The following is a 288,358-nucleotide window of genomic DNA, read 5'->3' on the forward strand; positions in this document are numbered from 1 at the left end:
TACTTTATGAAACAAGAAAAAAACAAAAAGAAAGAAAGAAAAGTCAAAACCCAATTAAAGCAGACGGAAGAAAACATCAAAGATTAGATTCTGAATACACAAAATTGACAATAAGAAAACTAGACAAATAATCAATGAAACCAAATGCTGATTATTTTGAAAAGATCAACAAACTGACAAAATGTTAGCTACAGATACCAAGAAGAAAAGAGAGAAGGGAAATTACTACCACCAGGAATGAAAGAAAAGACATCACTAAAAACATCACAGAAATAAGGAAATATTATGAACAATTATATGCCAACAAATTAGATAATCAAGATTAAACAAATGAATTCATCAGCACATATAAAGAATTATATACCATGAGTGAGATTTATCTCAGAATATATGCATAGTTCAATATATGAATATTGATCAATATAATGTAACATAATAATATAATAAAGGGGAAAAACACATGATCATTTCAACAGACAGAAAAACTTTTGACAAAATTCAACAGTCCTCATGATGAAACACTTAAAAAAATAGAAAAAGAGGGAAAGTATTGTAACATAATAAATGGCGTCTATGAAAAACCCACAGTTAACTTCATCCTTAACCATGAAAAAACTGAACATTTGTCACTTAAGATCATGAGAAAAGGGAAAGATATTAACTCTTGCCGCTTTCATTCAGTATTGTGCTGGAGGTTAGACAAAAAAAAAAAAAAGAACTGAAAAACATCCAGATTGGAGAGAAAAAACAAAATTATCTCTATTTGCTAGAGACATGTTATATAAAAATTTTAAATAATGCACATGCATACACTCACACATAAAACAGTTAGAGTAATAAATATTTACAGCAAGGTTGTAATATACAAGTTCAACATACAAAGTCAATTGTATATACACTAGCAATGAATGATATGAAAATAAAATTTAGAAAACAATTCTGTATATAAATATCATTAAAACAAGTAAAATGCTTATGAATAATTAAAAAGAGAATTACAAAACTAATACTTTGAAAACCCCAATTCATTGTTGAAATTCATGTTGAAAAAAATGAAAAGTATCTAATAAACAGAAGGACATCACATGTTCATGGATTTGAAGACAAAATGTTGTTAAGATGGTGATACTTCTCAAATTAATCTACAGATTCAATGCAGTCCCTATCAAAATTCCATCTGTATTATTCACTGAAATGGAAAAGTTGATCCTAATCCATATGGAACTGCAAGAGTCCCAAAATAGCCAAAACATCTTGGGGAAAGATAGACATATCCTATCTTTATGACAGTATCACACTATCAACCAAAGCTATAGTAATTAAGACAGTGTGATACTGACATAAAGATAGATATATCACTTCATGGAATGGAACTCAAAGTCTGTAAATAAACCTGTACAATTTAGTTTTGACAAGGGCACTAAGGTCATTTAATCAGAAGACAATAATTTTTTCAACAAATTGTTTGGGGACAACAGAATATCCAGATGAAAAGAAATGAATTTGGGCACATAGCTCACAACGTATACAAAAATTAACTTCATATAAATCAGAGTCGTAAGACTATTAATTAAAACTGTGCAACTCTTAGGAGAAAACAATGAGGAAAATATTCATGTCATTGGATTTGGCAATGATTTCATAGGCATAACACCAACAGCACAGCCAACAAAATAAAATATAGATAAATTGGACTTCAAATCCAAAACTTTGTTCTTCAAATGACGCTATTAAGAAAGTACAAAAACCCACAAAGTAGGATAACATATTTGTAAATCATATGTCTGATAAGGGATTAATATCCAGAATATATAAAGAACTCTATATAACTCAACAATTTTAAAAAAACAAATAATCCAGTTTAAAATGGGCAAAGGATCTGAATAAACACTTCTCTAAACATGTAAAAATGATAAATAACCATATAAAAAGATAACATCATTATTCATTAGGAAAATGCAAATCAAAGCCATAATGAAATACTACTTTACACACAGTAAAATGTCTATAACAATTTTTTTAAATGGTGAAATGGTGATTAAATTAGAATCCTCATGCATTGTGAGTAGGAATGAAAAATGGTGCAACCTTTGGAGAACAGTTTGGCAGTTCCGCAAAACGTTAAATGTAGAGTTACCATATAAACCAGCAAGTTCACTTCTTAGGTATATATTCAAGAAAACTCAAAAACATATATAATATACAAACTTGTACATGAATGTTTATAGCAGCAGTATTTGTAACAGACAAAAAGTAGAATTAATTCCATTGTCTATCAATTGATGAATAGATAAATAAAAGTGACACAGTCATGAAACATCTAATGCTCCTGTCAATGACAGACCACATATATGAGAGTAGTCGCATAAGATTACAATGGAGCTGAAAAATTCCCATTGCCTAGTGATATTGTAGCTGTTGTAATATCATAGTACAATGCATTACTCATGCATTTCTGGTGATACTGGTGTAAACAAACCTATTGTGCTGCCAGTCATATAAAAGTCTAGCATATATAATTATGTACTTTATATATAACATTTAATAATGATAACAAACAACTGTGTTACTGGTTTATGTATTTACTATCTTATACTTTTATCATTATTTTAAAGTGTACTCCTTCTCCTTATTAAAAAAAACAGTCTAATATAAAATAGGCTCAGGTAGGTCCTTCAGGAGGTATCCAAAGGATAGGTATCTCCCTTGGATACCTCTCCATTGTTATCATAGGAGATGACAGCTCCATATGTGTTACTGCCCCTGAAGACCTTCCAGTGGGACAAGATGTAGAGGTGGAAGACAGTAATATTGATGATCCTGACCCTGTGTAGGCCTAGGCAAATGTGTGTGCTTGTGTCTTCATTTTCAACAAGTTTGAAAGTAAAACATAATAATAATAATTTAAAAATAGAAAAAGCTTACAGAATAAAATATAAATATTTTGTATAGATATACAATGTTTTCAAGCTAACTGTTATTACAAAGGAGTCAAAAAGTTTTAAGAAATTAGCTTATAAAGTTAAAAAGTTATAATAAGCTAAGGTTAATTCACTACTGAGGAAAGAAAAAAATTTAAATAAATTTAGTGGAGCCTAAGTGTACAGTGTTTCTAAAGTCTACAGTGATGTTTAGTAATGTCATAGACCTTCACACTCACCACTCGCTCACTCACTCACCTAGAGCAACTTCCAGTCCTGCAAGCTCCATTTATGGTAAGTGCCTTATACAGATATCATTTTTTATCTTTTATACTGTAGTTTCACTATACCTTTTTTATGTTTAGATACACAAATACTTAGCAATGTGTTACATTTGCCTACAGTATTAACTTCAGTAACATGCTGTATGAATTTGTAGCTTAGAAGCAATGGGCTATACCACATAACCTAGGTATATAGTAAGCTATACCATCTAGGTTTGTATAACTACACTCTACAATGTTGCAGGACAACAAAATCACATAATGATGCATTTTCAATGCATCCCATTAGTAAATGATGCTTGACTGTTTATCCATCCAATGGGACACTACTTGATCACAAAAAAGAAATACAGTCCTAATATATGCCACAACTTGGATGAACCTCAAAAATATTAGTTTAGGTGAAAAAATGGCCATATTTTGTATGATTCTGTTGATAAAAAATCTATAGAATAGAAAAACTATACAGACAGGAGATTATTTGCCAGCAACTCAGGAAGTAGTCACCATTCGGGTGTGACTGATAACACAAGGTTTCTTTTTGGGTTCATGAAAAATCTTCTGTAGTTAGTAATGTTTGCACAATCTTGTGACTATACTAGAAACCATTGAATTGTACAATTTTAAATGGTGAATTTCATGGTATGTGAATTATTAATACATATTAATTTTTAAAATAGAGGCTCTGAAGCATAAATAAATTCTCAGGGAGATAAGGGAAATACATAGTATTCAGAGAAATCATAAAAAATAAGTGAATATAAAAAGGAACTGTCAAAGAACAAAATATTGAAAACTTTTAGAAAATAAAATTTGATAGTAAATTAGGAAAAATGTCTCAAAACAGAGGACAGATATAAGTGAAGATATTCACAAAAAGTAGAGCAAAAGGACACAAATGGAAAATAAGAGAAAATTTAAAGACCAGATAAGAGTACACCAGCCAGAGACAATGAATAGAGAAAACTGCTTGGTAACCTCATTATCAATGAAATAATTCTAGAAATTTTTCCAAAGTCAATGAGTAAAATTTCAAATCGAAAGGCCTATGCTCACGCACATTATAATTTTTCAGGACATTGGGAGCAAAGAGAAGATTCTCTGAGATTATGTATTAAAAATGTATAATATAGTTCTCAAAATACTAGGAATCTAATTTTTTAAAAATTTTCATCAACATTACTAAAACTAGAGATGACTGAGTGAGATTTTCAAAACTCTGAAGGAAAATCATTTCTAATCTAGAAATCTAGACTCAGTTTAGCTAAAAATTACATGTGATGTTAAAATAAAGTTTTTTAAATTGTTTTTATTATACTTTAAGTTTTGGGATACATGTGCAGAACATACAGGTTTGTTAAATAAGTATACAGGTGCCATGGTGGTTTACTGCACCCATCAACCTGTCATCCACATTAGGTATTTCTCCTAATGCTCTCCCTCCCCTAGCCACCCATCCCCTGACAGGCCCCGGTGTGTGATGTTCCCCTCCCTGTGTCCATGTGTTCTCATTATTCAGCTCCCACTTATGAGTGAGAACATATGGTGTTTTCTTTTCTGTTCTTGTGTTTGTTTGCTGAGAATGATGATTTCTAGCTTTGAGTCCCTGCAAAGAACATGAATTCATCCTTTATCCTTTTTTATGGCTGCATAGTATTCCATTGTGTATATTTGCCACATTTTCTTTCCAAATTCCTGATAAAAGGTGCAGTGGAGATGCACTTTTGAGACCCAACTTGTTTAAAAAGATCTTTATCTTCTTTTTCTTTTCTTTATTTTCTTTTTCTATATAAAGATATTTTTAAACAAGTTGAGTCTCAAAAGTGCATCTCTATTGCATCTTTTCTCAGGAATTTACCAGAGAATGTTATCTACTAAAATGATAGTGTAAACCAAGAAGGAGGAATGCATGGATACAAGAAATGGAAGATCCACTTCAGAAGAAAGAGTCAAAGAAAATCCTAGGGGAGTGTTGAAGATCGTAGGTGACAGCTGGTGTACCAGAACAGATTGAGGACAACTGCAGATCAGAAAACTCTAAGATTACATTGGTAGAATAACTGATTTATCTGAATGTACTGCAAAAAGATATGGATAATTTGTGGGGTGTATGAGAATGATTTAGCAATGTAACAATACACGAAAAGTAAGTAAATTAAAAATATGGTAATTAATTACAAAAGAAAACAATCTGTACACAAAAGAGAGTACACAAAGTATACTAAGTGGTATAGCTATGAAACATTCACCACATTTACATAGTCACAAAAATATAAGTAACACTGGTCTCACTAAAATTATTTTAGCATAATGATAACAAGAGGATAGGAAATTGAGAGTGTTTGGTGAGGCCAGTGTGTATGTATTCTGGCAGGGAGGGTCTTCTGCAGTAGATTATTTACTTACTTTCCTTGTTGCCTGGCCCCTTTGATGAAGACTTGACCATATCATGTGCTTTGGCCAATGCAACATGTATAGAAGCAATGTGAGCAGTGGCTTTCTAGGTGCCTATGTGGTTTGACTTGACTGTCACATGTTTTTCCTCATAAGCAGAGCATGACCTGGGTAGTTTACTAGCTCCAGAATGACACATGCAGCAGATTTGAAAATAACTACACATCTTGAAGCAGACATTTGTTTATATAACCAGTGATATATAGGGGGTCCTTTGTCATGCAGTATTATTTCAGCAATCTGAAAAAATAGTCATCCATACTCAGCTCCTTGATTTTTAATTTTTTAAAATAATGGGAATACAATCGGTGATAAAATAATTTAAAAATCAAGAGTGTGTATATTCATTAAAGATATAGTGCCAGCCGGGAGTAGTGGCTCACACCTGTAATTTCAGCACTTTGGGAGGCTGAGGCAGGAGAATCACTTGAGCCACGAGTTCAAGACAAGCCTGGGCAACAAAACAAGACTCCATCTCCTCAAAGAGTTTAAAATTAGCTGGGCACAGTGGCATGCACCTATAGTCCCAGCTACAAAAAAGGATATAGGCTAAATGACAAAATAATTATCTAAAAAAATGAAGGTATTTATTTTTGGAAAGGGAAAAAGACAGCAAGGAGAGTGAGTTTGGCTAGCTGCTGCTTTTTTCTTAACAAAGCTAGTAAAATTATTTGATCCTTCATATTACATGAATGTATAACTGACAAATTAATGACTTAAAACAATAAAATATGTACATATAATAGTAGTAATTGCTACAGCTAAAAGATAAAGCAAGATATTGTATCAGAATTTTGCAAAATTGAGTTGAAAATTGACCTTAGTGCTCCTTTTGGAAATTTGAATGTCAAGCAGGTAGTTTTCTGGGGGTTTGTTTAGAGTTATTTCAACTAGTTTTTAAATTATTATCTCTCCTTCAAATGATCCCTATTTGTCTTCTTAAATTTTGTAGACCACCTAATTTTCTATCACTTTTCATCCTGTAAGCATATTTTAGCTGTATATAACTGCATTACATAAATAATAACTAAATAGATTACTTATTTAAAGGAAGAATTGGGAGGGTATAGTTTATATTAAAATATTTCTCATAAGTATTATCAATAACAACTATGCTTCACTGCTGATTATGACAGTGCTATCTAATTGGGAAGACTTATCAGAGTATTTGTAGTAATTTAGAAGAAATATGAAGCTGAGACTTTTGGCTAAGCATTATATTTTATTCTCCATTTATATTCGTAATCTTCTCCTACTCTTTAATCCTCAGAGATGTATGCTCAGGAAAATCAAAGAACAAGGTCGTGATTTAATACAGCTGTATAACTACTCAAAGTGCAGGTTTAACAGCAAGCTTCTTGTCATTGCTCAAAGATATTTTAAAGCCTCAACACAAATGCTCACAAATTAATTATTTGTAATGTTCTCAATCCCCTTCTTGAATCTCTAGAGCTCTCACACTTTTTTAACCTTCACTTCCTAATAAGTGCTTAAAAAAAGAATCATAGAAAAATGTCGTTAATTAGATGAATTCACAGCCTTATTTTCTTTGTATAGTTGATTTCCACAGCTTCCTGTTTGCAGCCTTTTCTTTTCCACATTTTCTCTTAACATTTCCTATTAAATTCTCTTTCCCTAAGATCTTTTAAGATGAAAAGTTCACTAGAACGGTGAGGAAGTGGAGCATTAGCCATTCCCTGACGTCTCATGGACAAACCAAAATGTACTAAAGGCTCTTCCGTTAGAACAGAATCATGCCATTGTCTGTAATCCTAATTGCTTAATTTGTCTGTGACAAAATTATTTGAAATGAGCTTTTTCGGAACCAAGATAAAAAGCTTCCTAAAGGCCAGGTGCAGTAGCTCATGCCTGTAATCCCAGCACTTTGGGAGGCCGAGGCGGGAGGATCACCTGAGGTTGGGAGTTTGAGACCACCCTCGCCAACATGGCGAAACACCATCTCTACTAAAAACACAAAAACATTTAGCTTGGCATGTTGGCAGGCACCTGTAATCCCAGATATTTGGGAGGCTGAGGCAAGAGAATTGCTTGAACCCTGGAGCTGGAGGTTGCAGTGAGCTGAGATTGCACCACTGCACTCCAGCCTGGGCAACAGAGTGGGGCTCCATCATAAAAAAAAAAAAAGCTGCCTAGAGACTAGAGAAAAAAATAGTGTAGCACTGTTTTGAAAGATATCTTTTTTAGGTTTGTGTTTCTGCCAGAGGTCCCTTCTATAGGTAATATATTTCAATTCAAGATAGAAGAGTGTTACTTAGAGCATAACGCCCTAGTCATCAATTTAGGTTTGAACATTTCATACATTTAGAGTTTAAGGTTTCAGTTTGGAGTATTCCTTATGAGAGTCACTTTTTAAGAAAGTTTGGATCTGTTGGCTTTCTGAAGATTGAATAGATTTCATGAAGCATGATGATGAGTTAGCTATAAAAGCATAAGGATTTATGGATTATATGTCCTATTAAATACACATAAGTTTAAAAGAAAGGAGAGAATTGGGCTGTATAATATGCATTTCAGATTTTGCTGAATATAGAAATTTGGAAATGGCTTAAAGTGTTAGCCAAACCAAAATTCAGTTAAATGTATGCAGTTCTGGTTTATACCATGGATTTAAGTCCTCTTCGCATTGGGTTGCTTCCCAGAGTATGCATTATTTGTTGATTGCTTTGAAATATAGATCAATTTTAGCAAAAAATGATATAAACAGAAAGGAATATTTTGTTCTCCTGCATCAAAACTGAAATGCAATCTAACATATAATTTATACTCTATATCATTGGGCTTGTTTTTGTGTAGGAAAAAAAAAAAAAAAAAAAAAGTTTTTTTTAAGTACCTAAAAAGCTATTACAAGCTATTGTTTTGTATTATAATAAAAACCCTATTGATGTGCACCTGAAAGGGTTTTAAAGTTATTCTCAGTGTCATTTGTCCTAATGCCTTTGATCTTACTTTCAAATTTCACTTATATTACAGCTAATGAAATGTTACTTTAAAACTAAAAACTATACAAACATGTTGGCTTGTTAAATATCAGGCACACAGATTAATGTGATTTATTTAATTTCACCTCTAATAACTATAACAACAGTAAAAACCCTATGTATTTTCTCCATTTCAACTATAGTATGTAGAGCATATATGAAAAGTTCATAACTACACTTTTGATGTGACTACCATTATGGTCAGTGCTCTCAAATAAATTTTTATCTTTAGGAGATAAACTGTAGTATATTGTATTCCGTTTGGTTTTAATAACTCCCATCAAAATTCAGATAAGTATCTGAACTTTGTTAACTGAACTTTACTCGAACTATCCAAACTTCCTTTAATTTGTGATTCAAGTCTGAAAATCTCATGAGAACAGATGCTCTTGTAACTTTTCTTTACTTCCTGCTTCCATTGTGGGAAACAGGTTTCCACAGAAATTCTTACACGCATTAAGTCTGAATGCATGATGCCTAAGGACTTTTATCCATTCAAATTCAAATTTGATATTGTTTTTACCCAGTTGAAATTTCAGTTCTTATCTGAACTTATCTTCTCATCTGAAGAAAGCTTAGTATCTCTATTATGTTCTAGTAGTTTTGGTTGCTGTTTTCCCCTTGAAACTCTTTCTTTGTTAATCCTCTGTGGCATTGGTTTTTCTCAACACTCCATCCAGAAGTATTTCATCTCTTAGTGCTCCAGTTGCAGTTACATCTTCTCAATTTTTGCTTTGACCTTTGCTTACTCTGAATGATCCTGCATTACTTGGTATTTTCCAGACTTTTCATCCACATAGTACATGTACATTGAGCACATTTTGTGTGCCTGGCACTGTTACATGCACCGAGTTTAAAGCAATAAACAAAGGAAAAAAAACCCAAATCCTGCTCTCATGGAACACAACTCATATTGGGAGTAAGCAGATAAGCAATACAAATAATTATAAGATTCAACATATTAGATAGCTGTAAGTGCTATGGGGAGAACTAATGCAGGGTGATGAAAGAAAGTCCTGGGAAGGGGCATGATATTAGTAAGATTGGCAGGTAATTAAGACTTAAGGAAGCGAGGGTACCAAAAAGAGTGATCTGGAGGAAGGCCACTGAGGCAAAGGGAAAGGATCTGAAAATACTTGGAGACTGGTGTATGCCTTGTATATCATTTGGCTTACTTTTCTTCTCTCTCTACATCTTGTCTGTTGCTCTGAACTAAGTTGTCAACAAATATGCTCATAATTCTTGTTAAATAAAATGCATAGGAAGCCATTGGTTTGGACTGAGTTCCTGCACTTAGTCCCAACAGACCAAACCAAAATGGAAGCACTCATGATAAAGTTCCACACCCCAAGCCAAAACTGAGTTCATATCTGATGTTCTGAGAAACCAGAAGCATGAGAGATAATAGTCAAAACCCCAAACCAGCCAGTTTTAACTGGCATGATGAGAAAGCCCTCCCTGCTTTTAAACTCTACAAGCAAAGTAACTTTGAAACAACCAATCTACTTTTTGTTTCTGATGAAAGCAGAAGCATTTACATTACCTTACGTTTCTCTCACAAAACCAATCTCCTCTACTAAACCCATTGTAACACTCATTCTATTTTATAGAATAAGGTGTTTTTATTTTTATTTTTTATTTATTTTTATTTTTATTTATTTTTTTATTTTTTTTGAGACGGAGTCTGGCTCTGTCGCCCAGGCTGGAGTGCAGTGGCCGGATCTCAGCTCACTGCAAGCTCCGCCTCCCGGGTTTACACCATTCTCCTGCCTCAGCCTCCCGAGTAGCTGGGACTACAGGCGCCCGCCACCTCGCCCGGCTAGATTTTTGTATTTTTAGTAGAGACGGGGTTTCACCGTGTTAGCCAGGATGGTCTCCATCTCCTGACCTCGTGATCCACCCGTCTCGGCCTCCCAAAGTGCTGGGATTACAGGCTTGAGCCACCGCGCCCGGCCAGAATAAGGTGTTTTTAACTCTAGAATCACAAAAGCCAATTAAGATCTTGAAACTAAATTTATTGTCATTTTATCTATTATAGTTCTGGCAACCATGAGGGTACCCCAATGACATGTCCCTTGAGGAACACAAGAGAGGCACTGCTGACCCCTTTTGAGGTTCTCTGTCTTTACAGAGTCTGGAGATTGCAAGTTTCTCTCAGGTCAAACTCCGCTCTTTTTTCATTGAGCCATTTGATCTTATGGCTTTCAAATCCAGGGTTAGCTTGTGTTGTGAGAGGGTACTTGACCTTTGAGTTTGCAGGAGCTGATGAGTTACTGGCAAGAACTGCAGTTTTAAAGGTAAGTGACGGCAACTGCAGTAAGTGGTTTTTACTTCAGGAGGCACAAGTTCCAGCTCTTGGAATTTGCAGGCTTTTGCAGGCTGATACGGTTTGGCTCTGTGTCCCCAGTCAAATCTTATCCCAAATTGTAATCTCTGTGTGTTAAGGGAGGAACCTGGTGGGAGGTGATTGGGTCATGGGGATGGTTTCCCCCATGCTGTTCTTATGATAGTGAGGGAATTCTCATTAGATAAGACGGTTTTAAAAGTGGGACTCCTCACCCCCACTGCAGCATATGCTGTCTCCTGCTGCCATGTAAGAAGGTGATTGCCTCTCCTTCACCTTATGCTATGATTGTAAGTTTCCTGAGGCTTCCCTGGCCACGTGGAACTATGAGTCAGTTAAACCTCTTTTGTAATTAAATTAGCCAGTCTCAGGTAGTATCTTTATAGCACTGCAGAAACGGACTAACACAGGTTTATCCTGTTTGCTTCTTTTTATTGCACACTTAGGTAAGGGAGTCTTCAGGTGTCTGACTGGGTCAGATGGAAACTGAAAAATTACTGGCTAAGTGGATTAAGGGAGTCTCAGAGCCAAAACCACAACTTAACTGGTAGGCATGAGTTGGGCGCTTAATAGCTATAGAGTGCTTACCAGCAAAAAATAAATCTCCCGTTTTAGGATAAACTGGACACAGAATGGGGTACTGCCTGTGAGGCTCAAGAAAATGCCCTTGAAACAAATTACATTGTGAAAGCGTTACATAACCCAACCCAGTGGGGTTTTCCTCTCAGATTTTTATCTTGGCTTTGACAGATCCAAGATTCAATGAAAAAATAGGATCATTAATTTCTAAAGAACTGAGTACTACACTTTCCAGCTATTCCTGCCTTTACATATATAAGTATTAGGCATCAGAAGGTGCAAATACTTACAAAAATGATGAAATTTTACTAAAGATAATTTAAAATTTCAATGGACATTAGGTAGAATGTTCCAGATGAAGAACACTGAACTTAAAGAAGTGCCTCTAAAAATTAGGGTTCCCAAATTAGGTCCATCTGGGGTCATGCCTATTGATGAGCAGAAGCTTCTGAAAAGATTTCCAAATATTTTATTGCCTCTTTTAAAGGATGCTTTTCAAAAGCAAATGAAAAGCTTAAGTGACTGATTGATAACAAAAATGGAATTGGCTAATCTTTTGCTTAGTTACCATCCTATCGAAGAAGAAGGCCAAAAGAATGCTAAAGTGTTTATAAAGGTTAGGCTGTCAGGTCAAGTGGGTTTGCTTCTTTATCAGAGCTATCCATGCTGAGTCTAGGAATAAAGAATGCTTTCTTTGTCCTGTTTGTTAATGGGCTCCTCCCTGGAGTCATTAATCTAGTTAAGAAATAGACTAAATTGAAAAGACCACTCATGAAACTAAGTCAGTCTCCAAAATACACCTTTTTGGCATTTGGCTGGCTGTTTTGAAGGTTTTTGTAAAAATCTGCATCTATAAAGGAAAATTCCTGGAAATTTTTATATTAAAGAGAGAGCCTGGATCTAAACAAGCCTCAATTTTGACCATTTTGCCTTAACCAGGCTTTCTACCTACACCTTCCTTCGCTTAGGATAAATGGGCTCTTCAAAGAATAGATGATAATTTTTAACAAGTCTTGTGTGAGTATGATTAAGTCTCCTGTCCCATGATAAAAGTTACTCTTCTCTGGTTCCTGTTACTCTCTGGGGAAGGGGTTGATGACAATGGAGGCCCTTTGGGAAAATCTGTCTTTAGGCAGATAAGGGAAATTCAGAAAGACCCATCTTGCATTGTACTATTTTCAAGCATGTTTAGCTCAAAATAATATATCAAAGAAATATATTTTGGGATGGCATGTCCTGTGCCCTGAGTTCCTTCAATGGCTAGTTTTGTTTAAGAAGCAATTCAAGTATAATTGTTAAGAATGAGGAAATTAGGCAGACATTACGGGATACATTAGTCCTCCTTTAGCCAAGGTTTTGCTTTCTGTGGTTTTAGTTACCCAAGGTCAACTGCAATCTGAAAATATTAAATAAAAGATTCCAAAAATAAACAAATTATACATTTTAAACAGCCTGCCATTTTGAGTAGCATGATGAAACCTCATGCTGTTCTGTTCCAGCCTACCCAGGATGTAAATCACCCCTTTGTTCAGCATAAACAGGTTGTATGCATTACCTACTGGTGAGTCACTTTGTAGTCATTTCAACGATCAAATCAACTGTTCTCATATCACAGTGCCTGTGTTCAAGTAACCATTATTTTACTTAATAGTGGCCCCAAAGTGCAAGACTAGTGATGTTGGCAATTCAGGTATGCCAATGAGAAGCATATCTCTTTGAAAGATCAGAAGGTAAAAGTTTTTTACTTAATAAAGGAAAAAAAAATGTGTGCGAGGTGGCTAAGACCTATGATAATAATAAATCTCCTATTTATGAATTTGTGAAGAAGAAAAAAGAAATGTATGTAGAGTGTATATAGGGTTCAGTACTATCTGTGGTTTCAAGCATCTACTGGGGGTCTTAAAACATATCTCTTGTGGATAAGTGGGGGCTACTGAAACAACCCTTCCAAAGATTATAGCAGTGAGAGAGAGAGGTCTAGCATAGCTGACTCTATCTTGATTTCAGCCTCACAGATTGGCTGTCCTTTCTCATTCCTGGACATAGGCCAAGCTAACCAATGGGAGGAATTTAGCTTATAGTTTAACTTTGAAACAAGGATGATCATAGTCCCTCCCTAAAACTGATCTCTTCATTGTCTGGGGACTGAAACTGCCTTTGTAAGACTAATGAAAGGCCACAAGATTAAGATTATGCAAGGAGCCTGAATTCTGATAAAATGTAGGTGTGTGTAGTCAGATGATAACCAGCCATTGTTCCATGCCCTGCTTTCCTATAATCCTTTACTGCTCAAGAGTCATGAAGCCTGAGGTCACAGATTTGTAACTTCCCCACTTGCTCCTATAGATAACATTGCATTGCTATTGTAAAACCTAAGATTGGTCTTCTGAGATGTTTTCCAGACTTTTGCATTCCAAGACCCACAACTGACTCCACCTGGACAGTTGACTCATAACTTAACAGGTCCTGTGACCCCCACCCAGAGGCTGACTCAGCACACAAGGACCATTTTCCACATTCTTATAATTTCATCCCCAATCAATTAGCAGCACCCATTCCCTAGCCCCCTGCCCACTAAATTATGCATAAAAACCCAAGCCTTTGAGTTCTCAGAGAAGCTGATTTTAATAATAATAAATTCTTGTTCTTCTACTTAACCAGCACTGAAATTATTAAACTCATTCTTGGCTGCAAAAATCTGCTGCTCTCAGTGCATCGGCTTTTCTGGGCAGTGGGCAAGATGAACCCATCAGACAATTACACTATTGTAAAAGTTTATAGATGAACTTGTAGTAATTTCAAAAATATTTTTCAGTCACTTGAAATCTTAATATTATGTCATGCGAAATAAAAAACATACATGAAATTTCTGGGTCATTTCTAAGTAAAATACCGAAACACTAATTCCTGAATATAAATTTTGGCATCTTGTTTTTATATGATATAGAAAAGCTAAGTATTTTTAATTCTGTTAATAAACATTTAAAAATAGTATTATAAGAAAACATATTTGTAAAAATTATGAAATGGTGTCCATCTAAAAAAATCCTGATATAAAATGTTCAAATTTGCTTATTCGCTAGTTTTCACTGAAATTAAGGTCACTGAGTGTTAAAAATTTTAGTTAGTATATGGTAAGTAAACCTAGGGATAATAAGGAAACAACTCTGTGAGGAAAGTAAGGCATGTTTATACAGCATGTTATAAAGTATAAGAATGTGTTCTTGTTAAGGGAGAAAGAGAGTAGTTTTTTTTCCTAAAGTAGAGTAACTAGCTGCTTCAAAATTTAAAAAGGGGAAAGAAAGGTAAAGAACAAAAATTGAATGAATCAGAATGCTGTAGGTTTTTAGAAGATTAATCCTGTAAAATGAATTTTATTTGGGATCAAGCTGGCAAAAATTACAAAGACATGTATGTAAGTTTTTCTAAAAATTGACCATTAGTATCAAATGCTAATGCAAAACTAGAATTTCATTTTCTGAGTTAAAACAATAAAGTTTTCTTGGAGTATTGATGTGTTCTTAATAGGAAACAGCAGAAGGTCTTTCTTTACCTTTTAGATAATTGGCCTAGGAAACAAAGATTCTGTGTTTTATCAAGATGATTCCTCATTCTTCATGTTGAATTTACTGAGCCTTTGCTTATTTAAGAAAACTCAGTCTTCTTTACTAAAGAGCTAAGGTTTTCTACAACCATCTAACTTTTTAAAATTGCCTTTAGAAGCTTTTAAAATTATCACTATGGTTAAATGAATGATTGCTATTTCACATTAACCTGTAATCCTGTTTTGATCAACTGTTTTAAAGCTTTTGATATTTTGACAAATCTCCCAAAATCAAATTCTAACTCACGTCTTTTAAATCTTGAATAACTTTGGAATTTTCCAATTGTACCCCTGAAAAACCTTAAAGGATGTTTCTCTCACTTTGCAAAAGAGAGATATTGGACTAATTAGGTTTGTTTGATATGAAGAGCACTGTAAAATAATACATGATGCTAAACCTTAGGTTATATTTATGGATGCATTATTGATACGACTGTCTCAAAAGTTGTATGAAATTCCTAAATATGTGATATATAAATCTAAAGTACTATATTTTCAAATAGATTCATGAAAAGGTTAGAATGGAATTATAAGTGCAGGTTTCTGATAACTTTAAGATCATACCATTGGACTGGGTAAGAATTTCTAGAACTCTAGTGAAGAAACTGGTAAGTTTGGGAAACTGCTAAGATCAAGCAGAACAAAAATTAATTACATGAGATTGAATGAGAAAATGAAGAATTATGGGGTTTTATGTTGTTAATTTGAAACATTGCTCATTCTCGCTGGAAAATAAAAAAATTTCCAGATCTAAATAAACATTTTTTTTCTCTTAAGTTATCTATCTATACCTTAGAATAATTTGGCAAATTATACTTCTGTAAACAGAATAAAACATTTACTTTTCCCTCTCCCTTTGACCCTTCCTTCCAAGATTTGGAAACAATCAGTGAGTATTTTACTTTTATGGCAATATAGTTATTTGCATAAGTTTAATAAGAATATATTCTCTTTTTAACAGGATAAAATTGGAAATATTGATTATATTAAAGCTTAGGCTGGAATGACATATTTGTGAATGTGGCTAGAATGAATTTACAGATACTACAGGTGAAGTCTGAAGTTTGGCTTCCTAATCTCTAGAGGTTAGGAAGCCAAATCCTAGTCCTAATTGGACTTCTCAATTTTGTAATCAGGCCAAGTTTAGTCAACTAGATATATTTTGTAAACAAATTTGTCTTATTCTGATTATCTTTGATAGAAATGAGGGTGACTACAGAGAAAAAAATATTTTTCTAAATAAAAATTATAGTTCACCTTTAAAAAATTCTAGCTGTTAATTGTTTGCAAGTTTTTAACATCTACCTATAGGATGAACTAGATTCTGAATTATTTTTGTTTTCTCTACTGTCTGGCTACAACTCTTCAACTAAGAACAAGAACTGCTATGCTCCTGAAGCCCTCTAAGCTGAAGCTGGACAACTCAACATAAATTTCAAGGAACTAGTCTCATGCCTGATGTATGGCATACACAGATAGTTCATCAAAATGCCTGATGCCCTAACCGGAGACATTTAAACTGCAACCCAGAATGAGAAGTTGATGACTTCATGCAGTGGACAGCTTTTCTCAAGATGTTGAACTCAGACTTCCTATCAATAATGAAACCCTTACCTCTCTTAATTTTGCCTTGATTATGCCTACCTTTCTCACTTGGCAGTATAATGCTGTGATTAAAATTTCAAAATCAGTAGTTTATGCAGGCAATTTGACAAAATGTCAGATCTGTCATGCCAAACCCAGATCTGTACATGACCTAAGCGACTTTTTATCCCACTCAGTGGGTAAACTGTAGCAATATCTCTAATGTAATTATCTTTTGACTTGTACCAATGGCCCCATTTTATAGAGTCAGACCTCTAGACCCACTTGTTCTGACTCCCTGCTTTAATGAAACCCAGTCGTGGGATACTAGATAATGGAATTGCTACCTATTGGCTGAAAAGGAAGGAATCTGCACAGTAGCTGACACTTCTTGTTGCACATGAATAAGTAGAACAGATAGGCTGCTTGACTAAAATGGGTAGATTTCTCATCTGGTTCATTCTTTCACCTATTTGATTTTTGTTGGTTTAGTTTATGGGGATCCTAGCTAAGTTACAAACTCCAAACTCCTAGTATTATTACCCAGACAGTCATAATAGTATTCTCCCTGTTGTGCTGTATTCTCTCAAATATTTTAAATGTTTGTATGCAGTCATATGTCTAATGTCAAATGATCTCTCTTTAGCCAGAACAACAAAAATTCTAAGAAATGCATGATCATAAGGATACCGTAATCTATAGGCATGTTGAGTATGGAAACTCAGAATTTTGAAAACTGAGAGTAGCAATAATGCCCTAAGCTTTGGTCACACTCTCACCTAGGTCCAACAGACCAAACCAAAATGGAGGCACTCATGCTAAAGTTCTACATCTCCATGCCAAAACTAAGTTGTTTATATGACCTGAGAAATCAAAAGAATGAGAGAAAATAGCCAAATCCCCAAACAGGCCATTTTAGCCAGTGTGATAAAGAAGCCCCCTCTGCTTTAACCTTTACAAGGAAAGTAACTTTGAAACAACCAATCCACTTTTTGTTATCTGTTTCTGCTTTCCTCAGCCTTTTTCTGTCTATAAACCAATCTCTGGTCAGCTCATTGGAACACTCATTCTATTCTATATAATGAGGTGTTTTATGATTCTGGAATTGCATAACAAAGCCAATTAAGATCTTTAAACCAAATTTGTAGTAATTGTTGTAATCATTGTTACAACAATTATTGCAATTGTTTCTTTTCACACTCCCACATTTATATCTCCATTTTGAGTGCCATATCTCAAACTCTCTGCCTAACATCTAGACGTGAATGTCTTAGGAGTGTTATGCCCAGACCGTTTATTCCCCGAAGAAGACCACCAGAGTCCAGAGTCAAAGCCAAGCGGCAAGGATCTTTAATGCAAGTTCGAACTTGGTCCCTCCGTTCTACAACATACAAGAGGGCCCCGAACAATGCGTGCGCTTGCTTTTTATAGCTCGAGGTAAACAGGACTTGTCAGGTTACAGAGGAACAAGGCATTTCTCTAGCTTACAGCATTACAATTGGTTTACATTTTAAGTTATACTTTTAGCAGCCTTCTTATTGGTTCCTGTGCTTTTACAAACGGTTGTAACCTTATCGGAGCTTCTCCAGGTGTTGCTTTTCTTCTAAAGTTGAGCTATATGGAGGAATGTGTTTGTGTCGGGCCCAGGAATTGGAGGCATATGGGGGGATGTGATGTGTCAGGCTCAAGGCTGTGATATATGGAGGAATGTGTTCTTTCAGGAGCATTTCAAACTAAATATAACCTCAAATCTCATGTGTTTCTTCCCTCTGAACTACATGATTCCTTCTGTTCCTTTTTTTTTTTTTTTTTTTTTTTGGAGACAGGGTCTCACTCTGTCACTTAGGCTGGAGTGCAATGGCATGACCACAGCTCATTGTAGACTCAGCATCCTGGGCTCAAGCAATCTCCATGCCTCAACCTCCAAAATGGAGCTGGAACCAAAGGCAGGTGCCATCACGTTCAACTAATTAAAAAAAAAATTGTCAAGATGTTGTACTAGCCCATTCTCACACTGCTATAAAGACCTAGCTGAGACTGGGTAATTCATAAAGAAAAGAGATTTAATTGGCTCATGGTTCCACAGGCTGTACAGGAAGCATGGCTGGGTAGGCCTCAGGAAACTTCCAATCACGGCAGAAGGTGAAGGAGAAGCAGGCCCAATCTTCACATGGCAGAGCAGGAGACAGAGAGAGTGAAGGGGGAAATGCTACATACTTTTAAACAACCATATCTTGTAAGAACTCACTCACTATCATGAGAACAGCAAGGGGGAAATCCACCCCCACAGTCCAGTCACCTTCCACCAGGCCCCTCCCTCCAACATTGAGGGTTATAATTCGATATGAGATTTGGGTGGTGACACAGAACCAAACTGCATGAGATGGGGTTTCACCATGTTGCCCAGGCTGGTCTTGAATTCCCAGGCTCAAGTGATCCTCCTGCCTCAGCCTCCCAAAGTGTTATGACGGAAACATCAACTTAGTGATTCAAGCCAGAAAACTGGGAATCTTTTTAAGTTTCTTATTTTACTATCTCTCTACATCTACTTTGCTTTTCCATTTAACACTAATTATTGAGAAAATACTTTGTGCCAGGCTCTGTGTTTCATGCTGTGGATGAAAGATTAATCACATGCTGAATATTGGTTCCTTTATATTTGTCTATATTCCCCCTGTTACACTCTAAGCATCTTGTTGAGATTATAATAATAGTCTTCTAACTGTGAAGTGGATTCAACCAAACTTTATTTATTCATTTGTGTTCTCCAACCACTTATATCGGCAGAAGATAATCACAATAGCCATGACTTATTAAATTCCAAACACCGTTCTAAGCACTTTACCTGTGTTATCTCATTTAATCCTTATTTATTACCTTCTGGTAGGCATTAGGATTATTACCTCTATCGTACAGGTGGGGAAATTGTGCCAAGGGATGTTAAATGACTTGTCCAATGTCACATGGTGCAGTAAGTGGGAGAGCTGCTACAGGGCGTGGCCATTTCAAAATAAAGAGCAGGTTCAAGTGATTCTCCTGCCTCAGCCTCCCAAGTAGCTGGGACTACAGGCGTGTGCCATCATGCCCAGTTAATTTTTGTATTTTTAGTAGAGATGGGATTTCACTGTGCTGGCCAGGATGGTCTCAATCTCTTGACCTTGTGATCCGCCTGCCTCGGCCTCCCAAAGTGTTGGGATTATAGGCGTGAGCCACCGCACCCAGCCCGATAGTTATTTTCTAACTATAGTATTGTATTTTTTATTCCTATATTATTATAATTTTATTTTACCGGAGAATGTTCCAGAATGTCTCAAAATATAAAGTCATAAATAAGGTTAAAGAACTAATGGGGGGGGGGAAAAACAGAATTGAAAACAATGAGGCTCCGGGCAAGTTATAAAATGCCCATATTAACTGAGAAATCATATCAGATGATTCTACTTGAGAGCTTAAAGACCAGAGAAATACACAAATAAATAGCAGCCTTAAAAGGAAAGCACCCCATCCCAATATTCCAGCAAAATTACCAAACATTTACTGAAAAGAAAGAGAATTGCTGAACGGTTAGAAAAGCCCTGGGAAAATTTAAGCCACATTTCTCCTTCTAGTATCATTAAGGAATTTATTGACGTTCTGTAGTAGCCATAGTAATATTTAGAAATCATTTGTCTAATTATCTGCACAAATAAAAGAATTACAGATTCTCCAATTTATCTCTCTATATAACCTTGCTCCTAAACTCCATCTGTACTCCAATGTCTACTATGCATGCTAAAGTTAAGGTATCAACACAGTTTTTTATTCCGCTTACCCTTTCCCCCAACTTGCTCCTCTTCTTGTTTCCTCCATCTCTCTGAATGATACCTCTGAGTACTGAATTTCTCATGCAAAAATGGTGGCATCATTCTAGATTACTCTCCTTCCCTTGCTTCCCATGTGCAGTGCCAGAGAAAATCCACTAGCTCTACCTTCATGATATATATGCTAAATACAGATTCTTTTCAGTCTCCATTGCCATCCCATAACCCAATCCACTTCCATCTTTTCCCTGGACTACTTCGACAGCTCACTATGTCAGAAGGGCACAGTCTTTGGTATTTCTGTTGCTGGTAAAGAGAATGGTTTGCACCAATCCACCTTTTCTTTTCAATACAGTCCCTTTGAAAGACGTTGAGTTGGAAGAGGAGCGATGTCCGTGGCTGTGGGAGAGAGAAAAATTTTTCATTCTGTATAGGAGGTGGCCAGTATGAGACCCAACTTTTGGCTGCACTGGCAAATGTCCTGTTTTAGCCAGCTGAACAAGCTTCTGGAAGGAAGGTTGCACTCATAGAGACCACGATAGGTAGGCTGCAGTTCAGGAGGATTTCAGATCTTTTTTTTTTTCTGTTGTTTGGGTTGTGGCAGAAAGCGTGCAGGAAGATGCAGCACTGGAGAAAGAAGAATGAGGAGGCTGGCACAATAGAAGAGCAGCATTCCCATCCTCCAAATGTAGAGAAGTAGAGAAAAAAAATTACATGTTAGCTGAGAAAGAAAAATAGAACAAAAATGAAAAAGTAGAAAGCCTAACTTCCATTTTATCAAATTTCCACACTGTTGATGTCCATTAACCTCTTCATCTCTCATCATGTGATCCAAATTCCCTTCCAGAGCTAGAAGTAACTGATTATTCTGTGGATGCTGAGCAGACAACATAAAGTTTGCCTGAAAACGTGGTGCTGTTTGCTGATCCATTGCTTGGAAGTAATTGTTTCATAAGGACAGCTTGCTTCTGGCATGCTATGCTAAAATTGAGATGCTTGACTTTTCACCCTCCAAAGCCTAAATGTAAGGCATGAATATAGAAATCTGGCATTTTTCAATGCTCATATGTCCCAAAGCTGGAGAGCTGAAAATCACTAGGAGTACCAAACTGGTGTCCACTTTGGAATACTTGGCCCAAGAAAATGTATATTCTCATGCCGTAGGAAGTTGGTTTTGCAAAACGAAGGCTGAATTGGGGCCAAAAAGAAAGCACCATTTGCCAGAGGGCAGATGAAATGTGATAGTTTGCTGCACAAAGTTTCTTTTTAATAGTTATTTGCAGCTGCCATGACACATCTTTAACGTTGTAATATGCAGAACTGTTACTTAGAAATTCCAGCAGAGAGAAACAAATCTCAATTGTTTACATTTAAACATGATGTAGTAAGATACTAAAGGATAAATGTAAACATTATAGTTTGGACAAAGAAATGCATGTGAAACATGGCTCAAATCACGGCATAGACTGAAATGGTCTAGGGTGAAAAAATTGCTATTTTCATGGAAAAGCTATATTTACAACTATCTTAGTTAACAGACCTGCTTATGATGTGCTGTGAGAAAACATATTATTTTAGAAAGTATTTAAGTATTTTTAATTAATATGATGAAGGAACTCCATTGCTTTTAATAGAAGGGTTTAATTCTTCACAGATAATAGTAACTTTAATTATACTTGTTATTCCTTCTGAAGACATAAACACAATTATAAAAACTCATTATGTGGGATTTACGGGTTTGACAAAATTCATTAAAGATTTGATTTAAAAGTCAGAAACTACGTGCAATCAATACTAGACTATTAAAATAGACTAAAATTTGGCAAGCACATAGGAAACACAGTGTTAGCAAAAATGAAGACTTCAGGGAAAGGAAGAAAGGAAAGGAAGGAAGGAGTGAGGGAAGGAGGGAAGGAGGAAAGAAGGGAGAGAAGAAGGAAGGAAGGAAGGAAGGAAGGAAGAAGGAAGGAAGGAAAGAAGGAGGAAGGAAGGAAGGAAGGAAAAGGAAGGAAGGAAGAAGGAAGGAAGGAAGAAGGAAGGAAGAAGGAAGAAGGAAGAAGGAAGGAGGAAGGAAGGAAGGAAAGAAGGAAGGAAGGAGGAAGGAAAAGGAAGGAAGGAAGGAAGGAAGGAAGGAAGGAAGGAAGGAAGGAAGGAAAGAAGGAAGGAAGGAAGGAAGGAAAAGGAAGGAAGGAAGGAAGGAAGGAAGGAAGGAAGGAAAGATGGGAGGGAAAGAGGGAGAGAAGGAAGAAGGAAGGGAGGGAAGAAAGAAGGAAGGAAGGCAGAAGAGGGAGGGGAGGGGGAGATGGAGGGAGGAAGGAAAGAAAAGAAAGAGAGGAGGAAGGAAGAAAGGAGAGGGGAGGAAAGGAGAGGGGAGGGAAGGAAAGGGGAGAAAGGGGAGTGGAAAAAAGGGAGGGGAGGGGAGCGGAGAGAAGGAGAGGAAAAAGAAGGGGAGGGAAAGGAAGGAAGAAAAAGATCACTGAATAAAGAGTGAAATACAGAGGACCAAAGGCATAGGTTTTTAACTTTATTTTCATTTTATTCTATTCAACAGTAACTTTGAGAGTGTCAAGATGCAGTTTCTGATGCTAAATTTTTATTCTCTAATGACATTGGAAATAATTTAAGGTGTAATGCATACAGTAAAGTGTGTACAAAAAGTTGTTTCTGACTTCTAGTTCTTATTTGGAGAGATGACAGTTAATGGTGGAGACAGTTGTAATGTGTTCTTCATTCCCTTTTTACCATCCACAAAACTTGTCCACTGATTTGCTGCTGTTTTTATAAGATGTTGTTAATTGCAGAAATGGCAAGTTTTTAGTGAGAATAAAGTCACTGACCTGGGCTGATTTGCTTTTTGGTGGCTCTCTATTACTCTTCACCTTAAAACACAAAAAGCAAAACACCTAGCTCAGGAGCCAGACTTCCTGAATTCAAAATTGGCTCTCCCACTTACTCCACCATGTGACATTGGATAACTCATTTAACATCTCCTGGAGCAATTTCCCCACCTGTACAATAGAGATAATAATCCTAATGCCTACCAGAAGGTAATAAATAAGGATTAAATGAGATAACACAGGTAAAGCACTTAGAACGGTGTTTGGAATTTAGTAAGTCATGGCTATTGTTATGATTACCTTCTTCCATAGAAGTGGTTGGAGAACACATATGAATAAATAAAGTTTGCTTGAATCTGCTTCCCCTGTACCCATATTAATAAAGCATAACATTGTCTTACTATCTAATTGCAGTCTGTATGCCAGAGATGTTTCATGCAATAGACCAAATGTATTCCCTATATTTCCCAGCCTCCCTTCCAGTTAGATTGAGACTATGTAGCTGTGATCCGGTCACTGCACAAAAGGAAGTGATGAATGACACTTGTAGGCTAACCTGTAAAACCTTCAGCTCTCTCTTCCTCAGCCACCGCAGCCCTGAAGGCAATGTGTAGCGAGTGATGAAGTGACCATATGAAGGAGAGCCCTCCACCCTGCATCAGAACTCTCATAAATGTGAAATAAAGTCTTCCTTGTGTTAAGCCACTGATAATGTGTAGTTTGTTATTGTAATATTGCCTAGCATCATCCTCATTACTGCAGTGACCAAAGTGATGCATAGCTCCTTGGTAATGAGAATAAAATCATGTTATTCCAATTCCTTAACACGGCAGTGAGGTCTGCTCTCTCAATTAAAAAATATTTCATTCCTCTTTTGTCTTAATTTTCCAGCCTGGCACCATGGTTGTTTCTTAGCCGTAGTACTTGTATTTTATGTCCAATTTGGCATTATTTATTCTAATCTGAAGGGTATATTCACTATATGGTCTTAACACTCTGGACTGTTTGCTGGAGCTAAACATTTAAATATAAACACAATGAGTAAATTTCTGCTGATTCTTCTCTTTAGAGGATGCAGAACACAAAAAGACCCTTTGAAATAACAACTACGATGCAGGTAGGAATGGCGACGCCACCATGTGACACCTGCACACTTCAGGGGTCTTCTCTTAGTGATGCCTCAATGTTTAAGATTTATCTCAGTATTGTTTTTCCTTTTATAATTATTATGCAATATATGATCCTATGATTTCATGTTTACTTGAGTCACTAGTGGTTTTAAGTTGAGTGGAAAGATAAATGCACTGTGATTAGGTTATATTGTTAATTTTATTTGAAAAATTCTTTAAGGATGTTTTACACTTTAGACATCTAAAAGGTAGTGATAACATCCAAATACAAAATTATCAAAAGAACCGAAGACCTTCATTGTCCTATCCAAATGCCTAAGCACATATTTAAAATCAAAACAAACCACTGGACTAGAAAATGAGAAGTCAAGGACTAAAGTCATAATGATGACATATAAGTTGATTTGTATATCTTGAGGATTTTAGGAGCAGACATTAGGAGCAGATACAATGTGTATCTGGCAAAGAAAATCAAAGATCTGCATTAGGGACTACAATGGTCCTATAATCTAAAGTACAGAAATGCCTTTGGGGGAAGAGAAATATAAAAGAATTGATGCTGAAAGTCTCAATGGATAAGGTGATTTTAGTGTTCGAGACTAAATTTTTTGAAAATAAGTATCTGCTGCCAGGTGTATTTTTATGACACTATTCAATTAAAGTTTTAAGAGCCATATTTGCAAAGTTATTTATATACTATAATAGGACTCCAGGAAGCTAAGAGTCCTGGCCCTGATATTTTAGTGAAAAGCCCAAGGTACCATTATTTATGTAAAATTTGGATTTTATAGACAGAAATAAAAAACAAAGGACAAAACATATTAATACTTTAGAGAGTAACACATTTTGAATAATAAAAACACTGCTCCGTGCTAAGTATGTATACTGCTCAACAGAAGTAGGAAAACATGCCACTAAAGAATTTTTACAGTCCTTTTCTACTTGAATAACAATGACCTACTTAAAAAAAAAAGTGTATAAAAGGAATTGTTACTTTGTTTAAAGTTAAATACGCTCTGGTATAATAACAACAAGAGATATAATAGCAAATGATGTGAAGGAGTTGTGTGATTGTGTACATAATTTTGTGTTTATAATAACTATTTTCACCTAAAATATTAAAGTAATTCAGTCTCAAATATTTTAAAAACACCTTTGCAGAATGAATTGCAGAGCTAAGTTCAGCTGTTACCTGGACAGAAGAGATCTGTGTGATAAGCTATCACAAAACTTAGGATGCGGGTGCTGGTGTAAATTATCTAGTTTGCCTGCTGACAGCTTCTTTTCATTTTATCTCTGACAATGCAAGTTACAGGAAATTATAGCTCTTTGGAGATTTTCTCACTACTGTGATTTACTTATGAGGTATACTTCTCTTATGAGTTCTCTCTGTTTAGGTATTTCTAATCCTTGAAATCCCCCAGAAGAATATTCCATACTAGAGCACTCTTTATAAAATAAGTAATTCATTTTACATTTGATTTGTCTTCTGAATGTGTATCTGGCAAAGAAAATTATCCTGAAGTTTTCTTGGGCATGGTGATGGTTAACTTTATGTGTTACTTGCCTGGGCCACACGATGCCTAGTTATTGGGTTAAACATTATTCTGGATGTTTCTGTGAGGGTATTTTTGTATAAGATTAATACTTAAATTGGGGGACTTTGAGTAAAGCAGATTGCCCTCCATAACATGAGTGGGCCTCCTCCAATCAGTTGAAGGTCTTCAGAAAACAAAGGGACTGGCCTCTCTCAAGCAAGAGAGAATTCTACAACTGACAGCATTTAGACTTGAACCTCAACATTGGCTTTCCTGGGTCTCCAGCCTGACAGTCCACTTGAACATTTTGGACTTGCCAGCCTCCATAATCATGTGAGCAATTTTTTTTCTTCAGGTCTCACAATTTGTTCTCAAGTAATGTCTTATAATAAATATTTTTATAATGAGTATGTGTGTATATATACATATATACACATTACAGATATATATGCCATTATTTTCAATGGCAAAAACCACAATTAATTTTGAACCAACCTAATATATGTGTATATATGTGTGTATATATACATATGTGTGTATATATGCCTATATGTGTATACACACATACTCATACATCATTGTAAAAATACATAGATATAATGGAATCATGACAGGCCCATGTTATCTTGAAAGATTTCACAATGGCAACCCAGGGAATATTATAAATATCTTACTGGTCCTGTTTCCCTGAGAACCCTGACTAATATAAGCACTAGATACAAACCTACAGACAGGTTGTTCTGACTTATCCCTTGAAAAGAATATATTAACAAGATAATTCAGATGAGCATGAATTATGCTCAGCAGCCTCCCCATGGCATTATTATATTTTTATAAGGAAAGCCAGGTAGTCTAAATTGTCTGTGATTCTTTTTTCTTTTTCTTTGAGACAGAGTCTCACTCTGTCACCTGGGCTAGAGTGCAGTGGCACAATCTCAGCTCACTGCAACCTCTGCCTCCCGGGTTCAAGCGATTCTCCTGCCTCAGCCTCCAGGGCAGCTGGGATTACAGGCACGTGCCACCACACCCAGCTAATTTTTTTTGTATTTTTAGTAGAGACGGGGTTGTCTGTCATTCTTAAAAAGTGACATGAGGTCTTCTTACAAGGTTATGTTCTCTTAGGTTATGTTCTTTCCTAGCCATGGAGAGCATTTTCTTAATTTGCTTATAATTCCAGAACTGAGGAGAATGGTAAGAAAATAAGATTTCATCCTAAATTTCTGATTAATCATCAAAGAATATATTGCTAGAGGATGAGTCTAACTCTATTTAGCTCTTGGAAATGAGCCCCAAAGTCTAACTCTATTTAGCTCTTGGAAATGAGCCCCATCTACAACTGACATGAGAGCAGGTCCTTAATAGATCCTCCCGAGGACACAAAGTTGAGAGTAAAAAAGCAATCAACTAACTGTTCATCTTCACAGCATGCATTTTCCCTTCTGTGGAGTTAAAGTCGGGAGAAGATAGGAGACAGAGTTAGAAGGCTGGGTTCTATAGCATTCGTTGAAGAAACATTGTAAAAATACATAGAGATCATGGAATCGTGACAGGCCCATGTTATCTTGACAAGCTTCACAATGCCAACCCAAGGAATATTTCAAAGGTGGGACTCAAGCCAACAAAAATCTTTAGGACATGAGATAAAATGAATGGGGTAGCCGAATATGCTAGAAATGGAAGAAAAATTCTAGAGTTAAAAGTTATATGTATTCTCTCAAAGTTATATGCATTCTCTCAATAGATGTTTATTAGACATGGACTATGTGTCAACTACTATGTTAAATGATAAACTATACCAGTTTTGAGCTTAGATTGGCAAGCCTGATGGTAGGCAAAATAAATATCAACAACATATATATTAGCAAATGATGTAAAGGAATTAAGTGATTGTATGGATAATTTTGTGTTTATAACAACTGTTTTCACCTAAAATATTAAAGTAAAATATCAACAAGAGATATATTTAGAGTTTATCTTCATTTGCTACCAGCATATTTTCTAGTCACTACCATTTAAACATTTAAAAGCACATACATTGTTCAGATTTGTACAAGTAACAGTGAGTGACATGTGTTTTAAAAGTATTTTTTTTTTGCATCTGATTTTTTGTTTTTAAGTGAACAGCAATTTATGCGACAGAGAATAATTAGAAAAGAATCAGAACATTGGAGGAAGGAAAAAGGAAGTGGAGAAGTGAGAAAAAGATATGGAAAAAGAGGGAAGAGAGAAAGATTATGGAAGAATATTTAGATCTTCCAATTCTCCTTAAACATATGCAGTGCATACTCAGCAATTCTCCCCAAAAAGGCCAGAAGTCACTGGGATAAGCATCCTATATTTACTATGAAACATTTGCCTAAGCAATTGTTTTTGTTTTTTGTTTTTCCGTTTTATGTGTGCATGTGTGTCTAAGTTTTGACTTTGTTTAAAGCAATCTAGCCAGACAAACTAAATTTTAGTAAGACATTTCTTTTAAAAAATGACCAGTTTCCCTATTTTAACTGTTTACAGGTAAATAAAGATGTGATAATTACTCAATTGACTGAGCTTCATTCAATTTGCTGAGGACTCAAATAGAACAAAAGGTGGGGGAATGAAAACTTAATCTTGATATTGAGCTGGGACATCCATCTTCAGACATCAGTGCTCTGGAACTTAACACCATTGCCCCATCCCCCTACCTTAGGTATCAGGCCTTCAGACTTGAAATAAATTACAATGCAGACTTTTCTCTTTCTCCAGCTTGCAACTTCTCAGCCACCATAATTCCATGAACCAATTCCATATATATAATACAAACATATATGAAGCATATACACACACTAGATAGATAGATAGATAGATAGATAGATAGATAGATAGATCCTACTGGTTCAGTTATTCTGGAGAACCATGACTAACTCAGATTTTGGTACTAAGAGTGGTTTTAGAGGAACAGAATTTTAAAGACGACTTTTCTGAATTTCTTCTAGGGTTTCTGGAATTGGTACTCTAATTTGATTCAATTTAAATATGCTAATGACTCTGAGAAACAGAAGTATAAATAACATGACAAATAATTCAAAATAACTGCCATACAAATGTTCAATGATGTCATGAAAGCAATTAATCAGAAAATGAGAAATTAACATGAGAAAACATTGAAAAAAATTTTGGGGTAGACAAATACAATAACTGAATTGAAATATTTACTAGAGAGGTTCAACACAGACTCAGTTATGCAGAAGAAAGAATCAGAAACCTTGAAGACAGGTCACTTGAAATTAGCCAGTAAGGGGAGCAAAGGGAAAAAAATAAATAAATAAATAAAGCCTAAGGGACTTACAGAATACAGTCAAGTGAACCGTTACAGGATTCTACTTAACATTTAAAGAAGAACTAACATCAGTGTTTTTTAAATTATTCAAACAATTGAAGAAGAGGGAAGACAAAACTTAGGGGCCAAGAAAATGATATTATGGACCAATATCCTTGATAAATATAGATGCAAAAATAATCAAAAAATAGTAGCAAACCAAATTTAATATCAAATGTAATGGCACATTAAGAGGATATACACCATGGCCAAGTGGAATTTATCCTTGGAATGCAAGGATAGTTTGCCATATGAAAACCAAACCATATGAAACGTCACATTATCAGAACAAGTGATAAAAATCAGATGATCCTATCAGTAGATGCAGAAAAAGCACTTGAACAAATTTAATGCCTCTTCAACCAAAAACACTGAACAAACTAGGAATAAAAAGAAATTACCTCAACATAAAAAAGCCATATTTGAAAAACTCACAGCTAATATCATAATCAATGCTTCAAAAAATACCTGGAAGCTTTTTTACTAAGATCAGGAACAAGTCAAGGATACCCACTCATACCACTTCTATTCAGTACTATTTCTAGTACTGAAAGTCATAGCCAGAGCAATTAGGCAAGACAAACAAACAAAATGCACCCAAATTGTAAAAGAAGAAACAAAATTGTCCTTATTAACAGATGACATGATCTTATATATATAAACCATGAAGAAGTCCACCAAAACAAACCTGTTGGAGCTAATGAACACATTCAGCAAAGTTGCAGAATACAAACTTAGTATACAAAAATCAGTTGCATTTCTATTCATTAATAATAAACATCCAAAAAGGACATAAGGAAAACAATCTCATTTATAAGATTGTTAAGAAGAATAAAATACTTAGGTAAAACTAAGGAATACTTAGGTAAAATAAGGAAATGAAAGATGTGTACACTGAAAAATACAATTTATTGATGAAAAAATGAAAGAAGATTCAGATAAGGGAAAAGATATCCCATGTTCATGGAATAAAAAATTTAAAGTTTTAAAACTGCAGCCGGGCGCGGTGGCTCAAGCCTGTAATCCCAGCACTTTGGGAGGCCGAGACGGGTGGATCACGAGGTCAGGAGATCGAGACCATCCTGGTCTACACGGTGAAACCCCGTCTCTACTGAAAAAAAATACAAAAAACTAGCCGGGCGAGATGGCGGGCGCCTGTAGTCCCAGCTACACGGGAGGCTGAGGCAGGAGAATGGCGTAAACCCGGGAGGCGGAGCTTGCAGTGAGCCGAGATCGTGCCACTGCACTCCAGCCTGGGCAACAGAGCTAGACTCCGTCTCAAAAAAAATAAAAATAAAAATAAAATAAAATAAAATAAAATTGCCCATTGTACCCAAAGTGATCTATAGACTCAAAGCAACTACCATAAAAATCCCAATAGTATTTTTTGCAGAAATAGAAAAAATAATTATAAAATTTATATGAAACCATAAAAAAAACCCAGATAGCTAAAAACACCTCACACTTTCTGACTTCAAAACATATTACAAAGGTAGAGTAATCATAATAGGATGGTACTGGCATAAAGACAAACCTATAGACAACAGAGGAAAATAGAGAGTAAAGAAATAAACCCTTACACACTAGGTCAAATGATCTTTGGTAAGGATACCAAGACCACAGATGGGAAAATGATAGTCTGTTTTACAAATGAGTTTAGGAAACCTGGATGCCCACATGCAAACGAATGAAACTGGACTCATCTTTCACATTACACAAAAATCAACTCAAAATATATTAAATCCTTAAGTGTAATACCTAAAACTATAAAACTCAGAGAAAAAAACATAGGAAGAAAGCTTCATAACCTTGGTCTTAGAAATGATTTCCTTGATATAACACTAAAAGCAGAGGCAACAAAAGCAAAATACACAAGCCAGATTAAATCAAACTAAAAAGCTTGCATAAAGCAAAGGAAACAACAGAATGAAAAGGGAACATATAGAATGGGAGAAAATATCTATAGACCATATATCTGATGAGGGGTTAATATCCAGTCATGTGAGGAACTCCTACAACTAAATAATGAGAAAAAAATGAAATATTTGATTTTTAAAATAAAGAACTCAAAGAGACCTTCCTCCAAAGAAGACATACAAGTAGTCAACATGTACATGAAAAGACTCTCAATATCACTAATATTCAGGAAAATGCAATTTAAAACCATAATGAGATATTACCTCATACTTCTTAAGATGACCATTATCAAATAAAGAACAAAAACGAAACAGAGAGCAACAAGAAATAACAAGTTTAGGCAAGGGTGTGAAGAAAAGGAAACCCTTGTACACTATTGGTACAGATGCAACTTGTGTAATCATTATGAAAAACAATATGGAGGTTTCTCATCATTGAAAGTAGACCTATCATATGATCCAGCAATCCCACTTCAGGTATTTATTTAAATAATTCAAAAGAGGATCTTGAAATAACATGTGCACTTTCACTTTCATGTTCATTTTGGCACTATTCACAATAGCCTAGATGTAAAAACAACTAAAATCCTTTGATAGATGAATGGATAAAGAACATTTGGCATAATCATGCAATGGGATACTTTTCAGCCTTGAAAAAGAAAAAAAATTATCCTATGCCATAATATGGGTGAACTATGAGGATATTATGTTAAGTGAAATCAGCTAGTTATAGAAGGACAAATACCACATGATTCTACTTATATGAGGTATCAGAGGTAGTAAAAACTCATAGAAATAGAAAGTTTAATGTTAGCTGCCAGTGACTCAGGGTGGGGGAAATGTAGATTTGCTATGCAATGAATCTATAGTTTCAGTCATGTAAGATGAAAGCTCTAGAGATGTGTTGTACAACAATGCACATGAAAATGTGTTAACAGAGTAGGTGTCATCCTATGTGTTTTTTTTTTACCATAATAAAGAAAAACAATAAATCATATAAAGTATGACTTTGGCCACAACAAAATTAAACTAAAATTAAATAATGTGAATTCATCCTGAAAATACTAAAATAAATGAAAATAAAGCAACATCTTTTTTTTTTTGAGATGAGTTTCACTCTTGTTGCCCAGGCTGGAATGCAATGGTGCGATCTCGGCTCACTGCAACCTCCGCCTCCCAGGTTCAAGCAATTCTCCTGCCTCAGCCTCCTGAGTACCTGGGATTACAGGCATGCACCACCACGCCTAGCTAATTTTGTACTTTTCAGTATAGACAGGGTTTCTCCCTGTTAGTCAGGCTGGTTTCGAACTCCTGACCTCAGATGATCCACCCTCCCTGGCCTCCCAAATTGCTGGGATTACAGGTGTGAGCCACCACACCTGGCCCAATATATTTCTTAATAACCTCTGGGTCAAAGAAGGACTCATAAGGGAAATTAGAAAATATTTTGAACTAAAAGTAAATAAAAACAAGTTAGTCCGGTTCCGATCAGTAGACAGAAACCACAGCAAAATGTTCAACATGAACATTTTAGGGTGAAGAACTATTAACTAGTAAAGGGTTAATAAAATAGGTAACTAGTGGAATGTAGGAGTAATAAATGCAAAAATCATCTCTTATTTCTGGTGAGTAAGAATACAGATGAAAGGAGTTTAGAAGTTGGAAGATATTCCCCTCCCCTCGCTTGTCTAAGTTACAGACTTTATTAGAGAAAGTATAGCTACTACAAGCAACTACACCCTACCTATGGCCAACAAACTTGCCAGAGGTTGCAGCCAGAGCTCATTCATAAGAGGAATCCACTGGGTATCTGGAAAATTCAGTAGAGGGTCAGGTCGGCTGGAGCTGTTCTATGGAAACTCCCTGCAGGGTGCCCATGAAGTGACAAGCTGGTCAAAGGTGGTCTGAAGAAACAATCCATTGCTGAAATAACGGAGGGCCATGGCCACTATGCAGAAAAAGGCCCTCATGGTGGGTGCCTGTAATCCCAGCTATTTGGAAGCTGAGATAGGAGAATCGCTTGAACTCGGAAGGTGGAGGTTGCAGTGAGCCAAGATCAAACCATTGCACTCCAGCCTGGGCAACAGAGTCAGACTCTGTTTCAAAACAAACAAACAAAAATTACTAACATTTCCGTATTATCCTCATGTAGTGCTGTCTTCCTGGAGCTCTTCCACCAGAAGCAGCCCTCTGAACTGCTGGAGAACCTCATTGATGACTGAGTATTGTTGAGCCACCTGCACAACACTGGTTACTGCGGGAGAAAAAGAAAAATCACACCAGAAAGAAACCTCTTCCTTTGCTTTGAATTGCAGTGATCCCCGAGCACCCACTAAAGCTAACATTGAGCAGCTGTCTAAAGGGAAATTTTTACAGGGTTCGTTTTCAGTTTCCCAAAGCAGGACAAAAATGGATGGGTGTGAGATGAGAATCAATTAATAACCAGCATAATAACATATCAAAATTCATAGACTGAAGCAAGAAAGTAGGATTTAGAGTAAAATTTATAGCATAAAATGCTTGTATCAGGAAGAAAAACAAGGTCTCAAATCTGTAATATATCATCCTTAAGTTCTCAAAAAAAACCTGTGATATATTCTTCCACCTTAGAAAAAAAAGAGGAAATTTAACCAAAATATGCAATAAAATAGAAAAAAAAATAAAAATAAGTATAGGAATAATTAAAAATGGAAACAGAAAAACAAGTGAAAAATGGATAAAACCAAAAGATGTTTCTTTGAGAGGGTCAATAAAATTGATAAACAACTAGTCAGTCTGAACATACCAAAAAAGGGCATCAGGAATGAAAGAGGGAACATTAATACTGATCCTACAGGAATTAAAAAGATAATAGGGAAATGTTAGTATATAGTCCTATGCTAGTAATGAAATTAAATTCATGGATAAAAATCTTCCCACAAGGAAAACTCTAGGTCCAAATGATTTCATTGGGGAATTTAAAGAAATATATTTAAGTATATTTAAGTAGAAAATTGATACTAGGAGTTCTCAAACTTCCGGAAAATAGATGAGAAAGACAAGCTTCCCAATTCCTTTTATGAGGCAAGCAGTACCCTGATGTCAAAAATGTCAAAGATATTACAAAAAATAATAAATTGTTGACCAGTAACCCTCGTTAACACAGACACAACAATTGTTACTTTCGAAAAATTAAATTAAGGAAAATATTTTAAAAAGATAACACATCGTTACCAACTGGCTTTATCTCAGGAATGCAAGGTTGATTTTACATTTGAAAATCAATCCATGTAACTCATTGTTTATTACAATAAAGGAGAAAAGCCATGTTAAATCAAGGTTGTCCTAAAGCTGCCTCCTTACATATTTTAAGTTCGGCCTAAAGACTTCTCTGTACATCTTGAACTGTAACAAGTGGAGGTGTAAACAGACCCTAGCCTACCCTTGTGCCAGTCACCGAGTTTTGGCCAATCAAATGTAGCCAACTGTTTGAACCATTTTCAAATAAGGCAAACTTTGAGTTGTAACCAACCCAGCTGTTTCTGTACCTCACTTTCCTTTTTCTTTCCATAAAATCTTCTTCTGCCACATGTTTGCACTAGACTCTCTGAGTCTACTCTGACGCAGGAGGCTGCCAATTTGTTAATCATTCACTGCTCAATTAAACTTTTTTAAATTTAATTTGGCTGAAGTTTTTCTTTTATCAGCCATAATAGATGCAGGGAAAGTATCTGACAAATTTTATTTACCCATTTATGCTAAAAACTCTCAGCAAACTAAAACAAGAAGGAAATTTCCTCAATTTAAACAAATTTTATATATATATTTTGTTTTTTTGGGGGGTGTGTGTGTGTGTGTGTGTTTATACAAATAACACAGTAGTTAATGGTGAAAAACTGAAAGCTTCCTCTCAAAAATCAACACTCATTCATAATATAAAAATTCTCAGCAAACCAAAAATTGAAGGCAACTTATATATTCTGAAAAAAAAATCTACAAAAAACCGACTACTGACATATTTAGGGGTGGAACACTGAGTGATCATGAACATGGCAAGAATAACTGTTCGCACCAGCTCTTTTTGACATTATCCTGACAGTTGTAGCCAAAGCAAAAGGTAAGTAAAAGAAAGGAAAGGCATACACATTGGAAAGGAAAAAATAAATGTCTTTATGAATAGATGCCATGGCTGTTTATGGTGAAAATCTTAAGTCTAACAAAAACCCACTAGAACTAATAAGCGAGCTAAAACTTGTACCTTAAAAGATACTTGTATTTTAAAATAATTAAATTAGGACATTAACAATAGCATAAAATATGAATTATGGATAAACTCGACCAAATATATGCAATTCTTCTACACTTAAAACTATAAATATATACTAAGACAAATTAAATAAGACTTAATAAATGGTGGTACATGCCATATTTGTTGATTGGAAAACATGATATTGTTGATATGTCTCTCCAAATTCTCTCCTCAAATTCATCTCCTCAAATTGATCAATGAACTTATTCATTAAAATTGGAAATCAAAAAATTCTAACAAGTTTATTTGTTGAGACTGACAAGTTGATGTTAATTTTATGTGGAAATGCAAAAGACTTAGAATAGTTAAAACAATTTTGAAAAAGGAAAACAAATTTGGAAGAGTAAGAGATTACATAAGAGATTATGATATCTTATTTCAGACTTTAAAGCTACAGCTATCAAGATATTGGTTATTGGTATGAACAAAGACATACAGATCAATGGGCCAGAATACAGAAAATAGATATAGACACACAAATATGGCCAATTAATTTCAACGAAGGTGTTAAGGCAGTTCAAAGGGGAAAATATAGTCTTTTCAATGAATGTTTCAGGACAACTGTGGATATTCATATGCAAGAAAATAAATAAACCTCCCTTACCTAATACTATATATAAAAATTAATTTCAAATGTATGCTAGATCTAAATAGAACAGCTAAAATTTTAAAACTTTTAGAATAAAGCAGAAAATTCCTCTGAGCAGGGAATAGAAAAAATTTCTCAGATGGGGATGAAAAGCACAAATCATGAAATGATAAACTGAGCTTCATCAAAATATTTATAAATTGTTATTTAGGGAGTAGTTTCAAAAATGAAAGGGTAAGTTACATGCTAAGAGGTAGTATGTTCATGACATAATATGATAAAGGAGGTATATATTAAATATATAAATAACTCTCACAACTCTGTAATAAAAAATATGCAATTTAAAAAGGGAGAAATATATGGACATATTACCAAAGAAGACATACAAATAGCAAATAAGCACACAAAAAATACTTAATGTCAGTAATGTTTAGAAAAATGAAAGTTAAAAGAACAATGACATATCTCTACATGACCACTAAAATGGCTACAGTTTTAAAAGCTGATAATCCCCAGGGTTGAAAAGGATATGAAGTGACTGGAGATTGTATATACGCATATATTGCTAGTATATTGCAGAATATTGCATCTACTTTAGAAAGCAATATGGCAGTTTTTTTAGAAAGGCATTATAAGTTCTAGCAATCCTACTTCTAGGTATTACTTTTTTTAAAAAAGGAAAGCATATAGCCACAAAAAATGTGTGCTTGGAATTTTCATAGAGCTTTATTCTTAATATAGGTCCAAATCAGAAACAAACAAAATATCCATCATATGGTGAATGGATAAACTCATTTTATTATAATCATATAATAGGCTCAAGAATTAAAAAAAAAAAGTTTAAAAGAAGTTAAACTTTTAATACATGAATCTCAAAAGCATTATGCTAAATGAAAGGAACCCAGTACCAAAGACTGCCTCGTGACATATTACATGACCTATGAACCTCCATTTATATGAAATTCTGACAGAACTAGAGTAAAAGGAGGAGATCAGTGTTTGCTGAAAAAGGATTGAGGGTGTAAAGACTGACTGCAAGGGTCATGAAGGAAAATTTGGATTGATGGAAACGTTTTATGTCATGGTTGTGATGGTGGTTACACAACTTAATTTGTCAAAATTAATCAAATGTTACCTTTTAAGATTGGTACATTCTTTGTATACATATTATACTTCAATAAAAGTTAGTTACATGAACAAATTAGGGTAAAATCACTACTCTGTCATGTCCTGTTTACTTTAAAATCCCCCAAAATCCCCCAGAATAACCATGTAAGAGGAGTATTTTAATACTCTTCTTGGAAAGGAAGTCTTATGTGTGTGCTCTGGAGTTGAGTTAAAATCTTGAGGTATTTCTGATAACTTTTGACTGCACAATCTCCCTTCAACCCTCAGAATGCAGCCTTCAAAAAATAAGAGGAGCTGCTAGGGTACAAATAGATTCCTAATATGGTTATGTATAGGGTAATTTCACAAAAAGATTCCCAATATTACAATTTTGTAGATAGAAAATGTATTGTCACACATAATGTTTAAAAATAAAATATCAATTGTTTTTTGTTGATATACTTAATTCTTGGTCTCTGGTTTCCCTGAAAAAGCATTTGGTTTTCCAGTTATTTTCAATCTTTTTCACTGGGGATACTTGAAAATTATTCAGTTGGTTAACACTAAGAAGTCTCATCTCTGTATCTATCTACTATAGCTTAGAATTTTTCATATTATAAAATGTTACATATCATAGATATTTTGCCTGCTATGCTGATTTAAGCATTATATTTTAATCTGTTTTGTGATTAGTATAAAATTTCAAATCATATGCCACACTGGTTTTAGATTTTGTGACTTAAAAATCTGTAATTAAATTCCATTTTTTGAGTTTTTAAAAGTGATCTGCAAGACACTTAAGCTGTATAAGTTTTAGTTTCTAAATTTGTGTTAAAATTTAAACAGAATTCATCAAAAACCATTTAGAGTAATTCTGATGTAATTTAAATTAAATTACATCAGAGTTTCAGTTTCTTTCATTTTATTTTTCTAATACAAGAAGGGAAGTGTTCTAAGGCTCTAGATGAAAACACATACTGAAAGAAAACCTCTATACAATTAGGCAAGTATACTTAATTAAAATTGCTACTTGGCTAATATGATTTCCATAATCCCATACACTGTAATATTGTAAATATTATTTATGCCCAAAGTGTGCATCTTTGTGAAGAAAATTAATGGGTTATGAGGAGAAATAAAACAGATTTTATTATTCTTTGGTATTTTAACCATCTACCCTTATCTTCCTCTTAAATGTCTGACAGCACTTTAGTACAGGAAGTCTGATATAAAGGGAATATCTGTAGCTAAAGCTATAGACAGATGCTCAAATTATGAAATTAAAACATGAGGACAGTTTTGTTCCCATAATTAAGGTCTGTTCCTCACTTTCCTGCTTAGAAATTGAATTGCTCAAGTTCTCTCTTTTAGGCAGAGTTGTCTACATTCATCACATTTACAGATCTCCGACTGAGAAAAGTTTTAGCATTATATTCAGCTTTGTTGCAAAAATGTCAGCATTGTCTTGTACTTGGGATGGCTGGTTGTGTGTATTGGCCAAGGTCTACTCAGGGAAGGGTACTCTTTGTTTGACTGAATCACCTGAGACCACAGAGAAAAGGTGCCCTGGGAATAATTAGAACTGGCTGATCAGAGGAGAAGCAGAAATGTGGAGCTGTCCAAAAGAGAGAGGTGGAGAACTAGTTTGAAGTCAAAACTAAGCCAAAAGAACTGATGAGGTTAAGAAACCAGCAGGAAGGCATACTTCAAGTGTAAGCAAGTGATGCTTAAGACTGAAGGTGTGTAATTGGGCTCAAGCTGCCCAAAACAACAGTGATATTTTCTTTGCTTCTCTTGGTGAAAGAGCAGTGTCAAGACTTAAACATTGTATAAGAACCATTTTGCCATTTTAAACAAATCAACATTTGCAAACCATGTTCCTCCCTGCCCTATGGTTACTCCATGTAAGCTTTTGGTTACAAAAAGCCCTCAGAACAAGAAATGCAGGCCAGTTGTAAAGCCTTCATTCACGAAGGCCCAGCCTCAGGGCTAAATGGGAGAGTTCTGCCAGCCATCAAACTTAACAGCCTTTAAACATGTGCAACATTTCTCTAAGCAAATTGGTTCCTTAATATGGTAAAATGTGCAGCACCCAAGGGGAAATACTGGTGATCTCATTGCCCAAAACTGATGGAGTCACAGCACTGTATTCCTGAAAAGCACTCATATTTTCCACTTTGATAAAACCAGAAGCAAATATGAGAGTCAGTAGGTTTTCACATCCATTGTTCATTCTCACTTAACTTTTCCTCCTATATAGCAGAGCACAGTGGTTTAATTCACAGCTTATGGGATTTTTTAAATATAAACCATTCAAATTTTTTCTATATTAATCAGTGGTTTCTAAAGATCCACAGGGATAAATAAACCCTGTAAGCTAGCAGGGGTTTCTTGTGGCACAACCACTGGTAGTTATAAACAGTAAACAAAACATAGTAACCATTTGAAGCACAAGAGATTGCTGTATCACACAGGGCATAAATCATTAGCTTAATAATTTCAGCAGCAGTGTCTCCAAAGCAAAATTAAGCCAACAGTTCCCCCTGTGGCAATAATGAAGTACTGTAACGGTAAAATAAAAAAACAAAACAAAACAAGAGAAGGCATGATTATACCTCAGAAATGATTGAAAATTCAAGTTCAATAAATAACTATAGGACTCTCATCTCTGTGCTGCTCTTTGGAGAGGTGGGAGAGGGCTTGTCTCCAACCTCCATATCCATTCTTGTAGGCAGTTTGACATGCACAAGTGCACTTTCCCTTAAGCCCCCACAATTCACATGCGCTGTAGGTAGGGCATGAAAGTGATGACATATAACAACTGAGAAGATGACAAACTTCTCTCAGCTGTATAGACAGACATTATTCAGAGATTGAGAGAGCCAAAAGAGTGCTAGGCCTAAGACAGTTCAATGTTGAGCTGGGCCATAAAGACCTGGATACATGTCTTCCTCAAAAATTTGCCAAGTGTCAAAGTTCATTTTTTAAAAGCTTGCTAACAATTTGGTGATTTGGGGTAAGTGCTATGCAACGTTATCAGATAAAAGGAGTTCAGGGAGACCATCTTGATTCCTCTGCTGTCAAGTCAATACTATAAAATCTTCATTTTTTACTCTTTATTCATCCATTTTATTAAATCAGTATAGTCTTATTATTGTCACCAATATTTTTTTTTAAAAAAAGCTTTGAGTGGACACAGTATCTCTTTGAATTTTCTCAATAATACTATGTATTTAAAGTAACATTTTACTTTTAAAAACATACTCTATGTTTTTGACTACCTATTATGAACACATCTATCTCCTCAGAATGTATTTCGTCTAAAAATTCTATGATTTAGTCAAGCAAAAAATATATTATTTGCACAAAGCTAACTACCAGTTTGACTATCTTATTAATGGATTGAGAGATGATTTGATTTGATAATACAGGGATAGAGATTAAACTAGAGTGTGTAGAGTCAGTGCCACTTTTACAAGATGGGCAGACCACAGGTACCTAAGAAATAATCAATAAATGTCAACAAATGTCAATTTCCCTTCTTTCTTTCTTTTTCTTTCTTTCTTTCTTTCTTTCTTTTCTTTCTTTCTTTCTTTTTCTTTCTTCTTCTTTTCTTTCTTTCTCTTTCTCTCTTCTTTCTCCTTCCTTCCTTCCTTCCTCCTTCCTTCCTTCCTTCCTTCCTTCCTTCCTTCCCTTTTTCTTTGTTTTTGACACAGTCTCACTCTGTTACAGGATGGGCAGACCCCACGTACCTAAGAAATAATCAACAAATGTCAACAAATGTCAATTTCCTCTCCTTCCTTCCTTCCTTCCTCCCTTCCTTCCTTCCTTGCTTCCTTCCTTCCTTCCTTCCTTCCTTTTCTTTTGTCTTCTGACAGAGTCTCACCCTTCCCTTTCCTTTCCCCTTCCTCCTTTCCCTTCCTTTCCCTTCCTTTCCCTTCCTTTCCACAGAGTCTTACTCTGTTATCCAGGCCAGAGTGCAGTGGGGTGATCTTGGCTCACTGCAACTTCTGCAGCCTTTCTTCAAGCGATTCTTCTGCCTCAGCCTCCTGTGTAGCTGGGATTATAGGTGCCTTCCACCGCGCCTGGGTAATTTTCGTAGTTTTAGTAGAGATGAGGTTTTACTCTTTTTGCCAGGCTGGTCTTGAACTCTTGACCTCGTGATCCACCTGCCTTGGCCTCCCAAAGTGCTGGGATTACAGGCATGAGCCACTGTGCCTGGCCCATTTCCCCATTTTCGTTGTGCTTTGTTTTTAACTATGACACTCAGGCAAAATCGTCTTAAAGACTCTAATGTCTATGTTTATTAGGTTAAACTGTAGATACATATTTGGATATACATACTCTATTAATCTGAAATAAGAATATTAGATGGGAAATGAAAACCATTTCCCATTCTCTGCACCTATAAGAAAATACTTTTCTCCATGAATGAAATAAATTATTACATCTTTCAGCTCTCTGTAAAAAAAGACATATCTAGCATTACATATAATCATAATACCATACATTTTAAGTGTAGCATGGAAGTAATTTTGCAAAGTCGTGAATAGTGGATCTAATTTATGGTCAAAGAAAGGTTAAAGCTGCATCCTAAGTAAACATATAAGGGAAATATGGTTTGTCTTTACTGCTACTCTTTCCTCCTTTCTCTTTGCCCTGTTCTGTCTTTTACTCCTTTCTGCTCCACCTTACCTGTCCAAAATGCTATTTATTAATGTCATCATTCACATTTAAATTTGGTGGCCTCCAAAGTTTCCTCACACTTGTGATCAGGACAAAGCCAACGATAATAGAATATATGCAGTCATGTGTTGTTTAATGATGGAGAAAATTCTGTGAAATGCATTGTTAGGCGATTTCGTCCTCTTGCAAACATCATAAAGTGTACTTACACAAACTTAGATGGTACAGTCTGCTACATACTTAGGCTGTATGGTATAGCCTATTGCTCTGAGTCTACAAACTTGTACAGCATGTTATTACACTGAATACTTCAGGCAACTGTGACACAATAGTATTTGTGTATCTAAACATAGAAAGGGTACAGTAAAAATACAGTATTATGATCTTATGGGACCACTGTCTTATATGTGGTTAGTCAATGAATGAAATGTCCTTATTTGGTGCATGACAGTATTTGGATATGGCTTATCAGACATATGAATTGAAATATGTTCTGGCATTCTACGTGTGCAACTAGTGAATTTTGATGAGGATTCAGCTTGGGAGATCCTTTTGACCTGTTAGAGTACAGCACTGACAATCTACCCTGACTAATTGACTTTAGGTAGATTTATTCTTAGCCTATTCTTCCACTTTGTGCCAATTAGATCTTGTATATATTTGTACCTCTGGGTACCTGGAGTGGGGATTTTTATAATCATGATTTAAAAAAAAATATATGATATATATACATATAAAATATACAGGCATACATATAACTTATATATATTTATATGTATAGTACATATAAAGAAATCTTACAATGCATTAATAAAAAGACAACCAATTCAAAAATGGACAAGGAGTTTGAATAGACATTTTTACAAAGATATACAAATAGCCAACATGTACATGAAAATGTGTTCCACATCATTAGTCATTAAGCATATTAAAAACCACTATCAGATGCACTTCACACCTACTAGGAAGGCTATAATCAAGAGATAAACAATACCAACGTTTGAGGAGGGTGTGGAGAAATTTCAACTTCAATACATTGCAGTCGGGATTGTAAATGTTGCACCTGCTTTTGGAAAAGTTTGGCAAATCTTCAAAAAGTTAAACATAACAGTTACCATATGACCCAACAATTCCATTCCTAGCAATATACCTAAGAGAATTGAAAACAAATATACAACAAAAACTTGTACACGGATTTTCATTCCACCATTCTTCATAATAACCAAAAAGTAAAAACAAACTTCCATCAACTGCTGAATGGATAAACAAAATATGATACATCCATATAATGGAATAAAATCCATAAAAAGAAATGTAGCACTAATACATGCCATAATATGAATGGACTTTGAAAACATTATTAATATGGTTTGGCTGTGTCCCCACTCAAATTTCATCTTGAATTCCCACATGTTGTGGGAGGAACCCTTTGGGAGGTAATTGAATCATGGGGACAGGTCTTCCCATGCTGTTCTCATGATAGCAGATAGATCTCATGAGATCTGATGGTACTATAAGGTGGAGTGTCCCTGAACAAGCTCTCTCTTTTGCCTACTGCCATACATGTAAGACGTGACTGCTCCTCCTTGCCTTCTGCCATGATTGTGAGGCCTCCCTAGTCACTTGGAATTGTAACTCCATAAAACCTCTTTCTTTTTTAAATTGTCCAGTCTCAGGTATGTCTTTATCAGCAGCATGAAAACTGACTAATGCTGTAAATTGGTACCAGTAGAGTGGGGCACTGCTGAAAAGATAACCAAAAATGTGGACGTGACTTTGGAACTGGGTAACAGGCAGAGGTTGGAACAGTTTGGAGGGCTCAGAAGAAGAAAGGAAAATGTGGGAAAGTTTAGAACACCCTGGAGACTTGTTGAATGGCTTTGACCAAAACATTGCTAATGATATGGACAATGAAATCCAAGCTGAGATGGTCTCAGATGGAGGTGAGGAACTTGTTGGGAACTGGAGCAAAGGTGACTCTTCTTATGTTTTAGCAAAGAAACTGGTAGCATTTCCCCTTGACCTAGAGATTTGTGGAACCTTGAACTTGAGAGAGATGATTTAGGGTATCTGGCGGAAAAAATTTCCAAGCAGTAAAGCATTCAAGGGGTGACTGGGGTGCTGTTAAAGGCAATCAGTTTTATAAGGGCAGGAGAGCATAAAAGTTCGGAAAATTTGTATCCCGACAATGTGATAGAAAAGAAAATCCCACTTTCTGAGGAGAAATTCAAGCTTGCTACAGAAATTTACATAAGTAACAAGGATGTTACTTATGTTACATCCCCAAGACGACTGGGAAAATGTCTCCAGCCATGACAGAGGTCTTCATGGCAGCCTCTTCCATCACAGGCCCAGTAGCCTAGGTGGAAAGAATGGTTTCATGGGCTGGGCCCGGGGTCCCCATGCTGTGTGCAGTCTAGGGACTTGGTGCTCTTTGTCTCAGCTGCTCCAGCCATGGCTGAAAAGGCCAATATAGAGCTTGGGCTGTGGCTTCAGAGCATGCATGTCTTAAGCCGTGGCAGCTTCCATGTGGTATTGAGCATTCCAATGCACAGAAGTCAAGAATTGGGGTTTAGGAACCTCATCCTAGATTTCAGAGGATGTATGGAAATGCCTGAATGTTCAGGCAGAAGTTTGCTGCAGGGGTGGGGCCCTCATGGAGAACCTCTGCTAGGGCAGTGCGGAAGGGAAATGTGGGGTTGCAGTCCCAACACAGAGTCCAGACTAGAGTACCACCTAGTGGAGCTATGAGAAAAGGGCCACCGTCCTCCAGACCCCAGAATGGTAGATTCACCAACGGCTTCCACCGTGCACCTGGAAAAGCCACAGACACTCAATGCCAGCCTGTGAAAGTAGCCAGGAAGCAGGCTGTACCCTGCAAAGCCAGAAAGGTGGAGCTGCCCAAGACCATGGGAATCCACCTTTTGCATCATCATGACCTAGATGTGAGACATGGAGTCAAAGGAGATCATTTTGGCATTTTAAGATTTGACTGCCCTGCTGGATTTGGGACTTGAATGGGGCCTGTAAGTCCCTTAGTTTTGGCCAATTTCTCTCATTTGGGATGGCTGTACTTACCCAATGCCTGTACCCCCATTGCATATAGGAAGTAACTATCTTGCTTTTGATTTTACAGACTCGTAGCCAGAAGGGACTTGCCTTGTCTCAGATGAGATTTTGGACTATGGACTTTTAAGTAAATGCTAAAATGAGTTAAGACTTTTGGGGACTGTTGGAAAGCCATGTTTTGAAATGTGAGGACACGAAATTTGGAGGGGTCAAGTATGGAATGATATGGTTAGACCATGTCCCCACCCAAATCTCATCTTGAATTCCCATATATTGTGGGAGGGATCCAGTGGGAGGTAACTGAATTATGGAGGCAGATCTTTCCTGTGCTGTTCTCGTAATAGCAAATGAGTCTCATGAGATCTGATGGTATTATAAGGGGGAGTTTCCCTAAACAAGCTCTGTCTTTTTGCTTGTTGTCATCCATGTAAGGCATGACTTGCTCCTCCTTGCTTTCCATCATGATGGCAAGGCCTACCCAGCCACTTGGAACTGCAAGTTCATTAAACCTCTTTCTTCTTTAAATTGCCCAGTCTCGGGTATGTCTTTCATCAGAAATTTGAAAACTCACTAATACAATTATACTAAATGAAAAAAGCCATACATAGAAGGCCAAATAATGTATAATTCCATTGATACGAGAAAAATACATACAGAAAGAAAGTAGATTAGTAGTTGCTAGGAGATGAGGGGAGAGGATGTTGGAGTGTGACTGCTAATGAGTATAGAATTTTTGTAGGGGGTACTGGAATTAGTAATGATCATTGCACGACTTTGTAAATATGCTTAAAACCAAAGCAATGTACACATTTTATGATATGTGAATTAAGAATTTTATTTTATTTCAATAGCTTTTAATGTATAAGTGGTTTTTGGTTACAGGGATGAATTATGTAGTGGTGAATTCTGAGATTTTAGTGCACCTGTCACCTGAGCAGTGTACATTTTACCCAATATTTAGTTTTCTTACCCCTTGCCCAAATCCCACCTTCCCCCTTCCAAGTCTCCGAAGTCCATTTTATCACTCTTATGGCTTTGCATACACATAGCTTAGCTCCCATTTATAAGTAAGAATATACAATATTTTGTTTTCCATTCCTGAGTTATTTGAGTTACTTCACTTTGAATAATTGCCTCCAGCTCCATCCAAGTTGTTGTTGCAAAAGACATATTCATTCCTTTTTATGGCTGAGTAGTATTCATATATATATATATATATATATATATATATATATATATCACATTTGCTTTATCCACTCATTGGTCAATGGCATTTAGGTTGGTTCCATATCTATGCAATTGCAAATTGGGCTGCAATAAACATGTGTGTCCATGTGTCTTTTTCATATAATGGCTTCTTATCCTTTGGGTAGACACCCAGTAGTGGAATTGCTGGATTGAATGGTAGATCTAATTTTAGTTCTTTTAGGAATTTCCCTGCTGCTTTCCATAAAAGTTGTAGTAATTTACATTCCCACTAGCAGTGTGTAAGATCACAATTTTTTAAAGCATTTGAAAAAACACTAGTTGCCATTTCCATGTCTCAACCCATCTAGGCCAAAACTAGCAATTCCTTCTTCAACCAGGTTTGATTCAATGCAAAATAAGGATTCAATTGAGTGATACATTTATCTGTTGTTGTATCTAGAAATGCCTTGTGTACCTAGTAGGTCAAAATGGTTCCCAGAAAAACTTTCTGGATACAATCTGAATAGTACATACCAATGTACACAATCACCATTTTCCAATTTAACAGTCACCTTTCTAGGTACACACCCCTTTACTCTTCCTTGAATTACTCCTCCTGATTTTTCTTCTATAAAAATGAGACATATCATGTGTCTTTTCATTTTTATTTGATTGTCTATTGCCTAGCTCTCTGTTTAGAGTTTAAGTCCCACAGGACAGGAAAGTTGGTTTTGTTCCTTGCTGTTTTCCTATCACCTAGAACAATACTTGGCGCAGGGCAAGGGAGGCACCAAAGAAAAACTCATTAAGTAAGAAAAATTTGAGCATGTGCTTTTCCTCAGTGGGAGAGGGGAAGGAATAAAAATAATAGAGTTATGCAATAATTAAAGCCAAGAGTGTCAAGTTCTCCCCTAAGCCCTCTCATTTCTGACAGGGACTTGCACATATTCCGGTGGCCTCTGAAACTGAGCTCTTATACATGCCTGGCCCTATGTGCTCTAAATGTCAGTGTTCCCACCTCCATCTTCTGCTTTCTGTATCCACTTCACTCAAAGATCTCGTCAAGTGTTTCCGAAAACCTAGAAATATAACCCTTATTCCCAATTGCAATGTATGCTGGATAGTTTGGCTTGGGAATCTAGGCTCTAACCTGGAAATAAATTCTGATTATGAGTGCTGCAGTGACTAAATCAAAGGCTAAAGGTCTTTCTCTTATCTACTGCTGTTCATTCCAAATACATATTTTGGCCAAACCAAATATTCTAGGGAGATGCAAGTCACAGCCTGTGGCCTCAGGAAAACTAGTCATAGAGATCTCTAAAAAAAAAGAAATCTGTCACCTCATTTCTGAGGGTGTACTTATTTTCCCTGTGTTTGACCGTAAGATTTATTTTTAATTATCACATTGTATAGGCCTATGTTGAACTATTTCAAATAATTCCATTCGTTTACAGCTGCTTTCCTGTATTTCTGCTGACACTATATATTGGATAAACCTATTTAATTGTCTTTCAGACGATAGGCTTAAAGTACTAGATAACATTCATATTTAAAAATGAATTATTCAACCATTTCTAATGTACCATATCTGATTCTATCACTAGAATCTAACAATTTGAAACCCTGATATGGTTATTAGGGCCCCTAAGGCACTAAGAGGAATTACTACTCCCTACCTTTACGTAAGCTCTTTGTAGATTGAATATGCAGAGCTCTTTGATGCCTTAGTTTTATGTAAGCCTCCATTTCAGGATGATTTCAACTGAATACAAATATCTGGGCTGGGGGGAGTGTGGAAAGACTATGTGCCTTAACCCTAAACACCCCTAGTGATGGCCCTGATGACAACACACATCGGGATGTTTTGAATCATCCTGATGATTGATTTGATTTTTCCACTCCTCACCTAGACTTTTGGCATTGCCTAGACAGAGCTATAGCACTTTGGGCTGTAGTCAGCCACTTGCTTCCAGCTGCATGTTTTGTTCCACACTCTGCTTCACCTTTCTTTTTGGCTACACTCACCCTTGACTCCATATGTTTTTCTCCATGTGTCATCCCAGCCTAACTGAGCACAAAGTCTCTAGCTGTTCCCTGTCCAAGACACACATCTTCCTTGAATCTCGCTCAGTAACAAGTCAGTGTGTTTAATCAATCCTTTATAGTTTTACAAGATATAGCAATGCGTAAAATTGATGTAGTTAGAAAACCCCATCCTCCTAGTTCAGAAATCAATAAGCATTTACTGTGTTTCCTTTATGTTTAGCATGCAACTAGATCTGGAGAACCTAAATTAGGAATTTCCACTCTCTAATCTTACGTCTGACCAGGGCAAACCAACTGTGGAAGAAATCACTTCCGTTTAGCAAATGCTGTATTTCTTGAAAGGCAGAGTGCTAAGATGCCTCAGGGATTACAAAGATAAATAGCATACATTCCCTATGCTCAGACCATTTTCACGACACATAGAAGTAAGATTGTAAATTATGAAACTGTGGGATTAAAGAAATGTTCATGCCAAATTTGAACTGATGAGAAATCCAATTTATGTAATTATTGCAAAATAGCATAATTTGAAAACATAGTTAATCGCAAACTGTGTTTATGTTATTGTCATCACCCACGCCACTAGGAAAATGAAACACAAACTCTCCTTTGTCAATACTGGGAGAATCATTATTGATTACTTTTTGCATCAGAATTTCTGCAAGTAAGTCTTGGTTTCAGAATCTAAGCAAGCACTGTTATTATCATTTCTAAACTTGTTTTTCATATCCTTGCACAATGTTACTCAAGCTCATTAAACGGTGCTACTAAAGTTAGTGCTGAGAAAAAAAGAGTAAAGTTAATAACTCTGGAATAGACATATGATGTGGTAAAGCACTATGATGGAACACAAACCACCACCAATACTAATGTAGGAAAGAGTCCTCAGCAAAATAATAAAGAAAATGTAAAAAGCAATTTCAAAGCAAATATATACTAAATATATACTAAAGAATCCGAAATTCGTAAGTTCCAAAAATGCATTCCCCCTTTGGGAAAATTTGTTTTGAATTATTTGAGTTTTAAGTTATGCAAAGTATCCAGGAATAACACTTCTCTCATATGAAAAGCAAGTGCCCTGCACTTAAATTTTATTTCCCACAGCTCTACCTTACAATCCCTGCAGTTTAGTTAGAAAAGTCTCTTTATTATTCCACACATCCTCTGCCAAGGAAACCAGTATTATTCCTTTCACTATTTCTTTTATTATGCTCTTCTTCCTGTTTTAAATATCTTCACTCTTCCTACCCACTAATCCAAATATATGGCCTAGTTTCAAAGGCCCACTCAAGCGCCACTTCATCTGCAAAGCTGTACCTGACTTAGTAGAGTCATAGGATTTTATACTTGGAATAGCTCTTAGAGATTATCTAGTTCAAATATTTTCCAACTGTGCAACATAGAGACACTTAGAAGGCTTTTGAAAAAGAGGTAGAAATGGGAAGGGAAGTAAAGTGGGCAACAGAGTTCTGGAGCTCTCACCTACTTTAATCCAGCACTGCTTTCATCATTTTAATTATTTACCTTTCCCAGAAAGACATTGTTTGAACAAAAGTTTCCAGAGCTTTAGATCATAAAAATCCACAGTTCAACATGATGAATGAAGAAACTAAGGCTGAGTTGAATATTTTATCCTGATTACAAACAATCTAGCAAACTAAGCTAAAACCCTAGGATCTCTGGACTGCCAGCCCAGCTACATTGATCTCCCTATTTTGTTTATCACCAAAATATTTACAATTTCCCATTTATGATTCTATAGTGTCTTTTGTTATTTACACGTATGTGTCTTGTCTAATACACTGAGTGTGGCTGTTCCATGGCTGGGTATAATTTACGCTCTTCCACTCTTCTCTGAGCAGAGAACTGGGTTCACAGTATGATTGCTGACTTTTCTTCCCAGGATAGACACTCTTGATTCATATACAAAATTAGACAAGCCAGTACTTAGACAATCAACTCCATGTATTGACTGAAATAACATAAACTGCATCCTTCACAGAAACTTTTTTTTTTTTTTTTTTGAGACGGAGTCTCGCTCTGTTGCCCGGGCTGGAGTGCAGTGGCCAGTTCTCAGCTCACTGCAAGCTCCGCCTCCCGGGTTTACTCCATTCTCCGCCTCAGCCTCCCGAGGAGCTGGGACTACAGGCGCCCGCCACCTCGCCCGGCTAGTTTTTTGTATTTTTTAGTAGAGACGAGGTTTCACCATGTTCGCCAGGATGGTCTCGATCTCCTGACCTCGTGATCTGCCCGTCTCGGCCTCCCAAAGTGCTGGGATTACAGGCTTGAGCCACCGCGCCCGGCCCACAGAAACTATTTATTAATGTTGACATTAATGGTAGTCAGTACAGCTACATTTTTCATAAAAATTAATATTTCTGCCTCATTTGTACTCTTTCCCTCATGTATACAAATCTAGGCTTAATCAATTAAACTCCTTGTTCTAAATGACACCTGGTTTTTAACCCTTTAATCTCATTTTTGGGTAGCTTTCACTATTGCAACAGACATTCTAACAAGAAAAACTAACCCTTTATTATTATTTTTTAAAAATCCCTAATTCTTGATTCTTTGTAAGTTCTTCCTGTAGCTGCTTCTTTCTTCTGATACATTTCTTGTAAGGGTACACTGCACTTGCTATCTTTGCTCCCTCCCCTCCCAGCTCCATCTTTGTGTACTACATAATCTATTTCTTAAAGGTGGTAATGTCAACCATTGCGGAAGACAGTATGGCAATTCCTCAAAGGTCTAGAACCAAAAATACCATTTGACTCAGCAATCTCATTACTGGGTATATACCCAAAGGAATATAAATCATTCTATTACAAAGATACATGCACATGTGTGTTCATTGCAGCACTGTTCACAAAAGCAAACACATGAAATCAACCCAAATGCCCATCAATGATACACTAGATAAAGAAAATGTGGTACAGCTACATCACGGAATACTATGAAGTCATAAAAAGGAATGAGATCATTTCCTTTGCAGGGACATGGATGGAGCTGGAAGCCATTATCCTCAGCAAACAAATACAGGAACAGAAAAGCCAAACACCGCATGTTCTCACTCATAAGTGGGAGCTGAACAATGAGAACACGTGGACACAGGGAGGGGAACAACACATACTGGGGCCTGCTGGGGGAAAGTGGGAGGAAGAGCATTAGGAAAAATAGCTAATGCATGCTGGGCTTAATACCTAGGTGGTAGGTTAATAGGTGCAGCAAACCACCATGGCACATGTATACCTATGTAACAAACCTGCATATCCTGCACCTGCACATGTACCCCAGAACTTAAAATTAAAACAAGTGGTGATGGTGATGATGTTTTATTTGTAATTTAAATTAACTTTTAATACTCCATCTTGTCTTTTTTTTTTTATTTTTATTTATTTATTTTTTTTGTTGAGACGGAGTTTCGCTCTGTCGCCCAGGCTGGAGTGCAGTGGCCGGATCTCAGCTCACTGCAAGCTCCGCCTCCCGGGTTTACGCCATTCTCCTGCCTCAGCCTCCCGAGTAGCTGGGACTACAGGCGCCCACCACCTCGCCCGGCTAGTTTTCTGTATTTTTTAGTAGAGACGGGGTTTCACCGTGTTAGCCAGGGTGGTCTCGATCTCCTGACCTCGTGATCCGCCCGTCTCGGCCTCCCAAGGTGCTGGGATTACAGGCTTGAGCCACTGCGCCCGGCCAATACTCCATCTTTTCTATTCCTCTACGCTTTCTTTATTTCATTCACTCCCATAAATATTTGATTGTCAAATCTACTTTTCTAGGAGTGTCTTCTCATCAACCCTTTTGGACTAGGGCAAGAGAAGTTCCCTTCTAGACTCCAAGCTTTAGACACCTGCTCTACCTCCCATCCTCCCCTTCCAGGGCTAGTTGTCTCCCAGCCCACATCCTCCCTTCTGATTCAGACGCTGGCTACCTGGGACCACCATAATTCCTATTCATATTCTCTATCTCGTTGAATCTACTTCCAGGGCCGAGTGGCTTCTTGACTTCAGGACTATACTTCTAAACCTCCAGTGTATCCCAAGATCCAAGTGGTGACTAAGGAGTGGTTGTCTGTGAGAAGCGGGGATGAAATGGAGGTATTATCATGTTCACATTCCTTCCCTGCCCCATCCCTGCCCCATTTTCTATAGAATAGAAAACAAATTTCTTCTCATAGTTTCAAGATCTTCACAATGGCTTTGCATAGCTCCTAAGCCTGGGATTTCCCATGACTGACCCTGAGGCCTGTGCATGGATAGGGCTAGTGGGAAGGGGGGTAAAGTGGGAGGAGAAGAGGTCCTTTCTGAGTTACTGCCACCATATTTTATCATGTAACTGTAATTCAAACTTGGTCTTTGAGGTTGATATAAAAGCATATTTGTCATGGTAGGAGGTTAGATATTTTATTTAACAGTTTGTGGCTTGATTTATAACTTTTAAATATTTAACATATGGTACACAGTCCTCCATTCGCAGTCTTGCCTTAGGACCTACAAATCTTAGAGAAAGAGCTGGGTCTTTTTTCTCTGAGGCCAGATTAATCTCTGAGTTCCCACTGGCCTTCTCTTTAAGGGTGCCTCATTTGCATATCTAACTTAAAATATCAAAAGCTGAGTTGATATTCTCCTCCTCATCTTAAACCTACTTGCCTATGTTTGTGTCTTCTCTTTTATTTTATTTTTCTTTTTTGAGACGGAGTCTCACTCTGTCGCCCAGGCTGGAGTGCAGTGGCGCGATCTCGGCTCACTGCAAGCTCCGCCTCCCGGGTTTACGCCATTCTCCTGCCTCAGCCGCCCCCCAGTAGCTGGGACTACAGGCGCCCGCCACCTCGCCCGGCTAGTTTTTTGTGTTTTTTAGTAGAGATGGGGTTTCACCGTGTTAGCCAGGATGGTCTCGATCTCCTGATCTCGTGTGTCTTCTCTTAGTTAATGCCATCACTATCCACTCGGTCTCTAGCTATAGGTCTTGGAGTCATTCTTAACTTTTCTCTTCCCTAAACCTCAGTATTTAATCAGAGATAAAATATATTCTATGTCTGAAATATCTTGACTCCATCTTCTCCTTTCAAGCCCCATCTGTCAGCTGATTCATTTTAATAGCCATTTTACTAGCCTCTTCCTTCCCCTCCTTAATTCACTGTCCACATTTCCACCAGAATTATTATGTTCACATTCCTCTCCTATACCTGATCCCTGCCCCATTTTCTATAGAAAACACATTCCTATTCATAGTTTCAAAGTCTTCACAATATGATCAGAGCCTACCCCGACAATCTTGCTTACTTCCCACATTCTTATCTCTTCTTTTTCACACTCATCTACACAGCCATACATGCATGCACTATAATCTAGATGATACAGACTTGTTAGATACTTGTTAATCCCAGACTGTTTGAACATTTATAAACTTGTCATAAACTTTCACACGCATATACTTTTACCTAAGCCACTGTTTCTGTCTGGACCATTCTCTCCTTATTTACACTTCTGTAAAAACGTGATTAACTATACTATTGTCATTTACTCTGTGAAAGTCTTCCATAATTACTCCATCAAAATCACTGTCTTCCATGATTACCTAACATTTGTTTATGCCAGTATTATTCTACTTAAAAATGTTGGCCCATAGCCATGTTATAAATGAATGCCTCTCTAGCCCTTAAATATAAATTTATTATATGCAGGGACGAATCTTTACTCATTTTTGTATATTACTTGTGCCTTGTGTATTTTCCCAGAGTAGGTGCTTTGTAAATGTTTGTTTAATTTCTGAGTGAAATTTTAAAAGAGATCAGCTTTAATTAAAAAAAAAAAGAAAAGAAACAAAGAAACCATACAACGTGTTTCCTTAAAGGGGGCTATCAGGATTTCTTTGTTCTATTCTAGCCCACTCTGCAACCTTCATTTACTTTATCATAGAATTCTAAGATTTCTCTCTCCAAAATGGGTTTAACATCCTGTCTAAAAGCTGTAGTGGTATGTCTGCAAAACCTGTCAAGAAGCCCTGATGAAAGGCAGTGCAGAATTACAAGCATTATTACAAAGACAGGTGTGGTGTTCAATTCAAAACCAGCCACCTGTGCATCCTCCGTTTTCAGAGATGACTCGCACATGTTCATCACAGGTTCCCCAAGTCACTTACTGCCCGTGCACTACTTAGAGGGAGACCATCTGGAATTGCAGAGTTTTATAGCGTGCTTTCTCTCCCTAAGCTCTTTTAATTTTTCAATCACATTCCCTGACATAAGACGGGTTCATTTTCTGTTTATAGTATGTCTCACGGGCAGTTTATGGATCTGTTTCTGGCATTTTCCCTCCAATCATCTTGGGAATCACAGCATGAAGTTGGTGGGCAGTGGGGTAGGTGGAATCCAGGTTAGATTATTTAATTTTCTGTTACGGGAATTCTGTATTCTTTTGGGTTTTGGAACTGGTAATGCCAAAATGCTGCTTCTTTACTCAGTATATAGGCAAAGGCAAATCATTTAAGTCTACCAAACATAATAGTGACAGTATTAACAAATTCCTTGACAATTCAGAAGTGATTTTCATGTATATCATCTAATTTAATTCTCATTACAATTCTGTGAAGTACATTTCGTGTTTCACAGATAAAAAAACAATAGTTCACATTTTTTTTTTCTTTTGCAAGATCACAGAAATAATAAGAGCTAGGAAGTAAGTTTTCTGAATCTACATCACATGATCTTTAGTAGAGTATAACATACAGGGAATAGCCAAATAATTGAGAAACAAATACCAGCTATATTTCAGATAAGCGATATATTATTTACAGAATTAAGAGTTATCTATAACATAGTAAAGTCTCATTCATATGTAATAACGTGTGCTTGTAAAAACATAAAGTTCCATTAGAAAAAGGGTCAAAATTGTAATATTGTAAGACAGTTTTAGTACTAGTAAACATCGTGTGTAGGATAAACTAAAAAGTAAATGTACAAGAACTAAAATACCAGTGAGATTATGCTGGGTCAAATCCAAAGCCAGCACAGCACTGGCTCTCTTCCCTAAGGTCCATGGTGACCACTCCTTGGCTATTGCCAAAGTTCATTCAACGCCCAAGCACTCTTTATTCAGCTGGTGGCAAATTCAGCCAGGCTTGTGTTTTTCCCTTCAGGATGATGAGCTTCCCCTAGCCCAGGGCAGGTCCTAAAATGTCATCTGGGAGCCAGGGCCTGGAATCAGGATCCTTAGGAATTTACTTGGTGCTGTATTCTACTATGGCTGAGTTGGCAATCAAGTGCAAGGTTAAGCCCTTTACTTTCTTCGTTCTCCTTTTCTCAAGCAGATGGATGATCTCCCTGTGGTCACCCACACCCCAGGCCTGAGGCAAGTACTGAGACAAGTACTGCCTGGCTACCACCAATGTTCACTCAAGGCCCAGTGGCTGCTCAGTCAGCTTACGGTAAATGCTGCCAGTCCTGTGTTTCTGTCTTCAAAGAAGTGGGCTCCCCTCCGGCCCAGGGTGGGTTCAAAAATGCCATCCAGGAGGCAAGGCCTGGAACAAAAGCAGCCCGTTGTTTTTTTGTTTGTTTGTTTATTTACTGACCTGATACCCAAACTGCAAGACAAACTCGTCTTTACTCTTCCCTCTCCTTTCCTCAAGCAGGAGTCTGTCTGCATGGCCACCACAGCTGGGAATATACTAGGTCACACCTGAAGCCAACATGGCATTGGGTATCACCCAAGGCCTGTGGTGAGTACTGCCTGGTTACCACTCATGTTTTTTCAAGGCTCAAATGCTGTGTAGTCAGCAGGTGATGTATCCTGCAAGTACAGGGTCTTTCCCTTCAATGCAGTGGGTTCCTTTCTGGCACAGGGTGTGTCTAGAAATGTCATTTGGAAGTTAGTGCCTAAAATAGAGGCCTCAGGAATTTGTCTGATGCCCTATTCTGTAGCTGAGCTGATATCCAAGTTGCAAGACAATGTCCTCTTTACTTTCTTCCCTCTTCCCTCTTCTCTCTTCAAGTGGAAAGGAGGAGCTGTGAGCTGCACTTCCTGGGGTTGTGGGAGGGTGACACAAGCACTCCCTTAGCTACCCTAGCTGGTGTCTCACTAGGTTGTGTGCATCTCAAGTTCACTGGCTCTGAGCCAAGCACAGCACCAAAACTTGCACAGGAATTGCAGTCCTTGTGGCCTAGATTGCTTTTCAAGTTTATTTAGTACCTCAGAGAGTGTTAGCCTGCAGTGGTGGTAACAGCAGGAACCCAGGTTCCAAACGTTGGCATGGATTATTTTCTTTTGGCTAGGGTTAGTCTAAATGTTCTCTCTGCGTTTGCTGGTTGAGTTCTGCATGTGTTGCTTTCCATGGTGGCAGGCAGCACTGAATTCCAAAGCAAAGTCCCACGATCACTGAGCTCTCTCTCCTGCAAGCACACATACTCTCTCTCCATTCCATGTAGCTGTTGCTGATGGATGGAGTTGGGGTGGTGTTGGCCATTCGAGATCATCTTTCCTACCCTCTTCAGTGCCTCTTTCCTTGATAAGATGTCAAAATTACATACAATGATCACTCATCTGATTTTTCGTTCTTATGAAGATGTTTTCTTGTGCAGATGGTTGTTTAATTTGGTGTTCCTGGGGGGAAGACAACTGCTGGAGGGTCCCATTTGGCTATCTTGCTCCGCCTCCTCCCCAGGGTTTTGTTTTAACAATGACTATATTACTTTTATTTCTAATACTTCCATTTTGTTCTTTAGTGTTTTTGCTCTGTCATTACATTAGGCTATTATTTCTTCTTCAAATATTTTGATAATTTTATATTTTGTTAAATAACTACGAACACACTTATTAATCTCTTCCAAATTGTTCTATTATCACTGTTTTTAGCATGTGATTTTCATGCTTTTCTCTGCCTACTCTGTCTCTCAAAATTGTGTCTCTGTAAAAAAAATGTGTGTGTGTGTCTGTATATGTATATATATGACATATTATCTTTAGTTGGTGACTGCTTTCCTCTGTTAATTCTCTGTATAGATTGTGTCTTTGTAAAAAATAAATAAGTTGTATATGCACAAAGAGAGATCACTTTCAGTGGGTGATTTACTTTTTCCTTTGTGTGTCCCATACATCCAGGGATGCAGAATTTTCTTTACAGGGTTATTGAGATTTTATTGCTTATGCCTCAGTACAGAAGATTTCCCTGGTATCAGACCAGTTTTTTAAAATGAATTTCAAAGCTTATTATTCCTGCTTTATGTATTACTACAAATTTTGACCACATACTTTTGGTGCAGCTTGGGTTCTTGACTTTTCTCTCAGGAGATGATTTATAGCTACTTCCAGAGCCTGGGAAGCCAGTAAGATTGTTTTTGCATTTAGCTAGGGCTGTCTTCAAAATCTTCAAAGACATTTTTTCTAATCCCCTATCCTGGAGAGACTCAAGGCTGCATCTGACAGTCTTATGAACTGCTAGGGTATCACGTCAAGGTTCCTTTTGGAACTGAGTTCTTTATTTGTTTCTGGCACTTAGTGATTTCCTTCCTTTCTCTTGAGAGTCACTATATTTTTTCTTAATTAATTTACATGGTATTATATGAGGCATTTTTCTATGTTTACATTTGAAGAGTGATCATACAAAAGGCTTCATGCAAAAATAAATTCTGCTTGTAATTAGTAGTGATTTAAGTTAGAACATTAAATAAGAGGACTGGCTTGAGTAATTATTTGACTGTCTGATTTTATATTTTAAGATACATTTTCTAGAGTGCCTAACTCCCTATTATACCAAAATATGCAGAGATACATACACCACTTTTTTCCCCATGGCAGACAGGCATAGTGATTCTCTTAAAATTTAAATCAGATCATGTCACTCTCAATGGCTTTCCATCTCATTAAGTACAGAACCCAGTTCTTCACATGAACCTAAAAGGGCCTGCAAATCTGACCTCCTGATAACTCTTTGTCCTCATCTCTTACTATTAATACTTTCCACTTAGCTCACTTCACTCCAGTCATATTAGGCTGCTTATTGTTCCTTGGTATAGTAAGCAAGATATTACCACAGACACTTCACTCTTGCTATTTCCTCCATTTTCAGTGCATTACATGAACCATTCACTCTCTAATTTGCCTTAGTACTCTGTTACCTTCCATGGCAACCCAACAAAACAGAAAACAAACAAACAAACAAAACAACACGTACACATTCCCTATTCCTCTAACCCTGCTGGGTTCTCCTGCTTTCACAGTACTCATTAGCATGTGACATAATATCCATATACTTGTTTATTTATTTCTCAGCCTGCCCCATTTGTCATAGACTTCCAGGAGAACAGATATTTAACATGTTCTTTGTTTTTTATCTGCTGATATATCCCAGTATGAGAAAATTACCTGGTACATAAAAAGCATTCATCTGAGAGACTAAAATAATACTATAATATAATTTATTCTTTAAAAATCTGTATAAATGTAAACAAAATTTTTATTGAAATTATTTAAGGAATATATACATAAACCATACTTTATTTTATTTTTTAATTTTAATTATTTAATTTTAATTTTTAAAATTTTGAATTTAAAGTATGCAAACTTTTAAGAAAGTTTTGAAATATGGGCTTTAAAATCCAACTGATAAAAATTTCTGTTAAGTTAAATAGTATTGAAGAAAACTGTGTTCTTTCTTCCTCACAATTTCTCCAAAGAACATTCCATCTTCACCCAATCCACAGATGATACAAAAATAGCCCTAATAAAGTTTCTTTATCTGAACCATGCCTGATACTCTATTAAAATACAGAAGACTATGACTCAGGGCAGTGATCTCAATATAATTAATCCCAGAAAAGATAAGCTAGAGGAAGAAAATGTTACTGCAGTGATTACCCTGTAAATTCTGTTCATGCTGTCTGTGACTCAGAATAAGAATAAAATGACGATAAGGCACTAAATATTCCAAAGATTTAATGTGAAGTGTTGAAGGTTAAGAAAAACGTTTTCTCTTTATATGCATGTGCTCAAGCTTTTAATACATATTTCAGTTATGAGTTAGGATTAAGCATTAGAGGAAAGTGCTGTTGAAATACCAGCTGTACTCTCAAAACACTAAAACTTAAATAATAATAAATAGCAGAAAATCCAGGGAGAAAATGAAGAAATGCAGTTATTTATAAATCTCTGGTTAGCTAAGTGTACATTTTATTTATTTAGCATTAATTAGGAAATAGTAATTTAAAATACATAGTATTTTAATAAGAAAGAAGATGGAAACAAACAGGCACTTTTTGATAATTAATTTCCCTAATTCAGGTGGAATATCAGTGGTACAGGATGGAAAGAACAAAGAACTTGGAGATGGAGGCAAACCATTTGCTAACTTAAGGACTTTAATTACTAATATTATCACATAATATATCAGATAAATATATTTGACCTCAACCACGAAACAAATCAGGTGGACAATGGGCCTTTTTTTTAAAGTTATTTTCATATAAACATATCAGCAACTTCCCACATTAATTTGGCTGCTGACATTAGCCAAAGAATGGCCAATCAGTCTACCATTTCATTTATCTGTCACAAATAGAGTGTAGGACAGAGTGAAATAAAGCATAAACATTCAGGTTCCCTTCAGAGGGCAATTTTAAGAAAAATAATTGAAGGAAGGTTATTTCAGCTTCCTCTTCTGCAATATCAACTCCTCATCCTTCCCTACTTCACTTTCTACATTTTAGGGATAGATAAAGGACACCACAGGCAAGTCTAACAATTTGCTGTAGTCTCTGAGTGAGTAATAACAGAAGCAGTCCAAATGAGGAATTCCTGTTGTTCATCCCCAAAGGGATTTCCCTTGGCCACTCCTGTCACACATCTCCCCTGATGTCTACAGATTTTTATGTTGTAAGCTAATTTCCATGACTCTTTTACTCACCTGGAAAACAACAGTATCGCTATCAGAATTGTTCAACTGGTATGTGACAGCTAAAATCAACACTTCTTCCTTAACTCTGCTTTACTCTACTCTCAAAAAGCAAACGCCTATTCACAGAGATAGTTTAATTTCATCTGTGTATCTGGCTACTACTTGTGAGACCCTAATTATTTCCATTTTTTGGCAGATTTTGATCTGCTATGGCACAAGAAATTATCACGATCAGCAAGATGATAGATGAATGCAACGGTCAGTACTTATCTAGATCACTTCCCCCAAAATGTCCTCACAGCTCTATTTCACTTAAGTTTGGATGTACCACTTAAGACATCAAAGTGTTCTGCAAATAGGGGAAAAAAAACAAACAAACAAGAAATACCTTAAAATGTCAGCTATGTGTGATTTAAAACAAAAAAATATTTAAGATGAGGTTAAAAGTTATAAACATTTATGTACATTATTAGCTCTACATCAACAAAAGAGCACAGTTTTTCCACTGCAAATTAATAGATTATAAAATCAATAGGTTTTTCATGAAAGTAATTAAGAAAAATGGGGGTAGAAACAAATTCAATCTTTTAAGAATGTTTTGCCTTTAAAATAACTTTCTCTAAAATCACCTAAAATGAAATATAAGTTAACTCTCATTCTATGAGTTCAGTGGAGTTAAATTTAACTTGAAAACATCTTTCATTTCTATAGCTACTTTATTATATTTATACAAGACGGCAAAAAGTTAATTGGGTGATTTAAGTGAGTCAACTGTCACATATATTATGAGCTCTGCATGTGTGTATTATGAAGCAATACTGACTATGAGTTCAGCCTTTTACCAACTTATTTAGCCAAGGTTGCTAGAAGTTACTTAATGAGCATGAACACACAAACTTTCAATAAACTACAAGAAGAAAAGTGGCCCATGACCTAAAAGAACCCCTCTGTTATGCCAGGGGGATGACAAAGTATGTTAAGTCACCAGCCCCTCTGTGTTATGGTGGTTCATGTTGCCAAGGCACGTGTAGCAAATTTGCAGAGTTGGGGCAGTGAATAAGAGAAGGTCAGTTTCTAAAGATTCATCTCACAGAGTGTATGAAGTAAAAAGCCTAGGAGAAGTACTTTTCCCAATTAAAACTTAAGAATATACTTCTCAGTACCTAAGCTATTCCTGATTTACACTTGGCAATCTGTATTTATTTTTCAGTTCATAGAATATTAGAGTCAGGAAGAAAGGTTTAAAATCACCCATTGGATATCTGGAAGGCTTGAGTAGTAGCAGTTCAACAATCAGGCAGAGCTGGCTTGAATTCTGGTTTCACAGTTTACAGGCTGTGTGGTATTGAACAAAGTGCTTCAAATATTGAATCCCCAGTTTTCCTATCTGTTAAATGAGGATAACAAATAACACTGAGGAGAGAACAGAAGACTAAATAAAATAAAGCAAAAAGTAATATACTATAATTCCCTCAGAAGCATTGTGTTTCACACTTGTCAGAATTCTGAGTTCTAAGCAACAGAAACTGACTTTGTTACATTAATCAGAAAAGGAATGTATTGGCAAGATATCAATAACTTAGAGAATTAATCAAGAGTTGAGAATGAGATTCTGGCAGAAAAACAAGGAAAGCAGGTTATGAGCCTGAAGTCTGCTCAGGACACAGGAATTGATACTGCTGCTACTGGATTCTTGCTGCCACACCAGTAGTCTCTCAAACCTTTCACACTGGCTGGGAAAAATCTCTAACCCTCATTATTCAAAGCTACAGGCAAGAGAATCTTACTAAGTAAACTTGACACATGTATCTATATGCTATTGTCTAGAGGATAAATAAGAACCCTTGTGCTATACATTGAAAGAGAGGGTCTGTCCCTTTCCTTATGATTCCTCCACATAGGCATAGAATGGGATATTAGGCATATCACTAGGCTTTAAAGCAAATCTCAATAAATTTCAAAGACTTAGTGTCAAACCTAATACATTCTCTGACCACAGTTGCAATTCTGTTAAATTAGAACTCAGTAAATAAAGGATACATTTTAACTCCCCTAACATTTCTATAAAGTATAAAAAGTAAATTTGAATGTAACTCAATCAAAAAGAAACTATAGGGGAAGACACAGAGCAGGTTGGCCTAATAGAACTCTCCAACAATAGTCCTCCTACAGGAACACTAAATTGAACAACTATCCACACAAGAAAGCACTTTTATGAGAACCGAAAATCAAGTGAGTGATCACAGTACCTTGTTCTAACATCATATCAAAGAAAGAGGCATTGAAGAGGTTAGGAAAGATAGTCTTGAATTGCTGATGCTGCAGAGGATCTGTGTGCTTGTAGGGGAGACAGGGCAGTGATGTGGGACTTTGCACTGGAACTCAGTGCAGCCCAGCCACAGTAGAAAACAACATATGGCAGAACACAGCCAGTGCCCATGGAGGGAGCCCTTGTATCAGTCCCAGCAAGAGAGGAATTGTCCTTCCCAGTGGTTAGAACCAGAGTTCTGGCTAGCCTATCACCATAGGCCAAAGCACTCTGGGATCCTACATAAACTTCAAAGACAGTCTAGGCCATAAGGTCGGCAATTCCTGGGCAAGTGTTGGTGCTGTGCTGGGCTAGGAGGCAGTAGACTTGGGTTGACCTAATGAGACACCAGCCAGGTAGTCAAGGGAGTGCTTGCATCACCCCTCCCCCAACCCAGGCAGTGCAGCTCAGTAACCTGGGGGAGACTCATTCCTTCTACTGGCAGTAACCAGGCAGTGGTTACCATGGGTCTTGAGCAAGACCCAGTGCTGTGCTATCTTTGGGTGTGACCCAGCACAGTCTGTGTGGTAGTCACAGTGGAGCTTGCATCACCCCTCTACAAGACGAGTACAAGCAAATGCAGACTGCAAATATTATAATAAATACCTAACTATTCAATGCCCAGACACGGACAAACATCCAGAAGCATCAGGACCATTCACGAAATCATGACCTCACCAAACAAACTGAAAAAGTCACCACTGATCAATCCAAGAGTGACAGAAAATTCAAAATATATATATTGTGGAAGCTCAATGAAATGTAAGATAACACAGAGAAGGAATTCAGATTCCTATCAGATAAATTTAGCAAAGATATGAAATAATTTTTGAAACATGCAGAAATTCTGAGTTGAAAAATTCAATTGACATACAGAATAATGCATCAGAGTCTCCCAACAGCAGAACTGATCAAGCAGAAGAAAGAATCAAGCTATTTGAAAGTACACAGTCAGAAGAAACAAAAGAATAAAAAAGCATGAAGCTTGCCTATAAGTTCTAGAAAATATCTCAAAAGGGCAAATTAACAGTCACTTGCCTTAAAGAAGAGGTACAGAGATCAAGGTATAAATTTTTTTCAAAAGGATAATAACAGATAACTTTTCAAACCTAGAGAAATATATCAAAATTCAAGTATGGGTGGGTTGTAGAACACCAAGTAGATTTCATCCAAATAAAACTACCTCAAGACATTTAATAATCAAACTTCCAAAGGTCAAGGATAAAGAAAGGATTCTAAAAGCAGCAAGAGAAAAGAAACAAATAACATACCTTACAATCTAGGAGAGAGTGGCATTATATATTTGAAGTGCTGAAGGAAAAATGACTTTTATCCTAGAAGAGTATATCCAGTGAAAATACCCATCAAACATAAAGAAGAAATAGGCTTTCCCAGACAAACAAAAGCTGAGGGATTTCATCAACACCAGAACTGCCCTACAAGAAATGCTAAAGGGAGCTGTTCAATCTAAAAGAAAGGACACTAATGAGCAATAGGAAGTCATCTGAAGGTACAAAACTCATTGGTAATGGTAAGTACACAAACAAACACACAATATTATAACACTGTAATTGTGATATGTGAACTATTGATATCTTGAATAGAAAGACTAAAAGACAAACCTATCAAAAATAATAACTACAACTTTTTAAGACATAGTACAATAAGATGTAGATGGAAGTAACAGAAAGTTAGAAAGCAGGGGGATTAAGTTAAAGTGTAAAGGTTTTATTAGTTTCCTCTTTGCTTGTTAGTTTGATTGCTTTTGTATCCAGTGCTAAGTTGTGAACAGTTTAAAATAATGGGTTCTAAGATGTTATTTCCAAGCATCATGGTCACCTCGAACCATAAAACCTACACAACAGATACACAAAAAACTAAAAATCAAGAAATTAAAACAACCCAACAAAGAAAATTAACATCCCAAAAAGGAATACAGGGAAGAAGGAAGGAAGAAAGAGAAGAGCACACATAAAACACCCAGAAAACAACAAAATGGCAGTAGTAAGTCCTTACTAATAATAACATTGAATGTAAATGGACTAAACTCTCCAATCACAAGACATAGAGAGCCTGAACAATAATAATAATAAAAAAACAAGATCCAACAATCTGGTCCTTATAAGAAACACACTTCACTTATAAAGACTAACTTAGACTGAAAATACAGGAACTGAAAAATATTGCATGAAAATGGAAACAAAAAAAGCAGAAGTAGCTATATTTACATCAGACAAAATAGATTTCAAAACAAAAACTATAAACAGAGACAAAGAAGGTCATTATATAATGATAAAGAGGTCAACTTAGCAAGAGGTTATAACAATTGTAAATATGTATACACCCAACATTGGAACACTCAAACATATTAAGTAAATATTATTAGAGTTGAAGAGTAATACAATACAATAATAGCTGGAGACTTCCACACCCCACTTTCAGCACTGGACAGAAGCTCTAAACAGAAAACCACCACCAACAACAAAATTGGACTTAATCTGCACTATAGACCAAATGGACCTAATATATATTTACACAACCTTTCATTTAAGAGCTGCAGAATACACATTCTCCTCAGGGCATGGCTCATTCTTAAGGATAGATCATCTATTAGAACAAATAACAAGTCTTAAAAAAATTCTAAAATTGAAAAAATATCAAATGTCTCATCTTTCTAGTTTTATTCTCAATGGAATAAAACTAGAAATAAATAATTAGAAAAATTTTGGAAACTATACAAACACATGCAAAATAAACAATATGCTCTAGAATGACCAATGGGTCAATGAAGAAATTAAGAATAAAACTTAAAAATTCCTTGAAACAAACAAAAATGGAAACAGTATATCATAACTTATAGAATGCAGCAAAAGCAATACTAAGAAGAAAGCTTATAGCAATAAGCACTCCACATCAAGAAAGCAGAAAATCCTCAAATTAACAACCTAATGATGCATCTTAAAGAACTAGAAAACAAAGAGCAAACAAAAGGCAATATTAGTAGGAGAAAAGAAATAATAAAAATCAAAGCAGAAATAAATGAACCTGAAACAAAACAAACTATACAAAATATCAATTAAACAAAAAGGTGGCTTATTTCAAAAAATAAATAAAACTGATAAACATTTAGCCAAAGACATAAAGATAGAAAACCCAAATAAATAAAATCTGTGATAAAAAGGAGATATTACAACTGATACTGCAGTTCAGAGAATCATTAGAGACTACTATGAGCAGCAACATGCCAGTAAATTGGAAAACCTGAAAGAAATAGATTAAATCCTAGGCACATACAACCTACCAAGACCAAATCATGATGATTTCCAAAAGCTAAATAGACCAACAACAAGGAATGAGTTCAACACCATAATAAAAAGTATCCCAGCAAAGAAAAGTCAGAGACCCAAAGCCTTCAACTGCCAAATTTCACCCAAAGTTTAAAGAACTAATATTAATATAATTCTATTCAAACAATTCCAAAAAAAATAAAGAAGCAAATACTTCCCTACTCATTCTATGAGGGCAGTATTATCCTGATACCAAAATCAGACAGAGACAACAAATAAGAAAACTACAGGCCAATATTCTAGATGAATACTGATGCAAAAATCCTCAACAAAATACTCACAAACCAAATTCAACAACGCATTTAAAAGATAATTCATCATGACCAAGAGGGATTTATGCCAGTGACACAAGAATGATTCAGCATCTGCAAATAAATCAATGTGATATATCATATCAAAAGAATGAAGGACAAAAACATGCAATCATTATTTCAATTGATGGTAAAAAGCATTAGATAAAATTCAACCTCCTTTCATAATAAAAGCCCTAAAAAATGAAGTATAGAAGTATATATCTCAAAACAATAAAAACTGTATATAACAGACACACAGCTAGCATCATACTGAATGCAGAAAAACTGAAAACTTTTTCTATAAGATCTGGAACAAACCAAAATGTCCACTTTCACCACTATTATTCAACATAGTACTGACATTCTAGTTAGAGCAATCAGACAAGAAAAAGATATAAAGAACATCCAAATTGAAAAGAAGTAAGTCATCTTTGTTTGCAGATGATATGGTCTTATATCTGAAAAATATCTAAAGACTCTACCAAAAATCTATTAGAACAAATAAACAAATTCAGCAAAGTTGAGGGATACAAAATCAACATACAAAAATCAACAGTATTTACATATTACAACAGTTAACAATCTTAAAAAGAAATCAAGAAGGTAATCCCAGTTACAATAGCTACAAATAAAATAACATACCTAGAAATGAATTTAACTAAAGAATTGAAAGATACATACAATGCATTCTATAAAACATTGATGCAAGACATTGAGGAGAACACAAAACAATGAAAAGATACTTTATGCTCATGGATTGGAAGAATCAATATTGTTAAAGTGTCTACACTATTCAAAGTAATCTACAGATTCAACGCAATCATTATTAAAATACCAATACATTCTTCACATGAATAGAAAAAATTATTGCAAAATTCATGTGAAACCACAAAAGACCCAGAATAGCCAAAGTCATTCTGAGTAAAAAGAACAAAATGAGAGGAAGCACATTCTCTGATTTTAAATTATTCTATAGAGCAATAGTAACCAAAACAGCATGGTACTGGCATAAAAACAGACATGTAGACCAAAGAAACAGGATACATTAGAAATAAATCCATACAGTTACGTTGAATTTATTTTTGACAAAGGTGCCAAGAACATACATTGGAGAAAGACAATCTCTTAAACAAATTGTGCTGGGAAAACCGGATGTCTATAGGCAGAAGAATGAAGCTAGAACCCTATTTTTCATCATCTACAAAAATGATGTCAAAATGTATTAAAGAGTTAAATCTAATACCTCAGACTATGAAACTATTAAAAGAAAACATTGGGAAAACTCCACAGGACATTGGTGTGGGCAAAGGTTTCTTGAATAACACCTCAAAAACAGAGATAACCATAGCAAAAATGGGCAAATGTGATCACATCAAGTTAAAAAGCGTCTGTACAGAAAAAAAAATTAACAAAGTGAAGAGACAACCCACAGAATGGGAGAAAAATTTTCAAACTATCCATCTGTCAAGGGATTTACAACCAGAGTATATAAGGAGCTCAAACAATTGGGAAAAAATCTAATAATCTAATTTAAAAATGGACAAAATGTCCAAATAGTCATTTCTCAAAAGAAGACATATAAATGGCAAATAGGTATGTGAAAAGATGCTCAATATCACTGATCATCAAATGAATGCAAATAAAATATCATCTCACCCCGCTTAAAATGGCTTTTATCCAAAATAAAGGCAACAATGAATGTTGGCAACAATGTGGAGAAAAGGGAATCCTCAAACACTATTGGTGGGAATGTACATGAGTTTAGCCACTATAGAGAACAGTATGGAGGTTCTTCAAAAAACTAAATATAGAACTACTAAATGATCCAGCAATTCCCCTACTGAATATTTATCCAAAGAAAATGAAACCAGTGTGTTGAAGATACTTCTGTAGTCCCATATGTACTGCTGCACTATTTGCAATATTCAAATTTAGAAGCAACATAAGTTTCTATCAACAGGCAAATGGACATAGAAAATGTGGTACATATACACAGTGAAGTATAATTCAGCTTTAAAAAAATAAGATCCTGTCATTTGCCATGATATGTATGGCACATTATGTTAAATGAAATAAGCCAGGCACCAAAAGACAAACTTCACATGTTCTCCCTTATTTTTGGTAGCTGAAACTTAAAACAATTGAACTCATTGTAATGGAGAGTAGAATAATCGTTACCAGAGGCTGGGAAGGGTGGTAGGTAAGGGGGAATGGATATGAGTACAAAAATACAGTTAGAATGAATAAGATCTACTATTTGATAGCACAACATGGTGACTATAGTCAACAATTTGTACATTTTTAAATATCATAAGAGTACAGCTGGAATGTTTGTAAAACAGCAAAGTAATAAATGCTTGAGGTGATGATACTCCATTTACTTTGATGTGATTATTACCCATTGTATGTCTTTATCAAAATGTCTCATATGCCCCATAAACATATATATATATACTATGTATTCCTAAAAAATAAAAATAGAAAACAGAAAACCATTGATAAGTTAAGATACTGCATAAAAAATAAACCATAATAGGAATTATAAAATACTTAGATAAGAATGAAAATATCAAAGCAAGAGATAAAGCAGAATTGATATTTTGAGGGAAATTTATAGCTTTAAAGTGCTTATTTTTTGAAACAGATAAATGCTGAAAATTAATGAAGTAACTGTCATGTTAAAAAGAAAAAAATAATATAATGAATGTATTAATGCCAATCAATGAACAGAAAACAAATAAAATAGGAAATATATATAAACCAGAAGTTGGTTACGTTGAAATAAGAAAGACAAACCTCTGATAACTTAATCAAAAAGATAAAGAAATCTCCTCAATGAAAAATTTTAGAAATAAGAATGTGGGTATATCACAAACATAAAAGGGATTTTTTAAATATGAAAGCAAAATAAAAGACATAAAAACAATAAATTTCAATTTAGATAAATAAAATTTTTAAAATTAAATACCATACCAAACTTACTGAAGACACAAATTGAGCCCATATTAATCTTGTGTATACTGAAGAGAATGAATTGGGGGTTGAAAATCTTCCTAAAAAGAAAATATCACACTAAGATTATTTAGTTGATTTACAAGGAGCAGCCATTCTATTGTATTGCAATTCTAGAATATGGAAAAAGAGGGGCTATACAACGAGTTGAGACTCATTATATAAGGTCAGTATTCCCCTAGTATCAAAACCACACAAACACAATAGAGAAGATAATTGTTGGTGAGTCTCACAAAGAGATTCAACTTTTGTTAAAAATACAACCAAACTAAATTTAACAAGCTAAAAAAATACAAGCACATATAACCAAGTTGGGGTTTATCACAAACTTGCAAGGCAGTTTAAATCAGAAAATCAATAAATGCCATTAACCAAATAAACATAATAAATTTTGAAATGTTTTATTCTGTATGAAGAACATAATTCATAAAATTTAACCTAACTTCATGATACCTCTTACCAAACAGTAGCAACAAAGGACTTCCTTAGTCTTATAATGTATGTCTACCAAAAACGAGACATCTTTCTGTATGGAGAAGCATTAGAAGAGTTCCCTTTAGAATTAATACAAGTATATTTCATATTACAATTTTTACTCAACATTCTCCTTTAAGTTTAGTTAGTATGTAATTCAATAAAATGCAAATAAATGCATAAGGATTAGAAAGGAAAAAATTCAAAATTATCATAATTTTCAAGTGATATCAGTTGCTTTCAAAATCTCAGATTATCCAATGATATGGTTTGGCAATGTCCCCACCCAAATTTCTTCTTGAATTCTAGCTCCCAGAATCCCCACATGGCACGGGAGAGACCTGGTAGGAGGTAATTGAATAATGGGGGCTGGTTTCTCCATGCTGTTGTTGTGATAGTGAAACAGTCTTATGAGATCTCATGGTTTTATAAAGGGCAGTTCCCCTGCACACACTCTCTTGCTTGCCATCATGTAAGATGTGGTTGTTTCTCCTTTGCCTTCTGCCATGATTGTGAGGCCTCCCAAGCCATGTGGAACCGTGAGTCTATTAAACTTCTTTTTATTTATAAATTACTCAGTCTTAGATATTTCTTCATAGCAGTATGAAAATGGACTAATACAGCAAATTGGTACTGGTAGAATGGGATACTGCTATTAAGATACTGGAAAATGTGGAAGCAACTTTGGAAGAGGCAGAGGTTGGAACAGTTTGGAGGGCTCAGAAGAAGACAGGGAGATGTGGGAAAGTTTGAAGCTTCCTAGAGACTTGTTGAATGGTTTTGACCAAAATGCTGATAGTGATACGGCCAATGAAGTCCAGGCTGAGGTGGTCTTAGTTGGACATGAGGAACTTACTGGGAACTGGAGCAAATCTGATACTTCTCATGCTTTAGCAAAGAAACTGGTGGCATTTTGTCCCTGTCTTAGAGATCTGTAGAATTTCAAACTTGAGAGGGATGATTTAGGGTATCTGGTGGAAGAAATTTCTAAGCAGCAAAGCATGCAAGAGGTGACTTTGGTGCTCTTAAAAGCAACTATTAATTGCCAAGGCACTGTGGAAAATGTCTCTAAGGCATGTCAGAAGTCTTCACAGCATCCCCTCCCATCACAGGTCTGTAGGCCTAAGAGGAAAAAATGTTTTCATGTGCCAGGCCCAGGGCCTTGCTGGTTTGTACAGTCTCAAGACTTGGTGCCCTGTGTCCCACCCATGCCTTAAGGGGACAAATGTACAGCTCAGGCTGTTACTTCAGAGGGTGCAGGCCCCAAGCCTTGGTGGCTTACAAGTGATGTTGGCCCTGTGGGTACACAAAAATCAAGAACTTAGGTTTGGGAACCTCCTCCAAGATTTCAGAGCGTGCATAGAAACGGCTGGATGTCCAGGCAAAGGTGTGTTGCACAAGAGGAGCCCTCAGGGAGAACCTCTGCTAAGACAGTGCAGAAGGGAAATGTGGGGTGGGAGCCCCCATACAGAGTCCACTTGTGCACTGCCTAGTGAAGCTGTGAGAAGACGGTCACCATTTTCCAGACGTCACAATGGTAGATTCACCAACAGCTTGCAGCATGCACCTGCAGACACTCAATGCCAGCTTGCGAAATCAGCCAGGAGTGGGTTTATAATCTGTAAAGCCACAAGGGTGGAGCTTCCCAAGGCCATGGGACCCCACCTCTTACATCAGTGTGACCTGGATGTGAGACACAGAGTCAAAGTAGATCATTTTGAAGCTTTAAGATCTGACTGCCCAGCTGGATTTTGGACTTGCATTGATCCTGTTGCCTCTTTGGTTTGGCCAATTTCTTCCATTTGGTACAGGTCTATCTACCCAACACCTGTACCCCCATTGTATCTAGGAAGTAACTAATTTGCTTCTGATTTTACAATCTTTGGACTTGGACTTTGGAGTTAACGCTGAAATGACTTTGGGGGACTGCTGGAAGGGCGTAATTGCATTTTGAATCATGAAGACTTGAGATTTGGGAGAGGCAAGGGGTATAATGATATGGTTTGGCTGTGTCTCCAACCAAATCTCATCTTGAATTGTAGCTTTCATAATCCACAGGTATCATGGGAGAGACCCAGTGGGAAGTAACTGAATCATGGGAGTGGGTTTTCTTGTGCCATTCTCAAGACAGTAAATAAGTCTCATGAGATCTATTGGTTTTATAAAAAGAAGTTCCTCTGCATATGCTCCCTTGCCTGCTGCCATGTAAGACATGCCTTTCTCCTCCTTTGCCTTCCACCTTTGCCTTCCACCATGATTGTGAGGCCTCCCTACCCATGTGGGACTCTTAAGTCCATTAAACCTCTTTTTCTTTATAAATTACCCAGTCTCGGGTGTTTCTTCATAGCAGTATGAAAATGGACTAATACTTCCAAAGACAAATAATCAGAAATCATAAGGGTGTTCAGTAAGAGAGCTAGGTATAAGATCAATAGGCAAAAATCAATATAAGTCCTCAGTAGGAAATATAATTTTAAAAAGTGACATTTTCATAGCAGCAGTGAAAACTATATAAAACCTGAGAATAAATCTAATGAAATATAGACAGTACCTATATGAAGAAAATTATAAAAATATGCTAAAGACATGTAAAAAAAAAAAAAAAGAACTTAGAGAGAGACATGAGTTTTGGGATAAGAAGACTTAAAACTGTAAAGACATTAATGCCTGCCAAATCTAGAGTGGAGTCAAGTGGAACTTGACAGGCTAATAATAAAGTTTATGTGAAAGAGCAAAGGATCAAGAATAACCAAGACATTCTGAAACAAAAGAAGAAAATAAGTAAATTACCCTGCAGATATTTAGATGCATTATTTTAAAACTACAAAGTAGGACACTGAGTGAGTTAGATAAAGAAAACTTTACCAATGAAATGAAATTAAATACAAGACAGACCCAATATTTATGAAACATTCACATATGACAAATATGTGTTGCAGGTCAGTAGAGAAAGGGACTCATCAGTAAATTGTACTATGGTTGTCATCTAGGTAGGTAAGAAATTCAATGTGAAAAAGAGCATTAAGTTGAAAATATAGGAGAATGCCTTTCTGACCTTTGGTTAAGGAAGGTTTTTTACATAAAACACAAAAATCACTAATCAAAAGAATATGATAGACTTAACTACATTAAAATTAAGAACATATGTTCAGCAAAAGATAGATCAGTGAAAGAAAAATTTAAAAAAACTAGCCATAAACCAAGAGAAAATATTTGTAACATACATTCTTAACAAAGAGTTCAAATTAAGTATTTGTAAAGAACTCCCACAAATTAATAATAAAAATAAATAAGTTAATAGATAAACTGACACAAATATATATTTCATGGATAAGGAATTGCTAGATACACAAGATGCTTCATCTCATTTGCAATCAGATAAATGAATATTAAGACCAGAATGAGAAACTTTATATCTGAGAGATAGGCAAAAATTAAAAAGTCTGACTACATCTAGTGTTGGAGTGAGTAATTTATACACATTGCTTTTGAAAGCATAAATTTGTACAACTGCATTGGTAAACTGTGTATTATTATGTTCCAAAGTTGAGTATTGTATATACCATAACTCAGAAATTCCACTACTAGGTATATATCCTAGAAAAACTATTCAAGTGACTGCAAGATATGTACAATGTTTATCGCGGTAGTCTTTATATTATCAGAAAACTGAAAGTCACCCAGAGTCTAACACGAAATTAATGAAAAATTGTGATGCCATCACATATTTGAATATTGTATGACAGTGAAAATAAAAAAAAATTCTACTGTATGCAATAACATATATAATGTTGAATAAAAGTCATATGTTGAATAAAAAGTCATCAAGACCCAGAAGGCTACATACAATATAACGCTGAAATCAACCCAATAGTCCCATAGATAGTTGTTTGGATAAACACAGAAGTTGACTCATCGTCTTAAAGCTTGAACCTTACATCTGTTTGCTCTGAGTTCCTTCCTCAGGAAATGACCTTCAGGCCTCCCAAAGTACCAAAGAACTGAAATTCACCAGAGCACCACATCCAGACAATGAGATGCCAGATCCCTCATTCATTATGATTGCTTGCTTGCCCCTCCCTAAGTTCTTGTTTCTTGCATATTGTTGCATTTATTCCCTACTATATAAACCCGTAGTTTTAGTCAGTCAGGCAGATGGATTTGAGATGGAGCTCCCATCTCCTCAGCTGCAGCATCCAATTAAGGCCTTCTTCCTTGGCAATAATTGGCATCTCAGTGAATGACTTTCTTTATGGCAAGCGGCAGGACCTAGACTGAACCTCTGCTTTTTCAGTAACAATATTATGTGTATAGAAATGTAAAACAAGCTCAACTAAATATATAGCTACTTTAAGCATACATGCATTTGTGATAACACTACTTTTTAAAGAGGATGAAGAGGCTGGGCATGGTGGCTCATGTGTATAATCCCAGAACTTTGGGAGGCTGAGGCAGGAGGACTGCTTGAGGCCAGGAGTGGAGACCAGCCTGGGCAACAGTGTGAGATCCTGTCTCTACATTTTGTTTTTTAATTAGCTGGTTGTGGTGGTGTGTGCCTGTAATCCCAGCTGTAATTTAATTAGCTGGTTGTGGTGGTGTGTGCCTGTAATCCCAGCTACTCAGGAGGCTGACGCTGGAGGATCACTTGAGTCCAGGAGTTGGGGGTTAAAGTGAGCTACGGTCATGTTTCTGCACTTTGGCTTAGGTGACAGAGCAAGACACTGTCTCTAAAGAAAATAAACAAGTCAAAAGGAAGAAGAAACAAAAAACTCACAGGGAATGTGGGGAAAGTGCAGAGACTGTGAAAGAGATCCAGATATGTGTAAGACACAATTTTAAAGCCCTCACTGGCATTTTTCTAAATTAAGCAGTATTATTCAGTAAAAAATTGTTTTTTAATCAAGCAATATTCTTTTATAATATATTCTTCTCATGCACCCCAATGTCCTCTTCTCGCTCCTCTTCTGGCTACAGTTGCATCAGGAAGCTGAGGCAAAGACAAAGTGAACATAACCATAAATTGTAAAAAAATAAAATAAAATAAAATAAAACAAATACTTCAAAGAGAGTTAGCAAATAAACCATCCCACATTTGATTGACTTTTGGAGAATTATCCTAGAACTAGGGAAAAGCAAAAGCAGAGATTACAGTCTGGCAGCTACTGCAATGTTCCAGTTAAGAGATGATGGTGGCCTGGAGTAGAATAAAATGGTAAATGTGGAGGAAAATGAACAGATTCAAGAGATATTTTGTAATTGTCATCATCTCTGTCCTTAGAGTCACAGCAGTTTCAGTAATAATAGTAGAAATATTTTAAGCATAGTGATCATCCAATCCAACTGACAGTGCCTCCGGTTGCCAACAGAGAGGTGAACAGGCACTGGAATCACTCCATCCCAGAGTAATTACATAATTTGGCCATCAGCTACTGTACTCATCTCCTCAAAGGTGTTGTGATCTCAAACCTTATTCTACATGTTTTCTTTATTTCATTTAACTGACTTTTCTTACCCTTGATCCAGTTCTTATTTCTCCACTCAGTTCTGAAACTCTTGAATCTTCTCCTTTGCAGTCAGGCAACTCTCTTAATCCCCTACTATTGTTCAGAATGTTCCCTTTATTTTAATAGGTTTATTAATGTGTAATTGTTATGCACAAAAAGCTGCACATAATTAATATATAAAATTTGATAGGTTTTAAAATAAGGTGTTTTTCCATTTATTTGGTCTTCCTCAATTTCTTTCAGCAGTTTTTTTTTTTTTTTGTAGTCTTCAATGTACAGGTCTTTCACTTCTTTGTTTAAGTTTATGCCTAAGTATTTTATTGTTCTTGATGCTATCATAAATGGAATTGTAAACCAAAAGTAAAAATTTAAGCCCCCCAAATGACTGAATGGACCCTTCCTCTTGGCCAAGAAGATTCCAAAAAAAAATTTGAAAAACTATTTCAGGCCATGATGGGAAGGGGGTTCAGTTTTGCCTCATTATACTCTCCTTCCTTTGGAATTCAGGCACAACTGACCAGCATTAACATTAAAACAGAGATCTTTACACTGACAAAACTGATTCTTTGTAGCAGTATGATACCAAATTCAATCTGATCCTAGCAGAGCATCACATGGCAAATAGCAGGCCCTAAAGGAAATTGAAGTATTTAATCTCAAAATATACTTATTTGACATACGTTGAAGTGGCCTGGCAAAGTTGGCTCTTGTGGGGGAAATTTACATTCTGTAGAGAATCGCCTTCCTTTCAGGTCTCTTTCTGAGCCTAAGGAGATTAGTTGAGAGTCTACCACCTTAAAAAGAACTGAATTAGAAAATATTTGCCATCTATTGCCTCTAAGGGTGGCTGCCTTTGAGACTTCATCTACATAATAAGAACCTTCATCTCCACAACCACTCATCTTAACCCAGACACTGCTTTCTATTGATTCCAGATCTTTAAATAATGACTCCTTCAACCAATTGCCAATCAGAAAATCTTTGAGTCCACCTATGACCTGGAAGTCCCTGCTTTGAGCTGTTCCACATTTCTCAACTAAACAAATGTATACCCTACATGTATTGATTGATGTCTTATGTCTCCATGAAACATATATAATTAAGCTGTAACTCAACCACCTTGGGCACATGTTTTCAGGACCTCTTGAGACTATGTCTTGGGCCTTGTTCACTCATATTTGGCTCAGAATAAATCTCTTTAGATATTTTACAGAGTTTGGCTTTTTCATCAACATAATCATTTTCTTAATTTCCTTTTCAGAGAGTTTAATGTCAGTATACAGAAATGCAAATAATTTTTGTATGTTGATTTTCTTTCCTGTAACCTTTGTAAGTTTTTTAACTTGAACACCATCCAAATTATTGGTGTATAATTGTTACTTGGAGTCTCTTGTGATCCCTTTTATATCTATGACATTAGTTGTAATGTCTCTTCTTTCAGTTCTGATTTTTTTATTTGAGTATTCTGTTTTATAATGAATATAACTAAAGGTTTGACAATTTTATCTTTTAAAAAAATCAACTTAATTCCATTGATGTTTTCTATTGTTTTTCTTTCATTTATTTCACTTATTTCTGTTCTAAACTATACTGCTTCCTTCCTTATGCTAACTTTGGGCTTAGTTCATTTTTCTTTTTCTAATTTATTCAGGTATATAGTTACATTTTTTATTTGAGATCCTTCTTATTTCCTAATGTAGGTATTTCTTACTATAAAGTTCCCTCTTAGTATTGTCTTTTGTGTGTCCCACTATTTTGGTATGTTGTGTTTTTGTTTTCATTTGTCTCAGGATATTTCCTCTCTGTTTTGATTTCTTGTTTTATTTATTGGTTTTTCAGAAGTGTATTATTTAATTTCCACATATTTGTGAATTTTCCAATACTTCTGCTACTATTGATTTCTAGTTTTATTTCATTGTGGTTGAAAAATGTACTTGGAGTGATTTCAATACTCTTAAATTTGTTAACACTTATTTAGTGACCTAACATCTAATCCATCCTACAGAATCTTTTATGTGTGCTTAAAAAGAATGCATATTCTGCTCTTGTTGGATGTAATATTACCTATATTTCTGAAAGGTTCACTTGAGTTATGATTTTGTTCAAGTCCACTGTTTCCTTATTGCTTTTTCTTTCAGGGTGTTCTATTAATTACTGGAAGAGGAATATTAAAGTCTCTTACCATTATCTATTGCTTTTTATTTCTTCCATCTATCAATGTTTGCTTTATATAGTTAGGTACACTAATGCTGGGTGCGTACATATTTATAATTGTTATACTTTCTTCATTATTTGATTATTTTATCAGTATATAATGTTATTCTTCATCTCCTGTGACTTTTATTAACTTAAAGTATATTTTGTCTTATATAAATATAAGGCATAGGTCCTGAAAACATGTGCCCAACATGATTGGGTTACAGCTTAATTTTATATGTTTCATGGAGACATAAGACAGCAGTTCTTTCATTTTTCTTTTCTTCTCTTGCTGTCTTCTTTTGTGTTTCATTGGTGGTTTTTTAGTGATGGCTTTTGATTCCTTTCCCTATTTTCCTTCTTTCCTTTCTCTCTCTCTTTCACTCGCTTTCTTTCTTTCTTTCTTTCTTCTTTTTTTTTTTTTTTTTTAAATTTTGAGACAGAGTCTCACTCTGTCACCCAAGCTGGAGTGCAGTGACACGATCTCTACTCACTGCAAGCTCTGTCTCCTGGGTTCAGGCCATTCTCCTGCCTCAGCCTCCCGAGTAGCTGGGACTACAGGTGTATGCCACCATGCCCGGCTAATTTTTTTTTTTTTTTTTGTACTTTTAGTAGAGACAGGGTTTCAATGTGTTAGCCAGGATGGTCTCGATCTCCTGACCTTGTGATTCATCCACCTTGGCCTCCCAAAGTGCTGGGATTACAGGCCTGAGTCACCGTGCCCAGTCTCCTCTCTCTCTCTCTCTCTCCCTCCCTCCCTCCCTCCCTTCCTTTTCCTTCCTCCTTCCTTCCTTCTTTCTTTCTTTCTTTCTTTCCTTTCTTTCTTTCTTTCTTTCTCTTCTTTCTTTCCTTTCTTTCTTTCTTTCTTCTTTCTTTCTTCCTTCTTTCTTTCTCTCTCTTTCTTTTCTTTCTTTCTTCTTTCTTTCTTTCTTTCTTTCTTTCTTTCTTTCTTTCTCTCTCTCTCTCTTCTTTCCTTTCTTTCTTTCTTTTCTTTTCTTTTTTTTTTTTTTTTAGATAGAGTCACACTCTGTTGCTCAGGCTAGAGTGCAGTGACACCATCTCAGTCTCAGCTCACTGCAACCTCCGCCTCCCAGGTTCAAGTGATTCTCCTTCCCCAGCCTCCTAAGTAGCTGGGATTACAGGCTCATGCCACCACACCCAGTTAATTATTTTGTTTATTATCTACAGATATTTTCTTTGTGGTTACCATGAAGCTTACATAAAATATCTTACAGGTATAACAGTCTAAGCTGATTAGAAACATAACTATTAGGTTTGTGCAAATGTAATTGCAGTTTTTGCATTGTTGAAATTTGCCATTTGATATTGAAATACATTTTTAAGTAAATGTGGTTACATTACATGTCATTTTAGTGTGCATTTCTTGCTTTTCTTTTTTATTAATGAGTTATTACTTGCTGTTTATTTTATATTTAATTTAGACCATGGAAATGATGTTAGACAAAAAGCAAATTTGAGCAATTTTCTTATTCGAGTTCAAAATGGTCCGTAAAGCAGCAGAGACAACACGCAACATCAACAATGCATTTGGCCCAGGAACTGCTAAGAAATGTAAAATGAAGTGGTGGTTCAAGAAGTTTGGCAAACGACATGACAGCCTTGAAGATGAGAAGCATAGTGGCTGGCCATTGGAAGTTGACAACGACCAACAGAGACCAATCATCTAATCTGATCCTCTTACAACTACATGAGAAGTTGCTGAAGAACTCAATATCAACTATTTTATGGTTGTTCAGCATTTGAAGGAAATTGGAAAGGTGAAAAAGTTCAATAAGTGGATGCCTCATGAGCTGAACGAAAATGAAAAAAATTGTCCTACTGAAGTGTCATCTTCTCTTATTCTATGCAACAACAAGGCACCATTTCTTGGTTGGATTGTGATGTGTGATGAAACGTGGATTTTCTACAACCAGCAGCAACCAGCTCAGCAGCTGAACCGAGAAGAAGCTCCAAAGCACTTCTTAAAGCCAAACTTGCACCAAAAAAAGTTATGGTCACTGTTTGCTGGTCTGCTGCTAGTCTGATGCACTACAGGTTTCTGAACCCTGGCAAAACTATAACATCTGAGAAATATCTTCAGCAAATCAATGACATGCACCAAAAACTGCAATGCTTGCAGCCAGCATTGGTCAACAGAAAGGGCCCAATTCTCCTCCATGACAATGCCTGATCACACATTGCACAGCCAACATTTCAAAAGTTGAAAGAATGGGGCTATGAAGTTTTGCCCCATCCACCATGTTCACCTGACCTCTTGTCGACCAGCTACCACTTCTTCAAGCATCTCTACAACATTTTGCAGGGAAAACATTTCCACAACCAGCAGGATGCAGAAAATGCTTTCCAAGAGTTCATCAAATCCCAAAGCACAGATTTTTATGCTACAGGAATAAACAAACTTATTTCTCATTGTCAAAAATGTGTTGATTGTAATGGTTCCTATTTTGATTAATAAAGATGTGTCTGAGCCTAGTTATAATGATTTAAAATCCACGGTCCAAAACCACAATTACTTTTGAATCAACATAATATAATGGAATACAAAAGAGCTACACTTTAGCAACCCCCTACACTTTATGTTATAAATGAAACAATTTATATCTTTTTTATGTATATCCATTAACAAATTTTGTACTTATAGTTATTTTTAATACTTCTGTCTTTTGGTTTTATACTAAAGTTAAAAGCGATACCAATAGTATACTATGATATTTCTGTATTTGTACATATATTTACCTTTACTGTAAGTTTTACATTTTCTTATGTTTCTGTGTTACTATTTAGCATCCTTTCATCTCAACTTGAATAATTCCCTTTTGTATTTCTTATAAGACAGTGATAGTAGTGAGGAACTCTCAGGTTTTATTTGCCTCAAAAAGTCTTTATATTTTCCTCATTTTGGAAGGGTAGTTTTGCTTAATATGGTATTCTGGTTGATAGAGTTTTGTTTGTTTTTTCTTTTAGTTACTTGAATATATCATCTTACTCTCTTCTGGCCTGCAAGGCTTCTGTTGGTAAATCTGCTACTAGTCTTGGGGATGTTTCCATTGTACATGGCAAGTCACTTTTCTTTTGTTCCCTTCAAAATTCTCCTTGTGTTTGAATTTTGATAATTTGATTCCTATGTGTCTCTGTGTACACTTCTTTGGGTCTGTGTACACTTCTTTGGGTTCACTATTTTTTGCATTCTTTTGGCTTCATGAATTTGGTTGTCCATTTACATTTCCAGATTTTGGAAATTTTCAAACATTATTTCTTTTTTTATTTGTTTGTTTTGTTTTGTTTTGATTTCCTAGATCTCTTACTAAAACATGTCATTTTTTTAAATAATTTTTTTTCTTCTTTCTGTTCTTCTTCTTCTGGGTCCCCCATAATGCATATTGGTGCTCTTTATAGTCTCTTATAAGTCTCTTAGGCTTTCTTTACTCTTTTGCATTTCATTTGCTATTTTTGATTCTCTGACAGATAATTTTACATGATTTGTCTTTGGGTTTGCTATTATTTTATTTCATGAAGTCTGCTTTTGAAACTATTTAATTTTTCAATTCAATTTTTACATTCTTTAGCTCTTGAATTTCTGTTTGGTTTTCTATTTATGGTTTTTTTTTTTTTTTTTTGAGACGGAGTCTCACTCTGTCGCCCGGGCTGGAGTGCAGTGGCCGGATCTCAGCTCACTGCAAGCTCCAACTCCCAGGTTTACGCCATTCTCCTGTCTCAGCCTCTGAGTAGCTGGGACTACAGGCGCCCGCCACCTCGCCCGGCTAGGCTAGTTTTTTGTATTTTTTAGTAGAGACGGGGTTTCACCGTGTTAGCCAGGATGGTCTCGATCTCCTGACCTCGTGATCCGCCCGTCTCGGCCTCCCAAAGTGCTGGGATTACAGGCTTGAGCCACCGCGCCCGGCCCTATTTATGGTTTTTATCTCCTTGTTAATAGTCTCATTTTGTTCACGTGTTGGTTTCCTGATTTTGTTTAGTTGTCTGTCTGTATTCTTTTGTAACTTAATGAGCTTATTTAAAAATGATTATTTTTAATTCTTTGTTAGGCTATTCATAGATCTCCACTTCTTCTTTTTTTTTTTATTTTTATTTTTATTTTTTATTATACTTTAAGTTCTAGGGTACATGTGCATAACGTTTATATCATGTATAACTCCCCAATGCAATCCCTCCCTCCTCCCCCCTCCCCATGATAGGCCCCAGTGTGTGATGTTCCCCTTCCCGAGTCCAAGTGATCTCATTGTTCAGTTCCCACCTATGAGTGAGAACATGCGGTGTTTGGTTTTCTCTTCTTGTGATAGTTTGCTAAGAATGATGGTTTCCAGCTGCATCCATGTCCCTACAAAGGACGCAAACTCATCCTTTTTGATGGCTGCATAGTATTCCATGGTGTATATATGCCACATTTTCTTAATCCAGTCTGTCACAGATGGACATTTGGGTTGATTCCAAGTCTTTGCTATTGTGAATAGTGCCGCAATAAACATACGTGGGCATGTGTCTTTGTAGTAGAGTAATTTATAATCCTTTGGGTATATACCCAGTAGTGGGATGGCTGGGTCATATGGTACATCTAGTTCTAGATCCTTGAGGAATCGCCATACTGTTTTCCATAATGGTTGAACTAGTTTACAATCCCACCAACAGTGTAAAAGTGTTCCTATTTCTCCACATCCTCTCCAACATCTATTGTTTCCTGACTTCTTAATGATTGCCATTCTAACTGGTGTGAGATGCTATCTCATTGTGGTTTTGATTTGCATTTCTCTGATGGTGAGTGATGACGAGCATTTTTTCATGTGTCTGTTGGCTGTATGAATGTCTTCTTTTGAGAAATGTCTGTTCATATCCTTTCCCCACTTTTTGATGGGGTTGTTTGTTTTTTTCTTGTATATCTGTTTGAGTTCTTTGTAGATTCTGGATATTAGCCCTTTGTCAGATGAGTAGGTTGCAAAAATTTTTTCCCATTCTGTAGGTTGCCTGTTCACTCTGATGGTAGTTTCTTTAGCTGTGCAAAAGCTCTTTAGTTTAATTAGAGATGCTTATTGAAGATTTATTTTGTTCCTTTAATCATGGTATATTTCCTTGATTGATCATCATCCTTGTAGCTTTGCTTTGGTGCCTGCACATTAGAGTTATCAGCCACCTTTCCCAGTGTTTATAGACTAACTTAGATGAGATAAGATTTTCATCAACCAGATTTTATTGCTAGAGATTCTGAGAGCCTCTTAAACTGTTTCCATAGATGTTCATGTACTCTGCTTCTTCCTTCCTACTGTGGAAAACTCCTCAGTTCTGCACTTTCTCTCAATCTCACAGAGCTGTACCAGTCATAGCAAGAAGCTCCCCACTTTTCTTTGTTCTTAACTTCCCAAAGGCATCTGAGCTATGGCAGATCCATAAACACTACATACGAGGTGAGACAAAAACCAGATTCTTTGACAGCACACTGAAAGAAGAGTGACATGAAGCCTCACTATTTCCCCTCAAGAGAGAAGTCATGGGCCAGATGAGCTCTCTTGACACTGAACTGTGCTGTCTTGTGGGAGGGACTGGCATGGGTAGAGTGAAACTGTTCTTCTTACCCATTTTGGTAGGTTCTCAGGTTTGGAATACTGCAACTTTTAACTATATTCTAAACCTCTTTTAAAGGAATTTTGTGTAGTATTTTGTTGTTAAATGTGGGAGAATGAGTTCTGAGACTTCTTATTCCATGATCTTGCTGAGGTAACTCCAGAATATTCCTTTATCTTTTTGCTTCAACTCAATAATACTCAATCCTGGTTACATATATGAATTGTCTGGAGAAATTTAAAATACTAATGCCTGCATTTGATTCATAGATATTATAGTTAAATTTATCAGGGGTGGAGTCCATCTAGGCAGGCACTGGGATTTGGCTAAAGCACACTAGAAATTTCCAATGAGCAACTAGAAGTGGTAGCTGTTCTCTTCACTTAAAACTAGATTTCTATTAAAACCTCTAAATTGAGGATTTTGATCCTGTCATGCCTTTGTATCTCAGGGTTGTATTCTTGACCCTCTTGCTTTCCATTGCCTCTTTGAAACCAGTACTGCTTATCAAAAACATCTTTGCTGCCATGAGACTCACCACATTCAAATATTTCTTAAACATGACATCAAAAGCATAAACCATGAAAAAAACAAAAATGATAATTTGGACTTCATCAAAACTTAAAATATCTGCTTCTCAAAGGCACTGTGAAGTACATAAAAAGACAAGACACAAATGAGGACAGAATATTTGCAAATCAAATGTCTGATAAAAGTCTTATATTCAGAGTCTATAAAGATCTCTTAAAATTGAATAACAAAAAGAAAACCCAGTTTTTTGAATGGGCAAAGGATTATAACAAACATCTCACCAAAGAAGACATATATTTGTCAAGTAAAATTATAAAAATATTCTCAACATCATTACTTGTTAGGAAAATGCAAATCAGAACCTCCATGAGATACCACTACATACCTATTAAAATGGCTGAAATTAAAGAGACTGACCAACCAAATATTGGTAAGGTCATGGAAGAACTTGTAGAAATGTAAAATGGTACAATATGATCTAGCCATTTTACTCCTACACATTTGTCCAAGAGAAAAGAAGAAATATATTCATGCAAAGACTGGTATAAGATGTTGATAGCAGCTTTACCCATAATAACACAAAACTGGAAATAATTATACGTTTATAAACAGGTGAATGAATGAACAAATTATGAATGATCCACACAATCAAATATTAATTAGTAATAAGAAGGAATGACATGTACAACAACATGGATACCTGCAACAACATGGGTAAATTATTGATACACGCAACAACATGGATAAATCTCTAACTAAGGTGAGTGAAAATAATCAGAGAGAAAAAAGAATAGATACTGAATGACTCACTTATATAAAACTATAAGAAATGCAAACTGATCTATAGTGATAGAAAGCAGAGCTATGATTGCCTGGGGAGTGTGGGACAGGAGAGAAAGGATAAAGAAATTACATAAGGGCACAAGGCAACATTTAGGGATAATGAATACATTATGTTCACTATCCTGCTTGTGGTGATGGTTTCACAGGTGTATACATATGACAAAACTTATAAAATTTCACTTTAAATCTCTTTAGTTTATTGTATTTTTACTATACTTCAATGATGCCGTTAAAAATAATTGAGAAGGAGGGCAAGATGGCTGACTAGAGACAACCAAGTGGAACAGCTCCCACTGAGGGACTGAGACAACTGTCATGCTCCTAACAGATCTTCAGAGGGAAGGACCTGAGAGTGGATAGAGGGAAGACATAGAAGCTGAGTTGAAGGGGGAGAAAGCTGGGAACACTGCATGGGCCTACCACACATGAGGATTTATTCCCAGTCCCTAATGGCTCCAGAGGAACGGGTGAGTTGAAATGACAAGAAAAAACTCCCTCTCACTATGGTCTTCTTACATCCCAGCAGGAGAAGTCCCCTTAACCACCACAGACACTCAAGTTGGCAGAGAGCTGCTTAGTGAAGTGGTGGGGCAGGAAACTAGCAGATGTACAGCCCAGAGAGTTTGGTGTGGGAGCATCTGCAGCAGAGGACAGCCAGAGGCAGCCATCCCCCTAAGCTTGACTTGTTCCTACAGGAGGCTTTAGACCTAGGGGAACTATCTGACCTGAACTCTGCAGGGTGTTCTTGCCCATCAGACAGGGCCAGTCTGATCTGAGCATTCTTTGGTGTGCTGGCCTCTCCCAGGCCCCACCCTGGCCATGCCTGCTTGCAGGGCAGTCTTAGGTGCCTGAGAGGCCCACACCATAGCTTTTGCACTTGCAGACTCTGCCTGACCAGCAGAGAGCTCTAGCAAGGCAGCCCCTATGGCCACTCACCAGCCCACCTGCTCCTTCCCCACACTGCAGCTTCCTCCCAGCTCATGGCAACTCCCCACATCACTTTGCTGGTACATATCTGCGCAGGTGGGTTTTGCTTTCCTTGCCCCACCAGTGGGCAGGAATGCAGTTCATTCCCACATCCCCCACAGATTTCCACTGGAGACTGAGCCTTGGTAGGCATAGAGCCAGCCAGCCCCACTTCCGCCTGTGTTCTGCCCTTGCACTAACACTACGCAGGGTGAACTGTGAGTGAGTTCACCCTATGCTGAGTGAACACCCCTTCCTGCAGGGTACAGAGAAGGAACCCAGACCTGTGCCTACCAGTACCCTGCCCCTGAGTCAACACCACCTCCAATCTGACTGCATACACAGTTGCCAGCAGGGGTCCCCCACCCACAAACAGCTGCATTGCCTCTACCACTGTGGTGAATGCCTACAGAGAGGAGGGCACCCTGGCACCTGCTAGCATTCTGCCTCAGCTGCCACTACTGCTGCTATTGGCACAGGCTAATGTAGACAGAGCCTGCTGTTACTGCACTATGAAACACTTTGCCTGACACCACCCATTAGAGTGTAGCAACCAACCCAACTCTGGGAACCCCTTAGTTCCCCAAGTGCAGTGGATTCTGCATCTCAAGGAGTAAGATAACAAAGTCGAGGCCCAAGACAAGTCTCCCAGAATAAGAACACTTAATCCAGGAGTTAAGAGCTGAGGGTTGGCCCCTAAAATTTTCCAGAAATAAAATCTGTCAGCTAAATCCACCATATACTACAATCAAATCCTGAGGGTCATCAGACAGGATAAAAGATTTTTTAAAAATCCAAAGGTCAGCAGCCTCAAAGATTGAAAGTAGATAAGCCCACAAATTGAGAAGGAATCAGTGCAGGGACCTTGAAAACTCAGCTAGAATGCCTTCTTTCCTTCAAACAACTACATCACCTCTCCAACAAGGATTCTGAACTGGGCTGAGATGGTGGAAATGACAGAAATAACATTCAGAATATGGATAAGAATAAAGATCACTGAGCTACAGGAGTACATTGAAATCCAATTCAAGGAAGGTAAAAATCATGATAAAACAACTCAGGAGCTCACAGACAAAATAGCTGATATAGGAAAAAAATGTAACTGACCTGATGAGCTGAAAAGCACACTACAGGAATTTCATAATGCAATCACAAGTATTAATAGAATAGACCAAGCGGAAGAAAGAATTTCAGAATTTGAAGACTGGCATTCAAAAATAAGACAATTATATAAGAATAGAGAAAAAATAAAAAAGAATGAAGAAAACCTCTGAGAAATATGGGATTACGTAAAGAGAACAAATCTACGACTCACTAGTATCTTTGAAAGAGATGAGGACAGCATAAGCAACTTGGAAAACATATTTCAATGAAGAAAACCTCTGAGAAATATGGGATTATGTAAAGAGACCAAATCTATGACTCACTGGTGTCTTTGAAAAAGATTAGGGCAGCATAAGTAACTTGGAAAACATATTTCAGGATATCATCCATGAAAACTTCCCCAAACTAGCTAGAGAGGCCAACATTCAAATTCAGGAAATGCAGAGAACTCAAGTAAGAAACTTCTCAAGAAGATTATCTCCAAGACATATAATCGTCAGAATCTCCGAGGTTCAAATGAAAGAAAAAATGCTAAAGGCAGACAGATAGAAAGACCAGGTCGCCTACAAAGGGAAGCCCATCAGACTAACAGTGGACCTTTCAGGAGAAAACCTGTAAGCCAGAAGATATTGGGGGCCAATATTCAATTATTAAACAAAATATATTCCAACTCAGAATTTCATATCCATCCAAACTAAGCTTTATTAAGTGAAGAAGAAATAAGATCCTTTTCAGACAAGAAAATTCTCAGGCAATTTGTTACCACCAGATGTGGCAGCATACAAGAACTCCTGAAGGAAGCACTTAACTATGAAAAGGAAAGACTGTTACCAGCCACTACAAAAGCACCCTGAAGCACACAGATTAGTGATACTATAAAGCAAACACATAAACAAGTCTGTAAAATAACCAGTTAAAATCATGATGACAGAATCAAATCCACACATATCAATACTAACCTTGAATGTAAATGGGCTAACTGCTCCAATTAAAAGACACAGAATGGCAAGCAAGCTGGATAAAGAACAAAAACTTGTTGGCATGCTGTCTTCAAGAGACTCATCACACATGCAATGACATGTATAGGCTCAAAACAAAGGGATGGAGAAAAATCTAACAAGCAGATGGAAAACAGAAAAAAAAGCAGGGGTTGAAACCCTAGTTTCAGACAAAACAGACTTTAAAACAACAAAGATCAAAGAAGACAAAGAAGGGCACATTACATAGGGTAAAGCGTTCAATTCAACAAGAAGATTTTACTATCCTAAATATACATGCACCCAACACAGGAGCACCCAGATTCATAAAGCAAGTTCTTAGATACCTTCAAAAAGACATAGACTCCTATACAACAATAGTGGGAGACTTTAACATCCCACTGGCAATTTTAGACAGATCATCAAGACAGAAAATTAACAAAGATATTCAGGACATGAACTCAGCACTGGATCAAATAAATTTGATAGACATCTACAGAACTCTCCACCCCCAAATAACAGAATATACATTCTTTTCATAGCCACATGACACATATTCTAAAATAGATCACATACTATAAAACTGATCACATAATCAGAAGTAAAATACTCTTCAGCAAGCACAAAAGAAGTGAAATCATAATAAATAATCTTATGGATCATAGCACAATCGAATTAGAAATCAAGACTAAGAAATTCACTCAAAATCCTCAATACCATACAATTACATGGAAATTGAATAACCTGCCACTGAATGACTTCTGGGTAAATAATAAAATTATGGCAGAAATTAAGTTCTTTGAACCTAATGAGAACAAAGATATAACATGCCAGAATCTCTGGGACACAGCTAAGGCAGTGCTAAGGATGAGATTTATAGCACTAAATGCCCACATCAATAAGTTAGAAAAATCTCAAGTTAAACCTAACACCCCAACTAAAAGAACTAGAGAACCAAGAGCAAACAAATCTCAAAGCTACCAGAAGACAAGAAATGACCAAAATCAGAGCTGAACTGAAGGAGATTGAGATATGAAAAACTATTCAAAAGATCAACAAATTCAGAAGCTGTTTTTTTTTAAAAAAATACTAAAATAGACTGCCAGCTCAACCAATAAAGAAGAAAAGAGAGATGATCCAAATACAATCCAAAATGACAAAGGGGATACTACCACTGACCCCAGAGAAATAAAAGCAAACATCAGAGAATATAATGAACATTTCTATGCACATGAACTACAAAATCTAGGAGAAACGGGTAAAATCCTGGACACACATACCCTCCCAAGACTGAGCCAGGAAGAAATTGAATCCTTAAACAGACCAATAACCAGCTCTGAAATTGACTCAGAAATGAATAGCCTACCAACCAAAAAATGCCCAAGACCAGACAAATTCACAGCTGAATTCTACCAGAGGTACAAAGAAGAGCTGGTACCATTCCTGCTGAAATTATTCCAAACAACTAAAAAGGAGAGACTCCTCCCTAACTCATTCTATGAGACCAGCATCATTCTAATACCAAAACCTGGTAGAGACACAACAAAAAAGGAAACTTTAAGCCAATATCCTTGATGAACATCAATGCAAAAATCCTCAACAAAATACTAGCAAACCAAATCCAGCAGCACATCAAAAGCTTGTCAACCACAATCAAGTAGGCTTTATCTCTGAGATGCAAGGTTGGTTTAACATAGGCAAATCAATAAATGTGATTAATCACATAAACAGAACTAAAGACAAAAACCACACGATTATCTCAATAAATGTAGAGAAGGCTTTCTATAAAATTCAAGACCCTTTCATGTTAAAAACTCTCTATGATGAACACACAGCCAACCTCATACTGAATGGGCAAAAGCTGGAAGCATTCCCTTTAAAAACTGGCACAAGACAATGATGCCCTCTCTCACCACTCCTATTTAACATAGCATTGTCAGTCCTGCCCAGGGCAACCAGGCAAAAGAAAACAATAAAGGTCATCCAAATAGGAAGAGAGGAAGTCAAACTACCCATGTTTGCAGATGACATGATTCTATATCTAGAAAACCCCATAGTCTTGGCCCAAAAGCTCCTTAAGCTGATAAACAACTTCAGCAAAGACTCAGGATACAAAATCAATGTGCAAAAATCACTAACATTCCTATACACCAACAACAGTCAAGTCAAGAGCCAAATCAGGAATGCAATCCCATTTGCAATTGCCACACACACACACTCACACACACACGTACCCATGCACAAAATACCTAAGAATACAGCTAATCAGGGAGCTGAAAAATCTCTGAAGAAGAACCACAAAACATTGCTCAAAGAAATCAGAGATGACACAAACAAACGGAAAAACATTCCATGCTCATGGATAGGAAGAATCAATGTCATGAAAATAGCCATACTGCCCAAAGCAATTTATAGATTCTATGCTATTCCTATTAAACTACCACCGACATTCTTCACAGAACTAGAAAAGCTATTTTAAAATTCATATGGACTCCAAAAGAGCCTGAATAGCCAAGGCAATCCTAAGCAAAAGAATGGAGCTGGAGACCATTATCCTTAGCAAACTAACTCAGGAATGGAAAACCAAATGCCACAAGTTCTCACTTATAAGAGGGAGCTAAGTGATGAGAATACATGGACACAAAGAAGGGAACAACACACACTGGGGCCTGTCAGAGGGTGAAGGGAAAGAGGGAAGAAGGTCAGGAAAAGTAATTAATGGGTACCAGGCTTAATACCCAGGTAACTAAATAATCCATACAACAAACCCCTATGACACAAGTTTACCTATTTAACAAACCTGAACATGTACTCCTGCATTTAAAATAGAAGTTAAATTTTAAAAAATAAAATAAATATAAATATAAACATAAATAAATGGAAGCATCTTCTAGGCCCTCAGAGCAGGAAAAAATAATTATTTTATATCATAAAGAAAAGAGAAATGGAGTGATATCACAACTCCATTTGGCCAACGAAGAAAACCTCAAACTCCAAGCTATCCAATATTCATTAAAATTCAGCTAAGAATATGACTGCCTTTTAAATGTATTATTCATTCATTCAGTCAAGAACTACTTACTTATTAAGCACTAAATATATGCAAAACACTGGAGGTATAACAGTGAACAAAATAATTTACCTGCTTTCATGGAACATGCTCTAGCGGAGTGACGTCAATAAGCAAATAAATAAATATGTATTATGTCATAAGTGCCAAAGAGAAAAATAAAGCAGAATGTTTACTCCTGACACCCCCCCCATCCAGATTTTCATCTGGATTCAGTATCCTTTTACCCCAGTTGAATTTTTTAATTTATTTCATTTTTACAGCAACGTGACTAATATGTACTGAACAATCTATAGGCAACAATTTCACAGAAGTCATACATATAAAAAAAGAGGCAAGTTTACATCTAATTCATTTTACTTTCTAAAAAGGTTATTCAATAAATACTTCTATTGCACTTAGTTTGTGCCACACACTGTGCATTATGTATCTCATAATGATATTCATACATTGCTACATATGATATTTATACATATAATGATATTATGAGATACATACTAAAATTATCCCTACTTTCAGATGGGCAAAGTGAAATACAGAAAGACTGGATACTTGTCCAGATCTCCCATAGCTAGTGCATGGCAGGTGAACAGCTGGCACTAGAGCTCATTATCTAAACCTCTACTTTATGGTACTTTCCTGGAGCAAGAATACTTTGATAGGGATGACAGCATTTCAGATAGATTTCAATAGTGTTATATAGAATAGGCATATGCCAAGACAGGTGACAAAGAGGAATAAATGAGTTTTTGAAAGTAAAATGTTACATGGAGAAATAATACTTTGAGCAAAGACTACAGAGAGGAATTAACAAAAATATTTAATTTTTAACCAGTATTTACTAAAAACCTAGAAATACCAATAAAACTGGTGGACCAGTTGAAAAAGTAGCTTGCAGACATTTTTTTTTTTCAGCAAGAAAAGTGCTGTGTGCATGATTTTAAGCAATACATGCCTTTCTGGTTGTTGCAAGCTCATCACTCTTGACAGGTTTACAAGGGGCAGGGTTGCTTCACACATTTATATCATCTGCCTAGCCTTTGAAAGTATTAGGATTCTCAGTCCCCTGACCAGGAAGATAATTAAATATTGGGAATGGAGAGAAATAAGATCCAGTCCTTGTGTTTGAATAGCTCACCTATGTTCATTCATTCTTCGATTCACCAAACATGTTTTAAGTGTCTAATATATGCAGGATTCAAGCAGGTATAGGACTATATGATGAATGGAACCAATAGTCATTGTTTACATGTAGCTTTCTAGCAGGAGAAGCAAATATTAGCTTATTAATTTTATGATTAAATATGAAGTTATACTGTTATTAATTGTCATAAAGGGTAAATTTAATTGTTGAGAAGATATAAATACATAATTAAAATTTAGAGAGATAACCAATAATAGTAATAATCATATGGCACTGACAGAGCATAGAAGAGGGACACCAAACTGAACCTTTGTAAGTTCAGGGATAGAGGAAGGGTAGGTGGAGTCAAGGAGGAAATTTCAGAGAAGCAATGCATCTTAAACAAAGCATTAATATAAGAAAGAAGGAGGAGATTATAGTTTCTATTGTTATTTCTCCATAAAGGCTTTGGAGACATTTATGGAAAATAATGATTTCCTACTTTAAATTATTTTATTTTCCTGACATATAGGTGTGTCCCAATTTTAATATTCCACTCATTTCTGTATGAATTTGAAAAAGGGTGTGCAACTAAATGTGCACTGATGGCACCACCCTTGCACCATCTGTTTCTAATTAGGTAATCCAGGCTCTTCCTGGATGAATGACTTAGCATGACTCTGCAGCCTAAATTTTTTTAAAGAAGCCTGATAATTTTATGATACAAACAATTTATAGAAAGCAAAGCTAATTCATATCCTATAGAGCAAAAAATACGTATCTTTACCAGTGAAAAGAAAGGCTAAAGGACATGCAAACAGCATCTGACAGCTGTATTTTAGATTCTGTACTTATTTTAAAACTAAGAGCATGCTCTTTGATAAGTAAAACCTGAGTTTGCATTTTCTGATTTTCTGAGGGCTCTTCCTGTAGAACATTTTCTTTCAGCAGCCTCCTTTGTTCGTTTTTATGAGTTAAATCCAAGTCGCAAATAAATGGATCTGTCATCATTTCTCAGAATGTGTTGTTTTCAACATGACCTGCTGATTTTCCCAAGTGCTATCTGTTATTGCGGAGTCATGGTAGCATGGCCCATCAACCCCTTTTGCTTGCTTTTTGGCCACTGAATCCCTTGCCTTTCCTTTGACCTCCACCCAAGTATATAGCCTTGCATCACTCTTTTCACCAGATGTCTCTACTTTTTTTGATTCAAGTCCAAGGTATTTTAACTTGAATCTCTTGACTTCTCCCAAGAATAAGAACAGCTGCTGGAAAAAAGCCCAGGCTTACACAGTGAAATCTGGGTAGCAGAACTCCCTCACGTGCACAGCAACTTCACTGTCACATTCTTGAAAAAAGCCCCTCTAATTTTTTTTTTCACTCCCATGGTTCTGTTGAAAAAAATCAAATGAGATCAAATAGGTAAAATTGTATACTAAAATAAAGTGGAAGGAAAGAAATATAGTTATTTTTAAAGATGGGAGATAACTTTATTATGGCTTTTTCTTTATTTGAATTAGTTTTATTACTCTGGTAAACAATAAATTGAACAAATGACTTGTTAGATTATGATGTAGACCTACCAATTGATTAATGACAGCTACTTCATCTACGTCAAGGCTTGTTTTATGTATCATCTCCTCTAGGAACCAACTGTGAGCCTTAATCCTCAATTGGCTGCTGCACATTAGAATCAGCAGGGGAGTTTTTTAAGATCTTGATGCCCAGGCCACACATCTCAGAACAATACATTAGAAATTCTGGAAGTGGGAGCCAGGCAATAGTATTTTTAAAGCATCTCAAGGGATTCAATGTGCGGCCAAGGACGAGAATCCTTGATCTATGTTCCTGAACATCATATGTGCACCCCAAAACTGTCCACATGTCCATCTCACCTCCTTTACTGACACAAGAATCACGGTCTTTTAATTTATTTTATTTTATTTCACTTTATGTCAAGTTTAATGCCTAGCACAATGACTACTACACAATAAGTGTTCAGTAAATGTTGAATTAAGTGGAAGAGAACTGTACACCACTCCACATTCCCCTGGATCATTTTTCTTATTATACTGATCAAAAAAAAAAAAAAAAAAAAAAGGCTAAAAAAGTAGTTGAAAAAGGATGATTGGGTAAAAGTTGAACTTTTGTTTGTTTTGAATATTTAAACTATTGGCTGTGAATTTTAGAAGATAGTTGGGAAAAAACTACTTAAATTTCATCTCTAAGAACAACTTTTTCTTATGCAGTGTTTAACTTTTAGAGTGAAAGTCACTGAACTGAAAACTGGGTGATAAATTTGTTAACAAATTTCAACAATTTTGAAATAAATTTTTTAGAATTCTTTAAAGATAATTTTATTTTAGTATTCTAAAACACTGCTCCTTGTACTTTAGTGCATAAGAATGCATAAGAATGATTTTGCAAGTTTATTAAAAACTGCAAAGTACTAGGGATTACTACTAGAATTTCAGAATCAGGAGGTCTGGAGTGAAGCAAAGGCATTTGTGTAGGTATTTTTTTTCCTATGCCTAAATAATGTTTTATTTTCTATACACTATTCTAAGTTCCAACTAATATGCTGGAAAAATATAATTAAATATTATTTAAAAAATAAGATAACACTATAAAAATACTACATTAATATCAGGCTACTTTTTACTGTAAAATATTTTCAAGATCAATATTCTAAATCACATTGGGGCTTTATTTTATATTAAATAAATATAAGACATGGTCGTTCAGATGCTCAAATCATGTTGTGGACCACACAAGATTAAATTAACACAGTCGAAACAAGTTAGATCTCTCCCACTTTCAAAATCATTTTCCTTCATGCCAAGGCTCTTGCTATTATATAATTTGATTTGTTCCCAGCTCAAACTGGCTGCTAGTATCATCCATCCTGCAGTGCAATTATCAAATATGCTAGTATTCTTAGTTGCGATAACAGAATTCACTCTACCTTCTTTAGGAAGAAAGGATTTTGTTACAAGATTTGGGTGGCTCACAGAGTCATCGTGAGGCTGAGGAAACAGACATTAGGCTAAGTTCCAGGAACGACTCCCAGAATCACACTCCCAACTGGCCCACCAAGGAAGCTGATGCCTCTGCCAAAATAAGGAAGCTTGAGATTCAGAAAGCTGTGATTACAGCTCTGCCACAGTCCACTCTGAGAAAGGAAGGTATCATATCTTTCAGTTTTGTCTGCCTGATTCAGTTTCTAAGCAAAGTCTTCCCCAGGTGTGTTGTATTTATAGAAACCAAATTAAATGTTTGTTTCAGGAGAAAGGGATTCTTCCTTGGAAAGTGGGATTTACACTGTAGGAAATTATACAAATGCAGACAATGGTGGTCCAACCATATTGGATAGCTGATGCCCACTGTACCTAGTTACTACAACATTTTGCGTCTTGATACATACTTAAATAAGCTTTCTGTTTCTTGAGTGTCCTGAAATAAAACATAAAAGTTTCTAGGTATTTCCTGAAGCATTTTGGCTACTTCAAAATCAATAATTGCAAAAATTTAAATTTCACTTGGGCTGTTTATTCACCCTTGGAGATGTGCATATTCTGGTTTTGAATGGGTAACAAAATAGATTTTGATAGAAATGTTTAAGCCAGAGGCTCTATATAAATGCAGCTTAGACACATACTTCATCTTTGAAAGTAAATAGATTTTTTTCTCATTTTGTAAATTGAGAGTACATTAAAATGTTTAATTTGGGGGAAGAAGTATGGGACAAAAAAATTATCCATGGGTCAGGCTGGAGATAGAATAGCCAATGAAGTCTTTTTTTTTTTTAGTTTTATAATGCATATCTATAGCAAAGTAGACAAAATGTGACATGCTTGCCAATATTACCCTATGTTCACTAGCACACAACTGTGATCCATAATAATGAAAACAGAACGAAAGAAAACACACCGAAAAAAGGCCATTTGCTTTGGTTTAGACAAAGCCACCTGACATTTGGGATGAATGTCAATTACAGTAATAGACGAAATGCAGCCAAATTTGACAATTTTGTAAAACAGCATGGGTTTCCTTTAAATAAGAAGGGAGGTGGCCTGAAATTAATACTGGGCTTAGCTCATTGCCTCTCTCTAGTGTGAATTATCTAGTACAAATACAATGCGTGTGAAGAGCTTCTCAGAGTCCATTATCACTTGCTATTGGAATCTCTGCTTGTGCCCTTGATGAAAACTTTCCAAATCATCTTATGAAATCCAATCTGCTTGAATTCCATTTTTGGTGAAAGGTTTCTCTTTCTTTATTGCATCACCTGGTCAAGGCTGTGAAGCAGCCAAAAATCTTTATTCTCAGTGAACTCGGTCTTCCTATCTGGGAACATAAGTAGCTCCTTTGCTCTCACCTAGCAGACCGAGACTTTTTATGTCTACTGACCCCCTTGTTCCAAATGTATTCTTTGATTTTATTCAGATGCAGAAAAAAAATGAGTCATAGCTTAAGGTTCAGTACCTTATTAGGAACTAACAGAGCCAAGCCTTGCACTTACAAAAAGACATTAATGTCAGCCTAGGGTATCACTCAATAAATAGGAGGATTGCCATGTGGATTTGGGAAAAAGGTGGGCACACATATAAAGGCTACCTCTCTCCATTTACATGTGAGGTTGGCAGTGTTTACAAAACAACACAGGTAAGTTAATTGCCTTTTCAAAGAGTCATAAGCCACATTTTGTTAGAAACAACCATTCATAAAGGAGTAAATTGATATTCCCTTGTATCTACTTCCATGCCTATGGTCATTGACTCAATTCAAACCATTACCACGTAACCTATCTTAAGGCAAAAAGTCTCCTGATGAGATTACGAGTTTCCAGGTCGGTCCTCCATATTACCACCAGAGTCATCTCCCAAAAGAAAAATTACGTTTGGTCACTTCACTTCCAAAAATTCTTCAAAGATCCTCAGTTACCTAAGGGATAAAGCCCAGACTTCTTAGCGAGACATAGAAAACTCACTGATTAAAAGTTATAACTACAACCTATTCAGCTATGGACCCCAAAGATTTTCACTCAGAAGACAACCTTACCAAGGGTTTTTTGTTTGATTGGTTTTTGTTTTTTTGTTTTTCAGATAGTCTTTATCTGTTGCCCAGCCTGGAGTGCAGTGGCAAGATCTCGGCTCACTGCAACCTCGTTTCCCAGGTTCAAATGATTCTCATGCCTCAGCCCTCAGAGTAGCTGGTACTACCAATGTACACCACCATGCCCAGCTAATTTTTGTATTTTTAGTAGAGATGGGGTTTCACCATGTTGGCCAGGCTGGTCTCAAATTCCTGGCCTCAAGTGATCTACCCGCCTCAGCTTCCCAAAGTGCCGTGATTACAAGCGTGAGCCACCGTGCCCAGCCCATACCACGGTTTGGAATGAATTCTGCCTGAGAATTCATTGAATTCAAAGAGAATTCAAACTCTTTGAGAAGATCAGGCCCTAGGGTCCAGTTTTCCTGCCCTAAGACTGGTCATTGTTATGCTGTGTGTTAACCCTTATCATGTATAAGCCCACCAAGATTCAGCCTTCTCACTGACTTTTCATTGTTTGTCTAATTCTTATATGTTTAGGCTTTAATTTCCTTGTTTACCCTCCATTTCTTACACCAGAACTCTAGCTTTGTACTGAAGGTTACCCTGCTTGAACAGGCTTGTAGTATGTTACATAACTAGAGCAAGAGTCATATCACTGGACCTTCACTGCTGCCTGGAGATCTGACCCAACTTAATTGGTCACTTACATGAGACTTGGTTATCACCATCATCTTGAGACTCCTACAGCTGTGTTGCATGCAATAGGTCAGAACTTGAGCCTATCAATGCCAATCCAGATAGCGCCAAATGAGTCATCTGAAGCCAGTGTATGCTGAAGTTAATTTCCCTAATCCTAGGATTACTGCATCTTTACCAGTTGGTACCTAACAGGAACAAACATATCTTTGGCATATTCCACATAAGTTACTGTTCTACAGTCTAGACACTGATTCGTAAATGCAACATGATGCTGTTTTATACATCGACTCTGACCCATGTTATTTGCTCCTCTTAGGCTTTCCTTACCTTCGTCCAATCATACAACTTATATTTTTCAAATGCTACTCCTATAAAGTCCTCATTAAAATCCTAAAGCTTTCTCCTATTTGGAGCGTGCCTTGAGTATACAAGTTCTCAGACTGCATTGCTATTGTTTCATCCACAAATGACTGAGACTTCCTCAAGATCTAGCTTAGCCCTTAACAGCTTCTTCCTCACTCACAGCTGAGACCATATGTGCCCTATAAAAATGTCCCTGGGGCTACTCCAACATTTCATGGAGTATATCCAGAATCCACTCCCACTCTTTTGTCCAAATCCCTTGTTTTAGTCTAATACTCACTTGCCTTAGTTCCAAATGCCTTATTCCTGGATAAACTGATAGTTTCTGCCCACTCTGCCTCGCTTCTTAAGGTTGAGCCCTTAAACTGTCTCCCTCCCTGGCTTTTAATTTCAATCGCATCCTTGGATCTACTTGAGCTCCTTGCTCTTACGTTCTCTGGCCAGAAACACACAGTTTGTGTCCAACCCAGTCTCTAGGGACTCTGAGTTAGGTCCTATTTGTCAAGGCAGGGAGTTTTGACAAAATAAATAAACATATTTGAGGTTTATAAAGTTTTTCCTAGTGAAAGAGAACAATGGCCTCTTCTTCATTAGGAGCAGTTACCACTTTATGTTTTGAAAAGTAGAGTGTAAGATATCTGCTCTGCAACACATAATTCCTAGCTAGGGAAAGGGTTCCACAGAGGAAACCCAAAGTGACATAATGTAAAAATGAAGACCACTTCAGATATTAATTTATTCAGTGAAAAAGATGACCAAAATAGGAACAGTCATGGAAATACTTTAATCATCACTTCACTCCTCCTCGCTCCCCCTTCTTTATACAGACCTTTCCAAGTTCCACACACAAGTCATGGTCTTCTCACAATGTTGCACCTCCTATAAACTCTGCCAAGAATACTCTCCCCTCTGTTTTTTCCCTCATCATATTTTTGTTTTTCAGATTTGGGTAAACATCATTAACTGTAGGAAGTCTTTTTTGACTTCCTAGTTGCACACAGTGCTCCTCTCATTAAAGATAATTTTTTGTTAATTTGTTTGCAACTCCCACAAGACTTTAAATTCAATTAGGACAGGGATTGTGAGTTTAGATAGTTGAGCAGATGGTACCACATGTAGTAGTTAGTTCACGTTGAATATATATTTGTTAAACGAATGAATGGACAAGAGTAATTGCTACTATTACTTATATATGATGTAGCTGTACACAGGAGACATGACAATACGTATGTAGACGGGGCTGATTCAGACTAGATGTGTTCTCTACAGTGGGATAATAATGGGAAGGTGGGGGAGGATAGGAAAAGGCATTGAACCAGTGAAGACGCTAAGTTCAGACTGTGATGAGTGGCAGATGTCGTGACCAGAAGAAATTTTTGGTATCAAAAACTATAGCTGAGATAACAGAAGATATCTGTTGGCAGAGGGGAGCCTGGTAACAAGAAGATTTGGATCAGAAAATGTTCATTAATACAGGCAAGCAAGTAACTTTGGAGGGATCTTAGGAGAAGTCATTACCATGACTAAGAAGGATTGATATAAAAAGTGTAAGAATTGTTTAATATTGAAAAATCCAAATGATATAATCGGTCACATTAATAGACTTAAGGGAAAAAATCACATAATTATCTCCATGGATGCTGAAAAGGCCTTTAATAACATCCAGTAACGGGCCGGGCGCGGTGGCTCAAGCCTGTAATCCCAGCACTTTGGGAGGCCGAGACGGGCGGATCACCAGGTCAGGAGATCGAGACCATCTGGCTAACACGGTGAAACCCCGTCTCTACTAAAAATACAAAAAACTAGCCGGGCGACGTGGCGGGCGCCTGTATCCCAGCTACTCGGGAGGCTGAGGCAGGAGAATGGCGTGAACCGGGAGGCGGAGCTTGCAGTGAGCTGAGATCCGGCCACTGCACTCCAGCCTGGGCGGCAGAGCGAGACTCCGTCTCAAAAAAAAAAAAAAAAAAAAAAAAAAAAAAAAAAAAAAAATCCAGTAACAACAGAAAATGAATAATAAAACTAAAACAATAAAATAATTCAGTCACATAGCAGAATATAAGATAAACATTAAAGCCTGTACATAAATAAGGAGCAGGTAGAAGATATAACAGAAGAGAAAATTCCATTAATGTTTTCATAAGAATGAGTAAAATCCTGAAGGATAAACTTACAAGAAATGTGTGAAGCTGACATGAAGGAAGTTAGAGTAGTCCTTGCTCATCCATGGAAACTACATTCCAACAACCCCAGTGGATGTCTGAAACTGCAGGTAGTACTAAACCCTACGTGTACTATGCACAGATTTCTTTTAGCTTCTATGTACAGATTTCTTTTTCCTCTTCACGATTTCATGGATAGAAGATTTAGATGTGGTATTCAATATTTTTCTTTCCTTAAGTCAAATATTTCAACTTTTCACTTAAAAACAACACTTTCTGGATTCTCCTTTTGGCATCTCTGAATTGCCAGTATCATTACTTTTGTGTTTTGAGGCTGTTATTAAATCAAATAAAGGTTACTCGAACACACAAGCATCACAATATCATAACAATTGATTTGATAACCAAGATGGCTACTATGTGACTCCTTGGCAGGTAGTGTAGACAGTGTGGATATGCTGGAAACGGGCTAATTCACATCCCAGGCAAGATGGTATGACACTGCATCACACTACTCAGAACAACACACAATTTAAAACTTACAAACTGTTTATTTCTGGAATTTTTATTTAATATTTTTAGATTACAATTGACCTTGGGTAACTGAAGCCGTGGAAAGCAAAACTGTGGGTAACGGGCAACTACCCTTCTGAAAATCCAAAACACTTCTGAAAATCCAAAAGTAGACATGAACAAATGGAAGTACACCTCAACATCATCAGTTGTATCAGCTATCCCAAAGTTATTTATAATTTATATTTATAAATTAAATATAATCCTAATAAAATACCGAGGAGCTTTTTCCTTGAGCTAGGCAAGGTGATAACAAAATTCATATAAAAAAAAATAAACAGCCAGGCACAGTGCTCATGCTTGTAATCCCCACACTTTGGGAAGCCAAAGCGGGAAGATTGCTTGAAGCCAGTTTGAGACCAGTCTGGGTGACATATGGAGACCCTGTTTCTATTTTAAAAATTTTGAAAATAGCCATGTGTGGTGGCTCATGCCTGTAATTCCAGCACTTTAGGATACTGAAGTGGGATAATCACTTGAGCCCAGGAAGTCAAGACTGCAATGAATGAGCAATGATCATGTCATTGCACTCCAGCCTTGGCAACAAACGGAGACCCTGTCTCAAAAAATAAAAATTAAACAGACCAAAAGGGAAAGCCAGAGAAATATTTTCTAAAGAGATATAAGAAAGAACTAACCATACCAGGTATTAGAACATACTAAAAAACCTCTTTAACAGCATTATCCAGTGGATCTTTTGTGATGATGGAACTTTTTATATCTGCACTGTCCAATAAAATAGCCACATGTGGCTAAATGAACACTTAAAAGGTACCTGGTGCAACTAAACAACTGAATTTTTAATTTGATTTCATTATAATAAATTTAAATTTCAGTAACCACATGTGGCTAAGACCTACTATATTAAATAAGGATAACTTTGCAATTAAGTATGGAATTGATGCATGAATAAGCAGATAAGTAGAATATTAGGTCTAAAACTAGATTGTCTCTCTCACACACACACCTATACAAAATTCATTCACACTATAAACAAAATCTTCCCATGTGTCAGATTCTGCTGACAGTAATGAGGACAGAAAAGTAAATAAGAATTAATAAATTCACAATCCATGATGAACAATGATGGAAAATAATGGAGGGTGTTATAAGTACTCACGAGAAGTCACTGATTCCTGCTTGCTGCTCTTTATACACTCTACCCAGACTCACCAATTTCAACACACACACACACACACACACATGTATGTACGTGTACATGTATATGTGTGTGTACATATATGTGTGTGTGTGCGTGTATATATATATATGTGTGTATATATATATATGCTATGTAAAAGATGTTATCAATTGGACAAAGAAGACCTCCTTAATAAATGGTGCTCGAACAACTAGGTAATCATTTAGTAAAAGTAAAACTAGATTTGTTCCTTGCACCATTACCAAGAATAAACTGCAAATGTTGTCAGCAATCTAAATGTAATAAATGAAATCATACAAGTACTAAAAGGAAACACGAGTGAATTCTTGCTTATTAACTTTGGTATAGAGCCAAACTTTATAACTATGGCCCCCAAATCTAGATGCAATAAAAGGAAAGACTGATAAATTTAACTATATAAAAAATTATTTAAAAGCTTTTGAATGGCAAAACAAATTGAACAAACAAAAAAATCACCATAAGTAAACTCAAAGATAAATGACAAACAGAAAAACATTACTGCAACAAATATGAAAGAAAAATGCTAATATTCCTAATATGTAAAAAGCCTTGAAAATTGAGAAAAAAAGACTTAAAATCTTGTTGAAAATGGGCAAAAGCATAAAGATATAATTAACCAAGTAGTCCCTAAATATAAAGTTTACTTTACTTATAGAAGGAGAAATGTACACTAAAACTCACTGAGATAAGTTTTCTTATCCATCATATTGGCAAAACCTCAAAAGCATATAAATACACTACTGGCAAGATTCTTTCATATGTTGCTGAAAGGAAGGCAAAATGGCTTAACTCTTAGGGAAGGGCAGATTTGGCAATATTTAAACAAAACTGTATGTATTTATCTTTTCATGCAGCCATTCCACTTCCTGGGATTTACCCGGAACAATTTGAAAATACATGCAAGGGGTTATTCATTACCTCATTATTTGTCATTGCAAAATACTGGAAACTACCTAAATATCCAGGCATAGGAGATTGGTTGAATATACTATGTTACATGCACACAATACAACAGTATAGTATTAGGTAGCTACAAAAGAAAATGAAGAAGAATTCACTGAAGCAGTAGGGAGTTACTTCCACAATATATCAAGGGAAAATAGCAAAGCATAAAAGTATATATTGTATCAATTGTACATTTTCTGAATTTGACCATTTGAGTGTGGTTATGTGAGAAATGTTCTTTGAAAATAATACACAGATTATTAAAGAGTAAAGGGAAATAATGTATGCAGTTTATTCACAAGTAGTTCAGGAAATGTAGGGAGAAAAAGCAAGCAAGAAAGAAAACAAATGTAACAAAATATTGAAATTGGTGAATTTGGGTAAAGTATATAAAGAACAGCAGGCAGGAATCAGTGAGTTCTCTTGAGTACTTATATAACATCCTCTGTCATTTTCCATCATTGTTCACCATGAATTGCAAGTTATTAATCTTTTTTTTTTTTTTTTTGAGATAAGGTCTTGCTCTGTTGCCCAGGGTGGAGTGCATTGGAGCACTCTCAGCTCACTGCAACCTCCACCTCTGGGTTCAAGTGATTCTTGTGCTCAGCCTCCCGAGTAGCTGTGATTACAGGTGCATACCACCACACCTGGCTAATTTTTGTATTCTTAGTAGAGACGGAGTTTTCCATGTGGGCCAGCCTGGTCTCTAACTCCTGGCCTCATGTGATACACCTGCCTTGGCCTCTCAAAGTATTGGGAAAATAGGCATGGGTCACTGTGCCTGGCTAAGTTTATTAATTCTTATTCACTTTTGTCCTCATTACTTCCAGCAGGATCTGGCACATGGGTAGATTTCAAGTATAGTGTGAATGAAATAACTAATGAATTTTTAAAAGAATAAGAAAAGAGATTGTATGAATTGGTTTCTCCAGGAAAGGTATCTTAGAGGAGGTAAAACTTAAATGCGTTTTTCAAATTTCTGAAACTGTGGCAGGGGTAGAACAGAGGGTGAATATGAGCAAAGGGAACAATTTAAACAAGGTAAAGAAACAGCCGTGAGAGCAATAGAGCTGGAGACAGTCAGGATCATTATGACAGAAACAGAGGCTTTAGAATGAAATTAGTGGGAAATAAGTTTGGATAGCTGATGAAGAGAATCAGATCGTAGAGACACTTCAAATAGAGGCAGGAAGTTTGGGGAGGCACTAGAAACTCCCATTGGGCTCTTAGGTAACAAACATCCAGATAGCCACCATACATGGTTCCCCTGATGACCTATTTGCACAGAAAAAAAACAGGCCAATGATGAGGATTTTCATCATTTCCCTTTCTTGTGTTGGTCACTGATTTTTATCAGTGAAGCAGGCTTCCCAATGCTCACTCATTTTGAATTTTGAGACAGGAATCTAGACAGATGGCACCTTAGTTTGACCTTGACATTATATAGCCACAACAAAAAGTTAGTGTTTTTTTTTTTTTTCTTTTTCTTTTTTTTCTTTTTTTTTTTTTTTTTTTTAAATCTGTTACCCTAACTGCATTGTTTCATGCTCTGGAAGTTTTACTTTGGTGAAAAAAATATGAAAAAAAAAAGATTACCTTAAATAAGTTTTAACTTTAAGGTACAGAAAATGAAGAATGTCAGCTCCCATGATTATCCTAGGTATGGGTTATGCTCTATGAGGTGCCAAAACTTAATGTGAAGAACATTAAATGCTTCAAGATGTGTAAGCAAATATATCCTCAAATGGGCAGAAGTGATTATTGTGAATATAGGCAAAACCTTAGTTGAAGGATACGCATAAAGTACTTCATTACACAGGGTTTACCAGGTCTACAGTGTGTTTATTCATTAATCTTATATTTTTTCTGAAATGATCAGTGTTAATTCCTAGTAACTGCATCTCTATAAGACATTCATAATATAAGAATATAACTATAATATATAGACAACAATCAGATTGAATTGAACACTAAACGACAGAGAGCAGAATGAAGAATTTTTTAGAACTTAGCAAAATACTACCCTTTCTTCTGGCTGGCCCAGGCAGGGAAGAAAGAAGGTGACTGGAATTTAGAAAAGAAATTGACAATTTCTTTTTTCATTAGATGCCTACTTATTAGCAAAAGAAGTGCTTATTTAAAGCATTATTCAAAAACCACATCCTCAAAACATTAATAAACATCTCTTTAAAAATTCCTATATATGCAATCGTCTTCATGCCAATGCATTTGTAAATTAATTATATAGGCACTCATTAACACATATTTATTATATATCAAGAAGCTGCCAAATACTGCTCTGTGCCCTGGGGATATAAGCAGGGAGGAAAAGGCAAAGACAAAGATCTCTGTCCTCAGGGCTTACGTTCTAGTAGGGAGAGAGAGACATTGAACATCATAACTAAGTATAAAATACAGTGTGATGATGGTCACAAAGAGTGTCAAAAAAAATTAAGCAGGGGAGGATAGGAAGTGTTGAATGGGTAGTGTAACCACCAAATGTGTTAGTCTTGCATGCTGCCCAGATACAGTCAATTTATCAAGATAGGAATTGCAATAGAGAAAGAGTTTAATACACATAGTCAGCTAAACAGGAGACTGGAGCTTTATTATGACTCAAATCAGCTGACCCAACAATCAAGATGTTAGGGTTTTTCAAGAACAATTTGGTGGGTAGGAGGATAGGGACTGGGTGCTGCTGGTTAGTTGGAGATGCAATGATAGGGGTGTGGAAAACAGTCATTGTGCACTGAGTCCCCTTGTGGGTGGGGGCTACAGAGGAGTCACCAGTCTGGGTGGGACCATCTGGTTGTCAACAAGGCAGAAGCCTGAAAAAAAAATCTTAAAAGGCCAATTTTAGGTTCTACAATAGTGATGTTATTTATAGGAGTAATTGAGGAAGTTGCAAATCTTGTGACCCCCTAGTATAACAGCTGATAATTATTTAACTACACTTACATCTTAGCAGAATTCAGGCCCCTCTCATCATCCTAACCTGGTGACCTTTCATTCGTTTTACAAAGGCAGTTTAGTTTGAGGAGGGGCTATTATTATTTAAACTAAAAACTAAATTTCTCTCAAAGTTACTCTGACCCATGCCTAGGAATGACAAAGGGCGGTTTGAAGATTAAAAGTACGATGGAGTTGGTTAGGTTAGATCACTTTCATTGTCATAATTTCTTCACTGTTATAATTTTTGCAAAACTGGTTTCAGTAGCAATTTTAATTAAGTGTCTGGGAAAGTCTAACTAAAAGGATATTTGAGGAAAGACCTGAAAGATGTAAAAGAGTGAGCCATGTGAACAGCCTGGGAAGAGTGCACAGGAATACAGCAAGGGCCAAGTAACTCCTGGTGTGTCAAAGGAGCACCTAGGAGGGTAGTGTGGCTGGAACACTTACTAGGGACTTAAAAACAGAAGGCATGTCTCAGAAGTCCACAAAACGACTTGGTGGATCCTCACGTCATTATCCCCTAGACCCAGGACTTACATACCATAGAAAATTTGTCGAAGGGCAGCATTTATGGTAAGTATATTTACGATAATATCAAAGTTGTTTTGACCTAAAGACAGCATGTGAAAGTAGAAATCTAAGGGGCATTCTCAGAATTGCAGTTCATCAGAAGTCAATATGGCGGATTAGCATCCAAGATGGAGTTACTTTAAGCTCCACAAACTCCATGTAAGATGAACTCAAAGCAACCCCACACCAGGACATATAACGATGCTTTAGAAAGACAAATGCAAAGAGAGAATTTTGAAAGCACCAAAGGAAAAGCAATTCATCACATACAAGGGAACCTCAATAACATTATCAGATTTCTCATAAGAAAATTTGGAGGCTGGGAGCTATTAGGCTGATATATTCAAAGTAGTAAAAGAAAAAAAAAATTGTCAACCAAGAATTCTATTTCTAGCAACACTGTCCTTCAAAAATAAAGGACAAGATTTAAAATATCCAGATAAACACTAGACCTGGTCTGCAAACATTTAAGGGAAATGTTCAAGGAAGTCCTACAGGGTGAAATAAAAGGACACTAGACAGGATCGGGTGCTGTGGCTCATGCCTGTAAACCCAACACTTTGGGAAGCCAAGTCAGGCAGATCACAAGGTCAAGAGATCAAGACCATCCTGGCCAACATGGTGAAACTGCGTCTCTACTAAAAATACAAAAATTAGCTGGGCATGGTGGCATGCACCTGTAGTCCCAGCTACTCAGGAGGCTGAGGCAGGAGAAGCGCTTAAACCCAGGAGGCAGAGGTTGTAGTGAGCCGAGATCAAGCCACTGCACTCCAGCCTGGTGACAGAGCAAGACTCCGCCTCAAAAAAAAAAAAAAAGACACTACAGAGTAATGCAAAGCCATATGAAGAAATAAAGATCTCAATAAAGGTAAATATACAGGCAATAATAAAAGCTGGTATCATCTTATTGTAATGATGGTTTGTAACTCCACTTTTAAGAAACATTGAAAAAGTATTGCTTAAGAAACATTTAAAAAGGTATTGCTCTATAACCCAATATAATTGTAACTTTGATGTGTAACCCCACATTTTGTTTTCTACATAATTTAAGAGACTGATGCATTTAGAAAAATTCCTATTTTATATTTTTGAGCACACAATTTATAATTATGTAATTTCATGACATCAAAAATTGAATGGGGTAAGAACTGAGCTATTAAAGAAGTAGAGTTTTGGTATGTTATTGAAGTTAACTGGTATAAATTCAAATTAGAGTGTTACATCATTAGGATGTTAAATATAATCTTCATGGCAATTACAAAGAAAATAGGTATAGAATATATACAAAAGGAAATGAGAAAGTAGTTTAAACAAAAAATCAACTAAATACAGAAGAAGACAGCAATGCATGAAATGGGTGACACAAAAGCTACAAAAGTTACATAGAAAACAAATAGCAAAATTCAAAAGTAAATTCTTTCTTATTAGTAATTACTTTAAATATAAATTGATTAGATTTTTCAATCAAAGGGAGATTGGCAAAATGGATTAAAAAGAACATGCACAATCTAACTATATGCTGTCTACATGAGACTCACTTTAGATCCAAAGACACACAAAAATTAAAATTGAAAGGATGGAAAAAGACATTTCATGCAACTAGTACCCAATATAGAGCAAGTATGGCTACACTAATACCAGACAAAATAGACTTTAAGTCAAAAAGATCACGAGACAAAAAGGTTATAATACAATGATAAAGGAGTCAAATTATCAAGAGGATATAACAGTTTATATAATAACATAAACATTTATGCACTTAATGACCATCAAAATATATTAAGGAAAATGTGAAATAATTGAAGGGAAAAATAGACAACTCTACAATAATAATCGAACACGTCAATACATTACTCTTAATAATGAATAGAACAACCAGACAAAAGTGAGAAAACAGAGAACTTAAACAACACAATACACCAAGATCTAACAGACTTATACGGATTTTTCTCAAGTGCACTTGGGATATTTTCCAGGATATACCATACATTAGTCCGCAAATTAAGTCTCAATAAATTTTAAAAGATAGATATCATACAAAGTATCTTCTGTGACAGCACAGGGATAAAGTTAGAAATGAATAACAGAAGTAAAACTGGAAAATTCACAAATTTGTGGAAATAAAACAACATGCTCTTAAACAACTATTCAAAAAATGAAGAAAATATTTGGAGATGAATGAAAATGAAAATATAACATACCAAAAATTATGGGATGCAACAAAAACAGTGCTAAGGAGGAAACATATAGCTATAACTTATTACATTAAAAAACAAGAAAGGTCTCAAATCCTCAATTTAACTACAATTGAAGGAACTAGAAAAACAACAAACTAAACACAAAGCTATCAGATGGAAGGAAAAAATAAAAATCAGAGCAGAGATAAATGAAGTAGAGAACAGAAACACAAGAGAGAAAATTATAAGCCCCCCAATATTAGTTCTTCGGAAAGATTAACAAAAATGATAAAACTTTAGTTGGCTGAACTAAGAAAAAGAGAAGCTACTGAAATGAAAATGAAAACATTACTACCAATTCTACACAAACAAGAAGGTTATAAGAGAGTATCATGGACAATTGTATGCCAACAAATTGGATCAGTAGATGAAATTGACAAATTCCTAAAAATATAAAATCTACCAAAACTAAATTATTAAGAAATTAAAAATCCAATTGGACCTATAACTAGTAAGGAAACTAAATTATTAATCAAATAACTCCCAGCAAAGCAAAGCCCTGAACCTAACGGATTCACTGGTGAACTCTAACAAACATTTAAAGAAGAATTAATAGCAATTATTCTTACACTTTTCAAAAAAAAAAAAAAAATGAGGAGAGAAAACATCTTAACTTATTCTCTGAGGCCAGCTTTACTCTGATACTAAAGCCAGATAAAGATACTACAAGGAAAGAAAATTACAAGCCAATATTTCTTGTGAAAATTGATACTAGCACACTTAATTCACTGACGTATTAGAAAAATTACATACCATAACCAAGTGAGGTTTAATCTGGGAATGCAAGAATGACTCAAATACAGAGTCAATCAATGCAATATACCACATTAACAGAATGAACAAAAAGCACATCATTATCCCAATTCATGCAGAATACCTTTTCACAATAAAAATATTCCATAAACTAGGAGTAGAAAGAAATGACCTGACCATAATAAAAGTCATATATAAAAAGCAAACATTGTATTCGATGATGAAAGACTTAAAGCTGTTCTTCTAAGATCAGAAAAAAAGACAAGGATGCCCACTCTCACTACTTCTATTCAATGTAGTACTAAAAGTTTTAACCAGAGCAATTAGTAAAGACAAGGGAATAAAAGACATCCAACTTGGAAAGAAAGAAATAAAATTATCAACTCTGTTTGCATATTATATGATCTTATATGTAGAAAATCCTGAAGATTCCATAAGAAATTTATTAGAGCTATGAATTAACTATGAATAGTAAATGAATTCAGCAAAGTAGCAGTATACAGTATCAACACAGAAAAATTGGTTGCATTTTTATACACCAATAATGTACCATCTGAAAGGAAGTAACATTTAAAATTCCATTATAATAGCACTGAAAAGTCAATTTCTAAGTACTAAACTAAAAGATGAAAGACCTGTACAATAAAAACTACACAACATTGCGGAAAGAAATTAAAGACGTGTGTAAATGAAAACACATTCCATATTCGTGGATCAAAAGACTTACTATTATTAAAATGCCAATACTACCCAAAGTGATTTATTGATTCAATGTAATCCCTGTCAACATTCCAATAATATTTTTTGCATAAATAGAAAAATCCATTTTGAAATTTATATGAAATCTCAAGAGATCCTAAATAGACAAAACAATCCTGAAAAAGAAAAACAAAGTTAAAGGATTCACACTTTTTGATTTCAACACTTACTACAAAGCTACGGTAATCAAAACAGTGTGGTACTGGCATAAGGACAGACATGGAGTTGAACAGAATAGAGAGCACAGAAATAAACCTTCACATATATGGCCAAATAATTCTTGACAAGGGTGGCAAGAACTTTTATTGGGAAAAGGACAGTCTCTTCAACAAATAGTTATGAGAAAACTGGATACGCACATGCCAAAGAAGAAAGTTGAACCCTTACCTAACACCATACACAAAAACTAACTCAAAATTCTAAATGTAAGACTTAAAACTATAAAACTTTTAGATGAAGACCTAGGGCAAAATCTTTGTAACAATGAGTTAGGCAATGACTTCTTGGAAAAGACACCAAGGTCACAGTCAACAAAGCAAAAAAAATGTACAAATTGGATTTCATGAAAATTTTTAAAATTTGTGCATCAAAAGACAGTATCAACAAAGTAAAAAGGCAACCCACAGAATGGGAGAAAATATTTACAAGTTAATATCTGATTTTAAAAATTAATGTTTGGAATGTATAGATAATTCCTAAAACTCAACAGCAAAAAAACCAACAACTTGATTGAAAAATGAGTAAAGGACTTGAATAGACATTTCTTCAAAAAAGATGTACAAATGACAAATAAGCAGAAAAAATCCTCAACATCAGTAGTCATTAAGGAAATGCAAATCAAAACCACAACAAGATACTACCTTACACCCATTAGGTTGGTATGATGGTTAACTATATGTGTCAACTTGACTGGACTATGATATGCCCAAGTAGCTGGTAAAACATTACTTCTGAATATGTCATTAAGGATGTTTTTGGAAGATATTATTAATAATATTTGACTGAGTAAAGTATATCCATTGTCATCATTGCGAGTAGGCATCATCCAATCCATTGAAGGCCCAAAGAGAACAAAAAGGTAGCCAAAGTATAAATTCACTCTCTCTCCTTGAGTTGGCACATTCTTCTTTTCCTGCCCTCACACATAGAAACTCCTGATTCTGGGAACTTCAGACTCTGAAGCTTATACTTTTGGATTCAGACTAAATTACACCACTTGCTTTCCTGGTTCTCTAGCTTGCAGATGGCATATTGTGGCACTTCTCAGACTCCATAATCACATGAGCCAATTTCTATGACAAATCTCCAAATCTCTCTCTCTCTCTCTCTCTCTCTCTCTCTCTATCTCTCTCTCTCTCTCTCTCTCTCTCTCATTGGCTGTTTCTCTGGAAAATCCTTACTAATACAAATAGCTACTATTTACAAAAACAGAGAATAACAAGTGTGGAAAATAGTAGGGCGTTTCCTAAAACAATTTAAAATAGAATTATTGTATGATCCAGCAATTCCACTTTTAGGTATATACCCAAAAAACTGAAAGCAGGGTCTTGAAGTGGTATTTATATATCCATGTTCATATAAGCATTATCCACAATAGCTAAAATGTGGAAGCAACCCAAGTGTTTATCATGAATGAATGGACAAGCAAAATGTGGTAATATAAATACAATGAAGTACTATTCAGCCTATAAAAAGAAAGGAAATTCTGACATATGCTACAACATAGATGAACCCTGAGGACATTATGCTAGGTGAAATAAGTCAGTTACAAAAGACCAGTACTGTGTGAACCATTTATATGAGATACTGAGAGTAGTCAAAATCATAGAGACAAAAAATATAATAGTCATTGCCAGAGGCTAAAGAAAGGCAGAAATGGGAAGCTTTGGCTTAAAAGGTTTAGAGTTTCAGTTTTACAAGATGAAAAGAGTTATGGAGATGGATGGTGGTAATGGTTGCAAATTATTAGGCATGTATTTAATACCACTACACTGTACACTTAAAATGGTTATGATAGTAACTATTATATGTGTATTTTACTACAATTAAAAAATTGTAAACAAAATGATCACTTCAAAGTTTTTCCTAGGAGATGTGTGAGAGCAGTACTTGTTAGTCTTCTGAATATTTGTGCTGCTTTTAAATGTCAGCACCCGGTCTTGACCACAGGCACTGAATGCCCCTAGCAGTTGGACATAAATAGGTCCACAAGAGCTCTTACAAAATTAGGGAATGAAAAAAAGGAAAGTTAAAAAAAGAAACAAAGGAAAATAAAAACAGAGAAAAGGAATATATGGAGGAGAAAGCAAAGAAGGAAGGGATTGTGGAAGAAAAAGATAAGCATGGAAAATATTTTAAGTGTCATAGAAATTGCCACAGCTGCTGTTCTGTGATGCTCTTAGTCTCAGCAGCAAAAGCTTGATCAAGGGCATGCAAGAATATGGCTGATCAAGGAAAACAGATTTCTGACTACAGTGATTTGATTAGCTTTGTAGATCTAGGGGACAGACCATATGGGTATAGTTCGGATATAATCACTGCCAATTTTTTTTGGTAATAACTGAATAAAGATAAAGTGCTTTATAGTATTACTAAATTGTCTCAGATTGCTTTAACTCCCTTTGATTGTACTGCTATTTTCAGCTAGAGATGTAGACAATGATTGAATAAAAAATCAAACCTGGATGAAATTCAACCTAAAACTTCATTAAAATTTGATTAATCTGATCAATTTAGACAGCTAAACTAGATAATTCAAGCCTCCAAGTGGATATTTTTGGATCAAGTAATCATACCAAAATGACTAACCCAGTTTGGCTGTCTGAATCGATCAAGCAAACCGAGTAATTGTAAAATTTCTCCCTTGTTTGCACTGGGTACATAGAGTTCAATTTAACTGTATGAAGATGGCATTATAAAATTCTAACAGAATTAAAGTAGCCATGGAATTTTCCATGTTTGAATTACCAGCATCTTCTCTTAACAACTTATTTGGCCAGAAATGTGGCTGGGGTCGAGGGCTGAGGAGAAAGAGTGCTGGGCTGTTTATTATAATTTTGTGACCTCTTTCAGCTTTTTTATCGTAGTTCATGTCCCTGTCATGATCCTAATGTCAGGTTGCTAGGTCATTACTTTTTTTCCTCCTTTTCCTGACATACATCTGGAAACCTACCAGCTATTTTCCTATCCAACAGCTGAGTAGGCCTATTTAGAAAGCCAGAACCAAGCAGAAATTCTGAGTAACTACCCTTCTCCCTACTCTTGACATTTATCTTCCTCCCCTCTTCCAGTATAAACCACGGACTCCCCAGCCTGGCCCTGCTTGGAATTAATACAAAGGCAAGCCAATAAGGCAATGTAGACAGCATCAGGAACAATAATGTCTCCACACATCTGGCTACATTCCATTCTCTCCTACTACTGCCTCTTTTCTATGTATATCTACTTCCTGTCTCACATCCCGTGTATACCCCAATCACATTGGTTTCCTTGTCTCCATTTTACAAATAGTTGCCTTACTACTACTAATAGCTAATGGAATCAGAGTTTACTAAGTGCCAGGTGCTGTTTTAACCAATTTGTATACATCGGCTCATTTGATGCTTATTTAAGCACTGTGCTCTGGATGATAATATTGGTCACACTATTAGCATCTGGTAGCCTGGCTACAGAGCCCGTGATCACAACTGCTGTGTCCCACTACTTCTCAGCAGGCCCCGCTATAGCGATGTGCATACCTCTGGTCTTGACAAATTATTGAGGGGTTTTCTCTGCTGGTTTTTATTTAGTCCTAGAATAGTGATTCTCTACTGCATGAAGGGAGCTTGAAGATTCCCTCTCTTCCCAGGGCCTGGGGTCACAAATGAATTATATGGAGTTGTAACAACAGAATCAGGACCAGCATGGATAATGCCATGGAGTCCCTGCCTCCCCTGCGATTACCCATTCCTTCAGTTCTCAGAGGCTATGGAAGCATCTGAAGAACAAAAAGTACAAGTGTAAATTGCTGAATTCCATTCAGGTGGCTTAAAAAAACCATCACTGGTTGATGTGTAGATATAAATTCAGGTGTCTACCTAAAAGCTGACTTATCCAAAGCTCATGCATGTATTTAATCTCAATTGCTACCACTAATATGTGTCAGATACTAGATCAGATGTTGATGTTCTCCGTATCCCTGTCTGATTCCCTAACAATCATTGATTCTTTTTCCTTTGATTCACCTTGTTTTATACACTCATTATTAATTAATTCAACATTTATTAAGTACCTACGGGGTAGCATCAGCTAATGTGCTTAGTGGGAGGATACAATGATAGTTAAAATAGAATCTCCGGTCTGCAGTTCCTCCTCTCTAACTTAGGAATCATTGGCATGGTGCCCCTCACAATATTTTATGTCCTTTCTTTATGGTAACTCATGTGTTTTTGTTCATATAGGCCTACAAAAAGAAACTTCCTGGAGTCCCGAATCTCTGGCCATCAGGAAAGCCCTTTAATACTAAACTATAGCCAATACTTCTGTGGCTTACCAGTTGGGAGTTTCCATCTCTCTAATATTTTACGGAATTCTCCACTTAAAAAAAAAAATGCACTGGGGCAGGAAAGGGGATAGAGGGTATACATAATATATATGTGTTAGTATTTGTCCCAAATAGGTTTCTAGCTGAATCAGTTTGAGAAGTTAATCTTTGAAGCCTCAATTTCCTCATCTGGCAAATGAGGTACTAATGTCTAATTTGTAAATTGTCATGAAGATTAAATGAAATAATATGTACAGTGTACATATTATATGAAATAGACATTAAAATTACAGTAGAGGAGAGAGAGAAGGAGAGCAGAAGAATTTGACATGGGATTTTTTTAGGAGTAAAAGTACTGTAACAATATAGTAACTTCCATGACTAATGCAGAACCAGGATGAGGACTTTCTTAAAGAAACAGTGTTTTTTGTTATTGTTTTTGTTGCTTTGTTTGTTGATGGTAGATATCATTGTAGTGAAGTAGGATAATATATTCTGAATTTTTAAGTTCTTTAATTATATTCCTGCGAGATTTTCCACGCTTTCTTTTTTTTTTTTTTTTTTTTTTTTTTTGAGACGGAGTCTCGCTCTGTCGCCCAGGCTGGAGTGCAGTGGCCGGATCTCAGCTCACTGCAAGCTCCGCCTCCTGGGTTTACGCCATTCTCCTGCCTCAGCCTCCCAAGTAGCTGGGACTACAGGCGCCCGCCAACTCGCCCGGCTAGTTTTTTGTATATTTTAGTAGAGACGGGGTTTCGCCGTGTTAGCCAGGATGGTCTCGATCTCCTGACCTCGCGATCCACCCGTCTCGGCCTCCCAAAGTGCTGGGATTACAGGCTTGAGCCACCGCGCCCGGCTTTCCACGCTTTCTTAGCCTACATCAGAGGCCCCATGTTACTGGGAAATTGCTCTGTGTTCATTGCCCTCCCAACTGCCTCCTAGGAAGATTGTATTTTCTTTTCGCATCTGATTGCATTTTCTTTTATTTAAAACTATCTCTGAGGTAAGAGAAAAGCCCATATCTTTTTGTCTAATTAAAAAAAAAATTTGAGAAAGCTATTGGTGACAGCTAGATTGAGAAGATGCAAGATTTTGGGGTTTCAGAAGCCCAATCTTACATTATGTAAAGAGTTTTTGAGGCCAACAAACCACAATGAAAAGGGCAGGAAACATAAATATATTTTATCCAACTTTTAGGAAAATATACGTAAGATGACCAGATAAGAGTTCAGTATGAATTCAGCTCAGAATATGATAGGAATAATTAGAGGACTGACTTTGAATGAAAGAAAAAAGCATCTTGATTTGGTTCTCTGAGAGCTTCTGGGAAACCTACGGCAGGAAGATGAAATAGATTTAAGAAAGAGCTCAAGATTCAGCAATTGAAAATATTTCAAGTTAAAACCACTAGAACAAGGAAATTATAGGCCACTACACTAAAGTGGGAAAGGGACATAAAAGTTTTATATTCAGAAATCCTTCAAAAAATATAAAGAAATCTAGTAATTTCTTGGAGGTGTCATATATAAAAATAACTAGAAGCAAGATAAGGGATTTTAGCTTTAGCAATGGGTGAAAGAAATGACTGCCAAACCACAGGAAAAGTATTTTAGCTGAAAATAATAGAGTCTTGAAATATATTCTCAGAATAAAGGAGCAAAGGGAAAAGCTGTTCTATCAAAATCAGAATTTGAAGAAGGGAAGAATAATTGACATGAGTAATAGACCCAGTGATTGTTACTTCCTAAAGAAGCAATGCCAAAAGAAAGGCAGCTGACTAGCACTGGGAACCCACTTCCTGGAATAACTGGGAAGAGGCTTGAGAGGGATGATAGAAATTAAAACATCAATGGAAAGGCAGGCAAGTGATAAGGGAAAATATATACCAGGTCTTAATAACATGTCGTTATTATTACACAATCTACAGCATACTGTTCGACTATATCAAAACCTTTTGCTATAAAGGGATCATATAAAAAGATCAATAAAACAACACTTTTAAACAGTAAAGCAAACATATTCCACATATTTTAGAAGGAATGAAGACAAAATTAGTTAAGTTGTAAGCTTATTTAGGTCTCTTCTGCCTGGCTGGTAAACATGATTTTTCTAAAGTAAGGTTGAGAATTTAAATTCAGAGGAGGGCAGGCAGTATGTATTGAAGATCTGGCAGTCTTCTGGTTAACTGTTTTAATGTGGATAGCTTCAAAGTACTTTTTAACTTTTACTATTAGAATTAACTTTCTATAACATTAACTGTGTACTATCAAGTTCCCTCTTTGTGCTATATAAATACAGCATGGAGAAATATGAGTATATAACTTAAGATTTTTCAGCAATACTTATACCAATACATTTTTTGATAAACATAGACTATGAGAATTATACATATGTAAATCTATAGATATAATAGATGAGAAAATACAAATCTTTTCATACATTAACTCATTTACATATATTAATATAAGTGGGTTCTTTACATATATTAACTCATTTATTCCTTAAAAAAAGCCTGTAAGGTAAATTAAATTATTGCCCTCATCTTACAAGTGAGAACAGAAAGACCTCAAGATCTGAGGAACTTGCCCAAGATCTCAGAGCCAGTTCCTTTTATTTGAGTCTAAGTTCTCTAGTGCCCCTGCATGGGCTTTTTACAACACTGTGTTATGCAACCATCACAAAAACAGGGAGGTAGATGTATACACTTTTGAAATTATTGTTAAAAGTATAAAAAACACATATTGAGAACAGGGCAGGGTGTACTTAACTCTGAGCAGCTGGAGGGAAGTTTAGGAACTTCTTACTTGAAAGGTAAGAATTTGCTGAGATGGTAAGGTGGAAAAGGATGTTCTTGCAGAGAGGTGGGAGACAGCATGCATTTGAGGGAGAGAGAGATGACAAATATATGCTGTTGACAACACGAAGCAGAAGCATGTACAATCACTATCTCTCATTAATTTATTTTCACTTCACTGCAGAGGAAGTAAATATTCATTTGCTAAATTCATCCTCCTTAATATGAAGCCGAAAACATATTCCCTCAAGTGAAGTAGACTTCCATATTAACTTTAAGAGATAATAACTAAGCAATTGATTGGTGTGCTGAAGGTAGACTAAATTTCATTAGGATAGTTAAAGTGACTGCCTTATCATTTAAAATTCCAAGTATTGTGATTTCTACCAAAAAGCAAAAGAGATGAAAGGTTTCATGTAATTGATTGGTCAATCTAAACTATATAGATAAAGTTCCAAAAAACTATTTTTTTCTCTTTTACATTCTATCTGTAGAGTAAGTCTTCAAGATACTCTATCTTCCTAATAACAGAGCTCTCTTTATTACCATTAACATGTCTGTTTTTGCCCTCTTTCTTTTTAAATTATTTGAGCGATTTTTTAAAAATTATTATTATACTTTTAAGTTTTAGGGTACATGTGCATAACGTGCAGGTTTGTTACATATGTATACCTGTGCCATGTTGGTGTGCTGCACCCATCAACTCATCAGCACCCATCAATTTGTCATTTATATCAAGTTTAACTCCCAATGCAATCCCTCCCCTCTCTCCCCTCCCCATGATAGGCCCCGGTGTGTGATGTTCCCCTTCCTGAGTCCAAGTAATCTCACTGTTCAGTTCCCACCTATGAGTGAGAACATGCGGTGTTTGGTTTTCTGTTCTTGTGATAGTTTGCTAAGAATGATGCTTTCCAGCTGCATCCATGTCCCTATAAAGGACGCAAACTCATCCTTTTTTATGGCTGCATAGTATTCCATGGTGTATATGTGCCACATTTTCTTAATCCAGTCTGTCACTGATAGACATGTGGGTTGATTCCAAGTCTTTGCCATTGTGAATAGTGCCACAATAAACATATGTGTGGATGTGTCTTTATAGCAGCATGATTTATAATCCTTTGGGTATATACCCAGCAGTGGGATGGCTGGGTCATATGGTACATCTAGTTGTAGATCCTTGAGGAATTGCCATACTGTTTTCCATAATGGTTGAACTAGTTTACAATCCCACCAACAGTGTAAAAGTGTTCCTATTTCTCCACATCCTCTCCAGCACCTGTTGTTTCCTGACTTTTTAATGATTGCCATTCTAACTGGTGTGAGATGGTATCTCATTGTGGTTTTGATTTGCATTTCTCTGATGGCCAGTGATGATGAGCATTTTTTCATGTGTCTCTTGGCTGTATGAATGTCTTCTTTTGAGAAATGTCTGTTCATATCCTTTGCCTACTTTTGGATGGGGTTGTTTATTTTTTTCTTGTAAATTTGTTTGAGTTATTTGTAGATTCTGGATATTAGCCCTTTATCAGATGAGTAGATTGCAAAAATGTTCTCCCATTCTGTAGGTTGCCTGTTCACTCTGATGGTAGTTTCTTTTGCTGTGCAGAAGCTCTTTAGTTTAATGAGATCCCATTTGTCAATTTTGGCTTTTGCTGCCATTGCTTTTGGTGTTTTAGACATGAAGTCCTTGCCCATGCCTATGTCCTGAATGGTACTACCTAGGTTTTCTTCTAGGGTTTTTATGGTATTAAGTCTAACATTTAAGTCTCTAATCCGTCTTGAATTAATTTTTGTATAAGGAGTAAGGAAAGGATCCAGTTTCGGCTTTCTACTTATGGCTACCCAATTTTCCCAGCACCATTTATTAAATAGGGAATCCTTTCCCCATTTCTTGTTTCTCTCAGGTTTGTCAAAGATCAGATGGCTGTAGATGTGTGGTATTAGTTCTGAGGACTCTGTTCTGTTCCATTGGTCTATATCTCTGTTTTGGTACCAGTATCATGCTGTTTTGGTTACTGTAGCCTTGTAGTATAGTTTGAAGTTAGGTAGCATGATGCCTCCAGCTTTGTTCTTTTGACTTAGGATTGTTTTGGCAATGCGGGCTCTTTTTTGGTTCCATATGAACGTTAAAGCAGTTTTTTCCAATTCTGTGAAGAAAGTCATTGGTAGCTTGAGGGGGATGGCATTGAATCTATAAATAACCTTGGGCAGTATGGCCATTTTCACGATATTGATTCTTCCTATCCATGAGCATGGTATGTTCTTCCATTTGTTTGTGTCCTCTTTTATTTCACTGAGCAGAGGTTTGTAGTTCTCCTTGAAGAGGTCCTTGACATCTCTTGTAAGTTGGATTCCTAGATATTTTATTCTCTTTGAAGCAATTGTGAATGGAAGTTCATTCATGATTTGGCTCTCTGTTTGTTACTGGTGTATAAGAATGCTTGTGATTTTTGCACATTAATTTTGTATCCTGAGACTTTGCTGAAGTTGCTTATCAGCTTAAGGAGATTTTGGGCTGAGACAATGGGGTTTTCTAAATATACAATCATGTCATCTGCAAACAGGGACACTTTGACTTCTTCTTTTCCTAACTGAATACCCTTTATTTCTTTCTCTTGCCTGATTGCCCTAGCCAGAACTTCCAACACTATGTTGAATAGGAGTGGTGAGAGAGGGCATCCCTGTCTTGTGCCAGTTTTCAAAGGGAATTTTTCCAGTTTTTGCCCATTCAGTATGATATTGGCTGTGGGTTTTTTGAAAAGATCAACAAAATTGACAGACCGCTAGCAAGACTAATAAAGAAGAAAAGAGAGAGGAATCAAATAGACGCAATAAAAAATGATAAAGGGGATATCACCACCGACCCCACAGAAACACAAAGTACCATCAGAGAATACTATAAACACCTCTACGCAAATCAACTAGAAAATCTAGAAGAAATGGATAATTTCCTGGACACTTACACTCTTCCAAGACTAAACCAGGAAGAAGTTGAATCCCTGAATAGACCAATAGCAGGCTCTGAAATTGAGGCAATAATTAATAGCCTACCCACCAAAAAAAGTCCAGGACCAGATGGATTCACAGCTGAATTCTACCAGAGGTACAAGGAGGAGCTGGTACCATTCCTTCTGAAACTATTCCAATCAATAGAAAAAGAGGGAATCCTCCCTAACTCATTTTATGAGGCCAACATCATCCTGATACCAAAGCCTGGCAGAGACACAACAAAAAAAGAGAATTTTAGACCAATATCCCTGATGAACATCAATGCAAAAATCCTCAATAAAATACTGGCAAACCGGATTCAGCAGCACATCAAAAAGCTCATCCACCATGATCAAGTGGGCTACATCCCTGGGATGCAAGGCTGGTTCAACATTCGCAAATCAATAAACGTAATCCAGCATATAAACAGAACCAAAGACAAGAATCACATGATTATCTCAATAGATGCAGAAAAGGCTTTTGACAAAATTCAACAGCCCTTCATGCTAAAAACGCTCAATAAATTCAGTATTGATGGAACGTACCTCAAAATAATAAGAGCTATTTATGAGCGATTTTTAAAATATCACAATCTGGTCTATTTTTTTTTTTTTCATGGAATCTTTATTTAATAAGAATCCGGCCAGGAGCAGTGGCTCAATCTGTAATCCTAGCACTTTGGGAGTCTCAGGCAGACAGATCACTTGAACCCAGGAGTTCAAGACCAGACTGGGCAGCATGGCAAAACTCCATCTCTACAAAAACAAAACAAAACAAACAAACCAAAAAATTAGCTGAGCATATCACCTGTAGTCCCAGCTATTCAGGAGGCTGAGGTGGAAGGATTACCTGACCCCGGGAGGCTGAAGCTGCAGTGAGCTGAGATGATGCCAGTGGGCTACAGAGTGAGACCCTGTCTCAAAAAAAAGAAGAAAGAAAGAAAGAAAGAAAGAGAGAGAGAGAGAGAGAGAGAGAGAGAGAGAAAGAGAAAGAAAGAAAGAAAGAAAGAAAGAAAGAAAGAAAGAAAGAAAGAAAGAAAGGAAGGAGGAAGGAAGGAAGGAAGGAAGGAAGGAAGGAAGGAAGGAAGGAAGGGGGAAAGAAAGAAGGAAAGAAAGAAAGAGAGAGAAAGAAAATATAGACAAATATAGAAAATGATATAATGAAATGGCCATATATTAAGATAGACTAGGCTATGAAAAATTGTTAGTTCTATCAGTTTCTCTTATACTTAAAATCATTGAAGTCTTTTTTAAAAATTTTTGAAATGCTGAATCATATTCTCAGTGAAACAGGTTTCTTGAGCTGCTTTGGAATTGCCTCTAATAAAAAGCTAATCTTTAATGTCTTGGTGCATAATTTGTGTCCCAAGTTAACTAAGTTAGACAATTGATTTTGAGGTTCACCAAATTTCATTCCTACTTCTCACTACTACCCCAATATTCTACTCCTACTTCACTCTTCTTTGAATTCCTTGCATTTTTCCTGGAATAAAACTGTACCTTAATTTGAAGCCATTCTTGCGATTATTTAGTTCCTGCTATTGTTTCCTCCACTTCCCAGCCACCTATCCCCATTAAGAACCAAAGCTCTTTCAAGATTCAGCTCCTGTACTTACACTCACTGATGAGATTTCAGGTACCAATGCCAGACGAGCCAGAATCTGAATTAGTCATGCTCTTTAGAGAGCCCTCAGTTCCTGATACACAGATAATTCCCCACAAATGCCTCTAAACACCTCCAGAAGGGCACAAATTATCTACTTTATAGTTGTCCACATACTGAGAATAATAATAATAAACACACTGTCTGATTTCTCCACAGACTGGGAGCTCCAAGGCTCCACTCCTCCACTCATCAGAGCTGCCCATAGTACTACAGTTGCTTTCTACCCTCCTAGGGGGTTAGGATTTCAACATACTAACTTTGTGATGGGGACACAAACATTCAATCCACTGCATTCCACCCTAGCCCTCCAAAATTCATATCCTTCTTACATGCAAAATACATTTATTCCATTCCAACAGCCCCAAAGATCTTAACTCATTTCAGTATCAACTCTAGTCAAAAGTTCAAATTAGCATCTAAATATCATCTAAATTAGATAGGGGTGAAACTCAAGGTACAATTCATCCTAAGGCAAAATTCCTCTCCAGCTGTGCTGTTTATTTGCTTTCCAAATACAATTGTGTGACAGGCATTGGATAAACATTCCGATTTCCAAAGAGAAAAATAAGAAAGAAGAAAAAAGAGTGACAGATCTCAAGCAAGTCCAAAACCTAGCAAGGCAAGCTCCATGAAACCTTAAACCTCAAGAACAATCATCTTTGGCTCAATGTTCTGCCTTACAGACACACTGGGGTGGCAACGTCACCCCCACAGTTTGGCTGGGTCCTGCTTGCCTGGCTCTTTGCAGTGGCCTCACCCATGCCTTAGTTCTCTGTCAGGGAAGAGTTCCATTTTAAGCAGGGACCCTAAATTACCACATCCCCAAAAAAGGCTCAGATCCAAGGAGTTGCCTCTATCAAACCCTATTGGCTGAAAGATATTGTCAGCCTAACATGTTGCATTTTCCAAGAAAGATGAGGTAAGAAGGAAAATAATCTCTCCAGGACACCTAGAAAGTATGAAAATGATAAACACCATGACAATTATATTTTTGTATGAAGGTAAGTGCCTCAGTGCATACATCTTACATAAAACTTCATGTTTCCTTCAGAAATATAGTTTGGTGAGATGCTTTCTGAGAGTTATCTTTAGGTATCTTCTGACACCTAAAGCTCAAGTTTCCTCTTCTTTTTTTATCATTCACATGAACTATGGTTCTGAGTGATACATTGATATTAGAAAACAAATAAGAAATTTTCTTCCCCACTATGCTTTATACATTCACTTTTGTATAATATTCTTTAGTGAAATTAGAAGGAGTCACTAAAGGACCCTAAAATATCATAGGGTCTGACAATAACAAAATCTAATTAACCTAATCTTCTTTAGCTTGAAGCACTGTTAATTTTAAAAAGTCAGACTATGTTTAAGGACTTTAAGTACAAGATAATTTCCATTTGTTTTTAGAGTGAGAAAAATTTGTCTTCTGTAATACTCTAAGTTACATGAATATTAACTCTATGAATGCTTTCTTTGGGGAATAATAAACTTTTCCTCACTTTAGAAGAGCCGCTTTAAAAAGAAATTCTATAATATTTATAATTAAACTATGTAGCAAGTAATATCATATCTCTGAGTTTATGATAATTTAGCATAGTTTACCTAAAGTCATCTATCTTCCTTGAAGGCATGAGCCACATTTGATTTATTTATTTTTTAAAAATCTTCCTTGCTCCAAAACACCTATGGACAGTGCTTTAAACAATACTAAATTGTGATGAATAAATTAAAAGAATGTATATGCTTGAAATGACTTAAATTCAATAAATTACATAACTTTGAGTTCACCATTTCACAACTTAGCTTATTTGTGATTGGTCCAAATTCCTTAATTTTTTTATATATTTGAATTTTGTCTAACTATAGCATCATTTGCTGTGATAAATCTGATATTTCAGATTCATAAAAAGAACTAGATTGGTAACTTCATGATTATATGCTACAATTATTTATGGATTTATCACATCATATAAAAATGCAAGTTTAAGGCATTTGAGAAAACACACTATTAAAAAAGAATAAACTGGAATAGACACACCAGAATATGTTAAACTATTTTGGTAGATTTCAGTTTTGTCAAATTCTTAAATATGTTTGGCCTAACACATTTCCCTTTAATTCCCTTAATATACTCTGTGGATTTTCACAGAAATTTGAACCATATGTTTCTGATTAATTTATACTTAACTCATCAACATGTTTGGTAAGAATGATTTGAAGCACAAAGCCTCCTGAACAGTTTTGTGGGTTCTTTTATTTTAGTTAGTAAACAATTGGAACCTGAACCCAGAAATCTCGGGGCTTCATTTAATACTCAAATTCCATAAAGAATGAGAGAGTTCTTAACTGGATCAGGCACACTTTGCCTTTGACAGTGCCTAGCTCCAAATCTTGCAGCTGGGAGGAATTATTCTGATAGTTCACTCTCTTTCTTGTCACTTTTATTTTAGAGGATATAAACCTTTGATGGTACAAAACCTGCATGAGTCAGGACTAGCTGCCACCCATCAGTCCTATTTGTTTACACAAGTCAAGGTAAGTGCTATCACTGCCATCAGCTCACTCATCAAGGATTCTGAAAGGAAGGCTTTTCTCTCCCAGTTGTAAATTCAGAAAATTAAGCAGTGTAATTCAGTAATCTCCCATGACCTACCTACTATAATTTGTTTATGTGTTTATGTAGAGAGAGAGAAAAAGAAGGAAATTTTTACCTGGCTCTCTCTGGGGTCTGAGTGAACAAGTATAAGGTTATCTGTTTAATGGATATTTCCACAAGCCAATTATTCCTTCACTTTCCAGTCTAACTCCAGCATCTTTGATGAAGCATGGGATCAATCCATTCTCTTTCTCTACCAACTCAGGGAAACATACACTAAAGATCTGTGTCTGAGTGTTTCATGAAAGATATTTGGTCCCAGCATTATGAATGCTGGCTAGTTGTGCTCCGTCATCTGTCATCCTGTGGGGCTTTATTTTTTCCATTAAAATGGCTGACATCTCTTTTTTTGTTGTTGTTTGGAAATTAGCAACCACACCTTCTGTTCCTCCTCCTTCCTCACAGGCATTCCTCCCACAGCTGTCAGATCCCAGGTTCCTTGCAGTTTGTGTTTATAAAGACCCTTAACACTCTGTAAAACATTAGAGATAATCTGCTTATATTGATATCTACTTTTCCCTCCACCCACTCCCACTACCTCCTTCATTACCAAACTCCAAGCCTTCCCTGTTACTTCTAAGGACTCCTTTGAAAACAAGATCTTAGGTCTCAAGGCACTCCTTTCCTTCTGCTACCCTTTGAAAATTCGAAATAAAAATCCTCTGGCTTTGAGATATGTGTAATTTCTGTAGAAGAAACTTAAAAACAGAAGATTAGTGTACTGAAATAAGAATAATCTGAAGGAAATTCCTAAGGAGAAAAACAGCTCTCTTTCATCAGCTCTCCCAGGAATTAAAGAGAGATGAAACAGATATGTGTGGTATTTAGAGAAAAAAATGCACTTTTCAATACACAGCATAAAATTTACCTTCTGAGTTTCATAAATAAAGGTCTTAATCTTTTCTTTTATCAAACTAGAGTGGTATAACTTAACAACAACAAAAAAACTACAGTGAAAAAAAAATGTGCAGAAATGAGTCCTGAGCCAGTCGTTTAATAAACATTCCTGGACCAAGGTGTTGTGGAAATAAGGCACTAGGGATGGAAGTATGTTACCCCTTGCTTATAACCATTAAGGACTTTTTATTTCCCTGACATAAATGACATAAATCATTTTGTCCTACTAAGATAAAAGTCTGAGTGGCCTTGCTCCAAAGCAGGGAGATGAAAAAATTTCTACATCTTCTGTATACTATTTATTTTCAATTTTGTCCTTTAAAAATGTATTTTTAAAATATATTGTATAATCTGATTAATATACTAGTTAGTAGCACATGTAAACATTTTAAACATAAGTACAAAGATGTTGGAAGGACTGGCTCAAAATGTTTATTTTGTTTTACTAGTAGGGATGCATGATCATAAATATGTTTGGAGCCCACTGACCTATTAAAAAGAATAATGAATCAGAAAACCTGGATTTGAGACACTGAGACCTGTTACCACTCACCTACTTGCCCTTACACAGGTCACTCAGTTCTCTGAATTTCCATTTCAAGTTTTATAGTTAAATTAGATACTGCCTGAGGTCCCAATCAGAAAAATGTCAATCATCATTTTAACACGATTGTTAAAATCAGTAATTTCACTTTCTTTGTTGTTGTTGTTCTTGTTGTTGTTGTTGAGACAGAGTCTTACTCTGTTTCCCAGGCTGGAATGCAGTGGTGCAATCTCAGCTCACTGCAACCTCCACTTCCCAGGTGCAAGTGATTCTCCTACCTCAGCCTCCTGAGTGTGTGGGACTACAGGTGCACACCACCACATCGGGCTCATATTTGTATTTTTAGTAGAGATGGGGTTTCACCATGTTGGCCAGGCTGGTCTCGAACTCCTGACCTCAGGTGACCCACCCGCGACAGCCTCCCAAAGTGCTGGGATTATAGGTGTGAGCTACTGAGCCCAGCCAGTAATTTCACTTTCACAGTGACTTGCAAATGAACAGGTTGCAAGGGTAAATAAGACTTTCATCAAAGAGCTGAGGATATAATGGTAGAAGAAGAAATTAAAAGGTTTATTCTATTTTAATTGTTACAAGGAGGCTGCCAGAAACAGCACCATCCTACTGTACATGACTTTTGTATGCGACACTTTCTCCTCAGGATTTTCCTGGTGGTGGGTTTAGGAACGGAATCATTTATGCACACAGGGAAGAAAAAGTTCTTCATGGTCATACTTTGGGAGCAAACACAGACTCAAATGTTAAAGATGAAGTAAGAAAATAGTTATGCTAATTGAGGGTCCGCTTTGATGGGCATTTCCAAACCTTCCCTGTTTACATTCTCACATTTCTAGTATAGAAAACTTTTTAGATCTTATAGTTTATTCTAGGTCCATTTTATTTAAATATTGTGATTCATTTTCTTAAATCAAGATTCTTGAATGTGTCCCTTGTGAGTTTAGGGAGTCCATTCTTATGTTAACCCCACTGATCAAGTTTTGCCCTCTAATCACACTGCTCAGCTACAGAAAATATGTAGTGCATTTTGTTCATTTCCTTAAAAACTTAAAAAATATGTGTGACATATCTTCCTCACTATATTTTTGGTTTCTTGAAAACAAAGACAGTGTTTAATTCATTTTGGAGCCTGCAAAGCTCCAGGCATGATATTTCTTGCTCATCGCAGGTATTCAGAACAAATATCAAATGAATGAACGAGCAAGAGGAGAGCGGTACCTTATCAAAATCTAGAAAAGCTTCCTCAAAATGTGATCTGTGGACTATTTGCATCATTCACTCATTTGAGACCCTGTTTCAAATGTACCTTATTGGGCCCCACTTCAAACATATCAAATATTTCACATATTAATAAGCTCACCAAGAGATTCTGTGCATGTCAAGTTTGGAATCACCAATTAAGAAAATTATCAGTACTTTACCCCTTTTATTTCCAGTGAATGTCAGGGACATGAATGATGGCTTCTATTCCGAGATTTCTTGAGACCTAAATTTTTCCTTTGCTTCTGAACTTTGTTCAGCATCCCATCTGTACCTCTAAGACTGCATGTTTGTGGGAATTTAACAGCAGAGATTTTATTGTAGTGGTGGGAGATTAACGGCTGTTTGGAAGTTGTGACTAATAATGGCTACAACGTATTGAGTACTTACGCTAGATTTTGTTTTATAGTTATATAAATATGTACTTTATTTAATCTCACATTAAGTCCTATTTATTAGGTAATGTTATTAGGTTCATAATAAGAATTATGATAAGAAAATTGAAGCAGGAAAAAAAGGAAAGTAACTTGCCTGTGATCACACAGTAAGTGGTAGAGCCGTTCAAACCCCGGCAATGTGGTTCTAAAATCCACATGTTTAACCACTATGCAAAAACTGCCTAACAAGAAAAGATAGTAAAGAAAAAAGCTCCAGGGAGTTCAAGGGCGAAAGAGATCATGTGCTGCCATAAGAAGACTTCCAACTAAGAAACTAATGATGTGCTTCTCTAGCTGTGAGTTACTGTAAGCAATTGTGAAGCTATGATTTCATAGTATTTCCCAAATAATGGTTGCTTAGTTGCTCTCACACCCTCTACACTCCAGTCACAACTGTACTTCTTGGAGCAGGTGGCTCTGGTAAATCTTAGTATGAGCTGTCACTCAGGAAATCAGGGTTCTCAGTGTGGGGGAAGGAAAGTGTGAGAGTAATGGGGATGTTCTCAAAACAGAAACTTTGTTCTCAGTAGTCAGGGGCACAGTTAAATTAAGAAGGGAGCTAAGACCCAAAACTACCTGTATTACTGAGATGGGACATACAATTCAAATGATCAAGCTGTATTAAATGCCTGCTATATGCCAGGTAAAACGCTAGTCGTCAGTGGGAGAATTTCCTCTGAATATGGAAGAGTATATAGCAGGGCAAGAAGTAATGGAATAAGGCAAATTCCAGTCACTAGATCTGGTGAACAAACACAGGAAAGGTCACAAAGTAGGTCATTCTTCTGAGCGATCACCTTCAAACAATGATTAAATCTCATGGTACACCTAAAACCAAGTATTCTCTTTCCCTCAACAAGGTAGGATTTTTTTTTTCAAAGTAAATCCTAAAAATAAAAGTGAAAAAAGGGAAAGTTCTTTGACAAAATATGCAACAAAAAGTACTTTTCAGCATGAATATTTCAGTACAACTCAGGATGCATTTAAAATGAAAGGTGAATTATTCGCTATCAAGAAACTTCAAAGCCCTTCAATTGAATTTGCTTGGCAGCAAAATAATATGATGGGTGGTCTGTTCAGGCACTTGTCCAAGTCCAATCACATTACATTTTCATAGTATCAACATTTAAAAGCTCCATCCTTGTTGCATCAACAGCAATGCATAAGAACCTCTCCCAAACACATGGCAACCAGCACATTATACAAATATGTTTGCTCCACAAGCCAGACTCTGCCGTTTTCCAGAAAATACAAACTCAGCAAATGAATGAAGGATTTGCATGTTAACAGCTCAGAGCTCTACCATTTGAAACATATCACATGGACCTGAGGAGTGAGGATTTGTCTCATTAATAGTCAGTTGACTTTGCAAAAGCACAGACATCATTTTCCAGCTCAAATGTCAGAGAAGAAGCCAAAATGCAAGTTTTCTGACTTTGAAATCAGTTCATCTTCCATGTCATAAGATGCTTCTCAGTTCAATTTCCATATCACTGAGCTTAGGATAGAGTTACTGTCCAGAACTGTTACTAACTCAGTGTACCTAAGCAAGTCACTTGACTTCTCTGAAGTGCAGTTTTTTTTAACCTATAACTGTATTGATTAAATCGAATGGTTTTTAAAAGGATTATATGAAAATAACCGCAAATTGTAAGCACTATGCCAATACGTTAGTATTAATAATAATAATTGCCTTTTTGAGGTTAAGGAAGATATACACATTCTTGTTTAACTAAACTTCCTTGTGTAGAGCAGTAATAATAACTGAATATTGTTGAATATTTGCTATGTATCAGGCACCGTTCTAAATGCTGTACTTCCATAAACTGTTTTAATCTTTACCACAAGCCTATGAAGTAGTTACGATTATCATTCCCAATCTACATATGAAACATCCAAGGTTCAGAGAGGCAAATAGAACAACTGAGATTCCAACCCCAGAGCCCCGCTTCATGGCCACTACTGCACAAGACATATGATATAATGAATGGCCACTGGATCAGTAATCAGCCAACCTTTAATCTGTTGCTGGCTCAGGGACCTCCTAGCCATAGCCTAGAACCAAGCAGATGCTGAGGAAACACTGGACTCATTGATGAGCCCCATGCTCTTTCACAAATCTCTGAATCCCAGTTCACCTTTCCACCTTGCTTATACATGTGACGCTCGATGAGTAAACATGTACTTCACAAGTGTTAGGTGCTATTAGCATATTTGTTAAGAAAAACAATGACACCTGAATGAGTGGCTAAACCGGTGTGCTTCTAAGCTCTACATTCATTTTACCCCTTTTTTGGTCTAGTCTAGTATGTGGTGAACTCAGTTTAGGTATCAGGGTAGAACTTGCTGACTGTATTTCCACATACAGAAATGTCAGGGGATCTTGGAAGACATATGCAAGGCCAAGGATCTTGCTGCGGGTCCATCTGGTGAATACTCTACGGAACATGCAAGGCCTGAGGGACAGCTCTATTGCCAGACCACTTCCTGTGTTATATCCTGAAGCCTCCACATTTTTGGCCACTCACCCTTGCAGGCCTTCCCCTCTACAGCTGTTCTAGCTGATTACTTTCAAAACATAGAATAATACAAGCCTAACACATGATTACTACTGCTTTTAATGGGTGGAACATTGTCCTCCCAAAATTCATGTTTACCCAGAACTTCAGAAGGTCACTTTATTTGGAAATAGGGTCTTTTCAGATGTGATTAGTTAAGGATTTCAGGTGTAAATCACCCTGGATTTAGGGTGGGCATTCAATGCCTGGTGTTCTTATGAAGAAAGGAGAGAGCGATCTGGGCACAGAGACACAGATGCAGAAGAACTGGAGATACAGAGAATGCCATGCAAAGCTAGAGGCAGAAACTGGAGTGATATTACCACAGACCAAAGAACACAAGGGATTGCCAGGAGCCACCAGAAGCTGGAAGAAGCAAGGAAGAATTCTTCCCTGGAGCCTTAGGAGGGAGGATAGCCCTGCTGACATTTTGCTCTCAGACTTCCAGCCTCCAGAACTATGAGAGAATAAATTTTTCTTTTTTTAAGCTACCCGAGTTTTGGTGATTTGATACAGTCCTAGAAAACAAATCGACTATTACTACTCCACTACTACTACTCTTTATTCTAGAAATAATTAGAAAAGGTATTTCAATGACTCTCCGAATCCCTGAAGAATCAGAGATTCAAGATATAAAACTAAAGTAAAAATTCTGAAAATCACACTCTACGTGGGGAAAATTATGGATCTTACTCCACTAGAGGAAAACACAAGCCAATACTGGCAACATTTATTCTCACTTTTGATGGTCCAATAATTAGGGCAAAATTTACGTACAGCAAGAGCCTTTTTTCCCTTGCATAGCATACTTCCACATAATTATAAAACCGCATGCTCTTAAAAGACACGCTCTCGTTCTATAAAAATAAAGTTAAAGGAAATATTTTAGAAAAAAATTAATTCCAAAAATATAATAAAATGCTGTCATTTTTCTGCTATGAAACAACCAATTCAAGAAATATTTTCATTACTCTTAGTTACTACAGATCTATCTAGCTCAATTTTAAATCTATTACACTGTAAAGTTCATTTAAAATAATCATTAATCTACTTTTTTCCACAACCTAAGTAACTAGGAAACATCAAAGATGATTTTTAAAAAAATTTGAAGTAGGCCCACTTACACACTTTCGAATATTTTGTCCCAGATTACTACCCAAATGCAACATAGAGGAGACCTCAAATTTTAACTTATTAGGGGAAAAAAAGCCTGTAAAAATTTTATGCTTTGCAATCAAAGGTAGTGCTCCCAGCATGGTGCCTGCTACCCATATGCAGCTGTGACTGAAAAAAAATCAAGGTGTGATTAAATGGTCTTTTTCATATTATCCTCCATTAAAAAAGTTTTTTAATTGGAACACGGACATCATTAACAGAGCCTGTTCACCAGAAGTCTTTTCTCCAAATGACCAAATGAGGCACCCAACTTCTGATTTCTTCACACCAGGTTGATATCTGCTACTGACAATCTCTCAGCAGTGTACTGCTCTGGCACACATCAGTTTTAATAAAAGAAAACAACATGATAATAACTCTGTTTATGAGCTTTTGACATCCTGTGGATTCATAAGAAATTAATTTTTTCATAACACAAACAAGAAGCATCGGAGCAGATCTTCTGATTCCCGGGCTCCCTCTCTCCACCCCCACCCTCTCCTTTCTAATTTCCTCACATCTCTTAATAGAAAGACAGTTTTCTGGCGTCCCAGCCTGGAAATGTTAGAAACACTTTAACTCTTCCTTATGTATCTCCCCTGCGTACGATTTGTCATGAGATCCTGTCATCTGTTAACTGGGGCTGTCTGGATTCACGTCACTGTTCCCAAGCTCAGACCTCCCATCTCCTGTATTCTGAGCCTCTTGATGACACTCTGAAGGTATAGACTCCTCTTCTCTGAAATCCCCTCCACAGTCTCCATCCAGGTAAAGGTGTCAAAAACATCACTTTCTTCATGGCATCCCACTGCTTAACATTTTGTTATGGTTTCCAATTGTCCACTAGATAAAAGCTCTCATCCTGCAATAGGTTTTCAAATCCTTCTGTAATTAGCTCAGTCTATCAGTTTAAAAAAGAAATACAGATATCTTTCTCTTTTAAATTTCAGCACACAGCTACTGTTCCAGACAGGTCACTGCTTCCTTTCCAGCTGGACCTCCCCTTTCTCTGGGCCTCATGAGCGCTCTTCCAGCCTGTCCCCATTTCTTTGACTTTGGACACAGAATATACTTGCTCTTCCCCACCCTTAAAACCCTAACAGTCTGGGGCCTTCTTACACTACCATACTCTGTATCATAATATCTTACCTCTGAAATAATTAACTTTCAATGTATTAATATGTCATTTCTTATCCTTTCATCTCTCTTATTCCTTCATTCCCACTAAATTGGCTCAGAGACCCCATTGAAGATCTACAGGCTTTTTTACCTTATCATTTTTCCTGTCTATTTGCCTTTTCTGGCTTTATTTCTCTTCCTATTTAACCAATACAGTACTACATCCTTGCCAGTCTCATTAATAGCTCCACCCCATCTTGACTTCCTGCCTTGCTATTTCCAAAAACAGAATCAATACATGTTTATTCTTCTTTTATTTCCAGAAGCTATTGGTACAAATTTAATGACAATATTGATTAGCTCCTTTAAATATTCTGTTTGTATTTATAGTGAATTAGCAATTATTCCCTATTCTTACTCAGTTCTCTTTTCCTTTAAACCTCTATGTTTTTAAGCATCTAATCTGCTTTCTATTTTATTCTTAGAAAATGGTCATTGCTGGGTGTACTCTATTCTCACATTCAGATTTACCTCTATTTCTTTACCCATTCTTCCCTTTCTAGTGTTAGAAGCAGCATGGCCTTGCTCTTCCAGGCTCCGGCTCCCTTCCCCTTTCATCTTTGAGTTCCTGCATGTGATTGTTCTGTTTATTCTTTTCCTTCAGCTTCTTTTGTCAGTTTATAACAAGTTAGCATCATCCCCATATTTTAAAATACCTTTTTTTCCAGCCCTGCCTGTTCCTTCGCTTTACAAGTAAACTATTTAAAGGAATAGACTACACTTGCTGTGTACATTTTCTCATTCCAGATTCCCAACTTGAGTCACTGCAATCTGACCCCAAGTCCCACATTTCTACTGAACCTGCTCTCAGAAACTTTTCTGGTCACCTCCCCCTTACCTGCTAAATCCAATGGATTCATTTCATCCTTCTGTAGCACCCCATAGTTTTTCACCTACATCTCAAAACAACTGTCTCCATTGTTTTCATGACATTCCACTATATTTCCTTCTACTTGTATAATTCCTCCTGAGAGGTTTTCACTAATTTGTCTTCTTTGATCTAGCTTTTAAATGTGGGTTTTAAAAAAATGATTTCTAAGTTATCTTTTCTTCTCCTACAAATTTTCTCCCAAAGTGATTTTTCAATTCCCGTAGTTTTCTCTGATTCCTATATGCTAATGACTCCCAAAATTTATTTCTATCCCCAATCTGAGCTTTAGACCAAAATTCCCAGCTGTCACCAAATTCCCATTAACACCTGAAACAACCCACCAAAAGTTAAACTAATTATCTTCATTCTACACTTGCTTCTTCATCTGTATTCTTTATACTTGTTAATATCTTCACCAGAACACTTTAAAATAGCCATTTTAGATTATTTCCTATACCTCATCTCCAAGTCAAATGGACAACCAAGTCCTAAACCATTCAACCTTTCCAATCTACCCTCTCTCTCATACTTCTCAGTCTATTGAAGGGCTGAGTGTGGTGGCTCACGCTTGTCATCCCAGAACTTTGGGAGGCTGAGGCGGGCTGATCACCTGAGGTCAGGAGTTGGAGACTAGCCTAGCCAACATGGTTAGACCCCCATCTCTAATAAAAATATAAAAATTATCTGGGTGGGCCGGGCGCGGTGACTCAAGCCTGTAATCCCAGCACTTTGGGAGGCCGAGACGGGTGGATCACGAGGTCAGGAGATCGAGACCATCCTGGCTAACACGGTGAAACCCCATCTCTACTAAAAATACAAAAACTAGCCGGGCGAGGTGGCGGGCGCCTGTAGTCCCAGCTACTCAGGAGGCTGAGACAGGAGAATGGCGTAAACCCGGGAGGCGGAGCTTGCAGTGAGCTGAGATCTGGCCACTGCACTCCAGTCCGGGCGACAGAGCGAGACTCCGCCTCAAAAAAAAAAAAAAAAAAAAAAAATTATCTGGGTGTGGTGGCACATGCCTGTAGTCCCAGCTACTCGGAAGGCTGAGGCAGGAGAATCGCTTGAACCTGGAGGTGGAGGTTGCAAAGAGCCATTGCAATCCAACCTAGACAAAAAAGCAAGACTCCATCTCAAAAGAAAAAAAAAAAAAAAAGACAGAAAAAGATTACTAATGAGTGTCGTCTTATAGCCTCTCATTCACTCTTATTGTTATTTCTATGTGCCAGAGCTAGCCTGTTACATACATGAACATGTCACTCCTATGTTAAAAAAAAAAAAGAAAGAAAAAAGGCCTCTGATCTGAGATGAATTTCTAAATCCTAGCCTGTCTTTTGTGTCTTCCCAAGTAAAAATATGGGCTAGCATATTAACGCTGGTCGAGAAGTCCAAGGTGTAACTTTTGCCCATGTGGATTTTATTTGAGTGATGGTACCTATTTTCTTCTATTGTTCAAACTACCAGGCGCTGTCTGTGAAACCACTTTATCCTCTTTCCAGATGCAGTTCTTTGTACTCAAAATGAGTCTTTCTCTGTAAATGGCTGTATACCAGCCTCATTTTCCAGCTGCTGCCCTTTCCTTGTACCTCACAACCATGGTGAAAAGATAGAATTTGGGCATCAGTGAGCTCTCTTTAAGATGTCTCACTTATTTCTAAAGAATAATCCTTACACTTGGCATAAAAATTAGTGTTGTCACTTTTTAAAATGCCTGCTGAAATGTCCAATGTCCTGGTCTTCTATCTGGAATAAGATTATGATTACAGAGATTGAAAGAGCTCACTGAATTGAAGATAGCCCTGGAATTTCAAGATTATTTTAGAAGATATACAATTACTACTTTGCATTTTACATGTGCAAACAAAGTCATCAAGCCAATTAAGGCTGCTTTCAGTTCATTCTGATAGTACAGGAAGGTATTTATGTACTGTCAGTGCCAGCCTGGGCAGCGTGCAAGTCTTGACTCGCGGATCTTCCCTCCCACCCTGGCTGGAAAGGTATCTGTGCATCTCTTTCAAGCTTATTTAGGATGTGTAAAGGCTCTTTCTTCGTCCACTCTACTTCCAATATAAAGTATTACTTAGAAGAAAGCTAAAAACCTGATTTTGTGTTGATAGTTAAGCCTTTCACACAACATAAACATAAGAAGTTTGATCTGAGTTTACTTGTACTGTCTCACTCAAGATGTAGTTTTTAAAATGTTTTAAAAATCTCTGCCTTGTTTGTCACATGTTAGGGTGCGTGTGAGAGCAGAAGAGAAGCAGCCAAGGATTAAGTTTGTCTTAAAACTTAGCTTGTAGTCAATCATTTCATTTTAATGTGCTACATCATGCTACAATAATTGTTTTAACCCATTTTCTGGTGACCATACCAAACCTTCAGTGAAATCAATTTAATTTTGTCTTTTTGAAATTGCTCTCCAGAAAACAAGAGATATAAAGTTTTAAAGCAATTATACAAATAATTTTATGTCAAAATCCAACTGTTTAAGTGGAGTTTGTGCTTGTATTTTTGTCTACGACTCACATATTTGAACATATTTTTCATGAAAGACACTCAGCTGTACATTTTGCAGGATATAAAAGTGCTTAGATTAAACAGATTAATCAACTAATTTATAATTAATTAAAAACTTCCTACTTCACTCTTCTTCTAAATACAGAGCCGTTAATATTGCTTTAGGGGAGTCAAACACAATATACTGATAATTAATCTCATAGCTATTATTTCATATTATAGAGGTTTTATAATACAACATCACAAAATTACAATGTCCTTTTAAAAAGTCCCTTCCCCCACCCAAAAGAAAGCTATAAATTTAAGCCAATATAAACTTTTCAGAGTTCTCTCTCTCAATTTCACACCAGGGCGTGGTGCTACACAGCTGGGGAGCTGAGCTAATAAGTGTTGAAAAATGAAAAATGCTGCTTTATGGCCTCACATAAACTGGCAAAAAGAATACTTTTACCTCCACTCCATTTTTGACAAACAACTGCCAGAATGTAGATGCTGTAACAATGAGACTTTATGATAGTAGGCCCATAGGGCAAACAGAATTGTCTTCAGGGATTTTCTTTTTGTTGAATACTATATGTAGTATGAAGTGGCATAACATTTGTAAAATCTAATCACTTTTGGTTCCTTTTTGAACCTCGAAGGGGTTATTTCTAGGAAAGCGGTTGGAAACACTACATAATGATCTATTTACGCAGTAGTGAAATAGGATTATCCCTTTTACAAAGAGATAGCTTTCCCTAACAATGTAAATACTGTAATATGAGTGTACAACTTGAGGATTTTGAGGAACATCATGTCCAACAAATATTCATTGAATAACTACAATAGAGTTCAAAGAATGATGCTAAGAGTTCTTGTGAAATTTACATGACATAATATAGTCAGGGCCCAGCTGTTTTTCTTGGGTTGGTTTGTTTCCCAGCTGATGGTCACTCACCCACTCATTCACTCTCTCACTCAGTCACTCACTAGTCACTCATTCAACATTCAATCAGTACATGTCTATTGCGAGTTTACTATACCCAAGTCACACAGGCCTAATAAATCACAGAGAACATGCTGTTATAGCAAAAGATCTCAAATCAATCGTAGAAAGGGAAAAAAAAAAAAAAAAACCCTTTACACAGGGCTTGAAATAAATGAGCTGCAGCCAGAACAAGGTAGAGAGGCATAAGGGTGCATTGGTAGGGTACATTCCTTTCCCATAGGAAAATACTAAACTTCGGTAAACGAGAGGACACAGAGCAGCTTTAAGCCCTGCCCGAAGGCTTCTAGGTGCTGTTGACTCAAGTGGCTGAGAATTCCTGATTATCGTATTTAGAGGGCTGTGATTATCTGTTCTATAGATGCCTTCCCTGAATTTACACAGCTAGAAATACAGTCTCTCCTCTGAACTTGTAAAAAAATTGCTATGGTTTTATTATATCAGTTATTGTTAATTACCTTATATTATAGGTGTACATCTCATATCTCCTTACTAAATGTAAACTCCTTAAAGGTAGAACTAAAGTCTGATTTATCTCTCATTTTGCATAATACATTATAATTATGAACTTTCTATACTATTTCATTGGATAAAGTTTTCAATGAATTCAACCAATATACAAAGTACTCACAGCATCTGAATAACACACTGTAGTAATACATAATGACAAAAAATATAAATACTAGTGTAGAAGCCCAAAAAGCATAACTAACATTTAAGAGAAGTACCATTTTGGTAGTCTAAATCATGTGCAGATTAGTAAATAATGGAACCAAATAAGAAAATTCCGGTTGCACCTTTTAAAATGTGGAATCACACGAAGAAGCCACTGAAAAGTGACCTTTTTCAAATTCTCAAAAAGTATCTGAGCATATTGAGTGTATTTTAAAGGCCACAATACAAGACTGAGTTACACAAGCTGTGTGATATTACCATTTTTATGTTCCATAATTCAATAAAATGTATCACTGGAGTATTTTCCCTCACAAACAAATGCAGATTCTGCAAATAGCAGATGATTTCCAGGAACAAATTCATTCCCGTTATTGTTACTATTCTTTTCTGTGTGTGTGTGTGTGTGTGTGTTATGGAGTTTCGCTCTTATTCCCCAGGCTGGAATGCAATGGCACAACCTCAGCTCACTGCAACCTCCACCTCCCGGGTTCAAGCGGTTCTCCTGTCTCAGCTTCCCAACTAGCTGGGATTAGAGGCGCCCGCCACCATGCTCAGCTAATTTTTTTTTTATATATATATTTTTGATAGAGATGGGGTTTCACCATGTTGGCCAGGCTGGTCTCGAACCCCTGACCTCAGGTGATCCACCGACCTTGGCCTCCCAAAGTGATGGGATTACAGGCATGAGCCACTGCACCCAGCCTATTACTACTGTTATTGTTACTAATGTTAAATATCTATCATGGAAATGGAAAAACAGGAACGATTTTAGTTAGTTGTAGTAGTTTCTAACAAGTTTTTCAAGATTACAGACTTATCAATTACCTTCTGTAACAGTGCTCAAGGTAGCAGGCAATCTACCAGTGCTAGTAACATTTTAATGAACTTGATTAAGTTTGATGAAAAGTTTCTATTACTAATCCTCAGGTAATTATCCATCATCAGGTAATAGATACTAAATTTTTGGTATCTAGTTGAACTTTGAGGATGACTGACACTGTGAAGATAAGTTTGTCTCATTTCCACATAATCTCTGGGAAACTAATTCCTGATTTTACTCTGGAAGGAAAGATTATTAAAAACTTTTTAAGCCTCTCCTGTTCACATTGGCAAGTGGTGAATAGTGGACAATTCTGCATTAGAATGAGACATCTGGGCATGGAGTTATTGCTGATTTTGTATCCCTTACAATGAGATTTTAATCCACTTGAATTCAAATTATGTTGATCACAATACATCTTCACTGGTCTAGGCATAATATACCCTAAAGGCTTCAATGAGTTTAAGTGAATGAACTGCAAATAGCAAGATCCTGACAGACACACTCTTACAGATGCAGTAAGTACTTCTTCAAACAACGTGGGAGGCTGGCAAGAAACATCAGCAGAATAGCTAGAAACATAGTAATGTGGAATGTGGTGATGTCTTTTGAGAAAAGGATTTAGCCAATCACTGGTCAATAAAGACAATAATTAAAAACACATACAGCTTCTGAGAACAAGAACCATAGCTACAAATTAAAGTTCTGCCTTCAAAGGGCTTCATTTTAAGTTACAGATCCCAAAATAATTGCCATAATTAGCATAAGCTTTGTATGTAAAGAAAAACCTTTACTTTTTTTCTAACTTGTGACATAGGCCACTATTTAAATGAAAAAAAAAAATTGATCTTTACAAGATTTGTGTCTTTTTTTTGAGCTCATATGTACCTTTTAAATGCCATAGAATCTACAGGAATAGTCACAGGGACAAAATGAAAATGCCGTCATTATTAAACTAGATTTAAAGAAATTCCTAGAGAAGCTTCTCAGATTGATACTATTGAAAATGCCTTGGAGATCTGTGGAACACAGTTAAATGACTGCTATTCAGTATAAAGAGTATGGCTAAACTTTTTATATTACACTCTGTATTTTTTTTCCCATACTCAGAAATGAACAAGTGTGGTTAATAACGTTATGAGAGAAACTTGGTGCTCTACACAAAGCACAAATTGTAGAAAAAAATGCATGCACCTGTGTTTATGGCCAGGGCCATGGGTCAAAATGAAAATCATGTCCTGTTTGAACTGAAATAATCAAGATATTTCATTTGCAGTGCATTTTTACGTTTTCTGGAAGTTTCTTTTAAGACAAAGAACATATTAATTGACAGTTTGATCTTTTTACTGGCATAATGGATGACGTAAAGACAATGATGAGATTTGAGTCCTTGTGTGTCAAAAGAGACATAAAATTTGCCTTCTTTACTTGCATTCTGATATGTTTCCTCTGAATAAGCAACAAATCCGTGGTAGTTATTACCTTGAGTGACTTCCAGGTGTTAACCATGCCATGTGACTGAACTCAACTATTCTCTAACAAGAGTGGCAAGAGAGGGAAATTGTTAGTATATATGATTTCAATAACCATGAAAAATACCTTTTTTGTCTATCACCTCCATATGCATGATGTAAAAATCCTACATAAATAGGATACTTTTTTGTGGAGAAGAGGAAGACTGAAATCTGTATAGCATAGGTGAAGTTTCTCTTTAAAAAAGAAAGAATAGCTATATTAATGAAAGCTGAATGTAATTTATTATCTAATCCTTTAATTGTTTTTAGATTTTAAATTATATGCCTATTCTCTATAGAAAGGGAGATAAATTATTATGGTTTATATTAATTTATGACAAGCCCTTTTGATGTTTTCCATTTTCTAGGTAAAAATATGCTGTTAAATTGTTATCAGCCAAACACTGATGCACTTTACATTTTCTATTAAGAAAAACAAATAATTCACACTTTTTCAAGGGAAGGTATGCACTTTTTCTGGCTTTCTTGAAATTATATTATTACTAGCAGCAAGTGCCAGCAGACTTCATGGGTGGTATTTCTGACTGAAAAGCAAGACATGAATCAATATTTTTATTAAAGTCAACTCACTTGTCTTCATAAATAAAATATTAATGTTTTTCCATTTTGATTTTAATGCTAGCAAGAAGAATATACAAATTGTTAGAAAAGAGAAACAAAATACCTGGATAAACAGTTTTTCAAACTCTGTCATTTGTACATATTAAAGCAATGGCTGAGATTGTCAGTTAAGGTTCCAAACACTGATGTGTAGTGTGTTTTTTTTAATCTAAATTATTGAGTAAATTGCTTGTCTTTTATACTTTTCTCATTGAGACAGATGTGGTTAATATAATTTGTGAATGTACTTTGTGTATTATGCATTCTACAATGACCATGTGAGCATAAATGAATAAGCTATATGAGAAAAAATAAGCAAAAATTATTTCTACAAACACACATCCACACACACATACCTGCATCCTATTTTTAAGTGAGAGACTGATTAAGGACTTAGCACAGAGCCAACACTAAAGAGAATCTCTTTATTTTTGCTTATATTATTGTTTCTCAGGCCCACAATGTTGGTATAAAGAGGGAAAGGCAGAAAAGTGAACAGTCAAATGTGCAAATGGCTATGTTAGTGGTAGCTGAGCTTGCTAAGAGCCAGCAGAAGAGGACTGATCAAAGGAAGAAACAGCAGATCTTAGTTTTGAAGAATGAGTAGGCAGTTGAAGAGGTAAATAGAGGAGGGCTACACACCTGGCTGAGATTAGAATGAGCAAAGGTGAAGGGACAGGAGGTGGCACAGCACATTTTTAACACTGTTGGTATTCAACGTGGTAAAAAGAGTAGAATGTAAGACCGGATGTCACCAGATATAAAACTGGGAACATAAGTAGAGGTGTGTTCCTAAAGAGTTTTAGGAAAACGGGTATCAATCCTTATATTAGATGCACTGTAAAAGCATCTTTTTAAAAAGACAACTCTGCGAAGAATGCTATTGTAGACACTGAGAAATGAAAATGAAAAAAAAAAATCTGGTTTGATTGCAAGAAGGTCACAGAAACAGACACTCATTGAGATATAAGTTATATGTACTCTATCTTGTAAATTTAGACTTTGAGATATAAATTATACTTTCTTAAAATGAGGCATTCCTATCAAAATGACCTTACTTGCTTTTATTTCCATGCTTTGATATGCATAATTAACCTAAAGAATAGTATTTTCTAAATAGGATTACTACACCTTAACGGTGTACAAGACAGTTCTTTGGGCATGTAGAAAGAAAATATTAGAATTTGTTTGTATTTTACTTTTCTTCCCTGTTTTACATTTCTACTTTTTTCTATGTATGCACATAATGCATTACTATAGTAGTGCATTCATGTAATTTATAAATTAAAAAATACACATTTATAAGAGATGCTCTAAAAACTTTTTACTGATAGGTACATATAATAGACATATTTCTGAGACAACCACCATAAAAATTAATTATTTCTACTATACCAACTAAACTGGACAGTTGTAGCTAGCACCAGGTAAACAGTACTGCTTTGATTTAGTTGAGGACATAAAGCACAGGACCTCTCATAAGCTTTGCCTTGTTGGGAATTGGAATGGACCTGTGGCCATTAATTTTATGTGTTTGTACCCTCAAAAGTATAAAAGTACGAGGTAGGTGAGTCACACTCTGAGATCCACCAATTTCAAGGGGACCACTCATTAGCTTTGGTGGGTTCACAAACCCTCTAACAGGCATTCAGAGCACTGTGTGTGTGTGTGTGTGGTATATATTGATTTCCCTTTCACTTGAGAGGGTCTGTAACTTTAAGCTAAATCTTAAATGAGACTATAAATACCCCATACCATTATCACCATCAATTTAATTGCCTTGCCATGGTACAGAGTCTCTTCTTCATTGGCTGACTGACCTTGGTACTCCAGTCACATATGCCACACTTTAAGCTACCAGCCTTCCTATATTATGGTTCTTTTGTTTCTTTGTCTTTTATGATCTGGTTATCTCTTGCTCAGGGTCATGTTCTAGCTTTGCTTGGTTCTCACTACAAGATTTGACAGTGGACTTTGCAATTTTCAAAAATTTTGCTTCCAACACTAAGCTGAAAACCAGTCCTAATATTGTGCTCCTGACCCTGGCCTTGGCTGGTTTTCTCCAAGAGGTGGCCTGTCACCTGTGTACCTCTGGTTACTGCTTACAGGCCAGAGTAACAAGAAGATGCCAGAGGAGTGTAGCACTTCTCTCTTTGTTCATCCTTCCTATTCAAAATATAACTCAATTAAAAGCATAATTTAACTCCAACAAGTAACATCTAAGACACTGTGCTAGGCATTTAGGGAGGATACAAAGAAATAAAATGGTTCTTGCTATTAAGGCAACTAAAATTTAGTAGTTCACAGGGCTAGCCATGCAGGAAAAGTACTCAATCCTAGGTTCTCCTACCTCAAATCCATTGCACCTTGTACCACAGCTCAGTGACGATTTTGCTTACAATTATTTTGAAATTGTGTATGGGTTTTCAGGTTTGCAAGAGTATCTAATAAAGATATTTGTTTTCACTTATATTATTTTATTCTATTAACTCCTGTGAAGGAAAACTAAATAAATGCATATGAGTGAAAATATATAATGAATGACAAACTAATATTTTGAATAATCATTGCTTTAAACTTCTCTTGTCACTTGCATCCTTTTTCTATTGTGATAAAAAGCGCATAATGTAAAATGATCTTACCATTTTTAAGTGTACAGTTCAGTAGTGTCAAGTATATTCACACTGTTAGGAAACAAATCTCCTGAACTTTGTCATCTTGCAAATCTGAAAATTTATATCCATTAAAGTACTAATCCCCTTTTCCTCCTCTCTCCAGCTCCTGGTAACCACCATTATACTTATTTTTTTCTATGAATTTGACTACTTCAGATATTTCATATAAGGGAAAGCATACAGTATTTGTCTTTTTGTGACTGCTTTATTCAACTTAACATAATGTCCTCAAGATTCATCCATGTTGTAGCATGTGACAGGATGTTTTTCCTTTTTAAGGCTGAACAATATTCCATTACATGTATATACAATATTTTATTTACCCATTTATCTGTTGATGGACATTTGGGTTGCTTCCACCTCTTTTTATTGTGAATAGCACAGCTATGAGCATGAGTGTACAAATATATCTTTGACCCCTGCTTTCAATACTTTTGGGTATATACACTTGCATCCATTTTTAACCTACACAAAGAGTATCTGCTCCCGAAGACTGATATTTTGCCATCAATCTATAAGAAAGTAAATTCTCTGGAAATACGATAAGACAAAATAAATGTATTAATTTGCCTTTCAAATATAAACTAAGGTGAATTTTTCAAAGCTTCTTGATTTTCTTCATATAATAATTATGACAAAAGAAAATCCATTGTCATACCTTGATGCCAATTATACATATATAGAAAATATTCATATGTATACACAGAGAAATATGCACATACACAGACACATCCTGAAAATAGTCTACTTCAGAATAAAGTGCACTTCCACTTTTCAAATTGCAAAAATTGACTTCATATTTTCTAAATATCTTTTTTTAAAGGTCTTTTTAAACTTTTATTCCTGGCTTTTAAAAGTAATCACAGAAAGAGTAGTACGAGATTAAGTCTGCTAAACTCAGCCATACAAGGAGGAAGGAGAAGCACATGTGCTGATCTTTCTCATACTACTAACTAAAAGTTTATATAGTGCAATTAAGAGTTTTGAACCATTATTTTAAAAGCAGAGTTAAATATCAGAGGTATGTTCATAAATTAGTGGCACATGTCACATATTTAAATTCTTTCAGGATCTCAGAATCATAGAACCTGGGGCTTCTCTATCAAGTCCTGCTCCCTTATTTCACAATTGGAGAAACATGCCCAATGAGACTAAATGGCCTGTCTAATGTTACATGGCTTGTCATCCCCAAAGCTGGAACAGGAACTCCTATCATTTCATTACTTCAATATTTTTTATAACTACCTATCTTATCTTTTGTTAAAAGAATGTAGCAAAATACAGTAGATATTCAGACTGCATTCATAGGGAAATTACTCTTTCGGCTTTTATTTCTTTTCTTTGTAATAGACGTATGCAATGCAACGACTTCCCCTCATCTCATGGGAGGATTTGAACTTCCCTGCCCTCAACGGCCCAAAACCTGATTAGGAGTTGCTGTTGATTCTTGCCTTGGATTTTAAAAGTCTCAAAATTTGTTATAGAAGAAAATATTAATAGGTTCTAGAGTACAGAGACAAATATGAAGATTGCAGGAGGGATTCCTGAGACTCATATAAGCACTGAGTGGAAGTTGAATAAGAAGTGTTTCCAGAGGGTAACTTAGGAATTTGAGAACTGGTCATGAGAGGTGCTCAAATGGAAGAAGATCCATTTTCCAGAAAAGAGGAGACAAATGGCAACACAAAGAACATTGTTTTGGTGTCCAAGCATAAACACTGACCCTGTAGCCTGAACCCAAGGGAGGACAGTTCACTGTCCTCCTCTAGGGCCTACACACTGCTTTGGTGTGTATCACATTGACTATTAATAATCCAACAGAGTAATCACTACCCATTCTCCAAGGCTGCATTTGGTCTGTGTTTGAGGAGCTCATGTATTCCCCTACCCCTAATGCTAATGTCATCTCAGTCGATCTCACGATGCCCCAGGTGACCCATCTGCTCTAAAAAGAGAATGAGACCATGCACATCTAGTAGTAAGGTGAAGTAGAGGAACGACCCACATCTCTATCTAGAAAGACTGGACTGAAAAAGATTAAGGTCCTCAGAACTGAAGCAATGGTTATACTAAAATTTATCATCTCATTTTTAAAAAGTATAGTTTTGCTGTTTTGTAAGAATTCAAGACCTTTAAGTTTTTTTCTAGTTTTTCTTTCATGAATGGACAGGGGGAATGTATAAAAAATTGTTTTGTTAATCTATGAAAAAATGTTAAATTACCTAAAGCTGAAGCATTTTGTGCAATGTGTATGTATTGTTTATATATATATATGTGTTTCTCTCTCTGTCTCTGAATGATGCAACAGATGAAAACTAACCAATAAAGAGGATATTGTTTGATGCTTAAGAATGAGCCAAACAACAAATGGGTAACTGTATACTGTCTGCATGACTAATGCAACTTCATTTAACTGTTATCATTTGAAAACACCAAGTATACTAATCTTGACACCAAGTATACTAATCTTGTTCGTTGTTTTTGTTTTTGTTTTTTTTTTTTGAGACAGAGTCTTGCTCTGTCACCCAGGCTAGAGTTCAGTGGTGAGATCTTGGCTCACTGCAACCTCTGCCTCGGGGTTCAATCAATTTTTGTGTCTCAGCCACCCGAGTAGCTGGGATTACAGGCATGCGCCACAATGTCAGGCTACTTTTTTTGTATTTTTAGTATAGATGGGTTTTCGCCATGTTGGCCAGGCTGGTCTCAAACTCCTGGCCTGAAGTGAACTGCCTGCCTTGGCCTCCCAAAGTGCTGGGATTACAGTGAGTCACTGCACTCAGGCAAAATATACCAATCTTAACGGCTGAACTTTCAATTGTTTTTCTGTTTTGAAAACCAAGTGTGGCCTAAAGCATTTCTCAAAACACTGAAGAACAGTAAACTAAACTCCGACTTTGCCATTTATATCATTAGATCCTAATAGATATTGAAACCCTGCAAAATAGGAGACTTTTTTCTTTTTCTTTTGTTTTATTTCATTTACTTGCCTTTTTTTAATTTTTTTTGAGACAAGAGTATTGCTCTGTCACCCAGGGTAGACTGCAGTGGCGCGATCTTGGCTCACTACAAGCTCCGCTTCCTGGGTTCACACCATTCTCCTGCCTCAGCCTCCTGAGTAGCTGGGACTACAGGCACCTACCACCACGCCTGGCTCATTTTTTTGTATTTTTTAGCGGAGACGGGGTTTCACCGTATTAGCCAGGATGGTCTCGATCTCCTGACCTCGTGATCTGCCCGTCTCGGCCTCCCAAAGTGTTGGGATTACAGGCGTGAGCCACCGCGCCCCAGCCTACTTGCTTTTTTAAGTTTAGAACTGAAATTACCAAAAGGAAGTGCATATAGGTTGGCAGAAAGCAAATGAGTAGCAACAAAAAATAATTAGGAGCTATACAAAGAGTAGAAGAATGCATGAATAGGAATCTTCCAGTGACAATATTCCCCCACCTTCAATAGGGCAAAAGATCCACCACAAAAGAAGTGAATAGTCATCCTGAAACTTAATTACATTTCAAAGTAGTATAGTAACATGAAAGGAACAAAACATTTTTGTTCAACAGTTTGCCTACCAGATGGGATCTCTAAATATAGTAATGTAAAACCTTTACTCGTCCTATACACAAATAAAGATAAAAGGCATAGCAACAATAGCTAAGCATTTAAATCACTGGAAATAAAATAGCACTTGAGTTAAGTTTGGAAGAATCTGGCTCATTCTAATAATGAATCTGGGAAGGCTGGAGTTCTCGGTGAAATTCAGAATACAGAAGGTTGCTTCTGATATCTACCACCTGCTTATCTACCTGTTCAAACTGGTAGAATAGTTGGAAGAACAAATCAGAAACTAATAGCAGGAGACTTGGGAAAAACTAAAGAAAAACAGAAACACCTAATAGAGATTCTAAAGGCCCACAATACAAATTCCAGATTTTGTTTTTGAAATAAGAGTTGGGACATGCCCTTGCTTTATTTCTGTGCACTCATGTGTAAATGTGGGTAATAGTTAAGAACCTATGCTCTGGAGTCAAGTCCAGCATGTGAATCCAGGTTCTACAATTGACTGGCACTATGACTTTGAGCCAGGTTTCTTACCTCTTTGAGCCTCGTCGACAAAAGCAGACAGTGATAGTATTGAGTTTTATTGGAATTAATTTATGACGGTTTTTGGCACCTACTGAATCCCATGAATATTAGTTGCTTATTATTAATCATTACTCTTAATTATATTCTGATTTTTTGCTGTCTCAAAAGCATGGGGTGGTGTACAGTAAGATTTTCTGGTAGTAAATGGAGTTCTAAGAGTAGAACTCAAAGCCTTCCCTGGCATATCTCCAAGTGGTCTTTCCTAGTAGCACTGCCCTCTTCTCACCTGGCTAGGGAAGGTTATCTAGAACTTATATGGGGAAGGCAGGTCAAAAGACAGAGGCATTTTTTAAGAATTGACTATCAGAGCTTAGCCTACCCTCATTTGTCATTCTTAGGGATTTCACTTATACAACTCTCAGCTGCAGATCTACGGGCTTTGGAGAAATGACTCAGAATTTCTTTTCGATCTGGTTAACTAATGGCACTTAGGACCATTCTGGTTAACGGCACTCGTATTAATACAACACCATGATAGCTTTGAGCTGATTTTGGCAACTGATGTTTGATAGTAAACAGTTTAGTTACCTGGAAGTAGGGTGATTACATTACCTGGAACAAATAAAAGCTAAGTCGTAGTTGCTTAAATGTGATGCAGACTATAATGAATGGAAGGCCAGTGTTTAATGGCACTTAAGCTTCTACTGGGTTATTTTGTTGAATTTTACATGAGGAAAGAGCAACCTGCTGGGACCACTGCCTTCAGTATTAAAAGATACCTATGTTTTGGCTTTCATAGAGGAAATAATTCCATTTTTTAGTATTGTTTAAATTGTGGTAAAATACATATAAAATTTACTAAGTGTACAGTTCACTGGCACTTATTAACAATGTTGTACAACCATCATCACTGTCCATTTCTAAAAATGTTTCACTATCTAAGCAGAAACTCTGTACTCATTAAACAACAACCTCCCAACCCCCCTCTTCCTTTAGCCTCTGGTAATCTCTATTCTACTTTCTGTCTCTATGCATTTGCCAATTCTAGATATCTCATGTAAGTGCAATCATACAATTATTTGTCCTTTTGTGTCTGGCTTATTTCACTTGGCATAATGTTTTCAAGGTTCATCCATGTTGTGCCATGTATCCGAATCGCATTCTTTTCACAGGCTGAATAATATTCCATTCCAATATGTACATAGCACATTTTCTTTATCTCTCCATCTGTAGATGAACATTTGAGTTGTTTCCACCTTTTGGTACTTGTGAATAATGCTGCTATAGAACGCTGAAGTACAAATATTTGAGTTCCTGCTTTCATCTCTTTTGGGCATAAACCTAGGAGTGCAACTGCTGGATCATATGTTAAGTCAATGTTTAACTTGTTGGGGAACCACCAAATTATTTCTATTGCTGCAACATCATTTTACATTCCCATCAGCTATGCACAAGGTTTCTAATTTCTACACATCTTCACCAATACTTATTTTCTGTTTTATTTTAATCAAAAAACAGAGCCATTCTAATGGGTATATAAGGTAGAATCTCATTACATTTGCTTTGTAAACTATTTATTAAAAATAAGACACACGAAGAGAAGTTATTATTATATGCTTCCCTTACCCTGTGTATCAAAAGCTGCAAACATCCTGTGCGAGTCCCAAAGTGAAAGGTAAAATATCGCTCTATCTATTACATTTTAAACATAATAACACTAATAATTTCTCCAAATAAGGTAATCTTGAGTTTTGGGATTGCATTTAAAATTCCTAGAGCAAATGCTCAGGGCATAAACATATCCATTAGTCATTACAGAAGTCCATACGAGGCTGACACACGTAGAATACCATTATTAGCAAAACTAAACTCAGTACACTTACAACTGCCTCAAACTTGACCCCAAAGTATCGAAAGCTCCTCGGAGAGCGGGCCAGCCGCAGTGCGCATGCGCACTCCCGGGCGTGCCCCCGCCCGTGCCTGCGTATTTGCGTGCGCGGCCTCGCGCGGCAACGCAGGGGCGGAGCCGCATGACTGGCAGTGGTATCAGCTATGGCGGCTCCGTCGGGGTCAGTTCTGCAGCGCTGTATCGTGTCGCCGGCTGGGAGGCATAGCGCCTCTCTAATCTTCCTACATGGCTCAGGTGGATTTCAATTTTACGTCCTGGTTTTCTACAGCTCGGGAAACAACTTCCCCTCGGTTACCCCAGTATTGCCCAAGTGGAGGTGTCGCCCGGCCCAAATAGGGCCCAGTGGGTGGCTCCCCCGTCGCCAGCCCCTACTGTGGATGCACGGGCAGCGCCACCTGCCCCCAGCCGCTCTCCTTAATCTTCCTCTTTCTATGGGGCGGTCACTGACCCACCACCCTCGCTTTGGGGCCTTGTGTCCCGCCGCTCAGCCGGCTCTCCATCCACACAATATTCTCTCCAGTGCAACCTTTACCACCTCCCCATTCCTCGCCCCAAGTTTAAACAGAGCAAGTTAGTAAGGTAAGTCTTCTGCTAGAGGGAAATTATTTAGTGTTTTTCATGATCAGCTACTAGAGATTTTTCAGTCGTAATTGCCCATTGCTTTCTCCAGGCTCCCATACTAATGTAGACAATTGAGATTCACAGTTAATCTTAGATACTGTTTACAGAGTATCTCTTTTCTGTAACCCACTGTGCCATGGTTGGAGTGTTTTCTCTCCCTTTCCTTTTTCCTGCTTCTCTTTCCTTCCTTCCCCTTTCCTGCCTGTGTCATTAAACTTCCAAGATAGACTACAGGGGCAGGAGCCCCAGGGGCAGGTATCTTCCACTGCTTACCCTTAGTAACGTGTACTTAATGCTGTATCGTTTCTTAACACTCATCTGTAATCACTTTTGTCAGCCTTCTTCACTGGATTGTGAGCTTCCCATTGGATTGTGAGAGTAAGGGCCCTTGTGTCAATCTTTGCACCCCCAGTGCTTGGCCCAGGGTAAGCGCTCAGGAAATGTTTTTTAAAGAAATGAGATGCAGCCGGTGACCTCAGGGGGCCTACCTAAAGTTAAAAACAAAAACAATCCAATTAGTTTGAGTCAGCAGTGCATGGAAGATCACAAGACGGTGCGTGGTTTCCTGCCAAGTGAATTGTAAGAGAAAAAAATGTGGTTAGGCATTATTAAGGCATTTGGAAGATGAAAAGCTTGTCAGACTTTTCGAAGAAAGTGGTCTTTGAGCCGAGACGGATAGGCTTAAAAGGGACTGTGATTGGAAGGGAATTGGAAAGGTACTGGGCAGAGACCTGGAAAAGGGCAATTGTGGGACGTATTCTCTTTATTTTGAAAATGAGGCCAGACAGGTTCAGCATCTTGGCCAAGGTCTCTTAGCTGTTACTGTGAGTAGTGGCAGATTTGGGATTAGAACCCAAAGCTCTCTGACCTCGAACTCAGGGCTTTGGTGGGGTAAGGTGAAAAAGCTTGAACTAGGATGTATTGTTTTGGAGATAGGGAAGAAGAGGGCCAATAGTGTTTAAAGGGAAAGACTTGGCATATATTTAGAAGGTGAAGTGTGCAAGATGACAGCGGTACTTAATAACTAGGAGACTGGTGGTACTATTTAGGGCTCCAAGAGTGTTCACTCATAAGTACCCAGAAATTCCCCAACACTACCCTTTCTCATAATCAATTTTCATTATATTTAGGAAGAACTCCTAAACTATGTTCTTTTTTCCCCTGGACCTCTTTGCTTAAAGTAACTATCCTTTTTTTAAAATTTCAGATTACATTTTTATAACCTGTAATGATATGTCTCTAAAATTCAGAGTCATGTATGTATGTATTTTTTTCCTTTGCACTTTGAACCAAGAATTTATGCAAAGAATTCTGCCAAGTATGCGAGTATAATGTGATTCCTATATGTTTAAATATCCATTGAAGTAAATAAAACCTTATTGGGAGTAGGTCTTTATCATCTTTATCGTTAGGAGTAGGTCTTTATCATCCAGTAGGTCTTTAGCAGCTAGTGATTTTACATTAAACTTTAATATATGCGGTTATGTTATAGGAGATGTTTGGTTTCTGCTTAATTAGAATATGGGCAAAGCAATTCTAACAGTTTAATCACACTCAGTTTTACCATACTGTTAACCAGTTTTAACAGTTTTATTATGGAATAAGGTACTAGCTTTTTAAAAAGTGGACATTGTGAATGCATAGATGTTGTTTTGCAGCTTCATTCTTATTCTTCAAGGCTGAAAAAATGTTATTAAAGACGTATTTTGTTTTTTCAAATAAAAAACCTTAAAAGCTTGAGATTTTCTTCTAGGAGATAGCAGCCATAGAATAACATATGGGAGTGTAAATTATATATAGCCAACTTAATTTGAGCCTTTTCTATTAATAAAGTACTAAAGACGGACCTTCTTTTAAGATGATGAAAATAAATGATAGGTTAATTAGTTTTGTTCAGTCTCTCAGATCAGATTAATTCACTCTTATTTGCTCCCATAGGACACTGATTCTTCTTTCAGTAGTAGTCATCATACTTGTAATTATGTAACGTAATGTCTGTATTCCACACTAAGCTATTAGGTGCACAAAGCACAAACCATGTGTCTTGTTTATGGCTTTCTTCTTGTGTAGTAAGTCTCAGCAAGTTGACTGAGTAGCTTCTTGGTAAAGTCACCAGTAAGCTCAAGCTCTGTGTCGCTCAATGTAATGGACTTTTTTTTTTTTTTTTTTTTTTTGAGACGGAGTCTTGCTCTGTCACCCAGGCTGGAGTGCAGTGGCCGGATCTCAGCTCACTGCAAGCTCCGCCTCCCGGGTTTAGGCCATTCTCCTGCCTCAGCCTCCGGAGTAGCTGGGACTACAGGCGCCCGCCACCTCGCCTGGCTAGTTTTTTGTATTTTTAGTAGAGACGGGGTTTCACCGTGTTAGCCAGGATGGTCTCGATCTCTTGACCTCGTGATCCACCCGTCTCGGCCTCCCAAAGTGCTGGGATTACAGGCTTGAGCCACCGCGCCTGGCCGTAATGGACATTTTCAGTCTTCCTCTTATGTGAACTGTCATCCACATTCAGCTTTCTTCTCAAAAAACTCTCCTGGTTCTTTTTCTATCTTGATTTGCTCCTTCTGGTTTCTTCTGCAGACTCATCCTCCTCTACCTTGCCATTAATGATGGGGTTTCTCTAAATTTGGTTCAAGGTCTTTTCACTCTACATTTTTCTCCCTAGGCTAATCACAGAAGTCTCCTAGAGATACCCATTTGTGTCCCCGGTGTATAGGTAAAAATAGAATGTTTGAATTTCTGTGGAGATACATAGATTCTATTTTTGAGCTCTAGACAAGTTTATCTAACTGCCTGATACATTCATTCATGAATCCATTCATTCAATAAATATATCACAGCCTCCATGAGTAAGGCACTGTTCTGTGCTCTGATCATATAGCAATGAACAAAACAAATCACTGCTCTCATGGAGCTTATGTTCTAATGAAATAAATAAATACTATAGTAGAAGGTAGTAAGTTTTATGGAAGCAAAGAAAGCAGGGTAAGGGAATGCTTCCTTGGATGAGGAGTTGGAACAGTGTTACAATTTTAAATAAAGTAGTCAGGATATGCCTCACTGCAAAGATGACAGAAGATGAAACTTTACAGCTAGACTTAGGTGATGAGAATAATGTAGATATTGGGTTAGACTGTTCAGACAAAGGAAAAGCCAAGTCAGAGGTTCCAGGGTAGGTTCCTTGACATGTTCAAGGAACAGCAGTAAGGCTAGTGTGCCTGGAGTGAGAAGAATAGGAAGGGATATCCAAGAGGGTACTGGTATCCAGGTAGTGTAGGGCAGGGGTTGGCAAACTTTCAGTAAAAAGTCAGGTAAGCATTTTAGCTTTTGTGGGCCATGTAAAGTCTCTTCCCCATATTTTTCCCTTCTCTTTCTTTTTAAGAAAGGACTTTTTAATAATGTGAAACTCATTCTTAGCTTATCCTCCTTAAGGACCCTAGGCTGGATTTTGTCCTCCCCTCTACCTGTCCATAGTTGCTCAATCAACCCATGGTGTTAGACCTTGTATGCATTACAAAGAGGCACCTCACACTCAACCTGTGTATGCCTGTTACTTATGTTTCCTGCCTAGGCAGGTGTCTAATATTATTGTTCACCCAGTTACTCTGGTCAAAAGCCTGTCAGTCATCCATGAAACCTTTCACTATTGACCCTTCATAACAAATCCGTTGCCAATCTCTATTAGTTTTACCACCTAAATTTCTCTAGTATCTGTCTACATCATCACCCTAGTCTAAGCATGAACCATAGTTTCCTAACTGATCTCTGTACATCTACTTTTGCTCTCTTTCAATTCTGTCTTGACACATTTTCCAGATTGATCCTTTAGAATCATGCCAATCTTTCTGCCAGAAATATTCATGGCTTCTCCATGAACAGATTTGTCAGGTTCCTACAGTTTCTCTGGTCTCATTTTATAGACACTTCTCTTCTTTTCATTCTCTGCTTTTCAGTTCTTACATGTCTTACTGCTCCCTCTTGTCCAGAATCTTGGCACCTGCCCTTTCCTTTGCCTGGGATACTTTTTGCTTCTGCCCTGCACTTCTCACCATCCTGTAGACTTTAGTTCAAACCATTTAGCAACTATCTTTGGATACCTAGTTTTTGTCAGTCCTGTTCTAGGCACTATGTGAACAAATAACTCAGATAAAATACATAATAAACTTCGTCTTGCATAGTTTATAGGCTAGTGCATTTATCCTTGAACTCCATTAGCCAGTCGATTCTGAATGTAATAAATCCTTGCAGCAGCAAGTGTCTCATCTTTGAAGCGGTTACGTTTGCCTTTCACATTTATTTGTGTGATTTTTTGACTAATTTCTGTTTTTCGCAATATGCTACAGACTCCATAAGAATATGGATTCGATTACTCCCTTACCCCGCCATCATTGCCTCTCTAGAGGTGAACACAGTGTTTAACACATTAATAGAGATTCAATAGACAGTTTTTGAACTGACACCTTAATGAGTTAATTGATGAAAAAATTAAAGTTGTGACCTCTTAATTTCCTCCTCAGGACTCCATAAGATGGACTTCTATTTCCTTCCATTTTTTGTGTAAATACATATATATATTAATATTTGTATTTTTTTATTATCAGCTTTGGAGTAGGTAATCATTCTTTTGGATCATGTAAACATGTTATCAAAATTAAATTATGATTTCTTCAAGTTAAAATTACATTGAGTATACCTTTTGGACTTTTTTTTAACCAAGAAAATTATATTAGGTTCTTCTAACTACAGAAGTTTAACAATCACTTTAGGAATTTATTACTATTAAGAATAAGATAAATGACTTAAAAATCACATATAAATACAGAAATAATTTTTTTTTTAGAAAAATAAATTTATTTATTCCTGTAATACCCACTAAACAATTAGGAAACTTAAAACTTAAGCTTAAACAAGATCTTCAGAGTAATCAATGGTGAAGCCAGGAGTAAAATAATCAAAATTATTGCCAGTTACTGAGACCTGGTTAGTTAATTCATATTAATAAGTCAGTTTCTATACAGTTATTATTATGTATGTAGGTTTTTTAAATCCCTTATTCCATCCTCTGTGTGACATAAAAGTTTTAGACTGCTTTGAAACGCATTGTATTACTAAAATATTTATTTTAATCTTGATTTTGTGATTCATCAGGTGATTCTGGACAAAGATTAAGAATGTGGATCAAGCAGGTTTTAAATCAAGATTTAACATTCCAACACATAAAAATTATTTATCCAACAGCTCCTCCCAGGTATGTAGTAATTTATCTCACTTGTCAATATAACTCTGTGGCATAAAATATATGTAAAGAGATGTGCCAGCTAGGAGTTCTTTAAGCTTGATTTTGTATTTAAGATACTTTAAATTAGAGTACTTTGTCCCCAGAATGTATCCTTTATTGCAGTGACACTGTTGGACCAAGTTTTGTCAGATGAGTAATTTATTCCCTCTCTGTAAAGCATTCCCTAAAGCTCTGAATTTAAACTGTGTCCCAAGCATGGCTTATGTAACTCTGCTTCCTCTTGCCCTGCAGATTGCTCAACTTTCATACTTTATTCTTCCCTACATTCACCCCAAAAGGAAACTTAATAACTCCAACAAGTATAATCTTTCTAATAATTTAGTTAAGCCAGAGTTCATAATCTCTGGAAAAGGGTTTTATGGCATTCTTTCCACATTTAAAAGGATTATTAAGAAACAATGTTATGCTTTTTTAATCAGTAAACCAGAGTAGGAAGATGGAATTGACTACTTAATAAATATTTAGGTTATATAACCTGTAGGTGTGTGCAACAAAATTCACAGTAATAAAACTGCTATAGTTTTGAGATCTAACTGCCCTTTGTAAATATTAAATTAACATCTGCATAGTCTTTTATTTGGAACATATGTCGTAAATCAAGTATTGGGGATTTTTTTTGGTTAAGTGAAATGATACGTGGAGTTATGCCCCAATCTGATTTGTCATAATCTGTTCTTGATTTTTTTTTTTCTTTTTCTTTTTCTGAGACAGAGTCTCGCTCTGTTGCCCAGGCTGGAGTGCAGTGGCGCAGTCTTGGCCCACTGCAGCCTTTGCCTCCCAAATTCGAAGGATTCTTCTGCCTCAGCCTCCTGAGTAGCTGAGAATACAGGCGTGTGACACCACGCCTAGCTAATTTTAAAGACAAGGTTTTGCCATGTTGGCTAGGCTGGTCTGGAACTCTTGACCTGAGGTGATCCACTCACCTCGGCCTCCCAAAAAGTGCTGGTATAACAGACATGAACCACTGCGCCCAGCCTGTTCTTGATTTTTTCTTATCAGGCATACTATGCAAATGCCTTGCTTTATGTTTCCGTTAACTTAGTATTAAAGAGAAATAAAACCAGAACTTCAAGGACGTTTTTATATGTACTAATAAGAATTTACTTACTTTAATTGATAGAATTGAAAAAGAGAGAACAAAATGATAATGTAAGACTGAAGACTCAAAGGAGTTATTATTTAAATGTAATTTTAGTAGAGTTCAAAAGTTTGGTAATGTAGTTGAAAGACCTAGTCACCAGTGGTTATTTTTGTGCTCTAAATTGCATGTCTTTGAAAATGTCAAAAGAGCTTTTTGTTACTGATTTTTAGGGTAGTTGAGTTGGAAGGAAGAAACATAGTGGTATTTCTGCAGAGAGGAAAGAAGTTCATTTCTGCCTAAATATAAATACAATTGTCTAATTAATCATAAGACCATTGAAAACCTTATTCTAGGAATTAATGTTTTTTATCTTAAGAATTTCACGTCATTACCCATTGTGATAGGAATTCTAGACAGTATTTCTCAAACTTTAGGCCGGAGGTATTTCAGAAAATCCAGAAATCTCCATGTGCACTAAGCGCTATTTGTGGTTGCTGTTGTGATTTAGTAAAATATGAAATCATTGGACTAGCCAGCTTCATAGTAGCTTTTTGTTATACAGTTTTATAATCAATAGCTATTTGGACAGATCATCAAACATTTTAGACCATATTCACCAACAGAAGTGTAATATGAGCTACAAATAAATTAAAATTTTCTTGATACCACATTATAAAAAGGAAGAAATATGTAAAATTTTAACAATACATTTTATTTAACCCAGTATATTCAAAATATTCAACATGTAATTGGTATACAATTATTAGTGATATTTTATATTTTCACACTAAATTTTCAAAAATTGGCATGTGTTTTACATATACTACATATCTTACTTCTCTGATGCCAGCTAATTACACTTAAGTTAAATAATAGTGAAAATTAAGTTCCTCAAGTTGCACTGGCTACATTTATGTGCTTCAAAACCTTATGTGGTGGGGGCTGCCATTTTCTACAGCTTAGTTTTAGACCTTAAAGAGGAGTTCCCATATACAATATATTTGGAGCCACTGTTCTAGATTAAGTCATCATTTTTACTTATGCATACAATACTTACTGGTTTGCTCAAGTTTTCACTTATTAGTAGCGAAACATAGAAGATTTCCACCACATTACTTTAATTATTAAATTATTTAATTGCAATAGAAAATGAAGCTGGCATAAAGTTGAGAACAAACATAGTTGACTCTTGGTAAGCATAAAAAACATAAGGCTCAATTTGTGGGAGTGAAAGTGTGAGGGTGTGCAAGAATGAAGCCTCTTGATCCGGACCATTTGGTCTTCCGTGAGCATTAGATATAGGAACACATGGGTTTGGTTAATACTGTAAGGCAGTTCAATGGAGGTCAGTTAAGAGAGATATCATACTTAGTATATTACAATTAGCTGATTTTTTCCTACCTTGTGCTAGACTAATTTTCTAAAACAGTTTATATGATACTTACTTCTGTATTCCTACAGACACTGAAGGATACAGTATCTCTAAGCACTTAGCATAGAACCTGACAAATAGATGTTTAGTGAATATCGAATAAATATCTTGCAATATTTGCTTGTTATAATTTAAAATAGTGTAATAGGAATGAGTAATTGTGGGTATTTATATATAATACTAATATTTTAATTGTATAATAGTTTATGCCTATGTGAGGTTTTAAAAAGCATATTTTGTTGTGGTAAATAATCTAAGAATTGTTGTTCATAAGGGGTTGTAGTTACTTGTCCTAGGGCGTGACCCAGTAATAGGTTAATTGAATGAGCACAAGATTATGGGCCACTTTTAACTAATGAGTCTCAACTTGAGGAGCATTGCGGTATCATTAAGTCTACAGCTTTTAACTGGTTTCCACACTTCAGAATGCTGTTTGATAGTATTTTATTAGAATGCTCTGGCATTCATGGTGTACTTTGGTGTTTTAAGACTTCTAACTGATGTTCCTAACACATGACCCTGTTTAGGCAAGCAGTTTGGGCATAGATTTATTGTCCTTGCTTTTGTAGCATAATATGGCTTCATTTGGGGTTGTAAGGATAGTTGCTACCTTCCATCTATTATGGCAGTGTTTCTTGTGCTGCTAATAAGAGAGACTCTGGTGTCATCTACCTTGCTTGCTACCTTTCCGATGACATCTAAAGGAGGCATGTGATAGATACGTGCCTTCCTTAACTCTCACTTTTTTTAATGTGATTGGTTCAGGATAAAAATGAATTTTAACAACCTTTTTAAAAATTTATCAAGATTTCATGCTTTAACATTTTACTACATCTTTCCAATATTGTCCACATTTCTGGTATTTATTCTCTCTCCTGTTTTTTTTCTTTTGCCACTTGTAAACCTGTAAGTTTTTCTCTACTACAGATATTTCATGGACTATGTTATTCCTATAGGGTATAATGAAGATATTACTTGGCTTGTAAAATCATTCAATTGATGGCATGTAAATGATATTCAGGGTTTACCTGCCTGTTAGTTGGCCAGTTTTGTCCTAGAATGTATCTAGTCTCCCGTTACATGGAAATGATGCTTACTATTATGTGGCTTTACCCAAGCCAGTATTTATAGAAATGAGTGAAAATGAAACGTATAAAAGCAGGTTTAAGCTTTATTAACTTTGGTACACAATGCCAAACCTATTTCCAGAGAGACTGTAACAGTTGACAGCCTCGCCAGCAGTATTCAATATTCCCATTTATCTCACATCCTCCTGAATACTTTCCATTGTCTTTTTAATTTTAGACAAACCAGTAGATGTGTAATGGTATCTTATTGTGCTTTTAATTAATATTTCTTTAACGCTGATGTTCCACACTGTTTCATATGCTTATTGAGCATTTAAATATCCTCAAAAGAAATGCCCACTCAGATTATTTGCCCATTCTTTTTATTTGGTCATCTTTTTCTATTGATTTGTTGGAGCTCTATAGTTTTTTGGCTACAGTTTATTATTGTTGTTGGATATATGAATACAAATACCTTCTCTTTGTGGTTTGCATTTTCACATTCTTAATGACATCTTGTGGACATAAGTTCTAACATGTTTCTTTAAAATTACAGTGAAATACAAAAATTGTATGTGCATAGTTAATTTTGATAAATTATAGTACAGAGAATTTTGGTAACTTTATGCACCTATTTACCTCAATTAAGTTGGAGAATATTCTCATCACCGCAGAAAGTTTCCTCGTGCTTCTTTCAAGTCAATTCCCATCTCATGTGTTATTGTTTGGATATCTATTACTATAGCATAGTTTGGCTTGTTCTTGAATTTCAGTTAAATGGAGTCATTAGGGAAATGATTTAATGTAATCTTGTGTCTGGCTTCTTTTATTCAACTTGGTATTTTTAGAGTTCATCTATATTTGTGATGTGTATATCAATAGTTCAATTTTAAAAATTCTAAGTAGGTATTGTATAAATATACCACAATTTATTTATTTATCTACTGTTGTTACACATTTGGAGAACTAATGAATAATGTTACCATAAATATTCTTGTTACAAGTCTTTTTGTGAGCATAATTTGAATTCTTATCTAGACTCTATTCCATTGGTCTGTTGGTCTAATCTTATATTAGTACAAAATTGTTTTAATTATCATAGCTGTATAGAAAATTTTGAAACCAAGTGGTATAAGTTTTGCTCATTCTATGTTACTTGCATTTACGTGTAAATTGTAGAACCTGCTCTTCAGTTTTACAAAACACCTGTTTGGATTTTGATTGAAATTTCATGGAATCTAATTTGATTTAGAGAAAATAGATGCCTTCTAATACATACACATGGTATGTCTCACCATTTATTTAGGTCTTTATTAATTTCTCTCAGAAGTGATTTGGAGTTTTTAGTGTAGAAGTCTTTTGCTAAATTTATTTACAAGTATTTCGTTTCTTCATGTTATTGTAAATGGAATTTTAAAAAATTTAATTTTTAAATTGTTGCTAGTACAGAGAAATAAATTTACTTTTTTATTTTCTCCTGTGTCCTCCTATCTTTCTAAATTCACTTATTTCTAGTACTTATTTAGTATATTCCTTATGAATTTTCTGTATGCATTTTATTTCATTGTCTTGCTTTTTTGAACTTGTTTGAACTTCCAGTACCATGTTAAATAGAAGTGAGTACTTCCTTCCTGTGTAATCTTAGAGGGGAAGTGTTCAGTATTTCACTGTTAAGTGTGATGTTAGTTCTAGGGTTTTTTTTGTATTTTTGCCTTTTTTTTAATATCGAGGACATTTCTTTGCCTAATTAGCCGAGAGGTTTCTTTGTGAATTTATCAAATGCTTTTCTATGTCCTTTGAAATAGCCGTGGTTTTTATCTTTCATTTTGTTAACACAGTGAATTACATTAATGGATTTCCAAGTCTTAAACCAACCTTACATTCCTGAGATAAACCCTTTTGTAATGTATTATCCTTTTTATATGTATCTAAATTCGTTTTGCTAATACTTTGGTAAAGAATTTTATGTCTGTGTTCATGAGGAATATTGTTCTGTGATTTTCTTTAATGCCTTTGAAAAACTTTATCATCAGGATTATGCTAGTCTCTTAAAAGCATTGGGAAGGATTCCCTTCTCTGTGTCTGAGTTTATGTTATTTCTTCCTTAAATGTTTGATAAAATTCACTAGTGAAATTACCTGAACCTGAGATTTCCTTGTATGAAGGTTTTGGTAATGAATTCAATTTCTTTCATGAAACCAAGATATTCAGATTTTATATTTATTTTTATGCCAGTTTTGATAATGTGTGTTTCTTATGAAATTTGTATCTTTTTTCTGATTTGTCAAATTTATTGACACAAAGATGTTCATGATATTTCCTTTTAATGCTTTTATGATTTGTTGTTGATACATTTTATTTCATTACTGGTAATAATTTGTATATTTTCTCTTTTTTTTCGTGGTTCATCTTACCAAGAGGTTACCAATTTTATTAAGCTTTTGTAGAACCAACTTTGGCTTTCTTATTTTCTCTCTTAATTGCTTTCTATTTCATTTATATCTATTCTTATATTTCTTATTTTCTTCTATTTACATTAAATCTGTACATTTCTCACTAATATTACTTTAGCTAAGTTCCACTAATTTTTTCTCTCTCTTTTTATTTGTGTTGAAATGTTTTCAAATCTTCATGGTCCCATTGCTGTACTTATATAACAGACCACCCCAAATAATAATAGTTTTGTTACGTTCACAAATTTTGTGGGCTAAGAATTCAGAAGGGGGCCAGTAGTTATGACTTGATCTGGGGCCTCTCCTATGGGGAAACTTGAAGACTGGTGATGACTCGTCATGTGATTGCTAGGAACTGGAATCATCTGAAGGCTCACTCACATATATGGCATAATGCTGGATATATGGCATAAAGACCTTCCTTTGGTCTTATTACTGTAACACCTATGTGAGACCTCACCATGTAGTATCTTGGGCTTCCTGGCAGCATGGAGGCTGGATTCCAAGAGCAAGTGTCTAAAGAGAACCAGACCTATAGACCTAGTGTTAGCAGTAACATAGTACTCTTCCCTCGTTAGTTAAAAGACTACTTAGAATCAAGCGGAGAAAACAGACTTCTGTTTCTTGATGAAGTGTCAGACAGAGTTACACTGTAAGAAGGGCATGTGGGATGGAAGGTATTACTCTGGCCAGTTACGGAAAATATAGTTCTGGGACCTATATAACCCATGGGTCCCAAATAACCCATAAGTTCTGGGTCCTCATTAACCCAGGAGTTATTTAGAAATATGTTCTTTCCAGATATTTGGAGCTCTTCTAGATATTCTTATTACTGCTGCTATCTAGTTTCATTTCATTATTGTTAGAGAAAATAGCCTGTATGATTTTCTTCTTTTTGATACTCATTGGGACCTTTTTATGGCTTTGCATATGGTCTATCTTGGTGACTATTACTGTGCATTTCTGTGTGTCATGTTCTATAAATGTTAATGGTTCACGGTGTTTGAAAGCATCACATCAATTCTGTATATGCTTAGTGATTACTTTTCTAAGTTGTTCTGTTAGTTACCAAGGGATGGGTATTAAAACCTCTGTGATTGTAGATTGGTCTGTTTCTCCCTTTAGTTCTGTCAGTTTTCTCTTTATGTATTTTTAGGCTATATTATTAGGTGCATATTCATGTAGTATTATTGTCTTTTTATGGCTACTTTTATCTATAAAATGTTCCTTTTTAATTTGTGGTAATACTCTGTTGTGCTGTGTTTAATAAAAATATAGTATACCTCAACTTCCCTATGCTTACTGTTTACATGACACTTTTCATCCTTTTACCTTTTGATTAGAGCTGTACAGTATGTCTTTGTCCATTCTTTTGCTTTTAACCTACCTATATCATTGTATTTAAAGTGGATTTCTTATAGACAACACATAGTTGGGTTTTGTTTTCATCTTTAACCAAGCTGATAATTTGTCTTCCAAGTGATTTGTTTAAGCAATTTACATCTTGAATTTAGGTCTACTGCTTTTCATTCCTCTGTTTCTCTTTTATACTTTCTACTGAATTATTCATTTTTTAATACACCATTTTACTTTATTTTTTTCTGATTGCCGTAGGGATTATTATGTACATAGCACAGATTTTTTACCTACTTAGAGTTCTTTGTTGGTTTTTTTTTTTCCTTGTAACTATATAGGTTCCTTTATCCTCATCTTGTGTATGTTATAGTTTTCGTATGTATTTTGTCTGCATACATTGAAAACTGTACCAAACAAGGTTATAATTTTTGTTTTCAACAGTCAACCATATTTTAAAGAGCTTAAGAGGAGAACAATAGTTTATTGTATTTACTCAGTTGTGGTCTATTATAGCATGTAAGTGTGTTTTGATTAAATTGTGAATTACCATTTTGATTATAAGGTATCCATTTTCCTCAACTATATGTAATAGATGTTTTAAATCAGCTAAGGTAGGGGCATATTCAGTAAAACTCAGCAGTTAGTTTGCTGTGTTGATTTAGATGGAAAATACTGCTTTTTTTTTTTTTTTTTTTCCCCACTGTAGTAATTTGGACTCTTTAATTCAAGTGCCCAATAAAGATTTTTATTTCTATGACATGCTTTAGCTATATTTACAATTAGAGATTTTCTTAGTTTGTGTTTATTATCAGAATTTCCATTTAAAAATACTTTTTAACAAGCCACTTATGATTTATATGATAATATAGTTTCTTTTGGTGTTTTAAAAAATTATAAAAGTAATAAGATTTGCATAGTGCCCATACGTTTGGATTCACTGTTTTTCCACATAAAGTCCATGTTTGTATTTTTCAGTAAATATCTATTCTAAAATAAACTAGGCATTTTTTTATTTAGGCATCGTAAACAATTGAATTCCTCTTTACTCCATCACTTAGGATTCCTATCTGAAGCATGGTAGTAGGAGAGCCCTCTCCTGATAACGGTAGATCTGTACTACAAGTATGCTAGTAAGGAACCCTACTAAAAACAGCTACTTTGAAGAAATAATGTACTTCTTTGGTAAGTATTAGGTATGTTTAAATATGCACTAGTATGAAAAAGTTTTCCTAGGTATGGTTTTTTAAAAAAGGAACAAAAATGAACTGTTTTCTACAAAACACAGTGTAGATTTTACAAGAGTTAAAGTCAAAATATGTTTGAAGCAAAAATAATTTTAAACATGGTTATTTCTAACTGACACAAATTATTCCCAAGTGACACAGATGATTACTGAAATTTATTCAGCAAATATTTAGCATCTATTCTATGTCAGGCTTTGTTCTTAGCACCTGGGCTATGTCTGTGGAAAGGATAAAGTCCCTGCTGTCATGTAGAGACAGAAAATAAAGGGAAATTAAATGTAATAATTTCAAATAGTGATAAATGGTATTAAGACTGTTAAATAGAATAATGGGATAGAGAGTATATGTGTGTGTTGTGGGGTAAAAGGGAGGTATATTTTCAGTTGGAGAGTCAAAGAAGCTCCCCTGAGAAGGTGACACTTGAGCTGAGACCTAAATGAACAGTCGGAGCCCACCATGCAGAAATGTTGCAAAGAGCCCTCTAAGTAGTGGGGATATCAGATGCAAAGTCACTCAACTGATAATGAGCTTGTCCTATTTGAAGAAAAGGAAGTGACAGATGTGACTGGAACCTAGTGAATGGTGGGAGAAGTGGTATGCAATGAGGATAAAGAGGAAGACTGGTGCCAGTTTGTTAATTTAAAGGTTATAAATGACCTTTGGATTTTATGACTTTAAGGCAACACAGATCAAAAACAACTTAGTGTCAAACTGAATGTCAACTCTTTTTTTTTAACCTTGGACATTTTATTCTAGCTTAATATTTTACCAATGTGTAATGGGTTGATTGATTGATTAACTTAGGAACCACACAGATGTTCTTTGCCAAACATATTTATTTATTGTGGTAATGTCTGAGGAGTTTTATACCAGCTAATAAAGTGATTTATTTGAGGAAGAAGGTGAATGAGTATAACATATGTGACAGTTTTTAGCTGTTTAAAAAACAAACTTTATATTTTATTTAAATGTTATTCTAACATTTTAGGAGATTTATACATTCTTGGTTATGCTTTCTTAGCAAGAAAGTTCTAAATTATTTTTTTCTCGTTAACTTTTCTCAATTACTCCATTTGAAGAGAATTTTAATTTTTTTAACTACCACATTAGTAAAATACTTACATTGGGATTCTACCTCTACTGAGCATCTATCTCTAATTAAGGTATTGTCAAAAAAAGAAAAGTTAAGTGAATGTCACTTTTTTCCATTAATGGCTGAGTTCCCAGAATGATTCACATTTTAGCCTATGATATCATCCTTATTTAAGTATTTAGACAGACAAATAAACACAGAAATAGCAGCGTCAAATGAAAAGGGAAGTAGAAACAATTCAAAAGGGTAACAGGCTCATTGGAATTTTAAAGTGAGTGTTGTATTTTTGATATTTTGATTTAGAACTTCACCGTGATTTTAGTGACAGTTTGACTACAATTTGGGGTTTCATTTTGTCTGACAATGACTATTTGGAAAACATCTACTCTCATTTTCAGGGATTCTGGGAGGAGGAAGGTTTGAATGCTTTCTGCCTTCTCTCCCCTTCTAATTCCAATTTATCTACCTTTCTAGAGCCACACAGCTTCTGGGGTCAGAAGGCATATGGGGTTGTGGGATAATTTGTGCTCTGTAGGAGTCCTACTATAGAGTTGGTGCAAGATTTTATCTTTTCTGCATGCGTTGAGAGCCTGGATAAAGAGCAATGAAGGAAAAGCTCAGTCTGCAAAAATCTGCCCTCCTCACAGGTTTATGTCATAAAATGTAATTCTCAGACAATAATGCAATATTAATTAGAATTCTAAAAATATTTTTTAAGGATAATTATTTGAAAGTAGTTTAAAGTTTACTAAATTTTTTGATAAATTTATTGGATAATCAAGAACAATAGATGCCTGAGAATAGGTAGGACAAGTATGAAAACACAGACTAGTAGTAATGATGGTAAGGAGAGGGGAACTTACCTTACACAACTTCAGAATATGCTCTAAAACCGCTATAATGTGATTAATGTGATACTAACTTAATAGATAAATAGATTAGTGGAACAAAATAGAGCCTTTCTCAACTACAGCTCTTCAGCTGAATCACAAGACATAGAAAATTATTTGAGTGACTGTTCCCCTGCCCACCGTATATATGATATAGAACTAGCACCATTCTAGATGTGTTGGAGGTAAGTCAGTTCATTATCTATAATGTATGTCTTAGGGCTTAATTCTCTCACAGAAATCAGGTTTAGAGAGACTAGATAATGCAGAACTATAAAATATGTGGCAAAGATAAAATTTCACTGTTTGCTGAGAAGGGTGTCTTCCTCCTTCCCTCCCTTTCTCTCTCTATTTTAATAGCACAAGCACAATTGGCTATCCCATGGAATAAAATGAATTTGAATCCTTAGGTTACTCCATGTATGAAATTCCCCCAAAATTCAAGGCTTAGGTGTAAAAATGAAAACAAAAATCTTAAAAGAAAATCTGGGCTTTTACATATAAAAAAAAAAGTATGGGGCCAGGCACGGTGGCTCACGCCTGTAATCCCAGCACTTTGGGAGGCCGAGGCGGGCGGATCACAAGGTCAGGAGATCAAGACCATCCTGGCTAACATGGTGAAACCCCGTCTCTACTAAAATTACAAAAATTTAGCCGGGCATGGTGGCGGGCGCCTGTAGTACCAGCCACTCAGGAGGCTGAGTCAGGAGAATGGCGCGAACCCGGGAGGCGGAGCTTGCAGTGAGCCGAGATCGCGCCACTGCATTCCAACCTGTGTGACAGGGCGAGAATCCGTCTCAAAAAAAAAACGTATGGATTGGCAGGAGCTTCTTAAGCAAATCTGGAGACCCATAAATTTAATTTTTTTTAAAAAAGGCATTATATCAAATGTGGAGTATTTTATCCAGTTTTTTTAAAAAAACCTTAAATACGTAATAATATCAATATTCAAAATAGACTTGGAAGAAAATGCCTGAAATAAATGTAACAAATATTTGTCAATAATAGACAAGGTACTCTTTTAAACAAGAAAAAAATTGAAACCACAATAGGAAAAAATATAGCAAATGGTATCAGTCAGCAATTTCACTTATGTGGAGTTATAGAACAGACAAAAGAAATCAATATTGATAGACTCACTCAGTAGTTGCCTGGGAAGTTTACGGGAGTTGCTTGTGAAGGGGCATGATGGAATTTTCCAAGGAAAAAGAATGTTCTATATATCACTGTGGAGATGATGGTTGCCTTGTAAAAGGTAATTGAACTGCACACCTAAAATGTGTGTAGTTCAATATAGTTTATATATGTAAATTATACCTCAATAAAGTTGGTTTTAAAACTTCAGTTGATACTCTTAAATGGTAACATTTTAATGTATGTTAGCACCTACTGCTACTAGTGCTGTGGGCAAAAGGACATTTTTGTACCTTTCCTGCAGGAAGGTGAATTTTTACAACTTTTATGGAAGCAACTTTGAGACATCTATTAAGACAAAAATTGTATCTTTTAATCCAACTGTTTCTTCACTGTTTTCCATAGGAATAAAAGTTCTAGTACATAAAAACATGTATGCATATGTTTAATGAAGCATTGTTCTTAGTGACTAAAAACTGGGTACCAAATTAATTCCCATTATTAGAGGAATGGCTGATTAAGTTGTAGAATATCCTTATCATAGGATATAATATAGCCATTAAAAGGGTAAGTTAGAACCGTATCTGATGAAAGGATTTCCATGAGCTATTGTTGAAGGAAAAAAGAATGATGCACATAATAGAATCAGATAGACTACTTTATTTTTGAAAAGCTAATAGTGCTCCAAGAAATAGCCTGTAAATATCATGTTTTTATGTATAAGAATAACATTGAAGGATATATTTCAGATCATTTACACAGTTTACTGAATGTAAAGGACAAGATTTGTGAGGGAGTTGGAGAGAAGAGGAGGAATGGAGAGATGAGTAAAAAATGAATGAGATTTACATTAAAAACATCTACACAATGTGTATATATATATAATTTCATATTTTAAAAATTTTATGTGTCTGCATAAACTTAGGGAAACATTTAAGTTTTTATGCACTGACTTTCAGAGGTATTCATCGTATCCATTTAAATTTTAGAAAACGTTACGAAGTAATGTTTGTATGATTCTATTTGAGTAAATAAAAGATCCCCTGTATATGAATTTTTGTTAAATTTTAATCAGCGCAACTTTCTTGTTTCCAGATTTTTTTTCAGTTTCTCTGAGAAACATTCCAAATATAACCTTTTTGATGCCCAAGCTCCTTAAGTGGATGTCTATTTTGGGGTGATATGATCAATATTGAAAAATGGTGTAATTCTGTTCCCTTCCAGTACCACCCACTAGTCCTAAAGATTGTATGCATCCCAAGGCCAATGACAATTGAATATTTCTAGCTCCTTGGATATGCTGAGGTTCTACTTGGGTTTTTCACTAGAGAAGAAGTACAAAAGCACGTTCAGGTCTCACCTGTTGTCTTTTAACCCTCTATTTTTGTTTTTCAATTTAGCTGCACATTTCATGCTTTTACTTTACTAACTTTGGTGGGTGACAGTATATAGGTAAATTTGAGATGGCAAAGTGGTGGAGGTATTGGTTTGGGAAGAATCCTGTGTCGGGTTCATCAAAGGGAAATATTGTCATTGGTTTAGAGTTCTTTCAAATTACTATAGGCACTTTTGTCACTGGCGGTGTTTTCTTTGGCACTCTGTTTTTTCATCATTATGTGAGGAGAAAGCAGGGCATGCCAAGGGATAAGCATTATCTTCTGTGCAACTCTTCTGTTTTTCATATTTGGAAAACATTTATTCTCTGTGTTTATCTTATATATCCCCCGTGCCTCTCTGTGTTTGTCCACAGAAATCTCTAAGATTTTTTCTTGTTCCCCTTTCATTTACATCTACCAACGTAGTACTTGAATACAGGACCCCCTTTACTCCGTTACAGTTTAGAATATCTTGATGGTGTGTGTGCCTGTACACGTATATGTGTGTATTTTTTTTTAACCAACATAGTATCCCAGAGCATGAATATACAATGAATGGATTAAGATTCACTGATACTGTAACTGTTCTACCTCTTAAAAGATGGAGGGAGTAGGTAAAGATTATGTGAACTGGCATTAGTAAATTTTAATGGATTAAATGTAAGTATAGGATAATTAATACAGTATACATGGGAGTAGTTTTAATATGCATTTAACTTATAAAACTTAGAGGAAATTGAAATCATTTATTCAAAACACTAATATTTTGAGAATTAAAGTATCAATTTTCATATTCCCTTTTCCTTTCTTTTCTTTTTTTGGGGCGGTTGTTAAACAGATCATATACTCCTATGAAAGGAGGACTCTCCAATGTATGGTTTGACAGATTTAAAATAAGCAATGACTGCCCAGAACACCTTGAATCAATTGATGTCATGTGTCAAGTGCTTACTGATTTGATTGATGAAGAAGTAAAAAGTGGCATCAAGAAGAACAGGATATTAATAGGTAAGACCTTTAAATGTTGGTAATTTATAGCTGTTCACTTTTGTCTAATTCTATACATCAAATCTTACTTGGAACATTATTTAGAAGCACTTACATATCATTTAATGCATTCATAGTTTCAGAAAAACTTTACATATTGAGGATTTCAAAGATATTAGAATTATAAACAACAGCACATGAAACTTTAATTGATTTTCTTTTTAAATAATAACAGATTTTGAGAATCTTTTGGCAGTTAAAATTTTTCTTCTAGTTTAATTTTCAGTTAAGAGATTATTCATTTCAATTTTTAAAACATTTTACTTCAGTTACCTTAAGTCTTGTGAATATATTTAAACAACTATTGCCATTATTAACATATACAGTCAGAATATACTATTAAATTTATGAAAATTATAATCTTCAGAGTTAATCTCACAAGAATAAAGTATTTATAAATTTTTGTTAGACTTGTCTTTAGCAAGCCCTGTTCCTAAGGGAATATAAGTAGCTTTATATAAGCTCTTTATTCTGCTTAATACCTTTTTCTGTTTCTGTACTTAGCATATGCATAAATTATTAAAATCTCTGTTTTTCTAATACACACAAAAGTGAGATGGGGCCTGTAGAATATGAATAGTACACGACATATTTTGGTGAAAGGATTTTATTTCCATCTGTAACTATTTAACTTATAATGGGTTATATTTAATGATGAAATTAAAAAGCAAATTAAATATCTCCATTATGTTCTAAATAACTTTAAAATGCGCATTGAAATTCTTTATAGATAGAATTTGGGTAAACTAATAAACTTTCTTTGTGTTTATTGAAGTACTGAACTATCTGTTGAGTCAGGAGAGACAACATGATATAATGGATAAAATCTATTCTATTCTGTGTTGGTGTTAGTTTCCACTTTGTTGAAAGCAGCAAGGCCTCTAGCACCAGTAATACCACTTTTCTGGTCCTTAGTTTCCTCGTTATGTTTAACTCTGTATTTCTATGTTTCTATGCTTAACGTTGATGTATAACTCTAATAGAGAGAAACATGGAGCAGTATAGGAGGACTAGGAAGAGCATAGGGAAGGGATGCCTAACTTAGTCTAGGGGATTATGAAGTATTTTTTAAGTCCCCACTATGTGCCACACAGTATTATAGATGTTCACAGGGACATGCAGGTAAATAAAACAGGATCTATCTGCCTTACATATTTCTTACAACCTGAAATGGCCAATAAGATTCTTAAAATGGTAACTGTAATGCCAGCCAGGCTGTGATGAGTGCTCTAATGTGGTATAACTAATAGCTTTTCAAAGCACATGATAGTGTGTATTTCTTTTATTTCCCAGGACCTATCACAATGCCTGGCACAGAGCAAATACTCAGGAAATCTATAATGAATAGCATTACCCAATCAGTAAATTGTCGATTAGTACCATAGGAATTCAGAGGAAGAAGTAGTCATATGCATTTAGGGCTATAAGAGAAAGATTTAATAGAAAGATGGCAGTGGCATTTAAGATGCAGTGGCATTTAAGATGCACAGATTATTAAAATTTTAACTATTATAGTGTAGAAGTCTAGGTATAGGGAATGTACATTAAAATAGAAGTAGACAAAGTAATGCTTTTTATTTTTGTCTGTCTGGACATTAGTTGGCTATAACAAAGTTTGCGTCTAACTAGAAAGTACCTGTTGACTCAGATAGCCACAGTAAGAGACTAGAACGTGATGAAATAATGGTGACAAAAATGAGTTCAAATCTGCAGTCCACCACTTCCTAGTTGGCTCACCACTTATTACCTACACTTAATTTTTGCTACTTAATCAGTAAAGTGGAAATAATAATATAATATCTGTTTACTGAGAAATGAATAAAATATTTGGTTTATTCTGGTCTCTCAGTAAATACTCTGTTCAGTTTTTATCCTTTATGTTGTAGGTATAATAACATGTAATAATTGGTAAAGGATCATTAAATAATGTCTTCAAGTCATAGTTAATTAGAATTATACTTTGAAAAACTAATTTGGTAGAAGGGGTAAGTAAAAGGATGAGAAGTCTGACATGGAGAAACCAGTATAATATAATGAAAATCTGAAGTGGTGTGGTGGCAATAGGAAAATAAAAGATTAGGATAAGAAATTGCTTTAAAAAATAAAATTAGTCTTCGTAAGCAAAAAAAAAAAAAAAATAGATAAAAGGAGAAAATACTCTGAGTAGTACTCTTAATGAGTATGTATTGAAGAGTTTATCACACTGAATGGTAACTGCTGTCCATTTGTCTCTTGCCCCATCCTCTTTCTTCCTTTCCCAGATCTATTACTTTACCTAGTTCATCTTTGAGTACTAGAGATACTGTGGATTTTCTGCAGTATATTACATGTTTAAAAATCCTAGTACAACAATATCAAATCTTTTAAAAATTGTAATTTAATTTTAAGTTCCAGGATACATGTGCAGGATGTGCAGGTTTGTTACATAGGTAAACGTGTCATGGTGGTTTGCAGTACCTGTCAACCCATCACCTAGGTAGTAAGCCCTGTATTCATTAGCTGTTTATCCTGACACTCTCCCTCTCACCGCCTCCCTGATAGTCCCCAGTGTGTGTTGTTTGCCTCTCTGTGTCCATGTGTTCTCATGGTATAGCTTCCAACATTAAGTGTTTGGTTTTCTGTTCCTGTGTTAGTTTGCTGAGGATAATGGCTTCCAGCTCCATCTTTGTCCCTGCAAAGGACATGATCCTGTTCCTTTTTATGTCTACATAGTATTCTATGGAGTATATGTACCACATTTTCTTAACCCAGTCTATCATGGATGGGCATATGGATTGATTCCATGTCTACTATTGTGAATAGTGCTGCAATGGACATATGTGTGCATGTACCTTTATAATACAATGATTTATATTCCTTTGGGTATATACCCAGTAATGAAATTCCTGGGTCAAATGGTATTTCCGATTCTAGGTCTTTGAGGAATTGCCGCACTGTTTTCCACAATGGTTGAACTAATTTACATTTTCACCAGCAGTGTAAAAGTGTTCCTGTTTCTCCACAGCCTCACAAGCATCTTAAAAATTCAAAATACAAAAATTCTTGAATTTTTATTAATTGCCACTCTGACTGGTGTGAGATGCCATCTCATTGTGATTTTGATTTGCATCTCTCTAAGTGATGTTGAGCTTTTTTTCATGTTTTTTGGCTGCATAAGTGTCTGCTTTTGAGAAATGTCTGAAGAGTCATTTATGACACACCCACAGCCTATATATCATACTGAATGGACAAAAGCCGGAAGCATTCCCCTTGAAATCCAGCACAAGATAAGGATGCTGTCTCTCACCACTTCTATTCAACATAGTATTGGAAGTTCTGGCCGGGGCAATCAGGCAAGAAAAAGAAAGCGTATTCAAATAGGAAGAGAAGAAGTCAAACTGTATCTATTTGCAATGACATGATCCAATATCTAGAAAACTCCATCGTTTCAAGCCCCAAAGCTTCTTAAGTGGATAAGCAACTTTAGCAAAGTCTCAGGATACTAAATCAATGTGCAAAAATCACAAGCATTCCTATACACCAACAATAGGCAAGCAGAGAGCTAAATCATGAATGAACTCTCATGCACAATTGCTACAAAGAGAATAAAATTAGGAATACAAAGGACCTCCTCAAAGAGAACTACAAACCAAAGGAAATAAGAGAGGACATAAACAAATGGGAAAAAACATTCTACGCTCATGGATAGGAAGAATCAATATTGTGAAGTGGCCATACAACTCAAAGTAATTTATAGATTCAATGCTGTGCCCATTAAACTACCATTGACATTCTTCACAGAATTAGAAAAAAACTGCTTTAAAATTGGAACCAAAAAAGGGCCCATATAGCCAAGATAGTCCTAAGCAAAAAGGACAAAGGTGGAGTCATCATGCTACCCAACTCCAAACTATACTACAAGGCCACAGTCACCAAAACAGCATGGTACTGGTACAAAAACAGACACATAGACCAATGGAACAGAATAGAGATCTCAGAAATAAGACCGCACATCTACAACCATCTGATCTTCAACAAACCTGACAAAAACAAGCAGTGGGGAAAGGATTCCCTGTTTAATAAATGGGGCTGGGTAAACTGGTTAGCCATATGCGGAAAATAGAAACTGGACCGCTTCCTTACACCTTATACAAAAACGAACTCAAGATGGAATAACGATTGAAATCTAAAACCCAAAATTATGAAAATACTGGAAGTAAATCTAGGCAGTACCATTCACAACATAGACAAGGGCAAAGATTTTATGACGAAAGTGTCAAAAGGAATCGCAACAAAAGCGGAAGTTGACAAATGGTATGTAACTAAACTAAAGAGCTTCTGCACAGCAAAAGAAACTATCATCAGAGTGAACAGACAACCTACAGAATGGGAGGAAATTTTTGTAATCTATCCATCTGACAAAGGTCTAATATCCAGAATCTACAAGGAACTTAAACAAATTTACAAGAAAAAACAAACAGACAAACAAAAAACATTAAAAAGTGAGCAAAGTACATGAACAGACACTTCTCAAAGCAGAAACAAATCTTAAATGAAGTTAAACACACACATAAAAACAGTAGTAGGAGAGGTTACCTGTTTGAGCACCTATATTTTCTTAGTGGGAATCATGTCTTACCAGCCAGATCGCTCATAAACCTCAAAAAACGTCAGCTGGGAGAAAAATATAACACAAGACTTGATTTTGCAATGTCTGTAAGCCCCCCAAACCCCAAACTTGGAGCTCACTGAATGAAGAGAATTTGTTTTTCCATTGTTTTCTTCTTGAGAAAAAGATGTATTTTGAAAATCAGTGCCTTTGATATCTTTTCAAAGTGTGACAATGTGATTGATTAAATCAAGTCTCATGTTGAATTTTTCTAATGCTCCAGGGTAGTTTTCTGATTGACAGTATATACGGAAATATTTCAAAGTTCATTGTAGAAAAGCCAGCAGAAATGACAAGTCAATAATAGGCACCAAAAAAGAAAAAAAAAAAGCTATTAAAAATTTTAAGTAGAATAGCTTATACTTGTAATATATGCGTATATGTACATATTATGTATGTTATATATAATCCAGTTTTAATGGGTGATATAAAAACTATCAGAAATAGTTTTTATAGTTTAGAATTGCAATTTTTAACATATAAAAACTTTACAGTAATTAATATTTTGTCATGACTACACATTTGATATATTTTTTCTCAATGGAAATGAAATTACATAAAAGTTATTAAACAGTTATGAAAATAAATTTAACATTCACTTAAATATCTATTGCTGTTTCTTTTGGGTCTTCCAGAATGGTTTTTTTCTTATTCTTTACCTTGATTTTAAGGGAATTCAAGAAGATACCCATGTTTATAAAATCTAAGTTGACCATTTCTCCCCTTTTCATTCTAATGTGTGAGTTTACAGCCCAGAAATAGGTTGCTAAAGCTATGTTTTAATATTACGTGAATGCACAAAAGATGGTAAGTAAAATTTGAACTAATTTCAAACATTTCCTGTGATATAGTTGGTGAAGTTGAAAAAAACTACATACATATATTTTTCCTGGTTCCCATACCCCACCAACACAAACTTGAGCTTTTCATCAGATACAGAGGTTATTCTGTTTGTGTTTTTAAATGCATTTGTCTACTTACACATGATATATAACTGTTCAAAGTATATATATCATAATATATGTGGCAACAGAAGGTCTGTACATGAACGTATGAATGATGATTTAATTAAGCAGTTCTCTTCCCCATTTATTTCTCGATACCAAGTAGTATGCGTACTCCAAAGTATGGTCATTCAGTGAAAAAAAGTATTTAGTATTTCTTTCTGCTAATGAGTCGGAGGTACTAATATATGTGTGAGTCCCTCAGTTACCCTGTGCAAGATAAATTATTTTAGATATGATTAGGGTATCCTAAGTTAGAAACTCCTCTTTCGTGTCTTTTTTATGAGGTGAAATGAGATACTATACAGACAAGAAGTATTATTCTGTTCATGAATAATCAAACTTTCACTCAATTTTAATATTTTAGTCTATGGAAAAAAATTTTATAACACTTCTTTTTAAAATGGGGAAAAATTGTGCAAGTAAGTATAATCAAACCTCTCTTAAAGCTGGTTAATACTGATCTTTTTCTTTTTTGGAGACGGAGTCTTGCTCTGTTGCCTGCCCAAGGTGGAGTGCGATGGCAAGATCTCTGCTCACTGCAACCTCCGCCTCCTGGGTTCAAGCAATTCTTCTGTCACAGCCTCCCGAGTAGCTGGAACTACAGGCGCACACCACTACGCCCGGCTAATTTTTTTTTGAGATGGAGTCTCACTCTGTCTCCCAGGCTGGAGTGCAGTGGTGTGATCTCCGCTCACTGCAAGTTCCATCTCCCAGGTTCACGCCATTCTCCTGCCTTGGCCTCATGAATAGCTGGGACTACAGGCGCCCGCCACCATGCCCGGCTAATTTTTTGTATTTTCGTGGAGATGGGGTTTCACCATGTTGCCCAGGCTGGTCTCAAATATAAGGTCCATCTGAAGGAAAATAGCAAATTTCACTGGCCTCAGACAGAGAAGGAGCCATCATCTTTCGTCACAAGGTCAATGCCACACACTTTCATCCCAAGGATATTAGACACCTGGACAGCTAGCTGCTTCCTTTGTTCACTCAGTGAGCACATTATCCCCACACCACCTAGTGAGCAGTTACTTTGCATCCTTCCATCTATTGAACAGCATAACATGGTGCCAACCATACAGCCTCCCATGACAATGGAACAACATATATCCTGTCGATGAAACTCTTCTAGCTTCTGAAATGGATACAGAGCTTCATGATGATTAAGATGGCTTAGATCAGCCAAATAAATGGTGCTTATCTCGAGCCAAGAAAACAGCTTTACCTCTGTAACCTCATGTATTCTTCACTACCATTGGTAACTCCAGTACTTCTGCTTCATCAATCATTTTAGGAAAATTTTTATAGCCATCATAAGAAAAAGTGTCTGACAGAGGAACACCATGGCCAGCCAACTCTTGAAATGCCCACGACTTATTAGCACATTTCAGGATGGCTTGAGATCAGTTCATCAACTGGCATTCCACCTTCTCTAGATGGTGTGAGACATTGATATCACCCAAGGGGTTGGTACTCTCACTGCCACCACGTGGGGTAAGCAGTTGATCCGTAGACCTAGTTTCCGTGCTGGATTGTTGACACCACCTCATGCATCACCACAGCCCTAAAGTCTTCTCGCAGCATTTGGCCTTCAGTGATCACAAGATCTTTTTTGGGGGTAGTGTTCCTGATGCCATGATCTGTCAAAAACCACAACTTGGCAGCCGAAAAAGCTACACATCTTGATCTGCTTGCTCTTCCTTGCCTGGATTATTTCCTCTTGAGTATAGTTTATCACTTGATTATGGAAGATATTATAAAGAATAGAGGAACAGCCAGATGAAGACATGTATATGGCAAGGTCTAGAAGGTCCTGAAGACTGTCTCCCTGGAGTTGCCTCCTGGCACAAAGAGGCAGTCCACTAACCTTGAATCTCTGGATTTTCTTAAGGTCTGGGAGCCAATATGAATTTTGAATCTAAGTTTATTTCACTTTAAAGCCAACGATTTTTACATTTAGCTGAACATTTTTAAGATTCTTAATACGTATTATCAAATTCCTTTCACAAAAAAATTGTACCAGTTGATACTTCCACTGCCTTTAGTAGAATTAGAACCTTATTACATTGAATAATATCGTCTTGAAAAATTTTTTCTCAGGCCGGGCGCGGTTGCTCACACCTGTAATCCCAGCACTTTAGGAGGCCGAGGCAGGCAGATTATGAGGTCAGGAGATCGAAACCATCCTGGCTAACATCCTAGTAAAACCTCGTCTCTACTAAAGAATACAAAAAATTAGCTGGACGTAGTGGCAAGAGCCTATAAGCCTAGGCAGGAGGCAGGAGAATTGCGTGAACCCAGGAGGTGGAGGTTGCAGTAAGCCAAGATTGCGCCACTGCACTCCAGCCTGGGGGACAGAGCAAGACTCCGTCTGAAAAAAAAAAAAAAGAAAAAATTTTTCTCAAGTACACAGGAAGTGGTAACTAATTTTAATTTGTGCTTAATTTGTTGTTTTCAATTCCATTATAGTTTGACATAAAAGACTTTTAAAAAAAAGACTTTTTATAATTTCTTTGAAATAATTTCTGAGTTTAAGTTTTCTCATTAGAATGTGAGTGAATATAAAATAAATTTTCTACTGGTTTTTCTAGTGTTGCTTTTTTTTTTCTACACTGAATTATTTGACTCATCTGGAGTTTATTTTTGTTTCTAGCATATAATGAGAGACTATTTTCTGAAGTACCAAGGGAACCTCGTTAAAATACAGTCTTACTTATAATTCTAAAGCAACAGTTGTCTGGTCAGTATTTTGTTAAGCCTTTTTTGAATTTATGAGAATAAAATTTCTTTTTGGAAGATATGTTGTACACACTTTCATCCCAAGGATATTAGACACCTGGACAGCTAGCTGCTTCCTTTGTTCACTCAGTGAGCACATTATCCCCACACCACCTAGTGAGCAGTTACTTTGCATCCTTCCATCTATTGAACAGCATAACATGGTGCCAACCATACAGCCTCCCATGACAATGGAACAACATATATCCTGTCGATGAAACTCTTCTAGCTTCTGAAATGGATACAGAGCTTCATGATGATTAAGATGGCTTAGATCAGCCAAATAAATGGTGGTACTTCCTCCAGTGGTACTACTTGGAGACTTACAGATAGCTCAGTTGTTTCTTCCCTACCAGCTGCTTGCTTTTTCCTCAGTGGTATATGAGCTGTGTTTCCCTCTTTCTTTTTCATTGCTCCTAGATTATTTAAACAAGAGTTACTGTTTGGTGTTTTTCTACTAGCATTTATACTTTTGTACAGTGTCTATTAGGATACATTTAAGTTGTTAAATCAGATTTAAGTGCTATTCAAAACATTTTAATGAAGGAGGGATTCCATGGGAAATAAAAGAAAAAATGCATTTGAGATTCCAAACAATTTTTATTAAGCACACACAACCCATAGGAATAAAGTTAGGTAATTTTTTTTTTGAAACAGGGTCTTGCTGTGTTGCCCAGGCTGAAGTGCAGTGGTGTGATCATAGCTCACTGCAACCTAAACTCCTGGACTCAGCAATCTTCCTGCATCAGCTTCTCGAGCTGCTAGGACGATAGGCACATGCCACCATATCTGGCTGTTTTTTTTATTTGTTTGTTTTATGTAGAGATGGGGTTTCTCCATGTTGCCCAGGCTGGTTTCAAACTCCTGATCTCAAGTGATCTTCTGCTTCAGTCTCCCAGAGTGTTGGTATTACACCTGTGAGCCACCATGCCTGGCCCAGGCTAGGTTTCTTTTAAAAAATAATTATAATGGGAAAAACTAGCAAAATGTCAGATTGGAAAAGAAATATGAAGGTAATAGGTTCAAAAGTTGTTACCCTTATTCATTTTGTTTAATAATCTGTTCAGATTTCTGATTTAATATAAGACAGTATGTCCTAATGGGACCCAATCTCTGAGAGTGTAGTTGTATTTGTGTAACTTTATAAACAAAATTACTCTCCATATCTGATGTCGATAGCAGCCCGTTCTTTCTTTGTGGTTTTATTTGATTAGTGGTATTTTGTTATGTTGAACTCAGTTTTAGAAACAATTTTTTTTTCACCTTTTCTAGGTAGTGTGTCTAGCTTGGACAGGTCAAAAATGATACTTCTCACATTTTATTTTCAAATTGTCAGTAACATTTTAAGTGTTGGAGTATAAAAGAAACAGAAATTTACAGTCTAGTAAGACAGATATGGATCTGAAAGTATTCTAATACCATACAGGTATTATTGAAGAACAATGTAGAAGGTATAGTGTAAGCAGCAAGGAGAAAAGTAAATCTTTCTGGGAGTTGGGAACTGCTTTGTTGAAGTGGCAACTGAGTCTTAAAGAATAATTGAGAATGTGACTGGTAAACAGAGAGACATGTTCAGGAAAGAAAGCAAAGAACACGTTAAATCCTTCCAGAAAATGGTTTGGTGTACATCCCAAATCCTAGTATCATTAAATTATATACATGGAGTGAATGATGTGATCAAATGGGCATTTTAGAAAGATTATGCTGACAACTCTGGAGGGCCGACTAGTCAGTGTGAAGGTCAGAAAAACAACAAGAAAGCAAATTCAATAGATCTAGTAGAATGATGAAATGCTAAACCGACACACTATTTTAATGAGTAAAACTGCATTTAAAATTTTAATCATCTGTGGGGTTTAGCTATAAAAATTTTTTGTTTTCTAAGTTTTCTGCAATGGATATGCACTGCTTTCTTAATAGAAAAAAATGATAAACTTTGTTTAGATAGGAAGAACTCAGCAAAAGGTTCATTACAGAGGATGTTCAATTAAAGGGGGTTCCTTGGAGACATTCATGAATCCTCACTCTGTACATTAGGAATATAAGAAAAATGTTGATTTTTTAAAAATTTATTTTCTTGTATTTATGCTTCATATGATTCTACCAGACATTAAGATCAAACATAGGGAAAACAGGCAATAAAATATTGACTTTTAAATTACTTTTCGAAAGTTGGCAATATAGTCATTGACAGAACCAGGATTCAAATTCTGTATTCTGAGAAAATAATTAATAATAGATTATCCTGCCTTCTTCTGGCTTTATTAACATATTGGAAGTGTCCAGTGTGCAGAATATAAGCATTTTATTGTCAGTACATTCTCCATCACTATTAAAGCCTGTCTTGAACTCTTCATTTCCTTCTAGTTTTTTCTGTATAAGACAGGAAACTGGAGAAAGGTATAGCATTTTTCCCTTGTGTACTATTATCCTTAGAAAGTACATATGGTAGAGATAACCTTAAATTAATTGGCATCTATATTGCACTGGATAGTTTTAAAATTGCCATTATATGTCAGTGTTTTATATTTAGGTAATGTTTTAAGTTCTGAAGTTGTTTTTATATACATTAGATCTCTTGGGCTTTGCAGTAGGTAAAATAGGATATAATTATTTTCATTTCAGAGGTGAAGAAACTAAAATTCAAAGTGATTCCTGGCTAATGTAGAGTTGGGACTAGAACCCAGGTCCCCATAATACCTTCCTTTATTGGCCACTAGGTGGTGATAATTTGTTGTTAAGAGAAAATACTGATATAATTTAGGCTTAACTTAGATCTAGGAAGTATAGAACCTGACAAATGATATGAACAGATTTATCAGAAATTTGATAATATGAGCATATTATCAGAATTTTGAAGCAGAGAGAATCAAGTGCTTCTGGAACTACACTTGAGTAGTTTACGTGGATGATCTAAATATCCATCATGATGGGAATGGTTAAGGGAATGATGGCTCATTAATAGAATTGAGTATTATGTAACCATTAAGTACTATATGTATACACACATAAAAGGCACTCATTAAGTATGTGTTCAATTAAAAATTATAACATTTTGTAATTCTGTAGAATTTCAAATTAGTATTACATGAGAAAAATAAGATAAAATTGAACATGTAGAGTTAAACTGTTAAAATGAAATTTAAGAGAACATGTTAAAATTATTTTTTACAAGAAACATTTTGTACAATGGGTGTACATTAATTTTGCAGTAAGATTAAATATAAAAATAAATGAAGGAATAGTTAGAATTCCCAAGATGAGGTCTAGCATCAAAATTTCCAGCCTGCCTTTTTCTGAATTTGTACACATTTTCTCTGTAGCCCAGCTGGGAGCTAAAACTTCAGAATGATAGCATTCTTCTACTTTCTTTGAGCATATATGTGTTTTAATTAAACATTTTATATTTCTTCAACAACTAGTAGGACTTTAAAGGCTCTGGATTGTTGTTCTAACAGTTTTCCATAGAGGAAAATATTTTGTTTATCCCACAAGTTTTGTATGAGAGGAGATATACAAATAAATATATTAGTCATAATTTCTGTATTCCCAAATCTGAATAATAGTTATAATAGTACACCAATTAAATGGAAGAACTATTGAAATTTAGAATGGTAATGGACTTTATTGCATGTTTAAAGCTCTTTTTAGTTGATAGCACACTTTAATTGTAAGTGGATTTTTTTAAGGATTTTACTTTCAGATTGATTATCTTAATGTTCCCAACATAGTCTTTTTATAGATTGTTTCTGTTTTATTTTATATAAAGAGTTCATAAAGCCAGGTTTATTATTTTTTAACATGTTTTATTCAGCTTGTTAATCTTAAGTGTATGTTGAAATGTTAACTCTTGACATTTTAAATACTTTGCCAGCAACCGTAAATACCCGTTATAACCATTACCTACAATGGATTTACTATTTTGGTATTTACTTATTGAACAGTAGATTTTATATCATTTTTTAGACTCTTAGGTGGAAAATTGAATTCAAATAACTAGTTCTTTGTGTTAAATTTTCTTCTATTAGGAAAAAATACACAAAGTCCCTTTTCACAGTAGTGTTGTATGCTAAAGGTCATTGTATTGTCAAAGACGGCTAGTGAGGAGTTACAGATTACCTCACAAAATCATAAATGGGAAAAGGACTTAGATTAAATTTTAAAATAGTAATATTTCAATGAGTATATTTTTCTTCATTGTAACTTATGAGAATTGAACATGAAGTTAAATCAGGATGCATTTATGTGTATTCATAATGACATTTTATGTGTGGGTAAATGTTTTCTCTTTTTTTTTTTTTTTTTTTAAGTTGTTACCATCAAAGGGCTCTGAAACTATATAAAGTGATTACATTCCCTGGTCAACAAAAATGAAGTGTTTGTCACTTCATATGTAAAATTTTCTTGATAGGTATGCTTTTAAAATCTTTTTAATGTAAGTTTTTGCCTACTAATCTTTTATTTACATTTTATCTTTTAATGATCTTTATCCTAGCTTCAAAATTATCTATGAAATACTAATTTTATTTTTGCTTTATTTGTAAATTTTGAAGCTTTTTTCAATCATTCGTACAGCTTAGATGATCTAGAACTATGGTAGCCACTAGCTACATGTGGCTATTTAGTAAAAATTAGATAAAATGTAGAATTTGGTTCCTTGGTCACACTAGCATATTTCAAATATTAATTACTTATATTTGGCAGACACATAATTCAAGCTCCTGAATTTCCCAGAAAAAATAATAAATTTGCTCCTGCAGCCTTGGTATCTATCGCGTGTAGATTTTTCTGTAAGTCGTGACCATATTTTAACTTTTTGTTTTTACCCATTATATTTAATTTTGAATTATTTGCCACACAGCTGTGATTATCAGACATCTGATTTATGGCATAAGAGATTTTAAAAATTAGACATATGCAGTGAGATTTTGTTAGTGGGTCTGGGATTGGGTCTAAAATTTTTATTTTTAAGAGGTCAGATTAGGAATGATGGGCCTGGAGCACACTAATTATTCGTTCCTAGATTTCCTAGGATTTTTTAAGCTTTACTTTTATATCAAATTAAATTACCAAAAACTTAACATTTTCTGATGATAAATTTGTCTCCTTGCAGAGATATTGTTATTGACTTACAGTTACATTAAGTTCTTTTGTTTAATAAGTATAAACACTTTCTGTGTGCCAGACACTGTTGTAAGCATAAAGGGATACATTAGTGAATAAAACACAAAAATCCCGGCTCCCATAATCTTTAAATTCTAGTGAAAGTTAAGTCTTTATGTCCCAGAATTTTATGAAAAGAATCAGCAACAGAAGCGGCTGTATGTAGAATGTCTGATTTTGAATTTTTATGTTTAATAAAGATCCATTTAATAAATTCCATTGAGGAATTCAATGCTAAGAAAAATTTCTAGTGTGACTTGTTATGATTCCTTCTGTTAAAGAATATTGCCTTGCTACAGAGAAACTGTTAAATGCCCAGTTGCACAGGTAATTACTGCCCTCACCCTAACATCATGGTCTATAAGTCTCTTTTTTTGTTCTCTGTGTCTCACTCTTTGTGCTCAAATCCCATCTCTTCCTCTCTCACATTCTCTTCTATTTTAGAGATGTAGTTTTATTGTTAACAGTGTATTTGATTTTAAGCAACCCGAAATTCCTTTGTAAGTAAATGGGCTGTAAAGAACAGAAGGGGAGATTGGAAGAGATGAAGGAAGTGAGTGTTTGCTAAAATTTATTCTGTGAACTTTTAGGAAAGCTAGAATTGTGTTTCTGACAGATAGGAATTCTTAAGCTGAATATGGATATCTGTATTTACAGTAACTACATTTTTAAAGCTCTCACAATTTTAGTTTTTATAACTGATTAAGTATTTGTATTTAAAAGGTTGATGGAAACTCTAAAGATTAGTCCATCTGTCTTGTTTTATTATAAATGAAATCCAGCATTTTAAATAATTTACACAAAGACATTCAGCTAGGGAGTATCACAGGCAGGACTAGAACTAAAGTTTCCTTAATGTTGTCTCTTTGATAAGCTTAAGACATGGTTTCTAAAAATTCAGTTAAATTTTTATTGAGTTACTGCTATGTGCAAAGCACTATACTCACCACTGGGCATGTAAAGTTGAAACTGACTCATTAGTATGTGTGCACCACAGAGACACTTTGTTCGACTAATCATAAGCGCTTAATGAAAATTAGATTATTGAAGAAAAGCTGTTTCTTACTCTTATGGGTTTCAAAATCTAAATAATTTATACTCAATAAATTAAATCAATAAGAATTTTATTTCAAAATGTCTTGGCTTTACAACCCTCATGATGTTATTACAGAGAAAACTTCATAAGCAGAGAGAAATCTATAGCTAGAATTGTGGCAAAAACCAATAAAGAATTGAGAATTCTTTCTGTGTACTTAGAATAAATGTTTACCAGAAATACTAATTTTGTATATTTGCATAAGCTGTTCATATCTAAATGGGACATGTCAAAGATTTAATGCACAAATTCATGGATAATGTAGCCCAGTAGCTTTTAACCTTTTGGAGAATCTAATGTACATTTGCAAATTTTACATACAGTGTTAAGATGCTTATGCTTTTTTCTCCCCCACCAAGCTCATTTATGAACTTCTAATTAGATGTATCTGCATCTGGAGTTATTGGGGGTATTTTGAAAGAGCCTTTCAGGTGGCTCTTGTCCATGGTGAGCTACTGCTACGATGAGACCTTATTATTTCTTGCTGGTATGTTGAAAATCGCAAATAACTTTTATTCATTATTTACTTAGTGTGCCTTTTTTAAAAAATTAAACTTTTCCAGACTGGTAATCCTCTTTCGGGTATTTGTGTTCTGAGTCCAAAATAATATTACCTGCCTATTCCAGATAAAGTAGTCCTATTATAACAAATATCAAGGGATGGTAGAAAGTATATTAAACTCTGTTGCAAAAGATCTGAATTCCGAAATTACTACTAATAGCTTTATATCTAAAATAATGTGTACCTAATCTTGGGCCTCAATTCCCTCCATGAATAAAAGATTATTATAGTAAATTCAAATTTATGGTCTCTTAAGAGCTCAGCTTTACAGTTTGTTAAGTGAAATAAAGCAGCAGACTCGAAATTAGGAGATTTGAGTTCTACATCAAAGTATATTTTTGTGTTTCTATGAGTGTGTGGCTACATGATTAACATTCTATATTTTCTCATGGAACATGATGAGATGTCATTTAGCTTTCTCTCAAGCTTAGGAATGTTACACTGAGTCACTGACTTGTCAGGCCTGGAATCACCATTCTCTCTGCTGCCGTCACCTCATACACCTATCTCCATATTCTGTGTTGGATGTGTTTCCTCATCAAAGTTCCCCTGAACAGGAAGGTCTGTGTGTTTTAATCTGCGTATGTCCAGTGACTGGCATAGAGTTGGTACATTAAAGAGACAATAACAGTTTGACTAATTTTTTTTTCAAACTTTGGTTTTAAAAACTACATATAGGCATACATGTTTCATTTTTATTATACCACCATAAGTTAGTTTCCAAAATAATATTGTAATCCAAAAATGTGTTAACTAGCTCCTCAAATTTTTTTAATCATTCTTCTTAATTCAGAATTCTCTAAGCATCTGTTATATAGCAGACACCAGAAACATAACTCCTCATGGAGCTCACAGCTTAGCAAGTAAGACAGAAAGTTGCAAATTAATAATTATAGTTGCAGTGTGAGGGTTTCTGTAGGTATGAACAAAATATAAGTAGATATTGAGAATTTAAGTAATGCTTGTAATATGACTCATTTTGAATTACGATAGATATTTTACTTGGTAAACATGATATATTTGTGTAATCCTAGCTCCTTGTAGAGCACAGCTCTCTTTACTGGTGGTGACATAGAGGGAACAGGGTTATTTACGCATCTCAGGCTTTTGTCTATGAAACTTACAGTAGGCAAAATTTGTTTTTAGCATTCTCTTTCAAGGTCTCCAAATATTTCAAAAATATGGAAAATTGTTATATATCGTATCCTAAATTATTATTTTATGTATTCTCCTTTTTCTGTAAGTGTGTTTTTGCTTTTAGGAGGATTCTCTATGGGAGGATGCATGGCAATGCATTTAGCATATAGAAATCATCAAGATGTTGCAGGAGTATTTGCTCTTTCTAGTTTTCTGAATAAAGCATCTGCTGTTTACCAGGTAAGTTCCAGATTTTTTTAAAAAAAAGAAATATATACATGTTGAAACTAAATCAAAATCAGTAATAAAACTGTAAAACACATACAGTTTATATGAATTGAGCATTCCTGGAATTCGTCTACAGATGAGTCATAGTGATTAAATTCCAGCTGATCATTAATGTTTTGGAAATCCTCTGTACAAGAAATATTGTTAAGCAAAGTGTCAAGGAGGAAAGGATAATTATGGCTGTGGTTGTGGAGGAGCATATATGTAAATTTTATACATATTAAAACTGCATGATGGTTATAGCTGGGTTTGCTTATTGCATCATGAACATAATCAAAACAAAAATCAATTACATAGCTCATACTTATTATGCAGCAATATCCTCATCTATGAATTTGATGCAGCTTCCATTATAATATTACAGCTTCAGTACCAGAAGTGGAAACGATAAAGCAGATACAGAATAGAGAACTAAAATGTAATTATCCCCTTAATTGTACCTTAGCTCTGTACTCCTCCCTCCTTTCACACTGTGAAGAGGTCTGTCTGCCCAAGTCACTTAGTTTCTTCAGGAAATGCTTTGGCCATTTTTAAGATGTCCTCTATAGAATAAATGTAAGTGACACACAGTTACAAATTGAATGGTGTCAGGAACCAGCTAAGTCCCCAGGCCTGGCCCACCAATGTATACCTCAGATAGCACTCCCTCTGTCTTTTTTTTCCCATTAGTTATTGAAGCCTTGGTAAAAGTGGAATTTTCCTGCTCTCTCTGATTTCTAAGAATGATCTTAAATGGAATTTCTTAAACTTTTCTGTCTTTATATCTTCTTCTCTAGGCTCTTCAGAAGAGTAATGGTGTACTTCCTGAATTATTTCAGTGTCATGGTACTGCAGATGAATTAGTTCTTCATTCTTGGGCAGAAGAGACAAACTCAATGTTAAAATCTCTAGGAGTGACCACGAAGTTTCATAGTTTTCCAGATGTTTACCATGAGCTAAGCAAACCTGAGTTAGACAAATTGAAGTTATGGATTCTTACAAAACTGCCAAGAGAAATGGAAAAACAACAATGAATGAATCAAGAGTGTTTTGTTAATATACATGTAATGTCTTTGTGAAAAGTGATTTTTACTGCCAAATTATAATGATAATTAAAATATTAAGAAATAACAATTTCCTGACTTTTTATTATTAAAATGCTTATCACGGTAGAGAGTAGCTAATCTTACTAATGAAAAACAATAGACAAACATCTGTGCATAATTTTTCAGACACAATTCTGTAAATATTTGGAAACCTTTTAAGTATTTAAACCTTTAAATTTTTGAAATAAAGTATTCTAAACTAATATAAATAAGGACAATAAAAAAATGAAAGGGCTTAGCATAGTGTTATTTTATCTTTTCTCCAACTTTATTTAAATTATCTTTCCAAAGATATTTGTGTTTATGTAATTTTCCACAGAATAACATTAATACTCTATGTTTATAAAGCGATTTCACATTGTCTTATTTGATCATCACAAGAGCTTTGTGAAGTAAGCTGAGAACTTGTTACTGGTATTCAATAATAGCAATAGAGGGGTTAAAGATTTTCCCACAGCCTTCGGGTCAAGACAAGAAATTCAGGTCTCCTAATTCTCAGTGGAGCTCTCTGTTAATCCAAATTGCTGCTCTGCTTTAGGTCTCAATTTCATCTGTAAAATGATACTAATAGTACTTACCCCATTGGATTTTTGTTGAGATTTAAATAAATAGCAAGTACATAATAAACACTCAGTAAAAATTAACCATAAGGAGAGTCATGATCTGGTTCCAGGAATACATTTTTAGATGACTGAAAAATGAAATTGTATTACTTCAATGAAAATACTATAAATAATAACATTTGCATACATAATCTTATTTGAACCTCATAACTGTTCGTTTAATAAAATATACATTATCCCTATTTTATAAATAGAATCATACAATACCTGCCTGTTTTCATTCAACAAAATTATCCTGCAATTTTTCCATGTTGTGTACATCAATAGTTCATCTATTTTATTGCCCAGTAATATTCCATTGTGTGGATGTATCACTATTTGTTTGCACATTCACCACTGACAGATACTTAAAATTGCTTCCAGTGTGAGGCTGTTATAAATAAAGCTGCTATGAATATTTGTGTAAAAGTCTCTGCATCGACCTATGTTATTTTTCTTTGGTAAATAAGTAGGAGTAGAATGGCTGGGTTATATTTCAGGCATACCTATAACCTTCCAAGAAATAGCCAACTCTTTGAGAGAAGAGTTGTGCCATTTTACATTCTAGCAGCAGTGTATGAGAGTATTATTGCCTCAGATCCTTGCCAACACTCATTATGACTCCTTTAATTTTATCCATTCAGTAAGTATATGGTAGTAATATATTGTGGCGTAATTTACATTTTCTAAATGAATATGTTAATTTTTATATACTGATTAACAGTGTCTCAGCACTGTTTGGTGAAACAACTATCCTCCATGGAAGTATTTTTGCACCTTTGTCAAAATTCAGCTAGATCTTGCCTTTGTGAATCTTTCTGGGTTCTGTCTTCCATTCCATTGATTTATGTATCCATCCTTCAACCAGCATCACATAGTCTTAATTACTTTAAGTCTTGAAATCAGGTAGAGTAAGTCCTCTCAGGTTTTTTTTTTTTTTTAAGATAGCTTTTGACTATTTTTGTTCCTTCCCTTTCCACATAAATTTTAAAACAACCTTGTCTGTATCTACAAAAAAAAAAAAATCTTGCTGAGGTTTTGATAGGAATTATTTTAAACCTGTATATCAATTTGGGGAGAATTTGAATCCTTACTATGTTGAATCTTCCAATCCACAAACATGATATGTTACTCCACTTATTTAGATACTTGATTTCTTTTATCAGCGTTTTTGAGGCTTTCTCCATACAAGTTCTGTACCTATTTTGTTAGATTTATACGCATGTTTTATTTTGTGATTGATTATAAGTGGTTTGTGTTATTTTCAGTTTCCAAGTGCCCTTTGCTAGCATATTGAATCACAATTTTTATATGTTGGTCTTGATCTTATAGAGCTCATTTGTTAATTTTAGGAGTTTTTCTGTAGATTTTTAGGAGTGTCTGCAAAGAGTGTTACGTCATCTACAAACTGAAACAGTGTTATTTCTGCCTTTCCAAATATATGCCTTTTATTTTCTTTTATTTACTTATTACACTGGCTAGAACTTCTAGTACTGTGCTGAACAAGAGTGGTGAAAGCAGACATCCTTGTCTTGTTCCCAGCCTTAGGAGAAAGCATTCAGCATTCAGTCTTACATCATTAAATATGTTAGCTGTAGTGTTTTAATAGATGTCCATTATCAAATCGATGATGTTCCTCTCTGTTCCTGCTTTTCTGAGAGTTGTTACAATGAATGTCTGTTGAATTTGGTCAAATGATTTTCTTGCAACAATTAATGTATTTGTGATTTTTCTTCTTCAGTCTGTTACTGTCATGCTCAATTTTGGTATATTGAGTCAGCTTTGCATTCCTGAAATAAACTCCCTTGGTTATATTGTATAATTCTTTTTATATATTGCTGAATTGCATTCACTAATACTTTGTTAAGGATGTTTATGTCTATGTTCATGAAAGATTTTAGTCTGTAGTTTTTGCTTGTTTTGTACTATCTTTGTCTGATTTTGATATCAGGACAATATTAGCTTCATAAAATAAATTGGGTGGTATTTTCTCCTCTTCTGTTTTCTGAGAGAAATTATATAGTATTGCTATTAATTTTTCTGTAACTGTTTGGTAGATTTCTTTCGTGAAATCATCTGGGCCCAGAGATTTCTGTATACTATAACTTTTTATCTTCTTACAGCAATATTATGCCATTTCATGTTTATTATAACCTTTCATATTTCCCTTCCCAGCCTGTATGCTATTTTTATTTTGCTTATAAATATAAGTTGCATGTACCATCAACCTCATATTACTTTATTTAAAACAGTAATTTTTCTTTCTTCTTTTTTTTTGAGATGGAGTCTTGCTTGTTACCTAGGCTGCTGGAGTACAGTGGCACGATCTCTGCTCACTATAACTCCACCTCCTGGGTTCAAGAGATTTTTTTCATACCTCAGCCTCCCGAGTATCTGGGATTACATGCACCTGCCAATACGCCCAGCTAGTTTTTGTATTTTTAATAGAGACAGGTTTTCACCATGTTGGCCAGGCTGGTCTCAAACTCCTGACCTCAAGTGATCTGCCCACCTTGGCCTCCTAAAGTGCTTGGATTACAGACCTGAGCCACTGCACCTCGCCCAGGCAATTTTTCTTTAAAGTGAATTACATAATGGGAAAAAATCTTACCTATCTACCCAGGGAGATACCATTTCTGGTGCTCCTCAATTTTTTGTGTAGACCTGTATTTTTTTCTTGTATTTTCATTGTGACTGAAGTACATTCTTTAATATTTCTTGGAGTGCAAATCTGGTGATAAATTTCAGCTTTTGTGTCTGATGAAGTCTGTATTTTACATTTGTTTTTGAAAGGTGTTTTCACTGAGTGTAGAATTCCAGATAAACGTATTTTCTCTTAGTGTTTTAAACATGTAGTTTTCTTATCTTCTTTCTTGAATTATTTCAGACAATAAATTTTCTGTCATTTTTATCTCTGTTCTTCTGTATCTGTTGTATCTTTTTATTCTTGCTGTTTTTAGTAGTCTCTGTTGATCACTGATTTTGACCAACTTGATTATTGCATGTCTTGGTATAATTTTTCACATGTCTTTTGCTTGGAGTGCCCTCTGATCTTTGTGGGTGGTGGTTTCCCCGGCCTGAGGGTGTTTACTCACACCCATGGTGATCCGTAGTCTGCTTAATACTCAAGATAGACGTCTCTGGATCTCAGGACTTCTCTCTCTGTGCAGTTCACTTGTCTCTGATACCCTGCCGTATCAACTGTAGCCAGCTTGATCTACTCAGATTCATAACTGCATCTCACCTCAGGGGGTTGCAAGCTTTGCATGACTTTTCCCGCCCTGTACTGTGGACTGGGAACTCACTTAAGTCAGTAAGCCAGAGTAGTCATAAAGCTCACTCTGTTTGCTTCCCATCTCTGAGGGTTCACTGTCTTTTACTACCCAATGTCCACTGCTTTTGAAAAGACATTTTTTCCATTATTTTGCTATGTGTGTGTTTATTTATTTGTTCCAGGTGAAAGAATAATAGTCCCTGTTACTACATCACAGCAAGAAGCTAAATGATCCTTTAAAAAGATTTAAACATTTTTTGTATTACCCTTACATTTTCCTTTTCTAATGCTCTTCATTCCATGATACAGCTTTAAATTTCCATATGGTGTCATTTTCTTTCTGCCTGAAATACTTCGTGAAGTTCATTGATCTTTTATTCTAAAATGCACTTTATTTTTCATATCAGATAGTGTTCATCTCTAGTTTTTTTATTTCTTACATTTTTCTATATACTAGGCTTAATCTCTGGCTTTTTGAATATATGGACTATAATTGTAGCAATTTTTAATATTTTCTGAGTGTCATTTTTGAGTTTGTATATTTTTACTCTCATTAAGGGTAGTATTTTGTTGGTTCCTTTATAATAATGGTCCCTTTTGATTGGATTCTAGACATGTGAACTCTGTCTTGTTAAATACTTGGTATTTTTGCATTTCTGTAAATATTCACAAGTTTTGTCATGGAATACAATTATTGAAAAGTATTAAAAACAGTTTTATCCTTTCAGGTTTTCTTTTGTGACTTCCTGGTGATAGCAGAGCAGTGTTTCTCCAGGACTAATGTTGCCACACTACTCAAGCAATACATTTTGGCATACTCTGTATGATACTGTCTGGATTGTGAGGTTTTTACACTACAGCTAGTGGGAACACAAACTTCTCATCCTCATGTGAGCCCCACCTATTGCTCCTCTTTCAGGAGGTTCATGGTTTCCTCGCACACATCTGATGACTAGTACTCTACTGAAGAATCGCAGGGGTGCCTCTGCAGATACCTGGCACTCTGGGTGCAGTACTGTACTCTGTGAACTCGAAGCTCTTGACCTCAGTGGACTCCCAGCTCAGTATCCTCATGGCCCCAGCTAGATCTCCCTCCCCAGGCTGCAGTCTGGAAACTCTGATTCAGACAGTAAGCTGGGGCATTCCTTAAAGCTCACCTCATTTGTCTTCCCATCTTAAGGAATGACTGTCCTGTGCTGCCAGAGTACAATATGTAAAAACATATGTATAGTACAGCTTTCTAGTTGTTTGAGGTAGAATTAATTTGGAACCCATTATTCTGTCTTGATCATATTGGTCAAAAGTAGAAGTCTCCTCATTCCTCTGAGAGTGAGAATTTAATAAAATCCCTTCAGAGAAGACTAAACTCATGCAGTGCTTTAATTTTCTAAAACTTTTAATGACCTTCACCTTGAAATATTGAATATTTTATGTTGACCATATTCTATGCCACTCAAGTTTAAAATCCTTACGGATGCATTTTGCCTTAAGAGTAGCATACATGTTTTATGCATGTGTCATAAATACCATGCCTGTGACATATATTCAGTGTATATACCAAATATAGTATAATTTAAAGGAAATAAATCCAGATTTTTTAATGAATGCTTGTTCTGTAAGTCTTTAACAAAATGAAAACTTAAACAGATACAGAGTATTGTTAGTAATGTTTTGCCAGGGTTGGGGTGTGTGTGTGTGTCGGATGGTTGTAAATCTTCACAGACTGAGTTATGTGGAAGTTATATCAAAATATTTTCTATAATCTTCAATCCTGGTTCTCCATCTAATCAGCTGATATGGTATTTAGTCTTAGTTATGAACTCTTCATTCTAAATCGTGCAAGGTTTGGGCCCCTTGCGCAGGGCAATATATTCAGAGAAGACCTTCAATTATCTACTCATTCACCTTGAGATGGTGATTGCCCACATATGTGTGGTCTCTTAAAGCCAAGTATTTGAGCCTGACAAATCATTGCTAAGGCTGAGGACCCTGGAGTTTAAGGTTATATTCTCCTAAGAAACCACTCAACCATTCTCTCCATGCCCCCCACCCCAAAATTTTCTGTTGCTTTGCACATATAAACATTTCCTAAGGCCAGGAAGTTGAAGTAGCCTTGATACTTTCTTACAGAAGTGAGGAGAAATTGCAGCAAGAAGAAAGCATAAATCAGTATCACAATAGATTACTTTTATGTGTTGGGGAAACTGGAATTTTGCAAAGGAGGAGAGAGATTAGGATATGAGTGAAGGGGGACTTTGATTTCTTATTATATAGTTCTTCTGCTTGAAGTTTTATAACAGGCTTTATTACTTTATAATCCTTAAAGAGAAGTAAAATATTTATTGATAGGATTTTTTCTCAGCTGAAAACTGAATAGGCAACGACCATCAGTAGTAAGGAAATTAAATACATTGTTTATAGGAAATTGGATAGTTCAATTGAAGTATAACAAAATGTACTGAGAACAAAATAGGATGCAGACTGGTTATAATTGAGCATATGTGGTACTTTGGTATGTAAAATAAAATGTTCAGATATTATTACCAAGAACATATTTAAACACTGTGTTCATTAGATGAAAAAAATTTCTTGACATATGACCAGAGCACAGAATTAGCAAAGCCATGTAATTACAAATTACCAAATATTTCAAGAAAATACCAAAAGCATGTAAACCAAGATTGTCCACACTGCAGCCCACAGGTCACATGTGGGCCATGACAGCTTTGAATGAACACAGATTCATAAACTTTCCTAAAACATCGAGACTTTTTTTGCCTTTTTTTTTTTTTTTTTTTTTTAGGTCATCAGCTATTGTTAGTGTTAGTATTTTTTGTGTGACTCAAGCCAATTCTTCTTCCAATGTGGCCCAGGGAAACCACAAAATTGGACACATTTGATGTAAACATTTCAAGAAAATTCAGATTCCATGATCACTCAAGACAGACGATTCACCAGCCTTTGAGTAATTTTAACACATGAAGAGCTAGAGCTGTACTTAGAACAAATAGGCTGTTTGGTATATTATAATTCTGTTTCCCTTAAATGTTTACATGTGTACACCCTAACTGTACACATGTAAACTCTTCTGAAGGGAAGACTATGCATATTCCTATACTGAAGGTAAGATACAGACCTATGCATGTGTTGTCTTTTTCATATTTGTTCAATTCTGCCATTTAGCTGCAATGAAATCAGTTCAATTTGTTTCATGTAGCATTGAATTAAGACAACCATGAATAAGAATGCAAGTACCAGAATGAGGCCAAGCTGAAGTACTAACCTCAACTGTGCCTCCCAGGGTCCTGGCCCCATCCAGCCAAACAAATCCCATGATTAAAGGTGTGCGTTAGGAGACCAGCTGTCCTCCTCCTTAAGTTTCTGTATTGACCCTCCTGCTTTGTCCAAAGCATTAGTCCCAGCATTATAGGATGTATGAGCAAGTACACAGATTCCACTTTGGCCTGCAAGGAGGAAGTCTAGGACAATGTTGCCATTCGCAGCATCCATAGCCAGTGAATTGAGGTGGACCTGAATGCTTTCAGGGCCAAGATGTTATCATTAATCATTTTAGCTAAAGACTGGCACAAACTTCATATCAACTTTTCTAATTACTCTCATAGTTGTTCCCAATGTAGGGATCATGGGCCCTCAGACTGTACTTAACCAAAAAATCAGTTTTCTCTCCAGAAAGTTTTCCTGAATAACCAAGGTAAGCCTCATTTTGGAGAGATCCCTGCAGTCACCTGAAGTCTACAAGAGTGATTTGTGGTATTTCCTTAAATGCCAAAGTCTCTTACAAAAGGTCAAAGTCACCATGTTTTCTAGAGACAAGTTAACACTTATTAGGCCACCTCAAACAGGACCAACATCAGTCACAGGAACAGGTGACCTTAAGTCTAGTTCTTGGTTTATGCAGGGGATGCCCAGGGGCACTCCTGTGCTGTTTGTACCACCAGCTGGGTGCCATCTGTCCATACTACAGAATGAACAGTAACAACTATTCATTCTATGAGAAATGGGGAAGATACCTGGGGGTATTGGTAGGTGGGTTCATGTGTGTGTGTGTGTGTGTGTGTGTGTGTGTGTGTGTCTGTGTCTGTGTATCCTCACACAAACACACACACCCAGCTGTGGTATAGGAGCTGGGGCTCTCTTGCTGTTTCCATAAACGTCTCAGTAAGGTAAAGGAGAATAGTGATTAACTAGTGATTCCTCTGTTGAGGTATGGCAGGCCTAGCAGTCAAATTTAATTTCAACTTTAATTTAAATGTAAGGTGCTGGCAACAGTTTGGGAGAACAACATCATGTTGTTTTCCTTTGCAATGAAAGCTCCAGGGGTTGTTTTGCAAGATAGCCATCATTAAAGTTCCTCCCTTCTGTGTAGCTACTAGAGTGTTCCCAGGTCCTAGAATTGTTGCTTTCCCTACAATTGTAATTTTGTGTCCCATTTCAGAAGCTATAACTTCATCTTTTTTCCAATCATTGCTAATTCAAAGCTTTCCTCCAGAAGGACTAGATACAAAAGGGACTAAAGCATTTAAAAAATATGCAAGAGACCCATTATGCCACCCTACTTTGGCCCACATGAACCACTGTAGGGGCACTTGGTGAGTAATATACTCAACCAATTAGCCATTAGCTTTTTTATCTAAGATCTTGTCAGTGCAACAAGTAAATCCATATCTGTTAACCAGAATTAAGTTCAAATATCCTGCCTCTTTTTCACTAAGCAGCCTCCCAGAAGGTATATCAACCAGGCCAGCCCCATCTACTAGTACCAGCTACCATTAGGGAAAAGAAGGACTTTTCCCTAGGGCTACCCATTAGGTAAAAAAGCATCATCATGACCAGTAATGATCAGGTGGAATCTCAGATTTTCAGAGTAGCTCCCAGCACTTTCCTTCTGACTCTTATCTGGGATATCATTGAAAGGAGATGATCTCTTTCTGGGAACACCTGCATTTACTGACCAAACTGCCTTACTAAGGCATGTGAACCAGAAGAAGGTGTGGGAGGTACAGTCAGACATGACATTTCTTGAGTCAATTTTTGAGGAGATCGCCCCAACGTTCAATAATTCTAGGTCCTTGAGAATTATAGTAAGTATAAAAGGTCCATCAAATCTGACTACTAGCCGATTGTTGAATTGTTTTGCAATAAAAGGCACATTGTTGTCAGATACCAAGTGGCCCATAAAGTCAGAAATACAACAGATTAGTTTCATGGGCCACAATGTTGTGCTCGGAGTAAACTTATGAGACTGGAACACCAATACACAACCTGAAAAAGTGTTACTTGTAGTAAGGCAGCATTTACAACCCCTAGGAGAGGTCACAGAGCAGATGTGATTAATGTGTCAGAAACAGATACGATCAAGGTCAGTGACCCATGCTGTGTGGCTGCCCTCATTGCAAGACAACCAGGTCAACTTTTAGCAGGAATCAAAATTCTGGCACGCAATTGTAGCCTATGCATCAAAAACACAGGACTTTTTACTTTTTGCCCAATGTGATGGTTGATATATTGCCATATCTGCTATGATGGTGGTTTAGGTAAGCAAGGGTAGCAATCTAGGCAGTTCAGGCCCAATTGACAACTTGACTACAGAAAGTTTCAACACAGAATGGGTCCATCCATGTCCATGAGTGACCCAGATGATTCAATCAGCAGCCACTATTTGTTTTATTAGTTTGTAGAGCCAAAGAAGAGTGTTTTAAACTCTGCCAGTCTGTAGTTTTCCTAGTGACAGTCCAAAATATATCAGGCCATGGCAACAACTCAAGAGTCAGTAAAAATATAATAAGGTTCATCAAGGGTATTATTTGCCAGAGCTATGAGAACAGCCTTGAGTTCTGCCCACTAAGTGCAGTGATGACTGTGCCTATTTTCAGTTCTGAATAGTTGGCCCTGCCTGAGGCTGAGCAGTTGAAGCCACCCAGTGGACACCAGCAGATTTCAGCTTAGCTGAACCATTGGTGAAGCAGGCGAAGTGATTAGGGGGAACCTCTATGAATCAGGGGCTCCATTGAGCCAGCATCTTGCTATAAGTGGTGGAATAGAAAAGCTGCATCTTTTCATGTAGCACCTAGATGTCACCAAGGCCAGGCTGGCTGTGTTCTTGATTTATCATTTCTATTTGACAAATGAGCTTTTTGGACCCTTTTCACTTTGTTAGTCATGGAGTCTGAGTTGATCTTGCCAAAACTGAAATATCAGCCAAAGAGTTACAGTTCCCCCGGGGGTCAGGTGCTCAGTTTCAACAAGAACCCACCCAATAGTAAACTAATAGCTGCTTTTCAAAAGAGGCCTATCTGCTGGTAGCTGTGTTAAGGAGGCGAAGCCCAAATTCTAAGGGGCACCTCCAAGTGGAGGCTACCTTCCTTTGCCAGAGGCTCCCATTGGCAACATTAGAGTCACGGAGATGTGTAATTCAAAGGAATCATTGAAGATGTGGGACTGCAGAAGTATTAGCACCTCTCTACATCTGGCTGTTTCCAATCACTAAAATCCCTTTTGGTACTTGCAAGCATTCACAGTATAGGCATGTAAAACATCAACACTTACACTTTCAGCAGTGGAAGCCAAAACAACAATATGTTAAAACAACAGAGGGCTCAACCCTCAGGTTATGGTAACTTCCCTTCCCCACCATGATCTCTGCCCCAACTCAAATTTGGACATATCTTCACCCTATGGGACCCACTAGGATGATAACTCACATGCTAGAATGCCACAGAGCCACAAAAGTTGGAATCCTTTCCCTACCCAATATTCTTCAAAATATTCAATAGATGTATGGCTTTTAATCCCTCTTGGGAGCAGGGAGATGTTGTCCTATCTTGAATTATCCTTCTCATGCCACTTAAGGCAGTGAGAGGAGGAGGGATGGATCAAAGGGCTCTCCATAGAGAAAGAGAGTGGCACTATGCGGTAAGCAAACCACATTTCAATTTTGAGCAATGTGGCAGCTGCTTGCAAGAATTCATTTTGATTTTGAGGGGTCAGTTTCTCACACTTTAGGGCATCAACCTCTTCAGCTTTGTAAACTCAGTCTAAACAATAAGACCCTGAATGTAAGTCAAGGCCCATTTTTGGTTTCCCATGGGAAATTGTCTCAAGGAAATCTCCCTGAGAGGGCCAAAGCTTCTTGAAAGCAGGCATGATCAGTTGTAAAGAAAACTAAACAAAATTCTGAGGTGGTTCACTGCCATCTTCAAATGGATCAAAGTTTGGCATAATAGACTTTAGAAGTCCTGCTGTTGCTGGTTTTTCCTTTGCAACTGTCACGCACACCATCCCCCTCATCTTCCAGGTGTACCAGCCAGCTGTCTAGCAACTTGCTTGGTTTCTGCTTAAAAGGACTGTAAGTTTCCCTCCTTTTACACTCAATGCAAGTGTGTGTCTCTGTAACTGTCTTAGTCTGTTCCCATTGCTATAACAAATTACCGTAGAATCATTAATTGATAAGGAAGTCCAAGAGCACAGTACCAGCAGATTTGGTGTCTGGTGAAGCCTGTCTCTTTTCTTCAAGATGGTGTCTTTTTGCTAAATTCTCATATGGCCGAATGTTATGTCCACACATGGTGGAATGGAGAAGGCAAAAGGCACTAGGGGGGTTCCTTCAACTTCTGTTATAAGAGCACTAATGTATTCTTGAGGGAAGAGCCATCGTGACGTAATCACTTTCCAAAAGACTCCACCTCTTAATACCATCACCTTGGGGTTTAAATTCCAACATGCGGATCTTGGAGGGACACATACATTCAAACCATAGCAATAACTGTTGTCTGAAAGAGGGCAGAACCTTCTACCCATCCAGAATGAATGTTAACACTAGGTATAAAAGCATGGGCCCAAGGCTGAGGTGGACCAAGCTTCTCCCAGCTGAAAGAGAAGTAGCAACAAATAAGACACCATTTGGGTAGTTGTTTGGATGTCTTCCTTCAGCCTACAATCACCTACCTCCCTAATTTATCTTCATTAAGAGGAAATAAGGTGAAAAATAATTTATTGCCCAGTAAACCATACAATTTGATCAACATTTTCAACATTTGCCATTGACTTCCCTCAAATCCTGTTAATCCTCCTGCAAAGCCCTTCATTGTTTTCTAGCCCTTGAGTACTTTAGAAAATAAGTGTGAAATCATATTTAAAATATTGAGTAGACTTTTCAAAAATGTAAAATATTACTTCAAAATATATTTTTGTGCTGTCCTCTCATTATTATGTGCTTTTGCTTTGTGATATTATTTTAGGCCTTTAGTTTTCAATTTGGTTTTGAAAGTCATGTGATTTTTATAACAAGAATAGAATTAATGGTTCCATGATGAATAGTGGATGTTTTGTTTTGGAGAAATCATCTTTTGGGCAAAATGCCCATAAGAGACTTATGTTTTTGCCAACAGTTTGGTTCAGAGCCTCTGGGATCTGTTTTTTTTTTTTTTTTTTTTTTTCTTAAAAAGTGATGAGAAAGTTCGATGCTTTTGCATTTTATTTTAAGTTTGTTTTAGGGATAATTTCAAAATAGCTTGTTACTTCAGTTTGTATTGTGATGAATTCATAATTGGTGTTTTGTTTTGTTTTTTTTCTTTTGCTGTTTCACTTTCTACTCTTAAAGGCATAGTATTATTTGTTAAAAATCACTGTTTCTATTTTTTGTCTCTCTCTTTCTTCCCTACCCTGATTTTTCCTATTCAGTTGTTGACTTGTCCAATTGAAACTGGAGATATACTTGACATATTAGTTACTTAACATATTAATTTTGGCAACTTCTGGTATGTGTTCTTTTGCCAGTGAAATTACTGAAATTGAAATATTGAGTGGGGGGATCCACGAGAGACAGAAGTCTTTCCTTTGGGCATTAGGTATTAAGCCAGCTTCTCAATTATATAACAAGAAAGAAAGAAGTGTTAAAAATGAAAGTTCACAACATGAACTAACTGGCAAGAACAAATAAGTGACTCTTAAAATATTTTACTTCAACAGCAATAAATCTCTAGGTAAGTCTAACAACAGTATTTTTAAATGGTAAGAGAAAAAAATTTCCATTTCAAGTAGTAGCTAAAATGCATTTTTGAGGGGGACTTCTTAATTACCTTATGAAGTCTCATATGTTTTGGGTCAGCTGGTTAACATTGTCTTAGTTCTTCTATAGAATCAAATAACTTTTATTACTGGAGGGGAATACAGAGATTATCATTTTATACATATGGAAACAGAAATCCAAAGAAGAGCGGTGACGTACTCATGGTTCTGATTATGCAGGACGAAAACATAATTCTCCTTATGGATGTTATTGTCACTGTGCCACACTGCCATAATGGTAGTGTTCAGAAAAAAATATGACTGAAAATTCATATAAAATTCAAATGATCTAGATTCAGAGCTATTTCCTTTGTAGACATTTTATATTCATGCTGCTTTTAGCTCAGTTTTTACTGTTCTGCTAAAGGAATACATTGGTCCCTCTGCCTCAATGTGATAGCGGACCCAATCTAATTTCCATAGTCATGGTATAGAATTGTGTATTTAGGAGTTTTTGAAGGTTATGAATCATTTCCTTCAGAGTTCTAATTTTCTAATTCCATAGCCTGCTTCAGTCCTTATCTTTTCCATATCTTTATAGGGTTTGATTAACCTCTGATTCTAGAAACTTGGACCTTGCAGTCTAGTTTTTCTTGTCCCTCTCAGCTATTTCCTATTTCTTTCAATGACCCACTCATTGTTAGCCCCTTAATGTGGAGGTCCTTCTGGCTCTGTTGTTTCTATTTATTCTCACTCTGACTGAGCTGCTATTCCTATGGCTTCAGACTACTGGCTCCATGTCTATACCTCTGGCCCCAAGCACTCATTCCTATTTCCAGATTCATGTTTCTAACTTCCTGCTGGGCCTCCTCTCCTGGTTGCTCACCAGTCATAATATGTTCAAAACAATGCAAAATTCTTACATTTACCAAATGTGTGATTTGGTGGGGGCGGGGAGGGGGAAGCTAATCTCTCCAGGTTTTTGTTTCCTTACCTGTAAAATGGGTTTGTGGTGAGATTTAATATAAAGAACCCAGGACAGAAGTTAAGTTACTGTTTTTGTGGTTCATCCTGGAACCTTCTTCTCCTTTTGTGATCTTTAAAAAATGACTTTTCCTCCATATAATATCATTATGTCAGCATCTATTCATCCTCCCTCTCATCTTCTCACTTGTCAGTTAACAGATGTTTTGATGTTCTTCTCACTTGTCAGTTAACAGATGTTTTTGATGTCAGTTAACATCTTTCCATTGTGGCCTCTAAACCATCCTTGTTGTCCCATCTTAGTTCTACCCTCCTCATCATCAGTTTGGATGGATCTCCCAGCTTCTGGTTTCTCCTGTCTTCCATCTATTTATTTCCCATGTGCCCTGAGAGTTATTGGTTTGTTTCACCACCCAATAAGCCCTGCTGGCTCCCCGTGTTAGTCTGTCTTCAGAATAACACTCAAATTCTTTAGCTCTTTAGCCCTTCACAATGTGGGCCTTACCAGCTTCATCACAGCTTCATCTCCTGCCTCTCTTGTCTCCCATGTTACAGTGCATATGCACAAACAGATAGACATACACAGACACACACACACACACACACAGACACACACACACACCCCTGATGCCTCTGCCATGCCAATATTTCCTGGACATGCCAAACCTTTTCATGACTTTGTGTGTAGCATATTATTCCTTCTACCTGGAATGCTCTTTCTTTCTCCCTCAATTGACAAACTAAATGTTTTAGACCCAAGTTTTGAGTGACCCAATGCCTTGCCCAAGTGTCTATAGTAGAAGAAGTCACTCATGTTCTCTGTTCTCCATGTTTCTGTATTCATCTTTTATATGTTGGTCCTGTACCCACTACACATTTTGAACTCAAGGGTAAGGGCTATCTATCCCTTTATCTATCTGTTTTTTTTTTTTCTCTTAATTCCTAATACAGTGATTACCACACAATTGACATGCAATACTGGACGATAACATAACTATCATTTCTGGTTGCCTTTTTTAACTGCTAGTTTATTTGGATGTTCTTTTATATTTATTTCATAAGAATTCAGGGATCTGATCCTCTGTTTTTTGCCTTTGTTTTCCCTGAGGTTAGATTTAGTTTTTATGAAGGCAACATTTTGTTTTTGACTATAAAATGCTGCCAAATATATGGCATGCATTCTGCTCCCTCTCAGTCCTTGGAAAACAATGATCATCAGTCAAAATATTCTTCCCTGAGAAGCCATGTAGGTTCTTAACCCTTCTCAACACAGCACATCAAGTAGCTGCTATTAGCTGAATGTAGTTGGTAGCTGATGTGAAATCTCTTTAGAACAACACGTAGTCAAAAAAGAAGGTGAATATTCAATGACTTCAAATTCTGATCCAGCTTTGTTGCTGACAAACAACTAACATGCATGCCATGGCACTCTGATATCTTGTGTGCCATAGATATTCAACAGTTAACTGTTTATTAGTTAATATTTATTACCAAACTATTTTGCCTCATTTTCTTGATTCAAAAATAGGAGAGTTAATTTTCAAGCAACTTTTGGTAGTTGGTGTAAAGATGAATATAATGAGGAATGTGAATTAACTAGGGGAAAAGGTTAAAATCATATATAAAGAATAGTCTCATTAAGTTTAAGTATTATGTACTTCATTAAGTTACTTGCAAAACCAACTTAATATCTTATGATTGTGTTATAACAACCAGGCAAGTGGAAAGTACCAATGTATACTTTAAGATAATTTCAACTCTATCTTTGTACTGAATGAGTGATACGTGGAAAAAACTGCATCTGTTTGTTTGAACTTGTTCACACCCCTATGCAGGGGCCTAATTCTGCCAAGATTAAAGTGTATGTGTTAATTAACTCAATGAATATTTACTGAACATTATTGTAAATACTGAGAGATTTTGGTAAACAACTCAGATGAAAATCTCTGCCCTGAGGAGCTTATATTCTAGTAGCACATCCATATTCCATTTGAGAAAAAAAAAAATCTAAATCAGAGGAGTTCAGAAGATTTTCAGAATTGCCTTTACTTACTTCCCACCACTCTGCTTTCCTCTTTCAAAGACAGGAGTTGGATGTTGATTTGTGGTGTCTGTTTTGATACTGTGTTTTTCCTGGCTAATATTTCTTAGTTTATGAAATCAATTTGGGCTTCTTCCTACTTATAAGTATTAACACTTGCAAGGTTATTTTTGCATCTTTTTGTTCATTTTGATCAATTATAGTGCTGAAAATTTTGTAGTCTTGCACTTTAAACAGCCAGCTTTCCTTAAATTTAGTGTGTCCCATTTGGGGAAGGAGTTTATACTTTAAATGGAAACTTTTGCTGTATAACATGACTTTGGAAAACTGCCACAGGAGTGTTTTTAGATTGTATAGGACTTGGCAAAAAAAAAAAAAAGAAAAGAAAGAAAGAAAATTGAAGAATGACATTTAAAAAATTTAATCTTAGGATTTTGACACCTTATAGAAGAAAAGAGGGAATGTTATTATATCACCCTTTCTCCATGATATGGTTTTCTTAAAGGAGAACAGTATATGTTTAATTAAATAATAACTTATTCCTTATTGTCTATTTTGAAAGGATATTCTATCAGCTTGGATGCTTTGGAACAGCATTAATAGAAAATACTAAGTCAAACTGACTTAAGAAGTAAAGGTATTACTTCATACAAAAAGCAGTCCAGAGGTTGGGTAAGCCTAGAGCCCTCCACAGTGCAGCCAGGCTGTTAAGGACTCAAGTTCATGCCATCACTTGGCACCGCCATGCTAAGAGGGCTGGTTTTGCTCTCAGACTGACTCCTCTCTGGTAGAGAGATGGCTTCAGCGGTTCCAGGCATCACATTCAGATGTATTGTCATCAAGAGAACAAAGAGAAACCATCTCTTTTCCAGGCTCGTTTTGAGAGTGAGAAAACTTTCCTAAAGGTTCCCTTAAGACCAACTCTCACATGTTATTGGCCAGATGTGGGTCACATGCCCATTTCTAAACCAATCACTGATGAGATAAGTGGAATTATCATGCTTTGCTTAGCCAAATTAGAGTTTATTACCTACAACTGGGGATAGAATCACTTTTGGTGAAGCACATGTCTTTGTGGAGAGCAGATACCTGAATGTAATTAGATTCTGGTTGGAAAGTAAGAAAATCAATGCTAGGTAGGCAACTGGAATTCCTGCCGCAATCTCCTACATAGAAAACTTTCCCCTTAGATATTGCTATGTCTTATCATCTCACGTAAATACGGTTTTTTTCACATGACATAATTTATTATTTTGTTTACTACCATTACGTGTATTTCCTCAAGCTTCCCATACAGAATATATGCCTGATGGCTCATTGCATCTCTGTGGTAAGTAGTTATCTGGAAATACATTTTTTCAAATACAATTATAAGCACTTTTTAATTTAATTTTTATTTATTTATTTATTTATTATTTATTTATTTATTATTTATTTAACGGAGTTTTGCTCTTGTTGCCCAGGCTGGAGTGCAATGGTGCCATCTCAGCTCATTGCAACCTCCGCCTCCCAGGTTCAAGAGAGTCTCCTGCCTCAGCTTCCTGAGTAGCTGGGATTACAAGCATGCACCACTGTGCCTGGCTAATTTTGTATTTTTAGTAGAGACAGGGTTTCTCCATATTGGTCAGGCTGGTCTCGAACTCCCGACCTCAGATGATCCGCCCGCCTCGGCCTTCCAAAGTGCTACGATTATCGACGTGAACCACTGCATCTGGCCATAAGCAATTTATATGTAGTGTAACTCTTTTAATCTTCACCACAACCCTTTGAAATAGATGTTACTATTATTCCCATTTTATATATGAGTAAACTGAAACACAGAAAGGATAATTTACCTAAAGTCATTTGCAAGTGAATGCATTTTTAGCTATTTAAAGTAAGTAAAAGGAGAGGTATCTAAATATTACTTGTGATATGGAAGTGCTGGGAAGGGAAGAGCGTGGTCCCTTTAAATGATACAGAAGCGGGGAAGGGTGTGGTACCTGTCTAGGGCTTAACTCCCGTGGACCTAGGTGAGGACAGGCATTTTTGGTTTCCTGCCCAAATGATGCATTTCCCAAGACCACCTCGGTCTGCCACGCCCCCATCCCGTACCTATAAAAACCTCGAGACCCTAGCAGGCAGACACACAGGCAGCTGGACATTGAGAGGAGCACATCAGTGGAGGAACATACAGGAGGCTGGATGCCGAGAGAGAAGAACTCACCGACAGTAACCAGCACGCTGGCAAGCCACCGGTCAGCAGAACTACGCGGAGTTTGGCTGGGGCAGTTGGTGGAGGGACCGTGCCACCCAGTAGCCCGATTCCCAGGGAAAACCGACTCTCTTCTGGCTCCCCCATCTGCTGAGAGCTACTTCCACTCAATAAAACCTTGCACTAATTCTCCAAGCCCATGTATCATCCGATTCTTCCGGTACACCAAGGCAAAATCCAGGGATACAGAAATCCCTCTGTCCTTGCGACAAGGTATAGTGTCTAATTGAGCTGGTTAACACAGGCCTCCTATAGACGGCAAAATTAAAAGAGCACACTGTAACACATGCCCACCAGGGCTTCAGCTGTAAATATTAACCCCTAGACACTGATGTGGGGGTCGGAGCCCCACAACCTGCCCCTCTGAATGCTCTCCTAGAGGTCTGAGCAGTGGGACACTAAAGACAGGAGCCATACCCCCATCGCATGCCCTGCGAGGGGGACAAGGGAAATTTTCCCCTTTCACTTCGATCCTTTCCCCTAAATTAATATTATCAAGGTCCTCTAATTATACAAACTGAAATGATTTGAAGAGGGCAAAATTATCTTCCAAAGATTGGAAATATTTTCTGTCATTTAAATGGGTGAGACTTAAATTTACCGGTAGGGCAATGCATTATGAAGACTACCACACAAATGGCCTTTTAGTCACTTAAATAAAAATAAAAGATTTCTCTCTGAAATAGAAACTTTTGAAATAACCTAGCTTCAAGGAATTATAATACAATGTGCTCATTTCATTCCATGTTATAAATATGTATTGAGTGAACCCCTTGGGCTAAAGACCACACCAGGGAGTACAAATATAGGACTGAACAAGCAAGGAACTTTCCTGTCTCCATGAAGCTTATAGTTTAGTGGGAGAAACAGAAAATAAGCAAGCCAATAAAAGTTAACATTATGTTAAATGGGTCTCTCCTATTAGGCAGGAATTTTTCCAGAAGTTCTAAGTCTGAGAAGATGCAGTAAGAAACCACACATTCTAAAGTACGATGTTAGTTACCTGCCCAGATACAGGCAGACAGATTTCCCCAATATGTACTCAACATCCTGAGAGAAGATGTGTACAACTTAGGGAATGCTAGTGGGTTGTAATGGTGATGAGTACACGTCTAATAATACTAATCAAATGAATTGAATAAGATGATTATTAATTCCAGCAAATATAAGTTATTCAGGGGAGGAAATGTAACCATGGAATACTACATATCTCAGCTCTAAATGGAGTTTGCATAATTATAGTAAATGAACAGTAATCACTAAGAAAATATAAATATTCCACAATGGTTGAACTAGTTTACACTCCCACCAACAGTGTAAAAGTGTTCCTATTTCTCCACATCCTCTCCAGAACCTGTTGTTTCCTGACTTTTTAATGATCACCATTCTAACTGGTGTGAGATGGTATCTCATCGTGGTTTTGATTTGTATTTCTCTAATGGCAAGTGATGATGGGCTTTTTTTTCATGTTTGTTGGACACATAAATGTCTTATTTTGAGATGTGTCTGTTCATATGCTTCACTCACTTTTTGATGGGATTGTTTGTTTTTTTCTTGTAAATTTGTTTAAGTTCCTCATAGATTCTGGATATGAGCCCTTTGTCAGAGGAATAGATTGGGAAAATTTTCTCCCATTCTGTAGGTTGCCTGTTCACTCTGATGGTAGTTTCTTTTGCTGTGCAGAAGACAGTGTGGTGATTCCTCAAGGATCTAGAATCAGAAATGCCATTTGACTCAGCAATCCCATTACTGGGTATATATCCAAAGGATTATAAATCATTCAGCTATAAAGACACATGCACACCTATGTTTATTGCAGCACTATTCACAATAGCAAAGACTTGGAACCAACCCAAATGCCCATCAGTAATAGACTGGATAAAGAAAATATGGCACATATACAACATGGAATACTATGCAACCATAAAAAAGAATGAGTTCATGTCCTTTGCAGGGACATGGATGAAGCTGGAAGCTATCATTCTCAGCAAACTAACTCAGGAACAGAAAACCAAACACCGCATGTTCTCACTCATAAGTGGGAGTTTAGTAATGAGAACACATTGACATAGGGAGGGGAACATCACATACTGGGGCCTGTTCAGGGGTGAGGGGCTAGGGGAGGGACAGCATTAGGAGAAATACCTAATGTAGATGACGGGTTGATGGGTGCAGCAAACCACCATGGCACATGTATAACTATATAACAAACCTGCATGTTCTGACCATGCATCCCAGAGCTTAAAGTATAATAAAAAAATTAAAAAGACATTTTGTTCACCATAATAAAAGAAATATAAATATTATATGTATTTAAAAGTATATACATATATAGAAAGAGAGGAGAGAGGAGAGAGGAGGGAGGAAAGAAAGAAAGAAAGATAGATAGATAGATAGATAGATAGATAGATAGATAGATAGATACATACATACATACATACATACATAGATACTGCAAATAGAGAACAGGAGGATGGAGAGGAGACAGGTGCATGTGTAGGATAGGTAAATAAGAAAGCACAAAAGAAGGTGTATAAGTCAGGGCTCTCTAGAGGGACAGGACTAATAGGATACATATACATATGAAAGGGAGTTTATTAAGGAGTATTGACTTACATGATCACAAGGTTAAGTCCCACAAGGCCATCTGCAAGGTGAGAAGCAAGGAAGCCAGTCCGAGTTTCAAAACCTCAAAAGTAGGGAAGCCAACAGTGCAGACTTCAGTCTGTGGCCAAAAGCCAGAGAACCCCTGACAAACCTATTGGTGTAAGTCCAAAAGTCCAAAAGCTGAAGAACTTGGAGTCTGATGTTCAGGGGCAGGAAGCATCCAGCATGGGAGAAAGATGAAGCCTGGAAGACTCAGCCAGTCTAGACCTTCCACGTTCCTCTGCCTGTTTTGATCCTAGCACACTGGCAGCTGACTAGATGGTGCCCACCCAGATTGAAGATGGTCTACCTCTTTCAGTCCACTGACTCACATGTTAATCTCCTTTGGCAGCACCCTCACAGACACATCCAGGAACAATACTTTGCATCCTTCAATCCAATCAAATTGACACTCAATATTAAACATCACAGAAGGGCAGATTTACTGTTCCCTACTGGAAAGATGGTAAAGTCTAAAACTGAAAAAGAAATAGCAGCTAAAGCATGTTATTTAAAGATGTGAAAGTAAGTACCATAATAAGCAACTAAAAAAGACCTAGAGGGCTACTATTTTATATGACAAACCTTATTACACTACATTTAAAGTATTAATAAAAATAAAATGAAAGCAAATGACATGTGAAAGTATTATATAATTGCTAAGATATCTGAATAACATCAGTATTTTAAGTCATTGAAATGTTATGGAGAAGCCATGGTTCATTGTTCAAGAGAATCCTCTGTGCTTTTTGCTTTGGGCTAATATCTTAATCTGTGTTTTTACCTCTTATGAACTATGGTGAATCATTTTGTGTAAAGGCCATTTTGAAAACAAGAATAAAAGTCCTGAGTTACTTTCACTATTTAACAACTTAAAAACTGTATGGTAGGCTTATCTGTTTTTTTTTTTTGAAGCAGGCTGTCACCCAGGCTGGAGTGCAATGACACAATCTCAACTCACTGCAACCTCCACCTCCCGAGTTCAAGCGATTTTCCTGCCTCAGCCTCCTGAGTAGCTGGGACTACAGGCTCCCACCACCACGCCTGGCCAAGTTTTGTATTTTTAGTTGAGACAGGGTTTCACCATATTGGCCAGGCTGATCTCGAACTCCTGACCTTGTGATCCGCCCATCTCAGCCTCCCAAAGTGCTGGGATTACAGGCGTGAGCCATCACATCCAGCCATAGGCTTATCTTGCAATTTGATTAATCAGCAAAGTCAATTCATTGGTCAAGAGAAAATTAATTTCTGTATCAAGAGAAAATTAGTTTCTGTGGGATTGTATCTTCCTGATTCATAATGTTTTCAATCATGTCTAAAAGAAAGATACAAGAAAAATATGTATCAAGCTAATCTTATGGCATTAAAGTTTTAAAATGTAATTATAATTAAAGTTTAGCAGACAACCTCCTATCCCCAAGTATAACAATCTGCCTCCATCTGTGTCTCCGTTAACCCTATTCTATTAACTCAGTTGGTTCTTAATACCTAAAGTGCTATCTAAATGCTCAGTGAATATTTAAATTCAAAATGTTTGTTCAACTTAAATACTCATGGATTGATGCAAAGAAGCTTGTTAGGGTGCTGATTGGAAGCTGTTTTTACTAGCCAATGTTCTAGCTGAAGAGCCAAATTCTTAGGACAACCATGCCAGGGCGGTTCTCCATCCAACATTGTGCCAGACTCACAGAATCCCACTTGACCACCCACCCAAGTGGGCATTGTTCTGATTCAGAAGTCATTTTTAGAGACTGTCTTAAAAAATTACTTGTCAAAATGTAATTATAGAAATCTTTGCAAATAGCTAATAAAAAGCATTGACAATGACAACTAACTCATACAGGGCATTTCTAAAAAAATAGAATGTTACTTTTATATTAGTCATTTTTGCTGGTATATTGAAATGTTTAGAATTTTAAGTGAATCATCTTTAAGACCCTTTAACAATTCCTTACAGATGGAGGGCTGTGTGGGTGAATATCTTGCATACATGGAGATGAGATCCAGATGACAAGAATGTAGAAAGGGTTGTTTGAAACATGTTAGAGGAGAACATTGGAAACATCAAACACTGTGATTGTAAGCAATGGAAATAACTGTCCTAAACTGTAAAACAATGCAAGAACATGAAGATGTCAAAGCCCACGGTATGTTCATTTAGTCATTCTCTGGACTAAAAATATTTGTATTTTCTATCAACAAGAGTTTAGCTTGATATATAAATATATTCATGCAAATGTGCATATTAATAAACACACATGTATGTATATAATACACATGCATTGTATATATGTGGGTGTGTATTTCCATGTATTGAGGTTTTTCAGAGAACAAATATCACTAGTAAATGATAGAAAATGTTTGTTATTAAACCTTTATTTCTTAATTTTCTTAACAACACCAAAGCTAGAAAATGAAAAGGATCATTCATGTTTAAACAGATGGCAAAAACACTCCCTGGGGAAGTCCAACCAGACTGATGTTTTGTCTGCACCAATTTCCTTGTAGACTATCTGCCATGCTTTGACAAGCTTGGCATGCCTCCCTTACATGTTGAACATTAATATCTATAGACAACTCTATATATGTTCTCATGAGGGTAAAGGCTATGTCAAATAACTACCAATATATGTATATAATTATTTTCTATGTGGCATATACTAGCTGTCGTATTTTCACTAAATAATAAACACTTTCAGAAATAGGGACCATTTCGTGTTTTTTTCTGTGTTCTCCATGACACATATCTTGAGACTATTGTCCCTTCCTATACAATTGAAATTATATATGTTTCTGCCACAGTCATTTCCATACAACTGGCCTTTGGGTTTCAGGAGACATGTTTTCTCTTCAAGTTCTACATTTTATTATCTTAGCTTTCATATTGTGTTTGTTTCAGAAAGGGTATTTGTACTATCTGTGTTCACTTAAAGTCTGTGAGTTTTTAAGGCAGCTATTTATTACATAGATTTGAGACCCCCAAACAAGTTAGCTCTTCTATAACTCAACGGTAATGCCTGAGTTCAGATAGACTCAGTGCCGTTCATTTTAAAATATAAATACATACATACACACGAACATATATGCATACTTTTAAAAAAATAGTGTAATATGAAGTTGGGCCCTTACCCTATACTGTATACAAAAATTAGCTCAAAATGGATCAATGAGGGCTAATCTATAAAATTATTAGAAAAAATCATAAGAAGAAAGTTTCATGATAATGGATTTGGCAATGATTTCTTGGGTATGACACCAAAAGTATAGGCAGCAAAAGTAAAAATAGATGGATTAGACTACATCAAAATTACAAACTTCTGTATGTCAAAAGATGCTATCAACAGAGTGAAAATGCACCCTATGAAATGGAAGAAAATATTTGCAAATCATTTATGTGATAAGAGGTTACAATCTGGAATACATAAAGATCTCCTACAACTCAACCGCAAGAAAACAAATAACCCAGTTAAACAAGTGGCAAAGGATTTGAATAGACATTTATCCAAAGAAGATATATAAATAACCAACAAGCGTATGAAAAGATATTCAACATGCCTACTCTTTAGGGAGGGAAATGTAAATCAAAACCTCAATATATCACTGCCCATCTGATAGGATGGCTACTATTTTTTTAAAAAATGGAAAATAACAAGTGTTTGTGATGAGTGGAGAAACTGAAACCCTTGTGAACTGTTGTGAGGATGTAAAATAATGCTGCCACCATGGAAAACATTATGCCAGTTTCTCAAACAATTAAAAATAGAATTACCTTGTGATCCAGTGATTCTTCTTCTTGGTATTCAAAAACATTAAAAGAAGGGTACACCCATGTTCATAGGAGCATTATTCACAATAGCCAGAAGGTGAAGCAACCCAAATGGCCATCAATAGATGAATGGATAAACAGAATGTGGCACATATACAGTGTAATATTATTCAGCCTTTGAAATGAAATAACTTCTGACATGCTACAACATGGTTGAAACTTGAAGACATTATGCTAAGTGAAACAAGATAGTCGCAAAAGGACAGCCACTTATTTGAGGTAACTGGAATAGTTAAACTCATAAAACAGAAAATAGGATCGTAGTTGCCTGGGGATAAAGGAGGGAGTGATAGGGAATTGTAAAACAGGTATAGGTTCAGTTTTGGAAAAGTTCTGGAGATTGTTTGCAAAATAGTATGAATCTACTTAACATAGTAAACTATACATTTAAAAATGATAAAGATGGTAAATTTTGGCCGAGCATGGTGGCTTACTCCTGTAATCCCAGAACTTTAGGAGGCCAAGGCAGGTGAGTCATTTGAGCTCAGGAGTTCAAGATCAACTTGGGCAACATAGGGAGACCTCGTTTCTACAAAAAAAATTTTAAAAATTAACTGGACATGGTGGTGCAGGCCTGTAGTTCAAGCTAGTTTGGGAGACCAGGAGGTCGAGGCTGCAGTGAGCTGTGATCTGCACTACTACACTCTAGTCTCAGTGACAGAGAGAGACCCTGTCTCAAAAAAAAAAAAAAAAAAAAAAAAGATGATAAATGTTGTGTTATGTGCATTTTAGCACTTTAAATATAAAAGGCCTAACAAAATGCAGGCAGATATCAATAATAATAAAGAAATGCTTTCCAAGGTAGTATAATCTCTGCCTCTAAGTATGACCATACATAGGGGAACAGAAGCTGTGATAGGGATTCTGTAAAAAGAGATGTGATGTGTATGGGTGATGGGGCAGAGGAGGAGAAGTAACGAAAACATCAGAAAGACTGTAGCATCTTGGGTCATTTATATTAGGGTTTAAACCATACTAATTATTGCTATTTTGGGTCAAGATCATTAAACATCTTGGTCCCTGACTTCTCCATGTTACGTGATGATGGTATAAACCTTATAAGATTGTTGAGAATAAATTTATATATGTGTGTTTGTTAGGTATCCCATACACAGCCTGGAGCAAAGGATATACTAATAAATCATTATTACCACAATTATTGCTTATTTTCAAATAAAAAATGTTTTTGCTTCAAATCAAAATTGTTTTGAACCTCGCAAAACAAAGTAGTAATATACTAAAAGTTACACTTAATGTATGTAACTCTTATTCATAAACCATTGAATCAAATTATTATAGAGCCTAAAATCAAATATACCTGTCTCTATTAGATAACTTCCTTAAGTAATAGTTTCTTTCCCAAACCAAATAAACAATATTCATAGAATACTAACTGTAAAGGATTCCCATACTTATTTATGCACAAAAGATAATGTAATGTTAGTTAGAACCTTAAAATTTATATTTAGAGAAAATATTGAACGTTACATAAAATAATAATGAACATCTGCAGTTCAAACTAGAAGAAAACTATTGCTTCTATATTAATAATTGCCCATCACTCCAAAAACTTATTTTTCTATCTAGTCCTGTAAAACACCTTGAGGCATTCATGCCATTCCTATAGAATTTTAAGTTTTAAAATATCTTTTATATAGATCATTTATATAACGTAACGTGATTGCTGACCTGGTATTTTTATCACTTAGGAACATTTATTCATGTGCGCTCAACTGAGTGCACATTGAGCAGTCCCTAAGACAAGTTATAATTGCAAACAATGGATAATGTATATGCAGCCGCTAGTTTGGAGGCAAACAGAGAATTTCATCTTTTAAAAAATTTTTTAAGTTTATTCATTTCTTTATCCCTGTATTTGATGAAATAACAATATGACAACAATTTGAGCCACTTAAAATGATTACTGAAGTATTATTTTTTCACACTAGCTGAATATGTATATCTTACATTACGTAATAAAAGATCTCTCATTTGTTTACATTATAATTCACTTTGACCAAGATGTCCTGAAGAAAACTGTAGATTGATTTAATTAAAATATTATTGGGGCTTGACTGAAGAACATATGCTTTGAGATGGCTGACAAGACACTTTGCAGAGGCTTGAGATAACGGTACTATTAAATCACATACTAATCAATGTATTTGTTCATGGCTACATATGTAAGCAAAAATGTAAATAACTGAAACATAAAGGCGACACTCTTAAAACAGAAAACTTTTTTCACTGAGAACATAACTTTCTCGAGTTAATACCAGGGGATCCTTGATTACTACCAGACCCCTCTGAATGAGGAAGTGAGGCTGTCAAGTCAAGCATTTGTTTACAGGACATAATTTAATTACCTATGGATCAGTGTGGAAGAATAGGCTGGGATCCAACTTGACATCAATGCACTTTTAATATTTCAGATAATGTATTTTACATTCAGTTTTGGAATATGTGCCATGACCAAACATGTTTTTGCAGAGTAGAACCAAAATCAAGACTGCCATTTCTACTACATGCGTACACACATATAGAGTGTATTCAGAAACAAAATTGCCTACTTCCTACGTGGTTTTCTAGGGCATTCATAATGTACGTGAGCCCCTAAATTCAAGCATAATCTTGGCATCAAGAAGATTTTTCAATGCCAATACGGAGATTAAGTATACTATGCTTGCTTTATATGTGAATTTCCAGCATTTAATAAAGTTTCTGTCTACCTTCAGTGCATTTTCGTAAGGAACCCAGAGAGTAGGTTGACATTGTTAAGTTCCATTATCCAGGAGAGGACCAAAGTCATGGTTCTGAGGTCGGGCATTTGTTTGGTGTTCCAACAATATTGTTTTCATTATAGTGAGCTTAAATAAGCATTAGCAGCCTTTCTATCAAAGACATTAGTCCTTATGTGAAGGGTCTATAAATAAAATTGTTATACAGTGGAACAATAGGAGCATGTAATGAAACTTGATTTCTAGCCAAACAAACATATGGACATTAAAAATGAAAAAAAAAAGGAAAATGTTCACTACATGGGTCCCATGTGGGATGATTGAAGCCATCCACCAACATCTGGATTCTATACGTTTAGGACCACTAGATTCTTTCAGGCAAGAGACTGCTGTTACTATCTAGGAGTGCTGGATGTGAGAAGATGTGGTTTCTTGCAGAGGAGGAGAGGCTAAGTTTTCAACAGTTACCACACTTTTGTTTAACACATATTAATGGATAGTGTAATACTAAATGTCAGGACATAAGCAGTATTAGTAATTACAGCCTTAGTTATTATCTCAAAGAAAGTAATGGTACCTCCATTTTGTATAAAGAGTGACTTTACAAATATCTGCATGGTTTTAGTTGTCTGTATCAGACCTCATGTTAATTACATATATTCGTTTTTACTTTCAGGCATTAAGTCATTCAAAACTTTATGGAATCCCTAACTGTCAATAAGACATTCTCTTAAGAAATAAAAGTATATCACTTTATCTACCACAGCAGTCCATTCATTCATAAAACCCTAGAAACAATATTTTCATATACCTCTGAGTTTTCCTAGTCTTCTGTGACAGTGTAAAGTATCAAAATAGTGAATTATAGTTAGATAATCTACTTGAACTTTTTATGAATTTTAAAATCAGTGAAATAGCAGTTGCCTATAAGAGAAAGCACTTAAAAATTTTTTAACTTCCGGGATACATGCGCAGGATGCGCAGGTTTGTTATATAGGTAAACGTGTGCCATGATGGTTTGCTGCACCTATCAACCCATCACCAGGGTATTAAGCCCAACATGCATTAGCTATTTTTTTAGTACTCTTCCTCCCTCACACCCCTTGACAGGCCCCAGTGTGTGTTGTTCCCCTCCCTGTGTTCATGTGTAGAGAAAGCACTTTAGTTGTTGTTGTTGTTGTTGTTTTTGTTGCACCTAAAATTGTATTGGTCCATAAAAATGCTAAATAAAAAATGATGCTGTTAACTAAAATTTCCCACTCAGTATTTTGACAATAAGAAATTAATGGTTAAGACAACATAAAAAGCCAGCTCAGCACAAATGAATATGCACACTTACTGGAAATGTCCTACTACACATTTGAGGCTGAGAATATTTTAGTGAGCCATTGTACTAAATAAGTCATCAGCAGAATAAAATACATGGATTACTCTATGTTTCAAATTTCACTGTTTAAATATTTTATATTTTATTTTCAGTGCAACCAAAATGTATCTCTTTTCTTTTTCAAGTAACATTAATGTGGATTATACATTAACCAAGCCATGACTCTTAATAAAGACTCAGACACTGTGTGTGGGAGAAAAAAGCCTGGGGAAAAGTTTTCAACATTTACCAAATATTTTGTCAACACATTTTACTGAATAATGTGATACAAAGTTTCATCAGATAGGTGGTATCCCTTATTACAACATATGGCACCATCTCAGAGCAGTAATGGTGACTCCATTTTGTATAGAGTTATATTTGTTATCTTGTTGCTCGGTCTGTTTTGATAAAGAACTTTCTACTTTTCTTCTTTTCTCCCTTTGTCTTATTTTTGTCTGTTTGTTGTTGTTATTGTTGTTGTTTTGTTTTTTTCAAATTTCAACTTAGACTTCTCTTCCTCCAGGAAGCTTTCTGGGAACACCAAGACTGAGATAGGCTCCCCTGGGCTTTATCATAGCCCCTTATGCTTCCTGTTTTGTGGCACCTACGTTATAATTCTTTATTAATATTCTCTTCACCTGTCCCACAGTCACCTCAGCAATTTATGCTCCATTAGGGCAGGACTGTCTCACTAGTAGCTTTATCCCCAGCATCTAGCACAATCCCTGGCCTAGACAAGTTGCCTAATACATGCTTACTGAATGACTTAAGTCATGAATGAAGGAAAAATAAATGAATGGGAAATCTATGCACCTTGACTTTTAGACTTTGCCAGTGTTGCGTAGATTTTGGCAAATCACTGAACATGTCTCAGCCTTAGTTTCAAGTTCCAACTGAGCGGTGCAAGCAAGATGATTTCTGAAAGCTTGGTGGATCTAAACTTTTTTTTTTTTTTTTGAGAGAGAGTCTCTCTCCGTTGTCCAGGCTGGATCGCCCAGGCTGGAGTACAGTGGCACGATCTCGGCTCACTGCCACCTCCACCTCCCGGGTTCACGCCATTCTCCTGTCTCAGCCTCCCGAGTAGCTGGGACTACAGGCGCCCGCCACCATCCCTGGCTAATTTTTTGTACTTTTAGTAGAGATGGGGTTTCACCGTTTTAGTCAGGATGGTGTCGATCTCCTGGGATTACAGGCCTGAGCCACCACGCCCGGCCTCAACTTTTAATGTTTCTGTGATGACCCCTTTGGATTAATCCTTTCTTCAGAGTACTATTTCATTTGCCTGAGACATGTTTTCTAGAAATTCATAAGCCATGTTGAGGAAAACTTGCTTCTATAAGCAAATTGATAGCTGATAATGCATTTTAATAACATAAATAATCCATAGAAAGCATTTGTTTAGTTTCTGGGGCCAGGTCTGGAACTATTGCAGACTTTGCACATACTCTCTTGCTCTACAATGTTGAGATCATCAGAGAAAATCAAATAGGAAATAATAAAATAAAATAGACCTTTATCTGTACCAGCACAGGTAAATAACAATATAAACCTCAACTTATTTAAAATTGTCATTAGCCATTTTAAAAATAAAACAGGATAATTGGACTACGAAGATGAACATATGATCTCATTACTATTGTTTAGATAAATATATTTTGGGTGTTGTCTATATGAATTCACCTAAAACGTAATCAGAGAAGATACTATTTTAAAAATGTGGCAAATATATCTTGAGTATAGAATGACTGACCTTGAGAAGGTGTTGAAGGATGTGTGGATTATATGCTGATGAGGGTTTGTCCCAGGAAATTTGTACATCAAGAGAATTACTTTAATTATTTTCTATTTCTCTGTCATAACCCCCCTCCTATCCCTCTCCTTTCTGATAGCCAGGGAGACTATCAGATGATAATAGCTAACATTCATTCAGGATTTACTTTGTGTCAGGCACTGTGCCAGGAAATATATTATTATTTCCAGTTTACAAATTAGGAAATTTTAAAATAAATGGAAGAGCTGGGATTTGATCACAGGCTATCTGAACAAGCCCAGACATGCAGTTACTACTGTGCTGCCTCGGCAACCTGCTAGCCCTAAGTGCATTTCCAGAATCCAGCACAGTTCCTGGTACACAATAGGTACTAAGTTTATGTTTGCTGAATTAATAAGTTAGTAAATGGATGAGTAGGTAGCATTCCGGAAGCCAAAGGGAAGACCAGAAATATGAAGATACGTCAGAGAGTTGGTCAGGATGACAATGAAATTTTCTATATGGAAGAAGCACTGTCGGGATATAGAGAAAAATTTTTGTTCATAGAAGTATGTTTGTGATTTGCAATTTGTGTGTGTTTTCTTGTGTCAACACATATAATAGTTTAGATATAATTAGGTCTAAAGCTAAAAGTGAGATTTAGGTATTATATTCCAATTCATAGTCAACCAAATGTGACAAAATATAAACTCCTGACAAGTAAGGATTATAATGGCAATCTTGGCAGATCCTCAAGTATGCTGCTAGAATACATCACGATATTTTAACTCTCTCCATATTTAGGCCTGGAATAAAGTTAAATTACAGCATTTTCCTTACAGACATTTAATCCAATAATTATTCCTGAATCTGTTCAGTTGCTCATTTTTATGTGATCACTAGATTTTCTCTGCTCATCAGATAGTAATCAACAGATTTGCCAAAGATTCAGTGAGTGAAATGTTTTTACCTGGGGTGAAGAAAAGGTCACAATATTTCTACTATCATTAAACCTTGTCAAACAATGAATCCAATGGAAAAGACAATATGATGCAATCTGAAATGTTGAGGTCCCTGTTATAAGACATACGGAAAAATATAAACTTGATTTCATAGCATATTACACTACAGTTGTATGTCTGTGAGGTTTTCATAGCCCAGCTGGCAAAGAGTGGCTGCTGGAAGACTTTGAAATCACGTGTGCCCTTGTACATTCTCCTGGACCTAAGAATGGCAATGGAATTAAATTAGTGAAATGTGCCATGGAAACAGACTAGAGGAATATAATTTATAAATATCTGCATATTGAAAATACATACTTTTAAACAAGCATGGAAAAATCTTTAGAATTCTCAGTGGTATACCTTTAAAATGAAACTGACATGACAAAGTGATAGACTTAGGGTTTTATATAATTTTGGAAGATTTTCTACACAATGCATTGAAATAAAATTTCATTGCATAATGGCACAACTATGGCCCACATGTTTAAACTGGAACATGTACAGATCCTTAAGTCTATTTGTATATAGGCTAATTTCCCTTCCCATTTATGGTTATTTGAAAATATTGTTAAAATGTAAGCAGAATTGTAATATCAAGAAGAAAATAAGGAAATAACTTTTTGCTCCCTATGATTTTAAGTTATAAAAGCCAAATTCCCCAAAACGAATACTTTAGCGGTAAATTCTTATATTTCATTCCTTTTCAATAAAATTGTTTTCAATTAGTTCAAGTAATATTTATTATGTACGAATAGTGCGCTATGAGTTGAGCTCCAAGAACTAAGAAAATTGGGTGGTCTTTTGTGTAAGAGAATGCCTGAATATTTCCAATTCCATTCTTTCTTCCTGTGCACACAGAAGACTACATTGGACTCTTTTCCAATGGAATGTGGGGACAAATGATGTCCACCACTTCTAGGCCTGATCCTTAAAATGTCACCTGGGTGCAGTGCCCTACATCTATAGTTTAGCTATTCAGAGACACTGAGGTGGGAAGATCACTTGAGCCCAGGAGTTCAAGGCTCCAGTGAACTATGATCATGCCACTGCACTCCAGCCTATCTCAAAATAAATAAATAAATATATAGATACATGAATTTTTCATGACATTTCCACTGTTGACATGGCCAGAAGAAAAGATATCCATGATGGTGACGCCACTAAATAGAAGAATCTTGGATCTTTGAATTACTGTAATTACTATTTGGAGTAGAACCACATGAGAAGAAGCCATCGAACCTACATAAGACTATGATGTGAGCAAGAAATACAATTTTATTATATTATCTATTGAAACTGCGAGAAGTTTGTTTATAATAGCTAGTTTTGATTTTCCTAACATATATAAGAAAACTTACATTAGGTGGAGTTAATGGTGACACAAAAACCTAAATAATACAGCATTGACCTAGAATTTGGGCATGAGCTTTCCAGAAACAAAGCAAGCTGGATGGCTAGAAATCCTTACCTTCTTGGGTTGTAAAATCTAATTATATCTAGACATCAAAGAATGAGACTTAAGACTTCTGAGCCACACTGACTCAGTACAATTTCTCAGTTTAATAAAGTGACTGAGAGCTGTCAATGGAAGAGACCACCACTCACTTTCTAAAATAAACTTTCTAAAATAAAAATCTGAAATTGTTACTAAGAAAGGGAGATCTAGGCTCGTGAGACAGAAAATCTATATAAAGAGTTTGGGAAACAATTGAGTTAAGAACTTGGCAGATTTTCAGAAACAGAGTTTGGAGGTTGAATTTTAGCTAGGAAGTGAGGAAGACTGTTGTCAGCTGGCTGTCTTTCAGAGGGATGTTAACTGGTGTGAAGGTGGTGTTGATTGGCTGGCTTTTAAAGTGTGATTACAGATGCAAATTGTCATTGATTAAATAGGATGGATTTAAAACTAATTTGAGTTGTTACTGGCTTTCTGTGGCCAGTAAACAGAAAACAGTCTATTTTTTCTTAGGAGATCAGTCTATGATACAATTAAAAATACGTTTTTTTTTAAACCATGGTTTAAGGTAATTTTAAAATAGGCACTATTAAGTTGAGAGGGTAAGGGATCAAAGTGTGAAGCAAAATATATCAGGCTAAGAACTATATCCAGAAAGGGATTTGGAGTGGAGCTATTGACCAGTACTATTGACTATTCAACTGACTGGAAGCAAATAGATCAGAAGCCTACTAAGGTTTTGAAGTAATTTATATTGCCAGAGAAACCGTGAAGACGGACTTAAATCAACCACCGGTCTCCAACCTTCCGTTATTACAAAGTTGGCATACTACCCCATGTCCCCCTCCAAGCAGTCCAAGGAGACCAGGAAGAACCTAGCAGAGAACAGGCCAGGGGTCATGGAGAATAATGGACAAAGTAGTCCCTTCCAGAAAACAGAAGCAGGGCCTATTCAGAGCACGTCTACATGCCTGCAGTAGAGACCTTTACAATGCCTGCCTTGCTGGATTCCATCACTGCTATGCAATAATAACTGCTTTGTGCCTCCCACTCTTTATTTTTCTAAATGGAAATTTAAATTTTCTAAATGGAAATTTTAATTATGGTTTATTATGTCCCTGTTCCATCATTGTATATTGGTTGGGAGCATGTAGTGGCCACAAAACTGACTCACAATGAATCTTGCTATAAGAACTACTAAAGAAAATAGTTGAAAAAATTACGTATATAATTAATATGTATATAAATAAATATAGTTGTAAAAATTAATACAGTTTTTGAACTAAAATCTCAGATGATATTTATAAGATATTTGGAGATGGGCAAATAACAGTGGAAATTAATAATTTGGCATAAAAATTTTTTGTTGCATTTACAGTATTTCTGAGTCAGGCCTGCCGACTGGAGTTTAAACTGTAAAAGCATTTCAGTCCTATGTGGGCTGAGGAGCACCAGTGTGTGTCAAACCAGGCATCCACAGGTTGTGCTAGATCAACTGTTTCACATTTTAGCTTTTCTTATAACTGCAATCCGAAACAGGGGAAAGAAAGGTTGGAAGGGAGTGGCAGCCTCTTGAATTCATGTAGTTTAGCCACAGGTTTTTACTCACCAAAAACTCTAGGTCACTCTACATTTATTAATTACATACATTCTGATCATGGCTGCGGATTTCAGAGAGATTTACAACACAGTGGCTTTACCAACAGAATGGTGATCAATTTTGTTTATACATAATTTTTAATGGAAATATATTTTGGAATTGAAGAAATAAAAACCAAAAACAATTGAATTTTCAAAAGTCCAAAGGCAAAGAGGACAATTAGGAAGGCCTATGTCTAGAAGAACACTGTCTCCAGAAATCAATTTTAATCAAAAAATGAAGGAAGGGTTAGAATGCTTTGAGTCATATGCTTTGGCCTTACTATTAGAAAGGAGCAAAGAGGTAGTAAGAATAAAAGCAAACTAAAGGAAGAGCAGGTTTATTAAACTGGAGGAAGAAATATTTCCTTAGGAAAATTGTTGAGGTTGTAGGCAGGTTACGCAGGCATGATGGAGAAAAGGAGATCTGAGAGGACACGCTAGAGTTTCGGAAAGGGAAAAGGAGGTGTGCCCAGGTATAGCTGCTGTTAAAAAAAAAAAAAAAAAAAAAAGGGCCCAGTGCAGTGACTCATGCCCTTAATCCCTGAACTTTGGGAGGCCGAGGTGGGTGGATCACCTGAGGTCAGGAGTTCGAGACTAACCTGGCCAACATGATGAAACCCAGTCTCTATTAAAAATACAAAAAATTAGCTGGATGTGGTGGTGGGCATCTGTAATCCCAGCTACTCGGGAGGCTGAGACAGGAGAATTGCTTGAACCTGGGAGGCGGAGGTTTCAGTGAGCCGAGATTGTGCCACTGCACTCCAGCCTGGGCGCCGAGAGCAAAACTCCATCTCAAAAAAAAAAAAAAAAAAAAAAAAGATGTGGAGGTAGGGGAGGGCTTTTATAAGTTACTAACAAATCCAACAAAATGACCAAAACTTACAGAAATGTACAAGAGGAAAGCAGGCAAGATCTCAGAGAGAAGACTGAAAAGAATCCCCTCAGAGGGACCATAATCAGAAAACTATCGATATGGGCCTTTGAAAATTTTCTGGTAGAGTCCATAAATGCAACTGGAAAACCAACCCTCAAAGACTGAGGATTATTAAGTGACAATGACAATGACATAGTTATAGTAAGTGAGGGAGGCAGTTATTGCCTATGCCTTGAAGAAACATGCCCAATAAGAAATACAAAGAAAGGCACAGGGAAGTGAAAATACTGAAGGAAAGCCAGGTAGGGCAATGGTTTATAGAGTAGGTCTGGATTAGATGTTGGTCTGATAGGAGAATACCTCTTGGATAGAATTGTGTAACAGTCATGATTGAGATAGTGCAAGTTATTTAAGACCTGGAAAATTCCACAGTGGAGGAGGGATACTGCCTGGTAGAGCACATGGCAGAGGGATAGCCCCAAATAGGAGACAGGTGTTGGAAATATCATCAGCTTTCTCAGTGAGGAATGTGTGGAAGGGAATTCTCCAGCTGATGCACACTTGGGGATTAGAAAAAATGTTCCTGAAAGCCAGATTTCATTGTTCCTACAATTCCAAACCAGCCTTCATGGTAGAAACCACAATATATGTTATAAAAGACCACTTGTGGCTGAATGCGGTGGCTCACGCCTGTAATTCCAGCACTTTGGGAAGCCGAAGTGGGTGGATCACCTGAGGTCAGGAGTTGGAGACAATTCTGGCCAACATGGTGAGCCCCCACATCACTACTAAAAACATAAAAAATTAGCCAGACATGGTGGTGTATGCCTGTAATCCCAGCTACTCTGGAGGCTGAGGCAGGAGAATCGCTTGAATTCAGTAGGTGGAGGTTGCAGTGAGATGAGATCATGCCACTTCAAAAACAAAACAAAAAATAAAACAAAAACAAACAAACAAAAAACACTTGCCATAAATTTCTTCCTTTCTCTTCCTTCCCTCCTTCTTTCCTTTTTTCCTTGCTTCTTTCTTTTCTTTCTTTCCTTCCTTCCTTCCTCCTTCTTTCCTTTTTTCCTTGCTTCTTTCTTTTCTTTCTTTCCTTCCTTCCTCCCTCCCTCTTTTTCTTTTTTCCTTTTGTTTCATTTTCTTTCTCTTTTCCTCCCTTCCTTCCTTTCTTTTTTCTTTGTCTTTCTTTCCCTTCCTTTCTTCTGTTCTTTTTTTCTTCTTTTGCTTCCTGCCTCCCTCCTTTCCTGACTGCCTCTCTTCCCTCCCTCCCTCCCTCCCTCCCTCCCTTCCTTCCTTCCTTCCTTCCTTCCTTCTTCCTTCCTTCCTTCCTTCCTTCCTTCCTTCCTTCCACAGTTCAGATCCTTAGAGGGAGCTCATTTACCATATTACATTACAGTTTAAGAATTACAGGGTAAAAAGGGGAAATCAAGTTGCAACTTAGCATTGTTTAAGCAGGCCGGTCAGGGAAGATGAGTCCCTCAGGATGTTTTAGTTTGCTCTATGTCTGGAGTCCTAAGGGAACCTCATCCATTCTCTATGGCAATTGCTAAGGAATCCCTTAGCAACCCCCAACTCAACACAAGCATTGAAATAAGAATGATAAATTGGAAGAATGATTTTCAGATTTAAATGATTGTGAACTTACATTTAACTGCATTTTAACTCATATGAGAGCAAGGGAAGTTTTACTTTAATCATATCCTGCAGATTTGATAATAAAAAGACTTTATAATCAAATTTGAAGTATCTGTACCTGTATAAGTGGAAGATCTGTATTGTGTACAACTGGAGAATGTATAAAAGAAGGATCTATATTGTGTCATGTTGTTTTACGATTTATCTCTGGCAAGTTATATTGAATTACATATCTCAACAGAATTTGAAGTAGGAAATAGAGTAAAGAGATAATTTCATCCTATAATGAAATTAGGCCTGGAGTTAATTTGATTAATATAAGGTTCAATCCATTTCAGTGGCTTCTGCTGACAAAATCGAAACTGCACACCGTAGACTCAGGTGGATAAACAACAGAGGGACAGAGGGACTAAGACTTCATGAAGGTAGGAGCCGGACCATCAGGTGGGAATATCCTCTGTGTGTCGGGGGATGTGGGAGTGAGTCATACCTTTGATCCAGGTTAGGTTTAATGGTTAACAAATTAAAATGCTAGAGAATGTTATGAAGGAACCTCTTTTCCCTTTTGTCTTCTGGTTTTCTGCAAAACTTCTGTTCGCATAGCAATCCCACTTTCGTGCCCCATCTCCTTAGTCCATGGAGGAGAATGCAATTATCTGATTGGCGGATGCCATCCATGGTCCATATTTCTCAACTGAGTAGAAACTGACTCACTGAAAGACAGCAAGCCCCGGATCGATGAGAGGCAGAAATCTCATTCTCTAGTGATACTGCAGGATCCTCTAATGAGATCCTGTAGGCAAGCTGGCCCAAGGTCTAGACTTAGACTTCATTAACATATCTAAAGTCATGTTATCCGATCGGCTTTATTAGTACTAGCTGACATTTCTATCTTTATCTAGGTCTGATTTCTCAAATGTATCTGAACATGAGAGGAGAGGAAAAAAGATATTATTTACTGATTCCTTCTTACGCATCCTGGATTCTCACCCTAGCCTGGAGTGGCCGACACCAGAACTCTGTCTCCCTTTATGACAAGCAAATGCCCCATTTACAAGTCGACAACCTTAGTTTATGTTATTTTTCTTCTGGAGACAGGGTCTCACCCTGTTGCCCAGGCTAAGTGCAGTGGCGCGATTACCGCTCACTGCAGCCTTGATCTCCAGTGCTCATGTGATCCTCCCACCTCAGCCTCTTGAGTAGCTGCGACTACAGCACACGCCACCATGCCCAGCTAATTGTTGTATTTTTTTGTAGTAATGGAGTTTCACCATGTTGCCTAGGCTGGTCTCAAATTCCTGGGCTCAAATGATCCTTCTGCATTGGCCTCCCAAAGTGCTGAGATTTCAGGCCTGAGCCACTGCGCCCAGCCTAATTTACATTTTCTATAAAATAAAGAAACATGTAATGGGAAGGCTAGAACCTTAAATAGAAAAACACCTAAGTTAAACTGCTGGCCCATTATGATGTGGCTGTGGGCACATACACCTTCTTCCCTGTATCTGTTTCCTTATTTGAAAAGTGAGGATAATATCTCTCTGACAAAACTATTTTGAGTATTAAAATAGACATGTAATTATGTGCCTAATATCACACCTGGTGCAGTAGATATTAAGCAGAAGATTATTATTTGTCAGCAATTGTAACTACTTGTTAAGCAAAATCAAATTTTCATGATAATGTGTTGCAGTTTCTCGTACATTATAGATAGTCAATAAATATTCATTCCTTTTGCTCCAGACTTACACTCTGACGAATGAGTAATAGAATCCAGAGTAAAGAAATTTTGTTTTATTTGTTAAATTAAAAAGTGCAATGCAAAAATCTTATAAAGAAACATCTGTCAAGTGAAATTCGTAAGTTTCTTTACTTGAGAAAGTTCTAGTTTGTGCTTCGTTATTTATGGTACAGGTTTAAGATCATGTTGGGTGGCCCAGCTGTTTCTCCTGTGCATTAGGAACGCTGGGCACTGCATACTTCTTAAATCCAAAAGCAATAGCTCTTTCCCTTATGATCCAGCTCAAGATGTAGTTAGTGTTAGCTGGACCAAAGGCTGAGTAGGACTATTAACCAGACCTAGGCTCTGCTTCTCCAAGTTTGCTTGCTTTCTGTGGTTTATAATGTGATTGGTAACCAGGAAAGCTCAATATAACCATGTGGGTTAAAATGTATGCAAAATAATAAACAACAGCTTCAGCTTAGGAGAGGCACCATGTTTATTCAAGAATGTGAAATGATAGCAGTTGGCTTCTGGCATATGAGTTATGTCTTAAGGCAAAAATCAAATGACCCATGTTAGACTTTTTTTTTATTAAAGCCTCATGCACATGGTGCTTATTTGATTTTTAGAAGAAATCAATGAGAAACATAGGTGAGTAAAGGGGAAGAGGGTAGAGAGGGTTAAAAAAAAAAACCATGAAAACATGAAATCAACTTTAGGGATTTTTTTTAATCCTTGAAAAAGTAATATTACTGAACCAAATGATAGTCTTTCTATTAAGAAAACACTATACCACTTCTCAAAGTATTTCTTAATATGCATCTAAAGTTTCATTGTTAAAGAGTCAAATTTTCCAAATCAGAGAAAAGTATTACTTCATGGTTCCCAAGTTTCCAATCACTTAACATATGAAACATTGAAGTTTAAGAGTCAAATGCTCCAAGTGAAAAGCATCTGTTTGATGTCGACGAGGTCCTGACAAATTCAGTGTTAAAAGACTCTTTGTGCTGCTCTTTGAAAATATATCACTTTATAATAAATCTCTGGGCTCTGACACTCTTGGTGATGAGGTTTGCTTTATAGACTTATGCAAGAGGATCTGTTTGCCACACCTGGCTCTTTGTGAGACGAGAGTGGCAGATTTTAAAATAGAAATTAACATAGAGCTTCAGGTTTAGATGCTGACCTAAACACCTTTATTTTCTTTAAATGTAAGACATATATTATCAGAAGGGTGAAGGTTCTCTCCTGACCTATCTGATATCTTATTTCTCCTTTGTTTCCAGAAAAGAACTTATCAAATTATAAAGGATGCTAGGAATTAAAGCTGTTGAAAATTTAATTATGAAAGTGGTCAAGGCTGTGTCATTACAGCACTAATAACTTCAGATTGTTGGTACCATTATTTCAGCCATTTTGGGGACTGGCTTTATTTGCACAGAGACTGGATTCCATGCAAAATTTTCTATTTTGTAGTTGCTTCAGGGTATGAAGGCTATAACAAAAATAAATAGCTTACTCAACATTAAAGAGTATTGTGATGATGAATTAGACACCTAAAATTAGCACACTTCTTTAAAATATTATATGTTCACTATAGAACCTTTAGACACCACAGATAAATGCAAAGAAAATAAATCCTACAATCTAGAAACAAGCACTTTGGCACACACTGATTTCTCTTTACACACACAAATTCACAAATTCACCAACACACAGAAAAATGTATATGTCTTTAAAAAAAGCATGAACTCCTTCACAGATTGTTCAAGATAGTGGTTGTATTCAAATAATATATTGGGACCATTATTCACTCTCATACTCTTTTTCTCTCTGGTGTCTGTGTGCTTGCACACACACATAGATTCATATTAATGGTTGCATATTTCATTATATGGCTATCTCACAATGAAACCATCACATAGCTAAAGAACTAGATGGTCATCAGTGACCTACATACACTCTCAGGCTTCTCACCGACTTCATTTTTTTTTTCCCTCCACTATCACAAGTCTCCTGGCTTTCTACCATTCTTTCCCTTTAAAAAAATAAACCACACACACACACAACACAAACACACACAGTATGTGGCTTATTTTCTCTGGTATTTGGCCTTTGTAAAAATGGGACCATCTTGTTAATGGCCCTCTTTCATCACTCAACATTATATTTAAAGATTCATTCATATTATTGAATGTAATTCACTCCTGTGTAATATTCCATAGTGTTAAAATACCACCATTTCTCCATTCTGCTATTGATGGACATTTGAGTTGTTAGGGATTTGTGTGTGTGTGTGTATTGCTCTTATGAGCACCACTGACATGAATATTCTTGTGCATGTCTCTTGATGTGCAAAACTATCAAGGAGTGAAAATGCTGGATCATAGGTGAAGCTAATGTTTGGCTATACAATAAAATATCAAATTATTTTTCAAAGTGAATTCTATCAATTTACACTCTCGTGCAAATAATACAAAAGTTCATGAAAGTATTAGTTGCTTCATATTGTTGCCCACCCTTGGTAATTTCTCTCTTTTCTCATTTTAGCACTTGTTGTTTGGCTTTAGTGGTATGCAGTGTGTTTTAATTAGCCTTTCCCTCTTAACTAGTGAAACTGAACACCTATTTTCGTGTTGATAGACATCTGGATATTTACTTTTCTAAAGTGTCTGCTCATATCCTTTATCCATTTCCCATTTGCTTTTTGTTTGTTTAATTGTGAGAATTTTAAAGATCATAATCTGAGTTTATTGTTGCATAAATTGGTGACAAATAGTCTCCCATTCTTTGCTTTTTCACTCTCTTTGTGATGTCTTTTGATAAATTAAGAAACTACTAATTTTAATTTAACCCAGTTTATTAATTTTCTTGTTTATGCTTAGCATCTTTTGAGTAGCACCAGTTGTGTTTAGGAAATATTTTTGTCTACTCCAAAGTCACGAAGATATTCTTCTGTGTTTAAAAGCTTAAGTATATTACTCTTTACATCTATATTCTATATAATTTGATTTTTGCATGTGGTATAGGAAGAATCAAGATTCACTTTTTTCTGTATGGATATTCAACTTACATAGAACCATTTACTGAAATGATTACCCTTTCCCTACCACATGGCCTTGTTACCCTTGTTGTAATCTGGTGACCATACATCTCTGTTTGTTTCTATTCCCTCCATTCTATTGGCCTATTCTTGAAACAATGGCTCAAAGCATTAATTACTCTCATTTTATGGTAAGTCTTGAGGCCTTGTGGCATAAGTCTTGGCATTTTATTTCATTTTTATTTAACTTTTATTTTAGGTTTGAGGGTACATGTGATGGTTTGTTACATAGGTAAACATGTGTAATGGGGGTTTATTGTACATATTGTTTCATCAGACATTATTTTGTTCATGTGCTAGTTTGCTAAGGATATTCATCTCTGGCTCTATTGATGTCCCTGCAAAAGACATGATATCATTCTTTTTATGGCTACATAGTATTCCATGGTGTATACGTACCACATTTTCTTTATCCAATCTGTCATTGATGGGCATTTAGGTTGATTTCATGTCTTTACTATTGTGAATAGTGCTGCAATGAACATTCATGTGCATGTGTCTTTATGATAGAATGATTTCTATTCCTCTGGGTATGTACCCAATAATGGGATTGCTGGGTAAAATGGTAGTTCTGCTTTTCACTTTTTGAGGAATCACCATACTGCTTTCCACAATGGTTGAACTAATTTACACTCCCACCAACAGTGTGTAAGTGTTCCCTTTTCTCTGAAACCTTGCCAGCATCTGTTGTTTTTTGGCTTTCCAATAATAGCCATTCTGACTGGTGTGAGATAGTATCTCATTGTGGCTTTGATTTTCATTTCTCTAATGATCAGAGATAGTGAGTTTTTTTTTTCACGTGCTTGCTGGCTGCATGGCCGTTTATGTCCTTTGCCCACTTTTTAATGCGTTTGTTTTTCTCGTAAATTTGTTTAAGTTCCTTATCAATGCTGGATGTTAGACCTTTGTCAGGTGCATAGTTTGCAATTTTTTCTCCCATTCTGTAGGTTTTCTGTTTATTGATGGTTTTTGGTTTGTTTGTTTGTTTTTTTGATGTGTGGAAGCTCTTCAGTTTAATTAGTTCCCATTTGTCAATTTTTGCTTTCATTGCAATTGCTTTTGGTGTTTTTGTCATTAAATATTTTCCTGTTCCTATGTATTGCGTAGGTTGTCTTCCAGGGTTTTTATAATTTGAGGTTTTACATTTAAGTCTTTGATCCATCTTGAGTTGATTTTGTGTATGGCATAAGGGTCCAGCTTCAATCTTGTGCATATGGCTAGCCTGTTATCCTAGCATCATTTATTAAATAGGAAATCTTTTCCCCACTGATTTTTTTTTTTTTTTTGTCAGCTTTGTCGAAGATCAGATGGTTGTAAATGTACGGCCTTATTTCTGGACTCTCGATTCTGTTTCATTGACCTGTTGTGCCTCTTTTTGTACCAATACCATACTGTTTTGATTACTGTAGCCTAGTAGTATAGTTTGAAGTTGCATAATGTGATTCCTACAGCTTTGTTCTTTTGGCTTAGGATTGTGTTGTCTATTCAGGCTCTTTTGTGATTCCACATGAATTTTAAAATAGCTTATCCTAGTTATATAAAGAATGTAGCTGGTAGTTTCATAGAAATAGCATTGAATCTATAAATTGCTTTGGGCAGTATAGTCATTTTAGTGATACTGATTTGTCCTATCCATGAGTGTGAGCTGTTTTTCCATTTCTTTGTGTCTTCTCTGATTTCTTTGAGCAGTGTTTTGTAATTCTCATTGTAGAGATCTTTCACCTCCCTGGTTAGCTGTATTCCTAGATATTTTACTCTGTTTTGTGGCAATTGTGAATGGGATTGCCTTTCCAATTTGGCTGTTGGTTTGTCTGTTGTTGGTGTATAGGAGTGCTAGTGATTTTTGCATACTGATTTTGTATCCTGAGGCATTGCTGAAATTGCTCATCATCTGGAGGAGCTTTTGGGCTGAGACTAAGGGATCTTCTAGATATAGAATCATATCATCTGCAAACAGAGATAGTTTGACTCCCTCTCTTCCTGTTTGGATACGCTTTATTTCTTTTTCTTGTGTAATTAGTCTAGCTAGGACTTCCAATACTATGTTGAATATAAGTGGTAAGACAGGGCATCTTTGTCTTGTCCCAGTTTTCAAGGTGAAGACTTCCAGCTTTTCCCATTCAGTATAATGTTGGCTATAGGTTTGTCATAGATGGCTCTTATTATTTTGAGGTGTGTCCCTTCAATACCTAGTTTATTGAGAGTTTATAACATGAAGGGGTGTTATATTTTATCAAAAGCCTTTTTCTGTGTCTATTGAGATAAGCATGTGGTTTTTGTCTTTACTTCTGTTTGTGTGATGAATCACATTTATTGATTTGTGTATGTTGAACCAACCTTCCATCCCAGGGGTGAAACCTACCTGATTATGGTGGATTACCTTTTTGATGTGCTGCTAGATTCAGTTTACAATTATTTTGTTGAGGATTTTTGCATCATTGTTCATCAAGGATATTAGCCTGAAGTTTTCTTTTGTTGTTATGTCTCTGCCAGGTTTTGGTATCAAGATAATGCTGGCCTCATAGAATGAGTTGAGGAGGAATCCCTTGTTTCCAATTTTTTGGAATAGTGTCTGTAGGAAGGGTACCAGCTCATCTTTGTACATCTGATACAATTTGGTTGTGAATCCATCAGGTCCCAGACTTTGTTTGGTTGGTAGGCTATTCATTACTGATTCAATTTCAGAGTTTCTTATTGTTGTTTTCAGGGCATAAATTTATTCTTCCTGACTCAGTCTTGAGAGGATGTATGTGATCAGGATTTTATTCACCTCTTCTAGGTTTTCTAGTTTGTGTGCATAGAGGTGTTTGTAGTAGTTTCTGATGGTTGCATTTATTTCTATGGGGACAGTAGTAACATTCCCTTTGTCATTTCTAATTGTATTTATTTGGAGCTCCTCTATTTTCTTCTTTAATAGTCTAGCTAGTGACCTATTTTATTAATTTTTTTCAAGAAAACAACTCCTGGATTTATTGATCTTTAGAATAACTTTTTGTGTCTTGATTTCCTTCAGTTCAACTCTAATTTTTGTATTTTTCTCTTCTGCTAGCTTAGGGGTTGATTTGTTCTTCTCTAATTATTTCAGTTGTGCAGTCAGGTTGTTAATTGAGATCTTTCTAACTTTTTGATGCAGGCATTAAGTGCTATGAATTTCGCTCTTAACACTGCCTTAGTTGTGTTCCAGATGTTCTGGTATGTTGTACCTTTGTCCTTATTATTTTCAAAGAACTTCTTGATTTCTGCCTCAATTTCATTATTTACCCAAAAGTCATTCCAGAGCATGCTGTTTAGTTTCCATATAATTGCATGGTTTTAGTTATTTTCATAGTCTTTAATTCTATTTTTACTGAGCTGTGATCTAAGAGTGTGTTTAGTAGATTTCAGTTCTTTTACATTCACTGAGGATTGTTTCATGTCTAATTATGTGGTTCTTTTTAGAGTATGTTCCATGTGACAATGAGAATGTATATTCTGTTGCTTTTGGGTGGAGAGTTCTATGAATGTCTATCAGATCCATTTGGTCCAGTGTTGAGTTTAGGTCCTGAATATTTTTGTTAATTTTCTGCCTCAGTGATTTGACTAATACTGTCAGTGGAGTGTTGAAGTCTCCCACTATTATTGTGTGGTTGTTTACGTTCCTTTGTAGGTCTCTAAGAACTTGCTTTATGAATCTGGGTGCTCTTATGTTGGGTGCATATATATATATATATATATATATATATATATATTTAGGATATTTACATATTTTAGGATAGTTGGGTCTTCTTGATGAATTGAACCCTTTACCATTATGTAATGCCCTTCTTTGTCTATTTTGATCTTTGTTGCTTTGAACTCTGTTTTGTCTGAGATTAAGATTGTAACCTCTGCTTTTTTCTGTTTTACATTTGCTTGGTAGGTTTTCCTCTATCTCTTTATTTTAAGCTTATGAGTGTCATTATGTTTGAGATGGATCTCTTGAAGACAGCATACCAATGGGTCTTGCTTTTTTATCCAGCTTGTCACTCCTTGCCTTTTATTTGGGGCTTTTATCCCATTTGGATTCAAGGTTAGTATTCAATGTGTGAATTTGATTCTGTCATTGTGCTGTTAGCTCGTTATTATGTTAACTTGTTTGTGTGGTTGCTTTACAGTGACACTGGTCTGTGTGTTTAAGTGTGTTTTTGTATTAGCTGGTAGTGGTCTTTTCTGTCCATATTTAGGGCTCCTTTCAAGATCTCTTTAAGGCAGGTCTAGTGGTAATGAATTCCCTCAACATTTGCTTATCTGGAAAGGACCTTATTTTCCTTTCACTGAGGAAGCTTCATTTAACTGGATATGACATTATTATTGAAGATTTTTTTCTTTAAGAATTTTGAACATAGGCCCCAAGTTTCTTTTGGCCTGTAGAATTTCAGTTGAGCAGTCCACTGTTAGCCTAATGGGGTCCCCTTTGTAGGTAACCTGCCCTTTATCTCTAGCTGCCTTTAACATTCTTTCATTTCAACCTTGGAGAAAACTCAATTATGTGTTTTAAGGATGATGTTCTTGTGTAGAATCTTGCAGTTCTCTGTATTAACTGAATTTGACTGTTGGCCTCTCTAGCAAGGTTGGGGAAGTTTTCATGGATGATATCTTGAAATATATTTTCCAAGTTGTTTGCTTTCTCCCCCATCCCTTGCAGGGATGCCAGTGACTTGTAGATTTGGTCTCTTTACATAATCCCATAGTTCTCAAACATTTTATTCTTTACTTTTAATTCTTTTTTATTTATTTTTGTCTGACTGTCTTATTTCAGAGAACCAGACTTCATATTCTGAGTTCTTTTCCTCAGCTTGGTTTATTCTGCTGTTAATATTTCTTCCTAAAGAAAGTCTTGACTTTTATAGGTTCTTTAAATTTCTGTATAAATATTGGAATCAGCACATATGTTGATATTTTGATTGAAATTGTATTAAAATTATAGATGAATTTGGGGAGAATTGACATTATAACATTTATTTTTTATAAATATGGTATATATCCTCCATTTATTTAGGACTACTGTAATTTCTCTCTATAATGTTTTTGATTTTTTAAATTGTTTTAATTTTGAATGTAGAGGCCTTGTACATCTTTCATTATATTAATTCAGAAATATCTGCTGTTCTTTATGCCCCTGTAAATGTATTTTTAAAATTCAATTTTCTATTTATTTGTTGCAAGTATATACAAATATAATCTGTTTTTATTGGTCTAGTACACAGCAAACTTGCTAAATTCACTTATTAATTCTAGTAATTTGGTTATAAATCCTTTGGGTTTTCTATGTTTAAAATCATTTTGTCTCCCCAAATTGCAATTTTATTTCTCCCTCTCCAATTCCTATGCCTTTGATTTCTTTTTCTTGCCTTATTCTAAATGGACCTCCGGTGCAATGTTGCACAGGAGTGACAAGAGTAGACAAGTCTGTCTCCATTCCTAACATCAAGAGGAAATCTTTAATAAATCACCATTAAATACATTGTAAGTATGTTGTAGATACACTTTATCAGATTAGAAAAGTTTCCTTTCATTCATAGAATCTGAGAGTATTTATCATGAATAAATGTTAAATTTTATCAAAATATTTTTCTATATCTATAAAGATAACAAAGACAAAAATATCCACATGATTTTGCTCCTTTTTCTTTTAGTGTGATAAGTTATATTGATTGAGTTTTAAATTTTAAAACCATTTTACCATAATATACAATTTCTTTTATGCATTGCTAGATTTGCTTGGTTAATATTTTGTTTAGGAATTTTCCATCTAATTTATAAGATAAATTTGACTATAATTTTCCTTTTTGTAATATTCTCGTCAGGTTTTTCTATCAAAGTTTAACTGCATCATAAAGTGAGTTAGGAAGTGATCATTTTTTCCTCTTCTCTAGAAGAGTTTTTATAATAAAATATTTGGGAGAATTCACAGGTGAAATCATCTGGGTTTAGAGTTGCCTTTGTGTGGAGGTTATTGGATAAGCTGATTAAATTCTTAGTAGGTAAAGGACTATATTAATTTTCTATTTATTCTTGAATTATGTGTGGCCAGTAATGTGTGGTTTTCAAGAAATGTGTACATTTTACCTAAATTTTCAGATTTACTGGAGGGTAATTGTTTATAATTTTCTCTTATTATATTTTAATATCTTTACAAAATGTAACAATGATCCCTTTTTCCAGAAGGCTAATTTGAGCTTTGCTTCTTTCTTTTCTTTCTCCCTTCTTTTCTCCTTTCTTCCTTTCTCTCTCTCTCTCTTTCTTTCTTTTCTTAATCTTACTAGTGCTGCTACTTTTCCTTTTGAAAGAACAAACTTTTGGCTTTCTTAATCCTTTGATTACACTTTAGTTTTTATATTTTATTAACAGTTACTCTAACCTTTATTATTTTCCATCACTTCTTTATTTATATTGAATTTGCTGATTTGTTTAGATGGACATTCAGTCACTGAATTGGAACCTTTCTTCTTTTTCAATATATGTATGTAAAGTAAAGGATTCCTCCTATACATGGCTTTAGTTACATTCTTCAAGTTGTCATATTTTACTTCAAATTATTTTTGATTTTCTGTTGTGGCTATTCTTGATCCATAAGTTATCAAGAAGTATACTACTATTTTCCAACTATTTGGGAATTTTCTGGCTATCATTTTTTGCTGTTGTTGTAATTGCTTTTTATCTAAATTACACTGTGGTCAAATAATACACTCCATGATTTTAAGCTTTTAAAACACATTGAAGCTTGCCTTATGACCTAGTATATTGTAAATTTTAGCAAATATTCCATGTGCACTTAAAACATATAAGTATTTTGTTATTACACTACTTTGTCAATTGGATCAAGTTTCTTAATTGTCTTTTTTCAGATATTCTATCTACATCCTTATGTTTTAGATCTATTTGTTCCCCTTTTTCATTTGTAAAAAAACTGTGTTAAAGTCTCTGCTATGATTGCTGATTTGTCTATTTTTAACATTTTTTAAAGTTTGGTTTCACACACATTGAGGCTATGCTAATAGCTGTGTATATATATTTAGAATTATTGTATACAGTATTCCTGATTCATTACCATTTTAGCATTATGAAATATATGTTCATTGCTATAAAATCTACTTTGGTTGATTTTAAAACATCTATACCAGTATTTTTTTTTTTTTTTTTTGGTTACTGTTTGAATAGCATATTTTCCTCTACCTTTTCACTTTCAACTATACTATGCTCTTAAACTTAAGGTATATCTTTTGTAGGCATATTGTTGTTAAATTTCAACAATTTGAAAGTTTTTATCTTTATACAGTTTTTAGTCCATTTACATTATGTAATTACTAATATATTGGGGTATAAATAGTCCATCTTCCTATTTGTTTTCTATTTGTGCCATATTTACTATATTCCTTCTTCTTTCTTTTTGGAATGCCAAGAACCCAGAAGCAAATGCAACAAAAACAATGATAAATAGATGGGACTTAATTAAACTAAAAAGCTTCTGCGCAGCAAAAGGAACAGTCAGCAAACAGATAACCCACCAAGTAGGAGAAAATATTCATAGACTATATATCCAACAAAGGACTAATATTCAGAATCAACAAGCATCTCTGATCAGCAAGAAAAAAACAAATACTCCCATCAAAAAGTGGGCTAAGGACATGAACAGACAATTCTCAAAAGATATACAAATGGCTAAGAAACATACGAAAATATGCTCAACATCACTAATTATCAGGGAAATGCAAACAAAAACAACAATACAATGTCACCTTACTCCTGCAAGAATGGCCATAATTAAAAACTAAATAAAAAATATGTGTTGGTGTGGATGTGGTGAAAAGGGAACACTTTTACACTGCTGGTGGAAATGTAAACTAGTACAACCACTATGGAAGACAACATGGAGATTCCTTAAGAAAGTAAAAGTAGAATTATCATTTGATCCAGCAATCCCACTGAGTATATACCCTGAGGAAAAGAATCCATTATGTAAAAAAGACACTTGGACACACATATTTGTTATAGCACAATTCACAGTTGCAAAAATATAGAACCAGCCTAAATGCCCAAATGTGGTGTATATATAGATATATGCCATGGAATACTACTCAACCATATAAAGGAATGAGATAATGGCATTTGCAGCAACCTGGATGGAGTTGGAGACCATTATTCCAAGTGAATAAACTCATGAATGGACAATCAAACATTGTATGTTCTCACTTTTAAGTGGAAGCTAAGCTACAAGGACACAAAGGCATAAGAATGATATAATGAACTTCAGAGACACGGAGGGAAGGGTTGGAGGGAAGTGAGGGATAAAAGACTACATCGTGGGTGCAGAGTACACTGGTCAGGTGTTGGGCACAACAAAATTTCAGAAATCATCACTGAAGAACCTTAACCAAATGCTATGTGTTCCCCCAAAACTACTGAAATAAAAAAAAAATTTTTAAAAAGAAAAATTCATGAGATTACTCAATAAAACAAAGTAGCTGACATGGATAAATGCATTTTATTTAAAAATTGAAATATGTGGAAATGAATGAATATGACTAAAATAAGTTTGAATAATTGAATCAACTCTCATAACTTCTAAAGAATATTAACAATTTGAAGTTTATTCTCACTAAAACTCAGAAAGTGTTCTGCAAATTTATGAAGTGAATGAATTTGTTCAAATTACAAGACAAAGGTAAATTGGTATGAATCTAAAAAGATACTTAATTTTACAAAACAGCAGAAGAAGGAAGACGAAGAGGAAATATCAAAATAAAGTTTAAAAGTTAAGATGGAATTAATAAACATCATTTATATCAATCATTGCACTGAATGTGGGTGGTTTGAATATTCCCATTAAAATCAGAGACAGTAAGACTGGTATTAAAGAAAAAAATCTGTGTTAGAAGGCATATAATTAAAACTGAGTGAGGGGCCGGGCGCGGTGGCTCAAGCCTGTAATCCCAGCACTTTGGGAGGCCGAGACAGGTGGATCACAAGGTCAGGAGATCCAGAACATCCTGGCTAACACGGTGAAACCCTGTCTCTACTAAAAAAAAAATATACGAAAAACTAGCCAGGCAAGGTGGCGGGCACCTGTAGTCCCAGCTACTCGGGAGGCTGAGGCAGGAGAATGGCGTGAATCCGAGAGGCAGAGCTTGCAGTGAGCAGAGATCATGCCACTGCACTCCAGCCTGGGCGACAGAGGGAGACTCTGTCTCAAAAAAAAAAAAACAAAAACAAAAAAAAAAACAACTGAGTGAGGAAAAAAATGTGTTAGTGGAAGGGACAAAGAGATAACAGGCAAATACAAAGAGAAACAAAGAGTTCCAATATAAATATTAGATACAGTGGAATGGTTAAAAGAACTAATCAGAATAAAGAAGGAAATAATAAAGCATAAAATAACAGTCATAGCTTAAACACATCAAACAAATGACAGTGAAATAACTGAAGAAAAATGATCTGAATTACAAGAAAAACTTGATAAAATATATCTTCTCAGAACTGGAGATACTTAGTAGGCTCCAAAAAATATTGAATATTGATACAGAGGGATAGAATAATACAATAAAGAACCTCATTATATATATTATTAATATATATTATATATAATTTATATATATAATTTTACTTATATAATGTAGGTGGCATTATACACATATAGATATATATATACAGACACACACATAAATACACACACATATACATAGAGATAAAAGCTTTATAATCTCAAATGGAGAACACCTTTCTCTGTATTTTCAGGAACATTTGCAGAAAGTCATTCAAGTTCTTGAAGCCTAAGAAAACTTTAATAATTTTTAGAAATTAGGTTCTATAGGCCACACTGTTATCCTAATCATTAAAAAATAATTAAAAGGTGGTTCTCTTCTTTTTAAAATACTTGAGATTTCAAGCCATTTATACTTGGAAATTTAAAAACATGCCTTTCAATAATCCTTGAGTCACAAAGAAAATATCAAATGACATATAAACCATATCAAAAGCAATGGAAAAGATAATACTTTATATAACATCCAAAAGGCTCAGTAGTGACTGTATTCAGAGGAAAAGGCATAGCCTTAAATATCTTATTAGAAAAGAAAGAGAAAAAATAAACTATCATTAAACCTCACCATAAAATAAGAAAAGTTCAAATTTATTCAATTACATTTTTATATGGTTATTGAAAAGACCTGGATGAACTTGTACATCTAAGCAGTCAGGTGTCCAACTTTAAAATCTAAATCTCTCATGATCCTGTGTATGATTCTTCACCACCTGGTGGCAATTATCTGCTCAAGATTAGTTATCAATTGGGAAGGTTTTGGGTTATATTACTAACTAGGGCTCCAGGATAGGAACAACAATTCAAGGAATATTATAGTCAGTTGGCTTCATTTCCTGGAGCTGATCCAGTGAGAATGAGCTAGGATATTACTGATATATAATACTAAATACTAACTCATGAAGTAAAAGGCAGAGGTGGTGGTAGCACTCCTTTTAACCTTTCTTGTAGTGGTGGCTTGGTAGTGGTAAATTCTCTCAGCATTTGTTTGTCTGAAAAAGACTTTATCTCTCTTTCATTTATGAAACTTAGTTTAGCTGGATACAAAAATCTTGGCTGATAGTTATTTTGTTTGAGGAGGCTGAAGATAGAACATCAATCCCTTCTGGCTTATAGGACTTCTGCTGAGAAATCTGCTGTTAATCTGATAGGTTTTTCATTACAGGTTAACGGATGCTTTTGCTTCACTTCATCTTGGCCTTAGGTAACCTGATGATTATGTGCCTAGGTGATGATCTTTTTGCAATGAATTTCCCAGGTGTTCTTTGAGTTCCTTGCATTTGGAGGTCTGGATCTTTGGCAATGCCAGGGAAGTTTTGCTTGATTATTCCCTTCAATAAGTTTTCCAAACTTTTAGATTTCTCTTCTTTCTCAAGAACAGCAATTATTCTTAGGTTTAGTCAATTAACATAATCCCAAATTTCTCAGAGGCTTTGTTTATTTTTTTGTTCTTTCTTATTTGTCTTTGTCTGATTGGATGAATTCAAAAGCCTTGTTTTCGAGCTTTGAAGTTCTTTCTTCTACTTGTTCTAGTCTACTGTTGGAACTTTCCAGTGTATTTTGTATTTCTCTAAATGTGTTGTTCATCTCCAGAAGTTATCATTGCTTTTTCTTTATGATATGTATTTTTCTGGAAGTAATTCATCTACACCCTGTATTATTTTTTATATTTATTTAAGTTAGTTTTCATCTTTTTCTGCTATCTCTTTGAGTAGTTTAATAATCAACCTTCTGAATTCTTTATCTGGCAATTCAGAGATTTCTTGTTGATTTGGATCCATTAATCTTTTGGGGGTGTTATAAAACCTTGTTTCATCGTATTACCAGAATTACTTTTCTGGTTCCTTCTCATTTTGGTAGACTATTTCAGAGGAAAAGTCTGGAACTCAAGGGCTGTTATTCAGATTCCTTTGTCCAATAGGGTGATCCCTTGATGTAGTGCTCTCCCACTTTCCCTAGGGATGGGGCTTCCTGAGATCCAAACTGCTATAATTATTATTGCTTTTCTGGGTCTAGCCACCCAGTGATGGGGCTACCAGGCTCTGAGCTGGTACTAGGAAATGTCTGCAAAGAGTCCTGTGATGCGATTCAGTTTCAGGTCTCCTAGCTGCGGATACCAGCACCTGCTTTGGTGGGGGTGGCAGGGAAGGGAAGTAGACTGTGTGAGAGTCCTTGGTTGTAGTTATGTTTAATGTGTTGGTTTTCTCAAATGCTAGTTATTCTAGCAGTGAAGTTGTCACATGGACAGACTCAGGACCTCTGGTTAGCCAGGATGTTTCAGGCAGAGGAATTAGCTATTGTTTTGTCTTTCTTTGGAGCAGGATTATTCTGTCATGAATTACTGTAACGGTTTGAGTTGGTTGACCTCTAGCCAGGAGGTGGCACTTTCAAGAGAGCACCAGTTGTGGCAGGAGAAGGGGGATATAAGCTGGCCCTAGGTTGGACAGGATAAGTTTCTCAGGTAATGGGCAAAGCCATAAAACTCCCAAAAATGTGTGTCTGTTGTGTTTGGCTACCAGGCAGGTAGAGAAAAACCATACAGGGTTAGGCAGGTCTGAGCTCAGACTCTCCTTGGGTAGGGCTTGCTATGCCCACTGTGGGGAATCGGGAGGTGGTTATCAGACCAATGGAGTTATGTTTCAAGGGGAATTATGGCTGCTTCTACTGCACTGTATATGTCACCAGGGAAGTGGGGGAAAACTAACAGTTACAGGTGTTACCCAGCTCCCACACAGCTGATGAGGCCAGTCTCACTTCCACTGTGCCCCAACAATAGTGCCAAGTTTATATTCAGGCAGCCTCCACGTAGGGCTCAGATCTTGCCCCAGGTTACAAGCCTCCCCACTGAGAAGCAAGCATGGCTTTTAGGTCTCATGCCTCTCCACCTGCCAATACTGATGGCCACTGCTCCTGTGCTGGTATCTCTAGCAATTCCTGTTTGCCTCCTGGATTCTGCTCAAGAAAATTCATGCTTGAACTAAATTATTACAAAGTTCAGTTGGAAGCCTCTTTCACCCTGTGACCCCTCCCTGGTTCTGATGGCTACCTTCTCCAAGGACCCCTGTGAGTAGAGTCAGGGATGGCTTCCCTGGGCTTGAGCTGGGAGTGCCAACAGGGCTTTTCCTGCTACTTCTTCTACTTTAATATTTTGCTCGTCTCCCTAAATTTGTTTCAGTTCTAGGTAAGGTTAATTCTTTTTCTCATGATCTGGATTTTCAGATTCCCTAGTGGGATGTGTGTTGAGAGGCATATTTTCCCCTTTCACACTTTGGGAACTCACAGTTTTTTGGCTATCTCATGGAATTTGCAGTGGCGAGCCACTTCTTCCATAGGATCTGTGAACTCTTTCAGTCTTCCTGGCAAGTTCCTGTGGTGGATCTTACAGCAAAAGTTCATAGTGTGAGTCTTCACATGCTGTCCTATCTGTACAAGTGGGAGCTACCCATTAGTCCTGTCTCCTATCGGCCATTTTCTCTCCTCAATCCTGATAAACTAATCCAATTTTTATTTTTTAAAAAAATCACTGCTATACCTATCTCCAGTGTCGAAATCTTTCCAGAGTAATCCTATATTCAGGTCTGTATCACACAGTACTAACTAAAGAGTTAACTCTGTTCTAACAGCTGAGTATCTACTATTGGCAATGGTATCAGAGAAAGAAAGAAAAATTAAATTTTCAGACCACCAATTTGGGTGGACAGAGGAATTTAAGTATATTATTTCTTTGTTCTGGGTATATATGACAGAGTTTCTGGTCAGTGGAAAATACATTTTTTTTTTCTGTAAAATCCTTCATAAACAACTAGAAAAATATTTGGTTAGTTATCCCTTTATATTTAATCTAGATTTACATTGCAAAGCCAAACATTAAGAATGTTTACCAACTTGGGCAAAATAACTTCATAGATTTTCCAAAGTAGACTTCATCTCTCATGATGGCTTTATGCCTATGGATCTAGGTTGACTTTATGGTCTTTGGGTCTGTCTGTTTGTGACACGTGAAGATGAATGCTTGGTTAGGTTGGGGGTGGGTAGTCTGGAGTCATGTGTGTGGGATTCTGGACTAACCTGGGCTTTTAGGTGATCTTTTCTCCCATTTGGTTTTCAAAAGGTCAGTGTAGGAACCACTTCAATGCCGCCCACTGTTTTCCTTTGCATTTTACAATGCCTGTGTGAGCTCCAGGAGGGAGCACATTTATTGTGCATGCCATTCAATTTAGATTCTACTAGAGCAAATGATTGCAACAACTCAGAGGAAAAAGCTGGAAAATAAGTCCCTGATGTAAAACTGGTCACAGGGCCAAAACGGTAGTGCCAATTATGATTTCAGTGCCTTATACACATTACGTCACCAACAGTCTTTTTAAAAATATATAATTTATTATGGCTAGGGTGGGCATATTAAACAATATTTCTTCTCAAGTAGCCAGTTGTCTTTGCATTAGAAGTTAGGATTAAAAATTTACATTAACTTGTGTTAATTTCACTTTTTTTGTTTTTAAATGAGGAGCCTTAACGGCAATAAGTGGGCAAAAGAAAAAGAATGCCTGGAGGGCTGACACAGCATGGGTGTGGTCCTTGGGTATATATAGCACTCTCTATAATTTTCTAGCTAATGTTCCTTTCCTTGATTACATGGATTAAAAGCAACATGTTATTATATCTGGCAAGCCAATCACATAAACAATAAAGGCTTATTACATTCTTCTTATGTTGAAGTCACAGATCCAGGTCCCATAAAAGCCTTGACACGATGCTTACTCCTACATTAAGGCATTTGTGAAGAGATGAATCATAAACAAATACATGTTAATCCTGATTCAGGAGTTACACAATAATCTATTATTTAATGATTGAAAAAATTGTAAACAGTGCTTGATTGTCAAATAAACTGCAATTCTTTTTTCCCCAATTTAATTGAGTTATAGATGACAATTAAAAACAAGTATTTGAAAGTTCTACTATAGAATTCTATTTTAATAACATTAGCATTTTGTTCTCTAGTTTAATAGTCATACATTTCTATTGTAATATATTCAAGCATCACTTAATGACAGAGATACCTTCTGAGAAATGCATCCTTAAGATATGGTAATTGTGTAAACATCATAGAATGTACTTTCACAAACTTAGGTGGTACAGCCTACTACACACCTAGGGTATATGGTATAACCTATTGCTCCTAGGCTACAAGCCTGTACAACATGATATTGTACTGAATACTGTAGGCATTTTTAATAAAATGGTAAATATTTGTATATCTAAACATAGCTAAACACAGAAAAAATACAGTAAAAGTACAGTAAAATAACACACAAAATGTAAGCCAGTATAGGTCGCTTAACAGGAATAAAGTTTGCAGGATGGGAAGTTGCTCTGGGGTGGCGGGTGAGTGAATGGTAAGTGAATGTGAAAGCTTAGAACGTTACTGTACACTACTGTAGACTTTATCAACACTCTACATTTAGGCTAGATTAAGTTAATTTAAAATTTTTCTTTCTTCAATAATAAATTAACCTTTGCTAACTGTAGCTTTATTTTACAAACTTAACATTTTTTAAAATTTTTTTTTTTTTTTTTTTTGAGACGGAGTCTCGCTCTGCCACCCAGGCTGGAGTGCAGTGGCCGGATCTCAGCTCACTGCAAGCTCCGCCTCCCGGGTTTACGCCATTCTCCCGCCTCAGCCTCCCGAGTAGCTGGGACTACAGGCGCCCGCCTCGTCGCCCGGCTAGTTTTTTTTTTTTTTTTTTTGTATTTTTAAGTAGAGACAGAGTTTCACCGTATTAGCCAGGATGGTCTCGTGATCCGCCCGTCTCGGCCTCCCAAAGTGCTGGGATTACAGGCTTGAGCCACCGCGCCCGACCCATTTTTTAAAATGTTTGACTCTTTTGTAATGACAGTTAAAAGCAAGCACATTTTAGAGCTGTAAAAAACTATTTTCTTTCTTTATATCCCTGTTTTATAAACTTTTTTCTGTTTTTAAAATGTATTTTTCTTGTACTTTTCAAACTTTTTTGTTAAAAACAAAGACACAGACACACACATTGGCCTAGGCCTACGAGGGTCAGGGTCATCAATATCACTGTCTTCTACTACTACGTCTTGTCTCACTAGAAACTCTTCAGAGATAAAAGCAAGCATGGAGTTGTCCTTTCCTATGATAACAATGCCTTCTTCTGAAATACATCCTAAAGGATATAACTGAGATTTTTTCACAGTTAATTTTTTTTTAATAAGTAAGAGTATACCCTAAAATAATGATAAAAAGTATAGTGATAGTAAATACACAAATCAGTAACAGTCATGTATTATCATTATCAAATATTACACTGTATATAACTGTATGTGCTGTACTTCTACACAACTGGCAGCATAGTTGGTTTGTTTAGATCAGCATCACCACAAACATGTGAGTAATGTGTTGCATTATAATGTTACAATGGCTGGGTCACTTAAGGATAGGGCTTGTTTAGCTGTAGTATAGTCTTATGGGACCACTGTCCTATATGTAGTCCGTTGTTGATGGAAATGTCATTTCCTGTGCATGACTATATTCACAGTCATGCATGACTGTGCATGACTATATTCTCTTCAGCAAAGTATACTGATATCTTTTCCCAAAATTATTTTTCCCTTTATTTTTTGTTCTCCAAATTGTACTGCAAATTGAGAGTATGTAGAAGATAAATAATCCTATGCAATTTGTTCCTATTACTGGTTATATCAGAGAAAGATCACAGTGGATTTATGGATAAATTACTTAATGCTAGAAAATACCACCCCAATTTTTCTGTGAAAATAAACCCCAGAGTTGCACGAAAACTTCACTTTTTGCATGGCAGATACATATGAGCATTCATAAACCCTGGAGTTCTTAAGCCACTGAATCAATTCTCTTTCCAGAATCTTCTTGAGTGTCACTATCATTGAAGCCAGAGAACACGAGGTCATTTCAAACAAGACCCCTCATTAATCTCCCCAGCAACACACTCCTTATTTATTTTTATCAAAATGTACCCATCACATAAACTTGGTACATTTTCCCAAAGAGCTAGTAACATGGAACCTCTGGCCAAAGTCAATAACAACAAAATATTCTGCCAGCTTTAGCCAACCCCTATCTACTCCAAGTGCAGAGATTAAATAGTTCATGCCAAGATGAAGCCCCAGTAAATGCACCCTCTGCCAAACCAAGAAAGCTGTGAATATGGACAGGATATGCCTCTGCTTATTTGTTAAATATAACTACGCCTGGGGAAAACTATGTCATTAGTATCTCTTAAATGCCTCTTAAGTTTCAGGCCTGTGTTACCTTCATTAATTGTGGTATGCTGGTTATAGAAATCCTTTTGAGGGCTTCTGATCCATTCCTTCATTCAATTATTCATTCACTAAATATTTGCTCCCATTTTACAGATGAGAAAACAGGCTGGTAGAGAAAAAGCTTCAATATGTAATTTGCCAAAGATCACACAGTCAGTTAATAAAATGCAGAGTAGATTCAAAGTTAGATAGATATGACTCCAAAATCATGTTCTTTCTATCATTCAGAGCTTCCATCAGGATCATCTGAGGCCCCCATACATATTTCAGAGTCCCATCCTATATCATTGAATCAGGATTTTCTTTGGTGGAGCCCGAAATCTACTTTAACAGGGATTCCATGTGATTTTGATTTGTAGCTTGGTTTAGGAACAACTAAAACACACAGTAGCTTTTCAATTCCTAACATAGTAATTGGTCGAAAACATCTTATAAGTAATAATTCATTTTACAAATATTTATTAAGCACCTGCTATGTGTTAGGCATTGTTATAGGTATGGCAGTGAGCAAAACACAAAAATTCCTGCCCTCATGGAGCTTATATTCTAGTGTGAAAGTGGAGGTGAGTCACAGCGGACAGAGGAAAACATAAGTAAGTACATTATGCATTATATTAGGAGGTGGTGAATGCTAAGAAGACAATAGAGAAGTGTAAAGTGATAAAGAGGGGTGGAGTGGGGGGAAAGTATTGAATAAGGTGGTCAAGGTTGTCTTCTACGCAAAGGTGAGATTTAAAGAAGGCGAGGAATGTGCCATGTGCTTGCCTGGGTAAAATCATCAGGCAGATGGAGTAGTTAGCACAAAGGTGCTAAGGCCTCTAAGTATGTACCTGGTGTATCCAAGAACTATCAAGGGGACCAATGGAGGTGGAGGAAATGGGTTAGAGAAAGAAGTGAAAGCTAAAGTCAGAAAGGTAATGAAGGGAACAGCCAGATGAGCTCATGTTGGGTCTTACAGGCTATTGTAAGTACTTTTACTTTTTCTCTGAGTGAAATGGGAAACAACTGTCAGGTACTGAGTGAAAAAGGTCTATGTTCTTATAAATTAAAAAAAAAAAAAAAAGAATTCCATGTATAAAGGCTAGAAGAAGATTTTGAAAGATATATCATCCAGACTCCTCTGCAAAGGCAGGTGTTTTTCTACATTACTCTAGGAAAACTCTTGTCAATTTCACACAAAAGCAGGCTTCATTATTCTGTAGTCACTCATCCATTTAATTCACTCATTAACCAAATATTCATCAACCTCACAGTCTACCCTGTGTAAGGTGCCTGCTAAGTGCAGAAGGCTTTCTGGGATTTATAACTTGGCCCCCAACATGCTCATGGGCCTTAGTAGCAATGCATGTGGTCCAGCTTGCCTGTGAAGTAATTGTTTATTCCCAACCTATTTAATGTTCATTGTAATTAAAGCCCCTTTCCTGTGGCTGATTGTCAAAGGTGACGTAGCCAGTCGAGGCAGTCACCAGCTCTAAGTCTGTGACAAGCCATGGCCAGCAGTCTCTTCTAAAGGTTTATTAGAAGAGAAAAGTGTTGTATGCCCAAGTGTAGATGAATGGAGAGACTGGAGATTATTGTCAGAGAAGAGAGGAGTTTTTCTTCTGTGTCCCACAAGTGAAGATGAGAGAAGGATACAGCGATGCCTGGGACTCTTGTGGGGTAGAAGGGAAGCATGTGTTAGCTAACTGCTTTTGCTTATGTAGTATATATTGAACTTCATTGCTAATGAATAGGGAACTGCTTCAGAGCAATAGCAAAACATGGAATGAAGGCATGCCAAAAAGAAAAAATCTTAACATAGTGACTAATTCTTTTAAAATGATTTAGCTCACAGCCTTCACAGGTAGTGGAAATAGTGTGGTAATGTACAACATAACAGAATAATAGTTACCTCAGTTTTCTTACTCAGAAGGGGTAAATAGGCAGGAACCAAAAATCTGATTAATATTTTATCAATGCTTTAATGCAAGGACATTTCAATGGCCATATTTAAAAGATTTATCTTTGTGCTTTACATCCAGACCAATTAATCTATGCTGACTTTATGGCATAATTATTTTGTTTTATAAATACATCAGTCTAATGGACAGTTGAAACACATCCCACCTCCCCCATTCACTGTTTTATTCCTAGAGATTTAAATCAATTAACTGAATTTTTATTTTTACAAGACATGTTGGCTATAAATATATCACAAATTATAATTATAAACATATCATATTATGAAGAAGTAGAAAATCTCTGATATAGAGCCATCATTTTCTAAATATATTCTTGCCATTTTATATTGAAGAATGAAGATAAATAGGAATGTGACTAGAAATCATAAAAATGTCAAACTGCTATCTCCCAGAAGTAACAAAAATATGAATGAACTTTTTAAAAAAAATTATTTAGATGGGCTATAGTAGTTGGTTGAGAGTTCGAGTCCTACTGAAGACCAAATTTCTCTAAATCTCAAGCTTAGATATTGACAATGGAAAATGGGCATAAAGGCTAGATTCTGGTCATCCTCCGGTTACTGGCAGAATCCAGGTGGAAGTGCAGTGGTGTGACACCAAAGTATCCACTTCACTCAGTCAAAAATGACAAGTGGTTCTATTGAAGTGGTGTTGTTGTTTGGTGTAAATATCCGAGATTCGTTGTCTTATGGCCATGGAAAATTAGGACACAGGCACACACAGAGTGAAGTTCAGAGTGTCTCTCTGCTGAAGAGAGAGGGATCCTGAAGAAATGTGTTGCTGCTTTTGTAGTGAAATACATACAATTTTACAGAGGAGCTTGAGGAGGTGGTGTCTGATTTACATAGGGCATGAAAAATTGATTGGACCAGGTGTTCTATTTGCATAAGGCATGAAAAACTGGTTAGGACTGGGTGTGCCATGGCATAGTGAACGAAAAGGCTGGCCACCTACCCTAATCTTTTATTATGCAGATGGGTTCACTACGTGGCCAGTGCCACATTGCCTGTTTTTTTTTTTTTTTTTTTACCGTACATGTGGTGACAAAGAAAAGGGAAGATGGAGTCCCTATGTTGAGCATACCTGACTTCCAGGTGGCTCTTTCCTATTGGCACAGCTGCCAGCATTGCTTATCTATGTTTGCAGATAGATTTTTCAGGCTGCTCTTTGTTAGAAAAGAAATGATTTGGGGGCTGCTTTTTTTGTTGTTATTGTTGTTAAAAAGGAAATTCACTGAGGACTCATTGCCTTATTATCTGCCTAAATAATTTATTTCTATCTCCTGAATCACTATGATGGGGGAAACAAACAAGAAAAGAAGGGCTAATTCTGTCTTGTACATAGACAGTGATGCTATTTGTTCATTTGTTGGGCATTTTTTTTTTTTGGGGGGGGGGATGGAGGTTGGCTCTCGTTGACCAGGCTGGAGTGCAGTAGTGCGATCTCGGCTTACCGCAACCTCCACCTCCCAAGTTCAAGAGATTCTCCTGCCTCAGCCTCCTGAGTAGCTGGGATTACAGGCATACACCACCACGTCCGGCTAACTTTGTATTTTTAGTAGAGATGGGGTTTCTCTATGTTGGTCAGGCTGGTCTTGAACTGCCAACCTCAGGTGATCCACCTGCCTTGGCCTCCCAAAGTACTGGGATCACAAGTGTGAGCCACCATGCCCGACCTATTGGGCACTGTTAAGTGACGTTTTGTGAAGATTTTGTGGGACATGGAGGAACTTCTTCTTGGGGACTGGCTTGTGCTAATCCCCACAAAACAAGTGGGAATTAATGTGTGCTCACTGATTCATGCTGGATGAAGTGTTTTTTCTTCTGAAGGCTTTTTTCTTTTGACATTTTCTATATTTCTAACTAAAAGACCAGCTCCGTGAGTTTAAAGGATTATAATCTTTTGCATTTGTATTTTTCTGCGTGCATTGAAGAGCATTTTAAAATAATGCCAATTAAAAGAATATACATTTAATTTAGAAATATGAACTTGATTAGCTAATGTTCATCTTTAACATTTTCTGAGGCTGAAATGCTAATCTTTTTGCTTATCACACTAATGTTCAGATCACACTGGCTTGATATCTGACTCATTTTCTCAGTGCAGCGATGGGTGGCTACCTGCCAAGAAATGATGCCTAATACCACAGATAGACGAAAGGTAAACTTTTGAAACGTCTTTGCAAAAGGCATGATTCTAGTATCTTGAATGAGGTAGAACTTTGGCTATGAAGAAATGAAGAGATCAGCAAATCATTTTCCCCTAAACAACTATAAAGCTGGACAAATTTGATGAAAACAATTATCCCAGCGACCTGGAAATCTTCCAAGGCAGTCTGTGAAAACCAGCTGCTTTGCTTTGCAGGAGACTGACTTTATTTGGAGTGGAAGAAGGAAAACCCACACCCAGCAGTAAATGAGAAAAGTCTGCCGCTCTCCTAGCCTAAGGTTGCAGTCCCTGTTGGTGTGTAAGTAGAATACCAGAGGATTAGTCAGGGAGATCCTGGAAACGAGATAGTCATTGAGGGCCTTAATAAGCATTTCATACATCCCTGGCTGTCTGGAAGCTTCTATACTTTTGCAGCAGAGACCTGAGAGGGCCCCGCAGAAAGAAAGAATTGGGGCTGACTCCCAAACTGCCCAGACTTAGAATGCAACCCCCTAAACCAAACACAGATCCACAGAGAGTAGAAGCCTTATTGACTAGAGGTGTTGGAGCACAACCTGTGACCAGTCATTGACTGACCACTAAACTACGCAGGCACAAAAGTGACCCCTAAGAAACCAGGCTGAAAAGTGAAAGTAAGAAATTTTTTCAAAAATCTGAGCTGAGATGTCAGTGGCCATACACCACAGGGGTGACAGGTTCTGCCACTTAAGTCTAGGTTAGTTCACTTAAAAAAAGAAAAAGGAGCTGGGCCTGGTGGCTCACGCCTGTAATCCCAACACTTTGGGAGGCCAAGGAGGGAAAGTCACGTGAGGTCAGGAGCTCATTACCAGCCTGGTCAACATGGTGAAACCCCATCTTTACTAAAAACAAAAAAAAGTAACTGAGCGCTCATCTGTAATCCCAGCTACTTGGGAGGCTGAGGCGGAAGAATCACTTGAACTCGGAACTCGGGAAGCAGAGGTTGTGGTGAAGCGAGATGGCGCCATTGCACTCCAGCCTGGGCAACGGAGCAGGACTTAAAAAAAAAGTGGGAGGAGTAAGCAAAATATCCAGCAATGATAGAAACCCCCAGGAGAAAAAAAAAGAAAGAAATTAGAATCAGAATTGCTGTATTATCAAAAATGTTGTTTTCAATAAAAAATTATAAGACATGCTAAGAAGCAGAAAAGTGAGAACAATACTCAAGGGAGAAAAAAAGCAGTCAATGGAAATAAACTCTGAGAGGCCTTATAAATTGGATTTAGCAGACAGCCAGTGTATTAAAGAACCAACAGAGAATATGACAATGACTCAATATATTGAGAATATCCATAAAGAAATCAAATCTGTTTAAAAGCACCAGATAAAAATTTTTATATTTAATACCATATGTTAAGATTATTTACTATATTTTGCTCTCCACATGAGCTCACTTTCTGGATAATTGCAAATTTAAGTAATTGCCTGAAAAAGGTAAACATTTTTAAAGTTCTTAAAAGGAGGCTTAACTTACTTGATACAACTGTAATAAAATAGCAGTTTGAATCAACATACAATCTTTCTTGTATCTATCAGATGATGTCATGCAGAATTGCCAACACACACTTTTTGATGTAAGACTTTCTCAATAAACTTCATTCATAATCAGAACCCTCAGTGTGATATAATTTTTCCCAAATCTCTGAATAAATAAATAAAAGTATGTTGACTTTGATTTATTTGTGTTTTTCTTAGGCACCTAATGACGACAGCTTAGGTTAGGAAGAGTCAATTTACAGGTGTGATAGAATTAAATAGCTAATGACTGAGGAGGCAAGGCATTTTAAATTTTAAACTAACAGGCTTAATTCCTTCAATATTTATACCTTTCTTTGGGCTCATGATATGCCGCTGAACTTCTGTTCCAAAGTACTGTTTCTTTCTTGCACGATCTTTCTTCTCAAAAGGAATTGTTTCTCTGTGAGCAAAACCATACATTTTGTCCTCTTTCTGTGACTCCTACAGTGGTTTTTGTATGTGTTTATTTATTTTTTACTTTTTGGAGATAGAGTTTCGCTCTTGTTGCCCAGGCTGGAGTGCAGCGCAGTGGCAAGATCTCAGCTCACTGCAATCTCCACCTCCCAGGTTCAAGCAACTCTCCTGCCTCATCCTCCAAGAAGCTGGGACTACAGGTGCGCACCACCACATCGACCTAATTTTTTATATTTTTAGTAGAGATGGAGTTTCACCATATTGGCCAGGCTCGTCTCGAACTCCTGACCTCATGATCCACCCACCTTGGCATCCCAAAGTGCTGGGATTACAGGTGTAAGCCACCACGCCCAGTCCTGTATGTGTTTTACAAAGTTTGGCTGATGGCATAGCTGTAAGGGAATGAAGAGAAACTTGCATGTAGAATTTTAGCCACATCTTGAAAATGCAAAGCATTTTGAACAAAAATGCAGCGAAGTGGGATAGTGGAGTCAATCATTTCAGGCACTGAAAACAGCATGCCCAAATGTAGAACAGAGGGGAAGCACACTGATGTAGGGGCCCAACAGCTCAACTAGTTCATCAGCGGCTAGAGGGGGTGCAAAAGGACACCCAGAAAGGATAAAACAGAAGACTTCCCTCTACCTTTTAACTGAAGAAAACTTGAAGCATGAAAGAGTTCGTTTTGTTTGTTTGTTTGTTTTGAGATGGAGTCTTGCTCTGTTTCCCAGGCTAGAGTGCAGTGGCGCGACATCGGCTCACGGCAACCTCTGCCTCCCATATTCAAGCGATTCTCTTGCCTCAGCCTCCTAGGTAGCTGGGATTATAGGTGCCTGCCACCATGTCCAGCTAACTTTCGTGTTTTTAGTAGAGACAGGATTTCACCATGTTGGCCAACCTGGTCTTGAACTCCTGACCTCGTGATCCGCCTGCCTTGACCTCCTAAAGTGCTATGATTACAGGTGTGAGCCACTGCCCCTGGCCCGTTTTGTATTTTTTAGAATTGCAGTGGTTTTGATCCGCATATTTCAGGAAGTAGGTTCTATTTTCTATGCTGAGTTTTAAGGATTCAGTTTCTGAAAGCAGTCAAAGGAATGGATTTTCCTGACATTATCATATGAGATTATCTATAATTACTTGTTAAAAGTTTACATGCCCTCCTCTTACAGGAGGCTTTGAAAAATGATTTTACTTCTCATTATTATTATAAGTTTTATATACTATTCTTCAAAGGTAGCTCTCCTTTCTTTAGTATCACCCAATCAATATGAGTTACTTTTCCTGAGTTGTTTCTATTGTCCCTTCAGTCTGATGAATATCTTGGCATAAACCTAAAAGAAAATACTGGTTTTTCTCAAATTTGGTTTTCAATATAAGTTCTCTATTCTCCTCACTCTTCCCTGCCTACAGTTGGGACCCAAACTCCCCAGCCTCTATCCAATTTTGTCTTTTGTATTTAGGAAAATTTATTAGGAAAAGAAATGCAAGTCTCTTCTGACTGATCTCACTCCACAGCAAACTTTCCCTCGTTTAAAATGTCCTTGACCCCAATGTGTGTAACAACTACATGGCCTCTGATTTCCTTGTGTACCGCCTAATAATTATCAGTCTTCAGGGACATCTTTTAGTCTTCCCACTACTTCCCAAGTTCCTGGAGAGCAATGTATGCCTGTATAGCCAATGTAATCTTGTATGGTGTAGGCATGATGGTCAACTAAATGCACAAAAAAGGAAAAGACACTGATAATTTTCTATATATTCAGTAACAATAGACTATATTATATTAACTCTAATCTGTATTTTTCTCATCAAATTTAAATTGATTTGCCATTATCAAATGAAAATATTTAACAGCAAAATCAATTTCTGAGAACATGTTCTTCTAAAAGCAAATTATAAGTCTATCATAAGTATTAAAACTATTTCCATAGAGTAGGTCAAGAATGTACTATCTATTAAGGTGATCTATAGGTAAATAAAATTATATATTTCATCTCAAATTATTATTAGCACTTTAAGTATTAAAACATTAATATAGTTAAATATAATATGTAAATATATTATAAAATTTAATATATGCTAAAAACAATATTCAAAATATTAAACCCATCTTAAGGCTCAAGATTCTAGACCCTAGCTTCATTCTTTGCTCCTAAGATACTACTCGTTAGAGTAAAACAGATCTTGCACACTTGAGCTTTATCGGCTGCTACTTTTAGCTACTTTTTAAAAGTGAAATTTAAGTGTTTTCTTCCAGAGAATTGGAGCAAACAAAACTAAAGTTATCATCTGTGATCTTTTACCTTGACTAGTAGAAAAGGGTAATCCTAATGTAATTGTTGAAACAGTGATGATATAGAGTACAAAAATAATGTTTACTGCAGCTCCCTCCCTGCTTCCCAGCTGGCCTTTGAAGCCAGGCAATTTCCAAATCAATTTGCCTCTCACTCAAGTCACTTCATCTTTCAGCCGGGCCCACGTGAAGAAAAAAAAAACATTAATTGGACTTGCCATTGTGTCTTGGACTCTTTTTGTGACAATTTTCTGTGACAGGGTAAAAGAGTTGCTAATTCATTGCTTCAGGAAATGAAGGCCTAATAGTTTCACATCTGGTAAATTATGGCCTTCCTACTCCTCAAGGCAGCAGTGGTACACAAGGCATTATTTGCAATTAAAGAAAAAAACAGCAAAGGAAATCAATTTTTACATTTACAGTGGACTCTTTTAAAAAATAAGATTTATAAGCCAGAATGTTTCTTTATAAAACCATCCATTGTCTAAGACGTAGAATTGAGTCAGCCAGAGGGTAAATTGAGCAAAAACCCTTCCAATATCTTAATGGAAACTCTGAGAAGTCACTGTAGAATTAAATCACATGGCATAGCTTTTTGCCCCTGGGGGTGGGCCATGTGTAAATTGTGAAAATGTAATGATACAGTCTTTTGGGCCTTTGGGGAATATGACAAATAAAGATTGACTTTACTTTGAATGAGGATCATGTTGCATATTGGATGGGAAATTCAGTTTGGCCCCATTTTTACATGATGCCTAGACAGATCAGTTTGCAAAAGAAGTATGGAAAAGGAAAAGTATGGAGGAAATTCCCCCAAAGGATGCATATGGGACACTGCACCTTCATTATGAAAAATTACAAGAGCTCAGGTATAGAAATTGAGATGTTTCACCCCAGTTATTGTCCCAATGGTAGGCTTGGTGGTGAATGGCTTTTATCACATCAAGACCAAGTTGTGCCATGGACTTGTGAAATTACTCCCAATGACTTCCATATTTTTCCCTATCTAGTTCACAAGAAAAAATGAGCAATGATAACCAAAGAGACAAACTGGAGAATTTCAGCAGTAGAAATCAGAGGTCTGGCAAAAACAAATGTAATGTCTAGAAGGGTGCTGGTCCTTACAGATGAAGACTCTTTTTATCCTGGCAGTACAGTGACCACCACAATCACAGCATAGAATTTACTTCCACCTAATCTTCTGTAATCCCCAATTGGAGCAATTAATTTTACAAGGGGTCATGCTCCCTTTCTGTGGTATTTCTATTGAGAGTTTAATGATGTGTCCGTTATGATGCATTTTGACAGCTCCTTTCACCCAGAGCTGAAAATATTCATTGATTATGATCAGCAATTTTGGCGTTGTAAATGGGGTGTAGCTGAAGTGTTTCCTTGATCACAGAGCATAGAACAGTATGTGCTTAGAAAGGGAGAGAGAAAGGGAGAGAGACACTATGGGTTTAGAACTCATTCCGCTTATCTAAACATGGGCCTTGTTCCATACAGATGACACAAACAGGAACTGAAATGGGAAGTAGACTGGATACTAGGATAAGCAGTTCCAGGCAGAACTAGGAGATAAGGGAAAGCACCAAGTTTTAGGATGAGACACTGGAAAACAAAAAGAGTCTGATGGCCTCACATACTATCTTCTTTGTCTTATGCACTTTAGCCTCAACCATGTTCAGAAGTCTGCTCACCTGAAGGCATTTTAACAAATTGGCTTAAATAATTGATGTATTTTTCCTAACTTCCCCTCATCTCCTAATACCAGGAAATTGTCATCGTGATTTTTTTTTTTTTTAAATATCAGAGCAAAGCTTTGAAAATTAATTCAATACACTGGCTTTTGTCCAAAAACAAATCTGGGGACTTCAAATAAGTTAAGCTTTTCCAGATCCACTGTTTCCAAGGAGATGAAGAATTTTTATTGTTGTTGTTGTTGTTGTTTAAGTGTTGGAGGGGATGTGAGGGAATACAGAAAGATGTAAAATGTACAACTTTAAATATTATACAAAAAGTTCAAACCGATCACAATTTCAAAAATTGTTTTCATATTTATTATCTCATTGTATCTTCCCAGCAACCTTATTATGTGGCTAGTGCCAACATCGTCATTTTTCACATAAGAAAATTGAGGTCCAGGTTGTTGTGTAAGCCATTTTGCCAAGGATCTTAACAAAGGCAAACTAGAACACTAGAACATAACCTAACCCTGGACTCTTCCATAAACCACATTGCTGCCACATGTCTTGCTCCCCTTTGTAGGGAATCAAGCCTCTTTTTGTCGGAGGACTCATAATGTGTCCTAGGCATCCTAAGTGGTACATAGAGAGAGAATGAGAAAGAGAAAGGGAGAGAGAGAAAAAAAAATTTAGTTTTTACTACGTGGCAGGTCTATTCAAAGTCTTTATACTTAAGAATTCATTTAATCATCACAAGATTACAGTGTATGTCCGGTTGTCTGGGAGTATTTTACAGATGAGAAAATATCCAAAGAGGATATGGAACTTACCCAAGTACACATAGCTCATAAGTGATGGGGCTGGGGTTTGAATTGAGGGAAGTCTGGGTCTTGAGTCAGTACTCTTACCCACTGTACTTCATTCCCTCTCTAAAGTCAGTGAAATTCCTTCTTATCTCTCTCAATATTGAGCACAACTTTTGTCACATAAAAATCACTAAAACAACAACAACAACAACAAAACATGTGTCATGGATTAGGAAAGAAGGTCGGACACCCTGCCATCTTTCTACTTGCCTTTTGGCCTCCCCAGTGTTGACATTTGGACCTTGATAATTCCTTGTTGTGAGGAGCTGTCCTGTGCCTTGTAGGATGTTTAGCAGCATCCTACCCTGGCCTCTGCCCTCCAGATGCTGACAGTGCCCCTCAATTGTCATGATCAAAAATATCTCCAGACATTACCAAATACCCATGGCAGTAGCGGTAGGGGGATGGAAAATCACCTCAAGGTTGAGAACTTCTGGCCTAGGGCATGAAAAAGAGGTACAGCCTTGTAGGGGATTCCTACCAGGAATCCAGTGTCAAGAATGCTCCTGTATGACTGTCTTTTCCCAATGCCGTCTGGAAAAAAACATGAAGGGCTTGCGCATTTTTGCCTCCTCTGCAAACAGCTAGGAGATAATACTTGTTAGGTTAATGTTCTTGCATCCAGGCAATAGTCTGACTATGTGGGAAGAGGACTGTGGGTAGGCAGGGGATTCGTGACAAGGAGAGGATGGCATAATAGGTACTAATGCTCCTATATGACTCCATGCCAGTATATTTAGCGTATTTCTGAAGAAAGAAAGAAATGGGGCTCGCCATCAGGTAATGGATCCAATGCCCAGATGAACTGAGATACGCAATTTCCCCCAGTCAGGAGCTGACTTCAAAATAATGTTGCTTTGACGTGAAGCTGTAAGGGCATTGGATGAAAACAATCCAGAACCTGCTTATCTTTCAGCATGGGAGACATTTGTGTGTTTTCTGAGTCATCTGAAACACAGAGTGTAGAATTTTCCTGATGGATAAGGAAACCTGATGTACTCATTTATTATAACAATGAGATCATTGGAAGACCCATAAAACTGAAGTCTGCTATCCAAGTTCAGATCTAGTTTGTTATTCAGATAATGGTTCCAAGCTTATTTAACAAGCCAGTTTTGACAAGTTGAATTTTTTATAGGATGTTTGTTTAATTGTAGCATGGCTATCCTATCATAACAGTGTTTTCAATTATGCAGAGAAAACCAAAGTCAAAAGGATTTTTCCCAGTGAGATTTACACGTCCTTCAGATGAAAACTCTCTGAGTCATATTTTTTGTCAGTCATATTTTAATTTTCAATAAAGGAAAAGACTCCAAAATATCCATAGGCATTTCTAAAAGCCACATCAGAAAAGGAGGAAAAAAAAGGGGGTAGAAGAAATTACAGACAGGCTCATATCTTTAAGAGAACTCAAGATCATTGAAAATCTAATTACATACATATCCAACGTTTTAACTTCTTTCACTCAGATGAGGTGGCAGAATAGAAAGAATATTACATAGACAGACGATTCTCAAGGGAAGCTTCTGAAAATTTTTTAGAAGTTTACAGGTGAATGCCATTTTCATTCCTTTCTACTGCAATATGAAGTATGCAGGCTTTAGAGCCATGCTGACTGCAGTCTAAAACTTTCTGGAGCTTCACTGAGTCTCATAACTTTTCTAAGCCTCATTTCCACATGTAAACAAGCAGATAATACCTATTATATAAGGTTTCTTGATGCCTAAAGAATGTATTTTTAAACCTTAACAAAATACTTGAGTTGGAATAGAAGCTATTATTATAACATTATTATTCCTAATATCTTTATGATAGCTCATTTAGACAACTGGATATCTGCTTTTTCAGGATTTGAATCTCCAATTTGTTTCCCCCATCACGCTATATTTTTACCTATTTTTTTGAGATATACACAAGTGGGGGTGGGAGGATGAAGGCATAATGTCTAATTTTTTCACTTTTATTGAAATCACATTAACAATTTGCTTATTAATACATTATGCATTCTGAACAACATATATATGTCTAGGAAAAAGTGTACAAGTTGATTTCCATAAGCATCATATCACAAATAATAACTGAACACAATCTACTCTCATATTCGTTGATTTTTTTGCCAGTTTGAGAAAACATCCATCAGCTCTTTTTAGGACCCTCTGCAAAAAGACTCTAATAAAAGGGATAATAGGCCAAGCATGGTGGCTCATGCCTATAATTCCAACACTTTGGGAAGCCTAGACAGGCAAATACCTGAGGTCAGAGGTTCAAGACCAGCCATGGCCAACACAGCACAACCCCATCTCTACTAAAAATACAAAAATTAGCCAAACGTGGTGGCAGGCACCTGTAATCCCAGTTCTTTGGCAGGCTGAGGAAGGAGAATCACTTGAACCCAGGAGGTGGAGGTTGCAGTGGGCTGAGATTGCACCACTGTATTCCAGCCTGGGTGACAAGGTGAGACTGTCTCAAAAAATAAACAAACAAACAGATAATAAAGGAATGCGACTTCATTAATTAATTTCAAAGAAATACTTAGGGTGATTGAGATGACATTCCATTATATTCCCCTGATTAGGATGGGCCTGGCAGTTTGATTCATAGAACACTATGTAGAAATCATCTTTTCCTTTGGCATGAAATTAGTTAAACTGGCATGTAAACACAGGCAATTAATATCTCCCCCTTCTACCCTGTGCCAGTAACTTAAAAAACAAAAATAAAGAGAGAAAGGCAATTATTAATCCATAAAGACAAAGAGAACTGGGAAAAAGATAATAGTAGATAAAAGATTTAAAGATATATTTGAAAACTGGAAAACAGTAAATGAAAATAGGTAAAAATCTAAATAAGGTAAATCTGAGCACTTACTATCAAGGAAACAATAAGTGAGTTAATTCACCCTGTAAAACCCGGAAAGGCTCAGAATTGGAGGACTTGGTTTCAGAAGAAAGTGGAGTTCAGGAGAAGATTTGGAACCAAGTTTCTGCCTCCACTGCATGCAGCCAAGTAGCTGCTATAGAACCACCCTCCCCAGCACACACACACTGGCAGATGAGACTGGAGAAGGCTCATTCTCTCCAAAAACTAAACAGGGAAGAACTCTAAGAAAAATGAAAACTGTCTCGCCTCAATCATACCCTCTCACCTGCTCCCAGAATGCCAGTTGTCAAACTTATGCTGGTCCCTCCACAACCACCATCATGCTCCATAACTGGCAGAAATTAGATTTTTTCTTTTTTTCTGAATGGTCCTGAAAAATGTCTCTAGATAAATATTTGGAGCTCCTCAATGGAAAGGGGAGGTCGTCCCCACAGACCCTGCAGTGATCCCTGAGAATCAGCACCTCTTCTCATAGGTACAGTAGCTCCAGTAGTATTTTAGCCTCTCTCTCTTACATGTACTTGGACAGAGAAGAATGACCAGACATTAAAGGAAAATGTTCAACATGCGCGTGGAGACCAAATCCCACAAAATAAACAAACAACTAGACACAGAGGACTTAGATGAATCAGAATCAATGCAGACGTTGAAAGAAACTTTTCGAAAATCATAATGTCCTCTAAGATACACAGGGAAACAAGTCTGTAATATAGATAACGGTTACCATGAGAAACGGTCAGAAGCAAATAGGAACTGCTGTTTATAAAAAATATAAAAAGTAAAATACAAGCATTAAATAAATAATTGTAAGATAGGGCCACACAACTCTCAAAAGTAGAACAAAAATTAAAGAAGAGAGAAGTGGGAGGGAAAAAGATAAGAAAAAATAAATCATAGATCTTGTGAGCTCTGCAGCTACTAATTAGGGGTTCCAGAAAGAAAAGAGAGAAAATGAAGGGGGGATATTATTGACCAAGTAATTTAAAAATTTTTCAGACTGACAGATATGTGTCTTCCCATTGACAGGGCAATGGAGCACCTAGCACAGTGAATGACAAAAAAAGAAAAAAAAAATCCCACATAGGTTATGGTAAAACTTAGAACACTTGAAATCAAGAAGAGATCCTAGAAGCTTCCAAAGGGGAGGGGGAAAACACAGTCAAATATGAAACAATGGTCTTGAATTTCTTAACAGCAACTGAATCTTAGAAGAGAGTGGAACAAAGGCTGAAAAATTCTGAGTGACAGTGATTTTCAACTGGGAATTCTACTTTTTTTCCAAAAAAAAAAATCAAATATAAGGGTAACACATTGTTTTATTTGAAAGAATGTTTTCATGCCAGAAATATAAGTGCTTTAGCAAAATAACATAGTCAACCAACAAAGAAAATGCAAAAATTGTTGTCTATCATATGAGAGATGAAGGGAGGATTCATGATTGCTGCAGAGTATGTAGTAGGTCTAGAGGATTATCCACCATAAAGGAATAAAAGTTATCATTCTAGTGTGAAATTATCCATCCTTTTCTTGGTGGGGCTCTAAGAAAGAGAGAGGTAGGGCATGAAGAGATGAAATGAATGTGTTTGAGTGAATGGATTATTGATAGGCCTACGGCAGACATGATGAAATGTTTGGAAAGTAATTACTACAAGGCAGCACAGAGTGTTGGAGTCATTTCTTCTCTAGTGCCACACATCTAGTAAATGATGGATCTGGGTTTATAATCTAGCTCCAGACGTGGTGCTCTTATCCAGCATCCAGTAGGACTTTTCAAGCAAGTGACAACAGGACATGTTCTTTGCCATGTCCTTTATCATGTAACTTTGATTATAATATAGTAAAAAGAATATCTGGGTGTAACTTTATTAAGAGGCACTGTTTAGGGTGGGGGCAAAGATCAAAATCCTCATCATCCATGCCTCGAATTATTGATGAAGAAAGAGCAGTGCATGTATATGATTCACAAACATGGAGCTAAGTACAAAGGAGAAGCAGAGCAGTTTAGGGTATTTGCCTCTGGGGAGCAGGATCCAGGTGTGGAAAGGGATGGAAAGTGGAAAAATCCATTTTTCATTATAAGTTGTTTAGTGCTAGTTGAAATTTAAATTCTACCCTTATCACTCTAGCTAAAATAAAATTAATAATATAATATTTTAAAATTAAAGCACAGCATTTTTAAAAGAGATATTGTAGTGACTGACAATTGCCTGTACAGCCTTTGGGCAGAGGAAAGGCAAAAATATGTTTATTAGGAAGCATAGAAGCATTCAAATGTTAAGTCACTGTAAGCATTCCTGTACATTTTTAACTAAAAAGATTGTATTGTTGCATTTGTGATCTGTGGGTAGAGCCTTAGTCATTGACTCAAGGCCTTGATCTTGTTCATATCAGAAGAGGGAGGATGCAGTGGGTAATGTAGATGTCCTATGCCTGGGCACTCATCAGGCATTTGAGACTCAGAATGAAAATGCTGTCATGGTGATATGGTTTGGCTCTGTGTCCCCACCCAAATCTCATCTCAAATTGTAATTCCCACAAGTGGAGGGAGGGAGGTAATTGAATCACGGGGATGGTTTCCTCCATGCTGTTCGCATAATAGTGAGTGAGTGCTCAGGAGATCTGATGATTTTATAAGGCAGTTCTCCCTGCTCTTTCTCCTCTCTCTCCTTCCGCCATGTAAGACATGCCTTGCTTCCCCTTCCACCATGATTGTAAGTTTCCTGAGGCATCCCCAGCCATGCAGAACTGTGAGTCAATTAAACCTCTTTCCTCTATAAATTACCCAGTCTTGGGTAGTTTCTTTATAGCAGTGTGAAAACAGACTAACACACATGGCTTAATGAGCAAAAGTCCTGCTCACCAGAATCATTAGAGATCAAACAACCCCAGAGGAACACTCTGCCTCATTCATTGTATTCACTAGAATGAATAATAAGTAACACAAAGGAAAAATGCTTGAGGTGATGGATACATTTGTCCTGATGTGATTATTACACATTACATGCCTGTCTCAAAATATTTCATGTAACCCAATAATATGTGTACCTACTATGTACCTACAAATGTAAAAAATAAATAAATAAACAAGAAAACATTAAATGAATTCTCATAGTAAAGAAAGAAAGAAAGAATAAGCAGCAGCAGCAAATATACATATGCTACATAGAAGCCAAGCACTGTTCTGTGTGCTTTTTATATATTAACTAGTCTAATTTCACAACAACCCCGTGATGTAGGGACTACTCTTACTGTCTTTATTTTGAAGATGCAGAAACTGATATCAAAGAGATGTTAAAGACCTTACCATGGTCCACAGGAGAGTTGGGGCTGGCTCCCAGGCCAAGTTCGTAACCTCTCCCTGCCTCCATTGCCCAACTCTCCTCTGTGCCACTGCACTGGTGCTGAGACAATGACAACAGAAGGCAAATTGGATGGAAACTTCTGTAAAGAAAACTGATGCATTCGAATATGAATTTTAATCCAGGTAGTGGTCAACCAAGAGAAAAAAAATGGCCCACTGAAAATACTAACATGGGCCGGGCGCGGTGGCTCAAGCCTGTAATCCCAGCACTTTGGGAGGCCGAGACGGGCGGATCACGAGGTCAGGAGATCGAGACCATCCTCCTGGCTAACACGGTGAAACCCCGTCTCGACTAAAAAAATACAAAAAAAAAATTAGCCGGGGGAGGTGGCTGGCGCCTGTAGTCCCAGTTACTCGGGAGGCTGAGGCAGGAGAATGGCGTGAACCTGGGAGGCGGAGCTTGCAGTGAGCTGAGATCCGGCCACTGCACTCCAGCCTGGGCGGCAGAGCCAGACTCTGTCTCAAAAAAAAAAAAAAAAAAAAAAAAAAAAAAAGAAAATACTAACATGAAATTAATGGTAATAACACTTTAAAATTATACAGTGGTAGCGTCTACACAGTTAAGAAGGCAAGCAAGACTAAAATTATTATGTAGAAAATTCAGATTAAGAACTCACCACAAAACTAGTGGAAAAATTATTTTAAAAGTATTTGTCATGAGTAAGTCTTCAGTTGTATCTTTTCCTTAAGGAAACAAAGTAACTTCATTGATAAAGCACTTTTCTCATCTTCATCTTTAAACATACAAAAGAAATAAGAATTAAAGTAAAGATTAATTGAAAAACTTACTGTTTTGAGTAATGAAAAGTGTATTTGTGAAGGAGATAGACTGCTGTATAATACAATGCTAATTGAAAGCAGTCACAAAACACTAATTGCACTGGAAATAAATGAGAGGTGCTTTACATGTGTTGATATCACTAGAGGGACACTAGCACAGGGTAACATTTAAAATATCTAACACATTATTCACAATAGCCAAAGGTGGAAACAACCCAATTGTCCATCAACAGATGAATAAAGTGTTATATCTGTGCAATGGAATATTATATAGTCACAAAAAGGAATTGAGTACTGGCATATAGCTACCACATGGATGAACACTGAAAACACTATGTTAAGTGAAAAATGAAAGACATGAAAGGCCACATATTGTATGATGCCATTATGTGAAATGTCCAGGATAGGCAAATCTAGAGAGACAAAGTAAATCAGTGGTTGCCTCAGGGTCTGGGGGAGGTAGGAATGGAAGATGAATGCTAATTGGTGTATGGTTTTCTTTTTGGGGCAATGAAATTGTTTTGAAGCTAGATAGAGGTGGTGGTTGCAAAAGTGAGAGATAGTACTAAATATCACTTAATTGTGCACTTTAAAATGGTCAATTTTATATTGTAATATGTGAATTTCATCTTTTTCTCCTCTCCTTCTGCCATATATATGTATACACATGCAAACATGTTACTCAGAGATAGAAATTAAAGACAGAGATAGAGATAGAGATAGATAGAGATGGAGACAGAAATAGAAATAGAGCTAGAGATACACACACACACACACACACACACACACACAAAACAACCAGCCACAGCGCATTTGGAGGGCTGCAGGTGCCACAGATAAGCAGATAACTGAAGCTCATGGGGACTAGGTGGGCACCAGGTACTGGCCCTGTGGAGTTCCAAGGATGCAGACTCTCCCACTGGGGAGCAGAGATATAGGGATTGTGCATGACAGTTGCAATAGGTTGGCTAGTGGCCTTCCTTAAAGTGACAAACTAGGGGGCTCCTAGGGCCATGAGATCATTTGGGGGACTAGAAGCAGGAGCTATTTACTAATTGGCAAGTTACTATTTTAATATTAAACAACAAGCATAATATTGATAAATTTTAGTCCTGATTGGAACCAACCTCATTTTAAACTTTCAAAACAAACAATGTATCATCCTTGCTCATATGATATGAAAACAATCACAATGTCAGGGGAGGTCACTCAAGGTCACTAAGGAAAAAATAAACATGCTTTTCTTTAAAATGCTTTCTCTCTGAATTTTGCAGCATCCTTCTGTAAAATGTATTATAGCAAATTAAGGAGTCTCCTTCCCTGAATGAAAACAGAAGCTGCCAGGCCTCCTAGGCACAGGCTGAGAGTGGGGTAGTGTCACTGCTGCTGCATCCCACTAGTCAGAACAAGTTATGTGACACTCATCTCATCAAGAGCTCTATCAGAAATTCTGAAAAACATACTTGACTTCTTCTGCACAGCCAGTTTCAGCACCATGAAAACAGCCTTTGGCTTTTGCTCCATAAGATTTGCCTGTTCTCCTCTGTATGGTGACAGTTGCCAACTCATAATCTTGATTTTCATGGCCCATCATCTCTGTTTTTTGACACTTTCCTGTAATGGTTTGCTTTCATTTTTCTCCATTCACATTTTTACTTCTTCCTTGAATAAATCTGCACAGAATTAAAGCTGGGGAATGGTATGGAAGGAGGACACAACATGAGAGAAAAACACACTTTGTCATCTTTTCAGTTGAATGGCAGGATGCAGCAACAATAACACATCTACCATGCATTTACTCAGCTAGGTTAGTTCATCATTTTGCTCTTTGAGGTATTGGTTTGGGTTTTTTAACTCAGAATCTTTATAGAGATGATATTGGCCTCACTGTGATACCTCTAAGACCAAAACGATACTCTTTTTATCTGAATGCAGGAAAAGAGATAAAGAATAATGACAAAGACTTGCTGCCCAGACTTCTTAGTCCCATCAATATGTAAATAATTTAGCAATGTATTTAACAGAGAGATGATCTGTCTACAGAAAATGCTTTAATAATGATTGCCATTGTTACCACATGCTACCCTTATGCCAATGCAGTTAGGTCCCAGGTAGGATTTGAAAAATCCTATTTTCCTCACCAAAAGAGATATATGGATGGCAAATAAGCAAACGACAAGTTGTTCCACAGCGTATATCTTCAGGGAGATGCAAATTGAAACAACAATGAGATACCTATTAGAATAGCCTACACATCTATTAGACACTTACACACCTATTAGACGCCTGCACATCTATGAGAATGGCCAAAATCCAGATCACCAACAGAGCACCAAACACTGATGAGAATGTAGAACAACAGGAAGTCTCATTTGTCACTGGGAAGGCAAAATGGAGGAGCTACTTTGGAAGAAAGTTGGGAAGTTTCTTACCAAACTAAACATACTCCTTACCATATAATATAGTTTAGCTCTGTGTCCTCACCCAAATCTCGTGTCAAATTGTCATCCTCAGATAATGAAGGAGGGGCCTGGTGGGAGGTGCTTGAATCATGGGGTTGGACTCTCCCCTTGCTGTTCTTGTGATAGAGTTCTCACAAGATCTGGTTGTTTGAAAATGTGTAGCACTTCCCCCTTCACTCTTTCTCTCTCCTGCTCCACCATTTCCTCCCCTTTGCCTTCTGCCATGATTGTAAGTTTCCTGAAGCCTCCCAGTCATGCTTCTTGTACAGTCTGTGGAACTGTGAGTCAGTTAAACCTCTTTTCTCCATAAATTACCCAGTCTCAGGTAGTTCTCTATAGCAGTGTGAGAATGGGCTAATACACCATAAAATCCAGCGATCACACCTTGGTATTTACCCGAAGAAGTAAAAAATTTGTATCCACATGGAAACCTACACAGAAAAGTTTATAGCAGCTTTATTTATAATTGCCGAAATCTAGAAGCAACCAAGATGTTCTTCAGTAGGTGAATGGATAAAGCAACTGTGGTATGTTCAGGCAATGCAATATAAGTCAGTACTAAAAAGAAATGAGCTAGGCCGGGCTCGGTGGCTCACGCCTGCAGTCCCAGCACTTTGGGAGGCTGAGGCGGGCGGATCACAAGGTCAGGAGATCAAGATCATCCTGGCTAACATGGTGAAACCCCATCTCTATTAAAAATACAAAAAAATTGGCCTGGCGTGGTGGCGGGCGCCTGTGATCCCAGTTACTGGGGAGGCTGAGGCAGGAGAATGGCGTGAATCTGGGAGGCGGAGCTTGCAGTGAGCCGAGATTGTGCCACTGCACTCCAGCCTGGGCAACAGAGCGAGACTCTGTCTCAATAAAAAAAAAAAAAAGAAAGAAATGAGCTATCAGGCTATAGAAAGGTACAGAGGAAACTTAAGTGCACATTTTACTAAGTGAAAGAAGCCAATCTGAAAAGGTCACATAACTTATTCCAATATATGACATTCTGGAAAAGGTAAAACTATGGAATCATTAAAAAAAAAAAAAAAAAAGATCAGTGACTGCTAGGGTTTAAGGGGAGGGATTATCTATCTACAGAAAATTTTCAGGGCAGTGAAAATTTTCACAGAAGCACAGAAGATTTTCAGGGCAGTGAAAACACTCTGTATAATGTTATACTGATGAACACATATTATTATACATTTACCTAAACCTATAGGATATACAACACCAAGCATGAACCTTAAGGGCAACTACGGATTTGGGTGATGTTGACGTCAATGTCATTTCATTGACTATAACAAATGTACCACTCTGGTGGGAGATGTTGACAACGGGGAAGGCTGAGCATGTGTGGAGACAACAGTATATAAGAAATCTCTGTATCTTCTTCTCAATGTTGCTATAAACTTAAAACTGCTCTTAAAAAACTTATCTTACATGTTTAAAAATTTTACTTTAACTTGTGAGAATTGTGGTAGAATTAAGCTTTAAAATTAATTCATGCATCTAAAATATTGTGTTTGTCATAAAATGTCATTAGGCATGCTCTCATTTAAACCATCTTGCTTGAATCTGGTCAGGAAATGTTAATGTCTTAATACAATTGGATGATAAACATAGGCTCTTTTCCTTCTAGGGAAGCCACGCAGAAATGTGCTGGAACAAGTTACCTCTTGGCTTTTTGTTTGTTTGTTTGTTTGTTTGTTTGGAGGGGATGGACTTTGGACCCGAGGTTGTGTAACTGAGATACATTTCTAAGGGTGCAAGGTTAGAGAGAAAAAGGAGGTGGCAAAGAAAAATTTGATAAGTATCAGAGTACATGCTATGTTTAATGCCGAAACCTGATCATTACTTAGTCTGTCCACCTCCCAATCATCATGATCTGAGAACCAAGGAAGCCCATGAGAGCTGTGGTGAGATCAAATGAGCGGATGCATGTGAAATGATTTTGTAAATTTTAAAGTGCTGTATATTTGTATTCTTCTCACAGAATGGAGGCTCTGTGGGGAGTTTTTATTAGGTACTATGGGAAGAGAATGTAAAACAAATCTAATTCACAATTCTTGTGCCTGATGATCTTACAGATTAATAGCAGACAGAACATGGCAAGAGAGCTAGTGTGAGAAAATAATATACCACACACATAAAAATCTATAATACAAGCCAATAGGCTGTAGATTGTGGGCATGGTCAGAAAGAAGTATGGTGTTCAGTGAAGACTCTGCTTCAAGTAGAAAATTAACGCTCAGTCTTTTCACGCACATTCTGTTTTAGATGTTTTTCTTTTTTTTTTTTTTTGAGCTCCTGGTATTGTCAAACACTTTCAAGTGTATTGTTTTAGTTAATGCCTACAATTGCTCATGCCATCCTCATTTTATTAATTTATAAATGTAGAAACCACAGTTCAGAAAAGTTAAATAAATATTTCAAAGATGTCATAACTAAGTGACCAAATTTGAGTTTAAATCCAAGCAGATCTCTCTGATATCAAAGCCCCTTGGCCACCCTACTTTTTTCATCAGAGAAACACATTAGTTGTTATCCCTTCCTTAATTGAATGAGAAAGAGTGTCTAATGGCCAATCCTACTGATCCAAAATCCTCCAAATCCAGATAACCTGGGGCTCAGTGAGAGCTGCAGGTAAGCAGCAAATCCTGGAGGTTTGGCTCTACCTTTCTAATGCTAGGAGATTGAGAAATGTCAGCCTGGGAGAAAAACACAGGTCACCTTGGTGTCTTGCTAGGACCCATCAGAATGCTCAGGTGAGATGTCTTGCTTTCATGTTGCAAATAAATAAGTAAACAAATGGACATGATTGTGGCTCCATTGTGCTCTGTCATTCTTATGTATATTTGGTTTCTCCTGCTAGTGTGCTTCCATGGCTTCCATCTCACTGTTAGAGGCGTTCGAACCAGAGCAACTCCATCTTGAGTGAGGGCTAGGAAAAATGAGGCTGGGACTTTCTGGGCTGCATTTCCAGGAAGTTAGTTATTCCTAGCCCCTCTACATGTTTAGGTTTAAAAGAACAGATTGATAATATTTACTAAACAGATAATATTGATAATATTTACTAAACAGATAATATTTACTAAACTCAGGAATGTCCTGATACTGCAACATCTTAAGAAGCATTTCTAATTTTGCTTTAAAAATAATAATATTGATTTTTACAAAATATGGTGATTAAGAAAATTAACCCTTTATCACAAACACTTATAGCAGAGCACATCTCCCTATGATTTGTTGTTGTCATTATCCTATATATAAACAAGCATTGTACCTAGAGAGGGAGCATTCCTCCTCTTACTTTCGGGAATGCCCTACTCTGTCTGTGGAATAGCTATTCTTTCATCATTTTACTTTCTTAATAAATGTGCTTTCATTTTGCACTGTGGACTTGTCCCAAATTCTTTCTTGTGCAACGTCAAAGAACCCTCTCTTGCGGTCTGAATCAGGACCCCTAACATAATCTGTGACTGTACCCACATGCACGATCTTTATATTCTCTACATGCACCTTACACATGGCAGATATTCACAAAGTTTTGTTGAATATACTCTATTCACAGACCAGCCTGGTGTAGGAGGTAAGCACAGTTTATAGTCATGGAAAACCTGAGATCAAATCCTATATCTAATATTACTGGCTGTAAAATCTCAATCAAGTTGCTTAGTATCATTCTGTCAGTTTCCTTGTTTGAAACATAGGGAATTAATAGCACCCACTTCAAGGGTTGTTAACCATCGCTTGAGTAAGCATCTATAAAATGCCTAAAATAAGTATCAAATAACTCTATTTAATTATGTTGTTTCATACAATGGTGCTTGTTGACAGAAGAAAATCATCAAACAACAAAGGAAAATGCTCAAATAATCCTTGCATATTTATAAATTCTCAATATGTTACATAATGCAAGACCAAAGTATCTCTGATCCAGATATAGTCAGTTTGTGTTTTAGTTCAGTCTTTTAACTTCTATTAAATGTGGAAGAAAATACTCTTCGATTTATTTTTGTTTGCTGTTTTGGATGGTTTGGAAGTACAAGAAGTAAAATGTATACAAATATTTGAAATAAGTGCCAGCTCTGAATCTTCTCTACAATCTACTGTCCCTTGTTCTGTTGGGAAGACATGTCAGCTGCCTTCACTAACGATTCTTTTCTAATAATAATGCTTACTGTGTTTCAGGGGTATTAAGCCACTTCCTCACTAACATTCAGGTTTCACCAGGTCTCCTGACTCTTGGAGGGACTGGAGATAGTGATGATTACAGTCATATGTCCCTGATTTATTTTACTTCCACTGAAAGATAAGATTTCTCCCCCAACCTCTTAGCTCTCTATTTAGGTGCCAAGTTAGGCCAAGTACCTAGATTAGTACCTAGATTAGTACATATGTACCTAGATTAGTCATTAAAATCACCTGTCACAGGGTCACAAATGCCTTCATGCTCCATTCATGTGTGCAAAAAGAAAAAAAATGTAGCTTCTTTATTATGTTACAAAATGCTCCCATTGACATCAAAAGTCTCCATTTATTGGAAGCAGGATAAAGCAGAACAAAGCAGAAAGAAGAAGGAAGGAAGGAAGGAAGGAAGGAAGGAAGGAAGGAAGGAAGGAGGGAAGGAAGGAAGGAAGGAGGAAAAAAAAGAAAAAAGAAAGAAAGAGAGAGAAAGAAAGAAAGAAAGAGAGAGAAAGAAAGGAAAGAAAGAAAGAAAGAAGAAGAAAGAAAGAAAGAAGAAAGAAAGAGAGAGAGAGAGAAAGAAGAAAGAAAGAAAGAAAGAGAAAGAAAGAAAGAAAGAAAGAAGAAAGAAGAAAGAAGAAAGAAAGAAAGAAAGAAAGAAGGAGAGAGAGAGAGAAAGAAAGGAAGGAGGAAGGAAGAAAGGAAAGAAAGAAAGAGAGAGAGAGAGAGAGAGAGAGGGAGGGAGGGAGGGAAAAACCCAGCTTGCTTGCTTTTTTCAGGATTGGTTACAGTTTAATGCAATAATTGAAATAATCCACATATCCCAGGAAGTTATGAATACATCTCTTCCCAGTCTCCTGCTCTTCATAAGTGGGCACCTGGGTGTGTGGTGGGGGCCCACATGATAGAGATGAACGTGTGGGCTCTTCGTCCGCCCTTTTGCTCCTCTTGTACTGCAGTGATGCCTTGTCTCTCCTGACACCACCTTGTGTTGCTGCTTTCTGATCCTCAGATCTCAGCTAACAGGACAGGTGGTCCTCCCTGCTGACCCCCTACACCTCTCCTGGGAATGTGAAAGCCCTCAGATCTCAATGGAACTCGAATTTAGTTCCCAGTCAGATAGTATGCCCTGAAGTTCACAACCACAAAGCATTTTCATACCAACCATTGGACTACCCTCTTGTAATCCTAGATTCTCAGCAATGTTAAATCCTCCATTTGAAACAAATAGGAATTGCTGAGTCCTGCCCATGCTACCTTAGGACCCAGTTGGTCCTAAGCCCAACTGAGGGGTTTAGGAAGATCTAAACTCAAGTGCTCTCTTTGCCTGTCAGAGCAACCTTTTTGGCACTGATGCCACCTTCTGCTGGTGCCCTACCAGTCTCCAGGACATGTTTCTGTCAGAGTCCCAAACCTAAAATTGGGACTAAAACCTCGCTGCCCTCATTTCCCCAGCACAGCTGCCTTTTACACCTCATCTAGTCTTCTAGCTACATCAAACTGATTTAAAAACTGATTTCATCTTTAGGATATTCACTGAACACTTTAGATGTACTACATACTGTGCACTACACTGGGGTACAATGTCAAGTAAGGTAGGCCTTCTGTTTCTAATCATATAAGAAGGTTATTATAAAAATATGTGCTTTATAGTGTGTTGAGATAGAGAAGCAAGACTTCCTGTGTACCCACAGAAGAGCTATTGACCTAAGCCTGGCAGATGGGGCCTCAGAAGAGGCTTCCTGGGATAGGAGACATCCATTCTTACCAACAGCAATTACCTCTGCTCCCACCCAAAGGCATGTGTTGTTGATGTCTTGTTAATATACTAGTGGACTCACTGCTTGGGGACCTTTGGATAGCTCTGTCACCTTTTAGCTGTGGCCTCCAAATAATTTTCACACAGTAGATTCAGTGGTAAGGAAAGTTCAGTTCTACTGCATCTGATCATTTCTTTCAAAGACTGCAAAATCAGTCTCCGCGTTTACATCTGGGGTGGGATAGCTTGCAGGAGCCTTTTGAGGAGATTCTGAGTACTTCCTTAGCAGATGAGCCAGAAATGAGAACAGCTGTTCTCCACAGAGTTTTGACGTTTCTGGTGTCCGCAAACCACATAGAGCTGAAAAAAATAAAAATAAAAAAGATGGGAGAGATAGTAGAAATGGGAAGGAATATAGGATATTTCCCCCCCAAAAATAGATTGATTATGATATCATGTAAAAGATAATAGAAAGAAAGAATCCTGTTCCCCAAATTTATAATTTTAGTTTCTGTATCCCTGGCTTACAGTTTAAAAAACAGTCTCTCTCCCCCCAACTCTCTCCCCTCCCCCAACTTGGCAATTTAGTGGGATCATGTCACTGGAGACATTGTTTTTCTCATCTGTCACAATTTGTTGTTTATTTAAATATAGAATCAAGAAATTCACATTGAAATTAAACATCTTGTTTCCTATGGCCAAAAGCCAGCAAGAATTTGTCTTTGGAAGGCTGATTACTAAACACGAAGCAGTATTTTTGTGTAATGTCTTTCCTACTGATTTCATCAAGTGATTAGTATCTGATTATGACTGAGCCACTAGACATGTGTGTATATTTAAAAATAGCTTAGGTATCTTAATACACAATACATCCAGAATAGAATTAATATGTATTGAAGTAGCTTGTATTTCCAATGTGGCATCTGAGGTTAATCAGAACCTCAGGTTTAAGGAAGAGAAAAGATGCCCTTGGAAAGACAATAAAAACATGCATTACAGGACTTGTTTTCTCTGCCTTGTCCCCCAAGCTTATTCAGTCTCCATGTGTCACATGTCCAGCACAGACCTGTGTGATCTATGGCACTAATTCCTGAGGAAATAGCCAAACTGCAGATTATCTCCAAAGCCGTTTGACTGTTTTCTCACTGTCTTCTCCTTCAGGCTACCATTGAAATGGAAAATTTGTTGGAGAAAGTTGATTAAGTAACATTTCACAGAAGAAGAGAATTGTAGTAACCATTTGATAGAAGAGAGATGTCCTTGAACTCAATCTACCCTGAAGATGGTCCTGAGAGAGCAAACAAATAACATCTCTCTGGAAGGGTGCCTGCCTTTGTCAAAGCTTTCAGATCTCTATGACTTCTATCTTTCCCTGGCTTCCCTTACTCAATTAGTCAAAAATCCTTGGGGATGTTTAACATAAAATGTCACTCACATCTGCCCTCCTCCTCAAGTTTCCATTCCATCCTCTCCACAGATGCCTGATTCATTTTCTTCTGACTTAGGGTTCTGTTTTTCATGGAGAACAGAGTGAGACAGAAGCTCCTGACTGTGGCATCCAAGAGCCACTTGAGCTGCTCCCTTACTTATCTCTGGTAATTATTTGAATTTTTTGCTCTTGCCAGACTGACTCATCTAGTCATTGCTCCCCAAATATTCATGTCCCCATTATTCCTTGTCACCTAAGCACCAAATTTTGGTCTTTCAAAATCTACTCTTCCTTCAGGTCTGGCTCAAATTCTTTGTGATGACTCTTCTACCCTATGGCTTAATAGCTAAGTACAACATGCATTGACCTCAAGCCTTCCCACAGCTCAGGTTCCTGAGACTCTGGATGGAAATTAACACACAACAGGTTTTTACAAATGGTTATTACAATTCTCTTCTTCTGTGAAATGTTACTTAATCAACTTTCTCCAACAAATTTTCCATTTCAATGGTAGCCTGAAGGAGAAGACAGTGAGAAAACAGTCAAACGGCTTTGGAGATAATCTGCAGTTTGGCTATTTCCCCAGGAATTAGTGCCATAGATCACACAGGTCTGTGCTGGACATGTGACACATGGAGACTGAATAAGCTTGGGGGACAAGGCAGAGAAAACATCCAGAGACTCCGAGTGGAAATTAGCACACAATAGGTTTATTAGAAAATGCTTTTGGAATTGACATATTTGGAGGAAGAAAAGAAGCAATATTTTCCAGAGGGAGAAGTTGAACAGCAGTGAAGTTGCCACAGAGGCTTCAATGAATCCTGGGATTTCTAGAGCTGGGATGACCTTTCCAGAGTTTTCCAATTAAGGGAATTGTATCTCACCTCAATCCCTAGTCCGAACCTTGGGTGAGGCAGCTTCTTTCAGTCAATGACAATTATTGGAGGCACCAGGAGTTATGAGCAGTCAACACTCTTTCTTTGCTCCTGCAAAAACGAGTGCCCTCGTTGGTCCTGAAATCAGCTCTGGGCAGCACTCCACAGTATCCACTACAGGCTTAGTGAGTTCACCCTGGCCCTCCCACTTACAGATTGTAGGTAAGTTTCTTAAATTGCCTATGCTCTTATCATCACTGCTACTAAAAACCTACATATGCTGCCTTCTAATGTCATTTTAAAAATCTATGACTCACATCACAATTGTTCACAACACACAGCCATTGAGAACCATGGAGCTGGGTTATGAAGTCTCTAAGGGAAGAGACTGTATCTTTTTCATCTTTATACCACCCACCTCCTCCCACACAATAAACTTTTGTCATTGTAAATTTGCCTTGATTTGCTGTTTTATGGGTTTAGCTCTGAAATCATCTATTAGTAAAGAGAGACATAAGAAATTTTCCTGCTATTTTTATAAATTCAGTATTTAAAAAAGATTCCCATTTCCCAGATTTGAGACCTTTTATTTGTTAGCAGAAAATGTCTGTTCTGAAAGAGGTGTGCTATGAGGTCATGTTGACTTATTTCCCTTAATTTCCCTAATGTCACCTTCTCTTCAACTTCTCTTCACTGTCTTCATTAAGAGCCTTTAGATTGCCAGAGCCTTTCTACTGGTTTATTTGCCATTGGTCTGTCCCCTACTCCAGCTACGCACCAAACTACAACTAACACCATCATTGTTCCTCATCACAAATCTGATCATATGGTGTTTAAATTTCTGTTTTACTTATAGAATCAAATCCAAAATCCTCACTTTGGCATTCAGAAGGTCTTTGCAATGGGCCTTCTCAGCACCTCCCCCTAAATCCCCCAGCCTTCTGGCCCCTTCTGCCTTCTGCAATGAATGCTAAGCTCCAGTCACATTGACCTACTCATTTCCGGCAATATATTATGTAGCCTTTCTTGTCTTTAAAATTGCTTTTTCTAAGTGTGCTTTTTCCCTCATTTCTCTTGTTGGCACATAGTTGATGTTAAATCAATATCTGATAAATAATAAATTAATGCATACATTGTGAAAATTTTCTAAATTTTAAAGTTCTCTGCCCATGGGGTATGAGAACATAGCATCTGACATTTTGGAAATAAATGAATACATAAATGAATCAATCATACAGAAATAATAACTTCTGAAAATTCAGCCCATATAAACAGTTATTTCTAGATCCATCAAACTTCTGCATGCTGGGCCAGGAAGATGCCTTTGATGGCTAGGGGATATGTAGATTTCTGAGTTATGCTCCAGCTGTCACTCTGTGCAGAGCCTCTGGGTTTCTGCACCTGAATAAATGGTTAAATCTTCAATCCTAATATGGCTGGGCATCCAGTTAGTCATGACTGAGACAAAGGGTAAGGAAGGTGAGTACCTCTGTGAACAGTGATTAGTTTGTTTGGGCATTTAACCAAAAGGGTACTCAGGGTCTTTGAGACACCTGCAGAGGGAATTATCCATCAACCAGGCACATAAGTGGAGGGGACAAGCTCGTGAAAGAAAAACATCACCCTGAAGACGGGTAGCTGGGAGGCAGGCAAGGGAAGCTAACAAAACACCCTTCTTTTATGAGTCACTTTTTTAAGGTCTTGCTTAAATTTTTTGTTTAAAAAAATTATGATTTAAAAGGTTCAAACAGTCTAGGGAAGTAAATCCATGCATACTTCCAACATTAGTTAATATTTACTAAGAAATCGTAGGTTACAACAAATTAAACTTTTTGGCTCTTTTACTGAGCTTTTCTGGCCAACCATGTTAGGGACTGTTCCTACAGATAGTTTATAACTATTTTCTTACCCCTCTAAGCAACTAAAGTGCAACGAATCAGGAGAACTCTGGGTTCATGTGGTTCTTAAGCCAGGGTCTTTGGAAAATGGATTTGAGGTTGAGGAATGGATCGATGTGAACAGTCAGGCACTAGACGTGCCCGTTAATAACTGGGAAAAGTGAGTTAGATTTCTCCTTGTTTGAGGTGGAATTCCTTCATATAAACCTGGGCACCCTCAGAGAGAAATGCTTTATAGTCCAAACTGATGTTTATTTTGGACTCTGTTCTCTTTCAGCTTTCAGTTGTGACCTTAGGAATGAGCTCACAATTGGAAGCTAATCTGTCTTCTGTTTCTACTGTTAAAGAATTACCTACCCACTGACAAAAACACATAGGATTAATAATGGCTTTGTCCCAGATAGATGCTTTTTGGAATTGTACAAACTGTATTTATGATGCTTGTACATTTTGGTCCAACTGTTAAATATTTCAATAAGACTCATCGAATGCTTAGTAAATAGAATACTTCCCCTGTTCACTTTTGCTCTGTTGAATGCTGGAAGTTTGGTGAGTCTGATCCATTACACATATCTCAGATGATAAAAAAACAAAAAGGGCAGGCCATTTGGTTTTGATGCTGTGTCTGTTTTTGGCAGTGTCTCAGATTGAAATCCTGTGAATAAAAAGTGGTTCTGAAAAGTTATTCTTAGCCACTTAGGTATAGGCTCTTAGTCTTGAGAAATGGGTAAGGCTTCTGAATGTCTGATTTAGTCATACAAATCATCATTTGGCATATCTCTTTTGTGGATTTTTGTTGGTATTGATTCAAAAACATTTTCAAAATTACTAAAGAGAGTACTAGTGCATTTGCACTTCATTGGTTGGATCCTTGAACAGGCTGCAAGTTATTCACATTGGAGTTGACATTTCCCAAATTCTCTGGATGCAATAGAGAGGATAGAAGGAACTAACATGTATTTATTCATTTGTTTTACCAACAAACTGTTAGTTGGTAAAACACTAACACAACAAACTTCTAGTTATTCAAACACTGAGCTGCATGATTTACACAGAACAACTACTTTACTCCCCTTAACAATTCCATAAAACCTATTTTATAGATACAGACTGAGACTCAGAGAGGTTAAGTAACTTGTAAATGAAGGAACTAGTAATTGGAGAACTTGAAATTTAAATTTAGATCTACTGGCCTGAATGGGCGGCTCATGCCTGTAATTCCAGCATTTTGGGAAGCTGAGTGGGGTGGATTCCTTGAGCCCAAGAGTTTAAGACCAGCTTGGGTAACATGGTGAAACCCCGTCTCTACTGAAAATACAAAAATTTGTCAGGCATGGTGGTATGCACCTGTAGTCTCAGCTACTCGAGAGGCTGAGGTGGGAGAATCACCTGAATCCGGGAGGTTGAGGCTGCAGTGAGCCGAGATATGGCCACTACACTCCAGCCTGGGTGCTAGAGTGAGACCCTGTCTCAAAAATAAAATAAAATACATTTTGGTCTTTCATTTTAAAAGCCAAGGCTTTTTCATTAAGCATAGAACCTCATGAATGTGTTATGTATATAAAAACACGACCACTAAAGGAGGCGCTGAAGCTCTGATTTGAGCACAGCCAATCCCTCTAGCCACTAAGGGAATGAGACTATATGAAAAACACCTTCCTCCTGTTAGGGCAGTTACTGAACCTCTCTCTCCCCCATATTTCCTACTTCTGTCCTTTTCCCACCACCCAAGATGTCCCATGAACTCCCACAACAGGCAAATTAGGGAACATCATTTTGAGAGTTCTCGCCAAGCACGCCTCTGACACATCCCCTGGCTTTCAGTATCCTCAAAACATTTCAAAAGAGAGGATTTTAAAAAGGAGGTTTAAAAAGAAGCAGACCTGGAGTTGCACAGAGGCAGTGAAGACATCCTTGAGGTCATTCTTTCTTTTTTCTACACTGATGTATTCTCTCTAGAGTGATAATAATCTTTTTTGAAATGCAGGTCTAAGACGGAAGGAATTTTTATCTGGAAGAGTAATATAAATTAGCTTTGACTGCCAGTTTCCACTGATTATTACTTTCCAGGCGGAATTCCTACAAATTCTTGAGGCATGACCTCCAATGAAAAAATAAAACCCCTTTAAAAACTCGTTGAGAAATTCCAGATAACTTTCACAAGAGACTTAATTTTAGAGCATTAACACAATCTTGGTTGGAAAGATAAAACTACAATGCAGTTATTTGGTAGAAGTCATTACTTCACAATGAAGTCATTGGAGATTATTTTACTGTGCTTATCTACCCTCCTCCAGCTTTTTTTTTTTTTTTTTCTGTCTTTCAAACTTGGTTCCTTACCCCCAAAACTAACTTTATTATGCATTACTCAGTGCACTCTAGATTCACCCTTGTAAAAGAATAAAGTGTTTCCGCAGATAACCAATTGGAAGCAGCCAATGTGGGACTCAACCTACCAGGGTGAGCAAACACTGTTACTGGTTATTACATAGCAGTAATATGTAGTATGTATTATCACATACATTTGGTTTTGGAAACCACCGGAAAGAATAAGAAAAGAGAAGGTATCATATGAAATAATAGATTCAAAGAGATATCTGTTTTTTTGGAAGAGGTTTAGGTGTGGGGGAAGTGAGAGCGTGTGTACTGGTGTTTACTGAGAGCCTAATAGGTAACGGGGTGGTGGTGAGTCATCCCCATTGGACAGATGGGGAAAGTTCAGATCAGAAAGGTGAAGTGATTTGTCCAAGGACTCGCGACTTTTAAATAGTGGAGTGGCAGCAACTCGAGTCCAGGAATGTCTGACTGTAAAGTTGGTTCTCTTCCCACTGTAGAGTGTTGCCCTTTCATGAGCTGGCCTAAGCTTAGATGGGAAAACATGAAGACTGGAGCCACATGTGCAAAATATATCAATGGTTCAGAATGGCCTGAAGGGAAAAAGTTATCACTACCTACCACTTGCCCTAAAATTTTCACTTACTTGAAGCTGACTAGTTTTTTCTCGAAGCTGATTTTTTTGGTTGTACATATATATGCACACACACATAGATATATATAAAGTGTTTCCACAGATAACCAATCGGAAGCAGTCAATGTGGGACTCAACCTACAAGAGTAAGCAAACACTATTATAGCCCTGCTCAAATTTATATATTTAAGACAGGGTCTCATTCTGTCACCTAGGTTGGAGTGCAGTGGTACGATCACAGCTAACTGCCCCTCAGTCTCCTGGGCTCAAGCAAGCTTCCCATCCCACCTCAGCCTCTTGAGTAGCAGAGTCTACAGGCAAGTGCTACTATGCCCAGCTAATATGCTTAGTTTTTGTAAAGATAAGTTATCTCTATGTTCTCCAGGCTGGTCTCAAACTCCTTGGCTCAAGGGATCCTCCCACCTTGGCCTCCCAAAGTGATAGGGTACAGGCCTGAGCCACTGCATCTGGCCTATGTAATACTTCAGTATTTGTATACAAATACAATCATAAGGAAAAATATGGTCAAATTATTATCTTTTGGGGCATTTACATGAAGAAGCATGATTATCTTGTGAAAATAATGGTTATTTATTTTTAAATAGAATTTATCTTCCTATAAATTTTTAAAATTTTTACTTATGGCCCATGAACAGGTGGAAAAGAGATTTATAAAAGAAGAAAAAAGCGGGGGAGGTGCTTTATGAACCTATGAGATTCTTTTTTTTTTTTTTTTTTGAGACGGAGTCTCGCTCTGTTGCCCAGGCTGGAGGGCAGTGGTGCGATCTCGACTCACTGCAAGCTCCGCCTCCCGGGTGGGTTCAAGCCATTCCCCTGCCTCAGCCTCCCAAGTAGCTGGGACTACAGGTGCCCGCCACCACGCCTGGCTAATTTTTTTGTATTTTTAGTAGAGACGGGGTTTCACCCTGTTAGCCAGGATAGTCTTGATCTCCTGACCTTGTGATCCGCCGTTCTTGGCCTCCCTAAGTGCTGGAATTACAGGCGTGAGCCACCGCACCCAGCCTATCCTAACATTTCCTAATGTCCTGAGAGTTCAAAATTAGCCGGTGATCGAATTTATCTTTTATATATTTCAAAGTTTGCTTCTTTTTTTCAAGAATATTTATATTTTCAGTAGTGGTGGTATGCACCTGCAGTCCCAGCTACTCAGGAGGCCTAGATGAGAACCCAGGAATTCGAGACCAGCCTGGACAATGTAGTAAGACTCCACCTCTAAAAAAAAAAAAAAAAATTCGTATTTTACTGGCTGGCATACATGAAATCAAAATGGGTTGTCTTTTCAATAACAGTTCAATATTATTTATTCTTCAGCAGTAAAATTTCACAGCATGAATTACATTACATAAATCTACTCATTAAGCTTATTGATTGAGCATCCTATTTATTCAAGACAAAAGAGATACAAAATAAATAAACACATACTCTTCCCCAAGGTATTCACAGTAATCTAAGAAACAGGTACAAAAAGGCATAATTATGGTACAGAATGGTGAGGCTCATGTCTGACATATAAACATATGAGGGAGGAGCATAATTGGGCTTTCCAAATTCCAACCTATCCAGAAATGAGAACTATATGGAAGAAAAATTGTACTAGAATAAAAGGAATTTGTGATTATAGAGCATGGGAAAAATATAAGTTTATTTTCAATTCTATTTAGACCATGTTCTTATTTTAAAATAATTTTCAATAAACCTCAAAAAATCCAAAGTAATTTTATTTGCATTATGTCTCTTAATCTTGTAGTGTTTCTGGGACATGGAAAAAGTCAGGTGCTTTTATTTCTAATTTATAAATAAATGTGTATCTTAATTTTAGTTACTCAGTTGCTCCCAGAAAATATAACATAACCGTATTTAACAAGATTCTTTAAAAAGTTTTACAACTCTGAAAAACTCTTCTATACTCTCCTATCTTAACTGAGTCCTTTTTAAAAGTACAATTTAAAATTGCTCCTGTCCCTTTCTGTCTTGTGGAAGCTTTGTATTTTTGCTCTTGGCAATAAATCTTGCTGCTTAAAAAAAAAAAAAAAAAAGTACAATTTTACTCTTCTTCTCATTTTGATACTTGATATATTTTAAATGACTCTCTTTTTATCACTTGCAAAAAGTGGCCAGTAACTAATTCTCCCCTCTCAAATTCCTTTTTGATTTCATAATAGTTCATATTTGTTTTGAATTTTTTAAAAAACCATGATACATATAAGCAAAAACAAAGAAAAGAGAATGAAAAAGAGAGAGAGAGAGAACTGGGGGTAGTGGCTCTAATTAGAAAAAGGTACTCTGGAATGACCAAAAGTGGGTGTGCATAGCAAGGCAGTATTGCCAGCATTGTTAAGGCTGCACATGACTCCTGACTTTCTCCCTGTGATGATCCCATAATTATCCAATTCTTAAATGTAGATCTATCTGTTATATTTCTTTCTTTCTACTTCATTTGTACTTACCTCAGCTCAGAGGTGCTTCAATAACGGTTAACTGATCTTGCTTCTATCTCTCTCCATCCATTCAGATTACATTGCCTAAATTAATATTTTCCAAAAGTCACTCCTCTGGGCAAGCATTTTCAATACCTTCACTGGTCTTATAGTATATAATATCACTCCAGGCCCTGAGCACATTCTAACAGTAAGTTAATTTTAGCCTTATTTTTTACTATTCCCCTCTCCACCCCTGCTTTCCAGAGCCCAGAAGCTCCTTATGTTGGTGAGGTGTAGGAGGAGCATGGTCCTCAGAATCAAACTGATCTGTGTGCAAATCCTGGCTTCATCACTACAGAGAGTTTGTGAATCTAGGCAAGTTTCCCTATCTCTCTGAGTCTCCATTTTTTTTCCATTTATGGAATAGACATAATATTTTTCACTTTGCAGGAACGTGTGGAGGATACATGAGAAAGATATCCAAACATACATTGCCTGGTGTGGGGCACACCTTAGGTTCTCATTAAGAGTTAGTTTATTTTCTGTCCAGTTAGATTGGCTCTTTCCCCTTTTCACCTCCAGTCTTTGTATGGGATGCCCACTTTTTCACATCCTTCTATTCTTGATGTTTTTCTCCTCTTTGAAGATCTTCTAGGTCATTCCAGCTCACAGGAATTCCTCTGCTTCCTCTAAATGCCTAATACATTACATGGTCTCCTGCTTAGCCATTTGCCACTTGTTGGCGAGATCTTTGAGATTTTTCTTGATATGCTGTCATGCTGTACTTTTATTCTCTTGTATACAGTGCTCCCTGCATTGCTGCTTTGTTTCACAAAATAGACTATGAGCTCACCAAAAATAGGTCTATTCTCTCTGTATTCTCAGTACCTCACACATTTCCAGAAGTATATAAATGCTACACTATCTCTTTACTGAATTGATTTTTATATTTTATTATCTTCCCTAGGTCTTCCCTTGAATCTTTAACTGTGAAATATTATTAATTAATCAATCAATTCATTCATTTATTTGTGCATTTGTTTTCAATAACAATGTATTTGATGTTTACAATGTTCCAAACACTGATCTAGTCACTCAAGACATAGCTGTAAACAAAATAGACAAATTTTTTGCTTTAATGGACTATCTTATAGTCTAGTGGGTAATAAAACAATACAAATGTAGATTAATAAATAATTTAAGAGTCATGACTACTCTGAGGGAAATAAAACCAGGTGACAGGAGAGCTAGCGACAGATAAGCAGCGTTGTGCCTGGGGCCTGGGAATCCCCGAGAAATTTTGGCCATGGGCAGATCATCTGCAGTGGGCAATTGGTTGTTTCTTGTCACCCAGTGGCACTGGTGGCTGGAGCTCATCTACTATGTGCAGAGCATAGAACATGTGAGCTGTGAGAGAACTCAACAGTGAAGAAGTCTAGCAATTCTCAAATAGTATTTTATTGCCATATATTTATTCAAGTGAAATCTCATAGGGAAGCCCATAACTCCTGGATATTTTCATAATTCCACTGAAAACCTTTGATCTGGCTTATGTTCTTTACTTTTGCAAATGAGGAAACAAGTACAAATGGCATATGGCGATGAATGGTCAAAAATTAGATGCCAGACAGGTGTGAATGACATCATAAGTATCTTATGATCCCTGATTGGTTCAGGTGACTATTACGTTTTTCTGTTGAAGAAACAGTTCCCTTCAAAAGAAGTTTCCAACTTAGGGATATGATTTATTGCTCCATTCCAATTTTTTAATCGTATTACCCAATTATTTTCATAATTTGTCACCCAGTGGCACTGGTGGTTGGAGCTCATCTACCAACCAACAAACTATTTCACAATTTATTCCCTAACTAGTTCTAAGTAGTTTTTAGTTGTTGCTTAAGACCAAAACAATTATCTAATAAATATTTACAATGATTTACAAAGATAAAGATTGAAGTTATATGTTCCATTTAGGTTCAGCTGTAAATTACCTCTTCTCTCTCTGATCCCTATAATCCTTTATACCTCCCTTATGATATTTGCCACATTTTACCTTATAAAATTGCTGTCACAACCTTTTCTGACCCTATACATAAAACTGCAAACGGTCTGAGACCAGGGAATTGTATCTTAATGTATTTGTGGTACCCACTAAAAACAGTGCCATGCATTGATAGTAGATGCTAAATAACAAATATTAAATAATTATCCAAGATGCTCAGTTTAATTCAAGCAGAGAAAGTCACTGAAACATTATTTTGAGCATTGATAACATCACTGGCATATGTGGGTAGCCTTCCAGGTGGCAGCCTTGCCAAGGAAAGCATTCATTTGAATGTGTAAGATCTGGTATGTCATCAAAAGCCATTCGTATGATTTCATCGTCATGGCACCTATTTAGTGAGTGACTCTAAGGTTACTCAGAGCAGGATGCTAGGTGGTTTGGGTGGGATTCAGAAGAGGCATAAAATACAATCCATTCCTTTAACAAATTAGCAGTGTAGACTGAGAAACAAGAGTCCAAAATATAAAGTTGTGTATAATTAAGTTCTAAATTGTGTAGTGAAAGTAAGTGAGGCAGAAGTCCAAGAAGTGATCACCAAATGGTGGTTGTGGGGGGTAGGGAAGGTACCAGACCCTAGATTGCCATGAAAACACATATTGAGATGCCAAGTCGTCTACACAGATCTCTGAGGGAATTAAAGGCTAGTCTACACAAGGTCATAGCACAATGAACCAGTCACAAGAATGAAGAACAAAACTGGCTTTCATTTTTCCTATCAGGAAAGAGGCTTGGCTTGACAGAGTACTGCAGGTTTCAAAAATTCCAGTGTCAGATATTGTTCCTAAAGGAGAAACATTCTGAGAACTTGTGAGAATACAAATTTGTCCTTGCACAGGAGGACGTCAGCCAAAGAGTTCCCAGACATTACTCACTGGTTCGGCATATCCCTCAACCTAGTAGGCTAAGTTGTGCCATGTCACTGAGGGGACCACAGTCTGTTCTTACATGGACTCTGGCTCAATAAATTAGGAATGGGAAGGACCAAAATTTACAGTGTGGAGATGAAAGGTGCAAACCTTATAAGGAGAGATCATAAAAGAAAAATGTTAGACTATCTGGAACTCCAGGCGATGAGATACGACATGTAACATGGGTAGTTAACCCATCAGGAGCTCTAGACACAAATACATTCCCTTTCTTTCAGGATGTAGAGTACCCTGTAATTGGTGTAGGAAGCACATAAGGTGCTGTTTTCATAAGTCTTTAGCCTGATGGAAAGTTATGCAGAAGTTAGAAAAGAGATATACTGATGAAAAAAACAGCTGAAGATGCCTCCTCCTAAAGGCTATTCATTTATCTGTAAAAGATGATTTGGGGTCACAAAATTGGATGATACTTCTCAGGACTCCGTAAAATTATTATGAAGACTATAATGGCTGGTGTAGAACACTAAAATAACTGTGCATGTCTTAAACTGATGCACACAACTTGATTGAACAGGATAATGGCACAATAGCAGAATGTGATATTCAGGGCATTGGGTATCTGTTGAAAACCCTATTGTTTACAAACAGAAATCTGTTGACCACTTACTCTGTGTTGGGCGCTGTACCAAGTGCTATAAGAAGATGAAAGAAATACAAGGCTGATTCCTCTGCTGAGAGAAATCTAAAATTGGGGTGGAAATGAGGATCCGTATATGTCCTTGGTAAAACAACCTCTTTCTTCCAACAACGCCACCTTCATCATCACTATCATTTCTGAACTGCAATGCTTCCATTGTGTTTATGCAGTATTTTATGACTTAACCCAGGAATGTTGACAGTATTCTCCAACTTCCAGATTAAAGATATTTCAGTGGTTCAAGTTATCTCAGGTTACATGAAAAGTAATCTTACCTTTGACACTCTGAGAGTCTCAGCTGTTACTAGAGTTTTCTAGCAGACAATGAACTCCATACACATAATTTAGTTCATATCAATCATACAGAACATATAAATGATATAAATTAATAGATAAATATACATATGAATGTTATCTTCTTGAGTGTAGACTTTGAGAGGCCAAAGTCCAAAATATTTTGGAAAATCTCTTTGGAAATTGCCTTCAACGAGTGCATTGCATTCTCTGGTTTCTTAATGCTGTCAGATATGTAACTTGTAAACAATAAATTTTATAAGTAGCCAAAGGCTATTGGGAGCTCTGATGATTAATTTTGTGTCAATATGACTGAGCCACAGGGTACCCAGATATTTGGTTAATGATTATTCTAGTGTGTCCGTGAGTGTATTTCTGGATGAGATTAACATTTGAATTGGTAGAATGAGTAAAGCACACTGCCATCCCTAATTTGAGTGGGCATCATCCAATGAGTTGAAGACCTTAATAGAAAAAAAGTCTGAGTATGAAAGAATTCCTTCTGCATAACTACAATCAAGATGGGACGTAAGTATTTTTTATATTTTTTTCCTTTGGACTTGAATGAAAGAACTGGCTCTTCCTGGGTCTCCAGCCTATTGGACTTGGACTGGAAGTACACCATCACTTCTCCTGGGTCTCCAGCTTGCTTATGTAGATATTGGGACTTGTCATCCTCCAAAATTATGTCAGGCAAATTCTTAAGATATATAGGTAGGTAGGTAGACAGACGGACAGATAAAGAGAGAGAGAGAGAGAGAGAGAGAGAGAGAGAGAGAGAGAGAGAGAGAGAAATAGCTAGATAGACAGAAAGTAAATCCCCTATTGGTCCTGTTTCTCTGGAAAACCCTTACTAATGCAGAGGCCAGACTCAATGAATACATTAGTTGATAAGCTGGTAATACAATTTTTGGTCGCATGTACTTCAAATGATATATATACACACATACATATATATGTAAAATGTGTGTGTGTATACGTATATATACACACATATATATAATCATCTCATCCCTTATTTGTCTTATGGGATCATACACTGACTTTGAAAATAACTTTAAAATGGGAATTCCAAATATGTCTTGAGCAATGGAAGTATGTGGCAGAGACCACTAGCTGATCACAAATCCGTTTCTTCTTTCTCCTTAGAATGCAGCTTGACTGTGTTTCCCAGCTGTCTTGTTTGTGACTGAGTCTTGATATATACCCCTTTCAGATATGGCTCATAAAGACCTCCCATACAAGATTTCACACTCTTTTCTGTTCAGTGGTGACATTAGTCATGAATTGAAGATGGTGGAATGTGAGATGCTTTCTTCCAAACCCAAGTCCCTGCATCAACTAGAAGAGAGCTGATTAGGAATACTCATTTTGGATTTTATAGGACCAAAAAATAAACTTGCATTTTGTTAAGCCACTGAGATATGGGTAGTGTGGCTATTTTGTAACCTTAGTCGATGGCTGAAATTGTCTAATTAATAAGCCGCATCATTAGAATTAGAGCAAAGGTGAGAACATTAGAGGACAAGATGCATATCAATAACATCTGGTTTTATTTTTAATATTTGATATGATTTGGCTCTGTGTCCTCACCCAAATCTCATCTTTAATTGTACTCTTATAATCCCCATGTGTTGTGGGAGGGACACAGTGGGAGATAGTTTGAATCATGGAGGCAGTTTTCCCCATACTCTTCTCAAGGTGGTTAACAAGTCTCATGAGATTTGATGGTTTTACAGGTGTTTCTGCTGTTGCTTCCTCCTTATTTTCTCTTGCTGCCACCATGTAGGAAGTGCCTTTCACCTCCCACCATGATTCTGAGGCCTCCCCAGGCATGTGGAACTGTAAGTCCAATTAAACCTTTTTATCTTCCCAGTCTTGTATATGTCTTTATCAGCAGCATGAAAACAGAGTAATACAGTAAATTGGTACCAGTATAGTGGGGCATTGCTGAAAAGATACCCGAAAATGTAGAAGCGACTTTGGAACTGAATAATAGGGAGAGGTTTAAGCAGTTTGAAGGGCTCAGAAGAAGACAGGAAAATGTGGGAAAGCTTGGAACTTCCTAGGGACTTGTTGAATGGCTTTGACAAAAATACTGATAATGATATGGACAATGAAATCCAGGCTGAGGTGGTCTCAGATAGATATGAGGAACTTGTTGGGAACTTGAGCAAAGGTGATTCTTGTTATGTTTTAGCAAAGAGCCTGGTGGCATTTTGCCCCTGCCCTAGAGATTTGTGGAACTTTGAACTTGAGAGAGATGATTTAGGATATCTGGTAGAAGAAATTTCTAAGCAGCAAAGCATTCAAGAGGTGACTTGGATGCTGTTAAAGGTATTCAGTTTTAAAAGGGAAGCAGAACATAAAAGTTTGGAAAATTTGCAGCCTGACAACGAGATAGAAAAGAAAATCCCATTTTATGAGAAGAAATTCAAGCCAGCTTCAGATATTTGCCTAAGTAACGAGGAGCTGAATGTTAATCCCCAAGATAATGGGGAAAATATTTCCAAGGCATGTCAGAGACCTTTGCAACAGCCTCTCCCATCACAAACCTGGAGGTCTTAGGAGGAAATAACGGTCTTGTTGGCAGGGACCAGGGTCCCCGTGCTGTGTGCAGTCTAGGGACTTGGTGCTCTCTGTCTCATCTGCTCCAGCCATGGCTGAAAGGCACCAATGTAGAGCTTGGGTTGAGGCT

The 288,358-nt window shown here is 36.4% G+C and overlaps 1 protein-coding gene, 2 long non-coding RNA genes and 2 pseudogenes across 5 annotated transcripts in view; 1 reads left to right on the forward strand and 4 right to left on the reverse strand.

The window, feature by feature from the left end:
- LOC117074091 overlaps positions 1-9,130 on the reverse strand; it is a 15,514-nt pseudogene extending 6,384 nt beyond the window's left edge. The window contains exon 1 of the transcript XR_004433512.1: positions 9,065-9,130. The product of XR_004433512.1 is annotated as a 40S ribosomal protein S25-like (transcript). The remainder of the gene's footprint in view (positions 1-9,064) is intronic.
- Positions 9,131-20,856: 11,726 nt separating this feature from the next.
- LOC117074244 lies at positions 20,857-149,163 on the reverse strand. Its single transcript, XR_004433534.1, has 3 exons — positions 149,095-149,163; positions 69,132-69,202; positions 20,857-21,249 (listed from the first exon to the last, which is right to left on the reverse strand). It is a non-coding gene; the product is annotated as an uncharacterized LOC117074244 (long non-coding RNA).
- Positions 149,164-149,216: 53 nt separating this feature from the next.
- LYPLAL1 (lysophospholipase like 1) lies at positions 149,217-187,990 on the forward strand. Of its 2 annotated transcripts, none has more exons than XM_033195484.1 (5): positions 149,217-149,354; positions 154,884-154,983; positions 168,999-169,168; positions 185,720-185,835; positions 186,660-187,990. In XM_033195484.1, the coding sequence occupies exons 1-5, from the start codon at positions 149,264-149,266 to the stop codon at positions 186,894-186,896; spliced, it is 714 nt and encodes a 237-aa protein (XP_033051375.1). In that variant the 5' UTR covers positions 149,217-149,263; the 3' UTR covers positions 186,897-187,990. The 2 variants fall into 2 exon arrangements, with proteins under 2 accessions (XP_033051375.1, XP_033051376.1); XM_033195485.1 differs by having other exon boundaries at positions 149,231-149,699.
- LOC117076015 lies at positions 175,746-179,652 on the reverse strand (annotated as a pseudogene).
- Positions 187,991-197,805: 9,815 nt separating the features above from the next.
- Positions 197,806-201,051, reverse strand: LOC117076814. Its single transcript, XR_004434481.1, has 2 exons — positions 200,866-201,051; positions 197,806-198,731 (listed from the first exon to the last, which is right to left on the reverse strand). It is a non-coding gene; the product is annotated as an uncharacterized LOC117076814 (long non-coding RNA).
- Positions 201,052-288,358: the final 87,307 nt, after the last annotated feature.

Source organism: Trachypithecus francoisi, unplaced genomic scaffold, assembly GCF_009764315.1.
Source record: "Trachypithecus francoisi isolate TF-2019V2 unplaced genomic scaffold, Tfra_2.0 Lachesis_group5, whole genome shotgun sequence".
Lineage (NCBI taxonomy): Eukaryota > Metazoa > Chordata > Mammalia > Primates > Cercopithecidae > Trachypithecus > Trachypithecus francoisi.

Coding starts and splice junctions, on each gene's coding strand:
- LYPLAL1 (XM_033195484.1), top strand. CDS start 149,264: ATGGCGGCTCCGTCGGGGTCAGTTCTGCAGCGCTGTATCGTGTCGCCG. Junction 154,984..168,998: donor TATCCAACAGCTCCTCCCAG/GTATGTAGTAAT, acceptor GTTGTTAAACAG/ATCATATACTCCTATGAAAG. Junction 169,169..185,719: donor GAAGAACAGGATATTAATAG/GTAAGACCTTTA, acceptor TTTTGCTTTTAG/GAGGATTCTCTATGGGAGGA.